General features: G+C 43.9%; 4 protein-coding genes and 1 long non-coding RNA gene across 10 annotated transcripts; 4 read left to right on the top strand and 1 right to left on the bottom strand.

Annotated features, from left to right (window-relative positions):
• Positions 1 to 8,567: 8,567 nt before the first annotated feature.
• On the top strand, positions 8,568 to 98,388 carry Pou2f3 (POU class 2 homeobox 3). The gene is made up of 13 exons (XM_052728702.1): positions 8,568 to 8,595; positions 15,008 to 15,076; positions 40,200 to 40,234; positions 74,155 to 74,259; positions 75,931 to 76,033; positions 78,811 to 78,893; positions 81,674 to 81,856; positions 82,405 to 82,546; positions 84,276 to 84,412; positions 86,399 to 86,560; positions 94,135 to 94,201; positions 95,422 to 95,557; positions 96,881 to 98,388. Exons 1-13 carry the CDS (start codon positions 8,568 to 8,570, stop codon positions 96,918 to 96,920), a joined length of 1,290 nt encoding a protein of 429 aa, XP_052584662.1. The 3' UTR covers positions 96,921 to 98,388.
• Positions 98,389 to 114,452: 16,064 nt separating this feature from the next.
• On the top strand, positions 114,453 to 122,279 carry Tlcd5 (TLC domain containing 5). 2 transcript variants are annotated; one of them, XM_052757602.1, is made up of 3 exons: positions 114,453 to 114,556; positions 117,146 to 117,320; positions 119,205 to 122,279. In XM_052757602.1, exon 3 carries the CDS (start codon positions 119,309 to 119,311, stop codon positions 119,741 to 119,743), a length of 435 nt encoding a protein of 144 aa, XP_052613562.1. In that variant the 5' UTR covers positions 114,453 to 114,556; positions 117,146 to 117,320; positions 119,205 to 119,308; the 3' UTR covers positions 119,744 to 122,279. The 2 variants fall into 2 exon arrangements, with proteins under 2 accessions (XP_052613562.1, XP_052613553.1); XM_052757593.1 differs by having other exon boundaries at positions 114,465 to 114,556; positions 117,121 to 117,320.
• Positions 122,280 to 125,197: 2,918 nt separating this feature from the next.
• On the top strand, positions 125,198 to 268,870 carry Arhgef12 (Rho guanine nucleotide exchange factor 12). 5 transcript variants are annotated; one of them, XM_052757584.1, is made up of 41 exons: positions 125,198 to 125,764; positions 183,451 to 183,474; positions 185,010 to 185,095; positions 187,094 to 187,150; positions 205,400 to 205,498; positions 206,265 to 206,314; positions 210,061 to 210,118; positions 212,275 to 212,453; positions 213,634 to 213,711; positions 213,892 to 214,011; positions 216,469 to 216,609; positions 221,900 to 221,974; positions 223,833 to 223,925; positions 226,009 to 226,119; positions 226,329 to 226,427; positions 230,301 to 230,343; positions 230,624 to 230,729; positions 231,284 to 231,421; positions 231,983 to 232,015; positions 232,289 to 232,403; positions 233,147 to 233,252; positions 234,763 to 234,975; positions 240,104 to 240,236; positions 240,525 to 240,560; positions 241,151 to 241,305; positions 242,567 to 242,713; positions 243,639 to 243,724; positions 246,326 to 246,451; positions 248,392 to 248,506; positions 250,515 to 250,615; positions 254,288 to 254,365; positions 255,673 to 255,748; positions 256,234 to 256,401; positions 257,679 to 257,766; positions 258,433 to 258,519; positions 258,638 to 258,717; positions 259,162 to 259,215; positions 261,730 to 262,200; positions 262,941 to 263,254; positions 264,561 to 264,630; positions 264,733 to 265,137. In XM_052757584.1, exons 1-41 carry the CDS (start codon positions 125,733 to 125,735, stop codon positions 264,747 to 264,749), a joined length of 4,458 nt encoding a protein of 1,485 aa, XP_052613544.1. In that variant the 5' UTR covers positions 125,198 to 125,732; the 3' UTR covers positions 264,750 to 265,137. The 5 variants fall into 5 exon arrangements, with proteins under 5 accessions (XP_052613544.1, XP_052613523.1, XP_052613513.1 ...); XM_052757563.1 differs by having other exon boundaries at positions 125,201 to 125,764; positions 233,150 to 233,252; positions 258,982 to 259,215; XM_052757553.1 differs by having other exon boundaries at positions 125,202 to 125,764; positions 258,982 to 259,215; positions 264,733 to 265,136.
• Positions 169,091 to 171,091, bottom strand: LOC128122237 (U1 small nuclear ribonucleoprotein C-like). The gene has a single exon (XM_052757613.1). It carries the CDS (start codon positions 171,036 to 171,038, stop codon positions 170,559 to 170,561), a length of 480 nt encoding a protein of 159 aa, XP_052613573.1. The 5' UTR covers positions 171,039 to 171,091; the 3' UTR covers positions 169,091 to 170,558.
• A 3,558-nt stretch (positions 268,871 to 272,428) lies between the features above and the next one.
• Positions 272,429 to 285,346, top strand: LOC128122190 (uncharacterized). The gene is made up of 2 exons (XR_008222350.1): positions 272,429 to 274,808; positions 284,175 to 285,346. It is a non-coding gene; the product is annotated as an uncharacterized LOC128122190 (long non-coding RNA).
• Positions 285,347 to 286,230: the final 884 nt, after the last annotated feature.

Genomic DNA, 286,230 nt, shown 5'->3' with positions numbered 1-286,230 from the left:
CCTACAAGCCAGGCTGGCGATCGAAAGGGCAAAGAGCTAAAGAAGCCCTAGGATACATATACTCAGAGAAAGAGAGACTCATTCAAGGGAATTGGCGAGTCCATAAGTCCTGGCTGGGTAGCAATGCTACAGAGGAGAGCCTGTGATGTGCAAGGCAGCTAGAGCACCCTAATCAGCCAGGATCTCTAGGTTCTCTCCCTTTCTCAGGAAACTAACAGTCTCACTCTTAGGCCTTCCATGGGTTGGATGAGGTATGCTCCCACCTTAAGGATAATTGCCTTAATGATCATAAAGGTGAATCTACAAAATACCCTCATGGCAACTGACGTTTGACCAAACAGCTGGACTCCAGAACCCTGCCAAATCCCACCATGCCTGCTGTGGTAGTTTGAATGTAATTGGCTCCCATCAGCTCACAGGGAGTGGCACTATTAGGAGGTGTGGCTTTGATGGAGTAGGTGTGGCCTTGTTGGAGGAAGTGTTTCACTGTGGGGGTAGGCTTTGAGGTCTCATATATGCTCAAGCCATGCCTGGTATCTCAGACCACTTCCTGTTGCCAGTGACTCAAGATGTAAGAACTCTCAGCTCCTTCTCCAGCACCATGTCTGCCTGCCTGCTGCCTTGCTTCCCTCCATGATGATAATGGACTGAACCTCTGAACTGTACATGAGCCATCCCAATTAAATGTTTTCCTTTATAAGAGTTGCTGTGGTCATGGTGTCTCTTCACAGCAATTGAAGTTAGTTAGGGTTTCTTTCCTTCCTTCCTTCCTTCCTTCCTTCCTTCCTTCCTTTCTCTCTCTCTCTCTCTCTCTCTCTCTCTCTCTCTCTCTCTCTCTCTCCTTATTGGTTTTGGTTTTCTTGAGACAGGGTTTCTCTGTGTAGCTCTGGCTGTCCTGGAACTCACTCTGCAGACCAGGCTAGCCTTGAACTCAGAGATTTCCCCCTGCCTCTATCTCCTGAGTGCTAGAATTAAAGACATGCATCACCACCATCTGGCTTAGTTAGGGTTTCTGTTGCTGTGAATAAATGCCATGACCATGGCAACTCTTTCAAGGAAACACTTTATTGGGGCTTGCTCACAGGTCAGAGGTTTAGTCCATCATCATCATCATCATGACAGGAAGCATGGAAGCATGTAGGTAGACACAGTGCTGGAGAGGTAGCTGAGAGTTCTACATCTGGGTCAGCAGGTAGCCGGCAAAGAGAGAGACACTGGGCCTGGCTTGGCCTTCTGAAACCTCAAAGCCTGCCCCCAGTGACACACTTCCTCCAACTTGGCCACACCTACTCCAATAAGGACACACCTCCTAATAGTGTCACTCCCTATGGGTCTATGGGGGCCATTTCTTTCAAACCACCACACCTGCCATCTCTTGGTGTTACCATGGAGAGGCTGCTGAGTAACCACCAAGAAGCAGCAGCACAAGTGGCCAGGAATCAAGTGAGCTGGCTGTTCCTCTCCACTGTCCTTGTGCCTTGACAGCCCTAGGAGGCTGGCCCCTGGGTGCATAGTACCTGCCCACTTCATCCTCTGACCCCTGCCAATGTAAGTGTCCATGGCCAGTGAGGGCAAGACAAGTATAGAGTCAGGGCACTTAGCACCCAGCTTCTCACTGCTGGAGTGTCACACATCTGATGTTATTTCCACTCTTCCCAGACCCTGGGGTTCCTGGGACATTGTTTCTCCCCATTGCTTCTTCAGCTCTGGCCCACCAACCACCTGCTTCTCTCTGGTCCAGGTCCCCTTAGACCTGCTGGCACCCTGTAAATAAGCCACAGTGTCACAAAAGGCAAGCCCAGTTGGTTCTGCTTCCTGCTGATAATCACCATAGTCCCAGCTGGGGACCTTGGAGGGTGGCCATGGAAGGGAAGAGGACAGAGTGGGTGGAAATACAGGGTCACACAGCTGGGACTCCACGGAGACCTTCTGTACCAGGCCTCATGAGCATCCAGTTGAGAAAGGAAAGATTGTGTAGTGGGTCACAAGCCACCCCAGATCCAGGCTGGACTGAGCAAGGCTGACTGACCTTTGATCTTCAGGAGTGGTGGCTTTGTCTTCTGGGCTGATGGTTTTGCTGCCTGGCCCTGGCTTCTGCTGCATATCAGGCCTTGAAAAGCAGGGAGAGAGAGACAGAGACAGTCCATTCCTGCCTCCCTCCCCTTCTTATAGGAAATAGAAGCCCCCAGCCCCTCCCCGAGTCCTCAGTAGCTTCCCTGTGTCGGGCAGATTTTTCCTTCTCTTCCCTTCCACTTCTCCTTCCTACCTCTTACCTTTCAAGCCTGGAACCATTCAACTCTTCCCCTCCTAAAGGAGAAAGTGAAACTGCCGCAAACATGCATTGGTCTTTGCAGCCTAGCCCTGCTTCTCCAGCTGCTTCAGCAAGTGCATGCATTTTTTGTTGTTTTTATTTATTATTTTATTTATTTGAGACAGATTTCCCCCATGTATTCCTGGCTGTCTTGGAACTCTCCGTATAGACCAGGCCAGCCTTTGAACTCACAAAGATCCTGAGTGCTAGGATTGAAGGCATGCACTACCATGCTAGACTTGTTATTTTATAGCCGGGGTCTTGCCCTGTAGCCAAAGCTGAACCAGAATTCACTATGTAGCCCAGATTGGCTTCAAATTCAAAGCAATCCTCCTGCCTTAGACTCTCAAGTACTGGGATTACAGGACAGACTTCTTACCAGCATTCTCCTCCCTACACATTCCTAACCCGGAAAGGCTCGGGCTGGGCTGGGCTGCAGTCAGCTGGGCCATCGCTGAAGTCAGGCACCCTCTCTGCCTAGGTAGGACTGATTGTACTCCGGCAGGACTGCCATCACCCCACTCCTAAGCCTTTCCATCCTCTGCTCTTTGTCACGGCTCACGGCTCTCGCTACCCTTCCATCTACTACCCAGGCACTTGCTGTCTATTCCTGGGCTTACCCATGTTAGGGTAGAGTCCTTTCCTCTGAGAAGCCCTTCTTGAGTTCTACTCCCAGATCCCAGCAGGGTACACCCCTGCCCCAATGGAGCCTCGTGACAAACCTATACTTTCCTGTTAGGATCTGTACCACAGGATGAAGGACTCAGCTGTCATGATCCATAAGCTTCAAGAAACTGGGAGCTTGCAGAGGAGGCCCACACCTGTGATGTCTCTAGTTCCTGGGCTAGTATGTGGTTCTGGTGGGTGCTTGATACAGCTATGGATGCATGGCTGGCCTCTAACTCCTCCTTAGTGGGTTCAGAGTAACCACACAGTGCCTGGTGGTTTAGAGGACAATGGGGGAGACATCCCCCAAAGCCCCAGAGCTCCTGTCACTGTTTTGATCAATCTGGGATCCATAGTGAGTACAGATGGGGATCGAGGGCTTAAACATCATACAGCATCAATATCTCCACTTATCTGGAACTGAGGTCCTGACCCATGGTTGCTCTAGCCACAATGGGGTCCTTTTCTGGAATTTTATAGGCAGTGGTTACACTCCCAGCTTCCACAAGAGGGCGCGCTGGACCTAAACTTGTTCTGAGAGGGCAGGTGTCCTGGACTATCACCTGGTCTTCGAGAGCCAAGAAAGGAGTGGCTGGACCAGGCTGGAGGGAGGTGTGGTTAGAGTTCAGCTCCTGGGCTCAAGGTCAAACGCTGATTGGGAGAAAAAGTTGTTGTGTTGCTATTTTTAAATTTAAAGACATATATTTATCTATTATTCTAAACCTTCAAGAGCAAAATGAGCTATGCGTTTTTGTGATAACATGGGGGAGGGCTAGATGCTGGCAGGAGGTTGGGAAGGAGTCTGAGAAAGGGGTGCAGGCGAGTCAGCACGGGGGACAATCAGGGCAGAGCACAGCTCTGTGTGTTCCCTGTCCTTTCCTGTCCACCCCCCAGATGCAGCTGCTTTTATCCTGGTTCCCAAGATACCTCTCACTTTGTCACCTTGGCACTGTCGACCTCAGTCTGTCTTCTGCAATATGCCTCTCGGCAGCGATGCCATCAGATTTACTCAGTGATGTTATTCAGAGCAGGCTTGGAAGTCCTTCCTGGCCTCGACCTTCCTTGCTTTTGTTGTTCTTTGAGGTGGGGGGAGCTGAGCTTGAGTTTGCTGGTTTTGATGAACTTTAGACACAGAGAGAGACAGAGACAGAGAGAGAGAGACCCCAGTCCACAGCCCCGTGCTAGGGGCCCTGCAGCCCATCTGGCAGAAGGAAAGAGCTAGAAGGGACTTGTTGCTTGGTGGCCTTCCAGGATGCCTTGCTCTCCACCCTTCTCCCAGCCCTGACAACTCAATCCAGCTGACAAGACAGGAAACGGGAGTGCTCAGCAGGCCAGCTGCCAGGAAGGCCACTTTTGCCTCTGGGGAGAAAACAAGGCTGGGGGCGGCCACCCTCACCCCCTCTCTGGAGTCTCACACTTCCAGCTCAAGTGCTGGGAAGGGGAAGCTAGACCCCAGCCTTTGGCCTTGAAGCAAGGGGAGCTAATCAAGCACGAATGGAGGCCTGGAGGCCGGAGGAGCTTCGGCTGCAGCTAGCGCGGCAGGCAAGGAGGGGACCGATGTCACACCTTAAGGACTCAGGGAGGGGTCAGAGAGATCACCCTTTCACAACCAGGACACCCAACTTGGGCTACTCTCTGAAAGGGTCCTCCAGCTCTAAAGAGAGGGGAGAGGGCGGGAGGGAGGGAGAGGCAATTTACATTGTATTTACATTTCATTTGCATACAACTCTTTTGATGTCCAAGGGTACTGACATTTTTTTCTGCCCTTCCTTCTTTTCCCTTTCTTTCCTCGGCCCCCTTTTAACCTCCAGGCAGCCTCCCATCTCAGCCTCTTCTCTGTGGTTTCTCTCTTGCTAACAGAGGCAGGAGGATTAAGCCTGGGGGAATGTTGCTCACCGGGCCAGAGCTCAAAGCAGGTTTCATGCAGCTGTGTTGGGAAGGGGTGGGGGTGGGATCTCAATCCGCTCCATCTAATTGAAACAATTATCAAGCAAGATCACAAGGGAGAGAATGGGATGGTCTAGCTCTCCTGTTTGTCCCATACATACATCTCTCTGTCTCTCTGTCTCTCTCTGTCTCTCTGTCTCTCTCTGTCTCTCTCTGTCTCTGTCTCTCTCTCTCTCTGTCTCTCTCTCTCTGTCTCTCTCTCTCTCTCTCTCTCTCTCTCTCTCTCTCTCTCTCTCACACACACACACACACACACACACACACACACACACACACACACACAGAAACCAGTGCCAGACTGGTAGGCCTGGATCTAAAACCTAACCTTATCATATCCTGGCTGTGTTAATCTCCCTGAACCTCAGTTTCCCCATCTGTAAGTGGGGGCTAATGACTTTTCATCTAAATGAGTGTTGACTTAAAACCCAATGAACAAACAAACACACAAAAAATATGCCCTGTGGGGCCTGGAGAGATAGCTTGGTGTGGAAATGCTTACTTTGCAAGCACAAGGACCCAAATCCCATCCCGAGTCCACATAATCCCCCTGGCCAGCCAGCCTATCCTACCCGGGGAGTTCCAGGGTAATGATAGCCCCTGTGCCAAGAAATAAGGTGGTTAGTACTTGAGGAATGACACCTGAGGTTCCTCTAGCCTACACACACACACACACACACACACACACACACACACACACACACACACACACACACAGGAACACACACACAAACACAAGGATGCTGCATATTCGGCATGGAGCACAGTTCTCCATACTAGGGGAGTACATACTGCTACTGAGGAGTGAAGAGATGAACAATACCTAAAATAACGCTTGCCAACGTCAGTCACCCCCTCTCCCCACCCCCCACCCCCAATCTTTGGAACCTTTAAGTTTTGCTTCCAACTGTGAACTCCCAAGATCCTGTTCCTCCTCAGTGCTTCCCTCCCAGAAAACTCTACAAACTGCTCCGCCACCAACACACACACACACACACACACACACACACACACACACACACACCAATCCCAGAATCCTAGATTGACAGCTCTTGGACATCAACAGATATAAACTTCTCTGGCTTCTAGAATACTAAAGTGCAGAGAAAAAAGCAATGAGATTCCGTGTGGGGAAAAGTGCAACAAGTCCTAGATAAAGTGGTGCACCAGACCCTGGGTGCACAGGACCATGCAAATGTATGCAAATAGAGATATGGGAATCACAAGCACACAGGCTTCTATGGACTTGGAGCAGGCGCTTCTCTGGGATGGTGGCAAGTGAGTGCAGCTGTAGATTAGACGTGAGCACAGGGAAGAAGCCAAACAAGGAAAGGCCAGGGTGTAGGGAAGGAAGGGACAGGCTGAGAATGTCCTAAGTGGGACTTCCAGAGTCACTTGGACCTCCAAAAGCCCTCGCTGTTCTCTTTCCAAGACCAGAAGAAACAAAAAGAAAGCCCCTTCCTTCTTGCCAGGAGGGGCAGGTGGGTTTGACTCAGAGAGGCAGTTTGCCCAGCCCTGAAGACTCACCCATGCCCTCCCTGCTCCTCTACTTGGCACTTAACCTTCTGATGCCTGGTGTGCCCAACATTGTCCCAGGACCTGAAGACACCAGAACAAAGCATCCAGTCAGGAAACAAACAAACCGAAAACCCAGGAAGTGAGCTAAGCAGGGCCCACATGACCGTCCTCCATGCAGGCTGCAAATGCTCTAATCATGTCCAGCATCTTGCAAACTTGATACTCAGAGTTCAAGTCCCAGTGCAGGGGGTAAAAACAGAGGGGAGAACATCTCCATTTCGCCAGCACCAGACCACTTCCGGCTTCAAATAGAGGGCATTTGAATCGTTCACTAGAGAAAACAGAGCAGTGCTCTAGAACAAAACGTTTCTGTTCTTGGTCTTTATGGGGCTATGTAACATGGCAAGTTAGACTCCCTAAGCCTCAGTGTGTTCCCATCTGTGAAATAGAAATCATGGTACTTCGGGATGTGGTGGTGCACAACTTTAATCCCAGCACTCCGGAGGCAGAGGCAGGCAGATCTCTGTGAGTTTGAGGCTAGCCTGGTCTACAGAGTGAGTTCCAGGACAGCCACAGCTGCACAGAAAGACCCTGTCTTGAAAAGCCAGGGGAATAAAACAAGGAAGAAAGAAAAAAAGAGAGAGAGAAATAAAAAAAGAAATCATGGTACTACTTACAAGGTTTCATGAGCACAAAATTCAGAGAACGAGACTTCAAGGCCTAGACTCCATAAAGTGACCCTATCTCAAAACCGGAATGGGCCGGAATATAGCCTAAAGCTTGCTTCACATGTGGAAACATCTTGATTTTGAACCTGTGACAATTCAAAAATAATTATTGATAATAATAATAATAATGGCATAAGAGATGCTTTTAAAGTCTTTCAGCACCATGCCCAGTCAAGAGTGGAAGTACCGTAAACTCGGGAATTATGAATGGACAACTAGGGAGGAGAGAACATTATAAAAAAGGCCTGGAGGCAGACAAGCCCAAGGGAAATGGCTTGGGACCAGGGTGATGGGAGTGCTATCTGAAAAGAAAATGGAAAGTCCTCCTGTCTGCACATGGCTTTCTGAGCTGGCTGGATGTGGTCCCCGAGCCACAGATGATGTCACTGACATCTGAAGAGTAATATGCAAGAAGTCAGTCTTCTACCCATGCAGGGTGCCCTGGGATCAGAGTCCAGGCTCCATCACAGGGGAATTACGGGCTTTGGATAAGTCACTTCCAGTTCCGGAAGGTGAACTTCAGAATAACCGATGGCACTGGCGAATATTCTCCACATCCTTCTCTCTCATAGCCTGGGACCGGAGGGGAGAGCGGCTAACAGCAGGGAATGGGGCAGTCCTGTCTGCCCGGAAAGGGTGAGAAGAAGCTGCTGCAATCTAGATCTTACACTGACTGACGAGGGCAAGCCACCAGGCAACCAGCCCGGCTTGGTCACCTGCTTAGTCTTGATAGATGCCAGTTATTAACACAGGCCCCGTTTTAACAGATGCTTAAAATGAGGTCAGGGAGGTGAGCAGTGTGACCCAAGCCACAGGGGTGGCAAACGGTTGGAAGGGAGGATCGTCAAATCATTCGCAGCACCCTTTGGCATCTCCAAACTCTCCAGGGTTCTCCGTAGCACTGCATACTTTTCCTGAGCCCAGCCAGGCAGAAGCCTGGGGTTCCCCCAAAGGGCAAGCTGCCCCAGGACTCTGAGCCGCTGAGGGTGTGCTGGGGAGGGACTGCCAGGCCCGGGCTCGACAGACAGGTGTTCCTCAGGGTCGGGACCCGCCCCGGCAGCACCTCGACACCCCTCTCGCGGCCCCTAGCTCCACGTATGCAAAATCGCTGTTTTGCATGGGCCTGGGGCCAAGCGCGGGGGCCCTGCCAGGGGGCGTGGCCGAGGCCCCCGCCCCGCACCGCGTGCTCACCTGGGGAGTGTGCTAAGCCTGGCCGCCGACTGCTGCCCCAGCCGGAGCAGCGGAGCGCGCGACGGAGGTGGCAGCCGCTCCCGCAAGTGGCGGCAGCTGCGGCGGCAGAGGGCGGGAGGAGGAAGGAGACCCTGGCTTCCCCGGGGGCCAGGCTGGGGCAGCCGCGAGGGACCTGGGGGGGCGCTGGCTTTGGCCCCGCCTGGGGCAGGATGGTGAATCTGGAGCCCTTGCACACAGGTGAGGGGCGGGGTGAGTGAGTTCTGACAGGTGTCACTGCGCGTGGGAAGGGACCAAAGACAAGGACACCATTTGCGCCGCGCGAGGGGCTGTGGGGGACTAACTCCAGGGTGGCCAGGAGAGGGCGATGTGGATAGCGGGTCCTTCCGGGCAGGCTAGGTCGGTGTTGGGGGCGGGGAGGGGGTAAAAGAGGCAAATTTGGAATATGAAACTTTGGAGTACAATAAAGAGGGGCTTGAAGTTCCTGAAGCCCCAGATCTGGGGAGTTAGACCGTGCGTGGGCCTTGGGTGTGCTGAAGAGCTGGAGTCCCAGGAGGTTGCAGGAGATGGGTGGTTCACTCACTCAGCTAGGGTGTGGACCTGGGAGTGCATACGTGTATCCACATGCTGCGTGTTTGGTGTCCGGGCACCTGTGTGAAATGCAGGCAAAGTGGGCATGGGGGGTGCCTAGGGGAAGTGGGTAGGGCGGAGCCAACCCAGAGGCACACCTGGGGCAGATGCCATGCCACAGGATCGTCACTGACTGGGACTTGTGCAAGCATGTGTTTGTGTGTGTCAGGAGTGTCTGACTGTCCCCCGTGTGTGGTGGGGGAATTGGTGGAGCAAACCCTAAGGAACCTAATGAGTCTGGGACCACACGTGTTCCAGATGTGTCTGGATGTGTTGGAGGCGTGTCCACTCACATTACCCATCTGTGCTGTGGGCTCAGTGCATAGCAGCAGGCCTGTATCCTAGAGGGGATGGTGACAGGCACATCTGAGTCCAATATCCCATGAACTCCTTTCCTGAGGGATAGGAGCCCAGGAAACAGAAAGGCCAGGATCAGTTTCCCCTACATGGACAGATGAGAGGTGGGTGTGGAGAGACCCACCATTCACTCTCTGATCCTTTCACCCACAGCTGGGCTAAGGATGCTACTAAGCGAAAAGGTTGGACTTGGTGATTTGGGTTGAGGTGGGGACGGCTGATGTTCTGATTAGCTGCCTGAGGTGTTAAGCAAGGAACAGAGTCAAAGTGGAAAAAGCTGGACCTAATTTAGCTACTCAAAGCCTGGCACCTTACCTCTCACACACACAGTGCAGGGACCAAGTGATTTTTCTTTAGGACTTCAGGGTTGCTGCAAAGATTGTGTTCATTGTTCTAGAAGAGCAAAGAGGTGAGGAGGAGGAAGAGGAGAAAGAAAGCAGATCTTCTGAGCCACCCCACAGAGCAGAATAAGCTAGATCTTCCAGCACTCCTGGAAACAGATATCAGTGGGGGCCCAAAGGGCCGTGATGCCTAGTTCCACTGAAGCTGTTTCCCAGCAGGCCTAAGTGCAAGGGCAGCCGGCAGAGAGATATTGGCACTCAGTGGCTGCTGCCCCAGGATTTGCCAGGAAGGACTAGGTGAGGCTGAAGGAGCCATCCAGCTGGGTGTCGTCCAGTGTCTTCAGATCCAAAGCACCACAAACAACTGAAAGCGGCTGGGGACAGGGCCTCTGAGCAGGCGTTTCATCCCCACTTCCCATCAGGAAGGCCAGTGCTCAAATCGGAATCAGTCTTGTCCAAAGGTACCTCAGTAGAAAGTGGGGCGTTCTTTAGAACCGAGATCAGGGACTTCCTGGGGGGTTTTCCACCTCCCTGTCTGCTGGAGGCTTCTCTTCTAGCCTGGGGAAGTGGGAGGAGGTGGAACAGCGGATCCTGGCAGGGCAGCAGCCTGGGAACTGGGAGGATCTGATAGAGAGCAGGAGAGAAGAGAGGTTGGGAAGACAAGGCCGAGCCCCTCCAACCATGCAAGCTCCAGGTGGATGATTCTCAGAGATCCATACAACTCTTTCGCTCTACATTGCTGTGGGCAGAGTGTGCTGAACCCAAGATGGGGTGCTTCCTCAGGATGGGGGCTCACCTACCTTTGTGTGCATCGCCTGATTGACCCCTCCACTTGTTTTGAAGGCCTCCCTGCCACATTCTTTCACCAGCTCCCCCCAGGGTTATTGGCCTTCCTCCATGTCACTCACGATGCCTTGGCCCCTCTGTGGTGAGTGCTCACCATTGAGTGGCAGAGCCGAAGGTTCTCTGGTTTGAAACTTCCTGTGCTATGCTTGCTTTCTCACCAAGGGCTTCATTGTAATTTGAGACAAGGTCGTGCTACATAGCTCAGGCTTATCTCAAACTCAAATTAATCCTCCTGCCTCAGCTTCCCCGATTCTTGGATTACAGGCATAAACTACTATGCCAGGCTTTTGAGGTCTTTGTAGAGCTTTTCGGTGGGGGCCCTGCTGTGTGTGTGGAGGGAGGGATCCCCTTCTTTCTTTGGATTGTCTCATTATAGTCACCCGGATGGGTCTCTTAGCCTAGGGTCCTCTTAATTTTAGAAACCTGTCCTTCCATAGAGATCCCATATTCTGCCATTCCTTGAAGACTGACATGGCCCCCGGAATTCCCAACCTCAGGCCCTTAGGGATGCCTCCTGGTTGGTTTCCTGGAGTAGCATCACTGTGGAAGGAGGATGATAGCAGTCCACAAACCTGGATAGAGACTTGCTCCTGGGTCCCCTTCGGAGAGCTCCATGACTGTGTGGCTCCTTGAGCCGGCTCCATGTTCTTTCTCCGATGGCCTGGGGACTAACTCTGATTCAGGTTTACCACAGCCTCCACTCTGTGTTCTTAGAGAACCTTTCACTGTGGAGCCTGGAACTCTGAAAGTGACGCAGGGGTTCTCGGGGGCGGGGTGTGGGGGCTTCCTGCGCTCAGGCCTAGAGGGACAGACAAGAGCCAGTCAGCCAGAGGGTCCCAGTGTCTGGCCTTGCCGGTCTTCCTGTTTCTCACTGTCAGCTGGGGGAGGGAGGCAGAGTGTCCCAGACCTAGATGGAGCTCAGGAATGCCATTTGGGTCAAAAGGCCTGTCAGAGGGAGGGAGAGGGGAAAAGTCTATACCCAGAAGAGTTGGAGCCTTAGCTGGCACTTCAGGGTCCCAGGAAGTCTGCCTTGTAGAGGGACCCACGAAAGCAGGTTTGAGGAAAGAACCCAGATGCGAAGTCTAGTCCCTTCCTAGGATAGGAATAGGGACGGGGCGGGGGGGTGTCCCATTTGCTCAGAATAGCCTGGATTCAGGAGGACACTCAGTCCACTGGCTGGAGAGAGCATTGCCTTGGGGCTTGTGTTTCCAGGTATCTGTTGGGGGAACTTCTTCTGACCAGGCTACAGGAAAGTCAGGCCATCTTCACTCTATGGCAGTGCCAGAGGAGGCAGATCGGGGTCTACATGAGGTATCTGGGTGCTTACACTCAGCAGCTGAGCCTCCTCAGGGAAGGGAGGGTGGCAGAGAGCCGACTCAGACTGAGATAAGAGCGCAGCCGAGCTGGCCCCACCCCACACCTCTCTCACTCACCCCCGGCAGTGCTGTCCGACAGGCCAAGGGTTATTGCCAGCCAGCGTCTCAGGGAGTTTCGGTGTTGGCCCATTTTTAGGCTGAGACCCAAGGGTTCGTCCCACCCATCAGCATCAGCCTCCTACCCAACAAGAACAGGTTCTTAGCATCTGAACACGCTGGGGACACAGGAAGGGAGAAGGTTTCCAGGATATCTCACCGGGCCCCTCAAGAAGTCCTACCCCCTGCCTGGAGAGTCAGGCTGTCACCAGGTCAAGGCAGCGTGAGAGGGGCCTTGCATGTCTTTAGAAATAACTTTTAGACTCAATTAAGACTGAGCTTTAAGTTTATTTAAAGGACAGTGAGAAAGCTTCTTGGTGTAGAGCGATGGAGGAAATGGATGTTAGAGGAAAGTTGGGGTGACGGGCAACCAAATAAGGCTCAGCTCAAAAAACTACCTGTTTAAGTCAGTCCTCATGATGTAGGCGTGTATTCCCAGCTCCTCCTGGGAGGCTAAAACAGGAAGATCACAAGTTCAAGTCCTACATGACCTAGAGTGAATTCAAAGCTAGCCTGGGCAACATTGAGACCCTGCCCCAAAATAAGGAGAGCTCGCCGGGCAGGTGTGGCGCACGCCTTTAATCCCAGCACTCGGAGGCAGAGGCAAGTGGATCTTTGTGAGTTCGAGGCCAACCTGGTCTCCAAAGCGAGTTCCAGGAAAGGCGCAAAGCTACACAGAGAAACCCTGTGTCGAAAACAACAACAACAACAACAACAAAAAAAAAAAAAAAAAAAAAAAAAAAGGAGAGCTCTGGGACTGTCTCAGTGGTTGCAGGAATAAGACTATAACTCTATTTTCAGTAATGCACACACCAAGCTGTCTGTTTAAATGTCCAGAGTTTGGAATAAGCTGATTTGGGAATTCTGGCTGTTCAAGTCAATGCAGCTTCACTGTCCCCCAAGCTTTTCCTGTTCCCATGAGCAGTTTTCCTCTAAAGGCAGAAGCTGAGCATTCTAATGGCCTCCTTGGTGAAGGACAGTCACAGAGGTGCAAGACGGAAAGCCACAGAGGTCCTAGGGAATTGGGAAGGGCTAAGGCAGGGGCATGACCAGGATGCAAGAGGGGACTGGAACTCGTGCCTAAGCCCATGCCGTTTAGTAGGCACCCACTTTATTTCCATTCATCGCTTCATTCAATCTTGTCCATGTCCCTGGGAGGTGTGTTCATCATCCCTGGTTCTGGGTGAGGAAATTCACTTCACATTGTCATTTGTAGCTAGGGTCCCTTGGCTTCTTAATGCTGGCATTGGATTACACTCTGGTTTGTCTGCTCTGAAGTCCTGAATTCTGCCTCTGCTAAAGCAGGTTCTAAACCAGCAGAGACTTTCCTTCTGTGAACAGTGGCCGTGGCCCCTGCTAGTTCTACATATGCATGTATATACTGTCTGGAAAAATTAACATCTGCAGCAGGAGAGGCTAAGGTTCAAGGAAAGCCTCCCAAATGCAGAGCAGAGGGGGTGTTCCTGAGACTTCCATGACCCCCTCCTCCAGTGCAGCATGGCCGTCTAGAAAGGCCCTGCAGAGCTCTCACTATATACCCGGGTATCTTCCTTCTATAAACAGTGTCCTCCAAGCCACAGGGACTCCTAGAGTGACCTTATTTCTCCCCCTACTTCTGGTGCATTTGCTGGGGTCTGCATCTCTGCTTTGCCTGGCACCACAGTCACTTCATTACAGAGCTGTAAATATGTTTAAGAGCTCCACACATTAGTGCCATACCAAAAAGAAAGAGGCAGCGCTGTCTCTCCTCTGTTCCTGGGGCAGAGGTCCACTCTTTTCCCTCATCCTGATCATCTCCAGACCTCGGATGTCTACTGTGCCAACTGCCTGATTACCTGATGCAAATTCAGGCTGCCTCTGTGACTGGGATTGGCTGAGGAGCCTCATATGCAAATGAACTCACCAAGACTTTATCTGGTTTGAAAGAGTTAAAGAGCTGCCCCAGAGAAGAGGGTGCGGTGGGGGTGAGGAGGGACGGGGTCCATACAATTTGAATAAAATATTCTCTGTCTTAAACGGCAGGATTTGGATGGTTTAATAAGGAGAGGAGCTGAGAGAGTGAGTTCAAAGTTGCCTCTTTCTTTTCCTCAGCTGACCGAGGAGGAGGTTTAGGGCCTCTTAGGTGGTGGCAGCTATCTGTTATGGGTAAATGTTTAATTTATTGCAATGGAGCAGAGTGGAGAGGCCAGAGCAGCAGCACTCAGGGACCCTGACATGGGACCCTGAGCAGGTTTGCGTTCTCAGCTGAGCAGTTTGGAGGAACAGAGAGCAGGGAAGGAGCCTGAAAGGGCAAGGTCTCTAAGAAAGGTGGCAAGGAGGTAGGGTTGGATTTCCCAGGTAGTGCACTGATCTCTGAGAACCAGACAGACAGCAGGACTGGGGACAGAAAGGTAAGATGGGCAAACTTTGGTTAAATATACTTACCTTTGACATAGAATGGGGAACGAAAGAGTGTTGTTTGATTTGTATTTATCATTATTTTATTATTTTTTTTTTTGAGACAAAGTCTTCTCTAAGTTCAAGGCTGGTCTGGAAGTTATGGTCTTCTTGACCTAGCCTCCTGTGTGCTGGGTTTATAGGCACGTACCACTACATCTGGATTTCTAGGAAACTTTAAGAAGATACATTCCCCTAATTCCAAAAGAAATTAAGGGTGGAGATGGGCAGTCCCCCCCACCCCCGCCACTCTCGGTCCTTATCCTTGTTAAATTTTATCCACTATGTCCAGGTGAGGGGAGGGTGCTGATGGGTGATACAGAAGGTGAGAGACCCTGCAGTATCTGTGAAGAAATGGAGGAAAGAAAGGCCAGGCTAGGAAGCTAGCCCAGAAGGAGGAGATTTGTACGTCCAAGCTTATGAATATTCTAATGGCCGTGTGTTTGGGAATTTGAAAGTCTGATGGTTGTGGTAATTACACATTCATCTTGGCTGTTCAGTTAAAGCCACGTATGTCACAGAAAGAAAAATGGTGACCTGTTATTAAAGTCAGTCGTGTTTTTCCTGCAGAGATCAAGATGAGTGGGGATGTCGCAGATTCAACGGACGCCCGCAGCACTTTCAGCCAGGTGGAGTCAGGTAAGGTGTTCTCTTCTGGGGATGAGTGGTTAGGAGACACTGTCCAGCAGTGTGGTGTCTCTTGTTGCTCAGCATTTCAGATCCCAAAGCTGGATCATGGGCCCTGAGGACCTCTCTGGAGATACCAGGGCATGACTCTGGGGCCTTGGAAAAATAGATATTGACCTTGATAGAGCAAGCCTCTGTAACCAGGCCAAGAAGGAGCCAGAGCCTTGGGAAAAAAGGACAAAAAGTTATCAGAGAAAGTCACTCTTCTAGCGCGGGACATCAAACCCAGGACTTTGCAGATGCTAGGCAAGTAGCATTCTACCACTGTATCCTGTGACACGTGTGTGTGTGTGTGTGTGTGTGTGTGTGTGTGTGTGTGTGTGTGTGTTTGAGACACATACACAAGCACATTAAACCCAGAGCTTTGCCATGATAGGCAAATGCTCTACCACTGAGCCATACTCTAGCTCTTTAATTTTATTTTGAGACAAGGTTTTGTTAAATTGCCCAGACTAGTCTTAAACTCACTATATGTTTCATTAAAAAAAACTTTTAATTTTGTTATTATTATGTGTGTATAATATGTGTGCATGGGTGCACACATGTCAGAGGACAACTTTGCAGAGTTTCTTCCACCTTTATGTGGGTTCTGGGAATGGAACTCGGGTCCTGAGGCTTGTACAGCAGGCATCTTTATCCACTGAGCCATCTCACTAGGCTGCAGTGTATGCCTTGACGTGCCGTTCTAACACAGAAACAACAGGTCAGCTCCGGAAAGAACCTGTCTTTGATAGATGCAGACCAGGGTCTTCATCCCTAAATCTTTTTTTCTGTTTGGTTTCTCTGTGTAGCCCTGACTGTCCTAGAACTACCTCTGTAGACCAAGCTTTCCCTGAACTTACAGAGATCTGCTGGTCTTTGAGTGCTGGGATCAAAGGCATGCGCCACCATACCCGGCTTCCACTCGAGGTTCTTAACAGTCTTTCATAAAGAACTAAGCAAAAGGCCTGTGTACAAGGGTTGGCCTTCTGAATGGCGTGTATGTAGCTGGTATGTGAGCTCTGAAAGGGATTGGTGCCTAGACATGACTTTGCCTTGTGAAGAAAAGAACGGAGACAGGAAAGAATTGAGATGTTTCTCTCTTCTCTCTTGTTTCCACCATAGCCCAAGCCTTGGTTTGAAAATGCAGTGTAATTAAAAAGAACTTGAAGAAAGATAACTAGAAAGATAACGTTAATAGCCTCCCAACGAGGCCCCCATTAGTGTTTCATGTGGATCGTTAGAGACACAGCAGTAGAAGGGGAAGAGGATCGGTGGCCGCCAAAGCTAAAGTCTATCAGCTGTTCTGGAACATTTTAGTTTTTGAAGCTAAAAGAGTGACAAGATAGTTGAGGGGGGAATGTGGGGAGGGCTCATCTTCAGAATACACTTGCTTCAGACTTTGCTGCTCTTCAGTTTAACATCTAAACAGTGTCTACTTGTTTAGGTAGCAATGCAGGTAGAGCTACAACCGTCTGTATGTTCGCTTTATGTGGAGCAGTTGGACTAAAGCGTGTGGACTAGTCGTACCCATTTTTCAGGGCGTTGTTCACCCCACCATACTGGTGATGGAACTTAGGTACTTATGCATAGTAACCAAGCACTCTACCACTGGCTATATTCCTTGCCTTACTCACTGCTATTATCTGTTTATTTGTTTTTACACAGTGTTTTGCTAAGTTGTCCTTGAACTTGCTCTGTAGCCCAGACTGGCCCCCAAGTTACAATCCTCCTATCTCAGCCTCAGCTAGCATTACAGGCCTGCTTCATGATCAAGCCTGACTTTGGTCAGTTTGTTGGTAACGTATGTGTTACTAAGGTTGGTGGAGAAGGGTAATCGTTCTTAATTTCCTTCCATCTCAAGAAGCTGAGATGAGCTCTGCTGAAGGTGCTGGGGGCTGTGCATGTTCTAATCCTCTACCCTAGAGAAGAATGGAGTCCAGAGCCATGGTTCTAGAGAAACTGTCCTTTTCCTGGAACCAACTCTGCTCCCCCAGGCTCCATTGGCCTGGACACAGTTGAGCAGTGTCCTCATTGGAAAAAGACCACCCTTATTGATGGAATTGGGCTTTGCTGTCAGTTATCCTGACCAAGTTGGGGATCAGTGTGAGGAGTCAGAGTGAGACCCCGAACCCTGACAATGAGCCAGGAAGGTGGGGCTTCCACTGTAGGAGGAGGCCAGGAAGTCCAATGTGCTATGTGTTGCCTGGACAAATTCTAACCTCCGATATGGGACTATGGGAGCTGTGTAGTAAGAGGATTAAGGGAGAGGGAATCCAGGGATGAACTAGGACTGTCAGAATCCATCCTGACACGCTGCCAACCTCACCTGACTCTTGCCTCTTCAGGAGATAGACCTTTGAAGGGCATGGTTGCAAACAGACCTGCGATAAAAAGCTGGCAAACAAGCCAGGCAGGGTGCTGCTTTTCTGTAACCAACACTCAGAGGCTGAGACGAGAGCTTTGACAGTCGGAGAGTTCAAGCCCAGTCCTGACTATAAGGAGTTCCAGGCCAGCCTGGGCTACAAACTGAGTTCCTGCCTCTCCCTCCACACCAAGAAAAAGCTACAAACAGAACTGTCTAGGTGGGAGCCCTACCGGTGCCATATACCCCAGGAGTCTGGGATGCTTAGGTGGAAGCTCCATCTCTCACTCTCCCCAGACCCTGCCCCTGAGAAAGCCCACCAAGCAGTGGCTCCACCCTGGGAAGGAGGGTGTTTAAGATCCGTCCCACAGACTTCCCCTCGTGGTTTCCCTTCATGGCTTCTCCGCTTTCCCAGGACCACCCGGGAATGTTTTGCTCAGATTAAACCTGGACTTATTAATTTGGCCTGATGTTATTTACTGCGTCGGCGGAGCAGCTTAATATGGGGGTACGGAAACTTTTCAAGAACCACTTACTAGCTACCTGATTTGATCATTTATCCTTGTCACAGGGACAAGATAAAATGAATGCTGTCTTAGCGGGTAGGCTGACAGTCAGCTGAGTCTAAAATCTAAAATCAGTCTAAAATCCTTCACCACTGTCTTGTCGTTTTTGTTTTACTTATTTGAGACAAGTTCTCACCATGCAGCTCTGGCTGTTCTGTGACTAGATGTGTAGACTAGGATGCCCTTGAACTCACAGATCCCCCCTGCCACTGTCTACTGAGTGCTGGGATTAAAGGCATGTGCCACTGTCTTTTTGCATCACAAAAGGTGCAATTAAAAGTGCCTGGTGCCTGTGGAGGTCAGAAGAAGGTGTCAGATCCCCTGGAGCTGGAGTTTTGGCACTGGGAATCAAACCTAGGTCTTCCACCTCTCAAGAGCTTTCCTGCTCTTCTGAAAGCCCCTTGGGGGCTTTGCTCAGTGGTAGGATTAATGCTTAGATGATCCTAAATTAAGGGCAAGGAAAAAAGAAGTAGCCAATTAGAGCAACCAAACTTCCTGGAAAGTCATTCTGACTCTTTTTTTTTTTAAACTGTGGAAAGCTTATTACCAGTTACAATGGTTACCAACTTAGTTTAATGGTTCCCTTTGAATTTTTAAAAGACACATTCACCTCCCCAGCAGGGCATGAGTTAATGGGTGGTTTGTCTCTGGGTTTTAAAGGAACTATAAGCAAAGATGACCTAGAAAACCCCCTGTATACTGGAGAGCACCCATAGTATTGTGTGAAACGCCTGGGGCATTGGGGTTGGGAGCTGGGAAAAGGAAGTGAGTTGTCGGGGCCACTCTGAGTTGGCGGGAAATCCTTGGAACGCTTTCCCAGACCTGCGGGGCAATTCATCCTTCCCCCTTTCTGCACAGCGGAGAACAAAATGCTCAGGACTTCAGATTCTCCTTTTTGCTGGCAACCAAGGAAGACTCTGGAACCCCTGTCTCCACACCCCCACTAAACTCCCTTCCCACAGCAGGTATTGAAGCCTGCCTCCTCCTCTAGCTGCCAGCCATTGTTAATTTGTTAATTCCTATTACTCCCTCCCGGTTGCTACTTCACCTTCACTCTGTTTTATTTCTCTTGCAGTACTGGGAATTGAACCTGGAGTCTCAGGCCTGCTAAGCAAGTGCTCTCCCATTGAACTGTACCCCTAGCCATCCTAGCCATGTGTGCAGTCATGTGTGCACGCTTGCAAATGCATGCCCATGGAGCCCAGAGGACACACACATCTTTCCTCAGCTACCAACCACCGTGTTTTAATATAGGGTCTCTCACTGGCTTGCTTAATTGGCTAGGCTAGCCAGCCAGCAAGTCCCTAGGACTTTCCTGTCCGCACCTCTGCCCCAGTTCTGGGATTACAAGAGCATGCCACAATGTTTTGTTTTTGTTTTTGTTTTTTTTTAAGGTTTATTTATTTATTATGTATACAGCATGCATGTATGACTACAGGCCAGAAGAGGGCACCAGATCCCATTACAGATGGTTGTGAGCCACCATGTGGTTGCTGGGAATTGAACTCAGGACCTCTGGAAGAGCAGTCAGTGCTCTTAACCTCTGAGCCATCTCTCCAGCCCAGCCACAATGTTTTATTACAGAGGTTCCAGGGATTGAATTCCAGTCCCAGTGGAGCACTTTACCAAGCCAGCTGTCTGTCTGTCTGCTTGGTTTTGAGGCCATCAGACTGACCTAAAACTCACGTAGCTCAGCTGGCTCTTCAGGCAGGCTCTCTGCCTCTGATCTCATCTCCTCCTCTCAACAAAACAGTTGAATAAAAATATAGTCTTACCAGGGCTGGAGAGATGGCGCAGTGGTTAAGAACACTGACTGCTCTTCCAGAGGGCTTCAGCTCAATTCCCAGCACCCACATGGTGGTCCACAACCATCTGAAACTCCAGTTCCAGAGGATCTGATGCCCTCTTCTGACTTCTGAGGGCACCAAGCATGTACGCATGGTACACACACACACATACACACACACACACACACACACACAAGCAGACATAACATTCACACATAAAGTGAATTAAAAAAATAATAAAATACATAACCTTACCCACATTTCAAAAGCCCTCGGGCTATGATTGACAGCCCCCAACACCAGCACAGCTGACCTTTGGGGCTTTTGGCCACGATGATCACTTGTAGCCTCAAACAGGAGAGAAGACAGACAAAAACCAAGGTTTCAGGAGGAAGGAAGGAAAGGCCCATCATGACATATGCCCCCTCCTGCCTGGCCACATGTAAAAGCTCAGACATCATCTCATTTAAGTCTTATAGTAAACATAGTCGTGATTAACCCTATTTTCCCCAACAAGGATGTTGAGCCTGAGAGGGGAAAATTAACTTGTTTGGAAGCCAGAATGGGACTCACACTGTGTGATTCCATGAGCTTTTCATCCTGGCTCTGCCATGAACTGACTGCATATTTGGCCAACATTCCTACACGGACCTTTAGTTTCATTCTTTACAAAGGAAGGCTTTGGACTAGGTCATCTGGGAAGGCTGGCATGTAACGTCTGCTTTCAGCATGCTTTCCTGCCTGTTTGCACCTCTCTCAGGTGCATGTAGGTCTCCCAGTGAGTTGAGCGCCTGCTCACAGCCCACTTCCTCCCAAGTCTCCCCAGCCAGCACTGCTCCTCTGCTGCCTCCCATCGTGCTCTGTGTGGACTCCCATCCTATTCTCTGGCCTAGATGGCAGTCCCATGACCACTGTGACCTCCACTTTGCAGCCTATGCTGGGCTCTGGAGTCCCTGCCCCCAAGGAGCTTTCCTTCAAGGACAAGGATTCCTGGCGCTGTGGACAGCCGTGATAAGTGGGGTCTGTTTACGAGCTGTGAGCACATTCTGGAACACAGGCACTGAGAGTGGGTGTCATTATCCTACTTTGCAGGTGGGAAATTTAAACTGGGGATGGGAAAGAGTGTTAGCTGAGGTTCCCAAGGTCTCAAGGTACCCAGCACATGACAGACTCATTTGGACTTTTCTTTTTCTTCTTTTTTTTTCTTCCTGAGATAGGATTTCTCTGTGTGTAGCTTTGGCGCCTTTCCTGGAACTCACTCTGTAGACCAGGCTGGCCTCAAACTCACAGAGATCCGCCTGCCTCTGCCTCCCGAGTGCTGGGAAAGGCGTGCACCACCACTGCCCGGCGGCCAGTTTGGACTTTTCTAGTGACTTTCTACTCATAGATGCTAGAGGGAAGGAAGACCAAGGGCCACCCACCATGGAAAACCATAGGATTGGCAGCATCACAGCAATTGTCTGAATCACGAAAGGCGGTCTTGCAGGACCAGAAGGAAGATTATTCCAACCCAAGACACAAAGCCCTTCCTGGAGCCAAAGAGTGCTTGCTGGATGTCTTAGTTAGGGTTTCCATTGCTGCGATGAAAACAAAGGCAAGTTGATGAGGAAAGGGTTTATTTCAGCTTAAATGTCCATTTTGATGTTCATCACTGAAGGAAGCCAGGGCAGGAACCTGGAGGCAGGAGCTGATGCAAAGGCCATGGAGGGGTGCTGCTTACTGGCTTGTTCACATGGCTTTGCTCATCCTGTTCTCTTATAGAACCCAGGACCACCAGCCCAGGGGTGACCTCACTCATAATGGGCTAGGCCCTCCCCACTCCCCCATCAATCTCTAATTAAGAAAATGCAGCTGGATCTTATGGAAAGCTTTTCTCAATTGAGGCTTCTTACTTTCAGATGACTCCAGTTTGTGTCAAGTTGACATAAGACTAGCCAGCACACTGGGGGTCAGAGGGAAAGAGGAGGGTCAGCTGCTTCTGCTGGTGAGCAGTGAGGGTCTAGCCTGGGAAAGAACACATCCCCCCCGACCCTGTCCTTTGGGAATCAGTATTCATCACACTGGAGGGGAGGGAGGGTACTGGGCTTTGTCATTCATTCCTCCCGGTTGAGACATCCTTGTCTTATCTGTGAGACTGAATGACTAACATCTGTCTGCGATCTAGAACCACCCAGAAGACTCAGTTGTCTGGTGGCCCAAAGAACTTCCAGTATGGCTTTAAACATGATGGGCATGTCTGTCCAGGAGAGGACCAGTAAGGCGTAGAGAGATTAGTGGTCTCCTCAGGCCTTTGAGGAAGAGTAGTGATGCCCCAGGACTGACTAGTTCCCTCTTGAGTAGAGGTCTGCTCCTTCCTGGAACTCACACAGATATCCACCCTCCCGAGTTCCTGGGGAACTAAGCTGAGGATTGCCACCAAGAGGTGAGGTTCCAGGGAAGACTAGGAAGGAGGCTGTGGGAGATGAAGGTAGCTGTCAGTTCCTATGTTAGTAAACTGGTCTTTCAAAAGCTGGAAGGGCAGGAGAAACCCAGAGGTGCTTGAGGATCAGGTGAGACTCTGGGACTGTGTGTAAAGAGGCTCCTCTTGACACCTGTTCTAAGGAGACTCGTGTGTGAGCGCGTGTGCACACACGTCCTGCCTGCTTATGACTAAATGAGAGTGGGTGTGAACACACCTTGAAAAGGCCACACCACCACAAAACACCGTCCATCACACGGTCGGTAATTAGGAAGCGTGCTATTATCGAGAGACATGGGGAAAGTGCCTGGGACTTCAGTTTCCTTGTGGTGATGGGATGGGGGGGGCATCTGCAAAAATAAAGCAATGGGAAGGGTGTAGCTGGTCTCTAGGGCAAAGCCCCAGTCTTTCTCAGGTCCATCCCTCCCGTCCTCACTTCTGCAGAACCAGGATGGGTTCCTGACAGCATTAGGATTCTCAGAGGACCTCTTACTGTGCCTCCCAAGCCCTCTGTAAACATTGGAAACTGTCCTTGGAAAGTGAGAGCCCCTGTTAAGGAGAGTTCCTATTCTCCTTGTTGTTTACTTGTTTTCCATTCCTAAGAAAAGCCAAACCCACCGGGTGGTGGTGGCAAACACCTTTAATCCAGAGACAGGTAAATCTCTGAGTTTGAGGCCAGCCTGGTCTACAGAGAGAGTTCCAGGAGAGCCAGGGCTATGCAGAGAAACCCTTGTCTGGACTGCCCGCCCCCCCTAAAAAAAAACCCCAAACTTTCTCTTGGCTCCTTGTTCATATAGGAGTTGATTTCAGTGTCTGAAGTTCCTAATACCCCTCATGGACAACTCTTGTGCTGTAGTCTCTTATTTTGGCTAGCTTCAGAGTGACTCCCATCTCACCTTGTTTCTGGTTTCTGTGACAGGGAAATTAGAAGGTAGTGATTCACCACCCAGGCTTCCAACTGTGACTCTGTTTGCTGAAGGTCTCAGGAGAGTGGTCTACATTTGCGTACTGGCCTCCAGCCCTTGGAGAATTGTAGCATATAGAACAGCCCCAGTGGTAGCTTATGCCCGGAATGACTTCCAGCGATAGTACTGCTCATCTGCGGGGTGCGGGGGTAGCCAAGGCTTGAACAAGCCATGAGCAGCTGGTGGTCCTATCTACACCACTCTCTTCCTCGTGGAGGTCTGTTTAAGGAAATGGCTTCCTTCCTTTTCAGCATTAGCAGCGGGCAGGTTGAGGACAGAGACAGGGCACGTGTGAGCCATCTTTACCACCTGGCTTCCCTTCCTTGCCTCGGAGTATATTCCTGTTTCCCAAACAGTCCCAAATGGAGGAGCATTTGTCTTTCCGGTCTGTCACAGATCAGTATCCAGTCCTGCTGTGTTGTGGTGGCATTGGGTGAGACACTGGGGTCTGACCTAAGAAGACCTCTTTCAGCAGCGTCCAAACAGCTCTACACCCATGTCAACAGGAAGCCCCTTGGTGTGCTACTAGCATTTCTAAGGTCTTACTCTTGCAGTTTGTACCTGACCACAGGCCTCAATGCAAGTCTGCGGACCAGCCTTGGCTGGTGGGCCCCACTGCTTAGGAACACTTTGTGATTGGTAGAAGGGTATACCTTGCCTTTGACCCCCCTTGAGCAGTGGGTACACTGGAACCTGGGCACATCTTCCTATGGCCTTGATCCAGAGATGGTAGACATGGGTGGGTGATGTGGGGGCTCCAGTAGGAGACAGGCGTCAGTATTTCCTGAAATGCATGGCACCTTGTCTCGGGCACACAGGGAGATTGGGTACTGAGCAGTGTCCAGGCCACTGCAGCATCCTGGGCCTTTATCCTTTAGCAAAACCCTCCTCCTCAAGAAACATGAAGATGGGGCAGCAGGGACCAGGGAGTTTCAGGCAGCACCTGCTACTGAGTCCCATTTCTAAGCCGTTTGCTACGGAATGGAGCCCTGCCAAGGACAAGAACAGAAAGGGATGAGGAGACCCTGCTTCTCTCTCATTCCTTTTCCCAACAGCCTCTGGTTTGGGGGGCACAGGCACCGATTCAGAGCTGAGTGTACTTACAGGGGAGCTATATGAAATCATCCCAGCTGGGACTAAGTTTTCCCTTATGTGAGTCTTAAATGTCCAGGGAAGAGCAGGGCAGGGTTAAAGTATGACCAAGATCCTCCTCTAAGGTGGCCAGATTGTATACTTAGGGACTTCAGCCACCAGCAGTTCAAAGTGCCCCTCCTGAGTTCTCCAGAGACCCGTAAGCTCACTGGTGGGGGGTCATGGGTTAAGGGCAGGGAGGGGAGGCCTTTGTGCCAAGGCAGGCGCCTGGGAAACAGAGCTGTGGGCATCTCCCAAAAAGCACCGGTGAAACACTCTTGTTGACTCAAACAATAATAGGTGCTCATTTGCATGGTGTTTTACATATAGGTTCTATGCAAGGTCTTTCATCTCCTACCACTACAACAATGGCTCCCCCCACCCTCTCCTGAGTCCATTTCCGGGGGTGTTGCACTGTGTCCCCTAGAATCTAGAACCTCTCCCCCACCTTCCCACCCCTCCCCCACACAAATACCTACCCAATCCTTGGCTTATCCCAGAAAAAAACAGTGGTTGGCCTTGCCTGGGTGTGCCTGGTCCAAGTTTGCTCTAGAGCAGGTGGCCTGGCAGGTCTGACGCAGCAGGTGACCTCAGGTATGGATGCCCCACCTGCCTGCTGTCAGTTCCAACAAGGCCCCCAACAGTGGGCTTGTCCACTCCCCACCCTTGTTCAGGCTGGGAAGAGAATAGAAAAAGTCAAACCTGGGAGCCCAGAAGAGGTACAGAGAGGAGAGGAAACCGGGTGGTTGCTATGACAATGGGGTCCCGCTCATCATTTGCATAGGGTGATGATTTCCATACTGCAGGGTGAATTTCCATATCCCTGCCTCAAAGCCTGTTGGGGTGGGGAGGGGGAGAAGGGAGAGGTCATTTGAAATTCAAATGAGGCTGATTAAGGTTTTCTTGAGGAGGGAAGCGTGGACAAAAGGGGTTAAGCTGGCTAGCAAATGTTGGCTCAAGGGCTCAAAGTTATCAAAGGGAGGCGTGCCCAATGCTTGCTAACTCCCTGGCGGCCCTATTGCCCCAGACCCTGGGAACCTGCCTGTGGATGTTCTGACTACCTAGCCAGACAGACTAGGTCTCTATCCCCTCCTGTACCCTCTTGGTGGCCTGAGCTCAAGGGTCAGGACCACTGAACTGTAGCAGTTCGGGGTTCTGACCTTCCTTCCTCTGATGGCTTCAGGACTGGTCATGTCTGGGTTTTTATTGTCTGAACAACAGTCTCTGTAGTTTGCTGGCCCAAGGAGATGAGAGGACAGCTGAATTCTGGACTCATCTTTCCCACTACAGCATCGAAACAGGCAATGCCCCTCTTTGAGGCTGTGTTTGTGTCTCGGGGGAAGAATGGCGAAATTGAAGTTCTCTCTAGCCATGGTCAGCTCTGACCCCCTGGAAGGGTGTGCGCACCCCAGTGTTTTCCAGGCTCTTTGAATGATGTGAATGGCTCAGGAAGGGCTCTGCTGCTCTCTAGCCTCCTCTGACCTCAGGGTCATTAGTTACAGGCTTACTGCTCATTGCTCACTATTTAAAGGCTTTCTGCTCATTTTTCTCATCTATAAAATGGGGTTAGTAATAGTATCTACCTCACAGAGCCTCTGTGAGGATCAAAGTTTGTTTGTAAAACACTTAGAACAATGTTTGCCAGTTAATAATGTCATTTGTTAGTATTCATCCCCAGAGGACAAAGTGTCCATGCATGGGTGCAGTGACCTAAGCCAATCCAGGCGAACTCTATTAGAAGCATGGACTCTGTCTCCTAGTCAAGCTGCTCTGTGGTCCAGGACTCTGAAGCTAGAACCATGCTCCAGTGACTGCTGGGTGGTCATATGGAGCGTGTGTGTGTGTGTGTGTGTGTGTGTGTGTGTACATGCTCTTGTGAGGACTGTGTTGGTCCTAGCTCAAGTGTGTCTCCATCTCTCAGGAAATAGGGGCAAGAAGAAGGGAGCGATCTGAGGAAAGAACCCTCTTCCACCTAGTGCTGAGAGATGGGAAACTCAACAAGACTAAATGCTATTTAAAATTCTAGAAAAGCTAAGGCTTCTCTCGTTTGCCTTCTGGAGTTACTGCAGTCACTCCAAATGAAGTTTCAGTTGGCAGTAACATGGTGGCATTTGGATAGCCGGTCACTAACCTCTCTAGGATTTAGTGTCCTTACCTGTAAATGACAAGTCAAGCCTCTCTAGGACTTATTGTCCTTACTTGTAAATGACAAGTCTAGGATTTAGAGTCTGTCTCAGAACTTGCTAAGTATCCAAGGCTGGCCTTGAACTCCTGTCCTTCTTACTTCTATGTCCAAAGTGCTGGGATTACAGGCAGGTGTTGCCCCACAGGTATCAGTTTTGACCTCCTGAACACACAGATGACAGACATCATGCTTCTATGGTTTCTTCTGATTAAAAAATAATCATGGCCGGGCGGTGGTGGCGCACGCCTTTAATCCCAGCACTCGGGAGGCAGAGCCAGGCGGATCTCTGTGAGTTCGAGGCCAGCCTGGGCTACCAAGTGAGTTCCAGGAAAAGGCGCAAAGCTACACAGAGAAACCCTGTCTCGAAAAACCAAAAAAAAAAAAAAAATCATATTCAATGTGCTGTATTGATGTGTGCATATTGAATATGGCTACAATAGAGGTCTCTTTCACAGAGCATCTTTAACTGCCTTTGAACACAGACTTTATACTGTTTTTCCAGGGTCAGGAGACTCTGAGTATAGATTTTGATGAGAAATCTTAGATTGCTGGGTCCTACTTTCTTGCTTCAGGGAACTGAGACCCTAGACCCTTTCTGAGCTCAGGATGTTCCTTCATCTTGGCCCTTGACCATCTTGCCCAATTGGATTTTTCTATTAATGATTTCAGCATCAGTGTTTCACCAAGAAGAGATCCGGGGCAATGCATGGGTGCCCCAGAAATTCCTATCCATAGCCCAGATGGAGAAGGAATGGGGATTATAGTTCCTAAGGTATCAGAAGACTGTGGTGAGATGGATTTCCTTTGTCAATGAATGACATGAACACTCGCAGTGGGGAGCAGGGAGGATACTGTGCTTGGTTCAGCAGGGTCCGGCAAAGCTCCTTTGTGCCTATGGATGGCATCACCTCAGGCTCTTGACCTTTGGGAGAAAGGAACTGATGAGCAGACTTCAGATTCCCTTTTTTCTTTTTGAGATAGGGTCTTAAAAGCCCAGGCTGGCCTTGAACTCTCTATGTAGTCAAGGCTGGCCTTGAACATCTGATCCTCCTGCCTCTACCTTCTGAGTGCTAAGATATTAGGTTTGCACCACAACACCTGCCTAGCAGGCTTCAGGTTTGACCTTATGAACACTCACACAGAGAACGCACATCAGATAGCTCAATAGGCCATGTCTATTGAAGTCTTTGAGTTCTATTGTTTATATCTTTAGACTAGCGAAATGGGTATTTTAAATTGTGAAAAAAACCCAAGTCCACACACTCATGAGATTCTGAAGGAAACTTGAGAGGTTATGCAGTCCTAAAGCAGTGAGTAGCTCCTTTTAAAAGTGCTGGTTCTGACCATCAGTGGTTGCCACGTGGTATTGATTTTAGGAAAAAGGGTAAGGGTGCTAAAATTCATTAGTGATGTCAGCCCTGGGCACTGTGTACATGATTACGGGCATGTGGAGAACATTTCATCACCATCTACACCCTGACTGGACCAGGGATACGCAACTAGTGGAGAATTGAACCTCATACCTCCTAACTCCTAAGACAGTGCTCTTCTCTCAGTTCATCCTGGGTTCTGCTCTTCAAGCAGCTTCAAAGGTTCTCCTTCGGTTCCTTCTAGACATCTCCTAAAGAGAAGGTGGCAGGAATGCTGTTAGAAACTTTTGTATTTGTTATTTTTAATTATGTATATGTGTCTCTCTGTGTGTGTATATGCATGTGAATGCAGGTGTCCTCAGAAGCTGAAGGTGTCAAATCCCCCTGGACCTGGAGTCACAGGTGGTTGTGAGCTTCTGGATGTAGGTGCTGAGACTTGAACTTGGGTCCTAGAGGATCAAGGAGTGCTCTTAAGTACTGAGCCATCTCTCCAGCTCCTAGAAACTTTTCATTTTCATGTCAAGAGGAGATTGAAGACTAGGGTGATGAATATTTGCAGTACATCCAGTAAATGCAAAGCAGCCTTGAAAATGACCCTACAGCCCACAGCCCATTCACAATGTGTTCTCAGGACAAAACCTTAAAAGGGGGCCGTACTTTCTAGTTCACTGGTGGAATTAGTTATTTATTTGTGTGTGTGTGTGTGTGTGTGTGTGTGTGTGTGTGTGTGTGTGTGTGTGTGTGTTTTGTGACAGAATAATTTTTCAAGGGCCTACCTTCATAATTGCTAGCTTAAGAAGTACCAGCAAGTTGTCAAATTGTCCTATAGTGTCACTGCAAGTCCTACTGGGGTTATACTTGGGGAAGAGCTGCTGAGAACCATCCAGAAATGGGAGAGGCCCAGTCTCGTCGCTGAGTGCTCCTCGCATTGTTTACCAGGCAGAAGTGAAAAATCCTGCTGGAACAGTTCTTGGTTTAAGCTTCCACCTCCCTCACCCAGAGAATTGTTCCCCAGGCAAAGTCACATCCCATGGCTGCCAAGGCCATGCAAAGCAGGAGGCCCATCAGTCTGGGTGTCAGCTCTCTCCGTTCAGAGGTGGGAGAGCAGGCCCTCTTCAGGGCCCAACTCCTGGTGTTGGGGAGGCCTGGCAGGCAGCACAGCTCACTTGCTGGCCTAGTGTTCATCAGATACCAAGGGGCGGAGAGCTAGAAGCAGGAGCTGCCCCACAACTCACACCTCCTGCATTCTGACCCTTTGGTTTCTTCTCATCTATGGGGTATTATGACCACCCTGGCCTAAGGGGAATCTACTTAGAATTCTGGGACTCGAGAATTCAATGTGCCTTTTGCCCTGTTTTGATCACCTGTACTCTGTACGCTAGGGTGCTGGCTTCTTATTGAACCCCAATGCCTTCAACTGTGGCCTCTGCCATCTTACTCTGTTGAGAGCTTCTTGGTAGAGATGAGGTCTTGGGTAGCAGGTAGGACCAAGGTGATTCCAGAGTTGGGAAGCTAAGCTGAACCTTGGATGAATGCTCAGACATTCTCTGAGTTTGTGCTGTTGGCAATGGAATTGTACTAGAGTGGGAAGTCACACCACATTAGGGTCAGAGAACTAGAGCTTTGGTCCTCCCTTGGGGATCATTCCCAACACATGCCAACACTTTAAAGCTTCTGTCACTGTGGGTGCAATGACCCATCAGCCAACCCAGTGGACTGTCTCCTGAGCAGGCTGGGCTGGGCTGTAAATTCACTCACGTTATGTCTACACGTATCTCGGACTTGAGAGTTGGAAGATTGTTTCAGGGATACTTGAGACTCAGCGTCTTCCTTTGTAAAGTGAAATAAATAATCAACCTCATCTTCCCTAAAGCCAAAAATCTACCTGGGTAATCCCCCTGGGATCCTGGCAGGCCCAAGAGCCAAGGTTCCAACGAGTTTGCCTCACCTCTTGTTTCCTCTCTGTGGAGACCTCCTAGCCCACAGATTCATAAAGACTAAAAGCTAAAAGAAGCTTGCAGAGACCCAGAAGGTGGCCCTTAACAGTTTAGCATAGATGTCACGCATTCATCCCTAAGGGCACAAATAGGAGGTTCTGGACAAGCTTTGGGAGCCCTCTCTGCCCCTCCCTCCCTCCCTCCCCTTCCGTCACTAATCTTCTGTTTGTGTGTACAACAAACTGAAGGAGGCAGGCGAGCCTCACTGCATCTCTAGAGGCACAGGGAGGACCAGGGAGAGGGGAAGAAACAGCCCTTACACCTTTTGACCCACTGCGTTCCATCCCAGGACTTTCGAGAGGGAGAGAACTGTAGAGATCATTTGATAGCCCTTTGATAAATTAGTGATGTCGGCTCGGGTGTCCCCAGGGCCACAGCCACTGCGGGCTCCCCCGTGGATAATTCCAACAGAATTCCCCTTTACCCCAAGGTGAGGCCCGCTTTCCCATAAGCCCTACAGACCCTTGTTCTCTTCGGTTGGGTCTGGCTAAGCTTGCCTCTCTTCCACACCAGACTTCGGGAAGGACAGAAAAGAGCAGCTGGTTTCATCACTTGTATCTAAGCTGCTGCAGCAGCTTTAGATGTCCCCTCATGGGGTCGTTTTTCAACTTTTACGTAAAAAAAAAAAAAAAAAAAAAGTTTAGTCAGGGCTGGAGAGGTAGCTCAATGGTTAAGAACACTGCTGCTCTTCCAGAGGACCCAGGTTCAATTCCCACACACAAGTCGAGTCCTGGAATTATATAGGCCTGTACCACCATACCTGGCTCATCTGTATTTTATTATTATTTTAATTTACTTTTACTTTTTAGAAACTCATTGTTTTTTTTATTTAATTAATTAATTTATTTATTTATGATTATTTGGGAAAGGGATGCTTGCCCTGACACTTGTGAGGAGGTCAAAAGTCAGCTTGCAGGAGTCGGTTTTCTCCTTTCACCGTGCAAATCGTGGGATTAAACGTAGGTCTCAGGCTTTGTGGCAAGGGTCTTTACCTACTTAGCCAACACACCGGCCCCTTTGTAGACCAGGCTGGCCTCGAACTCACAGAGATCCACCTGGCTCTGCCTCCTGAGTACTGGGATTAAAGACATGTGCCACCACTGTCCGGCTTATCTGTGTTTTTTCAGACTTATTTATTTTATGTCTATGATTACTTTATATTAGTATGTGTATATATACCATGTACATGCTTGGTGACCTCAGAAGTCAGAAAAAGGCATCAGATATCCTAGAACTGGAGTCATGGATGGTTGTGAGCCACCATGTGGGAGCTGGAAACAGAACCCAGGTTCTTCTACAAGAGGAACAAGTGCTCTTAATCACTGAACCATTTCTCCAGCCACCATACTCTGTATTTTTTAAAGATATAATTGCTATTTATTCACCTGTGCTTAGTCAAATTGATACTGATTTATCATGATGCAATCAAGTATGAAATATCTTTTTACCGTCTTTTTTTAATGTATTGATTGTGGCGTGGGGTATTTTTGTGTGTGCCATTCTGCATGTGGAGGTCAGAGGACAACTTTCAGGAATCACTTCTTGCTTCCTACCTGGCTGAGATCAGGTCTCTCTTGTTTTTGCTATGTAGTGTATACCAGGCTAATAGCATAATAGTTTCTCAGTGAGTCTTCTATCCCTGTCCGCTCTCATCATAAGAGTACTTAGAGTACAGATGCACACCACTGCATCCAGCTTTTTACATGGCTCTGGGGATTGAACTCAGGTTGTCAGGCTTGTGTGGCTTGTGATTTTACCCACTGAGCCATCTTCCAAAACCCCCTCCCGGCTTTGAGACAGGGTCTCACTATGTATCTCTGGCTATCAAGGAATTCACTGTGTAGACCAGGCTGACCTTGAACTCACAGACGCCTGCCTGCCTCTGCCTCTTGAGTTCTGGGATTAAAGCATGAGCCACCATGCATGCCAGGGTTCCTGAGCCCATCTTTACAAATATTGTCAAGCAAAGTAGTGGTCATAGTGAAATACAGAGCCCGAAGGAGTAATCAATGGTCTATTTCAGCTTAACCCTTAGCCTGAACAATGGGTTTTTTAGTAGGTGAATCTTCTCAATCATCAAAAATGGGAATAGTAGTTCTTCATACAGCTTTAAGCCAGGCTTGGTAACACACACCTGTAGTACCAGCACTTGGGGGCAGAAGCAGGAGGATTGCCACAAAGTTGAGGCCATCCTGATCTACAAACTTTATACTTCCTATACTTGAGGTTCAATTCTGTGTCCTGGAGATACTTATATTAGACCTACTGATCTGTTCCCAGAGATGTCCTGTCTGTAGCAGATGAAGTTCCTAAAAGCTCCTTGGTTAGATTCTGACTATAACCCATTCCCCAGATGGGCACATCAAGACAAATTCAGCCAAGATATCTAGGGAGAGAAAACTGGGGCTGTCACTCAGCGGGAGATACTTTCCTAAGCATTTTGTCCCGGTTGCTCCAGCCATTTGTTTCTGTCTTATTTTTTTTTTTTTTTTTGGTTTTTCGAGGCAGGGTTTCCCTGTGTAGCTTTGTGCCTTTCCTGGAACTCACTTGGTAGCCCAGGCTGGCCTCGAACTCACAGAGATCCGCCTGGCTCTGCCTCCCAAGTGCTGGGATTAAAGGCGTGCGCCACCACTTGTCTTATTTTATTTAGTTTCATTTACTTTTGTAACTTTTTTTTTAATTGTGTATCCTTTCAAAAACACAAAAAGCAGAGGCTAACCCAGTCAGCCCCCCTGCACTCAACACTCACTCTCAGCAGCTGTCGAATTCCTGCCATTCCTGTTGCTGGAATATTTTCTTGTAAATTACAGACATTGTAAACTCTCAGCTCTAAGTGTGGGAGTATGCATCTTTAAGATGTAAAAGACATTTTCCTTTTCAAGCACAATTATCATTATTACACTTAACAAATTGAGCCCTCATTTTAATTCTTGTGGTGGTTTTGGTGGTCAAGGATCTTAAAATATGCCACTTGAGTTTTTAATTGCCGGGTGTATCAGTTGTGATTATTTCTACCCTTGACTCCAGTTTGACACTGGCTATTAGGATTGTCGACAAAAGTCTGTATCAGGATCTGCATTGTAATAGCAATTGTAAAAGTGGGGTGTATCTGTTCAATTTGACTGCTTTCACTGACTGTCCACGCTGGGTAGAAAAACATATTTTCAGTTTGTTTGTTAAAACAATTTTCCAATTGGAATAAACCTGTGGTTTACTAATTTTAAAAATGATTGACTGATTGATTACCGATGGGATTGAGGAAGGAAGACTCCCGCATCCCCCAGCGCTTAGCAGGAGGTAGGAAGACAACGTTCTGGAGTTGGTTCTCACCCTCCGCTTGTTGAGTGTTGAGGTGGTCTTTATTGTTTCTGCCTCTGCACTTCGAACCCCAGGCCAGCTGGCCCCCAAGCTTCCCGCCATTCTCCTGTCTCCATCTCTCATCTCTCTGGGGATGCTGGTACTGCAGATGCTTGCCGTCCTCACATCCAGCTTTTTAGGTTCAGGAATTGAACTCAGATTGACAAGCTTATACAGGAAGTGCTTTTACTCACTGAGGCATTTTCCAGCCGAGAGAGAGAGAGAGAGAGAGAGAGAGAGAGAGAGAGAGAGAGAGAGAGAGAGAGACTGAGACTGTCTGGCTGTCTCTTTGTTTAAAATATGTTGCATGCCTGTCATGGTGGCGCACACCTTTTATCCTAGCACTCAAGGCAGAGGCAGGTGAACCTCTGTGAGTTGGAGGCTGGCCTGGTCTACAGAGTGAGTTCCAGGACAACCAGGGCTGCACAGAGAAACCCTGTCTCAAAAAACAAAACAAAACAAAAAATCAGAAATGAGTGACATAAAACATACCATCTAAACCATTTCTAAATATATGGTTTGGTCCCCCTCCCTATCTTTGAGTATATCATTAACTTTTTTAAACTGTGAAGATGCCTGTACTGTCTCCCGTTTACTATTTGTCTTGCTTGTTTGGGCCTTCTATTAGAGCCTACTACAATGTTTCCTAATGCCAATGCTGTCACCTTTTTTTTTTTTTTTTTGTCTTCTGTTTGAATAATCACTTCCAAGTTCAAACAGCGTCTGCCCTGTTTACTTGCCCAAGCTGTTTATTATTATTAATGGTCATTTCTGTTGTATCAAACACTGGCTTTGGTAGATCTGTTGGGTCAAGCCTTCAATTTTATTGTATAGAAATCCCAACTCTTCCTCACAAGAGTTCTCTGAGGCTGTGTGACCGTGGAAAGGGATTTTCTCTTTGGATATTGGACTTCAGTATAGATTCTAAAAGGAACGTTTGTGGCTGCGTGTGACAGAAGAGGCTCCCAGCGGAAGCTGGGGCTTAGAAATGCAAGTGTGTGTGTGTGTGTGTGTGTGTGTGTGTGTGTGTGCGTGTGCGCGTGCTCAGGTGGCTGCAGGTGTGCTGATGCTTGGAGATACTAAATCTGGATATTTTAGTTTTAACAGTCTCAGTAACTCAGATTAGTTAAGACAGTCATTCATCACATGCCACATGCCAGGTTCTGTGTTCAGCACTCAGGGTCCAGAGTTGAAGATTATAGTAAACCTAGACTCCAGGAGCTCATGCATTCATTAGGGAGACTAAAGCACAAACCATTGGCTCTAAAAACCTTGGTACAGTCAGCTATGGTGGTATGCACCTGTAATCCTAGCACTCAGGAGACGGAGGCAGGAGGATCATGAGTTTAAGGACAGCCTGGGCTATATAGTAAGACTCTGCCTCAAAAAAATAAAAGTAAACAGGTTTGAGGTTATAGCTCATTTAGTAGAGTGCTTGCCTAGCATGTGGAAGCCATGGGTTCAATTCCCAGCCCTGTATAAACCAGGTACGGTAGTGCAAGCCTGTAATCCTCTAGGGAGGTGGAGGTAGGAAGATCAGAAGTTCAAGATCACCTTTGGCTATAAACCAAGTTCAAGGCCACCCTGGAATACATGAAATTCTGCCCCCTCCAAAAAAAGAAAAAGAAACCAAATGAAAATGAAGAAAATTAAAATAAACACTGTGGCATGCACCATAAGAAATGTAAATAAAAGTCGAGGAGATGCGGGAGGAGAAATCACTTGCTTTGGGACTACCTTGCTGAGGATGTGACACTTGATGGGGCCTGAAGGATAATCATAATCATCAGATGCTTTCTAGGTAGAGAAGGGTGTTCCAGTCAGCATGGGCAGTCTCTAACACAGGTGCCACCCATGGGGAAATGGCCTAGGACATACCAGGACTTCCCAAAGGAAACCGTGTAGTCTCCAGCTTTATCTTACTCAGGCCTCTGTATCCCTGGGAAGGGTGAGATGATATACGTCCTTGTTTAACATTGCAAAACCTGTTTTGGCCAAGGAATTCACACAGTTTGGGGCCTGGACTACAGCCCTTTGATGACAAGTCTGGGATTCCTTCCAAGAATGCTGCGCGCTGTGCCCCACACCTTGGAGGGATGGACAGCATCTTGGGAAGAGTCTGGTGACCATGGGCCAGTACTTAGCACATCACTCTCACCACCGCCCTTCTCTTCTCTGTGAAAGGGAGCCAGGAATAACTTACCAGTCACCCTAATCTGGAGCACTGGGGCAGCAGCCGAGCCCCAGTGAACCAGGTCACAGCCTGAAGTTCGCAGGTGCCACTTCCTGGGCCTTCTTGGAGACTGTGAGGGGAGAGCTGCCAGATCAAACAAGTCCAGGGGAATCTGGGAGGGACTTTGGCAGGCGAAAAGTGAAGGAGGAGGCAGCTTCCTCATCCACATCTGGAGAGGTGGGCCATATCAGGCACGAACCTCATGCCTCTACTGAGCCACAGCATCGTGTTTCAGCCTCGACTTCTGCATGTCCCCAGCACCTTCTCTGAGACTGGAAGCCAGGCAGAAAGCCTTGTCTCCCAAGAGACCAAACTAGGACTCAGTCTGAGCACCTGAGCCCTTACTAAGTGGCTACAGGCTTAGCCATATCGACTTCTGTCCTACATCATCAGGACCAGGAGGAGCCCAGTTTCCAGGGCGACCCAGACTGGCCCCGGGACCTCCCAGACAGCTGTTCAATCAGCCCTGGAGACAGGGGACCTAGCCAGAGATCCCAACATAAGGCCAGAGACATTTGCCTCTTTATCATGATAGTCTGTGCCCAGATTAGTGCCTGACACCTGCGGTGTGTTCATTAATACCTGTTGGATTGACAAGTTTACCCTTATGCCAAATCCTTCTTTGTGTATGTGAGTATATGTGTAAGTGCACATGTATCTGACTCTGGGCATCAGGCTTGGCAGCAGGTACCTTTACCTAATGAGCTACCTCATAGGCTCTCTTTGCCAAATCATCATCATCATCATCATCATCATCATCATCATCATCATCATCTTTTTCTCCTCCTCCTCCTCTTCTATTTTTTAAAATTTTATGTGTATGAATGTATGCCATATAAGTACCTAGAAGTTAAGGATGGTTGTGAGCCACCATGTTGGTGCTAGGAATAGAAAAAACAGCAAGTACTCTGAATCTCTGAGCCATCTCTCCAGCCTGCTCTTTTGTCAAATCTAAAACAAAAAATCTTTAGGTCAACTTTAAAATGTGACTAAAGGATTTTGTTGTTTTTGTTTTATTTTGTCTTTGAGACAGCGTTTCTCTGTGTAACCACCCTGGCTGTTATGGAACTTGCTTTGTAGACCAGGCTGGCCTCGAATTCACAGAGATCTGCCTGCTTCTGCCTCCTGAGTGCTGGGATTAAAGGCGTGCACCACCACCACCTGGCAAGGATTTTTTTTTTTTTTTGTAATAAAAGTAACATACGTTGGGCGGTGGTGGTGCACGCCTGTAATCCCAGCACTCAAGAGGCAGAGACAGGTGGATCTCTGTGAGTTTGAGGCCAGCCTGGTCTACAGAGCTAGTCCAGGATAGGCTCCAAAGCTAGAGAAACCCTCTCTCAAAAAACCAAAAAAAAAAAAAAAAAAAAGTATTTTGAGTTCCAGGATACCAGGACTACACAGAAAGACCCTATCTCAAAAAGCCAGGGGGAAGAAAAAGTAACTCTCCCTTTTAGTTTATGCCACAAGCACAGTGGTAGTGTGTGCCTCTTCTGACTTTAGCTCTCCTGTGTATTTATTTATGGTCCTGGCTGCTCTTAGCATAGTCTTCTGCTACGAGCGACCTTGTACCTCTTCCTATTCCTCCCTCGCTCTGAGTCCTCAGCCCTTTCTTCTCCACTCTGTCCTGCTAGCTCAGGAACCCTCAGAGAGGGCGGTGCTGAAGGTGCTGGCCCCGAGTCCCAGGGGAGCGTAAGTTAAGATGCTAAGGAAGTCACTTGGGTCACATCCAGCCACGTCTCAGGCACTTCTCAAGCCTCTGATTTGTGTTATGTTCTCAAGAAATTTACAGGAAACCACACAGATGAGTGGGAAGCCGAACTGTGTGTGTCTTATGACCAGAGGGTTCTGCGTTCCCAAGGAGAGAGGGACTAAGGCTGTGCAGGGTTACATGGTAACATGTGGACCCATTTGAAGGTTCTGAACAGGACTCAGGGTGCCTGGGAGGGAGGGAGAAAGCCACAGAAGACTAAGCACAAAAGGTCTGCAGAAAGGAGGTCAAGGGAGGGTTAGGTGCCATGCTCAGCTGTGATCGTGAACTTATTAGTTCATTCATTCCATCAGTACACTGAGATTCTGTTATATTCTAAGTCCAGTGCTATTCTGTAAATGAACAGAGCTTTTTAAAAAGGCTTTAACATTTATTTATTCATTCATGGGGGCTATGCATATGTCTCGGGCGCTTTGTGGAGATCAGGGGGCAGCATTTTTTTTTTAAAGATTTGTGTGTGTGTGTGTGTGTGTGTGTGTGTGTGTGTGTGTGTGTGTGTGTGTGTGTGTGTGTTGCTGGCATTGGCCAAAAATGGGTATCTGACTCCCTGGAGCTGGAATGATAGGCAAGCTATGAACTGCCCAATGTGGGTGCTTGGAACGGAACTTGGGTCCTCTGGAAGAGCAAGCAGCATGTGTTTTTAATAGGACATCTCTCCAGTCCCTCAGAAGACAGCGTACAGGAGCTGGTTTTCTCCTTCTATCATGTCGGTCCCAGGGATGAACTCAGATTATGATCAGGCGTGGCAGCAGGTGCTTACACCCACTGAACCATTTGGTTGGCTGAACGTACAATGGAGTGTTTAACAAATATGAATCTTCCCTGCACTAAAAGAGTCAGTAGTCCACAGGGCCCAAAGGAAGGTTGTATTGCAGCTTCTCCCATTGAGAGATAGCTGAATATAAGAATATAACTACAGGCCAGGCGGTGGTGGTGCACGCCTTTAGACCCAGTACTTGGGAGGCAGAGAAAGGCATATCTCTGTGAATTCAAGGACAGCCTGGTTTATAGAGTGAGTTCCAGGACAGCCAGGGCTACACAGAGAAACGGGTCTCAAAAAACAGAAACAAAACAAAACAAAAAACTACAAAGAATGGAAGCAGTTTATCTAGCAATATGTATGTATATATTTAAGCAAATTATGGTATGTTGTGTAGCCATTAAAATGAAGTTTGCAAGCATAGGAGACATAGTCATAGTTCTAATAGCCATAGGTAGCACATTTACAATACTCTCTGGAAAAAGGGTAAGAGTCTAGACAGATGATAAACATCCACAAAGAAAAACTAGAAAGAAAGGTTATACAATGGGCCGAAGATATGGCCCAGTTGATAGGGTGATTGATTACCATGTACAAAGGCCTGGGTTCCATTCACAGCATAGTGTAAACTGGAATTCTGGGCAGGAGGATCAGGAGTTCAGTGTCAACCTCAGCTACATACCAAGGACAACTGAGGCTACATGAGACTGTGCCTCAAAAAAGAGGGCAGGGTGGGACTGGAGAGGTGGCTCATCGGTTAAGAGCATCGGTTCAATTCACAGCACTCACATGGCGGCTCACACCTGTCTGTAACTCTAGTTCCAGGGGATCCAACACCCTCACACAGACGTACATGCATGCCAAATACCAATGCACATAAAAATAAATAAATCTACAAAAAAAAGTTTGGAAAAAGAAGAGGGAGGGATACTACAAAATACCCCCAATGTTAGTTGTGGTTGTGTCTCTACAGAGCAATCTTCCCGTCATTTTAGGCTTTTGCACCAAGCAGCTTTTCTGTGAAGCATGTATTTACTTTTTCAGTGTAACATTTGTCAAGAAAGAGAAAGGCTAGATGTGGTGGCACACACCTGTAATCCCAGCATTTAGGAGGTGGAGGTAGGAGGATGAGGAAGGAGTTCGAAGTCATCCTCAGGGAAGAGACAGGCTTGAACTATCTGTGACCACCGTTTTTGTTGTTGTTGTTTGTTTGTTTTTTTGAGACAGGGTTTCTCTATGTAGCCCCAGTTGCCCTGGAACTCCTGTAGACTAGGTTGGCCTTGAACTCAGAGATCCCGATGTCTCTGCCTCCTAAATACCGGGATTAAAGGCATGGGCCACCACTGCCAATCACACTTGACTATTTTAAAACAACAACAATGAAAGGAAACAAGATGGAAAAACAAACAAACAAAAAACAACAAGAAATACAAGTGGACAAAGCGGGAAGGGGTTGGCGGGATAAGACAGATACCTGTCGGGCGCTGGTGGTGGCACACGTCTTTAATCCCAGCACTTGGGAGGCAGAGGCAGGTGGATCTCTGGGAATTTGAGGCCAGCCTGGGCTACAGAGGGAGTTCCAGGAAAGGTGCCAAAGCTACACAGAGAAACCCTGTCTTGAAGAACCAAAATAAATAAATAAATAAATAAATAAATAAATAAATAAATAAATAAATAAATAATAAATACATAAATTAATACATAAATAAAAATAAAGACAGGTAGTTGTATACCAGACAGGATTTAGGCATCATAATGCCCAGAGGGCAGGGCTGGTAGTGTTAGTTGCCTTAGGACAATCCCTTTACTGCTGCCTATCAGCCCCCTCTTGCTTATCAGTAAAGGACAGAACACCTGGGGGATAGGCTTTATGTGATAGATTTGGCACTCTGGTTGGGTTGATAAAGCGCCTATCCCTAGGGACTATCTTGCTGTGTGACCCTGGGCAAGTGAGCCCTCTACTGCCTTCCAAGGTGAATCTTTCCCTGGCTGCTCATTCCTCTGGAGGAGACTTCCCCTTTATGTTTCCGGAACACAGGATGAACAGGAAGATGGCTGTAGGCAAGTCAGCTCTCCGCCCCAGCACTCTTTTTTCCTTCTGTCGCTCTCCTGATTGCACTGGGGACTTACATTGTATCTGTTATCTCTTTCCAGGAAATGACCGAAATGGCCTCGATTTCAACAGACAGGTAAGAACTTGGGTCAGAAGACATTCATCCTGGAAATTCTGGGGGTGTCAGACAAATAGAGCATTGGTTGGTGGTTTTTCTCAGTCATCTAGCTTTCAGGATGAAGGGACCCCAAGTCCATCCTCCTTGCCACCACCACGATCCAGAGTTCGAGTCTCCCTTCTAGGGAGCTCTGATCAGTGGGGCAGCTTTTGCATGGATCACATTGGCTATAGTTGGGAGAACTACCTGCAGAACATCTGCTCTTGACTGAGCTTCAGTGGATCTCCGATGTGGACTGTCTGATGATGGCGACGATGTTACCAAGCCCCAAGGAACAAAGCGGTGATCATCTGAGACCCTACACATGCACGCACACACACACACATGCGGACACACATGCACTTAAAGTTAACCATAAGAAACTCTTGACTGAAAGCAGGATGATAGAGACCACAGCAGGGAAAGACACATTCAGACAGGAGTACTTGGGGGCTGGGGAAGCAGCTGGGGGTGCGTTGGGGAAGTGCTTGCCTAGCATGCAGGAAGCCTTTGGTTCCATCCATAGTATCCAGGAAACTGGGCACGATGGCACATGCCTGAAATCCTCACACTTCGGAGAAGGACAATGGAAAATCAGAAATTCAAGGTCATACATAGCAAGCTCAGCTGTGTCAAAACAGGAGTGTGTAACCAGGCTTGGGAAACGGAGGCACTGGCTTAGGCGCTTTGGAAGGCACCCAAAGTAGGTGACGTTAGTCTTAGTTTGGAAGGGCTTTGCACAGAGCCACATGGAGTAGAAGATAGCAGGGAAATCTGTGGGAATGGCCAGAGAGAAAGTTGAATTGACATGTACCTCTAGGTGAAAAGCTGATGGGAAGCCTGGGATAGGGAACGGAAGGCAGGGTGTGTTGGGGAGCAGAAGGCTGGGCTGCTGACCATGGTGGGAAGCTAGAGGGTGAGGCTAAGGGTAGACGTAAGGCCAGGAAGCCTGGGTGTTTGCTCCTGTTTCTGCCAGCCTCTGGCTGGTTAACTTTAAGTGCATGTGGGTCTGTGTGTGTGTGTGTGTTCTCAGGTGATCACCAGGCTCCTTCCCTATAATCTGATACCCCAGTCCAGGCTTGGGTAGAAATCTGGAAAGGAGCTGGGTCAAATGTATAATACACAAATTGCATATATTCTTGTGTTCTCTTATCTGAAGAGGGAATCCACAGTTACTACTAACATTCCCTAAAAAGGCTATTCATTCTAGAAGCATCCTTCATGATTAAAAAGAGGATAATCTAGAGTCTTAAACCAAAATCTCTCAGGCAGGCAAGTGATCTACTTTTGTTCATGAGGAAGGCTGAGAATTTTGCCAACAAATGAAAACTAACTGCTCTCCCCTGCCCTGGAGACTAAGGGACATAGGCCCCATTGAAGAGAGATCTGGGTTAGCTATGAAGAAGGACTCCCAGCCTATGCAGTATAATAAATTCTGGACTAACTAGACAGGAAGACTACAGAATTAGCTTCTTGCTCAATGTCGTTAGATGGGAGACAGATGCTTATCTGAGAGCAAGTTCCAGCCAGGCAGACATGGGAGTCCCCATCTGGTACAGCCAGTACTGTGGGAGGCAGGAGAATTGTTACAAGTTTGAGCCCAGTTTGAGGTGCAGAGTTCGACACTGTCTCAACTAACTCTCTCTAACCTTGAAATTAAAAAAATAAAATAAAAAGGTGGTATGAGGGGCAGGGGGATTCAACCAGGAAAATTCAATGGACATCCAAGGATTTTGTAACTCTGAAGGGATATTGAGTAAGTTGAGGTCTCGCGACCCTCAGCCTGGGCCCACTTCTCACTACCACCAGGCTTTGGTAAGTAGTCAAGGAGGTGAACACCCACCAAAGGGTGGCCATGCCAAATGCCAGGCAGTGTGTTTGGCCACCTCTGTGATGCAGCTTGAGAAGTCCTTGTGCTGGACAGCCTCAGTGTCCACATGGAGGCCCTGGCCCTTTGTATATCTTTCAGTCCAGTCTTGCTGCTCTTTGGCCTCTGGGTTCTTAACATCGACAAGAACAGCCGGAACAGAGTTTTCATCTGGGGAGGGAGTTGGAGGGAGAGGCATGCAGCCTAGGCATTGCACACTTCCCTGGGGCTTTGCTCATAGCATAGTCACAGCCTCTCAAGCCTCCTCTTCTCTGCCGCTGTCCCTCCAAGGCCATCAGATCTCAATATCCACATACTCAGAGCTTTATCCCACCTCAGGCCCTGCCTGGCAGTCATGTCTACTTCCTCTGTACTCCTCATCAAGGGAAGGCAGCCCACACTCACTGACCACCGATGCTGCAGGCTCCTTATTTCATATCCTTCCTACCTTGGTCCAGGAGATAATTATGTGTTGCTATCCTGACTCTATAAGTGAAGAAACCACCTCCCAGGCAGCCCCGCCTTTTTCAGCAAGGACCTGAGAGATTAAGCAATTTGACCAAGGTCATGCAGTTGGTCAACTGGCTGGGCCAGGATTTGAACCCACGCCTCTGATTCCAGAGCTTATTTTCCCTTGGTTGCTTTGCTGAATCCTCCTCTGCATCTCTCCATCTATATACAGCATCCTTGGGGAGAGGCCTGGGAGCAGAGACTGCGTATGACCTCATTATGACTAAACGGGAGGCCGAGGGAGTGGGGACAGGACATGAGGAAAGCGTGCTTGTGCTCAGACACAAAGAAGCTGTTGTCAGACTCCCCGGAGTGAGAGAGTCCGCTGCCCCTCGGTGTAGCCCCTGTGCAAAAGCCCCAGGCTGGCTGGTGCAACTAGGAACTGCAGCCTGGAGCTGGATGAACTGCAGTTCTGAAGTTACCTGAGCCAGTTCTGAAGTTACTCACCCACTGTGTGTGAAGTGTGGCCACGCTGAGGCAGTGACCTTTAGGAGACAGTGGAGTGCAGGCAAAGGACCCAGGAGTGGAGGCGTTTCTTCCTCCCAGAGCAGGTACAATGGGGTTGAGAGGTAGCAGGCAGAGGCCAGATGCCCGGATGGGGGCAAATCCTGGCCTCCAGTGTTGCCTGCCCAGTGTTAGCTGCTGCTGGCCTTTCACATGCCTCTCCCTTCTGGGCCTGTTTCCTCATGAACAAAATGAAGAGGTTTGGATATGATGATCTCCAAGATTCTTATAGTCCGTGTGTGAAGGAACCACAAATGAGTTGGACTCAGGCTTCCACTTTTCGTCTGTTTGAGACAGGGTCTCAAGTGGCTCAGGCTACCCTCAAGCTCACTATGTAGCCGGTGATGACCTTGAAACTTTGACTCCTGCCTCTGACGTCTGAGTGTGCGACCTCAGCTGGCATTATTTATTTTCTTATAAAAGAGCTGGGGTTGAGAGTCCGCCTGAGCTGTAGACTGCAAGGGAAAGTAGGTTCCGGAAAGCTTTTCTAGACTCTTCAGTCTTGAGCTATGTGGTGAAAAGAATCCTTTGTAATGTTGGGGCAACGACAGGAAGACCCAGGAAGGCGCATCGCTACCCTCGGCTGATTCCCTGGATATTAGTTGTTCTTATATGTGAGACAGAGGGTGCCCCTCGTAAGAAGAGAAATCACAGTCTGAGCAGAGGATTCTGTGAGGAAGGAGGGTGCTGAGCTCCGCAATACTGCCTGAGCATCTCTATGAAATGAGGGTCCTGGAAGTGGGTGGCTAAGGAACAGTGGGACTCTAACTGGCTGAAAGTGTCGAGAGTGTCCCAGGCGTAGAGGACAGTGGATACGAAGACTTCATGCAGAGAAAGGGCCCAATTTGGGGGAACTGGAGAGGATCAGGGATGAACTGGCAGAACATGAAGCAGGAGCTGTGGGTTGGGCCAAATTAAGAAGACCTCTGGCCAGGCAGTGGTGGCACACACCTTTAATCCCAGCACTCGGGAGGCAGAGGCAGGTGGATCTCTGTGAGTTCAAGGCCAGCCTGGTCTACAGAGCGAGTTCCAGGACAGCCAGGGTGGTTACACAGAGAAACCTTGTCTCAAAAAACAAATAAAAGAGATCTCCGTGTGCGAGCCATGAAGCATTTCAAACACAACTAAGTCAGTTTAGGGCAGAGCGCTGACAGGACATAGGGGTGGGGAAGAGGAAGAGGAAGAGGATGGAGAACTGATGCTGGGAAGGTTAAATGGGGTGGTGATGTAATGGACAGGTGGGTGAGTTACAGCCAGGAATGAGAGCACGGATGCTGATGCTCGGTGTACCATCAGAGTCACTTCACCTGGGCTCAAATCCTGGCTCTGTGTTATATGATTGTGTGACCTTGAGCATGTTCTTCTATCTCCATGTGGCTCAGTCTCCTCATCTGGAAGATGGGGAGAATAGTGTTATCTGTTACATGGGGCAGTTGTAGAGATCAAAGGTGACATGAGTGTGTGCCCCTTACACAAGAACCTGAACACACAGACCGTAGCATTTTCTGTGACTAGTACATCACTGGATGTGAAGAGTCCCAGATTTGAGCGAGCCCACTTTGAGATATGATCAGGGGTGTTAGGACAACATGTTGGACGTGGATCAGAAAAGAGAAGGGTAAGATGTGACCTTAAGGTTCCTGAGCGTTGGTAGGACTGCCCTCCGAGGACAAGAAGACAGAGTCAGGGCCATTTCATCTTGTGGTGGGTGGAGGAGGGAGGGCAGGGGATAGGGAAGTACAGGTGTTCCATAGGTGGTGAGAAGTTTGGATCTGGAGCCCAAGCTGGACATGGGTCAGGACTGAAGCTCAGGCTCCATGAAGGGATGGGATGGAGAGAAGGAATTCACTCAAGGAAGGGAGGAGGAGTTCCCAGAGATGGGTTAAAGACTGGGTACTTGTAGGTGAGTCTAAGAAGGGCCGGCAAAAGGGAGTAGAGGAGAGCCGCCCTGAGGCTGGGGGCCAGGGGTTGTGATGATGGGAACAGTACGCAAAGATCCTGATGATCCCAAGTCTAAGAGTGGGATGGTAGACTGAGCAGGGAGACAGGTAGTGACGGTGGCTGTGTAGTTTTTGGTGAGAGCAAATGCCAAGCAACCATTGTTGAGAGTTGAGTGGGAGTTAAGGAAATGAGATTTGTACAGCAGAACCCCCTTTCAAGGAAGGGGATTGGGAAGGGATGAAAGTATTGGCTTAAAAACAAAAGTGGAGAGAAAGACTTTGGGGGCTGAGGAGGCAAGGGGTGGGGAGAGGCAGCATAGAAACGGGCCATGGTGGTGGCCCACCCGGGAACCCCGTGGGGGCCTTAAATGATAAGCAGGGCTCTCCTGAGAGGGATGGAGGCTGCCTTGAATGTTTCGGAGGCTTCCTATTCTGTTTTGTTTGAGACAAGGTCTCATGTAGCCTAGGCTAGCCTTGTACTTACTATGTAGCCAAAGTTGGCCTTGAATCCTTCTGCCTTATCTCTGAAGTTCCAGGATTACAAGCGTGTGCCACCACACTCAGCCCCCTAATTCTGTGAGCCACCAGGAGAGTCTAAAGCAAGTTGAAGAGTATCTTCACCCTGTCCTCCAAGCTGGGTGTCAGTGACCCGGGGTTTCCTGTCCCAGCTCGGCAGTATTTGGGGCCCGCTGACACTATGTATGACTTATCTATGTCCTTCTGTTGACTTGATTGTCATCTTGTACAGAGCAATTGCCCTGCTGTGCCCCTGCAGAGCATTGAGCTTGTCTGTGGCTGCTAAGACACACGCTGACTTGTAGTATTTAATTAAGTGGCTCCACAGGGCACTTTCTCTAAAATCAGCAAGATTCAGCTTAAGGAAAGGTCTCTGGGGACTCAGAGTACTGGAGAATCTTCTCTGGGGAAGCCCATGAGGGAGACACAGAGTGGCAGCACCAGGCTTCATAGCTGGCATGGAAGGGCTTGTGGGTAGCAGACTAAGCTCCTTGCACGGGGCACCCAGTTAAGCTTCCAGAGAAAAGGAAGAACTGCCTGGGTTTGGCGGAGTTCTACAAACCTGTGCTTGGCAGGGTGCTATGGAGTGGGGAAGGAGTGGAGCATGGTCCCTGCCCACAGGCACTCCCACTCCAATGTGGAGAAATGGAGTGTGTCTTGCAGGAGGCAGGGGGGGGGGGGCTGTGTATAGTAACATCCCAGGGGTGAATCCCTAAGTTTAAGAGTCCCACGAGCAGATACAATGCCTAGGGAGAGGTCAAGCATGCTGGAAGGAAACACAGGGCCTCCTGTGAAAGGCCCAGGAGACTGAGAAAGAAGGATGGCAGGTTCTCTGGTTGCTCCGAGGATGCCGTAGTATTTCAGAACTGTCTCTCTGCGTGGAAGCTGGATTATCCAAGATGGGTTCTGGATAAAAGAAAGAAGTAGCTGGGCCTGTAATCCAGCTGCTCAAGAGACTAAGGTAGAAGGATAGCACATGTAAAGCCTCCCTGGGCTACAGAGAGAGTTCAACACTAGCCCAGATAGCTTAGCAAGATCCTGTCTCAAAAAATAAAGTAAAAGCAGGGCTAGAGCTGTAGCTCAGTGGTAGAGTGCTTGCCTAGTATGCACAAGGCTCTGAGTTCAATTTCCAACACCAGGAATAAAAGGGAGAAGGGGAGCCACTAAACCATAGTTTGACACTTCTATGAAGCAGAATTGGATTACAGGATACCATTACATAATAGCCCTCCTAGCTCCAAGGCAGCAAAGCAATTGGAAAATAGAGAGAAGAGCCTGGCAGTACTATACTGGAAATAGAGTTCTGGTGAATGGCCATGACAAACTGCTGAGACCCCAGAATTACAGAATCACACACACAAAGAGTCTGGTAGAGGAAAAACTAGAAACGGGAGCCAAGCTCCATACCCATTCACACTTCTTTCTTTTCTTTTTTTTTGTTTTTTTTTCGAGACAGGGTTTCTCTGTAGCTTTGGAGCCTGTCCTGGACTAGCTCTGTAGACAAGGCTGGCCTCAAACTCACAGAGATCCACCAGCCTCTGCCTCCCGAGTGCTGGGATTACAGGCGTGTGCCACCACTGCCCGGCTCCACACTTCTTTCTAAATTGCTTCCTTATCAGATCTACCATTAAAGGATTCTGAAAAGCCCCCTTAAAATGAAATTCTTACAAATTTTAAAAATTTCCAGGCATGATGACTCACCTCTGCAATCTCAGCACTTGGGAAGCAGAGGCAGATAGATCTCTGTGAGTTTAAGGTCAGCCTGGTTTACACAGTAAGTTCCAGACCAACCAGGCAGCATAGAGAGACCCCGTATTAAAAAATTAATAAAATTTGCCTGGCAGTGGTGGCACATGCCTTTGGTTCCAGCACTTGAGAGGCAGAGGCAGGCAGATCTCTGTGAGTTCAAGTCTAGTCTGGTCTACAGAGTGAGTTCCAAGACAGCCAGGGCTGCTCAGAGAGACCCTGTCTAGAAAAACAACAAACAAATAAAAATTAATAAAATTCTATAATTTTAAAGGAGGAAGCTTAGCAATTTACAATTAAAACAATTTGCTTTCAGCAAGCCAATACTTGGGCACATTCCTCCAAGGATTAATGAGATGGCAGTATGCTTACACCTCTCTGAGCGTGATAGGCACATACGCAGACAGGGTTTGAAACCATCCATTGGCAGTTCAAAAGTCATGGTTTTCAAAAACTGTTAAGATCTGGTGAAGCTCAAGCAAAATAAAACAAAAATATCCTCATCAACATGGAACTGGGCATCATGTGCACATATACAATCCAAGCTCTCAGGAAGCTGGATAGGGGGATCATCCCCAGTTTGAGGCAAGCTTGTGAGTGAGTTCAAAATCAGCTTAGGCTACAGAATGTGTTCATGTCTCAAAAAAAATTTTTTTTTTTCAATTATAAAGGAAATCGGGCCTGAGAGTGTAGTTTAGTGGCAAAGCATCTGTTTGGCCTCTGTGAAGCTGTGTTGGATGTATACCACCAACAAAAAGAAAAAACAAACTGGGTGGTGGTGGCACATGCCTTTAATCCCAGCACTCGGGAGGCAGAGGCAGGTGAATCCCTGTGAGTTCGAGGCTAGCCTGGTCTAGAGAGAGAGAGAGTTCCAGGACATCCAGGGATATGCAGATATACAGAGAAACCCTGTCTCGGGGAAAAAAAAAAGTAGAAACACAGAAAGCAACGTACCCAGGGAAAGCAGATGTTAAGTGTGCAAAAGGACCAGGAAGATAGCTCTGGTCAGTGTACTGACTACTGAATAAGCAGGAGGACCTGAGTTCAGATCCCTGGAACTTTTGTAAAAAATCTGGGCATGGTTGCCCTCATATGTAATGTAACATATAGTGCAGAGCTTTCTGCCCCACTAGTCAAGCCAATTGGCAAATGATGGGTTCAGTGAGAGACTCTGTCTCAAAAGATAAAGTAGGAGAGTGACTGAGGAAGATGTCTGATGCGTACCCATGCACACATGCACACGCACACACACATACACTCACACAAAGTGTGTAAAAGAGCTGGGCATGGTGACGCACACCTGTGATGCCAGCACGCAGGAGGTGTAGCCAGGAGGATCACAAGTTAGGGTCATTCTCAGGTGCGGATGGAGTTTACAGCCAGCCTTGCTTGCCTTCACAAGTCTCGCCAAAGAGGGGAAGGAGGAAGGGGACGGAGGGAAGGGCGAAAGAGAGTTTCTGTTTGCGTGCAACATGGAATTGGGGTGTAAATCTGGAAATTAAAGACAAGCTACTTGCCAGCACAAACGTCCAGTGCGGCATCTGAAGATAGCGTGAAAGCTGTTTGTAACATGAACAAATGTCCCTTGTTTGGCTCTGTGTCCCGAGGCACTACGCAACTAGAATGCAGACTCTGCCCAGTGAATTTGAGTGGAGCCGCCTGTCATTAAGACAGCCAGCAAAACCACCCCTTGGACTCCAGCAAATGGGCTGATCTCTGCCTGCCAAGGGGATGCCACTTCTGCTGCGCCAAGAGGCAGAGCCAGATGGACCTCTGGCCGTTGTCCTCCATAGAGATACAGGAAGTGATCCCCCGGCCATGGAAACAGGCTCCCCAGAAATAAAACACAGCCTCTGTCTCCTAGAATTCAGTTTGCTATCTAGCCTAAAAAAGGTCAGAGTGCTAACACTGGAGGACCTAGAGAGTTGCTTCTGCTTCTTTTTCTTTCTTTCTATCTTTCTTTCTTTCTTTCTCTCTCTCTCTCTCTCTCTCTCTCTCTCTCTCTCTCTCTCTCTCTCTCTCTCTCTCTTCTTTTTTCTTTTTCTTTTTCTTTCTTTCTTTATTTTTTTGAGACAGGGTTTCTCTGTGTAGCCCTGGCTGTCCTGGAACTCACTCTGTAGACCAGGCTGGCCTCAAACTCAGAGACCTGCCTGCCTCTGCCTCCCGAGCACTGGCATTAAAGGCGTGTACCGCCACCATGCTGGGTGCTTCTGCTCCTTCTTGCCGCTTATTACCCTGCTGTCTGCAAAGCTTAGTCCACTGTCCACTTAGTACTGAGGCTGCTGCCAAGGTCACAAACAGAGAGCAGCTGATACCTCCCCTCAGGCCAAAGTACCAACCATGGCTGGCAAAAGGTCACACATCTTCACCTCTCTAAAAGTGTTTTATCTGTGCTTTCTCATTCCAGTTTGGGGAAGGTGTAGGACCTCAGCTCCCAGAATCTGGGAGATGTAGGCAGGAAGGTCACCCACAGCAAGATAGCAAATTGATGGTTAGCCTAGGCTATATGAGATCCCATTTCAAATCCTCTGTCAAGAAAAGGAGAGTCATTGAATGGAGAGTATGTAAGCCAGGGCCACCTCCGCAGAGAATAAGCTGGCTTGACTGGGTGACTAGGGAGGGGTGGAGCAGAGTTTTCAGGCAGAAGATAATTGACAAGATTAAGTGACTCTAGTGATTTCCCCATCACAGCCATCGTGTGTGAATGGTAATGGATCATTCACTGGCATTTGTGTTCCAGACACAGTAAGAAGTGTTTTACAAACATCATTTCTTTTAATATATGTAGCAACTCTGTTAGGTAGTTGGCATCAAACCCAGTCTGCAGATGAGCAAACTGAGGCAATAAGAGGTTAAGTAAGGGATTCCCCATGCCACACTACCCACAATATCCAGGTTGAAAGCTGGGCCACTGAGTCTCCCGGTCCACATGGTTCCTTCACCCCGACGCTCTACTTGTCCTTCACAGGGTGGTTTGATAGAGAGGTACAGCCGGGTTGCTCTGTTGGCTGGCTCCTCTGTAGAACTTAGTTTTCTTTTCCAAACTTGAGAGCAGTAACTGTGTCTGCTTCCCATGGTGTCTTAAGAAAGAATGCAGATCTATACAGTACTCGAGAGTGTCTGACATCAGGAGTCTGCCAATAGTCATCAGCCCTTAATACTTTCCGATGAAGGGAAACCAGTATCTCTTCTTCTGTGGATGGCTTCTTGGCTGGACTTAGACCAGGTAGGTCAGGCTACAGATGCTTCTAGAAAGGCCACTATCCCCCCCTCCCCCAAGGCTCTGTCATCTTCTGGTCTAGGCTTCCCCTAGCTTGGACAGGGAAGCAACAACAAACGCGAGTGTGCTTTTGCAGAGGTGGAGATCTGTGCCCCTTTGCCAGCTGTATGTGATGCTTTGGCCTAAGGCTGGGTAACAGCTGCTTCTTATTCACAGCTTGGGCAGCACCCTCAGGACCGAGTAAACCCAGTCTTTCTTTAGAGAGGAGGGTAGGGTAGTGAGTAGCAGGCAGGAACGGGAGGCCTCATCTGAGATCTCCATTTTCTCTGGACAGTCACTGGAACCCCCACAGAGGCTTGTGCAGTAAGGAGGTTCGATCTAGGTGTTCAGACCCTAGTACTGCCGTTAACTTGTGGGTCCGTTCTGGAATGTTCTCTCAACCCAGGTTGTTGGGTGGACAGCATTAAGGCTGAAGGCAGGAAATGAAAGGCCCTTTCTCTTCTCTCTCTCTCTGATTTTTCAAGACAGGGTTTCTCTTTGTAGCCTTGGCTGTCCTGGAACTCGCTCTGTAGACCAGGTTGGGGGTGCTGGGATTAAAGGCATGTGCCACCACGCCCAGCTTCCCTTATTCACTAGGCATTGAAATTACGGGCTCTCCTGGGAGATGTCAGTGAGTGGCCTTTTATGTACACAGATGCTGGGGTGGCTAAACATGAGGCCAGCCATGTCCCTTCCTGTACAGAGTCTTTTTGGAGCAGAGGTCTTCTTGACAGAGGAGATGGATTTGGTACCAAACAATAATGGGAGAAGTCAATGCCATTTATTGAACCTTCAGTTTATGGAAATCAGTGGCTGTACACCGTACAAGCAGTAGCTCATTAAAACCTCACACTGGGCTAGGGTTATAGCTCAGTGACAGAGTACTCACCTCAAATGCACAAAGCTCTGGCCCCCATCACCACAAAAACAAGCAAACAAACCTCTAACAACCCAGAGAGGTAGATTCTTCTCCTACTGATTCCCATTTTAAGGTGGAGGACGTGAGTCTGGAAGAGGTCAAGTGACTTGCTAAGAGCCTGGGTTCCAGCCTAGGAGGATGTGCACCCGGCACTTCCCATAGGTTCTACCTCACCTGAGATTGCTCAATCCTTCCAGCAGCCAGTGAGGTAAGCGTTGTTATTCCCATTATAGAGCTGGGGAAACTATAGCTCACAGAGGTTCCGTAACTTCCCTGTGCAGGGCCTCGGCTGCCAGGCAGGCCTGTCTGACTTCTCACCACACCATGCAAGGGAGAGCAAGAGAAAGGAGGCTCCGGCTGGTGATGGCCTGACCAAATCTTACCCAGAGCCCCTCACTCGATGGCCTGTACTTTTCCACACTGACAGAGCCTTCCCACTGCTACCAACTCCTGCAGACCTCTCCTGCCTGGGGCTTGCCAGTGGGGAAAGCAGAGATCCTATCTTTGGCTCATGGAGGGTTGCCAGGTGAAGGGTGGGGTGCAGAAGCGTTCCCACCCAGAGAGGGTTCCCCTGGCCCTGGGAGTTACCACCTCCCTGGGCTGTGCGTGAGAAGGGTACAGGGAGGAGAGCCTGTTGGCATGTCATGCCCACAGGCCAGGGGCAGGGCCTGACTTTATCTCTGCCCTGAGGCAGAGGGCTTCTTAGGGAATATTGCCCTACTATCTCTTAGAGACTATTTCTCTAGGAATTATAGCTTCAGCTGAAAATATTCCTATTTCCACCTTCTCCTGTAATGCCTGTGATGCATGGGGACCATCTGCTGGGCTCTAGTGTGTCTGTTCTGCTTATACTAAGACCAGGTCACCTGACGTTGTGTGTTCCTCTGTTTCGTGATTTACAGAGGATTGCTTTAAATGAATAAATAGGTTTTCCCTCTGGAAAGACTGAACAAAAGCCAGGCATTGGTAGTTCATGCCTGTAAACCCAGTACTGGAGGCTGAAGCAAGATCACTGAGAGGCCAACCTAAGCTGTGGAGTAAGATCCTGCCTTAAACAAAGATCAGTGGCCAGGTGCATTGGCAAACACCATTGATGCCAGTACTGAGGAGACAAAGCAGGCTGATCTCTGAGTTCAAGGCCAGAGTTACATAGTGAGAGACAGTGCCTTAAAACAACAACAACAACAACAAAACAAAACAAAACAACAACAACAAAGGAGTTGTAACTCAGTAAACAGGACTTGGTGCATGCTTATAGTTCCAGTACTTGAGATCAGAAGTTCAGCTATATGGAAAGTTGGAAACCAGCCTGGGATCTACACCTTGTCTCAAACAAATAAAAACTGAAAGAGAGAGAGAGAGAGAGAGAGAGAGAGAGAGAGAGAGAGAGAGAGAGAGAGAGAGAGAGAGAAACATTGCTATTCTCATTGATAGATATGGAAACTGAGGCATAGAATTTGAAAGTGACTTGCAATAAAGTGGCCTAGTGGAACTTAATCCAATTTAGTACCTATGGCCACAGGCACTGTGACCCCCTTATCTCTCATTCCAGCAATTCTACCAATTGCTCTTGCCCTCACCCTCATCACCCACAGCCCTCTAGGCTTCTGCTGCTTGTGTCTGGATTGGGTGTGGAGAGTTGACCTCTCTTATCCCATGGCACAGCCTTCCCCAAACCCCTTTGACCCTGATTCCCTAAGGGCCCTTGTCAGATCTTGTTTGGCTTCTCGTTATGGCCCCATTTCCTGGCCTGGCATCTTCTGTCTGCTCCGTAGACTTGGTTCCGTGGACTGCCACAGTAAGCTCCAGTCTACCCCTGCACAGACAGGGTGGCAGCCATAGGTCCTGGCTGCATCCTAATCAGCTCTAATCTCAGGAGCTGTGCCACCAGGTCACTGATGAGCTCCAAGCCGCAATTTCTCCCCTCTGTAAAATGGAAGGGAATAATAACATTAAACATAATGAAATGAACTCCAGTATAAAGTGTCCAGACAAAACAAACAGTCTTCTTCTGGGTATATTGTTAGAGTTTCACGTGCTGAAGCAGTAATGGTATCAACTGCCCCGCTTCACACCAGCCTGCCTCCAATTAGCCCCTTCTTCTCAGGCTTGCCCTTGGGCAGGCTCTGGAGCCCAGCGGATAGTTCTGCTCAGGCCTCCCCATCTGCTGGTCCTCCTGAGTCTCTTTACCTATGTCCGTGCGCACAGCCCAGCAATGAAGAGAGAGATGAGACCGTCTTGATACACACAAGCATGCTTCACTGCACCTAATTCATGAATCAGTTTGGTAAATGGTATCTTATTTTTTCATCACCAAGAGAGCCTACATTTAAAGAAATACTAGCCAGATGGTCTTAGCCCGTAACCTCAGCCGTTGGGAGTGAAGGCAGGGAGTTCAAGGACATTCTCAGCTACATAGCAAATTTGAGGCCATCCTGGGCTACATGAGACCCTGTCTTTATTTAAAAAAAAAAATAGATGGGGCTGGAGCTGGCAAAATGACTCATTGAATAAAAGCTACTTGCTTGTTAAGATTGACAATGTGAATCTCAACCCCGGGACACATATGGTAGAAAGAAAATTGTCCTCTGACCTTCTCATTTGAGCTATGGTGCATGGGCACTCACACACATACACATCATGCATACATTCATACATGCTTGCTCCTGAGCACACCCATGCATACATGCATGTGCAAAGTAAATATATGTCTTATATTTGTTTAAATGCCAGGTTGAACCTTTGAACCTTTTCAGAAAACAATGCTCTTTTGGGGAGAGAGGGGCCAGTTGGAACCAAACTTCATCAATAGGGCTTATTGAATGTGAGTTACATATTAACCTCACTTTTTCTTACTGTGTATTTGTGTAAATGTGTGCGTGTGTGTGTGTGTGTGTGTGTGTGTGTGTGTGTGTGTGTGTGTGTATGTATTTGTCATGTATGTGCAGATCCAAGCATCCATGTGCACATACAGAGGCCAAAGGAGTGTATTGAGTGCCTTACTCTCCACCATATTCTTTTGGGATGCACAGGTTCTCAGTGAACCTGGAGCTAAGCTGGTGGGTCACACTTCTGTCTCTAACCCTCCCTGTCACCTCCTCAGAGCTGACATTACAGGTGCATGTGATCAGGCCTGGCTTTTAAAATGTGTGTGGGGATTTCAACTCAGGTCCTCACGCTTGGGTGGTAAGCACACTCTCACCCACCGAGTCATCTCCTGAGCCCCACTACTGTTTTTGTTTCTTTCTGAGACTATCTCAAGTAGCCCAGGCTGGCTTCAACTTTGCTACATCACTGGCCTTGGCCTCTAGATCTTCTGGACGCTGGGATTTATGGGTATGTGCCACCATGCGCAACTCCTAATAAGAAGTTTGAAAATTTGAGCCCATAGGATGGCCCAGCGGGTAAGGGCCCTTGCCATCAAGGCTTACAACCACAGTTCCACACCATGGAAGGAGAGAACTGACTTCTGCAAGTTGTTCTCTGGCCTCCAGGTGTGTGCCATGGCATGTGAGTTACACTTTAATCTCACTTTTCCTTACTGTGTGTTTGTGTAAGTGTGTGTGTGTGTGTGTGTGTGTGTGTGTGTGTGCATGTACATATGATGTATGTGCAGATACACCCAAGCATGCTTCCTACATGGGTGGGCAATGGGATGAACGTGCCCACCTACTACTCCCCTCCATCCTGGGTGCTGTGAGTGGCTGCCCTCTCCTGGTGTAGCTCTGCTATCAGTTGCCAGTCTTTTCTCCTTCGGATCCACAAAAGTCACTCCTTTTCCCAGGAAGGTGAGCTTATTGGATTTATGCAAACAGACACTCCAGTCAGCTCTGGTAAATATTTCCCAACTCCACATCTTGCTGCTAGGCCCCGGAGCTGTTTGCGGAGGCATCCCAACTCTTGGCCAAGTGGGTGTTGAGTGCTGGGGCCTGCCTCTAGGGACCCAGGGTGTGGACAGGACTCTGCCAACACTGTGTGAGCTTGGTCATTCAGCTAATACCCCAAGTCAAAACAGAGCCCTCTCTAAAGACCCCCTAGGAAGCCACATGGCTTTGTTGTCTCCTGTTGTCCTGGCCATTTTAATGGAAACAACATGTTGGGGATGAGGTCACCCTTGACATCTGTACCATGGTGGTGATTGGACTTTTTATAAACTATGGACATAGACCTGGGTTGAAACTCTAGGGTACAGAGTCACCCGGATTCTAAGGACTCAAGTAGCAACGAGGCTGACACCCCTATCCTCAGTAGATCCACAGATCTACCTGTCCTGGCATGGGGCCTTTCTTCTTCCTGCCTTTCATCCTGTGCCTTGTCCTGCTTAACATTCCCAGTCTAGATCACGTGACTCAGTTTATGCTCTCTATAGTGAAAGTCAAATAGAAAACAAAGTGAACTTTTGTAAACCTGGGCATATGCCATTCTTGTAAGTGGTGAAAGTGGGTGGTATGACTTTAACATCGTGAGTGCATGCACGTGTGTGTGTGCGTGTGTGCGTGTGTGCGTGTGTGCGTGTGTGTGTGTGTGTGTGTGTGTGTGTGTGTGTGTGTGTGTGTGCGCGTGTGTGTAGGTAGGTATGGGTGTGGGTGCACATGCATCTTTATGCTCACATGGATAGAGGTCAGGGGTCAACATTGGGTCTCATTCCTCATGCATTGTCCATTTTATTTTTTTTGAAACAGGGTCTCTGTTCACCAAAGCTTGACTGGCTGGCCTTTGATCCCAGGGGATCTGCCTGCCTCTGCCTCCCCAGCACTGGGGTTACAAGTGGGTGCCAAGTGTTTTTACATGGGTTCTGAGGCTTCAACTCAGGTCTCCTTGCTTTCCTGGCAAGCACTTTACAACCAGAGCGATCTTTCCATCTATTTAACATTCTTTTCTTTTTTGTTTTTGTTTGGAACTGTATTTTTTTTTTGTTTGTTTTTGTTTTTGTTTTTCGAGACAGGGTTTCTCTGTGTAGCTTTGTGTCTTTCCTGGAACTCACTTTGTAGCCCAGGCTGGCCTCGAACTCGCAGAGATCTGCCTGCCTCTGCCTCCCAGGTGCTGGGATGAAAGGCGTGCGCCACCACCGCCCGGCATTATTTAACATTCTTATTTGGCAAAATAGCCCTACCCAAATTCACCAAGAGAAAAAAAATATTGCTAGTCATAAACCTTAAAGGCCTGGGCCTGGGAGACCCCAGTCACACCACACCCCTGCACGATGGCCTGTGTCAATTGTGTCTCTGCCACAGCTCCTCCAGGCATTTTCTGCTCACTGCATAGAAGGCAGCCAACACCAGTGCTGTGGGGTGAAGCGTCAGGCCCTCAGCTCCGGGCCTGAGTGGGCTCTGGTCATAAGACAGTTCTTCAGGGTTCGAGAGGAGTCAACCTCCACAACCTTCCTGTGCAAACACCCTGAATTTGGTAACCCATCCCATATGTCCTGTTTCCTGCTGCTTTCCCCATGCAGTGGTTCTCAACCTTCCTAAAGCTTCGACCCTCGAATACAGTTCCTCATGTTGTGGTGACCCCCAACCATAACATTTTTTCATTGCTACTTCATAACTGTAATTTTCCTACTTATGAATATAATCTTGCTAATTATGAAATTCTGTTAATTATGAATTGTAATGTAAATATCTGATATGTGACCACGGGGGGTCTTGACCCACAGATTGAGAATCACTGTGCCCAGAACAACTGCACTCTTTCCCATAGAGGAGAAAAAAAGACATTCCCCCATTTAGTCCTGAGCCTAATCCAGGCAGTCACTCCGATGATTGATGTACTGTGCATATGTCTAGAAGACTTTTTCTCTTAATATAGTTGAAAGGAAAATGTGTCCCTTTTTGTGGCATTGAAAAAATACTTTAGCTGTGGGGGTGCACACCTTTAAACCCAGCACTCAGGAGGCAACAGCAGGTGGATCTCTGAATTCGAGGCCAGCCTGGTCTACAAAGTGAGTTCCAGGACAGCCAGGGATGTTATACAGAGAAACCCTGACTCAAAAAACCAAAAAAAAAAAGGAAAAAAAAAAAAGACCTAAAAAAAAATCCTTATGTGCATAAATGATTCGGGCTGTTTTCTTTTGCAACTTTATTTTTCATTTAAAAGTATGACTAGGTTGGGGATTTAGCTCAGTGGCAGAGTGCTTGCCTAGCAAGCACAAGGTCCTGGGTTCGGTCCTCAGCTCTGAAAAAAAAAAAAAGACAAAACACACACACACACACACACACACACACACACACACACACACACACACACACGTATGACTAATAGATCTTAGCAGTACATAGTTGAGTTTTGACTTTTGTTAATGACTATGAAATACTCTAATTGTTTTAAAATAATTTGACATTTTTGTTCCCCCCTCTTGACGATTGTTAAGTTGACTTCAAAAATAATGTTTGTTTGCATTTTTTTAAACCACATAGAGTTGAAGTTTGGACTTCTTGGCCTCCCTTACATCTGTCTGTCTTCATATACACTTGGTTTAGTTTATTACTCGCTCCTTAAGTCTGTCGTCCACAGTGCATAGACCAGTGTGCTCAGAGAGGACCCAGCTAGGTCAGAGCACACTGTGCCCATTGACCATCCATCAGACCAGGAACGTACTCCATACCTGTTGACTGAGCAGGTGAGATTTCTTTCTCATGCTCTGTTTTCTGTTCTTGCCAGTCATAAATCAGACAGCAACAGGGTCTTATTTATGGATCACTCCGAATCCCTTGATTCAGAGACCCCCCCAACCTCTTGTGTTAGCCTCACCTCTAATAAATATTTGTTCTTTATTTATTTGTTTATTATTTTTGAGGCAGAGTCTCACGGTGTAGCTCTGGCTGGCCTGGAACTTGCTATGTAGACCAGGCTGGTCTCAAACTCACAGACATCCACCTGCCTCTGTCTCCTCAGTGCTGAGATTAAAGGTATACACCACCACTCCCAGTATCTCCTGTACTAATTAGATCACATCATTGAAGTGACATGCTATTATAGTTATTGCCGCTCAGGTTTAACTCTAAACTGGTCTCTCAGTACGTACAGTTAATTTCCATAATCTAAGGGTTTCGACATCTTCTGTGTGGTGTCTAGTTTTCCCATTCTGCGTATGTTCAAGCTTTTAACATCCCCCCCTCTGCCCCCCCCCCCCTCCGCAGGCAGAGAGTTTCCACATATAGCTTTGGCTGTTTGGGAACTTGCTCTGTAGACCAGACAGGCCTGGAAATCAGAGATCTTCCTGCTTCTGCCTCCCAGGTGCTGGGATTAAAGGCATGTGCCACCCCTGCCTGGATTAAAATATTTTTAACTTGCTGTCTTTGTGCAAAATACTACTGGGTTCCGCTCCTTGTAGAGCTTTGGTGTACCCACGCTTCATCCTCACCCACAAGACTAACATTCATTGGGCAGCACTGGGTACCAGCTTGGCGGCCGTGACCCAATAATCTTTGGTTTTAGTTTTGAGATCTCACTGTGTAGCACTGGCTGGCCTGGAACTCACTGTGTATGTAGACCAGGGTGGCCTCAAACTTACAGCAATGCTCCTGCCTCTGCTTCCCAAGTCCTGGGATTACAAGCATGTGCCACCACACCCAGTTGTTAATCTCAGTCTTGACAACTCTCTCTTGACCTCCAGAGTCATGTGATTATAGTATCTGTTTGATTCCTCACCCGGGACCCCCTAGGTGTAGTCACTGTGGTTTGGCATGACTATTTTAGTCATATAATCCCATGAGCCTGGATTCAAATCCCAGCCCTGGCACTTTCTAAGCTCTGGAGAAATCACTTCGCTTCTGAGATCCAGTTTCCTGTATTTGAGAATGACTGAAAGTGTATAGTATGGTGGAATCCTTGCCTAACATGCATGAAGCCTTGGGTTCGATCTCCAGGGCATTGTAAAAAAAAAAAAAAAAAAAAAGTACTTAGACTTGGTAAGTCACTAAGTGATGAGTGAGGTCTTATAAGCAAGTTGGGTCTCCCATGTAGCCAGTGTGCATAACCACTAACTTTATGTGTATAGTTTTGGTGACAACAAGGTTAGTTTTCCCTGGAATAGGTTTTATAGACGCATAGCCCTAACCCTTGGGGGAAATGCCCAAATTATCTCCCTTCATAGGTAAGAAAACTAGGATACAAGTTGGGTATCTTGTGGGTATGGTAGCTTACACCTGTAATCTTAGCACTCTGGAGACAGAGACAGAAGGATCATCAGAGGTTCAAGGCCAGAAAGGAAGGAAGGAAGTGGAGTATTCTGAATGTTTTAAAATCCAAGACCATTTTGAGTGTTATAAAATGACACCTAGAAGTGGAAGGTTCCACACTTGACCTTGTATGATTGGTTACAGACACAGTGCAGGTACACTAAAAATATCATATCGGATTGTCTTCAGTCTGTATGTATAATGTGCAAATGAAACAAATGGGCATTATAATACTTGGGTCCCATTCCTAAGAACATCTCATTATTTGTATGCAAGTATTCAAAAATCTGAAAAAAATTCTAAGTCTAGTCCCAAGCATTTCAGATAAAGGATACTCACCCAACCTGGATGCCCCAAGACAGTCTCTTGGCTCATGTTCACTCAGCCTTTTTTTTTTTTTTTTTTTTTTTTTTTTTTGGTTTTTCGAGACAGGGTTTCTCTGTGTAGCTTTGCGCCTTTCCTGGAACTCACTTGGTAGCCCAGGCTGGCCTCGAACTCACAGAGATCCGCCTGGCTCTGCCTCCCGAGTGCTGGGATTAAAGGCGTGCGCCACCACCGCCCGGCTCACTCAGCCTTTTGATAATGAGTTGGGTAGTTGCTCTAAACCTTGGAGAATTTCACTTAAAATGTCAGTGCTGAGCTGAGGTAATAGCTCCGTTGGTAAAGCATTTGCTTTACCAAGCATGAGGACTTGGATTTGATTCCCACAACACATGAAAAAAAAAAAAAAAAGCTAGGCATGTGTCATGCACTTATAATCCTAGTGCAGGGGAAGTGGAGACAGGAGGATTTCTAGGATTAACCCACCGGGTAAACTCCAAGCCGGAGAGTAGTCAAGGGCTAGCAAAAGCAAGTGTGCGTTTTCTTGCTTATTCAGAGAGTCAGCCACTCAGTGCAGAGAACAAAGAGGTGGCAGACAGAATAGAGCCTCAAGCCAGGCCCTTCCTCAGATCCTCAAACTTCTACACAATCTTAGACACAATGGGAGAGCCTAGGTGTGGCGTCGTATGACTGTAATCTCAGAACTAGTGAGACGGAAGAAGGGAGGTCTTGAGTTGCAGACCAACCTTAGCTGCTTAGCGAGACCCTGTCTCAGAACTGTTGCAACCAGTCTGGTTTGAAATGAATGTCCCAGTTTTCCCAGCCCTTAGCAAATAACCCCTGGACCTGTGAGCTGGAATAGGAGACTGCAAGAAGCAAACATATAAACAAGAGCAGAGAAAAACATAGCCAAGAGGAAAGAGGCAAAAGTCCCAGAAAAGCAGAGATCCAACCTGCAGGAAAAAAAAGTGTCTGGTATACTGGCCAATCCAGGGTAGAGCCCTCGGAATCCCCTCAGGGATGATTGCTTTCCAGATGAGTTGGAATTATGACTCTGAGTCATTGGCTAAATTAGCTTTCAGGTGCTCGTCAAGGGAATGTGGAAATGTATATAATTTCTCTTAGCAAGATCTCTATTCAAACAGAAACCAATAAAAAGCTCCCCACACTGAACGAGGCTTTGGGGCTTCAAGGGATAGATTTCAATAACTTTGAAAAGTCCCCTTATTTAGGAAGATTTCCCCGGGAAAGCTTAGACGTCTGCAAGGCGGTTGATTTCTAAATCAAATGATGTAGATTCTGATCATAGACCTCCCTCTAGCCAACCTCATATTTTGAACAAATCCCTTCTCTTCACAAATGTTGTGTGTGTGTTCTCTTCATGGACCTTGTTCGCCTCAACAATAGTGTGGGAATCACAATCCCTGCCAGTGTTTTCAGTCTCCTGGGACTATTCTGAAAGGCAGCAGACAAGATAATATTTGAGAGTGTGCTGTAAGCCGGGGAGCATGTTGGAAATGTACAAGCAGGTCTGTAGGTTATGTCCAGGCATTGGCTGCTATGAGATGGACTCCAGATGTAGTGAGGCAGTTGTTTTAAATGTGTTTGTGAGTGTGTATGTGTTATCTCGACACATTACGTGTATATACAGTGCTTGGACTGAACCTAGAGCTTTTGTGCGTGCTAGGCAAGCATTCTGCCAGCTGAGCTACGTTCCTAGCCCCTGGAAATACACCTTACTCACTAAAGGCTTGCTACTTGCTGTCCCGTGTCTTCCTTGTGTGCCTGCTGCTTGGCCTTTTACACACCCTGGTGGATTCCAGCCTAGACTTGTGCAATAAGGAGCTGGGTACCCGCTGCCTGTTTGTACTATCACACCTGTGCTCTCCTCAGAACCAGCTGCCTCCTCACTTTCTTTCCTATAAGCATGCTCGACTCCAGAGTCCAGTCTGACCTCTTTCCTCTCCGAGGCCCCTGCCTGCTTCTAACCCACGCAGCATCAGATGGGACTGTAAGGAGTTCCCTTTGTACCCTCTGACTTTGGACCGGTTGCTTCCACTCTCCTCAAAGCCCTTCTTGGCTCGTTAGCCTCTTTCATACTCCAAGGCTACAAAGAAGGAATTTCTGAAAGCCATCCCTGCCTTGTGTCCCACTGCCCCCCCATTCTCTCCCGCGCCCCACCTCTCTCATTTCCTGCTTCCTCCATTCCTTCTGTTTCCCTCCCTCCCTTCCTTCTTTCCCTTCATCACTTCCTCCCTCCCTTTATATTTTATTGGAGGGAGAGGGATATGATTAATATCTCACTATGTAGCTGAGCCTGGCCTCAAACTCTCCACCCTCTGGCCTCTGCCTCAAGTGCTGGGATTACAGGTGTGCACCACCACACCCAGCTTCCTTCCTTCCCTTTTGTCTAGCTGTCTTCCTCCTTGATGTTGTCCACTGCAGCCCTTTCTGCGCTATTCCGGACCTAGTTTTGGTTGTGGGCGTTGACTTTCTTCCTGACTAATGTCGGAGCTCCCTGCACACCTGAGTTCCTGTTAGTGTCCGGTAGGTGCCTTATGGATGCCTTGAATTAAACTGCACTAGGAAGGGACCCTGCTGGTGCAGGAGGGCTCTGTGTTGCACTCCTGGCTCATGGAAGACCACCTTGCTGCTGCACTGCTGCTTGAGCAGACCTGGTGACATCTCACTTGATTTGGATGCCACAGGCATAGAAGAGCCAAGTCTGGTATCACGGTACAAGGCTGTTTTCCCAGCAACTGGGAAAATAGGGCAGGATGATGGCCATGAACTTGAGGCCTTCAGGGGCTACATAGTGACACCTGATCTCCAAACAAAACAGAAAACAACAGGAAAAACAAAAACAAAAACAAAAAAACAGAAGACAAGAACCTCAACCTTCCTACAAGGCTATTCTAAAAGATGAAAATTACCAGGGAAACCCACTTATTTTTATCTAGTGCTCTGACTTTTAGGGACAAGTCACCACAAAATACCAAAGAAAATTCCATTCAGATTTGTTTGTTTTGGTTTTTCAAGACAGGGTTTCTTTGTGTAGTCCTCCTGGCTATCCTGGAACTTGTCCTATAGACCAGGCTGGCCCTTGAACTTACCGCCTCCCTCTGCCTTCTCAGTGCTGGAATTAAAGGCATGTACCACCACAGCCGGCCCCATTCAGATCTTGAAACTTCAATTTTTGAAACAGACTTTTCTCAACCCAGGTTACCTTCGAACTCATGATCCTCCTGCCTTAGTCTCTGCTCAGATAGGTTATGGACATACCTACCACTAGCTTGGCTGAAACTTCATTTTCCATTACCTAGCCACATATACCTGTGGAGGTGCTAGGCTACACTTGAGACCATGCAGCGGGTTATAATGGAGCAGCTCAAGGTGTGGTAAGGGGATGGGAAGGGTGAGTGTGGAGGTCAAGGGTCCAAGCAGTCAATATGACTGTGCCCTTCCTAACTGTGTGTGGCATTGGACATGTTGTTTATGCTCTCCGAGCTTTAGTTACCAAAGCTATAAAAATATGAGCTGGGTTAGTGGGTAAAGGCACTTGCTGTCAAGACTGCTAATTCACTCCGGGATTCCCACACAGCGGGAGGAGAGAACCAACTCCTGGAAGCTGTCTTCTGACCCTCAAGTGCACTCCATGACACTCGTGAGCACGTTTGCATGCCTGCAACCCCCACCACCATAAATAAATAAATAAATAAATGCAATTGAATTTATTCTAAATCATTTCTCTCATTAAATATTTGATAAGACACCCTCTCTCATGGATTTCTCGTAAGAATACTTTTGCTTGTTTTTGAAAATGCTGTTAATCTTTGAGGTGCTTGAAAACTATACCCTGCCTTTCTTTAGCAGAGCTAGCCTGTGAAGTGCTTCACATTCAGACATGGGTGCTACTCCCATGCGTGCATCCAGAGAGGCAGGATACCTGTCCCCCCAGGTCCCCCCCCCCCCAGCCCCTATCAGCTTCATTTTTGAACCCACGCCCGTTTCTCCCCAGCCCTGCTAACAACATTCCCAGCAAGATGGAGAGGTGGCCAGTCTCTTCTTCACCTCCTCCCCATGGTGCAGGAGGGAAAAACAAATACTAAGCTCCAGAAGTTGAGAGTCAAGGATGAAGGATGCAGGAGGGAAAAACAAATACCAAGCTCCGCAAGTTGTATAGAGTCAAGGATGCAGGATGCTGGTCCCTTTCACCTGTACTGAACCTCTCCCTGAGTTGTCGTTCAGAATTGAGGGGGCTCTTTTCTTCACTGATGTTAACCCTCATTAGGGGCAACAGAGTTAGGGCTCCTCAGTTATTCCTGGAGCCAAGGGAGGCAGCAGCCTGAGGGACAGAAAGAGACAGCAGAGCCAGAGTGGGGCAGCAGGGCGAGCTGATGGGGAGGTTGGGAGGCCTGCCCTAATGGGTCCTAGCTTGAGTGCAACACCACCTGGCTTCTCCCAGCAGATTTCTTCCCGTCTGGGCTTCAGGAGTCATGGCTGTAGAATGAACCCCGTGGTATCTGCATTTCCTGCCAGCTCTGATGAAGAAGGAAGAGAAGTAGTCCCACTTCCCAATACCTGCTATGTACCTGGCACACAGCACCCAATGCCTTAAAGAGTCTATAACTCAGTGACTCCATCACACTCAGTGAGTCAGGGTCATGGAGAAGGGCTTCAGAGTCAGGCAGGCTTGGGCTGAGATTGCAACTCCATTGTCTGCCAGCAATGTGACTTTAAACAAGTTTTTTAAGAGCGCCAAGCCCCAGTCTTTTCATTTGTAAAATGGGTCCAGTAATAACGAAAACACTCTTACAAGCCTATTCCTGCTCTCTTTAATATGTGATAAACTTCTTAAGTAGTTTACATCTAGCCCATTTCCCTTCTTTTATGGAGGAATAATCTTGGTCTGGAAAAGCAGAGAAGCTGTGTGGTGGCTCATGCCTATAATCCCAGCACTTCGGAGATTGAGTCTGGAGGACTGAGTTGGAGGCAGCCTGGGCTACATAATGAGACTCTGTATCAAAAGGAAGGAAAGGGAGAAGAAAAGAAAAATAAAGAAGAAAAACAGAAGCAAAAAGCTGGTTGTGGTGGTTCCCAGTACCTGGGAGGCTGAGGCAGGAGAACTGCTTTGAATTCCAGGTTGGCCTGGTCTACATAGAGAAATCCTGTCTTAAAAGAAAAAAGAGAAGGACGAATGAGAGAAATAGCTTAGTAGGCAGAGAATGGAGGCAGAGCCAGGGATGGGGGATGTCCTGAGTCAGGGACCCCAGGAATGGTGGATGTTCTGAGTCAGGGACCCCAGGAATGGTGGATGTCCTGAGTCAGGTATCCCAGGAATGGTGGATGTCCTGAGTCAGGGACCCCAGGAATGGTGGATGTCCTGAGTCAGGTATCCCAGGAATGATGGATGTACTTGAGTCAGAGACCCCAGAAATGGTGGATGTACCTGAGTCAGGTATCCCAGGGATGGTGGATGTCCTGAGTCAGGGACCCCAGGGATGGGGGATGTACCTGAGTCAGGGACCCCAGGAATGGTGGATGTCCTGAGTCAGGGACCCCAGGGATGGGGGATGTACCTGAGTCAGGGACCCCAGGGATGATGGATGTACCTGAGTCAGGGACTGCAGGAATGGTGGATGTCCTGAGTCAGGTATCCCAGGGATGGGGGATGTACCTGAGTCAGGGACCCCAGGAATGGTGGATGTCCTGAGTCAGGGACCCCAGGGATGGTGGATGTCCTGAGTCAGGTATCCCAGGGATGGGGGATGTCCTGAGTCAGGTATCCCAGGGATGGGGGATGTACCTGAGTCAGGGACCCCAGGGATGGGGGATGTACCTGAGTCAGGGACCCCAGGGATGGGGGATGTCCTGAGTCAGGGACCCCAGGAATGGTGGATGTACTTGAGTCAGAGACCCCAGAAATGGTGGATGTACCTGAGTCAGGTATCCCAGGGATGGGGGATGTACCTGAGTCAGGGACCCCAGGAATGGTGGATATACCTGAGTCAGGGACCCCAGGGATGGGGGATGTACCTGAGTCAGGGACCCCAGGAATGGGGGATGTACCTGAGTCAGGGACCCCAGGAATGGTGGGTGTCCTGAGTCAGGTATCCCAGGAATGGTGGATGTCCTGAGTCAGGGACCCCAGGGATGGTGGGTGTCCTGAGTCAGGTATCCCAGGAATGGTGGATGTCCTGAGTCAGGTATCCCAGGAATGGTGGATGTACCTGAGTCAGGTATCCCAGGAATGATGGATGTACCTGAGTCAGAGACCCCAGAAATGGTGGATGTACCTGAGTCAGGTATCCCAGGAATGGTGGATGTCCTGAGTCAGGTATCCCAGGGATGGTGGATGTCCTGAGTCAGGGACCCCAGGAATGGTGGATGTGCCTGAGTCAGGGACCCCAGGAATGGTGGATGTCTTAAGTCAGGTATCCCAGGAACAGTGGATGTACCTGAGTCAGGGACTGCAGGAATGGTGGATGTCCTGAGTCAGGTATCCCAGGGATGGTGGATGTCCTGAGTCAGGGACCCCAGGGATGGTGGATGTGCCTGAGTCAGGGACCCCAGGAATGGTGGATGTCTTGAGTCCAGTATCCCAGGAACAGTGGATGTACCTGAGTCAGGGACTGCAGGAATGGTGGATGTCCTGAGTCAGGTATCCCAGGGATGGTAGATGTGCCTGAGTCAGGGACCCCAGGAATGGTGGATGTCCTGAGTCACGTATCCCAGGAATGATGGATGTACCTGAGTCAGGGACCCCAGGAATGGTGGGTGTACCTGAGTCAGAGACCCCAGGAATGGTGGGTGTACCTGAGTCAGGGATCCTGGTTGGTTCAGAGCTTTGTACTTGTTTCCTGGGTGTATTTTATTTTTAGATCATCCCAGCTCTGATGGGGACGGCAAATTCCTTCCATGGTGAGCAGCCTGGGCACTGTGATGATATGCTGCATTTGTATACTGACCTTCCCAGGAAGTGCCACCGGGTTGGGAACTAGTTCTCGGTGTTGTGCCCATCCTTTTCCAGCTCACTCGCCTCTTGCCTCATCTAGTAGCAAACAGCCCTCTAGACTCCAGAGCCATCCAAAAGCTCCCTATGGTGCCTCTACTTGACTGAAGACCAGGAGTGACCACTGTATCCTCTGGTCTATCAGGTTGGCCACCAAGACAACCAGGAGACTCTAGGCTCAAAGGGGATCAGGGTACCAGAGAGAGCATCCATGGATACAGCTCCCTGTGGTGGTGTCCCAGGAGGCTGTGCACAGCACTCTGCTCAAAATCATCCATGTCCTGGACACCAGGAAACACCAGCAAGTATGTGTCTTCCCTGAGAGCACAACCCCATTCATTTAGCACCAGCACTGCTGTGTCCTGCCACCAAACACTCAGGACCACAAAGAGAAACCTCTCGCCCTTCTTGAGCAGATGCAAGCAGCAGACACCGGATCCTCCCATCAGAAAGCTGCCTTTTGCGGGCAGCCCCTGTCGAGTGGCTCCAGAAGAGTAACTGTTCATCAAAGGACCTAGGGCTGAGCATGAAGCTCTCACTTAGTTGCTAGGGTGCTTGCTTAGCATGCAGCAAACCCTGGGTACCTTCGCTGACACCACATAAAGCTGGCATGATGGCCCATGCTTGCAATCCCAGCACTTCGGAGGTACAAGGAGGATCAGAAATTCAAGGTCATCCTCTGTTGTGCATTGGGAGGCCAGCATTCAAATGAGACCCTGTCTTCAAACAACAAATAGTAAAAATAAAGGACCAGGGTCCACTTGTCCATGGCTTTGTTGTATAAAAGCTTGATTTTTCTTGGGGAGATGACCCCAGTTTGCACAAGAAAAGACGTGGCTGTCATAGGTGAGACCAGCGACTAAGGACTAGATGAGGCTGTTTCTGCAGACACTTCCTGGAGGCATCTAAGAGGGATGGGGACCTCTGGCTCAAAGAGAAAAGAAAACCCAGGAGAATCAGACATGTTGGGGGGCGTGTGTGGCTCATGCTAGAACACTCGCTTGGAGTGTGTGAGGTTCAGTCTCACCACTGTAAAAAAAAAAAAAAAGGTGGGGGACTACCAAAACCCAACCTCAGCCAGCACCCACCGAATGGGGTACTTTCAGCCCTGTTCACCTGAGGTGGTTACCTGCCTGCCCCATTCCCCTACTTGGAATGAATATATGTTTAGAATGTTTTCTTGGGATGCACCTTTGCCAGCTCTTTATAGATAAACTACAGAAAGTCTGCCTCACTGCTCGGGAGAAGCATAGGAGGAGGAGGAGGAGGAGGAGAAGGAGGAGAGAGAGAGAGAGAGAGAGAGAGAGAGAGAGAGAGAGAGAGAGAGAGAGAGAGAGAAAGAGAAAGAGAGAAAGCACCACCTTGCCTGTAATTGAAGGCAGGTTGGGAGCTGTTCTGCTTTGAAAGGCGCCTTCTTGTGAAATGTTTTATGAAACACTTTCCACAAACGAGTTATGCAACCTGAACAACAGCTTTGATCGTTTTCATCACCAGTGATATATTCATTAGTGTTGGACTGTTTTCCCTCAGAGTGGGTCACGTGACTGTGTCCTGTGGAGGGAGCTAAAGAAAAGGACCCCAGCTCCACCATGCACCTGTCCACTAGGGGAGGCTCACATGTGCCGTAGGCCTGAGCACCGCCTTGCCCATCCCTCATCATCTATTACTGGGATGTTTCTATTTCTAGTGCCTTCTGGAAGAAGGAGCAGTAGGGAGGGTCAGGAAACCACGGCTTTGAGGTTGAGGGGTAGCTGGCTATGTATCTTTGTATCCTCATCTTAAGCTCTGTGGGCTTCTGTGGGATGAGATGTTTCCATATCCTCCAGGCTAAAAAGACACCAGTAAGCCCAGGGAGGGCTTCAACCTCTTCAGGAGGAGCACCTTCCTTCTAGAAGGAGGCCTACTGCTTTCTAAAGTAGTAAAGTCAGGGAGTTCACTTGGATTAGAAAAGATAATCGCTCATGATAGCTTTTTACCTCCCTGGTCACTGCCCAAGACTCATTGCAATACCTTTGCAGAGAGCCGTGGGTGGAGGAGATCCTACACTCTCAAACCTCGTCTGCTAGATGGATAGGATGTTCTGGGCCTGGGCCAGGGCATGTGCATACTATGGTGCCCTGTCCCTGGGGAGTATTAGCCTTCCCAGGTAGGGCCCAGAGAAGTCTTTCCACTCAGGTAGCAAAAACTACCAGTGAGACCCTGCAAATCATCTTCGTGGTTCCAAGCAGCCTGTGAGTATAGCTGGGTTTTCACAAGGATGGGAGAAATTGGGTTTTCGTCCAATTTGCCTGCGGTTCTCACCTTAGAAGTCAATGGGATCCAACAGAAGTCTCTATCTCATCTTGCAGACCCACAGCCAACACCCAGTTGCCTGGAAAGGTTCCAGCCTTTTCCACTCAACAGCTGTGAAAAGGGATTTTTTTTTTTTTTTGAATTAGTGAGGGCTTTATTTCTTAATTTCTTAGGTTCCTTAGCCCCTGAGAGTGTCCCCAAAAAAACCATGCTGGAGGCAGTAATTGTCTGTGTCCTGGCTCCCCATGCTGGCTAATGTAGCTCTGCCTTTTTTTTTTTTTTTTTTAACCAAGGGACACCATGGCCCCACAACGCTGAGATTATGGAAGAGGTGTTCCTGTATCTTGTTTGTTTGTTTTTCAAGAAAGGGTCTCTCTGTGTAATCCTGGCTGTCCTGGAACTTGCTCTGTGTAGACCAGGCTGGCCTTGAACTAAGGGATATCCCTGTCTCTGCCTCCCTACTGGGATTAAAGGTGTGCCACCATACCTGGCTTCTTGTGTCTTTTTTATTTTCTATGTTTAGGGCTATCTGCTTTGGGAGTTACACTCAGCACTTCTCCCCCAGGGGGTGGGGCATTGCGGGAAAATGAATGAATAAAAAGATTGGTGAATCAAAATGAGACAAATTAATCTTAGAAGAGTAACATAGGAAGTTACCAAGAAGCCCGAGTCTACACCTTAAGAGGTTTGTTTCTACCATCAGGTATTTTGTTAGCTGAACTGGGAGGTGGGAGTGCCCCCCTCCACAGGAGTGTGGGGGCATCGATCTACGAGGCAGATGAAAGGATGCCTTTTCTTTCATGGTGGTGCTGGTTTCTGAACTTCAGCATTGCAGGACGACCTGGCAGCGATCCTAACAGATAGCGCCCAGGTTGGAGGCAAAGCGCATGCTTCCGAGCTCTGTCATAGCTACACCCTCTTATCTCTCTCTGTGGAGCATAATGAGGCTGGAAAGGAACCCGCCACTTGCCTTTGGAACGATGCCAGGCTGCCTGGGGTGGTTCTACCGGTGTGATTTCTCCTCCAGGTTTCCATGCTCTCCCTCTGTCCCCGTTCCATCCATCCTACCTCCCCAGCCTCTCTGGAATGGGGGTGCCTGACGGCAGAAAGGGACTAGACAATAGAGCGCTATGGCAGGAGGGCGGACCAAAAGGGCTTTCAGGTCAGACCGAAATTTGTTTTGATGGTGGTGGTTTTGGAAGCAGTAGCCACTGATTATCAAGTCTTTAAAAACCTGCTAACAAATGTTTCAATGCGGGGACGCTAAGGTCTGTGGATGGAAGCCGGGTGTCAGCGTTTCTGAGATGGAGGTACCAAGCACGATGGGAAGAGCTGAGGGGACATAGGGAGGGGAGCTCTGGAGGCCAACCCACGTGCCGTGACTGTTGAGTTCTGAGAATCCTTCCTTCCGCATAGTGCTGCAAACCCACTTCTTTTCCTTCCTCCCCTTTGCTTCGGGCTTCTGGAGCGTCTCTCTGTGTGTGGGTGATGATTGGCAAAGTATGCTTGGAAAAGCCAGCTTCTTCCCACCTGTCTGCCTAGGCCTTCTCTGGGGTCCCTCGGTAGTCACTGGACTACCGAGGCCACCATCTGTGCACGTGACTAGAGTTGGCTATTCCCTTTTAAAACCAAGAGGGAGAAAAACCACATGGGGACATGCAGCAGGTAGGAAACCAAGGCCCCTATTGCTCAAGATCCCATAGGAAGTTGGAGTAGGGATTAGGATGAGAAACAGGGTCTGCCTTGCCCAGTGTCCAGGGTTTTCCTCACTGCCTCATCTGCTCCACAGAGGTAGGTTTTGTCTTTTCGTTCTTTTTTCTCTCTCTCTTTCTCTCTTTCTCTCTCTCTTTCTTTCTTTCTTTCTTTCTTTCTTTCTTTCTTTCTGTCTGTCTGTCTGTCTGTCTGTCTGTCTGTCTTTCTTTCTTTCTTTCTTTCTTTCTTTCTTCCTTCTTTCCTTCCTTCCTTCCTTCCTTCCTTTCTTTCTTTTTTTTGATTTTTTTTTTTGAGACAGGGTTTCTCTGAGTAGCTTTGGAGTCTATCCCAGAACTCACTCTGTAGACCAGGCTGGGCCTCAAACTCACAGAGATCCACCTGCCTCTGCCTCCTGAGTGCTGGGATTAAAGGCCTGCGCTACTGCTGCACGGTGGTTTTGTCTTATTTTTAAATGGAGTTATTTATTTGTAAAGATTTACTTGTTGATGCATATGTATATGTGTGTACATATGTGTGCAGGTGCCCTTGTAGGCTGGAAGAAGGCATTGGGTCCCCTGTTGCTGGAGTTACGGGCCACTGTGAGCCACCTGATGTGGGTGCTCGTCATCTGGAAGAGCAAGGGGTGCTCTTAACCACCGAGTTACCTCTCTAACCTCACCATTGTCTTTTAATCAATCAATATTCAGGTTCCCAATATTGAGCTGCTTCCTCTGTCGGCCAGTGAGAATCCCTTCCTTAGTGATCAAAATCCATTTTCCATAGGGATTCAGCACAGGTTCAGATGCTAATCTCAGCTTATGCAATTATTTATTTCTTTTTGTTGTTGTTTGTTTTCTGAGGCAGGGTCTCCTATGTGGCCTAGGCAATCCTTATCCTGGCGATCCTCCTGCCTCATGCTCTAGCAGCTGCATGCACCAAGCGTCTAACTCACACTCTCAACTTTGCTTGGGTTAGTTGTATTCCCAGTGTAGATCAAGAAAACGGTTTAAGCCAGCATCTTCGCGCTTCAGAGTTTTAGCTGTGGTGAAAACAATCAGCTGGTCTGTTTCAGAAGGTCCCACCAAAGTCTTTCTAGAAGGGTGGTGTGGATTCTGCATTCCTCAATATATTGTATACACTCAATGTCACTCGGCTCCCCTCCCAGTGGACTGCCTGAAATTTTTCAAGAGAGTAATTAATTGTTCAGGAGTAGAGGAAAGATGGACATAAGCAGTACTTCCTGCCTTGCTCACGGATTCCCGGGAAACCCAGGAGTGTGTGGTTCTTGTGTCATAGGATGGTCGAGACTGAAAAGAACTGGAAACCACCAAAGGTCCCTCAGGCTACAGTACAGTGGGCATGTCTCTGCTTGTAGGAAGACTGCCACCCTGTCACCAAAACCATGTGGACCCAGAGGGCCTCAGCAGATGCAGCTTGGCATGGAGAAAATGGATGAGAGGGATGAAGAGACAGAGTCCCCTGACCTGCAGTTTCCAGGCTTCCGGCTTCATAGATGGGAATCGATGTGGAGAAATAAAGAGCAGACTTTATAAATAAAGAGATCAATTAAAGGGTGTCATATTTTTGCTCTTTTGAGGTGGGGAGTTTTAAAGAAAGCATTTAGAATCACAGTCATCTCAGAGGAAATTCTGATTTCCCAGTGTGTTGGAAAAGCAGAGAATTGACAGACATCTACTCTAGTAAGCTCTTGCGTGTTTTGGTTGGTTGGTTTTGTATATACCCAGGCTAAGTTCCAATATGATCCTCCTGCCTCACCCTCCCACTTACTGAGATCACAGCGCACTCACTACACCTAGCCATGGAAGATTGTTTTTTGTTTTTTTAGTTTTTTGTTTTGCTTTGTTTTTGTAGTTTGTATTTGTATGTGTGTGACAGGGTCACCTTTTCTTCTGAGTTATCTTTTTCAATCATCACGGCCATTGTTGTCGTCAGAACAGCTGTGACTGTTTATAAGAGACCCCCAAGATCAGTTGACTGTTGGCATTCCCACATAGAAGGGGATGAGGAGGGTCATGAGACCCTTCCCTGAGATTCCTGTCATTCCCTGTGTACCTTCTGGCCAATTGTAGGTACTTCCAACCCCATTGTGTGTGTACAGACCATGGACAATTAACTGGAGGGGGTACTCTATGTGGGGGTGGGGAAGCCGTCATCAGTACTGGGTAAAGATTTTCCAGTATGGCTGCTTTGGGGTACCCCATGCTCCTGTGTGTGCCCCCTTCTCATGCTCTGTAAGGAAGCCTGTTAAACTCACTGCTTTCCCAGAGTGCACTTTGGTGGAATCACACTTTGTCCTAGGGGCCTTATAAGGAGAGGGCAAGAATTCTTTTTTTTTTTAAATTATTTTTATTTTATATGCATTGATGTTTTGCCTCCATGTGTGTCTGTGTGAGGCTGTCAAATCCTGGAGTTACAGACAGTTGTGAGCTGCCATGTGAGTGCTGGGAATTGAACCCTGGTCCTTTGGAAGAGCAGTCAGTGCTCTTAACTGCTGAGCCATCACTCCAGCACTGGTAAGAATTCTTATAAGCCTCCAAACTCACTAAGTAGCCCAGACTGGCCTTAAACTCATGGCAGTCCTGCCTCAGCCTCCTAAGCACTGGCGTCACAAGAACCACCACCATTCCTGGCTTAGCTTTCTCAAGACAAAATTTTAAATTGTATTTATTTATTTATTCAGAGTGTGTGAGTGTGTGTGTGTGTGTGTGTGTGTGTACATACATGTGCCACAGCATACATATGGAGGTCAGATCATCAGTAGCATCAGTGGGTAGCAAGTACTTTATCCACTAGAGGTCATCATACCAAAAGGATGAACAGGCCTAAACTTTCTTTTCTTTCTAGAAGTCACTGTGCTATCCTGGTTTTTCTCATTCCAAGGAGGAAAAGTACTGCATACTGGCACAGCCCCCGCAAGGTGGTGATGGCGGTAGACTGGTCCGCTTTGCACACTGGCCCTGTAGAGTCTTTGGGACCCATCCATCCCTTCAGCCCAGGAAATTCTGGGCTGCCCGCTTCCTCTCCAGACTTGGCGCTCATCTCCGGCTTTAGTCTTCACAGTGTTGTTTCTGCCTGCTGGGGATGCCCAGGACTCACCTTCTCCTTCTGCCTCTATTGCAGATTAAGACAGAGGATCTGGGTGACTCTCTACAGCAGACCCTTTCCCACAGGCCATGCCACCTGAGCCAAGGGCCTACCATGATGCCTGGAAACCAAATGTCTGGGGTAGGTGCCAGCCAGTGCCACAGACCCTACTGTGCTTTCTAGGTGGGTGAGCCTTTTAAGGCCCTTTACCCAATGCTGGCTCTCTGTACTTGGCACCTTGTGAATTCATCCAAGGAGCCCCCAGTTGCAAGCAAAGGAGGCCTGGAAGTATGTATGTGGGCTTTCCAAACACAGTCCTTGCAGAAGTGAGGCCTGGTGAGGGACACAAAGGGACATGTCCCAAAAGCCAGCCTTGACAAAAACGAAGGACCCGATAGCTGTGTTGCTGGTGCAACACTGAGGACCTCCAGTGGTGGACATTGGCTGAGTAGTGACAGACCCTCTCTGTCTCCAGTGAGCCCATTCTGCCTCCTTCAAGATTATATGACAAAATCTAACAGGAGAGGAGGGCTGGTGTCAGGAGAGCAGTGAGCCTCGGGCCAGGGGGTCTTGTAGTTCACCGGGGGAAGAAAGACCTACTTTCTGAGCCATTCTGTGACTGGCATATGTCACCTCCTTCCCATGAGGTTTGTCAAGTGTGAGTGCGCAGGCCCCAGGTCTGTGGGGTCTGAAGTGCCCGGATGCTGGGATCGCCATTTCTATGTCTTGAGGTGGTGGGAGAAGTTTAGAGTGATGGCCTTTCTGTTTAATACTTAAAAACTAAGCCTGGGGGGCTGGAGAGATGGCTCAGAGGTTAAGAGCAATGGCTGCTCTTCCAGAGGTCCTCAGTCAATTGCTGGCAACCACATGGTGGCTCACAACCATCTGTAATGAGATCTGGTACCCCCTTCTGGTGGGCAGGGATACATACAGCCAGAACATTGTATACATAATAAATAAATAAATAAATAAATCCTAAAACAAAATAAAACAAAACAAAAAACCCTAAACCTAGAGCAGAGCTTGGTGGCACACACCTTTAATCACAGTACTCAGGAGGCAGAGGCAGAGGCAGGCAGATCTCTGGGAATTCAAGGCTAGCCTGAGCTATATAGAAAACTCCAGGCCAGCTAGCATTACATAATAAGAGACCCTGTCTCAAAACAACAACAAAGCCAGGCACGGTGGTGTATGCCTGTACCTCCAGTGATTGCCAAGCTGAGGCAGAAAGGATCACTACCAATTCAAGGTTCCCAGGGCTACACAGTGAGTTTGCAGCCCTCCTTGCTAGAGAGTGAGACCTTGTCTCAACTAAAACAACATCAAAAATAACTAATGGTTTTGCCCCGTTCCCCCTAGGACCTTCTGGAAAGACTCAGGTACAGGAAATAATTAAAGAGTGGCTTTGAGCACAATCAAGTGACACGACAGTTTAAGAAAATTGACAGTTGGGACGACTGCCACTTCTAGGATAAGCCTCTGCGACTGGGTGACACCTACTCTTGGTCCTCAGGGCACAAACAAAAGGGAGTCGGGCCGCAGACAAATGAAAGCATGAGAACAGAGTTAGTAACTGTATGCTCCAGGGACTGCTTGGTGGATTGCAGGAGCAGCACCAGCTTTAGTGGATTAGCTATTGTGCATCATGTGCTGGGGACACATGCGCTGGGGACACATGGCGATATGAAGCAAGGACACTGCCCACAACCTCCCAGAGTTTGCAGTCCTACGGACTATAGGGGTCGGAGGTCAATAGGCTTCGGGTCCCCCGGTTGTAGGCTGTATAACATCTGTGTGTCTCCCCACACGCAGGACATGGCTTCTCTCCATCCACTCCAACAGCTTGTGCTGGTCCCTGGCCACTTACAATCTGTATCCCAGTTCCTGCTTTCCCAGACCCCACCTGGGCAGCAAGGTAAGCACCCTGAGCTTTATACAGTCATTGCCTGAGTCTAGAAAAGGCTGCTGCTGTTTACTGGGCCTGGAGAGGGCGCAGAAAAGTTGCTCACCCCTGTGATGTGAAAACTAGCTTGGGGCTGGGACTAGCTCTCAGCTGATAGAAAGCTTGCCTTGCATTCAGGAAGCCCTGGGTTTGATCCCCAGCATTTCATACAACCAATCACAGCAGCATCTTTAATCCACATGTAAGTGGAGGCAGGAGGCTGATCCTTGGCTACACAGCAAGTGTGGAGTCAGCCTGGGCTAGATGAAATCCTGTCTGAAAAAGACCAGCTCTTCTACCTGGGACCTAGGAAGGGGTTCTTGAAGGAGATTTGTGGGGGGGGGGGGGGGGGGGTTTCCAGATTATGCACCTTCCCTGTTTCTCCTTCCTGCTCTGGCTCTTGCTGAAACTTCATTTTCATAGGAATTAGTCTAAAGGTTTGGAGCGGTGGGCGTGGGGGCAGAGGGGACACACACAGGAAGCAGAAGCGCCCTGGGATTCCTTGGAAGTCTAGCTTGCGTTGAGCCTTTTCCCTCCCCTTGGCCTGGCTATGATTCTGTCTGGATGGAACAGTAGTGCCTCCCACAGGCTATAGAAAATAGAACTGGTTGTCTTTGGCAGGGAAATTACTCCCAAGCCCTGAGCCAACACATCAGAGTATTAACAACATTAAGTATCATTGCTTAACATGTCCAGGAGTGTGTTGAGTTGTTTTCCCAGCTTATTCCTCAGAGTAAACTTGTGCTATACAGATAGCCCTACTGCATGCTGGGGACCCACTAGAAAGTTCCAGAACAGTCTAAGACCTATGCTCTAGATAGATGATCATACTGTACTGCCTGCCTTTCCACTCACCACTGCCAAACAGGGCTGAAAATGCCACTGGAAGTAGACGCTCTCCACAGCTCCTACTCTAGAGGAGAACTTGGAAGTAGCTGTACCCCACTCTGGGTACCCGCCTAAGACGCAGGCCCTATGCTTAGATTGCAAGGTGTCTCCGAATGGCACCAGGAAGAATGAGAACACATCCGAGTGTTTATTTTGGCTAACCAACACCCATCATATCATACTCCTGGACTAGGGAAGAGAAGATAGGCACTGATTCTGTTCATTTCTGGAAGACTCCAAGTGACGTGAACAAGGCCCAGGCACTGGCATATTATACAATAGAGGAGACAGAAAAACAGGTTAAAATTTGAAGTCAGAGAAACTCTTTGAAAAAAAAAAATACTGGCTGTGTTTCTTTAGAAAACTTACATAAAGCCGGGCGGTGGTGGCGCATGCCTTTAATCCCAGCACTCAGGAGGCAGAGGCAGGCGGATCTCTGTGAGTTCGAGGCCAGCCTGGGCTACAGAGTAAAGTTCCAGGACAGGCGCAAAGCTACACAGAGAAACCCTGTCTCGAAAAAATAAAAAAAAAAAAAGAAAACTTACATAAGCTGGACGGTGGTGGCGCATGCCTTTAATCCCAGCACTTGGGAGGCAGAGCCAGGTGGATCTCTGTGAGTTCAAGGCTAGCCTGGTCTACTGAGCGAGTTCCAGGACAGGCACCAAAACTACACAGAGAAACCCTGTCTCGAAAAACCCAAAAGAAAAAAAAAGAAAAGAAAAGAAAACTTACATAATCTCTGCAAGTCTGTTTCCTCCTCTATACAAATAGGAAAGTAAAGCTCTACACCGCAAGGTGATTGGTGGGCACTTGGCTCTGTTCACACAATTTCTGTTCACTGCGCAGAATGCAGTGTAAGCAAAAGTAATCTCAGGCCTCCTCACTCTTAGGCCAGGGTTCCTCCAAGACCTCTCTGACCTTTCAACATTTTTCAGCAGAAAGGTCAACCTTAGCAAATGTGGTACCCAGTGACCCAGAACTGCCCAGGGAACAGCAGATATGCCAAGGAGCTTCTCTAGGTTGAGTGACAGAGATGGCCCCTCCCATTGTCAGTCTTGTGGGTTTGAGGACTCCCCTTCTGCTAGGAGTGAGAAGTGCTGGCTCTGGCCATCTGAAGACAGGAGCTACTGATCACAGTCACCAGACAGGCAGAGTCTTTCCTTGGCAGTTTTCCTGAAGGTGAGGGAGAGGGAGGTCCCTAGGCAAGGTAACACGCAGATAGAGTCTACACCACCCTAAGGGAGTTGGAAGGCCCTAGCATTTGGCTTCCCTGTGCTCTCAGGCCTCCCTCCAATGAAATTAATGACCTGGTCACCAGGAGCCTCTGACCAATGACCCATTGCCCTTCTGAGCAATATGGCACCATCTTCTTTCTCTGCCTTTACAGATCTGGGGTCCTAAACATCCCAGCTGCTTTCCCTTGCAGGCAGATTGAAGCACCGTGCTCCCCCTGGGGCTCTGTAGTCACTGCGGTGTCCCTGTCCCTCTGGGTGGTGTCCCCGTCCCTCTGGGCTTCTTCTCATCCTGCTGATCAGATTCCAGGCAGGGCGTCCTGACCTTCCTATGCTTTCCCACTTCTGCAGGCAGGCAGGCAGGCAGGCAGGCAGGACAGGTTTAGGGACTGCTGTTTACATCTGTTTATCCCCGAGTCTGGTTGGCCTCCACCTGTATGTGGCAATTCCTGGCAGTGCCCACAGGGCCTTTCAACCAGGCTTAAGGTGGGTTGTGGGAGCTGGCTAGGTGAGCAGGAGGAGGGGGCGGTTAGCATGGCTTCCTTGTCCGGCTTGTCCTTCAGATGGCCTGGATTTTGTTTGTTTTGTTTGTTTGTTTGTTTGTTCCTTTGTCCCTCCCCTGTCACTCAGGTCTGCAGCCGAATCTTCTCTCCTTTCCACAGCAGCAAAGCACTCTACTCCTCCCACAGACAGGGCCTGGCCTCGCCTCCCAGGTAACTGCCAACCCCTCTCCTCCTGTTTCTTCTCATATTGTCTCAGCCCTGGGCAAGGTTCCTGCCTCTTTAGCAGGAGGCTAGCTCCTCAGGGGCTCTCCCTGTTGGCATCCAGGAAAATCCCAAGCTAAATGAGGTAGTTTGCCCTCTCACTAAAATGTGGCTCTCCGGCGCTGCCCTGATGTCTGCTATGGGCATACAACGCCGGTCCAGTCAGGTTATGGCTTCACCCCCTCTAAGAACTTAGCCAGCTACTCAGGATGCTAAACTACCCCCACCCCAAGGTCCACCCAGATGCCCTCAAACCCTAAGAAGGGCAGGGCAGCAAAGCCAGTATCTCACTTCAGGACCACTTCAGCTGACTGCGCCCCGCAATGGGCATATGTTGGGGACAAGCAGGTCTGCTTTGGAGCGCACGCACGCACAGTACCTGTTTGTCAATTAGGAAATAAAATTCCGTTTCTTGACAGCATCATGCCAGGGTGTCCCTGGGACGTCAATAACCTGCAGAGATGCATGATTTGTTCCTATAAACGGTGACTAGAAATGACCACAGAGACTTGTAATATTCCTTCTCTTGGGCTAAAATAAAATCTCCAAGGCTCATGAAGATCCTTGGCTTTTCCCAGGCCTAACATCCAGAGAAAATAGCTAGAAGGAGAGCGCCACCTAGTGGTTGAAAGAAATGGGAACAGCTAAGTTGGATGCGGCCCCTTTCTTCCTTCTGGCTGCATCCGAAGCATGACATAGTTATAGACCCTGATCTATGACTCTGAGGTCCTACTCAAGAGACCTGTGGCAGAGAGGCCATTTAGAAGATGATGAAGGTCCTTCCACCTGGGGTGCCATGGTTTCTGTCTGTAGTCCTGGCTACCAGGGAGACTAAGGCAAGAGAATTTCTTGTTGAAGGCCAGCTTGGGTAACACAAAGAGACCTTCCCTGTCTATAAATAAATAAGTATAAAGATCCTCCTAGAGTATGATGGCTGACCAACAGCCACAGAAACAAGAGCAGAGAGGGGTAACTGAATGACGTCTGGGACATCACACTGATGCAATTGGACAGTTGATGGGATGGGGAGGAGGAGGTGGATGTGTAGCTCAATGTGTCTGTCAAGTGAATTTACAAAAAGGAGTGTTCAAGGGCGACTAGGACTTTGCTCTGGGGAGCTGGTCTGGGCAGCCTCCCTCCGCTCCCATCCTCATCTCTCCTGCAAAACAGGACCCATCTGTGATGCTTCTAGCCACCCTGACTCCTTTATCCTCCTCCTCATAAGGATACCTGTCTCTGGGAAACCAGAACAAGAGAGAGGAGTGACCTTCCTCTAAGCAAAACAGCAAACCAGGAAGGAGAGAGAGGGGATTTCCTGCTCATTGTCCTAAAGGCAGTGAGCAGTTTCTGTGCTGGACACAGTGCCTGGCCCCCAAGATCAGATGGCACTCCATCTTCGGGGAATAATAGATATATCAAGGGGCTGGAGAGATGGCTCAGGGGTTAAGAGCACTTGCTGTTCTTGCAGAGGACCTGGTTTGGTTCCCAGCACCCACATGTTGGCTCACAACCACCTATAACAACCCTAGTTCAAAAGGATCAGACTCCCTCTTCTGGCCTCCAAGGGTACCAGGCACACATGTGGTGCATTTACACATAAGCAGACAAAACACCTGTATACATAAATAAATCTTTTTTAAAAACAGATATCTCAAGACTAGATATATTCCTGACCTCCTGTGAATGCATCATGGCTCAAATTAGGTGGTAGATTTTCCTATGAAAACAGACTAAAGAAGGGTTATGTTCCGACAAGGTGTGTTGAGAAAGCAGTAGTTAAAACAAATAAATAAAAAGCCTCTACTTCAGGCTGCAGAGACAGCTCAGCAGTTTACTTATTCCCAACATTCACATGGTTGCTCACAGTAATTTGTAATTCTAGTTCCAGGGGATCAAACACCCTTCTAGCTTCCACAGGCCATGGGTATACATGATATGTATACACACACACACACACACACACACACACACACACACACACACACACACACACAAAACTACCCAAATACATAAAATAAAAACAAATAAATCTTTCAAAGCCACATTTGATTAAAATTGTAACACTCTCCAGGAAGGGTGGTGTAAATCTGTAAACCTAGTACCACAGAGGCTGAAGCAGGAGGATTGTGAGGACTAGCCAGACTGGGTGACATGGCAAGATCTTTTCCTAAAAAAAAAAAAAAAAAAAAAAAAAAAAAATGGATACATAAAATAAACTCACAACATTCTCATTAAAGAAAACAGTGGTGTAGGAAGGAAAGTGACATTCATAACTAATATCTTGAATTTCCAGATGTCCCCGTTATCTTCAGTCTGTGACTGTTGTGTGTGCCTCCTTCACCTTGCTCTGTGGAAAAGAACAGGCAAATAACCTTTTCCTTGTCCCGTGCTGAGATTTATCCCACGCCGACATCTCAGATCTCGTGGTAAACAGCCCTGCCAGCTCCTTTTATGGTGGAAAGCTGACAAGAGGAAGTTACCTACTGAGTCTATGAGTCACAGACCAAAACCCAAAGAGGCCACCTCTTTGTCCTGCCTCTTTCTCCTTCTGCCCAGGGTGTCCAGGTTGGGTTCCAGATTCATGGAAATGCCAGTCTCTACTGCAACAGTAGGCCTCAGTAAACTCCAGGACCTGTCACCCTCTAGGTGAACCATCAGTAGCAAATGCAGAGACCTCTGCTGGGCCTGTTGAACCATTGTGGCTCACCCTAGCTTGTGTTCTTTATCAGGCAGTTGGGCGCCCTGGGTTGTCGGGATCCTCTTTAGAGCCGCATCTGGAAGCGCCTCAACATCTGCCAGTGCCCAAGCATCTACCTGGGCCTGGAGGGACTGACGAGCCCAGTGACCTGGAGGAGCTGGAGAAGTTCGCCAAGACCTTCAAGCAGAGGCGCATTAAGCTGGGCTTCACACAGGTTGGCTTTGGGAGCAGCAGATGGAAGACCTGGGTTGTGTGATAGCGGCTGGGTCTTCCCAAGTGCAGCTTGCAGGAGCAACCTTTTTTTTTTTTTTTTTCAAGACAGGGTTTCTCTGGGTAGCTTTGGAGCCTGTCCTTACTCTATAGCCCAGGCTGGCCTCGAACTCACAGAGATCCGCCTGCCTCTGCCTCCCGAGTGCTGGGATTAAAGGCGTGCGCCACCACCGCCCGGCTTCAGGAGCATCCTGACACCAGATTGGAGCAAGTGCACTACATCCTGTTCCCCGCCAGTAGAGCACAGTTTGTTAGTGGGAAGGAAAGTGAGGCGTTGCTGGTGGAGAGAGAGGGGAATGAAGGGCAGGCAAGGGCATGGCCCACTCAGAATGTAAGGAGAGAAATAAGCCAGTTTTGTATCCTAGAAGAAAAAGTCTCGGGAAGGTGCAAGGCTCGGGGCTCTGCCGGTGTGACGGCTTTAGGGCAGCAGAGGACACAGGCAAAAAAGAGACATCTGCCCCTCACCTTCCTCCCTCTCAACACCCCTTGCAGGGAGACGTGGGATTGGCGATGGGAAAGCTGTATGGCAATGACTTCAGCCAGACTACCATCTCACGGTTCGAGGCCCTCAATCTGAGCTTCAAGAACATGTGTAAACTCAAGCCACTGCTGGAGAAGTGGCTGAACGATGCAGGTGGGTGGCAGAGAAACGAGAAATGATCATGGAAGAGGCCCCAGGAGATTCCACAGGGGTGATTCTAGGCGTGTGTGTGTGTGTGTGTGTGTGTGTGTGTGTGTGTGTGTGTGTGAGAGAGAGAGAGAAGAGAGAGAGAGAGGAGAGAGAGAGAGAGAGAGAGAGAGAGAGAGAGAGAGAGAGAGATGGAGCTTAACCAAGTCAAGGCATAGGATCCCTTTATTGCCCCTGTGAGCCTCGCATGAACCAAGAGGTATAAGATCCAGGAGAAAGGGGAGCCAAGATGAAAATGTCATTTTTATTACTGAGGGAGCGCTTTGGCAGATGTGGCTCGTCTGTGGCAGGACAACTTGATTCTCCCCTCCTCTCCCCTCCCCTCCCCTCCAGTCCTCTCCCCTCCCTTCTTCTCTCCCCTCCTCTCCTCTCCTCTTCTCCTCTACTCTCTTCTTTCTATTGCCTACCCCAGAGCTACCTACCCTATATTTCAAGACAGCTGCCTAGAGACTAAGTTTGATCCACTTACTCAAATTGTTATATGGGATCAGCCTAGGTCAGAAGACAGGGAACAGGGCCCTGTAGGGTCCCACTGAGGTGAGAAGACCCAGGCCCAGCTCCAGCTCTTTATTTGGCTATTCTGGAGCAGGGGTCAGAGGACAGGCAATTGCTATGATCGGGACTGGCTGGAAAAGCCTGTGAGCAGGAAGGGTAATGAGGAAGTAGATTCTGTCAGGATCCAGGCCTGCCAGGAGGTCAAGGGGATAAGAAAGGGGGAGGGGCATTTGGAATGACGAACAGGGGAGCTTGGTGTTAGAGTGCAAGGCAGGGCTCCTGACATTTGGACCAAGTAAAATTGTTTGTCCTTAGGGGCTGGCCTAGGCATTGGATTTGAGCGGCCTGAATCTCTACCAACTCATTGACAATAGCATCTGCCTCACCTTTCCAGTTGAGACACCTCCCAGAATGTCTCCAGACATTGTCAAATGTGTGGTACAGGGTGGCCCCAGGTTGTGGCATCTTGGCCCATGTGGAGTGGAAAGGAACAAGCCCCTCTTCAGGGCTAGGCTCTGCTAAATAGGAGTGTAGGTTATTGATTACTACTCCAGTAGTAAAGGCAAGAGGGGCAGCTTGGGCAGCCGGGGTGGCTCTCTTTAAGGAAGTCCCCTCCCTCAGAAGAATCCTCCTCCTCAATACAGTGCCCCTGAGACAACTTTTACTGAAACATCCCAAAATGATGGAAGCTACTAGTATCTTTGGGAAAGGGATTTATGGGTCATCATTGGTATGACTTCTCCCCACCCTGCAGCCTTGGCTCCCACCTTTCACTCGAGGACAGATGTCTTCAGAACTAGCATAGGTTCCTGCGTGCCAAGAGTAAACCCATTTCACTCGGCGTTCACAGATGGGCACACATCTTTTAAAACAGGTCAGACAGCGTGACACATAGTCCTACCTCGTCCCCTACACCCACACAGGCCACTGATGTCTGGGCATCCCTGAACCATGACTGCAAACATCTGGAGACTCTGGTGGGAGCCCTGGCGGACATTTGCCCAGAGCATCCTGGAGAAGCAGGACTTGATCTGTTCTGGGTTCTCTGCTGGGGTCAGGGCTAATTTTGAATATACTACTGCGGGGTCCGTGGGAAGAGCTGATAAACCTCAGGTTTACTCTGGCAGACTGGACCAGTCACACATCTTCATCTCTGAGCTTCATTTGCTCCTCTCTCCAGAGTCCTCCCCGTCAGACCCTTCAGCAAACACACCCAGCTCCTACCCCACTCTCAGCGAAGTGTTTGGCCGGAAGAGGAAGAAACGGACCAGCATCGAGACCAACATCCGCCTGACGCTGGAGAAGCGATTTCAGGATGTGAGCAGCCTCCTCGGGTGGGAGGGGGTGGGCCAGCTTGTGCAGGTGGGTAAGTGGGTCCCACATGTGGAGGAAGCTGGGGTCAGTCCTCTCTCGTAGTAGCTAAGCACTACTCCCCCGCCCACACCTGTCTGGGAGCAAGCCGAGTTACCCTTCTACTCCAGGAGTCCAGAAATGCCGACTTTCTTCCAGAGTTCCAGAAAAGCTTTTACCTCTTTCTGACATATATTTGAGGCTCCTTGTCCCTGTCACTGGAAGATTCAAGAATGAACACAGCTTTCCAGTAGGGCCTGTGTTTCTGTATACATTTGAGGTAACAGGAGAAAGCCAGGGCATTATATGAAAGTCTCCATGCTTTTTTGAAGCAAACATTGCTTTTCATCTTAAAAGTATAATAAAGGGCTGGCAAGATGGCTTAGTGAGGGAAAAGGAGCTTGTAGCCAAGCCTGACGACCTGAGTTCAGTCCCTAGAACCCACATGGTAGAAGGAGAATACCGGTTCCTGCGAGTTGCCCTCTGGGCTCCACCCACCTTTGCCATAGTGTATGCCCCACTCACTCCCAAATAAATAAGCATCAAAAACTCTGTTTTTAAGTGTTTTAACTTAAGAAATGATGCAGTGAATGTTCACTGTCAACAATTTGGAAAACACAGGAAGAGGAGTAGACAGGAAAGGTAGCCCGTTGCCTTTTGTTTTTGTTTTGCCTCTTGTCTGTCTGTCTGTCTTGTCTTGTCTTTGCTTTTTAAAGATATGATCTCACACTGGAGCTTACCCAGGCTGACCTGTATATAATACTATGTACCCAGGCTGGCCTCAAACTCATGGCCCCCAAGTGTTAGGACTGTAGGTATGTGCCACCACCTAGCTTCTAGTACATTCTGAAAGCAGTTGCTAGTGTTATTACCCATGTACATTTAGATACTTGTGAATATACCGCAAAAGGCTCCTTTCCCCCCACCAGTTAAAATGTTTTATTTCTTACAGTTATTTTTAAAACTTGCATTCATATATTTTTTTAAATCAAGTTTTCAAATCTTTCCATGTTCTGAATTAGATAGTCCAGCCATAGATTCTAAAGAAACATTCTCAAGGATAGCAAAAGCATATTCTTGGGGCAGTGTGTACAAGCTGTGAGCCTCATGGGAGCTGGGGTGGGGAGGGTGAGAAGAGGCAAATACGGGTGACTACTGAGAGCCTCTGTAGGGATCCCTCGGGTAGCAGCCCCAAGAGCCTCCCTGGATACTGAAAACTACTCAGTCCTGCCTTGTAGGTCCTGGTTGCTAGGACTGCTGCCCTGCAGCAGATCCCCCACTGAGTCTGGCTCAGGGACTCCACGGCTGCAGGATGACTGGAGTGGAGTTGCCCATCTTTTTAGGTTTCTCAGAACAGTGTAGTTAAAGAGGGTGCAAGAGTGAGGAAAAAGGGGGCTCAAGCCACAGACCGGGCGCAGGTCAGTCGGACAGAGTGATGATATCATACTGTCTGCAGCTCTCCCACGCACTTGGTCGGCCTGAGAGTTCCAGCCTCCTCATTTTCTAAGAAGAGATGAAGGGAGGGGTTGTGAGGAAGGACTCAGAGGGGAATCTTTTTCCGGAGGAGTCCACCTGCCCTCCGTAATTCATTCCTTGCAGTGGAACTACTCCCAAGGGAAGGAGTACAGGAAGGGACCAGCCTTTTGTACCCTCTTACCTGGTCCAGCCCTGTGCTTGATGGTGTACACGTGCTTTCTTTCGTAACCCTTACCATAGTCCTATGTGCTCGGCAGGCAGTCTCACTCCGTATATGGAAAGACTGGGGCTCAGAGGTAAAGGGAATTCCTCAGGACACTCAGTACATATGTCATAGAGTGTATTCCACCCTTGACCTGGCTCGAAGGCATCTGACTCATACATTGAATTCTTTGTGTTTGGGATATCTGACCTTCACCTCTGATTTCTGAACCTGTTTCTGTCTCCTGACCACACTCTATCCCTTTGTCCCTGTAGAACCCTAAACCCAGCTCAGAAGAGATTTCCATGATTGCAGAGCAGTTATCCATGGAGAAGGAGGTGGTAAGGGTCTGGTTCTGCAATCGAAGGCAAAAGGAGAAGCGAATCAACTGCCCTGTGGCCACGCCCATCAAGCCCCCCATCTACAACTCCCGGCTGGTAAGTGTTTTGGAGCCAGGCTGACTGCCAAACACTTAGGGGACATGTAGGTGGAGGCCAAGAGTCTTCCATACTACAGCGTGGTAGGTAGTGGGTAGGGGAGATTCAGTACATGAATAAACAAATGGATACAACACATAAAATATGCATAATATAAAGATTAAAGATGGGTGGAAGAGGGGGTTGTTGGAATGGCTCAGCCAGTAAAGATGCTTGCGGACCAACCTGATGATCCATTTTCCATCCCTTGGGACCTCCATGGTGGAAGGAGACAACCAATTCCCCAAAATTGACCTCCGACCTCTCACACATGTTATGTGCCACTCACATACCCACGCAAGTATATGTCATAGAGTGTATTCCACCCTTGACCTGGCTCGAAGGCATCTGACTCATACATTGAATTCTTTGTGTTTGGGATATCTGACCTTCACCTCTGATTTCTGAACCTGTTTCTGTCTCCTGTTACAAAAAAACATGCACAAAGTGATTGGGGTATTTTTTTTGGCTTTTTTTTTTTTAGTTCCTGTCCTGGATCTCACTCTGTAGACCAGGCTGGCCTCGAACTCACAGAGATCCGCCTGCCTCTGCCTCCTGAGTGCTAGGATTAAAAGTGTGTGCCACAGCCACCCGGCTATTCTTTGACTTTTTAACAGGATGGTTAGAGAAGCCCTGTCTGGATAGGCAATATTTGAATGAAGATCTGAACTTTGTAAGGGGATGAAATATGTGTATATCTAGGGGAAAGAGTACTCAAGATGAAGGGAGCTAGTTGACATGGGCTGCTGAGTAGAGAATTACGTGGGAAGCAGGAGACCAGCCAGAAGACAGCCATCAGGCAGAGTAGAGGACATTTGGAGGGTGGTAGCCATGGTGATGAGAGTAAATGGCTGGATTCTGTATGTTCTTCAGCTGGGAAGCCAAGAAGACGAGCTAATGGCTCCAATTCAAAGAGCAGAGCAGCAGGCTGGAAATCACCACCATGTTTCCCCCAGGCTGCTTTGTTGGCTTTGTTTTTTTTTTTTTTTGGTTTTTCGAGACAGGGTTTCTCTGTGTAGCTTTGCGCCTTTCCTGGAACTCGCTTTGGAGACCAGGCTGGCCTCGAACTCACAGAGATCCACCTGGCTCTGCCTCCCGAGTGCTGGGATTAAAGGCGTGCGCCACCACCGCCCGGCTGTTTTGTTTGTTTTATGGGACAGGGTCCTGTTGTTAAGAGTTTTTCTGTTTGGCCCACAGTCAGGACAAATCTCTCTCACCCGCCAGTGGCTTGTGGCTTACCGGTACTTTACATCTTTCTTGTCCTGATGGCGGCTGGCAGTGTCTCCCCCACCCAGCTTCCTGTTCTCTCAATTCTCCTCTCTGTTAGTCCTGCCTATACTTCCTGCCTGGCCACTGCCAATCAGTGATTTATTTATTGACCAATCAGCAACACATTTGACATACAGACCATCCCACAGCACTTCCCCTTTTCTTTTCTTAAAAAGGAAGGTTTTAACCTTTACACATCTCCAAAGTTAGTTTGGTATATTTGGGAATTTGGGCGTAGCTTCTCTTACTATTTTCTGTTGGAGGGGGGCGCTATATCTTTTGGGGAAACAAAGAAAATTTTAGGATCATGGAGTAGTCCGTGAGGCTGTATCATCTGAGCCAGTTGCCTTGAAACGGTTCTGGATGTTGGATCATCTGGGCCATGGTGTCATCGGAGACCTTTCAGGTGGTCTTGGCTGGTCAAACCTGATGTATCTTAATCTGGAACAAATCCATAGCCTCTGGCTTTCTGTGGAAACAAAAGCAGAGTCTCCTTTTCAAAGTAACATATCCTTACATCCAAATTTTGAAGTCAAGGTACTTTTAAAATATACATTTTGGCATAACTCAACAGCTTTTACAATCAAATGTTTTTCTGCAGTTAAAAATCCCAAAGACAACACAATTCAGATTCTCTGTGTAATATTCATCTTCGCGTGGCTTATTTTTTATATTAATTTTACTGTCTCTTTAAAGACTTTATTTTTTAAAACTATGTATTTGTTTCTATACTGTATATATCACCTTTTTTTGTTTCTTTTAAGCCTACGTATATTTTACACACATTTTAAACTATTACATCTGAATCTGTCTTATTGTGAATCTGTTGCTTTAAGCTGCAGCAGCTGTGGCTGCTGGCTCCGCCCACCTCAGCTTTCCAACATGGCGGCGGTATGCTTACTGCCAGCTCTGGGAGCCATCATGGGTCTATGCTTTTATCCAAGCAGCATGTAGCCCAGAAACCTCTTTTTTTTGTTTTGTACTAGTAAAGGCTAAATCCACAATGCAGCTTAATGTGCCACTTGCAGAGGCCTCATTCCCGCCATATGGTGGCAGGTCGAGCGCACACGCTAGGAACCCGCCAGGAACCCGCCAGTAGCTCAAACCGGCAGCTGCTGCTCATTTGAGAGAGACAATTAGGAACTGTTTTTAAGCTCCGTTTTGGAATCTTTTTTCTCAGTTTTTAGGTGGAAACTCTTGCCCCACGTTGGGCGCCATTTGTTGCTAGAGTTTTCCTGTTTGGCCCACAGTCAGGACAAATCTCTCTCACCCGCCAAGTCCCAAGCCGCTCAAACCCGATCAAGTAAACACAGAGACTTATATTGGTTTCAAACTGTATGGCCGTGGCAGGCTTCTTGCTAACTGTTCTTACAGCTTAAATTAATCCATTTCTATTAATCTATACCTTGCCACGTGGCTTGTGGCTTACCGGTACTTTACATCTTTCTTGTCCTGATGGCGGCTGGCAGTGTCTCCCCCACCCAGCTTCCTGTTCTCTCAATTCTCCTCTCTGTTAGTCCTGCCTATACTTCCTGCCTGGCCACTGCCAATCAGTGATTTATTTATTGACCAATCAGCAACACATTTGACATACAGACCATCCCACAGCAGGGTCCCATGGAACCCAGGCCAACCTTGAGCTCACTATGTAGCCAAGGATGACCTCTGTCTCCTAGGTGCTGGGATTACAGGTGTGCACCACTACACCTGGTTTTTCTGGTGCTAGATATGGAACCCAGGGCTTCCTGCATGCTAGGGAAACATGCTACCAACTGAGCTGCCTGAGTACTGCATGCATGTTGTTGACACTGCCATTTAAAAAAAACGTTGAGCTGGACATAGTGGCACATGCTTTTTTTAATCTCAGCACTTGGGAGATGAAGGCAGGCAGATCTCTGAGTCTGAGACCAGCCTGGTGAACATAGTGAGTTCCAGGATAGCCAGGACTACCTAGAAAGACCCTGTCTCCAAATAATAATAATAATAATAATAATAATAATAATAATAATAATGAATAATTTTGAAGACTGCATGAAGAGAATCTGGGACCAGTCATATTAAGTTGGGCGTGCTTCCTAGGCAACCAAGAGGCAGCACCTAGTTGGGGTTAAGTCTTAGACTCTGGTGTTCCAGGGAAAAGCCAAGGCTGAGAATAACTTGAGGTTCTAGGGAGACATAGAGGATTGGGAATTAGAAAGTGTCTGCTCCATCTAGGGAGAGATGGGACCTGGTTAACAGTATAGAGTTCTCTGTCTGGGTAAAACCTAGCAGCTACATAAAAACTACCACATTGTTGATTTCCCCCCATATATCCAAAGACCAGCTCTATGTTAGTCTTTGTGCCAAGTGCTGGATATAGATGCTGTTTATTCCCAGTCCAAGGGGACCGGATTATCTAACAGAGGATACACACAAGTAAACAAGAGGTAAACAACAGGATCATTTCTCTAAGCGACCTTAGGAGCAGCAGCTGGCACACCTTGGGGAGAGTTGGCTAGGAAGGCTTCCCCACGGAGGTCATTAGTGCCAGAGCTGAGTTTCTAAGAGGCAGGTAGGTGTGCGGTGGAGCTGTCTCCAGGGGGAGTGTGAGAACAGTGAGGTGGGGAGGAATGGACAGCACATCTGTGGAACTTCAGATGCTTCCATGTAGAGGCATGTTGAAAAGTGAGACTGAACAGGTCAAGGGGCAGGTAATGGAGAGTGTCAAGAGATAAACAAGGGTTAGGGTGTAGTTAGTAGCGTGCTTGCCTACTATGCATGAAGCCCTGGGTTCCATCTACAGCACCACCATGTAATCTCAGCACTCAGGAGGTAGATCCGAAGTTCATGGTCATGCTCAGTTACTTAGCAAATACAGGACCAGCTTGAGCTACCTGAGGCCCTATCTCAAAAACAAACAAAAATATAAACAAAAGGCCTAGGTTAATAAATTGAAAGCTGGCTTGGGGCAGGGAGAGGGGTGGAAGGAGAATCCTTGGGATGACTCCAAGTGTTCAGGCTGGGCTGGTTGGGTAGATGGTAACAGTATGAGTGGACCAAACAGACAGGACCAACTGGTTTTGGAGTGGGAAAAGGTAGTACTCCAGTTCTTTGCATCATCATGATGTGGGCCTGCAGGACACTTAAGTGGGACTGCCCCTGGAGATTTGGAACGATGGATATAGAGGTCAAGAGAGAAGCTGGGATGGAGACATGGATTGGGGGTATCCCAAGCATACAGGTGGTAGTTGAAGTCCTGGGTGAGAAGAAGCTCTATTATGGAATTTGTATGAAGTGAAGAGGGAGAAAAGTCCATTTCCAAACCCTGGTGACATCAGCCATTTGAAAGCAAGAGGATCAAGGGAAGAAACAGAGAAGGAAGAGACTGAGGATGTAGGAAATAAAACCAAGTGCATATGAGAGGTCTAGTCTGACAAGTCCCACAGGAGCATTACTGGAATGCAGATAAAAGACACTCAAGTCACTGGGTGACTTTAATCCCAGCACTCGGGAGGCAGAGGCAGGTGGATCTCAGTGTGAGGCCAGCCTGGTCTACAGAGTGAGTTCCAGGACAGCCAAGGCTACGCAGAGAAACCCTGTCTTGAAAAACCAACCAACAAATAAATAAATAAATAAATAAATAAATAAATAAACTCAAGTCAGCATGGCTGCCACGAGTGGGGAGCCCACGATACACCTGAAGAACAATATGAAGTAGCAAGAGTAATTGAGTAGGCAGAAAGAACAGCCCGGGAGAAGGCATGCTGCTAAAGAACCACGGGCTAGGGCTGGAGAGATGGTTCAGCAGGTAGTAGACTAGCTGTCTCCCAGAGGAATCTGGGTTCGATTCCCAGTACTCACATGGCAGCTCACTCACAACTGTTCAGGGGATCCTATGCTGTCTTTTGGTCTTTGCAGGTACCAGGCGTACACATGGTGCACAGACATACAGGCAGGCAAAACACACATACAGATAAAATTAAATAATTCTAAAAAAAAAAAAGCATTTCTAGGTAGTAATGGCCATATCATACCTGGAATACAGAGTTCCAGACCAGATGTCATGAAGGAAGAGGATAGAGAATGTCTTCTGATCCTGTCTTTTCCTTGGGTCTTAATTGGAGTGAAAACTGGTGTCTTTTGTTTCTGATACAAAACAATCTCAAGGTAGCTAAGTTAGACAAATAAATTAATAGGAGCTGGAGAGATGACGCAGTGGTTAAGAGTTCATACTACTCTTGCAGAGGACCTGAGTTCAGTTTCCAACACCCACTTGTGCTCATATCTACCAGCTCCAGGGTATCTGATGCCCTCTTCTGGTCTCCATGAGCACTGCAGTCACATGCACACCCACACACCCACACACACCTACCCACCCACCCACCCACCCACACCCACACACACCAGCACAAATACACATAATTAAAAATAAAATCTTTCAAAAATAAACAATAAAATTTTAAAGGGGGTTGGGAGATGTATGTCACTGGATGCTATACATAGCCCTGGCTTAGCGTACATAAGAACATGGCCTTAGTTCCCAGTGAAACACACACACACACACACACACACACACACACACACACACACACACACAGGAAGCATGATTGCACAGATCATCTTGGCCCCATTTTGCTACCATATGTAAAAAAAAATGTTTAAAGTAAGGAACCCTTTATGTGTATGTTTGTGTATGCCAAACCCGTCTTTAGCTGGAAATGGAAGGAGCTAATCACAGTGACTGCACACACTATTATTTATTTGAAAACAACAGATTTCTTGGGTGTGGCATCTGGGAGGGGAGGAGAGGAGATGATTGATAATATCTCTCACCACTCGGCCACACCTCCCAAACTGTCCCACACCTGCCTCTACCCCTCGAGGCCCTGCTCATTGTAAAACGAAGGGTGAGTAGAAGCCTTGAGAAGGATTTCTGATTAATTAGGAAATGAGAACATGCCACTTCCTGTTGGAGGGACCGTTCCAGAGCCGGGGAGGATCATAGCAGATGGCGGGTCCCCAAGTGGACCGTCTACATCAGGAGCCTATGGAAATGCTGGCCAGGACTTCCTTGTCGACAGGGGAAAACTCAAAGGAGTAAGAGTGTGCAGATCTCAGGTCAAAGGTGAAGCTGCGAAAGCACCCCGAGAGAAACTGGTCCATAGCCCTTTCCCGGGGAGCAAGGGAACTAAGATCTAACAAGCTGGTGCTCTTTGCCAGCCACAGGGTTGGAAGCTTTATAGACATTATCTCATTAAATCTTAATTAAAAGAAATATCAGGGAGGTGCTGCTGCTGTTCGCAGATGAGAAAAGCAAGTCTCCCTGGGGTTGATAGCTTACTCATAGTCATGCAGATGGTGGGTGACGGGGCCAGGACTCACACCCAGATCTGTCCACTCCTGATGTTTTCTTGTTCTAGGCTGTTCTTGGATGATCATAGTGAGGGGTAGGTTCCTGAACTGAGAGGTTAAACGTGTGTGTGTGTGTGTGTGTGTGTGTGTGTGTGTGTGTGTGTGTGTGTGTGTAGGCCAGAGGTCAACATGCGGCATCTTCCTCAATTGCTTTTCAGTCTTATTTTTTGAGAGAGTGTCTTTCACTGACCCTGGAGCTCCCTGGTTTGGCTACACTGGTTGACCAGCAAGCCCCAGGGATCCTCTTGTTTTTCCTTCCCAGCATGGGATTGCAGGCTGTGACTGTTGGGCCTAGCTTTCACATGCTTGAGAGGCAAGCACTTTAGTGACTGAGCCAAGCTGTCTCCCTAGCTCCTGAATGGCTCCTTCTGGTATTTTAAGTCTCTACCTGCCCGCCCCCACCCCCCCTCCTGCCTTTTCTTGACAGAATCTTGCTATGCATCCCTAGCTGACTCAGAACTCACAGCAGTTCCCTTGCCTCAGTCTCCCAAGTCCTGAGATTGTGGACATGTAAAGTAGAAATGGAGCAGGCAGTCGGCAATATCTGCCTGAGCAAGGGCCCTCAAGGCTCGCTCCTCACTCCTCCAGGGTGCTGGGACAAACCTTCAGCCTGGCAGTACCAGAGGAACTTTGCCAGGGGCCCCAGCAGGACAGGGAGTGGTCGGTGTCAGCACCAGGGAGCTTCCGCAGCAGGCTGGAAGTGGGTCAGGACTGCTATATGTAGTCCACAAGTCTTTTGTTAAGCACAAGGTGAAAATTATGGAGTCGGAGGTCATCAAGGAAGGCAAACTGCTCTCTGCAGCCTTTGGCCCAGTTTCCTGACAGAAGGAGGAAGGCTGCAGCATGGACATTCACAAGCTCCTCTTGCCTTTCAGGTCTCTCCCTCAGGGTCTCTTGGTGCCCTCTCCATCCCTCCTGTCCACAGCACCGTGCCTGGAACAGGTGAGCTCCCAAAGGGGTTTCCAGACACCACAAAGATTAATCTAAATAGCACAGTAAAACTGAAAGGACCCGGGTGTGATGGCGCACACCTTTAACCCCAGCACTTGGAAGACAGAGGCAGGTGTTCGAGGCCAGCCTGGTCTACAAAGCAAGTTTCAGGACAGCCAGAGCTGTCTACCTCTTCATAGAGAAACCCTGTCTCAAACAAAATAAAACAAAACCTTAAAAGGCACTTAACCTATGTCAGCATTCCCTCAGTGTGTCTCAAAGGACATTAAAAATCAGGGCTGGGAAGAATAGAGTTTTGTAATCACATAAGTTTGGAAAATGTTGGTAAGCAAAGTTTAAACAAACAAGTGTTTGTTTGTTGTTTTTTATTTTAATTGCATCATGGCTCAGCACTCAAGGGTGTAGTACATTCCACAATGAATTGTATGGAAAACTGGAGGAAGACAGCTTTCCAAACACATTTCCAGGGTTCTATTTTTCCCAAAGCACCTGCAGCATTTCAAAGAACTAGGTAAGGATATGTCCAGCTGGCCTCTAGAGGCCCTCATAGCTGCCTCAAATGCCAAGATAAATCTCAGCATATTTTACTTTTTTTTTTAATCTTAGTTTGAGTAGTAACATATATGGCACTCTATCCATGAAACACAAGTTGGGATCCCAAACATGAGAATTATCTATTTAGTCCAAACCCACCATTTTACAGAGGATGAGAATGAGTTTCAGGGTGGGTCAGGGCAGGCCCAGGGCCAGAAGAGGTTTGGGTCCCCTTCAGAGCGACCACTTGCACTTCCTTTGTGGAATCAGAGAAAAACCAGAGGCTGGCAGTCTCTCTGCTCTCCAGTTGGCTTTCTCCTCTTCCTGAGCTTCACAGGCTTCTTCCTCCTGCCCAGGGTGTGTCCCACAGTAGGATGATTTTGGCATCTGTCCTCCATGCATTTGGCAAGTCTCGGACTGACAGAACCAGCCCCACTGCTCTGAGGGCCTGGCCAGCAGAAAGCACTTGAAATAAGAACCCCACCAAGGATGGGCTGGCGGGTGGGCTTTGATGTTTTTAACATGGAAGAAGGAGGGCAGGTGGGTGGGGATAGGGACAGGGTAAGTGCCCTTTGGGGATTACACCAGGAAATTATGAGTTGGAAGGGCTGTGTCACAAAGGTCCCCAGACCCAGCCGCATTATTTTGGCCTTGTTTTTGTCTCTCTTTGTCCATAGTAACGTCATCCTGCTCCCCTGGGAACAACAGCAGGCCTTCGTCTCCAGGCTCGGGACTCCATGCCAGCAGCCCCACGACATCTCAAAATAACTCCAAAGCAGCAATGAACTCCTCCTCTGGCTTTAACTCCTCGGGGTAAGTGGACGGCAGTGAGGAAGCATCTGGCAGACTCAGGGGCACGTGAGGAGCTGGGTCAGTGCCACAGTGGAGAACTGGAAATGGGAAATGGGGGTAGCAGTGGAGATGGGATGGAGGGGAGGGAGGGCAGAGTGAAGAGCTAGACCAGTCTGCATCCCCAGGGAGCGAGGATTAAAAAGAAGCTGTAGCCAGTGAGCAGTCCTGGCAAGGGCTGATGTCAACAAAGCCAAAATTTCCATCCTCACTTTGATGCTGGAAATTTCCAGATGCTCACGTGAGAAAGGACCAGGTCCTGAGCTAGGTTCAGGAGCACTCCACACCAGGAACTCAAGTCACAGGATATTCTGACCTGAGTCTGGAGCTCAGGCATAGACCAATTCTGGCCTTCAGGTGTGGCTGGCCAGGGAGACAGAAAAGTGCTGCTGAGTTCTGTCTCCCAGTTGTACTTGGGAGGCAGCAGGGCAGGCCCCCGAGGGCCTTACTTAGCTCACAAGCTGAATAAACTACTGGAAAATGTATTCTTAGGATGGATGCCTCAAGAATCTTCCCTGGTGCAGAAGAAGATGGATTTGGAGCAGGGTGTGGGGCTGGGGAGACAGTTCTATTGGTAAAGTGCTTGCCTGAAAGCATGAGACCTGAGCCTGACCTCCAGAACGACATTTTAAAAAGCCAGGTGTGGCATTGGGTGCTTTTTGTGAAAGTGAGGAGCACGCTAGGTGCAAGTGAGGAGAGAATCCTTTGAGCACCAGGCCAATGGGAGAACCTGTCCTAAGAAGGTGGGCAGCATGCCTGGGGATGACACCCAAGGATGGCCTCTGACCTCCCCAGGTGTGCACACAGGTGCACAGATATACATGGTTTTAAAAAAGAAATGTGGGCACAGTGGTACACACCTGTAATTTCAGCATGCAGAAGGCTGAGGCAGGAGGATTGTGAATTTGGAGGCAGCCTGTCTTAAACATAGTGAGACCTTGTCTTAAACACACAAACAAACCACCTTGAGTGATAGGTTACACACTCGAGCTTTACAAGAAGAGATAAATCCACTTGTCCAAATCTAGGCAGTTCAGCAAGCAGCTTCTATCATCCAGATGTTTCATAGTCAGGATTTCTGGGGTTGAGGAGGTTAATGTTGGAGATATGATTCATATGCCATAAAATTTACAATGTTGTACAACCGTCGCTGTTATCTAATTCCAGAATGTGTTCATCCCCGCTTAAGGACCCCTCTTACCTGCCTTTTAGTTACCACCTCCCCATTCCTAGTCCTCCCCATCAGGTTTATGACTCTGGCTTGGCCTGTTTTCATCTTCCTTCCAGACCGTGGTACCGTTGGAATCATCCCACCTACCTCCACTGAGACCAAAAACTTCCTCCCTTCCACCTGGCCCCTTGTTCCCAGCAGGACAAAGGGAGTCATGCCTTCCACGAATGGACAGACTCCTTGGAGACAGGTGGGAGAGATGGTCACTGCTGAAGAGCAAACCCACGTTCTTGCCTACTCGGGGATCCAGAGACTCCGGAGCACCAAACTGTGACTGAAGACCACACCGACGCCTTAGGCTCTTGACAATCCTGCTGGGAATTTACCGTGCCCGCCCGCCTTGCCTATGGCCACCTCCTTGCTCTCGTGTTTTCGATGGCTTCACCGTGGCTTCATCTCTCAGAGAAAGGGCATTGTGCCATCGTTACTCTTCAGCTCGCGCGTGGGCTTCTGGGGACAGAAATTTGCTCGGTGTGCCAAACTGCAAGAATGGTAGACCATGGTTTTGACTCTGCCTTCAGCCGCAATCCTAAACAGATCCCAAATTCTGTGGAAACAATGAAATCTCATGTCTCCACCAAAGCCTTATTTTGTCTAAATAGCACAGTTTCCCACGGAAAGCTCTGATTTGCCTCATTTTCTTTTAACCCTCACTCCCTTTTCTACAACCAAATCTGTCCTTTCTTGTGCCCTGCAAAGTCCCTTCCTCTCCACAAATGGCCATGTTGCTGCGTCCGCAGGTGCTCTTCTGTTGCCCATGTCTACCTGAGTTCAAGAACACTTGCCTTTTCTCTGTTCCCTGTGTTCTCCCTTGTCCTGCCCCCTCCTTTCTCCTGGCCACAGAAAATTGTGGAAACTGAGAGACAGAGAGAGAGAGACAGACAGACAGACAGACAGAGACCTGATGCACTGGCCATACTCTTGTACATAGTCCTTTCCTGTTCTACACTATGACCTTTTCTCTTTAATGTGTAATTTTCCAGCCAAATGTCTAACTCAGGTGTGAATTTTGACGATGTCTCTGTAATATTTTTTTTTTTGGTTTTTCGAGACAGGGTTTCTCTGTGTAGCTTTGCGCCTTTCCTGGAACTCGCTTTGGAGACCAGGCTGGCCTCGAACTCCCAGAGATCCACCTGGCTCTGCCTCCCGAGTGCTGGGATTAAAGGCGTGCGCCACCACCGCCCGGCAATATTTTATGTTCTATTAGAAAAGGGGGGGCGGAATATCAAAGTGTGGAATACTTCACAGAGTTCCCACGTGAGCTGGGGCTTTGCTGACTTTGGGGGGAACATTATATGTGGAGTCTCCTTCTGTGGGCCTGTGTGTAAAGCTGTCACATGACACCATTGTAGAAATGGTAACTTTTTTTTTTTTAAAGACTGAATATCCAGGAAACCATTGAGACCCAAAGGAATCTCTCTGTTTCTAAATATATTTGTATAGCAATTACATAAACTATTCCACTGTTGATAAGAAGCAGATCAGAGGACTGTTTTGTGCCTTTTTTATGTGTGAGGTAGAATGTGAGTGCAGATAATGGAAATGGGATGGGACAAAAAATAGTTCCATTTAGAACGTGAAGTGGGTACTGGGGATGGCCTGCATTAATACAGGGTCCCAATCTGCTCGATGTTCTTACTCTGTGTAGTAGTTCTTACAGAGCTATTTTGGGAGTGGAGTGAGTGAGAGATTGTTCCCCAATTTCCAAGTGGGGAGTATGATGAATATTTAAGGTCATGCCTCTTGAAGACTTAAGAGGTAGAGGCCAAGGCTAATCTTTCTCACACAGCCTAAATATTGACTACTCCACTGTCATTATTTACATCGGAAAGCAAAAACTGTCTAACATAGAGGATAATTTCATGACAACATATATTGGCTTGAGAAGACATCTCCACCTAATGAGAACATTGAAGAATAGGGAAGCTATTATTGAGGTTTTTATTAGGTTAATTTGGGGTGATAGGATTTTTTTTTAATTATTTGTTTTTTGGTTTTGAGGTAGAGTCTCACTCTATAGCCCAGGCTGGCCTCAAGCTCATTATTTAGCCAGGTTGACCTTAAACTCATTGCAATCCTCCTGCCTCAACCTCCCAAGTGCTAGGATCACGGGCCTGGAAGGCACCACAGTCAGTCACCCGATTTAATAAAAATTTAAACAGTTGCAGTTCTTAAACTGAACACTGATCGGTGGGGAAGGAAGGCCTGTTGGTGTTACAGTTGGTGAGGAGAGACAAAGATGGCATTTGCACTACTTTTCTGTGGCTGTGATAAAAATGCCCGATAGAACAACCCGAGGCAGGAAAGAGTGCTTTTAGCTTCTGGCTTCAGAGGTGTCTGTCACAGCTGGAAGGGCGTGGGGAGAGGGTAATTCTCAGCATGTCGGAGAAGAAACGAGGAAAGGTTTGCAGGAAGCACCCATGGCTAGATAGCCTCAAAGACCTTCTCCTAAGTAGGCCTCGCTCTCCCCTAGTGCCATCCCACTATGAATCTATCAGAAGATTATTCCATCCCTTAGGCCACAGCCCTCATGACCTTATCTGGAAATAGCACTTTAGACAGGGGTATACCTTGCCAATGTTCCAGGCATCTCAAAACCCAGTCAATTTTCAAGTTAAAATTAGTCATCTCAGGATTTAACGTGTGTTGCAAATAGTAATAACATCCACATGGGAAACCTATACACAAATCCTCAAGGGGCTATTGTGTATAGGTGTTTGAATGGGACTCATATTATTCAGATTCCTGTTTTGTGATATGAAATCGGGGCAAGTCCTGTTGATGGTGGTCACTTTTGAAAGCAAAAAGATGTAGTTCAAAGGTGGGCTGAGAGCCCTAGTGTGTACCTGCAGGCTACCCCGGACACAGGGGGCTCAGGTGGGATTCAGGGATGCTTGAATCTAGGAGTTCTAGGCTAGTCTCTGCAGCATAGTGAGGTCCAGTTTCAAAAAGAAAGTGTATGTAGGAGGCTAGAAATGTGGCAGGGAGACGGAAGAAGTCCCCAGCAGCGATTAAGTCTTCAAAGAACACACTACCATACAAACATATCTCTGCCTATCACTGCATATCCACGGGTGTTGCTGACATCAGAGCCGACCCTTTCCTGTTCCAGCACTGCCCATCTTGACATCCTGCCCAGGTAAGTACTGAAAACAATCTCTGGCACCATCCAAAATTATGGTTTTCACCCACTGGTCCACATTTTGTTTTAATCTTTTTTTTTTTTTTTTTTTTTTTTGGTTTTTTGAGACAGGGTTTCTCTGTAGCTTTGGAGCTTGTCCTGGGCTAGCTCTGTAGACCAGGCTGGCCTCGAACTCACAGAGATCCACCTGACTCTGCCTCCCGAGTGCTGGGATTACAGGTGTGTGCCACCACTGCACGGCTCACATTTTGTTTTAAAAAAAAATTAGAGTGGTGGTGGCATGCTTGGGAGGCAGAGAGGCAGGTGGATCGCTGTGAGTTGAAGGTTAGCTTGGTCTATGTAGTGAGTTCCAGGCCAGCCAAGTTATAAAGGTTATAAAAGAGAGACCCTGTCTCAAAAACAAAAATAAATACAAGGGTAGCCTGTTTGGCCTCTAGTGGCTCCCACTGCCCATTGACTGGGACATTTGCTGAGCAGAATCCAATTTGCAGGTGGGCATGGACTCATCATTCACACCTGCAGGATTCTGTAGAATTCATAATTCCAAAAAAATTTAGTAGAAGTTCATTTTAGATGTTGCCATCTATGAGCATCTAAGAGACAAATGCCTAAGAGCAACACTAGCCGGTGTGGAAGGGTAGAGAAAGGAGGAAGAGATCGTGGCCGCTGCTCATATTTCATATTGTCTCTCTGTCTGTCTGTCTGTCTGTCTATATATTTACAGTAGGGTCTTGCCTTTAGCTGGTCTGATACTCCAATGTACCTCAGACTCTGTCAGATCTTGTTTATTTGTTTGTTGGACCCCTTGTGGCACAGGTTAGCCTGAAACTCACTATGTAGGTCAGGATGATCCAAGCTACTGACCTTTCTGTCTCTGCCTCTCTAGTACTGGAATTACAGGCCTGCACCACTATGCCCAGCTTCTAAGGCAAATTAAGAACTTCAGGGGATGATTTGAGTCAGGGAACCTGCCTCTACCCCCAGGTGTCTGGGCACAGGACCCTCTGGCATATCTCTGGGACTCTGCTGTCCCCCCAGATTGTTTTATTCTCTGTTGTCTCTAGTGGCCAGCATTGTTACCTGCACATACTAAGGCATTTAAGAGGTTTAAACCCAGGTGTGGCAGTGCTCGCCTGTAATCACAACACTCAGGAGGCTGAGGCAGGAGGAATCAGGAGTTTCAAGCCAGCCTTGGATACAAAAGTAAGCTCAAGGCAAGCCTGGGCTAGAATGAGACCTTGACTCAAACATGGCTGCATGCAAGAAAAAGAAATTTTAAAATGAAACTCCTTTTTTCTCTCTGAACTAGGGAATTGTAAACTTCTGCTCACAACCCCTTTTCAGAAGGGAAATTCTTACAAGACACCCATATAAATAAATACATGTATTTTATTTACTGGTAGAAAAATCATGGAGAAGTTTATTTTAGGACAATTCTTTGTTGTAAATATAATTTTACCAGTTAGAAAACACATAGTCAAATGTGCATACTAATGAAATGGATTTGCTTGTTTATTTTTACAAAAAACTTAAATCTTGACTGTTTTTTTTTTTTTTAAATCCAAGTTCTCACTATGTAGCCCTAGATGACTGAAACTCACCATGTAGACCAGGCTGGCTTCAAACTCACCAAGATCCACCTGCCTCTGCTGGGAGCTTTGTGCCACCACACCAGGCTTGGCTGAATATTTGATGCTGTAGGATGTAGAGCATTTTCAACATTTTGCAGAGTTGATCAGTGTTCCGACGTTATGATCATCAATGCTGAGAACACTGTTTCACTTAAATACGTGGTATAAAAATGGCGCAAGTATGTTGAAGGCCATTCAACAATTGTGAGACATTTTGTCCTGATCCCAAGTCTACATTCACATGTATGAAACGATTGCTACTCTGCTACTCAAAACAAGAACTTTTAAACTTTATTTATTTATTTTACATCTCAGCCACAGTTTCCCCTCCCTCCTCTCCTCCCAGTCCCTCCCCCAACCCCTCACCTCTGTTCCCACCCCCGAATCCACTTCTCCTCTGATTTTGTTTAGGAAAGGGCAGGTCTCCCATGAGCATCAACAAAACATGGCACATCAAGTTGCAGTAAGACTAAGCACTTCCCCTTGTCTTAAGGCTGGGCAAGGCGACCTCAGTATGAGGAGTAGGGTCCCAAACACCCATAAAAGGGTCATAGACAGCCCCTGTTCCCATTGCTAGGAGTCCCACAAGAGGTTCAAGCTACACAACTGTCACATATATGCCGTCTCTCTGGTTGTTGGTTCAGTCTCTAAGAGCTCCTATGAGCCCAGGTTGGTTGATTCTGTGAGTTTTCTTACGGTGTATTGGAATTTTCCTAAGGGTTTGCCCTGAGAAAATCCCTCCCAGGGTCCTGGGGAAGACACTATGTCCGGCGGGGGTGGGGGGGTGGGGGGTGGGGTGTGGGAGTGTTATCTGAGGGAAAAGAATCTATGTACACCATGTTCTTTTGTCCATTACTTTATTTATCTATAAAGCTTCAGTGCCATCCCTCTTTGTCCCTTCTTTTTCTGTCCCCTCATAGCCCTAGTAATAATTAAGCTCTTAGGCTTTTGATCTCTTCTTTGTCCCCTGTTCCTTCATCCTCCATCTTTCCTCTCTCTTCTCCTCTCCTGACCTGATTCATCTACAATCTACAAAAAACTCTTCCTTGTTCTTTACTTCTCAGCCTGAGCCATTCTGCCTTACTATCTACACAAACTCTGCCTTCTTCCTGTCTCTCTTGGCCATGTAGCTCTGCCTCACCCAGGAGTTCTGCTCCAGTCTTTACTGCACCTGGTTATGCAAAAAGCCCTATTGTCCTGAGTCAGTAGCTCTGCAATGACACTAGGCCTGAAGGAAGGGGATGGTCTGAGCTTCGTTTGCACAAGAAACAAAGCTATGCATCTACAGTCTGCCTGTTTCCTAGGCTTTGCAGGGGTGTTACCTAGTGGATCAGCAGTAGGTCTGAGAAGCTTAACTGTTTGCCATACGGCCTAGTAGTATATGGGCACACAAGAATTTCATAGCAGAAGACAGCTGATACATATGAAAAGCTGAATAACACCAAATATTCCTTGATAAGTGGCTTCCTCTTGAAGGACTCCTTGGTCCATCAAGGTATAGCTTATTATATACAGCTGGATCTCTATAATATATTCTTGTGGCCTGCTGCAATGGTGTCCTTAACCCCTCTGGCTACTACAACCTTTCTCCTCCTCTTCTGCAGGATTCCCTGAACTCCACCTAATGTTTTACTGTGGGTCTGCATCTGTTTCCATCAGTTGCTGGATGAAGCCTCTCTGATGACAATTGGGCTAGGCACCAATCTGGACAGGAGATGGCCAGTTCAGGCGATGTATCTGATATGGCTAGGAATTTAAGCTGGAGTCTTCCTTGTAGATTCACGGGAGATTCCTTTACTCCAGGTTTTTTATCTGACCCAGAAATGCCCCTCTCCCTTTCCAGTAGTCTCTTTCAGTAATGTTCCCCTCGATATCCTCCACCCCTGCAACCTGATTGCTCATGTTCCCATCCCCACCTACCCTCAGTCCACTCACAAAATCTCTTCTATTTTTCCCTTTACAGGAAGATTTGTGTCTCTTCCCATAAACCCTCCTTGTTACCTAGTCTCCCTGTCTCCTAGGCTTTGTTGTTTTTTTTTTTGTTTTGTTTTGTTTTTGTTTTTCGAGACAGGGTTTCTCTGTGTAGCTTTGCGCCTTTCCTGGAACTCACTTGGTAGCCCAGGCTGGCCTCGAACTCACAGAGATCCGCCTGGCTCTGCCTCCCGAGTGCTGGGATTAAAGGCGTGCGCCACCACCGCCCGGCTCTCCTAGGCTTTGGATTGTAGCAAGATTAGCTTTTATTTTACAACTAATATCCACTTATGAGTGAGTTCATACCTTGTTTATCTTTCTTGGTCTGGGTTATCTCACTCAGGATTTTTTTTCTAGTTCCATCCATTTGCCTTCATATTTCCTGATATCCTTGTTTTTAACAGCTGAATAATACTCTATCATGTAAATGTAAATTTTCTTTATCCATTCTTTGATTGAGGGACATCTGGGTTATTTCCAGGCTCTGGCTATTACAAATAAAACTGCTATGAACATAGTTGAGCAAGTGTTCTTGTGGTATGATTGAGCATCTTTTGGATATATGCCCAAGAGTGGTATAGCTAGGTCTTTGTGGTAGATCATTCCCAAGTTTCTGAGAAACCACCACACTGACTTCAAAGTGGCTGTACATGCTTGTACTCCCACCAGCAATGGAGGAGTGTTCCCCTTGCTCCACATCCTCTCCAGCATGAGCTGTCCCTTGTGTTTTTTATCTTAGCCATTCTGACAGGTGTAAGATGGAATCTCAGAGTCCTTTTGATTTGCATTTCCTTGATGGCTAAGGATGTTGAATATCTCCTTAAATGTTTCTTGGCTGTTTGAGATTCTTCTGTTGAGAATTCTCTGTTTAGGTCAGTATCCCATTTTTGGATTATTTGGTTTGTTGATATCTAGTTTCTCGAGTTCTTTATATATTTTGGAAATCAGCCCTCTGTCGAATGTGGGATTGGTGAAGATCTTTCCCCAGTCTCTAGGGTGCCATTTTGTCCTACTGATGGTGTCCTTTGCCTTACAGAAACTTTTCAACTTCATGAGGTCCCATTTATTATTTGTCGATCTTAGTGTCTGTGCTATTGGTGTTCTGTTCAGGGAGCTGTCTCCAGTGCCAATGCGTTTGAGATTATTTCCCACTTTCTCTTCTATCAGGTTCAGTGTATCTGGATTTATGTTGAGGTCTTTGATCTACTTGGACTTGAGTTTTTTGTGCAGGGTGATAAATATGGATGATTTGCATTCTTCTAGGTGCCAACATCCAGTTAGACCAGCACCATTTGTTGAAGATGCTTTCTTTTTCCATTGTATAATTTTGGTGTCCATAGGTGTGTAGATGTATGTCTGGGTCTATGATTTGATTCCATTTATCCACCTGTCTTTTTATGCTAATATCATTACGTTTTTATTACTATAGCTCTGTAGTAGGGATGGTGATACCTCTAGAAGTTCTTTTTTTGTGCAGGATTGTTTTAGCTAACCTAGATTTTTTTTTTCCATATGAAGCTGAGCATTGTTTTTTTTTAAAGTCTGCAAAGAATTGTGTTGGGATTTTAATGGGGATTGCATTGAATTTGTAGATTGCTTTTGGTAAGATGGCCATTTTTATTCTGTTAATCCTACCAATTCATGAGCATGGGAGATCTTTCCACCTTCTGATATCTTCTTCAAACACTTGAAGTTCTTGAAGGTCTTTCCCTTACTTGATCAGAGTTACACCAAGATATTTTATATTATTTGAGGCCATTGTAAAGGGTGTTGATCCTCTGATTTCTTTCTCAGCCCATTTATGGTTTGTATATAGATAGGAGGGATACTAATTTTTTAAATTAATCTTGTATCCAGCCACTTCACTAAAGATGTTTATCAGCTGTAGAAGTTCCCTGGTAGAGTTTTTGGGGTCACTTATGTATATTATCATATCATCTGCAAATAATGATACTTTAACTTCTTCCTTCCCAATTTATATCCCCTTGGTTTCCTTTAGTTGTCTTATTGCTCTAGCTAAAACTTCATGTGCTGTATTGAACAGATATGGAGAGAGTGGACAGCCTTGTCTTGTTGCTGCTTTTAGTGGAATCACTTTGAGTTTCTCTCCCCATTTAATTTGATGTTGGCAATCAGCTTGCTGTATATTGCTTTTATCATGTTTAGGTTTGTCTCTTGTATTCCTTATCTCTCCAAGACTTTTGTCATGAAGGGGTGTTGAATTTTGTCAAAGGCTTTTCCAGCATCTAACGAGATGATCATGTGGGTTTTTTCTTTCAGTTTGTTTATAGGGTGGGTTACATTGACAAATTTTCATATGTTGACCCATCCCTGCATCTCTGAGATGAAGCCTACTTGGTCATGGTGGATGATCTTTTTGATATGTTCTTGGATTTGGTTTGCCAGTATTTCATTGAGTATTTTTGCATCATTGTTCATGAGTGAAATTGGTCTGTAATTCTCTTTCTTTGTTGAGTCTTTGTGTGGTTTGGTTATCAGGGTGACTGTGGCCTCATAGAAAGAATTTGGCAATATTCCTTCTCTTTCTATTTTGTGGAATAATTTGAGGAGTGTTGGTATTAGCTCTTCTTTGAAAGTCTGGTAGAATTATGCATTAAAACTATCTTGGTATGGTGATATTTTATTTGTGCTGAAATGTGATTTTATTTGTTGCCTGGAGGTCAGAAGCCACAGCAGCCATAAGCTGGAGTCAGGTGGTGGTAGCACACACCCTTAATCCGATCACATGGCAGGCAGAGTCTCTGTGGTCAAGGACATATCCAAGGTGACCTGAACTTTTAATCCCAGTACCAACCATAGAGACCTGGAGGTCTGTATAGACAGGCAGTGACGAGGAAATCATGTTGTTGGGTTTAGAGCCAATGAGAAGGCAGAACAGAAAGGCAATAATAAAAAGACAGGACACAGGAAGAAAGTCTCTCTCTCAGGGGAAGGACAGCAGCAAGTGGCAAGATAAGGTGGTCTTAGCTCTTGGCTACTGCTCTGATCTCTGGGCTTTTAACTCTGCATTTGGCTCTGTGTTTCTTATTTAATAAGACCATTTAGAATTTCATCTACATCTTGGCCTTGGGCTTTTTTGGTTGGGAGACTTTTAATGACTGCTTCTCTTTCCTTAGGGGTTATTTGTCTATTTAAATTGTTTATCTCATCTTGATTTAACTTTGGTAAGTAGTATCTATTAAGAAATTCATCCATTTCTTTTAGATTTTCCAGTTTTGTATAGTACAGGTTTTGGAAGTATGACCTAATGATTCTCTGGATTTCCTCAGAGTCTGCTGTCATGTCCCCCCTTTTGTTTCTGATTTTGTTAGTTTGGATATTCTCTCTCTGTCTTTTGGTTAGTTTGGATACAGGTTTATCTAGTTTGTTAATTTTCTTGAAGAACTAACTCTTTGTTTCATTGATTTTTTTGTATTGTTCTCTTTGTTTTATCTCATTGATTTCAGCACCTCCCCCCAAGTTGATTATTTCCTGCCATCTACTCCTCTTAGGTGTGTCTGCTTCTTTTTGTTCTAGAACTTTCAGGTGTCACTAGTAGGAGATCTCTCCAAATTCTTCATGAAGGCACTTAGTGCTATGAACTTTTCCTCTTAACACTATTTTCATTGTGTCCCATAAGTCTGGGTATGTTGTGTATTCATTTTCATTGAAATCTAGGAAGTCTTCACTTCTTTCTTTATTTTTAATTTGACCCAGTGGTAACTCAGTAGAAAATTATTTAGTTTCCATGAGTTTGTAGACTTTCTGTTGTTTCTGTTATTGTTGTTGTTGTTGAAATCCAGCTTTAATCCATGGTGGTCTGATAAGTTACAGGGAGTTATTTCAATGTTTTGCATCTGTTGAGACTTGCTTTGTGGCCAAGTATATGGTCAATTTTGGAGAAAGTTCCATGCAGTGCTGAGAAGAAAGTATATTCTTTTGTGTTTGTGTGAAAAATCTGTTAGGACCATTTAAGTCATAACATCTGTTGGTTCTGTTATTTCTCTGTTTAGTTTCTGTCTGGATGACCTGTCCATTGATGAGAATGCCATGTTAAAGTCTCCCACTTTTGTTGTGTGGGGTTCTATGTGTGATTTAAGCTTTAGTGATGTTTCTTTTACAAATGTGGGTGCTCTTGCATTTGGTGCATAGGTGTTCAGAATTGAGATGTCATCTTGGTGGATTTTTCCTCTGATGAATATGAACTGCCCTTCTCCATCTCTTTTGATTAATTTTGGTTGGAAGTCTATTTTGTTAGATATTAGGATAGCTACACCACCTTGCTTCTTAGGTCCATTTGATTGGAAAATCTTTTTCCAACCCTTTACTGTGAGTTGTATGTCTAACTTTAGTGTTAAGGTGTGTTTCTTGTATGCAGCAGAATGATAGATTTTGTTTTAGTGATAAATACATAGATACTGTTTTAGTATCCAATCTGTTAGCCTGTGCCTTTTTATTGGTGAATTGAGTCCATTGATATTGAGGGATAGCAATGATCAATGATTGTTAATTCCTGTTATTTTGTTGGTGGTGATGGTTTTGTGTGTGTGTGTGTGTGTGTGTGTGTGTGTGTGTGTGTGTGTGTGTGTGTGTGTGTTTCCCTTCTTTGGGTTTTGCTGGTGTGAGATTATCTATTGCCTGTGTTTTTGTGGTTGTAATTAACTTCCTGGGGTTGCAGTTTTCCTTTTAGTACCTTCTGTAGGGCTGGGTTTGTGGATAAATATTGTTTAAATTTGACTTTGTCATGAAATATCTTGTTTTCTCCATTGAGGGTGATTGCAGTTTTCTTGGGTACAGTAGTCTGTGTGGGTATCTGTGGTCTCTTAGAGTCTGCAAGACATCTGTCCAGACCCTTCTAGATTTTAGGGTCTCCACTGAGAAGTCAGGTTTGATTCTAATAGATTTGTATGTTTCTTGGGCTTTTCCCTTGCTGCTTTTAATATTCTTTCTTTGTTACATATGTTTAGTGTTTTGATTATTATGTGGTGAGGGGATTTTCTTTTCTGATCCAATCAATTTGGTGTTCTGTAAGCTTCTTGTACCTTTATAGGCATGTCCTTCTTTAGGTTGGGAAAATTTTTTTCTGTGATTTTGTTAAATATATTTTCTGTGTTTTTGAGCTGGGTTTCTTCTCCTACCATTCCTATTATTCTTATCATTTTCTTTGATAGATATATCCATTTCTTCTGTCATATCTTCAGTGTATGATATTCTCTTTTCTGTCTCTTGTATTCTATTGGTGATGCTTACATCTGTAGTTCCTGTTCACTCACCCAGATTTTCCATTTCCAGGATTCCCTCTATTTGTGTGTGTGTGTGTGTGTGTGTGTGTGTGTGTGTGTGTGTGTGTGTGTGTGTTCATTGCTTCTAATTCTATTTTCAGGTCTTGCACAGTTTCCTTTATCTGTTTGTTATTTTTTTCTTGGCTTTCTTTTAGGGATTTATTGATTTCTTCCAATTTTTTTGAGGGTTAGTCAGTTTGTTTCCTCAATTTCTTTAAGGGATTTGTTCATATCTTCTTTAAGGACATCTATCTTCTTTATAAAGTAATTTTAAGGCCATTTTCTTGTGTTTCAGCTGTGTTGGATTGTTCAGGTCTTGCTGCTGTAGGATAGCTGGGCTCTGGTGATGCCACATTGCCTTTTCTGTTATTGATTGCATTCTTACACTGGCATTTAGGCATCTGGATTTGGGGTGATTATAGGTCTAGGTGTTGATTCCTGCATTTGTCTTTGTTGGATGAGTATTTAGTTCCTTAGTTTTTCTTTCTTTTCTGGTCTTCTGGGCTAAATGGCCAAGGGTTCTAGTGACTAGGTAGTCTTCAGGTCCAGTAGGGTGTCCCCTCTGGGATTTGGGGGGATAAGGGTCCCTAGATACCACCTGGTTTCTGGTAAAGCAGAAGTCTTCTTCTGAAGTTGTAGAGCAGGATATGGAGTCAGGGGTGTGGAGGTAGGGGGTAGGGGTGTGCAGTCTGGGGTTGTTGGGCAGGCTTTAAAGGGGTTCAAAACACCATTTTTAAAAATGAAACATTCTAGGTCAGCAAGATAGTTCAGTAGGTAAAGGCACTTGCTACCAAGAAGCCTGAAGACCTGAGTTCAATTCCAGAAATCTACATAGTGGAATGAGAGAACTGACTCCTGAAAGTTTAGCTTTCTATACCTATACCCACCCACACCCATACTCAAAATACATGAATGTAAAAATTAATTAGACAAAACATTCTGACACAATCCAATTCAAAGATATACTAATTTGTTACTCCCATATTTAGGAATAACAACAGGAAAATATTAAACATTTTCGTTTCTGTAATTAAGTTCCCTTAAGAGAAGAAAACCTTGTATGCACTGCTATTGGTAGCACACCATAGTCCTGGGTCTAAGCAGAGGTGATTTCGGCAGTGCTGGTTGGCATTGTGGGATGGGAGGGTGTGTGCCCGGCACGCACTCATATCATTATTCAAGGTTACAGTGATGTCGTGCGATACAGCACAGGCGGAAACTGCCAAAAACACCCTGCAATTACATGTTTGACTTTGAGTTTATATTATATATTTTTTTATCTGTAGGCATTCAGAAAACAAATCGTAGTGCAGTCAAATTTTCCTTGGCCCCACATTCTGTGTGACCCCACGGGGAGGTGGGTGAGATCCGCAGTTTCGGAAGCTGTGTCCCAAACAACGAATGCCCTTTCCTGAGATAGGAGCTGTGAATGCAGAGCGTGTAGTGCACACCTGTGGGGGATTCTAGTCAAGCAGAGGCAACTTCTTTTTCTCTCTTGTTTTGGCTGTTGTCAATAATGTTGCTTTTTGGTCCTTTGAGACAGGGTCTCAATAAGAATAGAGAACTTTCTATCTACAATGAAAACGCTGTCATTCACAACAGGATAGTTATAAATTGATCCAGCTGGCTGATCAAGGTGGAAGACAACTCACTATGTAGCTAAGCATAGCCTTGAACTCCCGATCCTCCTATGCTACCACACTGACCCCGGGTAGCACATTTCAGCATGTCTCCTTAGTCGTCTTGTCTGAGTTCATGCCCAACTCCTTCCTCCTGACCATGTCATCTTGGGAACCTTTTGGACTGCTTTGGGCCTTAATCTCTCCACTGTAAATTGGGCCTAAGAGTAGACTCCAGCCTATATAAATTGCCACAGTCAAAGGACTTGGGACAGTGGCTCGTGCAGTAAGACAACACTATACAAATGTCACCTGTGATTATTGTCATGGTGATGACATCAGTGGAAAGCTGTGCTCTGCTTGCTCCAAGAGTGGGGGACACCACTGATTTGGTAGGGGCAGAGATTGACTAAAGATAAATTAATGTAGTTTAGGGGGCTAGAGAGATGGCTCAGTGGGTTAAGAACACTGGCTGCTCTTGCAGAGGACCCAGGTTTGATTCCCAGCACCCCAGGTTGGCTCACAACTATCTGTAACTCCAGTTCCAGAGACTCTGACTTCATCCTCTGGTTTCTCCGGGCTCTGCATGAATGTAGTGCACGGAAATACATGCAGGCAAAACACCCATACACATAACATATTTTTAAAAAGATAAATCAGTACTGTTTCATCTCAAATAGTGAGGCTTGATTTCAGAGCCCCAGTCACTTTGGTATGAAGGTCCATTATCCTTGGAAGAAAAGACACTTCCCCACCCCTGAACCTGTAGACTCCTTAAATCTTCAATAGTCTGTCCTTTTGTGGGAAATAGAGGCAACAAGAAGAAAGTCCCAGATCGAGAGACTGGAATGAAAACAAAATGCTGAAGCAAAAACAAACGGAAAGAATCGAAGCTACTTATTGTCCTATCGTGGCCCAGATTTCACTGTGTCACAGTTCTCTAGGCTCTGGTTCTCTGTTATCTGCTCTGTCTCAACACATGTTTCTAAATCACCCTTCCTTCCTTCCTTCCTTCCTTCCTTCCTTCCTTCCTTCCTTCCTTCCTTCCTCTCTCTCTCTCTCTCTCTCTCTCTCTCTCTCTCTGTCTCTCTGTCTCTCCCTCCTCCCTCCCTCCCTCCCTTCCTTCCTTCCTTCCTTCCTTCCTTCCTCCCTCCCTCCCTCCCTCTCTCCCTCCCTCTCTCCCTCTCTCTCTCTCTCTCTCTCTCTCTCTCTGTCTCTCCCTCCTCCCTCCCTCTCTCCCTCCCTCCCTCTCTCTCTCTCTCTCTCTCTCTCTCTCTCTCTCTCTCTCTCTCTCTCTCCTCCCTCCCTCCCTTCCTTCCTTTCTTCCTTTGTCTTTTCTTTCACATCCTGGCCGAAGCTTCCCCTCCCTCCTCCTCTCCTCCCAGTCCTACCTTCCCACCCCATCCCCTCTGTGTCCCCCCCCCCCCCCCCCCCCCGTGCGTACGTGCATGCCCAAATCCACTCCTCCTGGGGCAGGTCTCCCATGGCATATCAAGTTGTAGGAAGACTAAGCACCTTCCCATGTATTAAGGCTGGCCAAGGCGAACCATTATGAAGACGAGGGTCTCAAAAGCCAATAAAAGAGTCAGAGACAGCCCCTGTTCCCACTGTTAGGAGTCCCACAAGAGGATCAGGCTACACAACTGTCACGTATATGCAGAGTGCCTAGATCAGTCCCATGCAGTCTCTCTGGTTGTTGGTTCAGTCTCTGTGAGCCCCTATCAGCACAGATTAGTTGATTCTGTGAGTTTTCTTGTGGTGTCCGTGACCCCCTCTGGCTCTTACAATCCTTTCTCCCCACTGTACTACTGCAGGATTCCCCAAATTCTGCCTAATGTTTGACTGTTGGACTCTTTATCTGCACCCATCAGTTGCAGGATGAAGTCTCTCTGGTCTCTTTGATGAGGATTCTGCTAGGCTCTGGTCCCAGAACACTCTGCACACAGGACAAATTGTAGGTTGAAGGTTTGGTGGCTGGGTTGGTGTCCCAGTCCCTCTACTTGAGGCCTTGTCTGCTCAGGTAGATTTTGAAACACAATTATTCCCGCCCCATACCAGGCCTACAGAACCACAACATTCAGGATGCAGTCTGTATATGTACGTTTTAAAATCACTTTCCAAGTAGTGCAGATGACCAACAAGCTTTGGAAATCATCTGTGTTGCTTCTAATGTAGTTTCCTATGAATTCTGGTCTCTCTTCCTTCTGAGAGGTTTCTTGTAGCACACACTGAATTTGCTACGTAGCTGAGAATCGAGTTCCTGATCTTCCTGCCTCCACCTCTTCAGTGCTGGGATTACAGGTGTGAACCATCCCAACTGACTTACTCTTTCATTATTTCAACCAACATTCATTATACCTGTCCCACGCTAGGCTCTAGGGAAACAGGTGAAAAGCCTGTCATCTTTGCCTTTGAAGGGTTAGCGTGATAAAGGACCAAAATGAGAACATTCACAATTCCTAGACATGGTCTAAACACATCTCTTCTAGAGATCTTCACTTCTGGGCTCCTTAGCACCCCGACACTGTCAGCCTTGATCGACAAGCCAGACTCTCCCCTCCCTACCCCCATTATTCTAGTTGACAACCCCCATGTATGTGTATGTTTTAATTTTGAGACAAAATATACAGGTTAGCCTCTAATTTACAATCCTCCTGCCTCAGCCTCCCAAGTGCTGGGATTATAGGCATATACCACTACATTACTCTCATACTTCTTGAAAATCACTATCCTCAGACCCAGAAAGAAACAAGAATTTGTCCAAAAATAAAATAAAGGTCTGAGAATACAGCTCAGTGGTAGAGATTTTTGTCTAGAATTGGGGCCTCTGGTTTAATCCGAGTATTGGGGAAGAAATACTCCAAAGTTAAATAAAGACAAGAGATAGTATTTATAGTGATTTCCATGTGCCGCTCATTATTATTATTATTATTATTATTATTATTATTATTATTATTATTATTTTGTTTTTTGAGACAGGGTTTCTCTGTGTAGCTTTACGCCTTTCCTGGAACTCACTTGGTAGCCTAGGCTGACCTCGAACTCACAGAGATCCGCCTGGCTCTGCCTCCCGAGTGCTGGGATTAAAGGCGTGCGCCACCACCGCCCGGCCGCTCATTATTTTATGTACTTAATAATGTAATCTTTTCAAATTTTCACAACAATCTATGAGAGAGACATTACTCTCTCCACTCTGTGATGAGGAAGGAAGCATTGATTTAACTTGCCCAGCTGCATACCAAGCAGAATTAACGTTAAAAAATGTGTATGTTTGGATCTGCAAGTGTGAGTACACCACGTGTGGTGCTACTAGAGGCCAGAAGAGCGTCGGATCCTCGGAGCTAGAGTTAGAGGCAGTTGTGAGCTGCCTGACATGGGTTCACGGAACTGAACTCTAGTCTCGTGCAAGACAAGCAAAGGCTCTTAACTGTTGAGCCATCTCTTCAGCTCCTTTTAAACCGTATGTTCACATCCAGATAGGGGCAGTGCTGTAAAGAGAGCAACCCAATTCCCAGGCCTAAGTACTTTTACTTTTCTGGCGCTCTGTGTCCTTGTTTTGCTACTCAGATTCAAGCAGGAGATCAAAGACAGGGTCTTGCATCACCCATAGGCTATTGTAGGTTGTGGGTGCTTAGTAGGTGCTCAGTAAATGCTTAGTGAAGAGGCTGTTCCATCTCACAGACGGCAGAATGGATCAGGATACTCTACTGCCGTAGAGGATTAGAGGTTGAATCCAGAGCCTCACACATGTTAGGCAAAAGTTGGACCACATAAAAAGCCAGACAGACACTAACTACATCCACAGCCCCATGATGATTTAAACAGACCAACAAACAAGCACAACAGAGCACCCTTCCCTTCCCTGCCCAAAAGTAAGGCCCTCCATCCAGCTCCCTTCCTTGGCCCAGCACACACTCTGCGTTCTGTCCTCCCAGCCAGCAGGTGCCCCTAGACCCCCGGCTCCTCCTCCGCCGCCGTCACAGCTTCGCCCCCCCCCTCCCCTCCCTCTACAGCTTCCTGTCGCCGCGATCCGGGCCCTGGGCTGTGGGCGCCCCGGCGCCCGAGGCTTCTCGGTGCGCTCGGCCAGGTAACAGCGCTCGCCGGCGGGATGGGCACCGGCCTGCCCTTGGCGCAGGCGGGGAAGGAGGCGGGCGGGCGGCCAGATGCGCTCGGGCTCCTCTGCCCCGGGGCGCCGGGGCCTCTTTGCGCCAAGCTCTGGGCACCCGGCTGGATGCCTAGATAACGGTCCAAGATGGGGCGATCCGGGCTGGAAGCCGGGCGTGCCCGGGGCCTTGGGGCACGTCCCACCGCGGGAGGCGATCTTGCTGCTGGCTTGAAGCCCCGGGCTGTAGCTCGCCCGAGGCCTGGAGCCAGGCGCCCGCCCAGCGCCGCTGCTCTCCGGGATGGAGGAGCCCGGGCACCGAGCTGCGAGGGCCTGGGAACCTCCCAGACCCCACACTGGACACGAAGGCTCAAGGTCACAGAGCTGCTTCTGCCTTTTACAAATGCCCGCTTTTTACTGGAGTGTTTGTAAATGGGCTACTGTTTCCTGTCTTGGGCCAGGGAATTAGGATTCAGAGAAGAGGACTCTAAAAATACTAATCGCCGAGTCCCAATCAGCTGATCCGCCTTACTGGCCAATGACCCTGGCCTTTCAAAGGAAGTAAGAGGGACAGCGCTTTTCACTAGGGTACTTTGTATGTCTGGCCCTTACTCTGAAGATTGGCCTAGAAGTTTCAGAAAATGTGTCTTAGAACTGAACTGACCTTTCCCCCTCCCATTTCAGCCCTTTTTCTGTTCCCTAATTTTAATTTAAACACATTCTTCAGGTTAAGTGATTTCCTTACTTACAGGTTTCTGATGGACACCTACTGTTTTCTTGAATGGGAACCTGATTTCTCATGAAAGCTGGACAAAACTTGCCCTTTGCCCAAGCTCTCTCTGGATAGCATTCCTGGGAGTGGCTCGTGTATTGAGGGGTGTCGGTCCGCATTTGTTAGAAAAGGGTTGAGCGGTTAAGTGCAGCCATGCAGAGAATTCCTGCAGAGATGAGACACGTAGCTGGTAGCTGACGTGTTTAGGATTTCTTTTTTATTTGTACTTTCAACAGAGGAACTAATGTATATTAACAAAGACATCTTAGTCCTTTTTGGAGTCTACTTTTGTATGATTAAAGTAACTCAGAGTTGACTATTCTTGTCTAAATGTATCAGCAAAATTTAAAAATCTAAGTTTTCTGACTTTAACATCTCTATCATTATCTATCCACCATCCATCCATCCATCCATCCATCCATTCATCCATCCATCATTTTGAGACAAGGTCTTACTTTGTAGCCCTGGTAGGCCTGGAACTCACTGCGTTGACCAGGCTGAGCTCCTACTCAAGGTGATCCTCCTGCCTCTGCTGCCCCAGTGCTAGGATTATAGGCACTTACCAGCTGCTTTGCCTCACTTTTAACTGCATAATTGCCTTGAGGATATTTTTGTATCTCAACATTTACTTAAAAATCCTTTTGCTTCCTTGTTGATAAATAATAGAGTTGGGATACCTTCCAAGAGGTCTGGAGTCTTTGTTTGGCTCTCTATTTACATTTGCCTCAAGTTTTGATTTTGACTGATAAACCTATGACCCAAATCCAGACCTCAGCCGAATTTAGTTTCAGCTTAACCACATTAAAATGCCTGGTATCATGTGACTTCTAGCAGAAACCAAAGTGGTATTTTATTTATTTATTTTTATTATTATTATTTTTTTATGAGATCTTTGCCTCTGTGTGCTGCAGTGTGTGTTCATGGTGTGTGTGTGTTTGTGTGTATATGTGTGTGTGTTATTCCTCTGTCCTGGTCGACCTTGCTCTTTGAGATAGGGTTTCTCAACAGGAATTAATCTTCTCCATCTCCCCAGCACTGAGATTACTAGCATGCACTGCCATGCTTTTTTTTTTTTTTAACATGGGTCTGGGACTCTAACTCAGGTTCTCCTGTTTACAGACTGAACTGTCTTTGCTCCCTTCCCCTTTGGTGTCTGATACTGGGAACTGAACCAAAGGCTTGCCCTGTGAAAGGCAAGTGCTCTACCACTGAGCTGCACCCCTAGTCCTTTTCCATTGTTTTGAGGCATGGCTTCTGTAATAGCTCAGGCTGGTCTTGAACCTGCTGTGTAGACCATGCTGACGTCAGACTTGGCATCCTCCTAACTCAGCATCCTGAGTAGGCTGAGATTACGGGCACACACCACTATGCCTGGCTAGTGCTGGGATTTGTGAAGTGCGAGTGCATTATCAGGTACCTGAGCCTTGCTGCCTGTGTATCACCATCCAGATTCAGGGTTCTCTGAAAGGTTATTATTGACATTGGGTCGTTAGTTAAGTGTGGAGTTCTCTTAATAATTCATCGGGCTGTTGCTGGTTTCCGGGACACAGCTTTCATCAGGTGCTGACATAGTATTTCCAGGGGGCTTGCAGTCATAAATACAGCAGCCACATTTATGTCCAAGAGTCTTGGATACATATATAGTAAAGAATTTCAGTAAAGGTCATGCCTTCATATCATTTTAGAGTAGCAATTCGGGCATATGCACAACACGAGCCGCTGCTGTTTTCTTAGGGTGCATCCTTTGTTTTCCTGGTTTTGGTCTCTTCTGTCATAGGATGGCATTAAGTCTGTGTCTGCAGGTGCTGTGCAGCCTGGGAGGCTGGCTCTCACTCTATACATCTTTCTGCCGCCTGAATAAGCACCGAAGCTATGAGTGGAGCTGCCGGCTGGTGACCTTCACCCACGGAGTCCTCTCTATAGGCCTGTCTGCTTATATTGGCTTCATTGATGGCCCTTGGCCTTTTACCCACCCAGGTAGGTAGAAGGGACAGTAGAGATTTTTCTTAGGGATTTATGATGGGGGCACTTGAAAAAATAGATTTGTATAATAATGAAGAATAATTTCCCTTCTAATAATTTGTATTGCAGTCTTCATTATTAACTTGGATGTTGTGTATGTCACTACTGGCCTCTGCTTTTCATAACTCTTTTGTACTGTTGGGGTTCTTTCTTTTCTTGTCTTTTTTTGTGGTACTGGGGATTGAATCTAGGGCTGTGCACATGTTAGGCACTGGGCTGTGTCCCTCTTCTCTTCTCTATTTTCATATATATATTTTGAGAAGGTCTCACTAAGTTGACCAGCCTGGCTTGGCTACTCACTTGGTAGTCAAAGCTGGCCTTGAATTTATGATCTTCCTGCTTCAGCCAGCGGAGTAGCTGGGATTATAGGCTTTTGCAATTTTATTGTTGATTTTTTTTGAGGCAGGTTCTTGTTTTATAGTCCAAGCTGACCTCAAATTTCTAATCTTTCTATCAAACTGAAATGAAACAAATTCTGCAGTTTTGTGTTTTATTTGAAGGTCCTTAATGATTTTTAAATATGTCAGGTCATTGTACTTCATGTCATTGAACATGAGGACACTCTGGGAGTTCTCTCTGGAGTCTGCTTTCAGGATGGGTTAGAACTGCCAGTGTCCAGTAACGCAATCCTCTGGGTTAATCAATGAATCTGAGCTGGGGGGTGTTGGTGGTGCACACCTTTAAGTGGGGGCAGAGGCAGGTAGATCTCTGTGATTTTGAGGGCAGCCTGGTCTACAGAGCAAGTTCCGGGACAGCCAAGGCTACACAGAGAAACCCTGTCTCAAAAAAAAAAAAAAAAAAAAAAAAAAAAAGAAAGAAAATAAACAAACAAAAACTCCCCAAAACAAACAAACAAACAAACAAACAAAAAACCAAAACCAAAGGAAAAGAAAAATAATGAATCTGATGTATATGACAGAGTGACCCAAGAGTCTGGGAACAGACCTTTAGCTGGTTAAAAGGGAGGGAGTTAGAACATTCACTAATTTTGTTAAAAACAACAAAATAACTGTTTTATATTCTTTCACAAGAATACTGTGGTTGAACAGTCAAATCGCTCATTGAAGTCTTTGAGGTTTTATTACTATGTTATTTTTCCTGATATTGTTTTGAGACGGTCTTACTGTGCCGGCTTGCCTTGAGTTTACTCTGTAGCCCTTGTCTGTGATCCACAACCTTGGAGGCTGAACCAGGAAGACTGCTAAAAGTCTCAGACGAGCCTTAGCTACAGAGCAAGTACTAGGAAGACCCTATCTCAAAAACAACAACAACAACAACAACAGCAACAACAACAATAACAACAAAGAAAGACCACAGTTTTAGACTTTAGGTTTGTTGATCTTTTTGAGACAGGCTCTCAAGTAATCCAGGCTGGCCCTGACTCTGTGTGTAGCCAAGGTTGGCCATGTCCTGATCCTCCTTCTTCCCCTAACCGAGTGGTGGAGTTATAAGTAAGGGTAGATATTATGCTTTGTTTTATTGTTATCATTTTTTAAAGTTTATGCCAGGTGATGGTGGCACACACCTTTAATCCCAGCACTCAGGAGGCAGAGAGGCAGGTGGATCTCTGAGTTGCAGGCCAGCCTGGTCTACAGAGTGAGTTCCAGGGCAGCCAGGGCTACATAGAGAGACCCCCGTCTCAAAAACAAAACAAAACAAAACAAAACAAAACAAAACAAAACAACAACAACAACAAAAACAAGCAAGCTTGTGTCTGTCATTGCTTTTGTCTTCTTTAGTGGTTCAGACAAAAGGGTTGGAAAGACAAAGGCAGAGGATCCCTATGCAGGTGGCCCGATTTCCAGCCCTGTCGTCTTTTTCTGTCTTGGTTTGTTTCAGGCTCACCGAACACACCTCTCCAAGTTCACATTCTGTGTCTTACCTTGGGCTACTTCATCTTCGACTTGGGCTGGTGCCTCTATTTCCAGTCCGAGGGTGCCCTGATGCTGGCTCACCACACACTCAGTATCTTGGGGATCATCATGGCTCTAGCACTCGGGGAGTCGGGCACAGAGGTCAACGCAGTCCTCTTTGGAAGTGAGATCACCAACCCCTTGCTCCAGATGCGCTGGTTTCTCCGTGAAACCGGGAACTACCACAGTTTCACGGGAGATGTGGTGGACTTCCTCTTTGTGGCTCTGTTCACTGGTGTGAGGATTGGTGTGGGCGCTCATCTCCTTTTCTGCGAAATGGTCTCCCCCACACCCAAGTGGTTTGTGAAGGTTGGGGGGATAGCGATGTATGCTGTGTCTTGGTGCTTTATGGTTAGCATCTGGCGCTTCGCGTGGAAGAAAAGCATCAAGAAGTACCATGCGTGGAGAAGCAGGAGGAATGAGGAGCGACAGCTGAGACATAATGGGCATCTCAAGACACACTAGCCAAGGCTTGTGCCTGGTAAATGGATTGGGTTGAATTGGCCATGGGATCAGGATCAGAAACAGAACCAAGCTTATAGAGCTTAAGAACTGAGATTCTAGTGCACTTAGGTTTCGAAAAAGGGCTAAATGTATCCATCGCTTTAGTCAGTTTCCAAGCTAGGCATATGCAGTATTGAAACACTCACTCCTACACTGGTACTTGCACATCCTCAATGGTGACTGGCAAGTGGCGTCGTATAGTGAGGGCCGTTGCCACTTGCTTTTGGGTCCCCTTGTTCATGAGAGGAGGCCTGCTAGATATTCAGACAGCTTTGAAAAGAACTTGAATCAAGTCAGTGCTGTCTCTTGTTCCTTTGGAAATAACTCCTGAGTTCCAGGAGACCTTTTAAATATGTTCAGCCCATGTGCTATAAAGGGAGGGACTTGCAGGAAGGGACATGCGTGTGACATTCAGGCATCTGCAATGGGATCTGTTTTGCCAAGAGGGACAGAAGGCCAGGAGGGAAACTAGCAATGTTTGCCAGGGGATTCCCACTGAGCCTCCCGACACTGACTGTGTCAGAGGTTCCCAGGGACACCCTTGGGTTCCATGATTCATCAGGAAGACGCGGGGCTTAGCTTATAGTCTCACAGCTCTGATTTGTGACAATGAAAGGCTACCGAGAAGACTCAGCCCAGGGAAGAAGGACCTTTGTCAAAGCCTGTGGGAGCTAGGAGTTTCTGAAGTCTCCTGTTTGGATATCGAGGAGTGATTCATGACAACACACATGAAAGCCATCAAAGATTTGGTGCCCAGGGCTTCTACTAGCCGTAGGTCATGTAGGCACCTACTTAGCACAAGACAACATTCAAGATTCCTCACAGCGGGGGTTAGTGAGCCAGGCTAAACCATTTCTGCTGGGAGCCCTCTCTAAGTTGCAGCTCCTAGGTGCCAGCCAAGGGCCAACATTACAAGCAGACCTTTGCAAAGGATAGCAGTTCAGGCCTGCTGTGTTAACTCTTGTGTGCACAGAAACCGTAGAGTTAAGGCTCTGGATGCAAGATGAATGAGGTGTGGGTAGATTTAGATTTACTTAGTCCTGTTGTACGGGTTCTGCCCTACCAGGAAAAGTATGCCAGTTCTCAGGGCTTTTGTGAATTAATCTGCTAGGCATGAGAGGCCATGGCTAAATTCCATGGGGATTTACCATGTGGATTCCACTGTACTTGAGATGGAGTTCAGGTTTCAGCTCCTGGTACATACTGCAAACTAGAACCAAAGATTTCAATGTACGTATTGGCCTCAGGGTGATGAGGCTATCTCCTTCCTTCCTTCCTCCCTTCCTTCCTTCCTTCCTTCCTCCCTCCCTCCCTCCCTCCCTCCCTCCCTCCTTCCTCTCCCTCCCTCCTTTCTTCCTTTTTCTTTGCTGCAGATCCATTCCCCTTTTATCGCTTTTTTCCCCCTCTCCTGAGATATGGTCTTGCTTGTATAGCTCAGGCTAGCATTGAACTCTCCTCCTGCTTAAGCCTCCTCAGTGCTAGGATTACAATCCTGTGCCACCATGCCTGGCTCTAATGTAGGGCTTTAATGAAAAAAGAAAGTATTATTTATGTATTTGTTATTTTTACTATATTATTTAGATCAATGGTGATTGGCTAATTCAGTTGGTAAGCCAGGAAATGGTGCTACTGAAGCAAGTGTCAGTCCATTCTCTAGTCACTGGTGACGCTAACCCAGTGAATGACCTTAAAATTGATGGTACTGGCTACAGAAACCAGTCATGGGGGAGAGGTTGGAAACATGTAGACATTCTTGCAAATGGAAAGGCACTTTAATGGTGGGACCTTTCAGGTGACTTTTATATAGTTAAAGGGGTTGCTTTGGACTCTGGGGCCTTTTTTTTTGTTTTCTGGAAAGATAGCATCATACCCCCTTTTCTATGATTTGTGTCCCAAACATGCCGGTGTGTTCCTTTCCAGCCAAACTGTGGGCAGAACTGGAAACTGGGGAATGCTGATTTCAGCAAAAGCATAGTCAAAAAGAGTGGCTTGGCACACGAGCATGAAGGAAAAACAAAACCAAACTGGCTTTTTATTTTGGCACTGTGCAACCCACTCCAGACCAGACTAGTGAGCAGGGTTAATCTAATACTGGCTCTTTTCTCCCTTACCCCTCAGAAGTAAAGACTGTAGATCTTTCTGTCTGAGGCAAACTCAAGGGAATGTAGGTTTTTCTTTATTTATTTTTTGATAACAAGACACCTGAACAAGTGGTAAGAGGAGGGGATTCCTCATCTCAGCTCTCCTTGATGTTCTAACTAGTAACTATGAAGACATTTCTCTTAGCAGACAATGTGAAGGTGACTCAGCAGTTAAGAGGTCGCCTGTTTTTACAACACAGGTAAATGAAGGGCAGATTAGTGTGATGTGTCCCCGGACAAAAGGAAATACTTGCATTACTGTGTAATCATCCCTGATATTGCTCAAGAAGGATTTATATTTCAATACAATTTGTACTAAATTTTATAAAAATAAAGTAACTTTTTATAAACCCAGAGTCTGCCTTTGTGTCTTTGTGGTGGCTTTGTCAAGAAAAACAGCCCTTGGCTTGTAGAAAGGTTGACATCTAGTCATACTTAGTGGTGACAGTAATCTGCTCTTTGGCATTTAATCATTCCTATTTTTTATGTGGAAGATAGCCATCAGCACACAGAAAATAGTTTGCCTAAAGAGGAAGGATAGCATTCTGATTTTGCCACCTGCTTGAGAAGTTGCCCCCTCCCCCTCAGGCTTCAGGCATGCTAGGCAAGCACTGTACCTCGGAGCTATATCCTCATCCCTGTCCCTCTCTTTCAGTGACAGGGCCTCATTTTGTAGCATAGGCTGGCCTGAAACTCACTGTGTAGACTGCCTCCAAACTCAAAGTAATTCTCCTGCCTCAGCCTTCCAAATGCTGGGATTATAGGTGTAAGCAAATATTTAGAACAGTCCTGGACACAGTAGGTCCTTAATAAGCACCTTGAAACAATGGATAAGAGGACATATGTGGCTTAGAGGAAGTCTCATTGGAAGACTGCATCTCCAGTGACTGGGTCACTGGTGCCACCTTCCTAGGTAAAGGGCTAAGTGTATGATCTAGGGTGCTGGCCTTGGTTTGCTTGGCTCTGCTGAATGTGTTCTATAGGTACATTTTTTTTTTAGGGCAGTGGAACAACTAACAGCTATAATGAGACTTTTTATCAGGATATTTAAATAAAATCAATGCCTTGTCAGTGGCTAGAGATTTTCATCATTGAAACAGTAGTTCTGGAAGGAATAACCACTGGTTATTCAGTCCCTTGCTGGCCATCTTCTGAAGCTTTCCCACAGCAAAATGCCTCCTTTGCTCACAGCTAGGACCTTGGACTTGTTAAATTTGGAAAGATGTTGAAAGCAGCTTGCCAAAAAGGTTTTGTATGCAAGGAAGAGAAGGTGAATTAGGAAACGTTCCCAGTTTGTTTTATTCCTGAAACTTAAGAATTGAGGCCGGACTGGAAAGGAAGATGGGAACTTATTTTTAAAATTCATGATTTGATGAGTCATCGGACTCCATTCATTTGATAGCTGCATTGTTAACACTATTAGAACAAGGAGGAGGAGGACAGCACACTCCAGGCAACCTGAGTAAGCTTGGGGATAAGGCTTGCATTTTGTTGATGGTATTTATGGAACTGTTTCCAGCTATAGGTAACAGACACAAGTGGTGTCTTCAGGATGGAATTGCCATGTTGGGATTTACCAGCAGATGGCAACGTGTCCAGGTCTGATCATTATGAAAGTGGCTTGAACTCGAATCTGCTTCTATTCTTTCCAAAAATAAACATTACAAAATTAGCTGACTGTGCCCTGAACTTAAAAAAAAAAATCCAGCAAGAGAGTCATTTCGGGCGTCTGTTTATCTTTTCCCCCTTTGTACCCTGTTCTAACGTCACCTTTAGCTCATGCATCTATTCAGGGATGATGATCCTTTCACCAACTGTTGTAGGGTGACTTGGAAACAGCATTATTAAGAGGTAACTGTTTCCTCTCCACATGCACTGTTTATTAGATTTGATTTCCACAAAATGGCCGAAGTCTCTTCCCACCGACACGGATTGAAGTCTAAGGATAATTGCATAAAAGGAATAGCCACTTGATGTTTGCAGGCAGAGCTGGAGATCTATATTGTGTCGTGGTACTTCATTTCTTCAGGGACAGAATTATTCAATCATAAAACTGCATGGGTAGCTGAATGCCTCTAACCCATCGAAAAAGAAACCGGAAAACAACATTTGGGAACTCTTCAAAGGGATCCCTAATGCTGTTTACTGGACAGATGTATTTCTTCTCCCATCTCTTTTCACAACAAGCTTATTAACTTGCTGTGGAAAGCACCATGCTTTCTCAATTTGGCAAATAATACAGTTCATTTTGCCAAGGCAAAACAGCCTAAAAGCAATATTTATATCAAGAACTCCTGGCTTCAGCGTGGTCCAGATCCTTTCTTCTCAGCCTTTTCTGGCCACTCCCGGCTGCAGGGCTAGGCCAGCAGGTGCCCCAGGTGTGTGGACCACCTCAAAACCTGATTGTGTGCGGGTCTGCCTAACACTGTCGCGAGGCACGTGGACCCGGGCTCGTGTGCTGCCATCCAAAAAGTATTTGACACCGGGAACGAGTACATTCCCTTAAAGAATAAAAGTTTCCAGTACAAGAGAGGCGGGGAGTTCCCTGAAGACCCTCTAGACGTGAACTTCGGGATTGTGGAATGACACATCTGCTGTCCCGCGTTGGAAGCTACTCTCTGGACTGGACCTCGAGGGCATTCAGGGACAGTGAGGACAGCGACTGGCGGTGGAGACGGAAGCAGCTTGCTTCTGCCCCGCAGAACTACTTTTCGCTCCCCTCCACCCCCTCCCGCCCCTTGACAGCGCTGCGCGGAAGTATCCGCGCAAGTTTGGAGAGTCCGGGCAGCGGAGGGATCCCGGGTGAAGCGGCTTCCCGAAGTCCCAGGGAGAAGGGCCCAAAAAAGTCGGCGGGGGAGGGGACGGCTCGGCGCGCTGCAGCCGCGCCGGGCCGAAGAGACAGAACCGGAACCGGAACCCGCGCGCGTGCCCGCAGTGCTCGCAGGGCCCGTCACCGCCGGCGGCCCCCCCCCCCCCACTCCGCCCTGCGCGCGCGCCCGCGAGTGCCCCTGAGGACTCGGCGAGCGGCCCTCCGCGCGGAGCAGCCGCCGCCGCCGCCGCCGCCGCCACCGCCGCCGCCGCCGCTCGGGGGCTGGGCTTCCGGGCCGGGCCGGGCCGGGACCTCCCGCTCCTCGCGGGAGCCGCCGCCTACCAGAGCGTCGGGGAGGAGCCGTCGTGCCACTGCGGAAGAAGCGCGGGGGCCTCCGAGGGATGGGGAGCTGCCCGCGGCGCTGAGACAGGGTCCCTGTCAGCGCGGCGGCCGGTGCCGGGTGGGGGCGGCGCGGAGCAGCTCAGGGCCCCGGCCCGGGGACATGGGGCGGCGCGAGCCCGTCGCGGGACGGCGTGAGACGCGGCGGAGGCTGCGGCCACGAGCGGCCGGCAGTCCCAGATAGAGCGGGGACCCAAGGGCCGGGCCCCGCCGACTCGGGACAGGAGGCGACGCCCGTCCCCGAGCCGATCCTACCACAGCCCGGAGGGATCCCGGTTCCCGTCCCAAGCCTCGCGACTTCCCTCTGACGAAGTTTTTTCCCCCCCCCCGTGCCTTGCTGAGGATCATTCCTCGTCCTAGAACTCGCCTTGTGGCCGACTTGCTCGGTTTGTTTGGGGAGATAACTTGTTTTGCTTCAGCCCGCATCCCTTTCCTTGACCCCTTGCAATCGGATGTTCTAGATGACTGAATGGAGTTTTGAGTTGGACTTTTGTGTCCCTGCCGAAAGTAAGCCTGATCCCAGAGCACTGGGGGTGGGGTGTGGAGGTGTTACTGTAAAATGCAAGTTGGATAAAAAGAAGACCTCTCGCCAAGGGCCCCAATGAGTGGCACACAGTCGACTATCACGGACAGGTGGGTATGAAGTTCCTCGGTCGCTAACCTTCCCTGGATTTGGCCCCACGCAGCAGGGGACTCGGTGATTGCAGATTTGCCTTCAGCTAGTGCAATTGACAGGCATAGGAAAGAAGGTTGTTTCGGAGCTGTGCAATTAGTCTAGGGTTGCTGCCAAGTTATCCGGTTGATTGAATTTGGAAATGCAGTTTTTTTTGTTTTTTGTTTTTTTTTGACAGAAACTTTCCCCATATTCTCAGAGGAAATGAAGGAAAACCATGATTGTGGTTTTCTGTCAGGTCCATTAGGATTGTGTACTCATTTTGGAGCCAGAGGAAGGTCATTTTGGGTGAAGGTCAGAGCCCGAGGTCGGTGGGTATTGGCGCATCATCAGGTTGATTTCTGTTCTGTGGAAGTTCTGGACTCTTAATTTTAGGAGTTTCTGTCTGTGAACCTAATTTTCATCCTGCTGCATGGTGATTTGTGAATCTGGTCTCTTTTTATGTGACCTGCACGGTGTTTAATTATTAATTACCCAATTTTCCAGAATGTTGACACTACCAGTAAATCACGGGCTCTTGCTGGGGACAGTTTCCAGGAGCTGAAGGAAATGAAGGAAAATCATGGAGCCTGCTTCTAATTATTCTTTTTTACATTTCATCTTCTAGACGCTCTAGCATTTAAAGATGTAAACCGAGTCAGGTTTAGGCATGGCAGGTGGATCTTGTTTGTTAATCAGGGTTTCATGGCGTTGTGTAAAGGATATGTGGCCAAGTGTAATTCTCTGACACTTAAGAGTTCTTTTGAGTACTTTTCAATGAAAGCAAGTTGGTTCCTTTAACATCTTTTATTTCTCAATTTAATTATGACATTGTATGTTACTTCCAAATTTTAGCTTGCTGTTTTTTTTTGAAGTCAACCTTCAGATTGTTGTCATTAAAAAAAAAACAAAACAAAATACAAAATAATTGAAGCAGAAGGCCAGAAGTCTTTAAGTGCAACAGTAATGCTCCTGCAGAAAGCAGTTTAATTTCCTAATGAGAGAGTCTCACCCAGTTGTGAGACTCATTTGTTGATTTTTAAAGGGGCCAAATTCCATTATCATACCATAACAGCTCCTCCAGAGCCAGAACTTCCTTTTCCTGTTGATGCTTTTCAATGTCACATGAGTGTTCACCTAAAAGATGCCCTTCAATATTTAAACTACTTATGTTTACCCTTTGTTTGTGTACTTTGCTAGGCAGGATTTCATTTTCAGTTTTCCTGCAGATATCCTTTACATATACGTAGAATTGTTTTCTGTCTTCCTGCCTCCCCATCCCTATTCCTTCTCCTTTCATGGTGTTTTGCTTCTGAGCAATCTCTCCCAGGTGTCCAGATAGTTGTTGTGCTGGTCCATTCTTGTTCTGTCAGTAGAGCCTATAGATAAGCAGACTTCCAGAAACTGATGTAGTCCTGGTTTTCATTAAGATGTTGCAGAGTTTAATTTGTAGAGACAGAATTTAGAGTCACCGAATCATTGCACACAAAAGTCATACAAAAGCACCTATCTAAGAAGTTTTTTTTTTAACCAGCTTTGCCTCTCAGGGATTTTTGTTCTCTTTCTGGTATCTTGGAAATAAAACATTGAGATTTGGATCTTTTTTTATAACTTAATTCAGCATATGAACAATAAACATGCAGTTTTCTTTTTTTAAGATTGATTTTTGTATTTTTACTTCTGCATATGTGTTTCTGTGTGTGGGTATGTGCCCCTGAGTGCAGGTGCCTCAGAGGCTGTCTGTCCTGGGTGCTGGAGGCCTGACTTGGGTCCTCTGCTCTTAAATGCTGAGCCATCTCCCTAGCTCCACCCTTCCCCCCTCTTTTTTTTTGAGACAGATTTTTGCTGTGTGTCTTTGGCTGTACTTGTAGCACAGTCTAGCCTCCAATTCAAGGCAGTCAGTCTGCCTGCCTCAGCCTCTAGAGTGCTGGGATTGAAGAGATGGGCTACCTCCCTTCAGGATTCTTACTCTTAGAAATTTACATCAGAACAGTGGATGCAGATTCTTTGCAGTCAAGTGTTTTATCTTTTTTTTTTTTCTGTTTTTTTTTTTTTTTCCCCTTAGACAGGGTTTCTCTGTTTAACAGCCTTGATGGTCATGGAACTCCCTCTGTAGACCAGACTGGCCTTGAACTCATAGAGCTCTGCTTGCCTCTGCCTCCCAACATGCTTAAAGGCGTGTTGTATCAAAACACAGGGGAAAAAAAGTTGACATTGGTGAGGGGAAGCAGTATAAATATGTTAATGCTTTGTGGGGTTTAGGCCTAAATCATATCTTCTCAGTGTAAACCTTTATTAGGTTGCTTTAGACAACCGAGCCATGTAAAATATGATTATAGGTTTATTTTAAAACTGACTGAAATCCTGTTCTTTGTCAGGCATTGGGCTTTGGCTTGACTTTTTTTTTTTTTCTTTTTTCTGTCTTCAAAGAGAATTAGTATGTGACAACTACCTTTTCTTCTAAACTTATTCTGCAAATGTAGAGCAGCCCTTTCTCTTTAAGAGAGTAGTTCCTGGTTTGAATATATGTTGAGGTGAAATCTGGAAGTACTGGTTTAGTAATACTTGTATGCCAGAGTGCCTTAGCAAAGGTCTTCATCTAAAATCTAGCTTCCCCTCAGCTTTAAGTATGACTTCTCTCTCACTGACTCCAGTGTACAGTAGATAGATTTTCCCGACTCTAGGACTGTTGGCGAATTAATAGTGCCAATGTAGCTTTTCAGAGACCCTTTCAAGTTTGAAGTACTGTATGTAGTATGGCTTTGTTCTGAAGAGTGTGCAGAGCCACCAGGCCAGCTGTATGAGTTGGAGTTCTTTCATTGTGGTGTTTCTGACTACAGAGTCTGTCTGTCCTCAGTTGAAATCAGACTAGCTGGTTTTGGGCGTTGTTCTGTTTTGCAGTTTGTGGCAGGCGACACATGGCTGAACAAGATAAGAAGGGTTTTATTCTTGTGTTAGGGACGTGCTGGGGCTGGGATGGAATTCAGCTATGTTTAGGCTCTGATTGGTCACTTTGGATACTCAGAACTCTGTTACATCCTGTTATTATTTTGCAGTTAAATTCACACATTCATTTGTTCCCTTTTCTTTCTCTTACTTTTTATACCCCGGCATCCATTGCTTTTTTAAACCTTAAAACTTATGGTATGTTTATAAAGGCTGCTGTTTTTAGGTAGTGTATCTGGAAAGCTTTTTTTTTTTTTAATTGTTTTATAGATGCTTTCTAGTCACTTGACTTTATAACTGCTGTGAGTTCAGAAAACTAAAAAGGTGGTAGAAATGTCTGATTGCCACTTTTCCTTCTGCATTAATTGCTGTATTTAGCCCTAAAATATCCTAATAATTTTCAGTGCTCCCTGGCTTGCTTCTGTCCCTACAGTGGAAGATACTGTGGTAATTGATATTTTATTTAAGAAGTAGAGAGGAGAGAATTTTTTTTGGGGGGGAGCTGAGGCTGAAACCAAGGCCTTGTGCTTACTAGGCAAGCACTTTACCACTGAGCTAAATCTCCAACCCCGAGAATTTTTTTTAATGGACCCAGTGAATGTTTTCAGGAGGTTCTGTGACAGCAAGTTTTCAGGGTGGTACAGGTTGGGAAGTCAGCGGGGTCTTCCTCGAGATTCTTGGACTCTGTTTGCTATTTGTGATTTGTAGATTGGCAAAAGGTTTTGATGTGTTGGAATTTACTTATCACTGAATTTAGCTTTAAGGTTAACTTTTAAGCAAACTTTTAAAGTGAACATGGAGACCTATACCTTTACATTCATATATAAAGTAGAGATACCATTCATGTTTTTTTTTTCTGCCAAAGTTGTCTTATAGTTCTAGTTAATAACAAAAACAAGCAACCTACCCCCTTAGGGTTGTGTGTTATTTTCAGGGTTGCATGAGTCATTTTCTGTAAGATGTAATTATTTGTAACATATTTTAATGAAATGAATCTATTTCAAATACCGACTTGAAATTGAGAATAAGGAGGATCATACTGCCAGCTTTATAATATTTTGTCTTTTCTAAGTTCAGAATAAAGTCCTGATTCATATAAGTCTGTAATATAGTACATGCACTCTTACAGTTTTACCAGTCAATGTGGAGAATCCAAATTAACTTTTTTAAAAATTCAGAGTTATAGTCTTCCTCATTAAAAGCACACTTACATTGTGTTTGTATTTGTTTCATGAGTTGACAAAGGATGCTTTATTTGAAATCATTAAAAAATGTGTTAGTGTGATACCACTTAGTACATTAGTGATTTCTGGTTGTTAACATGTTACCATCATAGATTATAGACACAGCAGGGTATTTTAATGGTGTTGCTCAGGTGATGGGGGCGGGGTTTAAGCTGTGATTGTCTGACAGTCACTAGAAATGCTGCTTAGTGGTTGGGGCTGTAGGTCAGTGACAGTGCTTGGGTTCCTTCTCCAGCAAAGCAGAGCAAACAGGTCTTACTACATAATTATCTTCCAGAAATGGACTGGGATGATGTTTTCAGGAATAGGAGGCTTAACTTAATTTTGTCTCATCTGTTAAAATTTGGATTTGATGATTTAATTAACATGGAGATAAGATCCCTTCTCTTAATTAGGAGTCTTTAGAATAGTGACATAACTCTTTCCTTTCCTTTTGAATAAAATATTCTTCCATGTATGCAGTGATAGTCTATGGTAGTATAATTCTTATAAAACTGGGACAATCAGACATATGGTTTTTTCCCCCACTGTGCTGCTGATGGTACTAAAGGCCTTGTGTGCCAGGCAAAACTTCAGATTCAAGGTTTTAATCTGGACTTTCTGGATTCAAGCTGTCTTCCCCCCCCACCCCATTTTTACTTCTCCCTCTCATCACTCAAGCTGTCCTTTTTGTTATGTCTCTTTTTTGTTTGTTTGTTCTGCTTATCAAGACAGAGTTTCTCTGTATAGCCCTGGCTGTCCTGGGACTCCCTCTGTAGACCAGACCAGCCTTAAACTCACAGAGATCTACCTGCCTCTGCCTCCTGGTTGCTAGGATTAAAGGCATGTGCCACCATCTGGCTTTTTTACACACACACACACACACACACACACACACACACACACACACACACACACACTTTTTTTTTCTGTTCACCATTGTTTAGTAGCTTTCCAACGTCACCAAAAAAGAATAGAGTATTTTTTTCTCACAGGATGCTTTCTTCCTGGTCCCTTATCTGTGCTAACTTTAAATATCTCTAGAGAATAAAGCTTTTGTCACTTCCTCAGGAGACTGAACAACAAGCTGATAGGTCTTGTAGTCAGGAAGCTTTTCCTGCTCTTCAGCTCAGGCTTTTCTTTTAAGTTGTCCTGGTAACTTGTGTCTTATTGCTGTACCAGGCTAAATGATGCTTTTCTGCCGTTTGAGTTTGCATGGCTGTGTTGGGTCACGTGGTTAGCGCTGCTTTCCGTCTAGTTCCCCTCCCCTTACTCACTCTTTGTTTAGCCAAGTTATGTTTCTCTTGTTCCATTGTCTAAATGTCAGTCTGTCTCTCTTAATATTTTATTAGTTTTGCCTAACTTGCTGTCCTAGTACAGTTCTTAGTTGGTCTGCTGGTACAAAATGTGATTCTATATGATTCATATTCTAGAGAAGCAAGTTCCAATGTATTTTTACTGTGATTCAGAGTTCTTTGATTCTTCTCCAGCATAGCCCTAGCCCCCAAATTACATGTAGAAAGATTCTCAGAAGAAATGTAGATAGATGTATGCGTGTATGTATCTATAAATTTTGTACTTGAGATTATATCCAGGGCCTCAGGCTTGCTGGGCAAACAGTTAGCTATATTCTCTGGCTCTGTGTTTATTTTAGATAGCATTTAGAATGGGTGTAAGAGATTTTAACAACCAAATGAAACAAACATACACAAATAACATAATTACCAAATCAGCTAATTAAACAATTACTCATGTTTTAGAAGACGTCTTTGATTCTTTCAAATGTAGTTCCTCTAATAACATCAAAAAGTAGAATATAGATATACTGTCTGTCCAGGGCCTTTGCTGATTCAAATTAGTCAGAAGTGAAGACAAGGTATCACTAGGGTCAGTAAAGAGATACAACTGTAGCTTTAAGGTAATATGGTAAGAGTCATCTGGAAATTGTTACTGTTCTACTGGTTTGTTTCAGTCTGTTACTTAAAATGTTACCTCCCTATGTCTTCATATTAATTTTATGAAATAGCTCTGCAGTGATTGCTTAGTAGTAATTTCCTGGTAGAGTAGATTACTGTTAAAATTTAAATAATACTTTCTTCTGTCAGGAGAGATGGCTCAGGCTAGGAGTGTGCACTGCTCTTGTAGGGGACCCAGATTCAGTTCCCAGCACCCATATCAGGAGGCTCTTAACAGACTGCAGGTCCAGCTACAGGGGCATGAATTGCCCCTGGCTTTACTAGAACTAGACGGAAAGCATGTGAATTCACATGCGGGTGCCCTCCAACAAGTACACATGTAATTAAAATATATAATTAAAAATGAATCTCAGAAAACCATCTTACTTCCTTTATTTGTGAGAGTTATTACTGATGAAATAGCAACAGAAAAAGTGTATATTTCAATTACTGTAAGATATCTAAGATTAAAGAACTTTTGATTGTTTTATTAGTAGATCTTTTTTGATACTTAGTCTAATGTTATTTAAGTAGATACCCTTGATCTTTTGGGTTTTGCTAGTAAGTTTTGGAATTTGGAAAATACCAGTTTTATGTTTTTGACTCAGAATGTCTAAAGTGCCGGGCGGTGGTGGTGCACGCCTTTAATCCCAGCACTCGGGAGGCAGAGCCAGGCGGATCTCTGTGAGTTCGAGGCCAGCCTGGGCTACCAAGTGAGTTCCAGGAAAAGGCGCAAAGCTACACAGAGAAACCCTGTCTTGAAAAACCAAAAAAAAAAAAAAAAAAAAAAAAAAAAGAATGTCTAAAGTATCAAAGATAACCATGTGTGAAATGTTTGTACGATGCTTGTGGAGCTGGTGCCTGGGATATTGTGTAGATTTTGATCTTGCAGAGTGGTATGTAATGGTGCTGACTGAAGATCAGCTGTTCTCAAAGTGCATAAGCATGTGTTTTTGACTTTTAGTAGAAGAGCCACATTATGGCTCCTGTATTAAACTGACATGCCTCAGTGCAGCTGAGAGTTCAGACTCATACCCCAAATGATTTTTAATGGATTCGAATGCTGACTCGTGGTTTTTAAAGTCTTAGTCATGAGCCAGGCCTAGGTGGCTTCCTTGTGTTTAGAGACAAGCAAATTTAATAGCGAGCGAGCGAGCGAGTGAGTGAGCGAGAGAGAGAGAGAGAGAAAGAAGAAAGAAAGAGAAAGAAAGAGAAAGAGAAAGAGAGAAAGAAAGAAGTCTTTTTGGCTTGGGACTGTGAATAGCAGTCACTAATATAGGATTAAATATAAACTGTTTTTCAGTTTGTATAATTAATATGTCAAAGAAGGTTTTTTAGATCTTCATGGATTCAGAAAATGTTCATTTTTGTGTAAAAACCAGAGCATCTGAAGGCATTAACCGTGAAATTGATCACTTAGTACAGACAGTACCCACTAGTAGAGTAAAATGTCCCTAAATAGTATGTAAATACATGTAGCTCAAGTATGTTTTCATATAGATTTTAGATGGCTTATCTGTCTTGCCTGTGTTGAACACACGTGCTGATCTGCTGTGGTTTGCCTGGTGTCTCTCTGTGGTTTACTCAGAGGAAGTGGTTCTTGTGGGTGAAGGTCTGATCTTCTTGGAGATTGTTGGTGGCACATACACTGTCAGCTCGTTTCCTGTTTTATTGGCTTGGGCCAGACTTCTCAGGATGACTACTGCTGAAGGGGTATCTGAGTATTTTATGGTAGCAGGATAGCTGGTTACAATGTTGTATAACACCCACGGCTCAGGTGATGCGAGGGTTAAATTGATGTTTATAAAGGGCCTTGAGAGTCTAGGATGAAAAGTGCAGGCATTGTTTCTAATCGTATTTGCATGGTATTGTGATGTTCATGTATTGCTTAGCTGTAGTGAAAACATGGTCGGGTAATACAGTATTATTTTGGGAAACTTGATTTCTGTAGCCATTCAAATGGTTTCTAATCACCATAAGTATCATGGTTAGAAGTTTTTTTTTTCTGTGACTGGGGAGATGGCTTAGTTGGTAAAGTACCTGCCATGTAATGGTGAGGACCTAAGTGTTGATCTTTAGCACCAATAAAAAGCTGAGGGGCACAGTGGGCATCTGAAACTCCAGCACTGGGGAGTGGTGGGGACAGGCAGATTGTTGGAGTTCATTTGTCAGCCATCCTAGCCAATGAGTGAGTTCCAAGCTCAGTAACAGGTCTTGTCTCTGGGCCTGCAAGATAGCAGAGTGGGTAAAGGTGCTTGTCAGCAACCCTGGGACCCACATGATGGAAGATGAGAACTGAATCCCAAGAGTTGTCCTCCAGCCTCCACACAGTGCTGTGACACACATGCTCATGCACACCAATGCTGTGACACTCATTCCCCCACCAAGTGCTGTGACATTTCATGTATGTGCATTCACGTGTGTGTGTGTGTGTGTGTGTGTGTGTGTGTGTGTGTGTGTGACACACACACACGATAATAAATGTAAAAATTTAAAAGTTAGAGACATTGTCTCTAAATAATAAGGTGGAAAGCAATAGAGAAGACACCAAAAATTGACTTCTGATCTCCATGTGCGTAAGCAGCCACATACACACATCTATGTACCCACATAAATACCACCCATGCAAAGAATTTTTCCCTTCCAGCTCTCTCTCTCTTATAAAGACAGTATTTCTTTTTTCCCTTAATGTGCATTGGCATTTTGCCATGGGTGACGGGTCCCCTGGAACTTGAGTTACAGACAATTGTGAGCTTCTGGGTTGCCATGTGGGTTCTGGGAATTGAACCTGGGTCTTCTGGAAGAGCAGTAAGTGCTCTTAACCATTGAGCCATCTTTCCAGCCCCTAAAGACAGTATGTTAGTATATAACCCGGCTGTATGTAGTTCATGCTGGCCCTGAACTCACTGAGATCTACCTGTCTGTACTTCTGCCTCAGGGATTAAGGGTGTGTTCCACCATTCCTGGCCCTTACATGAGGAAACGTAAAGAAGCTGTAGACACCTTGTGTATAGTACTAGTGGAGTCCTTTTCACAGAATTTAATGCTTAGGACAGAGCTACTTCACCAGTTTAACTGGAATACTGAAACAGTGAAGTGGAGAGAGTTCTCTTTTCATCAGTAGCTTCATCATACATAAGCAAAACTCCTGAAACCTAAAAGTGAGCAAACTGATAGAATTAAATGTTATACTTTATTTTTTTCTTTTAGTCCATGACACTTTAAAAAGCAACAATATTTGGGATGGGGAATGTTTCTTTTAAATTTAAATTTAAATCTAATTGTCAGTTCTCCAGACCAGAAAGATACTTAAGAGCTGGATACTAGCTCTGCTTCATTCTCGGTATGGAAAAGCATAAGGAAGAAACAAATAGCCTAAGTAACTCAGCTGGGTGCTGATGCTCAGATCCAGAATGTGCACATGTGAGCGTGAGTACACACACACACACACACACACACACACATACACACACACACACAAACACACACGGCAGAGATACCAAGAGAGAATGAATATGATGAATTCATGCCATAAAGTAACTTTTCCTTCTCTTTTCCTCAATTTCCACACCTCCATCAGTTCTCAGACACGCTACACAGAAGTAACTATATTTAAAACTGTTCCTGTTTTGGAAACAAGGTCTTGCTGTTTGTTCAGGGTTATCTTGAATTCAAACTCTTCTCGTCTCTGCCTCCTGAGTGCTGTAGTTAGAAGTGTGTACCACCACCCCTTGCTCTCAAAAGTACTACAAAAAGATAACTGCCTATCATTTTAAGATTCTGTGCACCTGTTCCAAAGTGGTGGGTGTCATCTGCACACTTTTGCGGTTATGCTGTTACAGCAAACTTCAGGATTACAGTGTCGGGTGTGGAGTGGCTGCACCATCACTTCCTGGGTCTTGTTAGGGAACCTGTCCGAAATTCATGGTTACTGTTGCAGAGACAAAGAACAAGAAGCATATGCTGACTCTTTTGTTTGTTTGTTTGTTCGTTCGTTTGTTTGTTTTTCGAGACAGGATTTCTCTGTCTAGCTCTGGTTGTCTGAAACTCAATTTGTAGACCAGGCTGGCCTCGAACATCAGAGATCCACTTGCCTCTGCCTCCCAGAGTGCTGAGATTAAAGGTGTGTGCCACTATATTGGGTCACATAGGATGAGTCTTAAAGCTTTTTATTCAATTGTGTGACATCACATTAGCTCATAGGAGGTAGGCCAGAACAAGGTAGAGTTTATTGTCAGTGGGATAGGGATGGATGCTCTTCTACAGGGGGCATTGCAAGCCATGTGATCATTGGTAAGGCTGTGTACTCCTTCTAAGGAAAGCGTACGGAGGCTGAATAAGTAGGAACAATAATACAGTCTACCACAGGAGTTGTTCAGTAAATGCTTATCATATAGGCTGTTTAGAGTATGTGTATGTGAGAAGTTTATTTCCATACAGAAGTACGAAGAGTGCTATGTTGAGCCTCTGTGTTCCTGTGATTAGCTTCAATAGTGATCAGTGCATAATTGTCTTGGTTCGTCTGTTTCCCTTGCTTCTCTTCATGGGATTATAGTGAAGCTTCTGGATATCCTGCTATCACCAGTGAGTGTCTCACTGAGACTCTGTTTAGTTTGGACTATGACCTCTTATATTATATCCTCACCGCCTAGTGGTTTGAGACAGTGGTACTGAGAACTCTAGAGCGCTGTCACTTGGAGAGGATGTTCATGGAGTGTGTAGAGTTTGACAGCCAGATCTTGTTTAATTTTCATGGAGTGTTTCTGGAGGAGGCATAGACCACGATCTACTCTCTACTCACCTTTAGTGGTGTGTGTGTGTGTGTGTGTGTGTGTGTGTGTGTAACAGAAGCAGGTAATTAACCTCTGGAAAAAAATAACATTGCAACAGATTTGATTTGCAGGAGGTTTCATTCTCACTGAGCTTCTGTTGGAATGATGCCAATTGAAAGGATTCCCAGCTCTTAATGGCTTCAAGTCTTCTGGGAGCTCACAGTCAGTGATGTTATTTAATGTGGAGAAGAACATCAGAATCATTTATAAAAAGCCTGTGTTCACCTATATCGTCAGTTGTTCAGAGAAAAGAGCTATCATCCTGAGATCGTCACAATGGCATAAGAGTAAAGGGAGTCTAATTTTAGTTCAGAAATCAGCACCACTTGTAGCTGTTTAGGCAGATGAGTCTAAGGGCCTTCAAGTCTCCATTAGACTCAGGATGTTAGTGCAGGCAATATGTTATTTCTCTGGTGTAGGGAGTAAGTGGCATATGTTACAAATGTAGGAGTATCCAGTTTTTGGGGAACAGTGGGGAACAAATCAAAGAGAGAATCTCTTTTTAACTTTGTACTTGTCACATGGCAATGGTGCCAGCAAAGAGAGTTTACAGTGTCTAGTGAGCAATTAAGTTAATATATATGACTTGATGGAAGTATTTTAGTACAATACCATTATTGAAATAATTTTAACTGGCTTCTTATTTCTGTAGACACTTAGGTATTGACATAGCTCTTGGTTTCTTTAATTAAATTGTTGTTAATCTAATTTCAGAGTCCATGTAGGAACTGCAAAGTACAGTTGCTTTTGTTGGCTTAAATAAAATTATTTAAACTTGGGTTTTTCTTGCTGTTGAGTTAGTTCTGGCTTTGGTTGCTCAGAGCAACATATTCTATTTAAAATATAAATGCATAAATTTTATCCATAGTGAATAATTCTTTGATGTGCCATTCTTATTATTTGTAGTGTTGCCTCGCAATTGAAAGCACTAGTTTTCAGAGATAATAGTTGTGTCCTTGTCAGGACAGTAGTACTTTGGTTGCATCTTAGTTGCATTTGCTGTTGGCAATTTAGAAAGGGTTTATGTTCCTTGTTACTGTATTTACTCAGCAATTCTACCTGCTTAGAATTCGTGGGACAGTGTTGGAAGGTAAAGAGGTCTCTTGGCTGGATGGGGACAGCAGGGAAAAGAAGTTCCTCCCCAGGGCTGTCCAGTGCAACAGTGTGGGAGCCGTTTCCTTCTTAGAACAGCAGTCAGTCTGTTACATGTGAGAAGTAGTAATCATAGCTTCTTCCTCCTCCTCTTCCTGGTCTTATCCTCCTTCCCCACTTCCTCTTTTCCTCCTCTTCCTGGTCTTATCCTCCTCCTCCTTCTTCCCTCTTTTTACTTCTTCCTGTTTTTTGAGACAGGGTTTCATTGTGTAATCCTGGCTGTCCTGAAACAGCCTGTAGAGAGCAGCCTGGGCTCGACTTCAGGGATCCACCTGTCTCTGCCTCCCGAGTGCTGGGATCAAAGACATGCACTACCACACCCAGTATCGTTCGTTGTTGTTGTTGTTTAAAATTAGCTTTTGAAAAAATAGATATGGCAGCCCTGAATTTAATGTGTTGTGTGTATTTTATTTTTATTTTTACCTGTGTTAGAGGATCAGAAGTAGAAAACTGAGTGATGCTGATGTTGAGAAGAGTCTTAAGTTTTGGCATGTTAGGCTTGTTCTAGTACTAGCCAGCAGACCTTAGGCAAATTTACTTTGTTGAATATCATCTGTAAAAGTACTAAATAAGGTGGGTGTGATGATTCAAGCCTATAATCCCAGCACTCAGGAAGCAGAAGGATTGGTATAGATTTTCAGCCAACCCAGCCAGCCTGGGTTACCTGGTAAGTCCAGTCCATCTTTTTTTTTTTTTCCGAGACAAGGTTTCTCTGTGTAGTTTTGGTGCCTCTCCTGGATCTCGCTCTGTAGACTAGGCTGGCCTCAAACTCACAGAGATCTGCCTGGCTCTGCCTCCTGAGTGCTGAGATTAAAGGCGTGCACCACCACTGCCCAGTCCAGTCCATCTTGTGTTACTTAGTGAGAAGAGAGAGACAGACAGATTGGCTTCTTCTGAGAAATACTGTGAAGACTATAAGAGAGTGTATTTAAGTCCTGTTGTATTGAACTGGGCATGCTAACACATGTCTTTAATCCAAGCACTTGGGAGGCAGAGGCGGGTAGATCTCTGTGAGTTCAAGGCCAGCCTAGTCTGTATAGAGTTCCAGGACAGCCAGGGCTATATAGAGATATCTTGTCTCAACAAACCAAAAAGAAGAAAAAGTGCTAGTGTATATAGCAAGAGGCCAATAAGTTATTGATTGTGACTCTTTTTTTAAATTTTATTTACTTATATTTTATCAGTGTTCTGCATGTATACCTGTGTGCCAGAAGAGGGCATCAGATCCTATTATAGATGGTTGTGAGCCACCATATGGTTACTGGGAATTGAACTCAGGACCTCTGGAAGAGCAGCCAGAGATTTTAACCACTGAGCCATCTCTCCAGTTCCATGACTGTGTGTGACTCTTAAACCTTAGAAATATCTGTTTTCCTAAACTTTTTTTAATGCTTGTAAAATGGTTTTGAATTTATACATATTTCAGCTGTTTTCCCTTGCTAAATAATATTCCTTTATATTTTATATTTAAAAACTTAAATTTATAATTCAAATAAGAAATTTATCTGTAATAATGATATTTATTGATTCATGCTGAACATTGAAGCAAGAAGTCATTTGTTTTGTGAGATCAGATCTTGCCGTGTTGTTCATACTGGCTTGGCCTCCCGGGCTCACCCTCTCAGGTCCAGGCATGTACCTGGTTCAAGAAGTAATTTTTATTTGGAGGAAGTAGTACAAAGTAGTAATGATTAAATTGATTTTACTTTCCAAGTTAAAAATGTTAATATGATTACTTTCGATTGCACATTGTCCTTTTGTTTTGCTCTTTATTTTTCACTCTCACTCTGTGCGTGTGCGTGTATTACCTAGTCTTTAGAGGATCTGAAATAGCATCAGTATAGGTGAATGCTTTGTCTTTGCTTTTGGATTTCTGAGACAGGGTCTCAAGATGCAGGTGTGAGCTGCCACACCCAGCACACTTAGGATTCTTTACATTTACTGTTGGTACTTTGGTTGGTGTTTTGAGAGACAAACAGGATCTTGCTGTGTAGTCCTGGCTGGCCTGGATTTGATATGTAGACTAGGTTGTCCTAGAAAAGTCAGTAATCTTTGTCTTCTAAAGGCTGGGATTGTAGATGTGCACCACCACACCCTGCTTATGTTATTATTATTTGAAACCTAATCTTTTTTGTAAATCATTTTCTGTCACAATTATTCTTAAGCTCTTTTAATATGTTTATGATCAGTTTGATATGAAATATTTTTTGGTGTTAGAAGAGCAGAAAACAGTAAGAAAGAACTCCACAATTTATTATACTGAATATGTAAGGTGGACAAAAAAAGCAGCAAATGCCTTTTAATAGAAGATGATTACTTGTTTTTATTTTATGGTCCTGGGGATTGAACCCAGAGCCTTGTACTTACTAGGCATATGCTGTCATTGCCCTTGTTTTTTTGTTTTTGTTTTTGTGTGTGTTTCTTTTTGAACAGGGTCTCACTGTCATCACAGACTGACCTTGAACTGTATATCCTTTGCCTTTGGAGAGCTGGGATTGAAGGAGTGTGCTCACCAGCTTCGTTGATGATATGGCTTTTGTGAAGCATAAGTAATAGAAGCAAGTTGGGATTCCCTGCCCTACCTCCCTGCTTTTTCTTAGAAAGAATCTACATTAAAGATGTCTCGTTAACATAATTATTTCCTTTTTTTGTTGTTTAGTTTTTTAGTAACCCCCAAATTTTTTTAATAAAATGTGTTTATAAAAACAGAAGCCCCGCCGGGCGGTGGTGGCGCACGCCTTTAATCCCAGCACTCGGGAGGCAGAGCCAGGCGGATCTCCGTGAGTTCGAGGCCAGCCTGGACTACCAAGTGAGTTCCAGGAAAGGCGCAAAGCTACACAGAGAAACCCTGTCTCGAAAAACCAAAAAAAAAAAAAAAAAAAAAAAAAAAAAAAACAGAAGCCCCTAAATGAAGTCTTTTACTGATAAGTAAAAAGTTGTTCATAAAGAAAGACTATAGAATTGTTACTTTAGAATCTTACTAGGTTTCAAATTTTTAAGAGATTGCATGGAGAAAGCAGTGCTCTTGAAAGAGTTGTTACACATGTGGAGATATCACAGCCTTTAGAGAGAGCTGCAGACATCTTCCTGCAGGATTCTGGGAAGCTGCTTTTTCCCAAGCTTACAGCCCCTTTTTGGGGTGAAGTTCTGTTAATTTGCATAAATATTTACCATATCTCATTTTAGCTAGCATTGCTTCCTCACACTGTAAGCAACAAGAAGTTTGCTTATCCAACTTGGAAAATTTACTGTTATCAATATCGATAATCTGGAGAGTGTTCTGTTCTCTTGAAGGGCTGATGAAGTTAAATAGTCAATTGGAGGGCTGTGGATATAACTCCGTTGTAGAGCTTGACTATTGCCAAGCATACCCAAGGCCTTAGCTTTAATCCCCGGACCAAAGCAAAACAAAAATTTAAATAGGAAAATAACAAGGGTAAATAGCATGTTCCCCAGAGCCATAAACTATCATTCTCTAATACAGTAAATACACAAGACAAATTTGGCTGCTTAAATTAATTAAAATTAAATAAAATGGAAAATTTAGTTCCTTGGTCACTCTAACCACATTTTTAGTATACAGTATTCACATGTAGCCATTGTATTAGTTGTTCATTATCAGAGGGCATTTTATGAGTGCAAAAAGTATATATTTTGATATTACTAGAGATGGTACACCTTAGCTCTCTTTTAACTTAAAAAAAATTTTTTTTTGAGACAAGGTCTTTGTAGTCCAAGCTGGCCCTGAACTTGAGGTACCCCTCCTGCCTCAGCACCCCAGGTGTTGGGATCACATGCACGAGCTACTACACTTGGTTTCTTTTTTATTTTATTTACTTTTGGATATTTTATTTTCATTTTTAATTATGTGTTTGTATGTATCTCTGTTGGGGTTTGTGCACTTGAGTGCAGTGCCTGTGGATACCAGAAGAGAGCATTGAATTTCATCTAGAGCTGGAGTTAGAGGCAGTTGTGAGTCATTTAACATCAGTTCTGGGACTCTGCAAGATCTGTGCCCACTCTTAACTGCTGAGCCATCTCTCCAGACCTTTTCATTTTTGAGGCAGGCAGACCTTAAACTTGTGATCACCTTTGCCTCCTGCTCCTATGAGTATTTAGGATTATAGGGCTGTGCTACCATACCTGTCTTGCAAAAAAAAAAAAAAAAAAAATTTGATTGGACAGAGCTACCAAACATTATCTCATGGAGTTATGATCAGAAATCTGGGAGTCATTTAGCCGAGTGGTTCTGGTTTAAGGTTCTTCATGAGTTTGTAATCAAAATGTCTGTCCCTTGGAACAGAGGCTTCAGGTATCTGAAGACTTGGCTGGAGCCAATAGGTCTACTCCTGAGGCTGTTCACTTACACTGGGCAAGAGACTGAGGATTATTAATAGACGCTGGTTTCTTTTTCATTTCTGGGACCTCTTTAGGGACACTTAAAGCACTCAGCTTTGCTTGATGAGAGAGCAGGATGGAAGCTGTAGTAAGTTTTATGAGGTGACCTCAGAAGTTACACTGTCATTTCTATACTGTTCTATCGGTTCATAGGTTAGCTCTATTCACCTGGCAAGGGCATTGGTACCGGGACCTCAGTGTCAGTTGGGCTCATTTTGGAGGCTGCCTACCACATAAACTTAGGATTTAAGGTATTTAGAGAGTTATATTTTTAAGTTTTGGTGATAGTAAGAGCCAAGAATCCTAATTTCCATGCTTATAGTTGGAAAGACTAATATAGTTAATGGTCTACCTTGGTCTTTGGTTAAACACTAAATTAATTAGGCAGTTTGATAAAAAAGCCATTCAAAGTAATCTTTATACTTTACTCATATTTCATAGTTCTATTTTTGCATTTATCTCCGTTTTGTTTTGTTCACAGAATGCTTATAATTGTCAAGATAATTTAAGTTGTTCACAAGAATAGATATATTTGTCAAGATAAGGATACTTGCAAAACTTGTCTTAGTCATGCATACAATCTTGCAAATGAAAGACTTCTCCCAGAAATATTTGAAATTCTTCCTGAAGCTGGAATGGATGTGTGAAGAGTTTTCCATTCTTTCTGCCAAACTCTGTATGTAGCCCTAATTTTGAAGTTAGATAATGAATACTTTTAGAAGGTTCTCCCCACTTCCCCCTTTTAGAGACAGGGTCTCATATATTCCAGGCTGGCTGCCTCTAACTTCCCATCCTCCTGCCTCTCCCTCCTAAGTGCTGGGATTATGGGTGTGGGCTACCGTACCCAACTTTGCACACACACACACACACACACACACACACACACACACACACACACAGAGTTCAGAGGACAACTCAAGGGAGTGGGTTCTCCTTTCACCGTGTGGATTCTGGGGTTCAATCTCAGGTCACCAGGCTTAGTGGCAAATTGCCTCTACTGGCTGGGCTACCATCTAGCTGGCTTACGCCCAGCTCTTTCATGAGATTTTTAATAAGCTGTAATGGCTGACCAAAAAAAAAAAAAGCCAACTAAAATAAATGTCGTGAAAGTATTGAGAAAGGACATTATACTTGAAGTTAGAAGTCTTAGGATGCCTGTAGGTGGTAGTGTGTATTTCAGGAGCTATTTAGAGGTAGCATAATAAAGATGGGTAGCCATTTAAGGTTTCATGGAGTCCTACAACACTACAGAAGAGGTAGCCAATTTATTTAAGAAGTAGGAAGGGTTGCAGTAGCTGAGATAGCTAATGAGTTTACTGGATCATTCTGTTCTGGATACCAAGACTTTACCTATAATAAGTGAAGTGCTTGTGCATTAGGCAGTTTGGTAGTGTACCTGAAGACTCCTTCCACTTGAGTGGTGTAATCTATGTCTTGTACTTAATATTGAATTATTTTAATTAAGTATTATGAAAACAGAGCAATTATATCTATGAAAAAATTTTGTATGATTTGGAAATGTGGAGTAGACTCACTGACAAAATGCTGTCAAGTTGGATGAGGATAAAAACAACTATGAGTTTTTTGTGGAAAGATTTAGTGTACATTTTTATGCAATCCTGTTTCTTGTTCTAATGTAAGTAGACTAAATTGGGAATTAACCATGTATTTGGTATAGCTTATATGACAAAGATAACAGTCACTCATGATTTTCTTGTTAAAGAAAAGGTTTTTATCCCATATCTAAGAATTGGCGGATGAATACACATTTATATATTCAAAGTTGAAATAGAGTTTAAGATCTCTACAAGTGGTGTTTAATACCTTCCTGATTTGACTGCTCTTTTCCATGAAATGACCAACCACTGATACCAGTAGGTGGACTAAGACAGGCTTTGTTGTGTGGCTAAGAGGAACATCGTAACTTCAGGAGGTGTGAAAAGAAAGAAATATGAAATGCCTCCTGCTTGAGGTAATAATGACCAGGTTGTAGTTGTGCTGACTGAGTTAATGTCTTTTGTCTTAGAAACATTGATTTGGATTTCATTGCTAGTATTTTCAAATATAATTCTGTTTGTACATTTTTTCTAGTGTTACTTTTTTTCTTTGGCAAATAATACTATTTTTTCTCACTTATAATAGTGAAATAAAGTTTCTTTTGGAAATGACGACAATCTTAAAGGAGAGCATGAAGTACCTACTGGTTCAAGGCTCTCTGCTGTGGCAACTCACTGGGTCTGTATAGACACCAAGTAGGTCTGCCCCTTCTCCAGCAGAGACCCTAGACTAGGTTTAGAAGGTAATTGACAGAGGGGATTTGAAAGTTTGCAGAACTGTGTTTTAGATAAAGGAATCTTAGAACTTAATTTTTCTAGATTTATTGAGTTTGCCTGTCTTTACTTTTCTGTTCTTAATACTTGGAAATTGTAAATATTGAATTAGATGAATGAATGAACAGATGACACCAAGTAAGAGGTACATTAGCATAAGGCCAGATTGGACCCCTAGCAAAACGTTGAGAATTCTCAAGGCCATGCTGTACTGGGAATGTTATCTTTTGTTGTTGTCTATTACTATAGCAATTGAAACAAATTATTTTTATTACTTTTTTTTTTTGAGACAGGGTCTCTCTACATAGCCCTGGCTGTCCTGGAACTCACTCTGTAGACCAGATTGGCCTCAAACTCACAGCCATCTACCTGCCTCTGCCTCCTAATTGCCGGGATTAAAGATATGTGCCACGAGGTTCAGCTTGAAGCCAATTCTTGAAGGGAGACTTGGGGTAGTGTTTCTCATCTGAATTAGGACATCTTAATAAGTTTAAGCATTACATAAAATGATTTGATAGTATAACTTAGAAGCCTAAGAAATGCTTAAATATTTTGATCTAGTAATGCCAGTTTTAGGATGTTATCTCAAGAAATGAAGGGAATAAAGCCTATAAAATATTAAAAAGAAATCAGTGATACTATTGTTGGCACTAGTGCCGTTTAAGCATTATATTTACCTTCTTATAGAGATTAATTGGAATGATGCAGCTTCAGCAAAGGGCTTTCTGAGTATACACAAGCATCGAGGTCCAGCTAGTTCTACAGTCTATGGGAAGCTCCCCTTGTTTCTGTGACTCAGTGGCTTTCAAATTAGTAGCAATCTACAGTTTTAAAAATTTATTTCCCCCTTTGTTTTACTTCATTAGGAAATACTGTAAATACAAGACCAAAAAGAACATAGAGGGAAGACATATACCCCACCTAGCACCTCCCTTTGGGTGAGGAAGGTGAAAGAGTAAACATGCTTCTGAGTTTTCCTCATCCAGGTTTTTTGATTATTTCAACCACATAAGTGTAATAAGATGTTGTTTTATTTTTGGCACAGAGGCTGCACCTTAATCTATTGCTATTTCAGCCAGCAATTGCGACTCTGCAGTTACCAGCCTGCTTCTCTGGCAGCAGCCTGGCCACTCAGGCTGCAGCCTGGTTGGAATTCTGTTCCTGAATGGACTGGCTCTGCCACTGCCACTAAAGGTAGATTTAACTAAATCTCTACCATTCTATTTATAAATAAGACTCAAGATTTAAAGGCTGGGGTGAAAACTTGCTAGCCCAGAGAGGTTGAATAGCACCTCCTAACCTTCTTGTGGGCATTTCCCAAAGAGTGTCCTTCTGCTCCACCAAACAAAAAAATCCAGGCCACTCCAAATCCCTCCCTCTTCCTTCTGGTGCTCCCCACCCCTTTCCCAGATGCCCTCTGATGCTCTATAATTACTTTCTGTTAGCTAGTTGCAAACTCAGCCTTCTGACCCAATGTTAGTTTTACTTAATTAATGCAAATGCAAACTTGGGGTTCACAGTGTGATCAAATATCCCCCAATATTTCCCCCTTTTTGCCTAAATAAAAAGGAAAGGTTTTAACTCTTAACACAGTAAAACTATATACAAAAAGAACAATTATCAGATATTGTCTAAAAAAGAAGATTTTTAATGCTAACATAGTAAAACTAAATACGAGATGGACAATTATCAAGTAAGGGTTATATTCATAATGTCTAGTCCATTTGTATTTGTCAAATTCAGAGAAACTACTCTATTATCTATCCTATCTTGCATTACCAACCCAAAACTATCTTTTTAGACCTCCAAAACATTTTCTTAGAGAAACAATTTAAGCTTTTATGTCTCTCAACCTTATACACTTTATACTTCTTTTGTGAGTTTCTTTTCTGATTTTGGTAGCAAGGAAAACTGTAAAACTATAACTACTTATTCTTCAGCCCCATCAGAGACCCAAGAAGAATATAACATTGCCAGAGTAAATAGGAAGTGTGGAGCAAACAATTTCCAAACCTATAGAAATGACAGAAGCAGCTGGCTGCCTAGACAGTCACCCAAGTTTCCTCTGCAATGTTTGGGCCTCCATCTTCCACCTGTAGGCCTCGAATATCTTACAGACTTTTCTTTGAAGCAGTAATTTTTTTTGTTGTTGTTGTTTTGTTTTGTTTTTCGAGACAGGGTTTCTCTGCGTAGCTTTGCGCCTTTCCTGGAACTCACTCTGTAGCCCAGGTTGGCCTCAAACTCACAGAGATCCGCCTGCCTCTGCCTCCGGAGTGCTGGGATTAAAGGTGTGCGCCACCACTGCCCAGCGAAGCAGGAATTTTTGAAGGACTGTCCTACCTTGTCTTGGCAAAGTTTGGCAGTCACCTTCTTTTGTGTCCCGCTTGTCCAATTTGTGTAGCATACACAAGGGAAGTTTTTTGCTCAGTGGCTAACTTTGCCACAACAAAAGCAAGCTCCATATAGAGGTTCTTAAATGCCTAGCATCCTTTTTTGAAGAAAATTGCTGCCAGGAGCAGACATGTCTTACTGTCATAAAAAGCCTTAGGTTATTGAAACATCTTAAGTGGCATATTCTTTAGGTTTTTGAAGTGTTTGAAGACCACCTATCTAAAATGTATCTCTGTTTAACCTTGAAAGCATACCTAACATAACTATAAGTTTGATTATAATAGATGACTAGCTACTAACCTCTATTTTTAATTATACATTACATTTTAAAATGAGCTGCATAGGTACAATACCGTAAACAAGAGTAGAAACATATACAGTATAACAAAAATAACCTTAAATTTGTATCAGTATACAAAAATCCATACCAATATAAAATATTTGAGATTAATAATTGCTTTTTAATTTAAAGTAGATTTAAAAATCTATCATTTTATCCTATTCTTTCCTTATCTCCACCTTTTTTTTTTTTTTTTTCAGAAAGAGATCTTTAAATCCAACTTCCCTTGCTTAATTTCCTCCCTTACCATAACCGGTATCAACTTGTAACCTACCCCCTAAGTGATGACAAATATTCATAACCTGCCAAACAACCAAAAACCACCCATTCCATTCTTGGGAATGTGGGTATCGTATTCTTGAAATTACTTTCTGTTTTCTTGGGGTAATGGCATCTTTAGGGGGCCCCAAGAAAATTAAGCTAATGTCAAGTCCTGGGAAAACTAGCTGTAACAGTGGTTGTCCAGTCTGTGTGTTGTGGGAAAATCTGAAGTCCTGGCTAGAGTAGTCTACGGGAGGCTGGACCATCTTAGTTAACCACTTTGAAATTGTTCTGAGCAGTTTGTAGTTCAAAGCTGATCTTTGAATGGTGGTTGTCAGCTTAATAGCTTTACCACAATCCAGGTGGAATCCTCGTTGTGGGGCCCCATCATCCTTTTGGAGTCTTCAAAGGTAGCTGTTAGGAATGGTCATGGTTCACTGCAGAAAATTTAAACATTTTAAATGTCATATGCGGCTGGGCGGTGGTGGCGCACGCGTTTAATCCCAGCACTCGGGAGAGGCAGGCCGATCTCTGTGAGTTCAAGGCCAGCGTGGGCTACCAAGTGAGTTCCAGGAAAGGTGCAAAGCTACACAGAGAAACCCTGTCTCAAAAAACCAAAAAAAAAAAAAAAAAAAAAAAAAAAGTCATATGCAGCAGATCTCAGAGGTTAAAGGACCACAATCTATTAAGTATATCTGGGGTACACAAACTTAATTCCTAGTCACCTGCTTCAGACTCAAGACCAAAATCATGTATAGGAAGCTAGATGAAGTTTATTTTTAGAATTAGTACTCTATAACCATTAATATGACAGTTTAAATATATATATATATAAATACATTGTATATATATATTAGTCTTTTAAATTTAGAGATAATATTTATATCTTAAGAAAAGATTTAAAGAGTCATAATAAAACCAAAGGATTATGAAGATTAGTGACAATAGAATAGTCACTTAATTTTGTTTTTTTTTCCCTATCCCATATCAGGTGGCTCTTCTGATATGAGAAAGAGATTTTGGAATTTGCTTTAATAAGCATGCTTGGGTTTAGAGAGGGAGAGAGCCGCACTCCAGCTTTGATTTTTAATTGAGTTGGGACTATAAAAGGCAATTCCCCTTTTATGTTCGTAGAGAGAAGCAGTAACAAATACTTAGGAAGATTTATGAAATTCTATCCTGTTGGAAATGTGCTATACCATTAGGCCAGTTTTACTCTTTTTCTTGGGAGATTTTTTTTTCTGGATGATTCGTATTTCTTCAGGTGACTCATTTGTCCAGTGGTCTTCAGATTCCTTAGCTGGAAAGACAAAAACAAAACCTTCCCCAACCCTAACTTTGGGGAGTTCTTTTTTTTTTTTTTTTTGGTCAGGTTATCTTTGTTAAGACAAAATGCATTTTTGGCAACAGAAAAAGTATTTTTTTAATAATGGAAATGTTATTATTTTTTCATACCTGATCAAATGAACGGCATCTGTTAGTCTTAGAAGTTAGTTTAGATTGAATGGCCACACTGTTTATTGAACTATTGTTTCTCCTAACCAAGAGGTCTCTCCTGTTTGAATCTAATCTTTATCAATCTTGATGATGCCCATATCTTTTCTTCTTCTGTGGAAACAAAAGCAAAACTTCTTCCCCAACATAACATATACCCTGGTTTCTATTCTGAGGTCAACACATCTTTAAAATATATAGGCTGATTTAATTCAGCAGTTTTTTTCTAATAGTCAGTGTCTTTTCGCAGCTGTTGTTCCTTTCTCATTAGCATTTAGAGCATTTAAAGTTAATAAAACACTATGTAATCTATCTCTGGGGGTCTTTATTACCCCTTTCTGTTTATTTAGAATATCTTTTAAAGTGCGATTAGATCTTTCTATAACCGCTGGTTCTGTAGGATTGTATGGTATACCTGTAATATGCTTTATGTTGTAATACGCAAAAAACTTTCATTTTATTAGAGACATATGCTGGAGCATTGTCAGTCTTAATTTATACAGGTATCCTCATAATGGCTATGACTTCCAATAAATGTATAATTACAGAATCAGCCTTTTCAGAACTTAAAGTGGTTGCCCATTGACATTATGATTATGTATCTATGGTATGGTGCACATATTTTAATTTTCCAAACCCTGCAAAATGAAACATCCATTTGCCAAATTTTATTTCTTTGATTACCTTTTGAATTTCTTACTGCAGGTAATGGAGTTTGATTATACAAAGAACAAGTAGAACAGTTCCTTATAATTTCCTTGGCTTGTTGCCAAGTCATAGAAAATATCAGTTCATTTTTGAGATTGGAGGGATGTTAATCTGTGTTTCCTATTGCTGCAACAGATCACATCCCTATAAATTTATTGCTATGTTAGCTACATATGACTAATTTTCCTCTGTGTTCTTCTGGTCCTATACACTTGACCCATCTTGCACTTTGTTTTACCTGAGATCTTAGCTTCCTCTCTCTACCATGTTTTACATTGTAACTGAGGATCAGCTTCCAGTATTGCTGTAACTAAATCTTTCAGTCTTGTGGAATAATTCTGTTCCTAGTTGCCCATGAATTTGACATCTGCTTCGCAAAGGGGGAGTGCACACCATATGAAACAACTACTTCCTTAAATCTCTTTAAATCTAACATGTCCATGGGATTCCACTTAACTTCTGCATAGACTTGGGGTGCCTATCATCTGGTGGTTGTTCTTGTATGGTAACTGGATAGGTTAAGGTTGGTGTTTTGATCATCTGAGGCTGTTCCTCTTCATTTTCATAATGCAGTGGAGCGGTAGGTTCTGCTCTAAGTTCCCGTGTCTGTGTCTGAGTATTTTTCTTATTTTCATCAGTAGGTCTTTTTAAAGCTTGTATCTTATCAGTAGTAAGTCTTTCTAAGGTTTGTATCTTATCAGTAGTAATTCTTTCTAAAGCTTGTATCTTAGGAATAGGAAGTCTTTTTAAGGCTTGTATCTTATCAGTCAAATTATCATACTCTGCACAGTTGTGTTATGCAAACCACTTTTTTAAGGATAAAATATTAATTACCAAACTGATAATAATTACCATCGACATTATGTCAATCCCAGCTAAGTCATTTATCTCATTATTTAAATTTCCCATATTCAAACCATCCATAGTCGCACTATAGAGGATCCTAGTGCCTTGCGTTTGATGTTCCCTCTCCTAAAAGATTTCCCAGGTGTCACACTAAATCTGCTGACTTCTCAGTTGTCAGTGGTGTTGGTAGTGAACTCAAGCCCCTCCCCCAATTTCTAAGTGTGAGCCTGCTTTCCAGAGTCCAACAAGTAGCAGCTGCCTATTGTGAGGGCTCTAGAGGAGAGGCCCAGACAGAGCTGGCTAGCATGACTTCTTTGTCCATATGGTTGTGCCACGAGTTGAAGCGCCAATTATGTTTTAACTTTGGTACAGCAGCTGTGCATTAATCTACTGCTATTTCAGCCAGCAATTGCAACTCCACAGTTACCAGCCTGCTTCTTTGGCAGTGGCCTGGATGCTCAGGCTGTAGCCTGGTTGGAATTCTGTTCCTGCAGGTACTAGCTCTGCCACTGCCACTAAAGGTATCTTTAGCTAAATCTCTACCATTCTATTTATAAATAAGACTCAAGATTCAAAGGCTGGGGTGAAAACCTGCTAGCTCAGAGAGGTTGAGTAGCACCTCCTAACGTTCTTGTGGGCGTCTCCCAAAGAGTGTCCTTCTGCTCCACCAAACAAAAAAACCCAGGCCACTCCAAATCCCTCCCTACTCCTTCCAGTGTGTCTCTATCTTTTCCAGATGCCCTCTGATCCTCTATGATTACTTTCAATTAACTAGTTGCAAACTCAGCCTCCTGACCCAAGGTTAATTTTATTTAATTAACGAAAATGCAAACTCAGAGTTCACAATGTGATCATTCGACATCCCCCAACAATAAGACTCTTTGTTTAGTTTTTCTTCAAAAGTTTCTTTGAAAAAAAATTCATTGATATTCTTGGTTTTTATAAATTTTGGGATTAACTGTCAGATTCCATATAAAGTAAGTCTTAATGAGATTTTAAAAAAATTGTCATTGTATTACATGTATAATTTAGTGGGGAGAAATAATACTGCTTTTTATACATAGATGTGGTTTTAGTAATTTTAGATCTTTTATGATAATTCTTCAATAATAATTTGTGAACTTAGAGTTCTGAAAACTTTTGCTAGGATTATTACCAGGTACTTTATGATTTTTGTTACCATCATGAATTGTCGGTCAATGTCTTTCTCATTTTCTCTTCCTCCTCATTCCTCTCTTCCCCTTTTCTTTCTTCCTTTTCCCATTCTCATCCTTGTTGGTTTTCAGGTCCGTCCGTCTGTCCGTCCCTCCCTCACCCCCTCTTCCCTTCCTTCCTATCTTTGTCTAACATATAAAATTTACTGAGTCTTGGCTGAAAGTTCTGTTTAAAGGATTATGTAGATGCAAGTTTATGAGAATTAGAGTCAGAATTGCTGGGACTGAGTCCATGCTTTGTTTCTCAAAGATCATACAGATAATTAAGTCAACTTTCTGAGCCTTATTCTCCAACATAGGGAAGATAATATTGTTTTTGTAAAATAAAAAAAAAATACCTCAGAGAATCAAATGACATGTGTGATGAGGTGGTTTTTACCTAATTAAAAATTCTCATGCAAGGGCTAGATGTATGTAGTGATGGAATGAATGCTTGTCTAATAACCAAGGCCCTGGTTTCTCTCAGCACTAAGATGGCCATCAAAATAATGCAGTCAGCATTAGAAAACTAAGCATGTATAGTGCTTTTATCAGCAGATATACAGACACACTCCAATTAAAGATGCTAGAACAAAAATCTTGTGAGTTTGTGCTTTAGTGATAGAGCATGTGCTTAGTATGTACCAGGCCCAGTGTACAAGCGTGCACACGCGCGCGTGCACACCCACACCCACACCTACACACAAACACAAATAGAAAATCAAGTTTTTGTGGTGACGTTAATGCACGTATAATTGTGAGCGTTAATAGAGCTATTGTGGATAAGCTTCCCCTATTTGAGAGATGCTGTGGGAAAAAGATTTAAGATTTTGTTATATCGGTGAGTGTATTTCCTTCTTTGTAATGAAGAAACCTAGTTTTACTGCTATTAAAAGGCTGTTTTTTCAACTTTAGGCTGGTCTAAAATTTGTGTTTTTCCTGCCATAATCTCCTGAGTGCTTGATTCTAAGTTTGTCCACAACACTTGGCCCATGTATACTGAATTCTTTATTTTTTTAAATTACATTTATTTATTTTACCTAATTCACTTTCTATCCTAACTAGTCTTCATCTATAATTAACTAATCTTCAACTATAACTAACTAATCTTCAACTATAACTAACTAATCTTCAACTCCCTCAAGGACCCAAGAAGGAAATAATATTACCTAACAAAAATAAAAACAGGAAGTACATGCAAGAAACTTCCAAAAAATTTGTGAGTTGACAGAAACAGCCAGCTGCCTGGACAGTCACCTGAGGTTTCTCTGCAGTGTTGGGGCATCATCTTCAGCCTATAGGCTTAACATATCTGACAGACTCATTTGTGAACTAGGATGTACACAAGGTCAACAGTTCAACCTCACATTGGGTGAGAGCAGTCCATGTACCAGAAACACCTGAATTCCACTAGTGTCATGTCATGATTCAGGATTTTAAATTCTGGAAATTGTTGATGTTTTTTTTTAATTCAGCTGTCCGTTCTTCTTGGCTGTGTATTTGTGGCTTATCCCGTTCTTCTCCACATCCCTCTATTAAATGCCAGTCTACTATTGAGAGGCATGAGCTTAGTTACTCTTCAAGAATAACTGTTTCAGCTGCTGTTCCATTGCACATCAGAAGCCGTCGGCCCACTGCCTGTTCAGCTGCCTTTGAAGAAAAGGGCACTGTACCTTTTCCGGATTGTGAAGGCCACTTCAGGGATGGTGCCATATTGTCCTGGCCTCAGAAGATGCCTTTTGATAAAGCCATAACCACACTTGTTTTGGCAAGAATTGGTAGTCCTTTGTTTCATGTCCTGTCTGTCCATTTTGTCCTGTTGATTCGAGGATACTTTGTTGTCCAGTGGCTAACTTTTGCCACAATGAAAGTTAACTCCAGCCTCCCCTCACATTTTATAGAAGTCAAGCAGGCTTTCCTGTCATGTAGACCCGAGTTTAGATCCCAGCCCTACCACTGGTTAATTGAGTGACTTGGAAAAAGTTACATAGGTCCCAAATTTAACTTTTATATTATCTTCATTGTCTTCTATAAAATATCAGCTTCAAGAAACTTTATATATTTAAATTACTAAATTGTAGCTTGTTGAGTTTTTATTTAAGAGTGGTATGTTTGAGGGACCCACCCCTAGATTTAGAAATAAATACAGACCAGGAAAATGGTTCTAGATGAATCTGGTCTCAAACAGTATTTTAGTAGACGTACTTGGGTCAGTTGTTTTTTTTTTTGTTTGTTTGTTTTTGGTGGCATAATCTCATTCTGATCAGGCTGTTCTGGAACTTGCTATGTAAGCCAGGCAAACTTTAGGCCAGCTTCAGATCGATGCTCCCATGATCTTGCTTCAGATCGGCCTTCAGAGTGCTGGGATCATAGTGTGTGCCACAGAAGTAGTTTCTTATAGTACACCAATACTTGAAAGTCACCACTACCTAAATTTTCAAACATACTTAAAATCAGGAAAGCATCCTGAACCTGTTCCCTACTCTAGTAATAAAAACACTTGTGACCTTTTTCAGTGATCCAGTCAGGGCAAACCCACAGGTTTCCTCCTTTGCTCAGCTTGTCTAATCTGATTTTCTAGCAGCAACCACCATTCAGTTGCTGTACATGATGAACTTACCTCATATGAATTGTGTGCAACTTGAAATTTCATTTGGCAACATATATTCCCCCTCCATTTATGAGTAACCGATTGCATTTAGTCATACACATTCATGACTCAAGACACTGTCATAGCTCTATTACTTTAGATCAACCACACAATATACATACGTCGTACTTTTGAATTTCTAAACTGTTGAATATCAATTATTGGCTTAGAAGGATACACTGATAATTTGATTCCATGCATCAGTCCTTTTCAGAGGAAGAAGTGGAAGAGATTGGTATTTCACTTGTAATTTCCCAGTAAAGATGAAGAAGTGAGAGAAGACAATTCAAATTAGTGTGCCCAGAACAACCCTGTGTTCCTGTCCTCCCCATGGCTAGCCACTGTGTGTCTCAGGTTATAAGCAGGATTGTCTGCTCCTGCTGGAAACTGTGAATATTCACTAGCAGCTAGTTTCACTTTGAAACTTAAACAGCAAACACTGAAGTTTGAGGGAATTGTTGCTGTAATCCATGGGAGTCTTGAGATTGACGTCAACACACAGTGCAGCTGTCTAAGCAGTCGGAAGAGGATTTCTAACATCCCGTTAGGTCATCGCTGGCCTCTTCCTTTTTTGCTTTCTTCTCAGACATCGTGTAGAATGGTTTTTCAGTTCTCACTGAGCCACAGTGGCTTTCTTTAGCTGGCAGAACTCTTCATCTCTCTCCTTGAACTTCCCTTTTTTTTTCCTGCACAAGTCATTGTGATGAGAACTTTTTCTCTCAAAAACTTGTGTTTTAGAAAGAGATTTACAGATTGAGACACTAAAGATGATATGGATAGCCCATACATGTATTCATGTTCAACTGTTAACGTTATATTAGTATGGTACATTTGTAATATTAATGAATCACCATTGACATTATTAACTAAGTTTATAGTTTATTCAGATTTCCTAGGATTTTCTTTCTTTCTTTCTTTCTTTCTTTCTTTCCTTCCTTCCTTCCTTCCTTCTTTCTTTCTTTCCTTTTCTTTTCTTTTCTTTTCTTTTCTTTCGTGGTTGCTTTAAGCCATGGCTCTATTTCTGCCCAGGATACTATTTTAAATTTATTTGTTATGTCTTCTTAGGTTCTTGGCTGTGAGAGACTTTGTTTTCAGTGGTCTTGACGTTTCTCAGGAACCCTGGACAGACAAATTTCAGGATTTTGTGTAGTGCTTTCCTCGGGGGTAGACTGGAGTTAGCTGTAGGGCCGAGGCTGTAGTGTGACTCAGAGGTGGAGGTGTTAGCATAGCATATCAGAGACAGGATACGCGTTCAAGCTACACAGTGAGTTCTAGGCCATCTTGAGCCATTTAATTACCCCCTCCCCCCAACATGCACAGATACACAGGTACATGTCTGAGTGACTGCACACACACATGCACGTGCCTGCACAAACAGAGAAATGCAGAAACCATTCTGGGTGTGCCAATTTCTTGTTGCTAGAACAAGAGAAAGGAGAGAAAGCATTTAAAGAAGGGAAGATAGATTTGATTCACACTTTCGGAGGTTTGGGGCCTTGATTGGCTTGCTCTGTTGCTGTGCTGAGAGCAACAACATGGTGCTGTGAGGGTATGGCAGAGCAGACTGCTCACCTCCAGGTAGCTGGGGAGAGACACGGGTCGGCAGGTAGATACTGATAACTGAAAAGTACTTCGAGACAGAGACATCCTTCAGTGGTACTCCTCTAGCTTTCCCAGTCATAATTGCTAACCTCTAATCTGTGGACATAACATTTCCAACTAGAACACAATGTTTATATATAATTTTCTTTGTTATTAGCCGTACAGTTTCAAGTCATAATGTTAATTTTAAAAAGTTAGGTCAGCTCCTTAATTTTTAAATTCATTTTGATACTGGGGATTGAACCTAGGACCTTGTAATGCTAGGCACTCACACTACCTTCCAGCTATGTCCTTTGTAATTTTATTTTATACTTTGAATTTTTGAGACAGGGCCTCCATGAGTTGCCCAGGTTGTTTTGTTTTGTTTTGTTTTGTTTTTCCCCCCCCTCAGGTTGGTTTTAAATGCTCTCTGTAGCGCATGTAGTCCTTGAGTTTATGATCTTCCTGCCTTATCCGTGAGCATCAGGGATCATAGGCCTGTGCCGTGAGGCCCAGCTAGGGAGATTGTTTCTGCTATCTTTTGGTTAACACTTGATGATGTGTGTTTCTCTAGGTTTGGACAGATGCACAGATCATGTATCCGCCACTATACTATCACACAGAATAGATTCTGCACTGTAAATATTCATCATGGACTCCCTTTATAGATGCCCACACTCTCCTCTAAATCCTAGCAACTAGAGATCTGCTTCCACACCATACTTTCACATTTTCTAGAGTGTGATGTGATGGAACACTGCAATGTTTAGATTTATGTATGGCTTCTTTGACATAATATAATACATTTAAGATTCATCTGTGACTCATAAATTAATTGTTCATTCTTTTAAAATTGTTGAATGTTCTTCCTTTGGATTGAATCATAATTTGTTTTTCTATTCCTCCAGTGGTAATTAAGAATAAATTCACTCTAAATTTCACCAGCAGTTATTTTTATTATTTTTATTTTCTAAATTTATTATCATGTGCAAGCACACTTAAAATATGCATGTGCCATGTTGTGCATTTATAAATCAGAGGACAGCTTTTTGGATCCCATCTCTCCTTTCCCATGTGAGGATGAAACTCAGCTTGTCAGGTTTGGTGGCCGCCACCTTTACCCACTGAGCCGTCTCACTGGTCCCCATGGGCAGTTATTTTATGTAGATGTAATTTTAGATCACTTAAGTAGATATCTAAGTTGTAATTCTGGTGCTCTTTATAAGTACCCTCTCACTGTAAACCTGGCTAGCCTGGAATTTGATATGTAGACCAGGCTGGTTTTGAACTCACAGAGATCTTCCTGCCTCTACCTCCTGAGTGCCCAGCCCCGTTCTTTACATCTATGAATACTCTAGGTATTCATTTTTATTGTTATCCCTCCCCATTTATCTTTCTCTAAAGTTGAACGTATTTATTAATTAATTTTTATTGTGTGTGAGAGTGTGTGCATACCATATTGCACAGAGGTCAGGGGACAGCTTGTGGGAGTTGGTTTTGTCCTACCATGTGCACCCAGAGGATCAGTCTCAGGAACCTTTAGCCACTGTGCCATCTGACTGGCCTCAGTACCTTTTTTTATATATCTACTGGTTATTTGGATTTTCAGGGAAGTTGAGAAAATTACATACTTCCTTTGGACTCTGAATTATGTACTTTTTTTTGGACATTGGGTTTCGAAAGAAGGGGTGGTTTCCATTAATAAGGTCAGTAAGAGAGACTGTTGGGGGAAAGCCAAGTTAAGGCTAGGAAATTGAAGTATGTTCTGTGAGGAAGCTGAGATTGTTGAGGTGTTCGTTTTTTTTATTGGAAGGGGGAACTGTGGAGCTTTTGATCAAAAAGAAATGTTTCTTGATTAATAGATGACTATAATTGTTCCTAGTGACCTATGATGAAAACTGCTAAAATATAAAATTAATTAGTTTCAAGTTCTAAATTGACATATGCTATGGAATTACTTCAGCAGTGTAGACCTATAAAGACTTAGACTGAGTGGGGGGCTTCATGGCTTTAGGGTAGGTGAGATTGGTGGGAAAGTGCCAAGCCTGGAGGGGGAGCTCCAAGGCCAGGTGGAGGAAGTTTAATGACTGACCGCTAGCAGGCGGTCATCTAGTTCCACTGGTTTCTTTTGCTGATTGAGGATATTGTTAACTTGTTAAGCGCATAGAAACTACAAGCTTAATAATGTCTGTACTTTAATATTTAAGGGTATTAAAAGTCATTAGTCTTGTTTTGAAGAGCTACAAAATTTAAATATATACATACATAAAGACTATAGATTTATAAACTATACATTTATAAACTACATTTGCCAAGGTGTGGGTTTCTTGTAACCTGATTCTTAGATCATTAACTGTTGTTCTGAGGTTCTTTATACATTTAAAGAACCTTGAGCTATAATTTATGTAGGTAAAGGGTTTTTGGGGTTGATTAAAGAGGTATATTATTATATGTTTTAAATTAAGACTGTATAGCTTTCATTTAGTACTGATATACTGGTCCTAGAAGTTATGTGCATGCAAACAGTCAGGTTGGGTTGATGCTTCAGAACAGGGAAGTAGAGGCTAAGAATACTTAGTGTGCTTTCTTAGGGAAGTGTTTGACATACTACTGTTTTAACAAAGTCAAATTGCTTCTAGGGATTAGAATGGATGAGCGTGTCTCTTACCCTCTTCACTCCACTGCAAGTGGCAAGGGTGCTAGTTAACAATGTGCCAGACATCATAGTGCCTGGGGCAGAGTTGGAGACCGGGGAAGATTTACAGTAATCAAACACAAACAGACAGAATAGCATGAAGAAATTTCAGTCCTCCCCAGCCTAGCTTACAGACTTAATAAGGCTTATTGGGGCAGAAAATATTTTTCTTTCTTCCCTCCCCAATCTTTTTTTTTTTTTTTAAATCTGTTTCTCCTCCACTCCCACCTCGTTCCTGTTCAGATTCTCAGATTCTCTTTGTGGGGGTTATATTGCTAACAAAGGCAGTCTTTTTGTTTGTTTTTTAATCCTATCTTGGTTTATTTGGCTTATTAGGAAAAAAGAACAGAAATAACAACAAAATATGTATATAAAAGACTCCATTTGTGTACTGTTTTCAGGAAATTCCTCATTTAAAAATTCTGTGTTGAGAAAGAATTTTTTTGTGGTTCTTTAATTAGATCTTGTGCTCATCTTTGTGATTTTATGGGAGCTCTTGGCTTGCTGTTTTAAAAACTGTCAGCTGAGCTAACTTGCTCTCTCTGTCATCTATATGCATTGTATGGTATATTGCAGGGGGATGTGCATGGATGCTGTTCTCTGCCTTTCCATTAGCTGTGCAGTGTTGGGCTTTAGATGATGATGGCAAATGATTGGGGGTAGAGAAGAGGTGGGGTTTCTTCTTATCTTTCCTCTCGTGGTCAGTAAAATCATTGACAAATGCCTCTCCAAGGCTGTGGAATGTATGGATAAAGGAAAAGCCTAGGATTGCTAGGGGAGTGGCGTTAGGTGAAGATCTCACTCTCCTGTGCTCCATGGAAACAAGAAACAACCCTTTTGAGCTGCTGCTTGCCTGCTGATTTGTCCGGTTATCCAGGTAATCTATGGCAGTCTTTGTTTTCTCTGTATTGAAAAAAATAAGGCAAAATGGTAGAAAAATAGCTTCAGTAAAGTGGATATACTTATATTAAGAATGGAATGAGCAAGGGAAAGAATATTTGTACATTATTATTATTATTTCTTATAGTAGTGTTTTTTATTTTTTCATTCTTGCTTTGAAAAGCATAACTTGACCTAAAGAAAGAAAATTCCTAGTTTTGAAAACCCATGCCTTAATGGCTTAGCTTGAGAACAAAGGTTTTAACATCCAGCACGCAGGGATATCTTTATTCAGAGGACTGGAAGCGTCACCCTTCTGCTACCTTTGTAGAACTGAGCTGGCGTAATGGCACTTGAATCTTAGCTAGGGATGTTGAATTGTTATTCTGTGAATTGTGATTTAATCATCTTGAATTTTTCTGATGGTTGTCTCCCTTTGATTCCCAAGGGACTATGAATGGGGCACCGGGGCAGGGATTCATCTTTCAGTGGGGGAAGGGAGTGTTTTTACAGAGTAATCTTTGTGACTATTTTTTCAGCTTATTTTTTTCCCATAAATTGAAATCTATAGTTATTTGGAAAAGGTGCTAGCCATAGCACCAGGAACTCTTGTATCCGTGTGAATTATTTTATCCTTTGTTCAGTTAGTGGTATTTTTGCTTGTGTCAGCTAAAGTGTTGATTATAACTATAAAGCTGCTGCTGAACTGCAGTATGGCATTAGGATTGCATTCTGCCTTTCCCTTTCCACTGCTATCTCTGAGTGCTGGAGCAGAGGCCTGAGTGTGAAAAATAGAAGTGGTGTACAATGGTTTTCTTTTTTTAGGGTCTTACTGGTATTTGAACCCAGGACCTCTTGTGTGATAGGCAAATGTTTTACTGCTGAGCTATATCCCCAGCCCAGGTTTTCTTTCTTCTGAAGGTATTGGTCATGTTAAAAGTTGTTTTTTTTTTTTTTTTTTTTTTGTTGTTGTTGTTTTGTAGACAAAAAGCTCAAGACTGTATAACACTGAAATGTTTGGTGCTGCAGATTTCTTTATAGACAGATTAGGCTCACACTTTGGAGAATACTGTAAAGCTTTCAGTTCATGTGTTGATCTTTTTCCCAGTGAGATGAGTTCCCATACTGTTGGTTATATTTTAAAGAATGACCCCGCAGAAGTATTAGCAAATTAACATGCTCATTGGGCACTTACATTATACCTTGAACTCTAAGTATACACAGGCTTTATAACTGAGTGGAAGATATAAGAAACTCATGCAGATGATGTACCATTTTGGTGGCATTATATAATAAGTATTGTTTATGCATTTATATACTGATATGTAGGTATTTTTCATTAAATGCTAGGTTTTTCATTTACTACTATGATTACCCTCATCTCTTTTAAACCATACTTTTTGCATAGTAATAATTTATTTCTCATCTCTTTTTTATTTTCTTGTCTCATCTCTTTTTATAGATGAGAAATTTTATATTTTGAGAAATAAGTTAGTAACCACTAAATTAGTAGTTACCACATTAGTAACTATGTAGTAATGAAGTAAAGGCCAGCCAGACTAGACTGTAAAAGATCTTTCCACTGTTTTCATCTGAGCATCTAGAAATTATTGACATCACAAAAAAGGAACAACTAAGAGATAGGGACTGTAGGCTCCCAAAAACTGAGTGGTTGGAGCCACTGTTTAGCAGTGTAGGGTAAGGACTGGACTCGGACTTAATGCTCTGCTCTGACTTTGATGTACTCCTCGTGCAGCTTACTGAGAGCCTGTTTAGCGTTTCCATTACTGTTACACTTAGCTTCCTTACTGATCTTCACAGCCACGACTTTATGGTGTAAGGGGGCATCTAGAATGTGTGTAACCTTCTGACTTACTATGTAGACTATGATCCTTCACAGCCACGACTTTATGGTGTAAGGGGACATCTAGAATGTGTGTAACCTTCTGACTTACTGCATAGAGTATGATCCTTCACAGCCATGACTTTATGGTGTAAGGGGACATCTAGAATGTGTGTAACCTTCTGACTTACTGCATAGAGTATGATCCTTCACAGCCATGACTTTATGGTGTGAGGGGGCATCTAGAATGTGTGTAACCTTCTGACTTACTGCATAGACTATGATCCTTCACAGCCACCACTTTATGGTGTGAGGGGGCATCTAGAATGTGTATAACCTTCTGACTTACTGCATAGACTATGATCCTTCACAGCCATGACTTTATGGTGTAAGGGGACATCTAGAATGTGTGTAACCTTCTGACTTACTGCATAGAGTATGATCCTTCATAGCCATGACTTTATGGCGTGAGGGGACATCTACAATGTGTATAACCTTATAACTTACTACGCAGAATACTCATTTATTAATTAAGACCATTATTGTCTATTGGTTGTCTTTTCTATTTCTTCCACATAGATTGCAAAGGCCTGTATCTTGCCTGGCTACACATTGTGTGCTGTTTTAAATGCATTTTCTGAGTGAGTGAATGAAGGGAGAGCAAATTACATGGTATATAGGTAGAGTAAATAACTAACCCAGCCCCAAACACCAAAAGATTCTCATGGGGCCGACATTATTCATCTCACTATCACAACAATCCTTTAAGGGATTCATATGTTTAAAAATCTTAAAGTTACAGAACAAGTTTAGTTAGGTAGTCTTAAATTGCTGGAATTTCCCATACAAAATTATGAATAGTCTAAAATTTACAACAAGGAGAAAATATTTAGACCATTGAGTCTTTTACATTTCATAAATTATAGCAATGTTTATGGGCAATAGGTTCTACAATGCTTAATTTTTTTTTTGTGTATATAGTATATATGTGTGTATGATTGTGTGAGTGGGTACACATGCATGTACCTGTGTTTAGTGTGGAGGTTAAAAGTATACTTACATGTTTCCTACTGTTCAACTGTGAGTCTGTGTGTGGTGTGTCCATGTGTGTGGGTACATGTGGAGGCCAGAGCTTGATGTTGGGAGTCTTGCTGAATTGGCCTTCACCACATGTATGAGGCTCACTTACTCAGCTAGTCTAGCCTCTTGATGAGCAGGGTTACATGTAGGACACCACACCCACCCAGCGTTACCTGGGCGCTGGAAATCTAAAGCTTGTCCTCACACTTAGTGGCAAGAACTGTGCTGGCTGAGCCATTGTCACAGTCTGCTCTGCACCTGTCTTTTGAGACGGGGTGTTTGTGACCCTGACTGCTCGGCAAGCTCTGGGGACCAGCTTGACTCTGCCTGTGCTCCTAACCCCACCTCCCCCACCAACACTAGGTCAGAGCAGTGCCTTACTTTGTCTGCTTTTAAAATTAAGTTCATTTTAATTAATTAGTTTAATTATTTTTGTGTGGGTGCTGGGGATCTTAGGCCTTCATGCTTGCATGGCATGTTCTTTATTGACTCAGCGATTTTTCCAGCCAAGAAGTATTTATTTTTTATTTCTTTTTAAAATTTTATTTATTTTAAATTTATGTGTCTTGGTGTTTTGCCTGCATGTATGTGTGTGCACCAGGTGCATGCAATGCTCAGGAAGGTCAGAAGAGAGCATTGGAACTGGAGTCACAGATGGTTGTGAGCCAGCATGTGGGTCCTAGGAACTGAACCTGGATCCTTTCCAAGATCAACAAGTGTTCTTAATTGCTGACCCATCTCTCCAGCCCCGTAGCGTTTATTTTTAAGAAAGTATCTCATGTTGTGGATATGATCTTAAACTTGGGGAATTCTTTTTCCTTAACATCCTAAATGCTGGCATTTTAGGGGTATACCATTTCACCTGGCTTTATGGGTAGTATTGTTTTATTTAAATATTAGTTTTGTTTTTAGCATCTAAAAGCTTTGTAATTGATGTGTAATAAGCTTTAAATGTTTCTGTGTACGTTTGTGTGTGCATATGTTTGAATGTGTGTGCACATGGCTCTGGGTGCAGAGATCAACTCTGTGTGCTGTTCCTTGGAAGCTCTCCACCCTGTGTTTTAAGACAGGGCCTCTTACTAGGATCTGGGGCTTGCCAATTAGACCAGGCTGGCTAGCAAGTCCTACAGATCCACTTACCTTTTCCTTCCCAGTACTGAAATTCCAAGGACAACTTCTCATGCTTGGCTTTTTATATAGATTTGGGGACCATACTCAGGCCCATAGTCTCCTGTGGCAAGCACTTAACTGACTGAACTCTCTCTCTAGCCCTAAACCTCATGTGTTTAAATTGTACACTCTGATAGGCTTTGATACATGTATGTAACTGGAAAACTACCATTGCAATCAAGAAAATAAATATAGCTAATGGGTTAGCTCTGGCTGGTAATCCTAGCACTCAGGAGACTGAGGAAGAACTCACAGAGATCCATCCGCCTGGCTCTGCCTCCCAAGTGCTGGGATTAAAGGCGTGTGCCACCACCACCGGCCAAATCTTGTTTTTAATTGAGTCTTCTTATTGAGTTCATTATATATTCTGAATGGAAGCTATTATTAGACACCATTTGGAATGTTTTCTCCCACCCTGTTTTACATGCTTTTATTATTAAGATAACTCATCACTTTTCTTCCATAGATCATGTATTTTCATTGTATCTGAAAAGGTGTGTGTGTGTGTGTGTGTGTGTGTGTGTGTGTGTAGGTGCATGTGTGTATGTGCCAGCCAGAAGTTGGTTGGGTGATTTTTTGAGACAAGGTCTCTCAGTGTACCTTCTGGCTCTGTGTTTTGACTAGGCCAGCTGGCAGGCTACTGAGCACCCAGATTGCCTGTCTCTTCCCTTTAGTTCTGGAGTTACAGATGTGTGCTACCGTGCCTGTCTTTTACATGTATGATGAGAATCTGAACTCAGGTCCTTGTGCTTGCACAGCAAGCACTGTATCCCTAAGCCATCTCTGCAGCCTCCATTTTTAGTATTTCTTGTGCTGTGCAATAGGTGTTATATAGATCTGAATTCAACATGCGTAGATAAAATCTGGGGAGCAGAGAAAAGGCAAGGCCTTTCTGAGGTAGCAACCATTAACAGATTTCAGAAGTTATTTTGGTGATGAGACAGTCTCACACATGGCAGTATATACAACACCACTTTCTAGGGAAAGTCCCTGAGGCCCCGAAGGCCACTAGGACAACTGAAGCTCAACTGAGGTTAGATAAAGGAAGAACCTTATTTACTCTTACGTGTCATGTTTGCTGTTTGGATGTTCCCCCCTGAGTGCAATGGAAAACTCTTGAAGGAATTCTAATGGGAGGGACACAAGACTTGTGGTTTGAAAGTCTCTGGCTGCTTAACAGGAAAGGAACTGTGTAGGACTGGAAGACCTGCATTATTGCAGGTGCCAGACTTGGCAGAGTGGGTCACTCAAGCTAGCAATGGAGAAGGTCAGAAGTAGATGAATTCAAATATTCATTAAGCGATGAAACGTTTGAATGTGATAGGAGATAGAAACTCCACAAATACAGAGACATTGTTTTAGTATTGTATACTTCTGACTCTGTAAGTGCTGGTATACAGTTGATGTTTAGGAATGGCTATCAGATAGATGGATATAGTTGTGGGGCAGAGGTAAATGTCGATGTCATTAACGACTCCCAAATTCTTTTTTTTTTTTTTTTTTCCGAGACAGGGTTTCTCTGTGTAGCTTTGCGCCTTTCCTGGGACTCACTTGGTAGCCCAGGCTGGCCTCGAACTCACAGAGATCCGCCTGCCTCTGCCTCCCGAGTGCTGGGATTAAAGGCGTGCGCCACCACCGCCCGGCTGACTCCCAAATTCTTAATTTAAAAAGTTATGTGTATGTGTTTAGTCCACATGTATGTATGTGCACTGCATGTGTGCCTGGTACCTGTGGAAGCAGAAGAGGCTGTTTGATCCCTTGGAATTACAGATGACCATAAGCTGTACTCTGGATGCTGGGAATTGAATGTGGGTCCTTTGCAAGAGCAGCCATCAGAGCCATCTCTTCAGCCCAAATTCTAGATTCTCTAGACCAGCTGTGTGGATGGAGGTTTATTTGTTAAGACAGAAAAGCAATTTTGTGGAGGTCAGATAGGTCTGTTGACCTCGATCCCAATGGCAAATCTAAACTAATCTAGAACACTATTGGTTGGAACTCTGAAGATAGATCTATCGACCTGCCATGTCTGGTGTCTATTCTCATGTTACACAAACATTTTTGAGCACCTTTCCTGTCTAGCACGTTGTAGGATGTAGCAGTGAGTCCCAGGACCCTGCTGCCTTAGAGCTTACATTCTAGTGGGTGGATGAGAATAGGAAGAAAGATTCTCTTTAAAAACAAATCACATTCATTCATTCATTCATTCATTCATTCATTCATTCATTGTATATGGTGTGCGTGGGGGCAGGCATGCCACAGTGTGCATGCGAGGTCAGAGGACAACTTGTGGGAGTCAGTCCTTTCCTTCTACCGTGCAGGTTTTGGCATTGAACTCAGGTCACCATGCTAGATGCCAGGCTCTTTCACCCTGAGTCATCTCTCTGGCCCCATGTCCTCCATAAAAAGAGAAATGCATTTGTTTAGTGATTACTGTTTGCAGAAGTGTGAGTATGAAGTAAGATTAGTTCTTTACTGAGGCAGTACTTGCTGAATAGAGTAGAAATGGCGTTTTGTCAGATTTCATTAGATTGTGTTGTTTGATGCAGTGCTTGTCTTTCATCCTTTTATCCTCTATGTCTGAGTTGTTTTAATTTTCTAGTAAGGATTTTATCTTTAAGTAGCTCCTCTCCCCCATTAGAAGGGCTTGTGCGTGTTTATTTCTTTAAAAATGTCTTGTTGCGCCAGGCGGTGGTGGTGCATGCCTTTAATCCCAGCACTTGGGAGGCAGAGCCAGGCGGATCTCTGTGAGTTCGAGGCCAGCCTGGTCTACAGAGTGAGATCCAGGAAAGGCGCAAAGCTACACAGAGAAACCCTGTCTCGAAAAACCAAAAAAAAAAAACAAAACAAAAAAAAAAAAAAAAAAAAAAAGTCTTGTTGCTCATCCGGGAGTAGTTCACACTCCTGTAATTTCAGCACAGCCAGCCTGGGCTACATAAGCCTGTCTCAAAGACCATACAGCTTTCTTAAGATTTATTTATTTATTATGTATACAGTGACTGTTCAGCCTGCAGTCCAGAAGAGGGCACCAGATCTCATTACGGATGGTTGTGAGCCACCATGTGGTTGCTGGGAATTGAACTCAGGACCACTGGAAGAGCGGCCAGTGTTCTTAACCTCTGAGCCATCTCTCCAGCCCCCATACGGCTTTCTTAAATCTCAAATTCCAGTGTGAGAAAAGAGAAGATAAATTTACATTGGACTTTTGGCATATGGTTTCTTACTGTGGAGCAGTTTTGAGGGTAACCTAATTTTTCCAGTTACACATGAGTGTTTTGAGTTTTTTCTTTTTCTTTTTTGTCTTGATGCTTGTACAGTTTTGTATTTTAGAATTGAAAGTCGAATGTGCCATTGTAAGCTGAGTGTAGTGATACATACCTGAAACCCTAGTTCCTAGATGCTGTTGTAGAACAACTGTCAGGAGTTTGAGGTTAGTTAGGCTGGGTTACATAGCAAAATCTTGTCAAAACAACCTCTTGTTGTTGTTGTTGTTGTTGAGAGAGAGCCTGTGTAGTCCTAGCTGTCCTAGAACTCTCTCTGTAGACCACGCTGGCCTCACAGAGATCAGCTTGCCTCTGCCTCCTGAGTGCTGGGATTAAATGTGTGTGCTACCACTGCCTGGTAAAATAAACATTCTTAAATCTTCATAAGTTAGCAGCACTTGTAGTTAGCAATGTGAATGGTTTGTGACTGTTTCTTGGGGGCACACTCTTGTATTTTTTGGAATTTTTCTCTAGTGTGTTAATTTTTAAAGAGACACATTTTACTTATTTGATGTTGAAGGAGAGGATATACATGCACCATGTGTGTGGAGGTCAGAGGGCAACTAGTTCACCTACCACGTGAATCCTGGGGAATTGAACTTGGGTCATCAGTCTTGGTAGTTAAGTGCCCTTCTCTGCTGAGCCATCTTGCTAGCTATTTAGTATGTTTTTGACTTAAAAAAAAATCCTGTAAAGGGGATGGAAAGATGATTCAGCAGTAGAGTACTTCTTCCTCTTGCAGAGAACCTGGGTTTGATTCTCAGCACCCACATAGTGGTTTATAACCATCTGTAACTCAAATTCCAGGGGATCTGATGCCCTCTTCTGACCTCCAGGGACACCCGGCACACCTGTGGTTCGTATGTGTGTAGGCAAAACACTCATACACATAAGTCTAAAAATTTTGAAAAAACTCCTGTTAAGCACAGTGGTTAAAAATAAGAGTCTAAGGGGTGGAGAGTTGGCTCAGGGGTTAAGAGTACTTGATGCTCTTGCAGAGGCCCAGGTTCAGTTCTCAGAACCCGCTTGGTTGCTCTGTAACTTCGGTTCCGGGTATCTGATGACCTCTTCTGGCCTCTGTGGGTACCAGCCTTACATGTGGTGCACAGATACAATGCAGACAGAGCACCCATATATATATAAAATAAAGTAAGATAAAAATAAATACATTTAAAAAGAGTCTAGAGCTATAAATCCTAAGTTTACATGTCAGCTTCTGTGCTTATTGTCAGACTATAGACAAGCTCCTTAATCTTTCTATGTAATATTTTTTTCAACCATAAAATATGTATAATAATGGTGTTTGCTGAAAATTCAATGACGTAATGTGTATAATACAGCTACAATGCTTATTGGCATGTGCTGAGAAGCGTTAGCTGCTATTATTAGCATTTTCATTTTTCTGTCATTGTTCAAATAACAGAGCATTTGAGGTCATTGTTTTCTGTGTTGTGATTGGTGATGGTTGTTTTGTCTTTTCATATCTCCATTTTTACCTCCAGCAACATCCTAAATCTTGTACTGTGCCAATTCTGAATCTCTACAATAGACTGTCCTCTTCACATGTTCCTCCTACAAGCCTGAGTATTGCCTTCTAACTCCGGGGAGAGTTGGATCTACATTTCAAGTCTATGCTTCTTATGCTTAGGCAATCTGATTCTTGTTTAGAGTCTACCAAGACCTCTTTGGTGTAGATCCCAAACCTAACAGACGTGGCAAAGTACATTTGGTAGTTAGTGACTGGAGGCTATAATCATGTCCTTTCTTGAAAGATGAGTCTTTGCTTTTTAGTGCTGAGGAACACTACTGTGGTAGAATTGCTTTTGCTTTCTTCCATCTTTATCTGGAACTGAATACATGTTTAGAAGTAAGCAGTTGCTGTTCAAGTGGCAACGTGATCTTTTAGATGTACAGCTGGCAAGTTGCCCACATGACAAATAGATATTAACTCTACTGAGTTAATTCTCCACTGAGCTTTTAGGATTGGAAGATGCAGGAGATCTCCTGTAAGTATTTGATATTGGCCTATCTTTTCTTCGAAATTATGGAAAATTATATGAATATCTTTTAAGCTAAATATCCTACACACACACACACACACACACACACACACACGAGAGAGAGAGAGAGAGAGAGAGAGAGAGAGAGAGAGAGAGAGAGAGAGAAATTGAGATTCAGTATGTGGTATTTTTCTTGAAAGAATTAAGAAGCCTTTGTTCTGATGTTGATTCCATCAGAATTTGGGATTCAAAACTGGTGGAAAATTAAATTGTGCTCCTGTGATTGCAAGTCTCTCCAGTCACAATCCTCCAGCCTCCCAGGGTAGAGTCTATCTCCCGACTCCCAAGAACTGAATAGCTTTCTCTAGCAGGGTCTTCCTGGCTTTGGCAGTGGAGCAGTACAAAGGCCACACTGAGTACAGCTACTGGGGAAACCTTTTTCCTTCTCTGGCCTGTAAATGCTGCTCTGTCTCTGAAAAGCCCTGACATCAGCTCTTGGAAAAATCCAAATACTTGTCTTGGAAGAGGGCAGAAACACTTGCCTGGGCAGTGACTAATGGCTGTGCTACAGTTCCAAGTTACCAGACGTCTCTCAGTCATTTTATACTTGAAAATATCTGTAAAAAAAGTTTTATCTTTAAGTGTAGCAGCCCCCCCATTGCTAATTTCTTCTTAATTCTTCTTCTTGAATAATAGTCTACCTTCAGTGTAGACGAGGCTGGGCATCGTGACTCACCTGTGATCCCAGCACTTGGGAGGCCTAGGCAAAAGTATCACCATGCATTTGCGGCCATTCTGAGATACATAGTATTCTAGGCCAGCTTGGGCTATAGCTGTCTCAAAGAACCCAAAAAGGTAATGCAGAGTTCTCTGTTGAGGAGCTAGGGAAAACATCAACATTGTAAACTTTGTGTGCTTCCTTTTTACCTGTTAAGTGCTTCTTGAGTATTTGTTATTTGGGGTGAAATACACTGTTACTGTAAGCATAAACTACACTTGACTTTTTTAGTGTTCAGTTTGTGGAATGTGCAGGTTTATCATTGTTTTTAATATTTTAGAGACCAGAGAAACGGTGCCTTTTATTTTATTAGTTAATTAAAATAACTTATTTGTTCTTGTTTAGTTTTTATATAATGTTTTTATTTATTATTTGACAATTCCATGCATGTATATAATGTATTTTGAGCATATCTACATCCATTTCCCTGTTGAATTTTTGAGGACAGAGTCCTGCTATGGAGCCCAGGCTGGCATTGGACTTCAGGCAATCTTGTTTCGTCAGCCTCTTGATTGCTGGGATTATAGGTGCTTGCCCCCAATCTTAACTGGAGTGTGTGTGTGTTTTTTTTAACTAAACAGCTGACAATTTTATTTTTACATTTCACAATATCAGTGAAAGCTGCACTTTTTTTTTTTGCCCCACTTCTCTATGTTCGTTCGGAAGGGGAAGCCTTCCTGTCATGCAGCTAGAAAACACTCAGGCTCAGCACTGTCATCTCCTGGTGAAACGAACTAGAAGTACAAAACTGATAAAGAGCCTTTCTGCTCTTATCTGTCTGGCCGAGTCATGCCAGGCCGAGTGGGCGCCATCATAGGTCGAGCAGGAGGTCTCATCATTGGAGGCCCAGGCATCATGGGCATGTGGCCTCCCATGGGTGGCCTCATTCCAGGAGCAGGTCCCATGAGCATCATCCCAGGAGGAGGAGGGCCCATCATTGGCATCATGGGAGGGCCTCCCATGTGGGGTGCAGGAATCATGCCAGGGTGAGGAGGACCTGGGAGACTGCGGAGAGGTGGGATCATGGCCCCTGCAGGAGGAGGAGCAGAGAATGGAGCTGGAGGTGTCTTTCCTTGTTGAAATGCAGCCATTGTTCTGTCAGTCAGGCTCTGGGCCTGCTCTTCCATCCGTTTCTGGTGGTAGTCTTTCATGTTCTCTTTGTGTTTCCGACCACTGCAGTGTCTCTTTCTCACAGATGGAGAATCATGGGTCAGATATGTATCACAGTAGTCACAATAAAACTTAGGCATGTTGCTCCACAAGCCATTGGCTACCCGGTTCCGAGTCACCAGGAAATCTGGAGTGTTCTTTTAAACATGAATCAGACTGGGATTAAAACTTTCTAGTTGTCTTATATTATGAATAAATTTCTTTTTTATAATTTTATTTTTATTTTATGTTCATTAGTGTTTTGCCTGCATGTATGTCTGTGTGAGGGTGTCAGAAGCCCTGGAACTGGAGTTACAGACAGGTGTGACCTGCCATGTGGGTGCTGGGAATTGAACCTGGGTCCTCTAGAAGAGCAGACAGTGCTCTCAACTGCTGAGCCATCTGTAGATAGAAGCTTTTCTGTCCCCACAGCAGCTTATAAAATAATCACTCAGAGGCTTAATATTAATTACAAATTGTTTGGCCTATGGCTCAGGCTTATTGCTAACTAGCTATTACATCTTAAATTAATCCATTTCTATTAATCTATATTTTGCCAAGTGGCCGTGGCATTGCTAGTCTGCTGGCATCTTGCTCCTTGAGAGGCTGGATGGTATCTGCCCTGACTCCACCCTCTTCTCCATATATCTCTCTTGGATTTTCCTGCCTGGCTATCACCTGTCTTACCACAGGCCAGTGGTAGCAACACATATTCACAGCATACAGAAAGACCATCCCACAGCACTTCACCTTTTCTATCTAATCAAAAAGGAAGGTTTTAACTTTAACATAGTAAAATTCAGGAATTATAGTTGTAATATCTAGTCTATTTGTAGTTGGCAAAATTAAAGAAAATATCATCTATCCTATTTTTGTGAGTCTAAAGTTTTATATCTAATTTATTTTTTATCATGACTATGGAAAATTATAACTATCTAGTCTTCAACTCTATCGAAGACCCCAGAAGGATATACTATTACCTGAGTAAATCAGGAAGTGCATTGTAAGCAACTTCCAAATTTCTAGAAATGATAGAGACATCTGGCTGCCTGGACAGTCATCCATAGTTCTCTTGTAATATTGGGGCATCCATCTTCAGCTTACAGGCCTAGAGTCTCTGGCAGACTTTTCGATGAAGCAGGAAATTTGAAGGACTGTTTGGCAAAGTTTGTCAGTCGCTTTCCTCTGTGTCCTGCAGAATGTCTGTCAGTTTCTTCTGTGAAGCAGGAACATGAAGGACCATCCCACCTTGTTTTGGCAAAGTTCAGTGGTCATTTTCCTATAGGTCTTGCATGTCCAGTTTATATAACATACTGTCAAACAGTCTAGGCAAGAGCAGTTTTGTGCATCTCTCCAGCACCCATGAATAAATTTCTTACATTTTTGGCTTCTGTCTGTTGTTGATGTCATCTCAGTACTACTCTCTGGGTCATTCTTTACACTCAGGCCACAGTGGACATTGTGTTTTCAAATACACTAAGTTGATTATCCTTGCAGACCTTTGTGCTGGTTATTTTTATTACCCTTGACTAGTTCTCTGGCCCTAGATCATCTCATGGCTTCCACTCTTGCCTTACTGTCTTAGGTTACATACCTTCAAGGCCTTTGAATAAATTGAATGACTGTTTAGTCACAGTCACATACCAGTGGGAGAGGAAAGATGTGCCACATGGTTCTTTCTTAAGAGGAAAGACGTTTCTTTTCATTTGTACCTCCTGTGGACTTCATTTCTCTTTTCATTTCTTCTGTCTGTGCCAGTAAGCTTACTTACCAGAGAATGGTGCTACCATTAGGCCATTAGGCCAAAGGGTTTTTGCAGCTGCTGCCCTTTGGTCGCTGGCCTTGGAGGGGAGTAGTAAACCACTGGATAAACCACTGGATAAAGTTTTTTTAAATAAGGAAGAATATATTTCCTAGGGTCAAAAATAACATATCCTCTGTTCTCTTCTCAGTGAAAGTTTATTGAATGAATAAATTCATATAGAAAACATATGTCAAATTGTTAAGTGTATTCTCAGGACTATGCTTGTTAGGCTGTAAAATCAAATACATGGAACAATTCTTCAAATAATTGAAAGTATGGGAAGAGATGAGCTAACAGAATATTAAAATTATTCTAAGTCAGTTAATTGGTGTAAATAATATAACCCAATAGAAGGAAGAGACAGTAGGGAACAACGGCTGAGAAACCCAATAGGATGATGAATAGACAAATCTACTTACATCAGCAGTCCAAAAAAATGCCAATTAAAATCAATATGGTAGTGTATGGATTCTAGCATTGGGGAGGCTCAGGTAGGTGGATCATGAATTTCAGATCAACATGGGCTACTGAGTAAGACTCCATCTAAAAAATAAAAGTTGGCTTAAGACTGTAGCTCAGTGGTACAGTGCTTGCTCAACATATGTGAGGCTCAGTGTGCAATCTCTAAAACCATTAAAAAAAGTTAAGGCAGAAATCATTAAATGAAAGAGCAAAGCCCAACTATGTGCTGCCTTTAAGAAACATATCTTAAGCTGGGTGGTGGCGGCACACACCTTTAATCCCAGCACACGGGAGGCAGAGGCAGGCAGATCTCTGAGTTCGAGACCAACCTGATCTACAAAGTGAGTTCTCAGACAGCCAGAACTATTACACAGAGAAACTCTCAAAAAAAAAAAAAAAAATCAAAAAACAAAAACAAAGAAGAAAAAAAAAGAAAAACATCCTAAAAATAAAGACATATTTTGAATTTTGAGGTAAAGGCACACTATGATAACACTAATCAAGAGAAAGCTGAAGTGACTACATTAATACTACTATAAAGTAGATTTAAGGACATAGAATATTACTAGTGATAAAGAAGCCCCTCTTTCCCGTGTGTTTAGGTTCGTTCTGGTGACACATGTGTCTGTGCATGTGAAAGCTAAAGGTCAACCCTGTACATCTTTCCTCAGGTGCCATCTACTTTGTCTTTTGAGACAGGGTCTCTTACTGGCCTGGAGCCAACCAAATAGTCCTACTGGTTGCTGAGTCCCGGGAAACTGCCTTTCTCTGCCATCCCCACTGTTGGGATTACAAGTGTCACCATATTTGGCCTTTGCACCCAGGTCCTCTTGCTTTTGTGGCAACCAATTTACTGATGCACTACCTCCCTACTTCCTTGTTGCTCTGAAATTTTCTCCCTTTTTAATGAGATAGAGTCTCATGTAGCCAAGGCTGGCCTTGAACTCATTGTATAGCCAAAGATGGCCTTGAACTCCTCCCGAGCCTTCAGCTTTTGCCTCCTGAGTGTTGGCATTGCTGATGGGAACTACTGTTTTGGGCTTAAGCAAACCATTTCATAATGATAAAAGAATCAATTTAAAAAGAATATAGCCCAGTTTAAGTATTGCTCACCTGTCATCTCAGTTAGTTAGGAGGCTGAGTTCAGACTGGGTGATTTGGACAGACTGTCTGAAAATTTAAAAATTAAATTAAAAAGAATAGAGGCATGTTTCAGTGGCAAATTGCCTGCTTAGCTTGTAAAGCTTTGTAAAGTTCTCAGGACCTTATACAAACAAAAACAAAGAAAAATGCTCCCTCCATTTCTAAATGTTTATGCATCAATAAAAGATCTTCAGAATTCATGAAAAATAACATAAATTTAAGGATAAACATACAGATCCACAGTCATTGTCATGATGATGATTTCAGTATTCTGTCAATAATTGGTCAAAATAAACTCAGTACGAGTGTAGAATACTTAACACTATTGGCCAATGTATCTACTTGCATTTTTTAGTAACATTATAGTTAACAGCTTAATGCATCTTTTCTGTCTTGTATGTGCATGTGGAGCATTTATGAAGATAGACTGTATTTCAGTCTATTAAGTACAGTAAAGTGAATGAATGCAAGTCATACAGAGTATGCTATCTGATCACTGTGAAGTAAGGTAGAAATGAATAAAAGAAAGATCTCAAATCTCCAAGTGTTGGGAGATTAAGCAACACAACTCTCAATAACTCACAGATCAAAGAAGAAATCAAGAGGGAAATGAGAAGGTATTTTGAATTAAAGGAAAAAGTAAACACAACACACCAGAATTTGGAGGATAATCCTGAGTGTTACTTAGAACTTCATGGACATGAAAGATGCATTAGAAAAGAATAAACTTATAAAACCAGTAGTATTAACTTCCATCTTAAGAAACTAGGAAAAAAAAAACTAGACAAAGAAGAACAAACCAAATTCAAAGTAGAGAAGAAAAATAGTAAAGATTGGAGTAGGGGTCACTGAAGGAGAAAAGAATTAAACAACAGATTAGTAACCCCGAAGCTGGTCTGGGAAGATTACGAAATGTTATCTTTTGCTGCCTAGCTAGACTAGCTGCAAGTCAATCAGGAGTAGAGAGATAAGACAAGCATTACCAAATAACGGGAATAAAAGGTGCATCAGTACAGGTTGTACAGCTATTAAAAGGACAGTAAAAACATTAGGAATAGCTTAATGCCAGTAAATTCAATTTAAGTGAAATGTGGTTTGGGCTTTTGAAAATTGTAATTATGTATGTCATATGAAAGCATATAACAATTATACTACATAAAAAGGTGGAAACATCTATATTTTATCTATATTTTTTATTCCCTGCGTCCAAGGTTTGAGTAGGAAAATGTTCTTGTATTTTCCAGTTTGCTAAGGAGCCTGGAGTACCATGTAGTGCCAGAAACAAAGAAATACTCAAAATACAGAGGGGAGGGGCATGTCATAGTAAGTGCCAACCCGAAAGAGCTGTCAGTGGCTTAAGCTTGAACAACTTGAACATGGAAGTAAATATTGCAGTATTGGATTTGATCTCAGAGTATAAAATAAACACACAGAGAACACAGAAACACAGCTCTTCCAGAAAATTCCATAACATGTAGATTCCTCTTTGTCTAGAACATTGAGCTTAATGCCTTCAACTCCTAATAGGGATTGGATTAAAACAAAAAAAGGCTTTAAAATTTTCAAACATTTATTACTGGAGTGTGTGTGTGTATCACAATTTCTGTGTAGTATCAGAGAAGAAGTTGGTTCTCTTCTTCCATCTTAATGTAGGTTCTAGGAATCAAACTGAAGCTGGCAGGCCTGTGCTGCAAGCTCTTTCACCCCTCTGAGCCATCTTGCCAACCCAGGTTGGATTTTTGATGATTTTTTTTTTTTTTTGAAGCATAAAGTATGACAAGCTAAAAGTAGTAGCCTTACAGGGAGAAGCCTGGAAGGTATCACCTTAACAAATGACCAAAGCCAGTATAACTAGTCATAAACATAACATGCTGGTAATCTGTACCTCCTGACTAGGTAAAGAAATGCACTTTTCTCTGTTAGGTGAGGAAATGGACATTCACCTCCATGTTCTTCCAAAAATAGTCAATATAGCTGGGTGGTGGTGGCACACGCCTTTAGTCCCAGCACTTGGGAGGCAGAGGCAGGTGGATCTCTGTGAGTTCGAGGCCAGCCTGGGCTACCGAGTGAGTTCCAGGAAAGGCGCAAAGCTCCACAGAGAAATCCTGCCTCGAAAAATCAAAAAAAAAAAAAAAAAAAAAAAAATAGCCAATATATACATGGACAACTGATTTTTAATGGCAGTCCAAAGGCAATTCAGTAAAGGTACTCTTTTCTTCAGTGTGCTAGAACAGTGGGCTGTCTATGTGAGAAAAGATAAACATTTGTCTGTAATGTCTTCTGCAAAAATTATAAACACAGTGTACATCTAAAAGTAAAACAAATTTATCAAACTATCCGAAGAAAACATAAAGAAAGCGTTTGTAACTTTGGGTTAAGCAAAGATTTCTTGGAAGTTACAAAATGTGTGCAAAGACCCAGCTTCTAAATTGAGGCATGCACAGAGAGACTGGGGCTTAGGAGTTTGGTGTGTCTCTCTCTGAGGCACACAAAAACCCACAACCAGTGTAATGGTTTCTTAAAGTTTCCATCATTTCACCTCCAGTTTGGTCAAACTGAGACTCTCTTTGCATATAATTCTTTCACAGACTTTGTAAGAAATTTTATCATTTACTCTTTGCTGATATATTGGTAGGGTTAGTAAAACACACTTTCATCTGAAAATGTTACATAGTTGTTCCCATTCTCTGTCATTTATCTGTGTATCATCTAACCTGTGACTGCTGTTGTGTGGTTCCTTGGTTGGTTTGTTTTGCTTAAAACAAGCAGCAGGGATTCTCTCACCCACATACTGTCAGTCACTTGGGCAGCAAAGCAGTGCTCTCTGGTCATTGCCTTATAAGATCTATTGTTAGAAAAGTCCCTGTTGCTGTCCCTTTCCACAAAGGGTAGAGATGATGCAAGGGATCAGTGCAGCCAGAGGAGCTGCTGTCTCCCCTTTTCTGTGTCCCCAGGACTCACGCTGACTGCCTTGATTTCTAGTCTAAACTCCCATGTGCATTCCTTCCTGTTAATGAGTTCATCCCAAGACTTCAAGGGGGAGTTTCGGCTTGGAGTTAAGTGTGTATTTGTTACAATATTGTCCACCAGACTGAAAAACTGTACCTAGCCTAAATATTTATAAAGGAAACTGACCAAATTAATTAAGCAGCCATTTTACAGAGTAGATACTTTGAAACTATAAAGAATTATGTTGTGGGGTTCAATCCCCAGTAATGAAAAAAAGAATTGAGAATTCTTTTCAGATTTTCATTTATTTGGAAGCTCTATATGAAATAGAAGTCAAGCCGTTCTGATGTATGGGGAGCTTAGAGCTCTGTCCCCTACTCTTCTATCCCTGGTAGACCTCTTAGGAACCCTAAGGGTCTTTTGTAGCATAAGCTAAAACCAGTGCTGTAATCAAATGTTTAATGGTGTAAAGTATGTTCGTGTCTTATTTGTTTGTTTAGAGAGAGTCTGCCAGGGGTCCTCAGGCTGGTCTTAAATTCCTGGGTTCAGATGATCCAAGTCAGCCTCCTAATTAGCTGGGATTACAGTGGCATGTGCTGCCATGCCCAGCTTGATATATTGCTAAGTGAAAGTTACCAGATGATATGTTTAGTATGCTTTACTTTTCATAAAAAGACTTTTGTACTCTATGTAGAAATCCATGTAGAGAGCAAAAGAAATCATTCCATTCTATTACAGAGTAGAGAGGCTTTGCTTCATAGGAGACTTTACATTTTGGAAAGGATACAATCTCATTTCCCAGTCACTTGGGATTCTCTTGATTGTTATTTAATATTAATATGTAATATAGTGATTTGTTTAGTAATATTAGCATTGTAGTCTTAAGTATAAAGCATATTAGAATAAGCTCCATTTTTAGCAGCTAAGAGAGAGAAAATAAATGGTCTATGAATTTCAAATGAGGTTTTTTTTTTTTTTTTTTTTTTTTTTTGGTTTTTTGAGACAGGATTTCTTTGTGTAGCTTTGCGCCTTTCCTGGATCTCGCTCTGTAGACCAGGCTGGCCTCGAACTCACAAAGATCCACCTCCCTCTGCCTCCCGAGTGCTGGGATTAAAGGCGTGCGCCACCACCGCCCGGCCGAGTTTTGTTTTTTGTTGCTTTGAGATAGGATCTCACTTTGTAGCCTAAGTTGGCCGAGAATTCACTGTGTAGTAGTCTAGGCTGGCCTTAGAAGTGCAGTAAATCCTTCTGCCTCAGCCTCCCCAGTGTTGGGATAAGAGGCTTGAGACTTGCCTGGTGAACTAAGTTTTGTCAAACAGCACTTTGAAGTTCTGGGATGCTGCAAGAGGAATATTGGAATTGTTAAAATACCTTTCCCCGGCATGTTTCCAATTCAGTGCTGTGTAGTGGGCCATTATTAACTGATGACACTATATTCTAGTATACTGTGTGTTTTTAAGTTGCCCTCCTCCAGTTAGAATTCCTTTGTTGAGGGTAAAACAGAACCAAACACATCTGGGACAATAGCTGGTGTGAGCAGAAGGACTGGAACCGAGGGCCAGGTAATAGTAGTAGTCACCTGTCAAACCTGCTCTCCAAAGGCAGAGGACAGGATCCCGCAGCTAAGGTAGTCAGCTAGACTAGCTGGAACTGTGGGGGAGCCCACAAAGGTTTTCTAGTGAGAGCTGAGCTTGCTTTACACAGCAGGGCTGCATTAGGGGATGGCTGGACCACGGCAAGGTCACCAGGTGTTTGGGATGATTTGCACTTGGCTGTGCTGGGGGAGGTCTTTTGCTCCACCCCTTGGCATTCCTTTAAAAAGCCCTTTAGTAGAGACAGAAGGGGCTGGTGGGTTTGATAGCCTCCTGTGTTTTCTATCTGTCCCTCTCTCTATCCTTCTATCTACAAATTCCTCATTTCTCCCTGCTCAAGAGTACCCTGGGGGAATAAGAGGGAGCCAGTCTCCTTCAGAACTGGGGAACTCTGGGCTTAGTGAGAGAGAAACTCTGTCTCAGTAAATAAAATGGAGAATGATTGAGATACTCAAAGCTAACTCTGGGCATGGAGAATGATTGAGATACCCAAAGCTAACTCTAGACGTGTGTACATGTATACACACACACACACACACACACACACACACACACACCCTCTTTGTCCCTCTCTTCCTCTTCATACATAAATACGCATGAAATTAAAAACAACTGTATAGAAGTTAAGTATGAAATGGCATGTATGATGCTAATTTTTTACCTTTTTCCATAAAATTAGAGGATCCCTCCCGCATATGATAGTTTGAAAGTTTGAGACATTTCAGTTTCATAGAAAAGCATGGTTTTGTGACATAGTAGTTAATTCTGACTGAGAGCTTGTTAACATTTGACACTAGATTCAAAGACAAACCTCTTTAGTATAAAACCAACCACTTCTTTTAGTGTTTCCTTTATATATATTTCTTCCTTTAAACTTTCTTATTTATTCTTTGTGTTTTTCACATCATGCATTTCCATCCCATTCATTTCCCTGCCCTGTCCGTTCATATCCACCCTCTGTCTTTGCAACCTCCCTTCCAAAATAAAATAAAATAAAGTAAAATAAAACTTAAGAGAAATAAAAGGAAAGCTCAGTTTCATCATGGAAACTGTAGTGTGACACAGTGAGTCATGCAGTAAACCCTTTTGTCCATATGTCTTTACTTGCAAGTGTTTATTGCAAAGAAACATTGGTCTGGTTCGAGGCCTCTGGTTTCTGCGACACTATTAATGCTGGGCCCTTACTGGGACTCCTCTTGGTTATCCTGCTGTTGCTCTGTGTTGTGGAAATTCTGCAGCTTTAGGTCTTCAGGACCAGTCCCTTCATGTATTCCAGCAGATCACAGATGGGGTGGATGTTGGGGTGGGCCAACATATAACCCTGGCCTGCCAGCTGTGCCTTGCCCTCACCACCAGGGTGAGCTCTCCTGCACTGCCCTGGCTAGTTCACCCCTTGCAGAGATGAACAGGGGGTTGGGCCAGTTCTCCTGCTTTCATGTCCTCAGGGTTGGTTCTGCCACACCTACACCTTTAGGGCCAGCTCTGCTGTATTGCTCAGGCATGGTGTAGGGGCCTCTCTGAGTGCTGTAGCTGATGAGGGGCAGAAACAGCTCTCCCGCTCTTATGACTTCAGGACCAGCTCTCCCACCTGCCTCAGACACTGTTGGGCAGTGCCGGAGCGGGGAGCCCCCCCCATGCTGCCACATGACAGATGAGTTATGGGGCAGCTCTCCCATGCTCACAACTTCGGGGTTGGCTCACCCACACCTCTGTCAATGGGGTTGCCTCTATTGTGCTACCCACTCGAGGTGCAGGGCCTGCTCTGCACCCTGTGTTGCAGCTGGTGGGGGACAGGGACAGCTCTACTGCTCTTGTGACCTCAGGGCCAGCTCTCCCACCTGCCTCAGGTGGAAATGGGGGATGGTGGTTAATACATATATTTCTAATAAATGTATTTTAATAAAAATATTTTCCTTAAAAGAAGATAATAAAGTGATTTCTATGGACTTGGGATTGTAAAAGATGTAATTGAGCCCAAGAGATGGTTCAATATTAAGAGTGCTCTGAGTTCAGATCCTAGCAACCAAGATCCAACCAACAACCAGCATGCCTGTATTCCTAGCATTGTATTTGTTGGGGGGCAGAGACAGGTATATTCCGGGGGGCTTAGTGGCTGCCAGCCTAGCTCCAGGTTCCATGAAAGACCCTGTCTCAAAGGAATAAGGCTGAGTCATAGAGCAGGACACCTGATGTCCTCTGAGCTCTGTGCACAGACATCTACATACAATTGTGTGCGTGCACCCCTCACGTTTAATTGTGATGATATCTTTTATATTCATATAGCCTCTTAAATTTCATGTATGTATAAAATATACTTAATCAGCTAAGGTATAACAATTGGAGGGTATGTAAGCAAAAGTCTTATCCATAATGTGTTTCTTGTAATTTTAAAAATATAAGTATAAAACATGGTATCTGTACAATCTTTATGCCATTAGGGTTTTACCTACAAAGTGTATGAGGTTTTTATTTCTCCATAAGACATAGGTAGATGCATATTGGTATAATACCAGGAAATTGCAAACATCTTTAGAGCACATAGGAACTAAGCTTATAATTCCTGGCTCCCTGTGTTCCTTTTCTGGGAGTTTTGGTCAAGTCTGTCTTTTGAGCTTATGTAGGGATAGTGCAGTTAAACGTCTGGGTATTCAAGTGATAAGTGCAAGCTAAGCACAGCACCAGATGGGTGGAGATCTCTCGGTGCTCTGACTTGAAAGTGAGTAAATGAACTGCTTTTCCATCTCCTAAGACTTTAGAAATAAAGGTTCCTTCCCTTGTGACTCTTAATGAGAACAGTTAAGATAAACCCATTGTCTTATTTAGGGTTTCTGTTGCTGTGATGAAACATCATGACCATAAACAACTTGGAGAGGAAGAGTTTGTTTCAGCTTACAGTTCTCCATCACAGTCTATCCCCAAGAATAGTCAGGGCGGGAAGTCAAACAGGGCGTGGAGGCAGAAGCTGATGCAGAGGCCATGCTGGAGTGCTGTTTGCTGACTTGCTGTCATGGTTTGCTCAGCCCATTTTCGAAAAGAACTGAGAACCACCTGCCATCTTTGTTTTAAAATAGAATTTAATGATTAGAGAAAATGGTTGTGATTTTAAAAGTTGTGTTTCTCTGTACTTTGTGAATATAGTAAGTGGACAGTGAGGTGGGTGTTGCCCTGTGCTCCTTTTCTTCTGCTTCTGGGTCTATTCCTGTCCCCTCCATTCTTTCCCATTTTCTTGTGAGAGAAAACAGCCCAGGAAAACTTGTTAATGGCCATGCTCTCTGGGAAATTCTAGAATTCTTTGCCAGAATCCCCTGGATGTTGCAGGTCCTGGCAGTATGCATCATTGCTTGGGGGTGGGAGTTTTTATAGTATTCTAGGCAGTGGCCACAGTTGATAATAGAAAACAAAGGGTAAATTTTGCTTTGTTTTGATCTTCTGGAGTTCTGTAGCTCAAAGAACCCAAGCGTTTCCTTTGGTTGGTAGACTGCTGGTGTGTTATCCTTAGTAGGCACTCAGCTGAAAGTCCGTCCCTGCCAATTGATACTCTTTGATAAATAAGAAAGAGCCTATTTCCAGTCTCTCCTCCTTCTCATAAAAGGGTTATGAGGTGACACAGGAACACTGTGTTGATTGTGTTGTCCTTTTGGGATTACCTCTTTTCTAGAACAGTGTCCTCCTGTTCCAGAATCCCTTTCCATTTATCATTGTCTTTTATGTTAACATGTCATGTATGTTACATGCATGGATGTTGTAGATGCTTTCACTTTTTCTGTGGATCAGTTTGATTTGAATAAGAGGTAAAGTGACTTTGTTATTAAACTTTTCTATAGGGGAAATGAAACTGCCTCTATGATGAGTGGATTGCAGTTATTCAAATAGCATCTAATGCTCACCAAGAAGCCTCTCTGGCTAGCGGGTAGTGTAGGCCTCTTATCCCACCCAGCACGGTGGAGGCCAAAGTAGAACAATCATGGGCTTGAGGACAGCCTGGGTTGTGTAAGGAGACCCTGTCTCAACTCCTCCCACCCCCAAAGAAAACAAACAAACAGAAAAATCAACCCCTGCCCTCTTCTTAAGACAGGCTCTTACTCCGTAGCCCAGGCTGGCCCAGGACATACGTTATGTGGTTGACACTAGCTTTGTACTTGGAACCATCCTGGCTCTACCTCCCAAGCTGAAGGCTTGTGCCACCATGTCCAGCTGTAATATTTCTTAAAAAAGACAACCGGGGAAAACCGCCTTGGTTCTTTGAGCTTCAGAACCTCAGAAGAACAAAGCAAAGCAAACCATACCCTTTGTTTTCTACTTGAGGAACAGATTTTTAGTAGCTGATAATACTCCAAAGGTATTTTTTTTCAGAGTTTCTGTTATGAAAGCTAAAAATAAATGAGAATGAGATTTAAAGAACAGGTTGAAAAATGGAGTAGGCCCTCTGACCCCATTGTTGTCTTGCTTTGGGAAAGTTAGCATGAGATTGTAATGCATTCTGATTTCGCACAGTCAGTAGCTGTAATAACAGACTCTTACAAGTAATGACCAATATCTGTTCTTGTTTTCTCTCTGTTTCAGGTTTCCCCTCAAAAAACCTATAAGGTAAGTTGTTCAGTTATTTTTATACAGAGGTTGGAATTAGACTTTAATTAGAAGCATTCCTTTGAAATTATGGGGATTTTTGTGGTTTTTGAGAGCATGGGTTTAAGTAGTACAAACTTTCATAATGCCTCACAGATTTCAAATACAACAGGTGTTGCATATTTTTTCTGGAACACAGCCTTGTTTTGATAATATTTCCAATGTTTTTAATGTAAGCATTTTAAAAGTTTATTCAAATTGACACTTTAAGGTCACTCCCTATGAAGAAATTGAATTTTAAAACTTGTGACTGTTTTGAATTGTGAGTTGCTTGGGGAGGTGCAAATGGATTGCTAGTTTGGGTATGTGTTGTCACCTGAGTGCCTGTTACTTCCTTTAATGAACTTTGGCACTGTTTTAGGACAATAACGGAAAAATATTGAAACTACTCAGAGTTGCCTGTGTCTGTGGCACACATTTTGAGACTCCCCAGCATCTTTTGTTCTCTCACCTAAATTATCATAGATCTTATTTAAAATAATGGTAACATACCATGCCTAGTGATTCTAACCTTTCAGTTAACCAGAAGTGTGTGTACCATAGGTTATTATTTTTCTTCTTTTTTAATCACCCAACCATTATCTGATGCTTGCAGTTGGTTAAGTTGTAATAAAAACAATAATTCTGATGTCATCTTGGACCCGAAGGCAGTGGCTAAGGCTTCAAGTCTATGAAGGCAGGGTTGAAGTGAACCGTTCCTAATGTAGTTTTGTTTTTATAAATTGTTTTTACATTTGTTATATTTCTATAGTGATTTCAGCTTGACTATAGTATGTATAATGTCAGGGAATGTGTTGAGTTCTTTGAGGCGCTGTTTTCTGATTGTTACATGGAACTGTAAAAATCAGTAAACTATAGGCTGTTTTTTTTTTTTTTTTTTTTTTTTTTTTTTGGTTTTTCGAGACAGGGTTTCTCTGTGTAGCTTTGCACCTTTCCTGGAACTCACTTTGGAGACCAGGCTGGCCTCGAACTCACAGAGATCCGCCTGGCTCTGCCTCCCGAGTGCTGGGATTAAAGGCGTGCGCCACCACCGCCCGGCTCAAGGCTGTTATTTTTAAGAATAAAATTAACTTTAATAATAAGTACTACTTTTACTACCTGAGGACCTTTTATAACCAAGAAAATAGACTGTGTAAATTGAATTTTAAAACTCTTTGAAACATATAGAGGCCTATGCTATGTTAGACAAACTTAGTTCCTAGTTTTTTTCTTTGGGGCCCGGGAAGATAGCTCAGTGGTTAATTGGGCTTGCTACTCTTGTAGAGGACCAGAGTTTGGTCTCCCATCACTCACATTGGGCAGCTCACAATCTCCTGTAACATCAATTGCAAAGGACCTCAAACTCTCTTTCTGACCTTCATGGGTGCCTGCATACACACGTGCAAATAAACAGGCACACACAAACACCCCATAAAAAGATACGTTTGTATAATTTTTACATGAAGTTTTATTGTTATGCTTTATTTTACAGTAAATATTTGATTGTTTTAACTTAGGCATGGAAGTATTTTGAACCGAGAGTCACCAACAGATAAGAAACAGAAAGTTGAACGCAGTACATCACATGATTTTGACCCCACAGGTAAAAATACTCTTGTTTTTCCAAAGAATGTTTTGAGAATAGTGAAATTCAGAATCATACAACTTAAGTGAATTGAAGCACTCAGGTGTGGCTATTCCTACTCCTCGGTCATACCCTGCCGTTGTATAATATTGTTGCAGTCAGTAGGAATGAATGAATGCATGTTGAACTCAGCATTGTAGACGCCACATTGGAAGCACCATTGTAGGAATCATGTTAGTCATAGAAATAGAGATGTCATGATTAGAGATTGAGGGTACGCTGAGGTCTTAGAATCAAGATGGATCATGGTATAAGGACTAGTGTGCCATAAAATGAAGGATATTAACCACTGGGAACTTTTGCATTCACTTACAACTCAGGTGTGATTGTTGTGAATTAATTAATTAGCTGCAGTGCAATGAAAAATTTATAATTACCACATTGAGAATAAGCACATGAATAGAAATGCCCTTTTTTCATCTTCCCTACCCACCATTTTTTTTGGCATGTGTTTGTTTGTTTTTGTTTTTTGAGAAGGGGTTTCTTTGTGTATCTCTGACTGTTCTGGAACTTGCTCTGTAGATTAGGCTGGCCTCGAACTCAGAGATCCACCTCACCTGCCTTGAGTGCTGGGATTAAAGGCATACTGCATAAAGGCATGCGACACCACCACTCGGCTTGTGATTTTTTTGCTTTTTGAGACAGTCTTCTGTAGGTCAGGCTGGCCTTAAATTTATGATCCTGCTTCAGCCTCTTAAGTGCTGGGATTCTAGGCACGTGCCATGGTGCCTAGCAGAAATCCTTACCTTTCCTCAAGTGTTCTGAACTCAGTTGTCTTGCAGCCTCCATCATGCTGACTTTTCCTAGAATTTTCATGTCAGCCAACATAATTTATATTCTTAATGTTATGCACAAGATTGAATTCTGCTGCTTTTTCCTTTTTCCATGTAATCTGTGTTTGCTTTTTCTATTTGAAATTTACATATTCTTTGAGCATGTATTTTATTTAGTTGTGTGTCCCTGTGGCAAAAGATTAACAATACACCAGTATGAGATGTATAAATATGTTTTTTAAAGAACTTTACTATCGCCCGGCCGCCGGGCCTGTGTCACATACATTTAATATCAGCACTTGGGAGGCAGAGGCAGGTGGATCTCTAAATTTAAGGCCAGCCTGGTCTACAAAGCAAGTTCAACACAGAGAAACCCTGTCTCAAAAAAAAAAAAAAAAACCCAAAAATAATTTTTTTTAAACTTAGAAATACAATTTCAAATATTTAATAGAATGTTAATGTTTGGTGTGAATAATTGAAATGTTACATATGTTTTAGGATAGTTTTCTTAATTTTGAAAAAATATTGTAAGCATTTATCTAAGAAGGGAGAAGTAAGTAATGAATAATTTGCTTTGCGTCTTGGTTAGTGGTAAAGAAATGAACAGTTAGTTTAGGTGGCTTTGGTGGTGGGAGTAGTAACATGTCAGAGATCTCCATGAAAGCTCTGCACTGCTGATGCCCAGGTTCCAGGTCATGGGCTCAGAGGCTTCTAGTTATTTCTCTAGCTAGTTGCTGTCTTTAGTAATGGTCACAAGTTTCTTCCCTGTGTTCTTAAAAATGCCATAATCCTTTTAGTCTTGTTAGACATATTCTGTACGCTTATCTGTGAGGTACCCATTTCCAAAGACAGATCTCAAAGAGGTACCATGCTTCATGGTGTGCCGAGTATAGCCTTAAGTGCTTTTTTCATCTCCACAATTACCAGATGACACATTGTGTAGACTATTCATGTGTTGTTTGTTTGTATTTTTATTCACTGTCTTTTCTTCCATAATCTGTAAGTATGTCATCACCTGTGCTGTTCATGACTGACTATTCTAAGTGCTATCATCTGTGATGTTCATACTTCATGTTTGCACGATTTAACTTGATCATGACTCGTTCTTTTACCCCCATGAATTTCCCCCTTACATTGGTCTCCATATTTTCTATATCTCTCCTTTTCTCCCGCTCTTGTGCAGATAGCTCCTCCAAGAAGACAAAGTCTAGTTCAGAGGAGAGTAGATCCGAGATCTATGGTAAGCTGACGTAGCTAATGCGGCCTTGCACCTTTGCAGCTTGCTCCATGCTGTCGCATTTTGTTTTAGTAACTGCAGCCTTTCTTGTCTGCTCTGCATGGCATGATCTTCTGCAGGGAAAGGGAGCCTGGGGTTTGATGTGGCTGTGATGTGGAAGCTTAAGATGACTAGAAACTAACCTGATAGGCTGAGAATAGGCCATGTTACCCATTTCCTCCTTGTTTATCGTAGGAAAATGGGGTCAGGTGCCTCTGAATAACACTGATGGGTTTTGAATTATTGCCAGTCTCTTCTAGTCTCATTCACAGGTTTTGAATTATGTAGAACTTAAGCAGCTCAGTCATTTCCTATAAGAAGAGTTCTGATATCATTTAAAAGTGTTAGCAGTTCTTTGAAGTTTTTGGTTTACCTTTTATTTACAATTTTTAATTGGTTTATCACCTAGAAAAGTCATTCTTATAAAATATATCCCTAATTGCAAAAACTTTTAAGTGTTTTATTTTCAGGCTTAAAACATTTATGCCTTCTAGAAGTTCCCCTGAAACTTACTCTGAATAGGAAAACTTCAAAATACCTTTAAAAAATAACCTTTTATAAAGAGTAAGTTTAACCTGAAAGATGAGCAAACACACAATGAAAATCCGAGTATTTCCAGACTCTGTCCTGCTCTCTTAAATACAACAAACTGTTACGGAGTTCATGTAGATTTTTCCTCTTTGATTTTTAAGCTTTTTGGAGCAGGGTTTTACTGTGCAGCCCCAGGCTGTCCTGGAGCACACTTTGTAGTTCAGCTGACCTCAAACTTGCAGTGTCCTCCTGCCTCAGCTTCCTGAGTGCTGTGCTATGCCTGCACCAGCACACCCTGCTACCTAGTTAAGCTACTCTAAAAATCATCATTGAAAAACTAAGCAGATGAAGTTTTCTCTAACAGAGCCAAAGTCTGTCGAGTGGAAGTTTGCTCAGGTGTGTTTGTTTCTTACTTGGCCCTATATGAGGAGAAAAATGTATGGAATTAATTGTCCATACTTCCTTGAGAACATTTGGCAATTGATGCCTGCTGGCATCTGATATGACTTAGTGCCATGAAGCCTTAGTGTTTGGTTCTGAAGCAGTTAGTACTTTATGTTGGGTTTTCTCTGTTGTGTAGATCAAAAGGAAATGCTTACCAGACCTTGTGGCACATTGAGTTTATGCTTTTCTTTCCTCCAGAGTAGTTTTTAATATTCTGTGTTTCTATTGTAAGTAAGGCTCTTTCTGTAGTTTTTCTTTGCTGAGGACTGTGAACATTATGTGTGTATCTCCATTCTCCCCAGAAGCCTTTTCAGTGTTGCGGTTCACTTTGTTCACCATTTTTCCAGATCTTTGCTGTGTGTGTGTGTGTGTGTGTGTGTGTAGGAGCTTGTTCATGTTGGATGAGGACTAATGATTTAGGAGTCTGACAAAATGTTGTACTAATAATTTTCTTAGAGTGATAGGAGTTTTATACTAGTCCAGACATGCCATTGGCTCAGTAGAACAGAAGCATTTTAAGTGGTGCTCAGGAAGTAGGGTGTGGCCTCTTAGTGCGTTTGTCCCTCGAGAACCCTTGAAATTCCTTTTTTTGATTGTTGTTGGAGGGCTTGAACTGTGACTCCTCAATAAACACTCATTAGAGGGATGAGTTAATTAAGACAGCTAGCATGCGAATGTTAGTCTTTCTCATTGTGAACATGGTGGGTGGAAAGGCTACTTTAGACTGTGCAGTTAGGTTAGGTGACGAGTGCACGCTAGGGAGCCAAGGAAAGTTTGGAAATAGGATATGACTGAGTACAGTCCTAGCAACCAGGGACATTCCGCTCAGTGAGGGTCTTGTTATAGACCCACTTCAAGCTGTGGAGAGTGTACATTCTCTTCTCTTGGGATAAAATTCTTTAGTTGGTGCTCAGTACAGATGTCACTCATAATTTCAAACTCACTTTGCTGTTCTTAGAGCTGCTTTGAGGGTTAGATTGACTTTGCCCATTTGAAGAGGAAAGCAAACTTTGTAAAACTTCAGTGCAGTCTGGTCAACATTCCATTTGTCTCCTGTACCTTTTGGAGTTAATTGCATGTGTATGGATATATTTTCTGAACTGTAATTTTAATATGCTCATTTTCTATTGTATGTAGTTTTTTTGGAGACAGGTGCTCATATAGCCCTATATGGCCTTCAATTCCTGATCTCTGCATCCACCTCTTGAGTGCTGGGCTTACAGGTATACACCACCATGTTTAGGTTGTTGTTGCTGTGAGATAGAGTCTTGCTATATGACTGCCTGGCCTTAAACTCAACACAACTTCCTGAGTATTGCGATTATGGGCATATCTCTAGTACTGTAATGAAGAACTTTGTGGGAATCTGTGTAAGAATTAAGCCATGTCTCTTAAAAGCCATCTTAGCACACTTAGGCTGCCATAGCAAAATACCATAGTCTGTGTGGCTTAGAGAACAGAAATTTTATTTTCTGGGAGTTCTAGAAGCTGGAAGTTTGATACTTAAGTGCTCCTGTAGGCTGGTGAGGTTGCAGATGGCTGCTTTCTTATTCTTCCTTCACATGGACCTTCTGGAGAGAGACTGAGATTCTGGGGTCCCTTCTCACTCTGTCATGAGAGTCTCACCCTCATCATCTCCTCTAACTCTGCCTGCCTTCAAAGGCCCTCCTGCAGATGTTATCACATTGGGAGGTAGGGCAGCAACATAGGTTTTGAGGGGAGATGAACATTTGGACCATACTAGAAGCAAACTTTTTAGCATAGGTATACCTTACCTGGAATGCTTGAGACCAGATGTGTTTTGGATTTTGAAATATTTGCATATATACAGTGGATTTGTAGGGATGGAGTTCTAACATGAACTTTGCTCATATTTCATAATATATATGCATATATATATATTCTGAAGGTAATATTTTTAGTAATTTTGAATGGTCTGATTGAGGTTTATCATGTGTAGTTAATGTGGAGCTTTCCACTGTGACATCATACTGGCATTCAAGATGTTTCAGATTTTGGAATATTTTAGAATTCAAATTTTTGGATTAGGAATGATCAACCTGTCCTTGGATATGGTTTGTGTATTTCAGAGAATGATTTTTGAATATCATGCCTTTCTCTCATTCAGGTTTCTCATCTTTAAGAGGAGAGCTCTTGGTTTGATTCTTGCTCCCACCAACTTTTTCTCTGTCCTTCAGCTTTGCAAAGAACATTCTACATGAGCCTTCTGTGTTCTCATAACTCATTCTTTTACTCTTTTCACTTCTTACTTGAAATCTGGCTTCTGAACTCACATTATCTTAAAGGTAAATCAGAGTGTCTTGCTTGAGAACTGTTAGCATTGTCTGCATTCACACCTCCTCTGAACTGCTCAGCAATGCAGATACCCTTTCTTGCTTTCTGTAAAATTTCTTTGATCTGTTTCTTTTCTCTTTGAGTTATCTGTTTATTTGATTGGCAGCTCACTTTAACTCTATAGGTTTTTGTATGTGTGTGTATGTGTTTGTGCCTCTGCTCCTGTGTGTGTGTGCACATACATGTGTGTTTGTGCCTGTGCTTCTGTGTGTGCATGTTGTATTTGTACCCATGATCCTGTGTGTGTGTGTGCATGTGTTTGTGTCTGTGTTCCTGTGTTTATGTATACACGTGTGTGTGTTCATGCTTCTGTGTGTGCACATGTGGATGTTGGGTGTTTTCTTTGATTGTTTTTTACCTTAGTTTTGTGAGACATGGTCTCACTGAACCTGGAGCTCACCAGCTCAGCTAGACTGGTTGGCTAAGCAAGCCCTGTGGATCCTCCTGACTGTCCCTCAGCACTGCGATGACTGAGGTGCACCCTAGTGATGAACACAGGTTCAGCTTTCATGTTGGTGTTACCCATGTTTGCACTGCAGGCACTCTGGCAGCTGAGCCCTAGTCCCAGCCCACCAGGCTGGCCTAGAATTTACAGTCTTCTTGTCTCTAGTCCAGTGCTGGGATAACAGACAGATATCAACAAGCCTTGCTTGTAGTTTCCTTCCTTCCCTAGCATAGGGTCTCATGTAATCTAGGCTGCCTTCAAACTCTCGAGGTAGCTAAGGCTGACTTTGAATTTCTTAACTTCCTACTTCCTCCTCCCAAGTGATTAAAGATAACTTTGGAATTGTTTTTCTTTTCTTTTCTTTTTTTTTTGGTTTTGTTTTGAGACCGGGTTTCTCTGTATAGCCCTGGCTGTCCTGGAACTCACTCTATAGACCCGGTGTTGTATTTTAAAAGCGGCAAGAATCACATCATATAACAGGGCCCACATGGGAGGTTTATTGGGGGGAGGGGAGTGAAGGGACAGAGAAGGGGGCAGAGACAGGTCCTTGGGGATGAATGCGAAGGAAGAGAGGGATGGGAGGTGGGCAAGGCCCTCCTTTTATAAGGAAACGTAGCGAATGCACACACGGGGTACTTTTAATGGCTGCAACTGAGGTATATCCTGTCAGGACCCTAAGGACAGGCCAGTACAGATGCCTAAATGCTAACATTCCTCCCTTTTGTTTATTATAAAAAGATGAGGCGTTAGAAAGGGGTAGCAGGTGAGGCGGGATGAGGGCGCCATGTTCTTGAGATTGCTTCCTGCTGGCCTGGGGGGCATCGATCATCTTTGGGGGACCTGAGAAAACTAGGGTGCTGGCCATGTCCTGGGGCAGCTGGCTGTTTCACTTCGCTGTCCAGGCTCTGTGGAACCGTCTGGCACCTCTTGGACCTGGCAAGATGCTGTTTGAGGTGGATCCAAGTAGACTCTCTGGAGCTCACTCGAAATCATGGTGAGGTCACCAGCCAAGATGAAGGAGAGCCACGTGATTGCTGCACATACACACATAATTAAACAGGAGTTGAGTAAATAGAAAGGAAGAACCGATGTGTGCTGTGCAAGACGAAGCTGGCTTCTCCATCTCTGATTCACATGTTGCAGCAAACAGACAGGATATTTAGAGAGGAGAGCAGACAGACACAAGCAGGTCTTGGAGCAAAGAAAAGAAAGTGGAGAATTCTTTCTTGTTCCCCAGCTGCCTGGTCCAAAGAATGGTCAGTGAGTCTCCAAAAGACATCCCAATGGGGTAAGGAGGTGTATGAGGAGGCAGTTCCAAAGGATGAGGTGCAGAAAAGAAGAGCCAAAGGCCTGAATGTTCTGGTGTCCCAGGGATCCAGGGAGGATCAGATTAAGTGGGCACAAGCTGTTCAGTACGTTGTCACACAAGAACAGGGGCCGAGGGCTGAGAGCCCGAGAGAGACACAGTCGCCTGGTACCAGGACTTCAAGAAAAGCCAGAAGGCCAGGAGAGGACTGGGCTCGAGAAATGAAGCCTCACATCTAGGAGTGGTCAGAGGCGGGTGGCCCCACCAGAGACCCAATTGTTGGTATTGAATGGAAGGCAAAGCTGTCGTGAATGAGAAAGCAGATTTGTTGCAGGTGGAAGAGAATAGATCTGCTGCGGGTGGAGCAGGTGGTTAAGGTCCTAGCGTAAAGTGGGTACCTTTGGTGGACCCTGCCAAGGTGTGCCACTAAGCAAACATGCCACACACAACAGAGTTAGTGCAAGAAGTTTATTGGGAGGGGGAGAGCCGAAAGTGAAAGAATGAAGGGCTGCATCAGAGTGGGGACTCGAGAGAGGCAGGCAGGCAGGCAGGCAGGCAGGCAAGAGGAAGAGACGCGAGAGAGAAAAGAAGAGGCAAGAGAGGGAATTAGAGGTAAAGAGAGACACAGAGAGGAGTAAGAGGCAAGAGAAGAGACCAAGGGAGTGGGCTCTGCCTGGCGGGCACTTTTCAAGGATGCACATGTTGCATAGCTGGCGGGGAAAGGGACCTGGAGGCGGCTCGTGCTGTCACTGCTTTGACAGCAGAGGCGGACTGCTGCCGCCACCGCTGCTGCTCCAGAAACCAACAAGGGTTCTTTAAGGGAGTTAGACGTATAAGACCCCAGGGGTTGGTTGGTTTGTTTTTTTTAATCTATTTGATAGAGTTCACTTCATGAAAGAGGAAATGCAGCTTAACAGGCTCCACAGCTATCAGGAGATGAGTTGGGAACAGGAGGGAAGAACAGAGGGAGGGCTTAGAGTGAAGATAAGAAAACACTTGAAAATAGGGTACCTCCTTCCCGTTATCCTTTGCTGGCAGAAGTTGCAAAGGTCCTGTGAAATACCAGGATATGAGGTGCCTGTAAGCAGCCATTTGAAACGGTATCTAAGGGATATTGGGGCAAAGGCAGAGAAGTTTAGCCCTTAAGTGGGGTGGTAGATATGGTGGTAGGCCCGTTTTCCATGAGTGAGGTAGAGAAGGTCCTAGGGCTGGAATGTCTAGCGTCTCAGAAATTCAGTGAGGACCGATGAGGAGGCACAGGCTGCTCAGTGGTCATCATCCACAATCAGGGACTGATGGGCTGAGAGCCTGAGAGAGACACAGTCGCCTGGTACCAGGACTTGAAGAAAAGCCAGAAGGCGAGGAGAGGACTGGGCTCGAGAAATGAAGCCTCACTCGTGGGAAATAGCCAGAAGTGAAGAAGCGGGGGCTTACCAATTGTCAGTGTGGGATGGAGAGTCCCAAGGCTCCATTAGGTGGAAAGCCGGGCTGTGGCAGGCACCCCTCAGACTGCCGGGAGAGCCTGTCTGAGTCACAGCACCAAATGTTGTATTTTAAAAGTGACACGAAGGAGTCACACTGTACAACAGGGCCCGCGTGGGAGGTTTACTGAGGGGAGGGGAGTGAAGGAGCAGAGAAGGGGGCAGAGACTGGTCCCTAGGGATGAGAAGGAAGGAAGAGAAAGAGAAAGAGACAGGAGGTGGGCAAGGCCCGCCTTTTATAAGGAATTGTAGCGAATGCGCACAGCGGGTGCTCTTAGTGGCTGCAGCTGAGGATGTATCCTGTCAGGACCCAAAGGACAAGCCAGTACAGATGCCTAAATGCTAACACCTGGCTTGGAGTCAAACTCAGATATGTCTGCCTCTGCCTCTCAAGTGCTGGGATTAAAGGCCTGTGCCACCATGGCCAGCTTTAGATTTGTAACTTTGTATACTTCAATTTCATGTTGATTCTATAGTCTGTTTTGACTTGTCAAATTAATATTACTAAAATAATGGGTTTGGTTATTTACTCGCTAGGAAAGCACAGATAAATACTAATGTATACTGTACACTGATTTCAGTTTATCATTCTGCCCTAATCTGTTCACCTCGGAGTACCAGGCTGCTTCCAGCTCTTTATCTCGCGGGTATGTCCTGGTGTTCTTGTTTTGCTCAGTGCAGTTTCTGTTGTCTTGAGTGCTTAGTTTTCTTTCTGCAGTTTCCAATCCTGTCTGCTCTCTGAGGCTCAGTTCAGGCACTGATGCATCATTATCATGCACTTCGATACGAGGAATAAGTTTGAGAGACCTGTTGTCCCTCATGCCTTAGGAGGATGTGTTATATTCTTGAGCTGTAAAAAGAGTGAATTAAATATTCTTACCAGAATAATAATAACCATATGAAGGAAAACTTTGGTTAATTAGCTACATTTAGCCATTCTGCAATGTGTATGTACTTCAGAACATTGTATTATAGAAGAAAATAACACACAATTTTGTCAATTAAAAAAATACTGCCTCCCTCATAGTGCTTTTCTAGGATTGCCCAGCTACATTCGTTGTTTCTGAACACTGGCATCTGGCTTTGTGTGGAGTTACTGCATCTGTACCATTGTTGCAAATCCCATAATGCCTGATTTGCTGGAAGTGAGTTTTTGAGTGAATGATTATTGAAGACAAGATGATGTATTTTAGTAGAGAGAATGGATGGTAAAATCTAGACTCATCTTAATTGGCTCTTTTCTTCCCTTCCAAAAAAACTTTAAAGGAGAAGAAAATGTAACTTAGAAAAGGGATTTGTTTCTGGTGGGCATCTAAGAGAATGAAGTCAGTGTACTTGGAGCTTGAGGTTCCTTGTGTTGGCAGCTTTGTGCATTTAGAATGCAGAAGCTTCTTAATCAAAGGATTATCTGAGGTCTTACTCATAAAACACGGATGTCTGGCAGCAGTTGAAAACTGAGCTGTTTTTATTAGGTTGCGCATGGTTTGCCCCACACCCTTCCCTGCAGCTAATTCTTAGGAGGTGAGACTCAGAGAAGTTTGGTCATGCAATACAATCAAAGGTGAAGAAAGACTAATGCATGCTTTCTAAAGCAAATGTAGTATGGAAGGCTTAGCTTATTGCCTTGCATGTTTAACACTTCAGTTTCTTCAAATTTACTATCTGGCACTACAGTTGTAACCCTTTTTCAGGAATATATTTATAGTAAAACTTGAGAACACCTTCTCGGCAATTTTCAGATCTTTTATCAATTTTTTTTTCCCTTGCAAAGTGTTCCAAAGACTTAGCTTTTTTTCACTTTCAAAATATTATCATTGGTAGTTACCTGTTGAGTAAGATGCAGTTTTAGATGTGCATGGCAGTGTGCTCTTGTAATCCCAGCAGAGCAGGACCATAGATAGTGAGTTCAAAACCGACCTCCTGAGCCACCTAGCAAGACGCGTTCTCAAAACAAGCAAGCAAGCAAATAAACAAAAAAGAGGTTTTTGCTTGTTTTGTTTTTTTGAGATAGGGTTTCTCTGTGTAGCTGTAGCTGTCCTTTTGTATACCAAGCTGAAACTGGCTTTGTAGACCGGGCTGGCCTCGGACACGCAGAGATCTGCCTTCCTCTGCTTCCCTAGTGCTGGAATTAAAGGTGTGCACCACCACTGCCCAGCTTCCAAAAGCAATTTTATGTTGGTTTTATGTCTATATTGTTATGTCAGAAATCCATATTCTTTGTTATTATGACAAAGTACAACTTGGGAAAGGATAATGTTCATGTAAATTTGATAGAGCATCTTTACTTCATTGAGAGAATAAGCCTGACACTAGCTGATCAGCTTTGAAGTAAAGTATCAAGACAGGAAAGAAAGAAAACTTGTCAGTAGAGGTATCAGTTAGGGACAGATGGGGAATTAAATTGTTACAGCTGGAAATTTACCAAGCAGATCGTTCATTACTGTGCCTTCAGTTGTTTTCCTACTGTGAATAATCTTTAGGGCCATGATTTTTCTTATTAAAAGTGGTTGAGTGGTATTTAAATTTCCTTTGTGGAAAATAAATTCAGACTTAAATTTTTTATTACTTTTTTTTCCAAAGATTTGTTTTTATTTTCTTTGTGTCTGTGTGAGCGAATGCACACTGAGTGAGGGTGCCCACAGAGGCTAAAAGAGAATATTGGACTCCTTGAGCCTAGTTATGTGTGGTTGTGATAGAGGTGCTGGGATTCAAACTTTGCTCTTCATGATTGGACAAGCATGCTTTACCTCCAAGCCATCTCTTCAGCCCCATAGTACATTAAAAACAATTAGTGAGTGTGTGTCGCACATGCACACTTTCACAGGCCATACTCTGAGTGTGGAAGTCAGAGGATAGCGTGTTGGAGTCTGTTCTCTCCTTCCACCATGTGAGTTCCAGGGATTGAATTCAGTTGTCAGGCTTGGAGCAAGCTCCCTTACCTGCTGAGCTGTCTTTTTGACCGTGTGTTGTTGTGGAGACAGGGTTTCTTCACTTTCTAACACAAGCTGGCCTTGAACTTGTAGTCTTTCTGTTCAGCCTTTTGAGTTCTAGCATTATATGGTATGCTGATGCCCAGCTTAAATTCAGTTAAGAAAAATGATCCAAATTTATTTTAAAGATAAGTATTCTCATTTCTTAAAAATGTAGGTTCATTTAGTGTCATTGGTCACCTATTAAATTAAGAAAGGAATACAAAGATAGAGGAGACTGTCCTTGGTTTCCAGCCATTTGCAGACTGGTACAGAAGGGAACATTGCAATGCTTTTTGATAGGTGCGTGAATAGAGATTTATACTTACCAGTTCTTTTTATGCACCGAAAAGTCGATTGCTGTGGGGAAAAGGAAACCAAAACAACCCTTCATATAATAACCAAGAACAAGGGATGGAGACAGTACTACTCTGGCTGAGTTTCAATGAAGGTTAAGCTTTATTTTCTGGTTGAGCATTCTGCCTGTCCTCATTCATATGAAATGCTAGAATATAGCTCTTACCTAAGAGATAGTGACCTTATAAACTCATTCTGAGTTTGTATGATAGTTATGCTTAATAAACTTCATAGTAAGAGATTTAACAGCAGAACAAGTGATGGACTGTGTATGTAGTAAAAACCAGAAGACTTAAAATGATGGATGCTAGAGTTGGTGGGGTTTTGATTTGTTTTGTTTTTTAATTTTTAGTTGTTGTTGAGACAATGTCTCTTGTATTATACTCTGGCCTCAAATTCACTATGTAGCTGGGCCTGAGTTTGAACTCCTGATCCTCCTACACCCCGCCCCCCATCTCCCTAGAGCCAGGTTTAAAGGCCTTTATACCATACATGACAGAAAAAGGCTATTTTGGAGTTAGGATTCTATTTTTATTTTGTACCCTCTAAATAATCTGTTGAACCTTGGTTGTCTTTTTATTTTAGTGTTGTCCTTTCATGCTGAGTCTGAGCTCCTTGAGTGCAGGAACTCCTAGTACTTTTGTGTTTTTCATAGCACCTACATACTGGTAGTATGTAAATGACAAGAAGACAGATACTCGGTAAAACTGTGAAGACAAAGGATGTGGGTCTTTTCTGTTGCTGTGAGAAGGTACCATGACCAAGGCAGCTTACAGAAGAAAGAGATTAATTGGGCCTCACAGTTTCCTAAGGTCACAGTTGATGACTGTTCATGGTGGGAAGCATGGCAGTCATCAGGAGGCAGTTGGAGCAGTAGCTGAGAGCTCACATCTTTAACTATAACCGTGATGCAGAGAGAGAGAGAGGAACACTGAGGATGACCTGATTCTTTTGAAACCTCAAAACTGTCTCCCAGTGACACACACCTGAAACAAGGATACACCTAAGAGTTCCACCCACTAGGAACCAGCTGTTCAACCTATGGTAACTATTCTCATCCCAGAATATCACAAGGTGATAATTTAGCCAGTGTAGGTAATTTCAGTGTTATAGAAGGAATTTCTCCTTTTAAATTAAGTCAAAACTTTCCTTCTTTCAAAAGTAGATCATTTCTCTCAAGAATAAGAATCTTTTGATTTTAAAAATTATTTATTTACTTATTTGAGACAGGGCTCCCTCTGAAGCCCCAGCTAGCCTTACATTCACATAGATTTGCCTGCATCTGCCTCCTGAATGCTGGTATTAAAGGTGCAATCCATTACACTGTAACACGAATCTTAAAAGGTCTTATTAATAAATACAAACCCGGAGGCCAGGTATTGGGGTAAACGCTGAATGATCAGAGAAACAGAACAAGCCACATCCAACCTCACCTTGCCAATTCCTCAGCTGATCTCGTTTCCTCAAACTGGAAGCCTCTGTGTCCTCATCCGACTGGATCTCAGCTGAAGTGCTGCTAAAAGCTAAAAGCTTAAAAGGGCTCTAGTTTCTGGTCCTCACGCCTTATATACCTTTCTGCTTCCTGCCATTACTTCCTGGGATTAAAGGTGTGTGTCACCATGCCTGGCTGTTTCCATTGTGGCTTTGAACTCACAGAGATCCAGATGGATCTCTGCCTCCGGAATGCTAGGATTAATGGCGTGTGCTACCACTGCCTAAACCTATGTTCAATATAGTGGCTGTTCTGTTCTCTGACCCCCAGATAAGTTTATTGGGGGGCATAATATATTAACCACACCTGACTTTGATTTGATTTTGAGTGGAATGTAACAGTAGATTTGAGCATTTTAAGAGACTGGATTTCTCAATTTTTTCTAGTTTTTTAAAGACTTATTTTGTATATATTACACATACACACACACACACACACACACACACACACACACACACACACACACACACACACACACACAGCCATCTCTCCAGCCCCAAGATTTCTGAATTTTGAATAGTCTAGTTATCAATTTATTATTACCACAAATCCAAATGTATGCAGATAGCACATGGGGTAGGTTAGAATAGTACCGATAATTTGGATTCAGTAGATTCTGAATTGGCTGATGTATAAGACTTACTTGCTTTTTGCAGTGGCCTAATTCTTAAGTATTAAAGCATTTCAGATTTAGCAGTTAGAAATTTAGGTGGGGAGAGAGCAGGGTATCTAATCCAGGGCTTTCCACCTGCTAAGTATATGCCCTTCCACTGAGCTGAGTCCTCACCTCCAAAGGTACTCAGAATAACCAAAATGAGTAATATGGAAGACATGGCGGAAGAGAAACCCTTAATGTTTTATTTTTATGTTTTTAAATCCCCTTTAGAAGTAGAATGGAAAAGCCAGGTGTAGGGGGCACAGGCCTGTGATTCCAGCACAGGAGAATTGCCAATGTGAGACCATTTTGTGCTACATAGTGAGATCTTATCTCAAAAAACAAAACAAAAGTAAACAAAACAAGCAAAAACAGCAACAACAAAAACCTAAAACCAAATAACTCTAAAACCCAAACAAAAATTTAAAAAGTAAGTGTGTTAGGCAGAAGCCATTTAAAAGGGATAAAGCAAAATCCTGACATCCCAGACCTTAGTAGTCTTTTAGGGCCCTAAGCATGTTTATGAGTTTTTGGAATTTCACTAATTACATAACCAATTTTTAAAGAATTTCCTCTTTTGTCAAGTGGACTATACACCAGGTTCTTAAAAAGGTAGAGCATCCCTACCCTTGGGGCATGTAACAGTGAGGGAATAAAAACAAATATGTGTCTATGTGGAGCAGTAATGTATTTTTGGCTTAAAGAGAAGGTGTAGAGCCGGGCAGTGGTGGCACACGCCTTTAATCCCAGCACTCGGGAGGTAGAGGCAAGCGGATCTCTGTGAGTCCAAGGCCAGCCTGGACTACAGAGTGAATTCCAGGAAAGGCGCAATGCTACACAGAGAAATGCTGTCTCAAACAAACAAACAAACAAACAAACAAACAAACAAACAAAAACAAAAACGAGAGAGAGAGAGAGAGAGAGAGAGAGAGAGGAGAGAGAGAGACAGAGACAGACAGAGAGAGAGAGAGAGAGAGAGAGAGAGAGAGAGAGAGAGAGAGAGAGAGAGAAAGGAAGGGTGTAGTGGTTGGTTGTCTATAGACTATCTTATACCAGGATATCAGAGAAAGCCTTCCAGGCAGTGTTTAGGGAAAGCTTTTAAGACATTTGTTTCTTGGGGACTTCCTGTCGTCTCATTTTCTAAAAGTGCCTGTAATAAGAAGCCCTGCTTTGTGACAATTTTCTTCTCTCTTCTCTATTCAAAGCCATTTGCCTTGTTTAAACAAAAGGTAGTTGGAGCATGGTAGCCCACTCCTGAAATCTCAGCATCCTGGTGGTAGAGGCAGGAGGATCAAGAGTTCAAGGCTAGCCGTGGCGATATAGTACATCTCAGGACCATGTTTTAAAACAACAATAAACACTTAGATAAAAATGTAAAGGAATTACTCCCCTTGAGGATCATTTCCATGAATGGTAGGAGTGTATTAGCATACTTGTAAATCTGAGGTGACAGGGACAGGAGGATCCTTGGGACTTGAATGCCAGCTTGTCTTATTGAATGATAAACTCTGGGATCAGTGAGAAACTCTTTTAAAGAGTAATGTAACCTGACAATGTCTTCTGGCCTTCCCACATGTGCACACGTGTATAGGCACATATGCTTATGCCACACACAGAGAAGAAGCCTTATACAGTGTTTTTCAGATCTTATAAGATGGTGTGGAAAACCAGGGAAGCAGTTGATTTTTATTTTTAAATTCACAACACTAATTTTGAAATTTTGAATAATGTTGAGGAGGCCACAGATATTTTTATTTCCAAAAACAAGCATGGGGTTTAGAAAATTTCTACAAAATGCTACTTGCTTCTTTTTTATTCTTATTTTATTTTAGATTTATTTTATTTATTTTATTTTATGTATGTGAGTATTTTTCCTGCATGTGTACCACACATGTGCCTCATGGCCATCAGGGATCATAGAGATCATTGGATACCCTTGAACTGGAATTAAGTATGGTTGTGAGCCATCATGTGGGTGGTGGAAACCAAACCCAGGTCCTTTGGCAAAACAAGTGCCCTTAACTCCTGAGCCATCTCTCCAACCTCTACTTTTTTTACTCTTTTTTTTTTTTTTAAAATAATTTATTTTTTATTGTTTTTAATTATGTGTGTGTGCCTACTTGTGGTATGTACAAGGGGCTCACAGAGGTCAGAGGCCTTGGGTCCCCTGTAACTCCAGCTCTTGCTACCCAGTGTGGATGCTGGGAACTGAACCTGGGTCTTTTGGAAGAACAGTAAGTGCTCTTAACACACTGAATCTTCCCCTTAGCCCAGCTGTGTCCTTACTAGAGATTTGCAGAGAATGCTTTCCATTTTATGTGTTCATATCCATCCTTTCCTGACTTCCTGAAAGAACAGCACAGAACAAGTGAAAAAGATTGAATCCATCCTCTTCCCTTACAACTCAAAATGAGCCTTCTACCTTAGCTTCCTGGAATTAATGGGGCTTCCACATCCCACTTTCTCTCTCTTTTTTTGGGTGGTGGGTAGGAGCAGGAATTAAGGTATTTACCCCAGGCTGGCCCTGAACTTGTTCATCTTTCTGTTATAACCTCTTGGCTTACATTGCAATACCATATCACATCTTAAAAGGTTTAATTCTGGGGGCTGGAGAGATGGCTCAGTGGTTAGGAGGACCCAGGTTCAATTCCCAGCTTTCATATGTCAGCTCAGTGACCACCTCCAAATCCAGTTCTTCCGGCCTCTGTAGGCACTGGGCGTGCTTGTGGTAAACAGACACATACGTGGCAGGTAAAACACCCACAGACCTTTAAAGAAAAGGTTGAATTTGATGGGTGTTTTTATTCTGCCCTCATTACAATTCAGTATTTGTAAAAACAAGTGCCGTTTACTACTTGGTAATTAATAGAATTGAAAGAGTATAATAGTTCTTAATGTTGAAACCTGGTTTTGTTGAGGCATTATTACAAAAAAAAAGACTATACTCTTTTTTTTTTGTTTGTTTTTTTTTTGTTTTTCGAGACAGGGTTTCTCTGTGTAGCTTTGCGCCTTTCCTGGAACTCACTTGGTAGCCCAGGCTGGCCTCGAACTCACAGAGATCCTCCTGGCTCTGCCTCCCGAGTGCTGGGATTAAAGGCGTGCGCCACCACCGCCCGGCTAAGACTATACTCTTTTAACTATGTGGTTTGAAGCAGTTTGGCAGCTGAATATTCTCATGTAACCATTATGCTAATTGAGACAGATCATGTGCATCACTCAAAAAGTGCCCTTGTTCCCGCTGCAGCTGTGGTCATTCCTACTTTTCCCTGGTGATGCTCTTCTGTGTCCTGCTGCTGTAGCTCAGCCTCTCTTACTCCTTCTTGGAGTTGTAGGGTGTGGACTCCTGTATTTAGCATGATGCTTCTGTTATTCATCCATATGTGCTGTATGTATGGAAGCATTCCTTTTTTTCCCTTTTCTCTCAAGATAACATTTTATTGTATGACTGTGCCATAATTCTCCTTCTATCTGTTGATGGACATTTGAGTTGTTTTCATATGTAAATGTAATCTTAGGTTTATAGGAAGTTTCCAAATTGTTTTCCCAAGAATTTATACACTCCCACCGACAATGTTAAGAGAATTCCAGTCACCCACATCTTTGCCAACACTTGGTGTGCTCAGTCTTTTCATTTTTAGCCATTCTGATTGGTGCATAGTAGTTTGAACTCTGGTTTGAATTCAGATTTCCCTGAATGTTGCAGATGTTAAGTACCTTGCATGTGCCTTTTAACTATTGGTGTGTCTTTCCTATTTTCATTTAAATATTTTATTCCTTTTAATATGGCTTTCATTATTGAATTAGATTTTTAAAGAAGAAATTTTTTTCAAGATATATTTTTATATTATGTGAATGAATTTTTTGCCAGTATGTACATATATGCACCACATACATTCCTGGTGTCCTTGGAGGCCAGAAGAGAGTGTCTGATCCTCTGGAACTGGAGTTACAGGAGGTTGTGAGTTGCCATGTGGGTGCTGGGAATTGAACCCAGGTCCTCTACAAGAACAGTCAGTGCTCTAGACTGCTGAGCCATCTCCGCAGCCCCTGGAGTTGCTTTTAAATTGGACACAGAGTTTATACTAGATTTTATTTTTTGTTTTATTATTTATTTATTTGTTCTTTTTTTTGAGACAGAGTTCTCTGTGTGTCCCTGGCTGTCCTCAAAATCAGAGATCTGCCTGCTTGTTTCCAATGCTGGGATCAAAGGCGTGCAGCACCACCACCACCACCACCACCACCACCACCACCACCACCACCACCACCTCCTCCTCCTCCTCCTCCTCCTCCTCCTCCTCCTCCTCCACAGACCTTTACTAGATTTTATACTCCATTATGTATGGCTTATCTTTTCATTGCTCCAGTTTCTTTAGAAGTTTTTTCTTTGATGGTGCATTTTGTGTCTTATGAAGTCTGTGCTTACCTCCTAAGGCAGCAGTTCTCAACATGTGGGGTTGCATATTAGATATCCTGAATATCAAATATTTACATTACAGTTCATAGCAGTAGCACAATTACAATTGTGCAGTGCCAAAGAAATAATTTTGTGGTTGGGGGTCACCACAACATGAGGAACTGTATTAAAAGGTTGAGAACCACTGTCTTAAGGTCTTGAAATTTTTTCTCTCATGTCTTCTAAATATTTTTAGTTTTTTAAAAAAAATTTTAATTTTTTTTAAGAAGGCTTGGAACTTGGTATGTAGACCAACCTGGCTGGCCTTGAAACTCACTAGATTTCCCTGCTTCTGCTTCCCGAGAGAGCCTCGATTAAAGGTGTGTGCCACCACAGCCAGTGCTAAAGTTTTAGGTCTTATGTTTAGGCCTTTGGCCTGATATTGTGATGACCCCACCCGCTTCCTGGTTTAAGCTCAACGATTTATGTAGGAAAAGCAGTGCCACGTGTCCTCAGCCTCAGGGTTTTTAATGCTGGATTTGTGTAGGGTGCATGCTCAGTTTCATGCTTTCTATGTGGAGGTTTGTTGGTCTTTGCACTTTTTGGTGTTAGTGTGCTTACGTAGTGGTGTTGTCATCAGAAAGAGTATAAAATAACAAGAATACATCATTGCTATGCAATCGTTCTCATACCTTTTATACACCAGAGTTAATAAAGATTATTTATAAACTCTTTATTAGAAGCTTTTGTTTTCTGATCCTCATTATCTTTTTGTTATTTTGCATGTTATTTACTTTGGCTTTTGATGAACTGCTCTATGTCTGTGAAGCTGAAAGCATACATCAAGTCTCTGGCCAACCCAGAGTTTAGGGTCTTCAGGTGTGCTTGCCTAACTAATGAGGGTTCTACTTTGGGACATTACTCTTTCTTTGGTTGAGTTCCACTTTCTCTCTTTTAAAAAAATTTTTCTTTTGTATGTATGTGTATATGTCTGTAGAAGTATATGTAACATATGTGTGTGGGTACCCTAGGAGGTCAGAAGAAGGTGTTTGGTCCCCTGGAGCTGGAGTTACAGGCATTTGTGAGCCTTCTGGACCAATGGTGCTGGGAAGAGCAGCAAGTGCTCTTAACCATGAGTCATCTCTCTAGCCTGCAGGGTTCCTCTTTCTCTTACATTGCCTTCACAGTTTTCTCTGCTATTTAGATAGAAGGAACCAGCTTAGTATATGGGGGAGATGAAATAGTTGAGTTTACAGGTACTTCTAGTTTCTGCTTTCTCTTGTTCTTCCCCTTCCCTAGCTCTTGGGAGAATGACTGCAGGTATTCTCTACATATCTCCTGTCTTTTACGGTCTCTTTCCTTCAGTATATTTTTCTGAGATTAAGTTTGGATTTCTTTGGAATTTTCCATATGATGTTCCTAACCAATAAGCCTATAATATTTGGTTTTCTTGGGTAAAGTACCAATTAAAGTTCAGAGCTGGGGGAAGAATTTCTATTATAAATTAATAGCATAGCTGTGAATTGGCTTTCCTTTTAATTGTCTCATCTCTAAAAATCCATCCTTTTCAGTTTGTTATAGCTTGTCCTTGATAGTCCACTCTACTCTCCATTGACACTGGTACCCACGGTTCTTTGTGATGTTCTTATATTTGTTTTATGGGGTTAGTGTTCATAGGGGCTTCAGGAGTTACTTTTTATTTCTCCAGGTAGAAAACAGTTCATCACTAATACATACTCACTGTCTTTCTCTCCCCTCCTCCTTTACTCTGTGGTTGTTCTGCAGGTCTTGTTCAACGCTGTGTGATCATCCAGAAAGACGACAATGGATTTGGGCTGACAGTCAGTGGAGACAATCCAGTCTTCGTACAGTCTGTTAAAGAAGGCAAGGCATCTTAAAAAATAGTTTTGTTTCAGGGCATGGTTGCACATTGCCTTTAATCTTTGCACCAGAAAGTGGAGGCAGGGGGATCTCTGATTTCTCAGACAGCCTGGTATACATAGTGAATTCCAGGCTAGCCAGTGCTGTATAGTGAGACCCTGTCTCAAAGACAAAAACCGGTTTTGTTACTTTGAAGCAAGCAGAGTAAGCATAACAAAGCTTCAATGATGTCTCTATAGACTTATACAGACTGCAGGATGTGGACCTTTGTGCTGTATTTGTCTACGGGGCTATAGAATTAATTCGTCCCAGCTGACTTTATAGAAAGAAGACAGTTCTTCTATAGTTATAGAAACTACACAGTTTCTTGGTCATGATGTTTTACATGTCATCACTTAACCGACATTTCTGCAGCTTGATTTCTTTGTAGCATTAAAGTGATGTTTTAGTAGAGATAGCCTAAAGAGATATGGATGTTTGTCCCAAATGACAGTCATATCTTTTGCTATTATAATACAGTGGATTCTTTTGTTTTGGGTCCTGTAATTTCAGGTAGATAATATTATATTAAAGGTGGGAACATTTTATAGATGATATTGAGTCTTCAAGTAAAAAAATCATAAGTCTCACATAGCAGTGGATGGTAGGAGTAGGATTTGAACCCAAGTCTGTCATCCTTTACAGCCCATTTTTAACTGCTGTTACATTACTTCTCTTTCAAGAAGACGTATCAGTGAATCGCATGTTAAGCAATTCATTTCTTACACAGATGGAGCAGCCATGCGGGCTGGAGTACAGACAGGTGATCGAATCATCAAGGTAAAGCCAAGTCTACTGTGGAACTCATGATAGCATTGTATAACACACATTATCAATATCATTTTTTTCCACCTAGACTTTTATAATAACTAGCTCTCTGCCTTTTATACAAACTTACTTCATTTGTTTTAAAGTTAACATCACCCTTTACTGAAAGGCACAATAAAAGGCTTATATAAATGGAGTCATATTGTTTTCAAGTAGGAAAATAGCTCACCTTTTAAAACTCATTTTTGTTCAAATAATCTCTTAGCAAGAAATACTCATATAAATAGGATTTTGCTGGTGCATTGTTTCTTGTGAATTGATTATTGTTACAGGTGAGCTTTTGAAAGAGGGCTAGTACACTCCAGTCCTGGGTTTGATCTCCAGCACCAGAACAAGAACAAACAAAAAGTAAAAAAGCAAGAAATGAGTAGCTGAAGAAAAAAGTATGTCATGTTTGGGAGGAGATGGTGTAGATTAGTAAAATTGTGACTAATACAGACTCCACTATAAAACACTAGAGATCAGAAACAGGCCTGGAGGGATCATTGAGATCGGGTTTCATGTGACCCTGGCTGGGCAGAAACTTCTGATTTTCCTGTCTCCCAAGTATTGGGATTACAGGTGCTCATCACCATGGATAGTTTAGATGGTCCTGGGGAATTAGCCCTGGGTTTTATGCCTGCTAGCCAGACACTTTGCCAGCTGAACTATATCCTCAGCCCAAGCCCCATGAACTCTGATCATTAGAAGAGGAATGGATTTCTCAGTGATTTCTCTATAACAGTTAAATAATTTGATTACCTAAAGGTAATTATATAGAGAAAGAGAATATTCTTGAATGTATTTGAATACATTAAGAATACTGTGTATGCATGGTATGTGCTTGTAGGTCCATGTGTTGCAGGTATATGTGTATGCACATGTGTGAAGACCAGAGGAACCCTCCTCTATCAATGCCTGCCTTATTCCCTACTAGAGTCTCTCACTGAACTTGTTGCCCATGAAGTCCCCACCCCACTCGGCTAGACTTGCAGTAATGAAGCCCCAGCACTCCTTCTGTTTCTGCCCCTGTCCTGCTCCCCAAACCCTACCTACATCATGTTGGGCGTGCGGGTCTGGGGAGCCACACCAGCCTTTTCCATGAGGCAGTGAGCACTCTTACCACTCTGCTACCCTTCCAGCCCCAAAGCACCTTTTAATGACAAAAAGTAAACCTGTTTGGTGGGACACATCTGTAATCCACACACTGGGAAAACAGAGGCAGGAAGATCATCCATCTACAAACGTGGGGCCAGCCTGGTCTACCTAGCACGTTCCAGGACTACAGGTCCTGTCTCAAAAAAACAAAGATTAAATGAATAAATTACTAGTAAAATAATACTTCTGATAGAAAATTGACAAATAATTTTTATCAGACAATTCCCCAGAGTAATTGAAGTAAATAGCTTTTTCATGAGAATATGGTCAATGTCATTGATTATAGTGAAGTAGAAATTAAAATGATATATGAAAAATGTATTACATTATCATTGTTTAATGATTGATGATTCACACTTGGCCTAAAATAGAGTAGAATGGCTTCTTTCATTGGTTTCAGTGTCAGGTAAAGTCTGTTTGGCAGAAGTTTGTAAATATGTATTAAAATTTTTAAGTGTACAACCTTTGACCAGCCAGTTTATTTTTAGGGATATATCTAGGGAAATATGTATACAAATGTGCCACATAGATTTGTCATACACTGAAAACTTGTTAACAACCCACAACCTAAGTGTGCATGAACTGAGGACAGAGCAAAAGACCCATTGCTTTAAGAAAGACTAGATTAAAGCAGCATGGTAACTAACACTGCAGTCCCAGCGCTTGGATGAGGCAGGAGGTTTGAGAGTTCATGGCCGTCTGTATAGTAAGACCTCTCAAAGAATAACAACAATAGAAAGACTGGGTTGACGAGGTTCATAGTGTCGGCATTGAGAGATGACGGTATGATAGATGAAAAGCCGAGTGTCTGTGCCCATGTTTGCATGCTAAAGGTTACCTCAAATATGAAATGTTGTCATTAGCAGCAACACCCCTGGGAGACATGATGAGCATGCTGTTGTACTTTTTCCTTGTGGCTCTATTGTGTTTATGTTGTACATGCGTGAGTGTACATGTGTATATGCTTACATGTGTATATGGAGGCTAGAGGCCAACCTCCAGTGCTGTTACTCAGGTGCTGTTAACCTGATTTTGAGACAGGCTCATTCATTGGTCTGGAGCTTGTCTATTAGACTGAGCTGGCTAGCAGCAAGGTCCAGGGCTTGTCTCATCTCTGCCTCCCCAGCACTAGGACTCGAAGTGCCTGACACAGTGCCTAGCATTTCTATGTGGGTTCTGGGGATCAAACTCAGGTCTTTGTGCTTGATTGGCACAGTAAGCCCTTTATTGACTGAGCTGTATCCACAGCTCCCTACACTGATGTATTTGAACTTTAAATTGGTATTACTTGCATGAGAGAAAAAATTAAAATTAATGTTAACTCCATGTTTGGTATTTTTTACCTTAACTTGTTTCATTTAATGGAGACCTTGGATAACATTTTTATACCTAGTTTGTCTGAAAATTAAGTTTCTTTATAAAGATTACATTGTATTTGGAAAAGTAAAAGTAAATCGAATGTTAATACATAATCACTATTTTTCATTTTTTGATTATAATTTTGGAAAATTATTCAACTGTTAATTAAAAGCAAAGAAAATTTTTGTTTGTTGATACTCTTGTTGTCTGGGCTAGGCGGGCCTTATTCTGTTGTTCCTCTGCCTCCGCCTCCCCAATGCTGGGATTATAGTCGTGTATCACCAATGCCCAGTTTATACAGTGTTGGGAATAGGACCCAGGTCTTCATGCATGTTAAGCAAACACTCTGCCAAATGAGCTACATCCCCAGCCCTAAAGACATCTTTTTTGTTTGGAGTAGTTCAATAAATCTGTGAAGGATTGTTGTTGGCTTTTTTGTTGTTTTTTGTTTTTTCGAGACATGGTTTCTCTGTGGTTTTGGTGCCTGTCCTGGATCTCGCTCTGTAGATCAGGCTAGTCTCAAACTCACAGAGATCCACCTGGCTTTGCTTCCCGAGTGCTGGGATTAAAGGCCTGCACCACTACCACCCGGCTGGCTTTTTTTTTTTTAACCTAATTTTTTTGATGTATATGGATATTTTGCCTCCCTATATGCTGTGTACCACATTTGTGCCTGATGCTCATAGAAATCTGAAGAGGGCATTGGATTCTCTGGAACTGGAGTTACAGATGGTTGTGGGCTACCATGTGGGTGCTGGGAATTGAACCTGAGTCCTCTGGAAGAGCAATGTAGTTCCCTTAACTTCTGAGCCATCTCTCTCTAGCCCCAATGTGAAGGATTTGTAAATCTGTTTCAAGTATATTTTGTACTTACCATGTTGACTAAGTTGCAGTTTCCTTTAAATTTGGATGTTCATCCCTTTTACGTTGCAATATGACGTTTTCATTTATAAATGTATTGGCTTGCTTTCCTACCTATCCTAAGATGCATGTAGTCAGGTGGCCACAGGTTGGATGTACTATCACGTTTAAATGAAGGTCTTGTTTTGTTTCACGTTAATTTTGTTGCTGAATATATAGTTGTGCAAATTAATTTGGACCAAATGTTTTTTATAATCAGTACACAGTAATTCCTAAAGACACTATATAGCTATTGTTTTAATCAGATCTGTCTAACACATACTGTTTTCATTTTCTCATAGGTGAATGGGACTTTGGTGACTCATTCAAACCATCTGGAGGTGGTGAAACTAATCAGATGTAGGTGAATGTTATTTCTGTTTGTTTTCTCTAACACTTAAAAGGGTCACCAAGCATTTTTCTGAAACTGGCCAAATAGCAAATATTTTAGACTTTATGAACTAAATAGTTACTACTGGAGCTTGTTATTGTAGAGCATGCACGGGCAATATGTACATGAATTAGCATGCCTAGGTTCTAATAAAACTTCATCTGACAAAACAGTCTGTGAACTAGATTTAGCCTCTTGCCTGGTGTTTTCCACCCTCTGCCCCCCATATACACACATTGGGAGGTCTAAGGTAAAAACTTGCTGGTAATTATCTTTTGTTAACTTCCTGCTTCAGTACATGTATTTGAAAGGCATGCACAAGTCACTTGACAGGAAGGAGTTTGAATCAGAATGTCTTCAGAAATTGTATAGTGCAATTCCTTTACCTCAGATCAGTAAATGCTTGTGTAATTCAAGAAAATCTCTGGAGAAGTGCAAAGTTAGGGATTTATAACCTTCAGATCGGTCTTCGCCTACTTCCATTTAGCAACTGATAGTGCTCATGTAGTGTGGGTCTAAGGATGTGATGCTTCTCTAAGCTGATAGTGAGGCAGGACAACTCTAGCACTTGGGCCTCAGTTTCTCTGTATTTACAGGTTCAAGAGAGGATTCAGTGGTTTTTGTGAGTTTTGCTTATAAGTGAAGGTTATGGGGTGGGTGTGTGGGATCGTGGAATTGTGTGATCTGGACTACATACCGTAGTGTAGACTGGGCTGCACTCCTGGAGGCCCAGCTTTACTTTGTGGGTACTTTCCTACCTACTCTGCAGAGGAAATTAGGTGTTTCCAATGACTTCATTCTTTGCACCAATGGCAGCTTGACTGTTGGAGCAGCAATAGAAAGAAGACATAAAGGAGTCTCTCCATCTGAACAACCCTGTTCTCATTGTTCTGGTCTGGCCTAAGTGTTGAGTATTTGTCATGTTTTTAAAAAAATAAAAGTCAAAAGAGAAAGCTGAAAATAAATGGAATGTAACAGAAAAGGAATGTATGATTGGGTCAGATCATTTCATAGTAAGTACACTCTTAAAAAAAAAAGAGTTATTTATGGCCAACCAGAATCACTTAATTTGTCTTACTGAGTAGATAGACTCTTGGAACAGATTCAGTGAACTGGGTTATACTGTGTAGGTTAGCCTTGACTAGTACTTGCTGGATAGCCTAGGCTGCCATTGAACTTGAGCCTTCCTGCCTCAGCTTCTTCAGAGATGGAATTACATGTGTGTACCATGTCCAGCGTAGTCAACTAACTGAGTTCTTTTTTAAAACAGCAACAATAAAAACTGGGTTCTTTTAAGGCCTTTTTTGGAGAATGGCAATGGGAATGGGGGTTTGACAGAGTCTAATGTAGCCCAGGCTGACCTTGAACCCACTGTATAGCTAAGGCTGGCCTTGAAATTCTGATACTACTGTGTTTACTTTCCTAGTGCTGATATTATAAGCATAAACCTCATATCTGGTTTATACAGTGCCAGGGTTGGACCCGAGGCATCATGCATGCTAGGCATGCACTCTGCAAACTTAACTACATCACCAGCCCTAATAATGATCTCTTTTAAAGATCATATCCTGACTCTTTGCCTCCTTATTACTTAAGTAACCCTGGGTACCATTCCTATAATAATGAGCTATCTTGTGGCCTAATTTTTAATGCCCATTCCAAACATTATCAGAGTGATTGAACTCTGATTTCCTTTGAACCAGTTAAAGAAGGCTAGAAAGAGCTAGAGTGAAGCAAGCATATGGGCTAGTAAGATGGAATGAATGGCTTTCTCACAGAGAATAATGCTGAAAGCCTTGCAAAGTATACTTGCTGGGCATTGTGGTGCACAGTTGTGATTCCCGCAAGTGGGAGGCTGAGGCAGTAGCATCACAAGGTCAAAGGTTGCCTTGCTGCAGAATGAGTTCTAGGTTAGCCTGGGCAACTCAGTAAGGCTGTCTCAGATAAAAAGTATTTTAAAAGGGTGCAGATTTATCTTAGGGGCAAGTTGCTTGACTAACGTGCATTCCCTTGGTATGATCCCCACTACTCCAGTTAAAGAAAAAAAGAATGAAAAGTTTTTGAAAAAGTTTCTCAATACTGTTATTTTTTCTTTTCTTCTTTTTCTCCCACCTCCCCCCTCAAGCTGGCTCCTATGTAGCTCTCACTGTCCAGGGACGCCCACCTGGGTCGCCCCAGATTCCACTTGCTGATTCTGAAGTAGAGTCATCAGTTATTGGACATATGTCTCCCATTATGACATCCCCTCATTCCCCTGGAGCAACTGGGAATATGGAGAGAATCACTAGTCCTGTGCTCATGGGGGTAAGACCAGAACATCTTCTCAGTAGATGCTCAATTATATAAAGGTTCCTCTGCTTTATATGAAGAATGTTGATGTATTAAACTTATTAGCAAACTTCCATTCAAGAGTCTAGAAATACCTGCTTAACATAGAAGTTACATAATTAATTGGAACAGTTGTTGTCGTGACAGATTTAGTTGAACAACTATTAGACACTTGCCATATACAAAACAATGTACCATTTACAAAAATATTATACTTTTAACTTATATTCAGAGTCTTTCGTCATCTTCCAGTGTATACTTTATGAAGATAGGAGTTTGTTTTGTTTACTATTGTGTTTCTAATGCCTGAAATACTGCTTGACATATTAGAGGTGCTTAATAAACCTTTACTAATTGATGTTAAGACTCTAAGTAACCAAAAGAGACAGAATGTAGACATAAGGGGGAAAATACTAAGTTGTGTAAGAAAAAAGCACATCCAGTTGTGACAGAGAAGGTCTTCATAGAATAGTTGTGTTTGAATTTAGCCTTTTGTAATGGGTAACAGTGGTGGCCATGGAGAGGAAATGGAGGAGACAGAATAAACATAGCTGGAGAGCCAGTAAAGTACCAGCACTGTCAGAAAAGCGAGACTTCTGCTTCACTTGTGCCGGCTAAGGAGGTACGTGGTGGGAGATGGCTTACCAAAAGGAAGTCATCGTGGATTCACAGTTGCTGAGCAAGTTTACAAGTTACTGAGTAAGCAGTGAGAATCCATTCAACACTGTTGTGAGCGGGAGAGTGGTGTGATTATAGCAGGATTATAGGGAGACACAGGAATTTGTAAAACAAGGAGCAGTGAGTTGGGAATTGTCTCAGATTTCGGGCAGGCTAAACTGGAAATTAAAACCAAGCCCGAGGATTGATAGTAATGCCTCAGTTGAGAAAAGTAGCAATAACAGATTTGTACTTCTGTAATTCCAGTTCTCCAACTGATACCCACATTTAATGTTCTCTTGGACATAGTCTACTAAGGTGAAATGAAAAGGCAGAACAGTTTCTGTAACTTAATGGAATGAGCTGTCTTCATTCATAACTGCCAAGAGTATGAACATCCTAAAGGACACTGAGGGTTGGAGTTGACACAGAATACCATCTCTCTTGGCCTTCGGTTTTAGCCTCATTTCCCCTGTATTGTGTTCTTATTCTTTTCTAGGAGGAAAACAATGTGGTCCATAACCAGAAAGTAGAGATTCTGAAAAAAATGTTACAGAAAGAACAGGAGCGGCTGCAGGTACGGAGTTAGCATGGGCTCTTTGCAGGCCAGGGAAACTGAGTGTGTGTAGAATTGCTGTTGCCCATCATCAGTCAAGAGAATTGTGCTGGTGCCAGCAACTGTTGTGTTAGCAATGGGCTTCTTCTCTATTTTCATGACTTGAGTAATTAATTCCTGAACTATCTTTACAACTTTCAGTTACTGCAAGAAGACTACAGCCGAACAGCTACCCAGAGGTTGTTCAAGGAGATCCAGGAGGCCAAGAAGCACATTCCTCAGCTGCAAGAGCAGCTGTCCAAAGCCACAGGCTCTGCTCAGGTAGTGGCATTACTGAAAGTTCTGCCCAGTATTTACAGGAACATTTTTTTTCCTGCGAATGTGTCAGATTCATAGTTGCCTTTTAAAGTGATTTTTCTAGCATAGGCTAACAGGATGTTCTGTGTAGGATGTTACGGATATAATGATTTAAAAAAGTAAATGTGGGCTTCTGATTGTTTGCTTGCTTTTGTTCCAATGTAATTTTCAGAAAGAGTTGAGTATTTTTGCTTTGATGTGACAAACCAAAAATGTAGTTGAAAATAGTTGCATTTCTTGGTTGACAAAGAGGACAGCTGATATGTTTTTAAGTAAGGATGTGAGACTTTTATACACTAAAGGGCATTGTGGCAAATACATGGACAGGCATTCTTTAGTGTCCTGAAGTTAGATACTGTTGTTCTCTTCTATTTTACAAATGCACTTGAGACTTAGAGAAGGATTGCACTACTTATCTGAAGTCTTGCGACTTCAGATCGAAAGTGATAGAACTGGAGTTCAAGGCCAGGCATGGCATGCATGCTTCTAATCATGACACATCGTGCGGAAGGCTGAGGGAAGAGGATCTACTTTGGAGGCCAGCCTGGGCTACCAAGTGAGAAACTGACCCTAGGAGAAGAAAGAAAAAAACAAAAACAAGACAGAACAAATTAAAACCAACCCTGAAATCCAAACTCATTATTACGATTCCCAGGTTTCAGCATCCATCCATTCGTCCGTCCGTCCATCCATCCATCTATCTTCTATTTATTTATTTAGCCATCTATCTATCTATCTATCTATCTATCTATCTATCTATCTATCTATCTCCATCCGTCTGTCCGTCCGTCTGTCCATCCATCCATCCATCCATCCATCCATCCATCCATCCATCTTTTTCAAGACAGGCTTTCTTTGTATAGCCTTGGCCATCCTAGAACTAGCTCTGTAGCTGGGGCTTTTCTCAAACTCATAGAGATCTGCCTGCCACTGACTCCCCAGTGCTGGGATTAAAGGCGTGCACCACCCCTGCCTGGCAGTATTTATTTATTTATTTTTATAGTCAGGATGTCACTTTTATAATGCTTCCTGCCTTATCCTTCCAAATGCTGTGATTACTGGTGTGCGCTTACCTTAACTAGCCATGTTTATATTCTTTGTTTTTCTTTATGGATGAAGGGTCTTACTGTGTTGTCCTGGCTAGCCTCATGCTTGGCTGTGTAGCCCAGGCTGGCCTTGAACTTACAGCAGTTCTCCTGCTTTATCTTCCTGAGTGCTGGAATCACAGGCTTGTCCCACCATACCCAATTTCATATTTAAGATCTTAATACCCCTAATTTTTATTGTAATTTGAAGGTAGGGTTTAGTAGAACTTGCTGTAAAGGTGTAAGTTACGGGAGTGATGGACCTGTGATTAGAAAGCCAGCAGTTAATCTCAGCCAGACATTCTGTAGTGTTCATATTTGAGGTGCATGGGGCTTTGTGTACTTCATTTCAAAGGAAGACAGACAACTTGTCTGTAGAATTACTTACTTTTTGCCTGTGCACTTAAAATATGTAAAAGCTGGTAAGTTGTTACTGTTTTTGAGCTAGTAAAAGTCCTATCTTCACAGAAATGACAAGAATTTTTTGAGAATTTATCTTTGCTAGTTTTAAAGTAAAATACCGTGTCGTGGTTGGAAAAACTAAGGCTTAAACTGGTTAAGTGACATAGGTCAGGTGACATAGGATGCCAGGTCTCCTGCTTTAGTGCACTTTTCATTACGTATTTCTTTTCATTTTGATGATTGTGCTCTAGGAATGGTATCTCTCTCTCTCTCTCTCTCTCTCTCTCTCTCTCTCTCTCTCTCTCTCTGTGTGTGTGTGTGTGTGTGTGTGTGTGTGTGTGTGTGTGTGTGTGTGTGCTCGCTCATATAGATGTATTTGATAATACTGGGGATTTAACCCGCTGCCTCATGAATACTAGTCAATCTATACTACTGAGCTGTATTAGGAACCCTTTGTGTTTTTATTATTGAACAAAAACAATGTATTTATCTGATATGAACAGTAAAAATGTAGTTTCAGTAGTTTACCTTTATAACATGTGTTCAAATATTGGACATTTAATGAAACTCAGAAGTAGTGGGAGGCATTTAAGTAGTAGTGTAATAATCTTTACTAATGGGCAGATAATCTAAATGATGTAAATTAATGCTCTTTTATATATATATGTTTATGGTGCTATTTGCTGTTGGAACTTTTATCCTATGTTAAAATATTGCTTTTCTATCTTTATGGTTGTTCATTTTAGGTTTCTAGAACTCACAATTATTTATGTTTTTTCCTTTAAGTATTTTCACCTTCAGTATTTTTGTCACATCAGTAGCTAGCCTTTAGCCGCACCCATGTAGAAGGTATTGCCACTGTTTGCTTACGCAGTCAGTAATCACTTTTCTCTTGTATGATTGTGTCTATGTGTAATTCTTTAATCTGCTTTAGGATGGCACTGTAATTGCACCCTCCAGGCCGTTGGGTGATGCCCTAATAGTCAATGAGGCAGAAATAGATCCTGGAGATGGCCTGTGCAGGACCGACGGGAGCAGCGGAGATGCTTCTCGGCCTAGTAGTGACAATGCAGATGTAAGCATTAATCTTCTCAATCCGTATCTTCTTGCATTCTCCTCATAGCCCTTTCTTAAGTAATGTGCATTCAAAATGTTGTCTTTTATAGCAAAGGTCTTTATATATCAATTTGATGAACAGAAGTTCTGAACACTGTTATATATGAACTTTTAATTCCAGAGTTCACTTTTCCCTCAGGCACTCACTGCCAAGTGTTTCTTGTAGGGATGGAATTTCCCAGCAGGCTTCTTGTTTGTGGATTGAGAAGCTAATGCCCGTGCTTTTTTGCTCAAATGAGAGGCCAACTGTTGGTATCTTTAAGAGCATGTTAATATTCCATTTGTGGTCAGAATGACTCAGTCTTGAATCATGAGGCACTTTGCCATTACAAAGAGAAGCAGCCTTTATCCTGTTAGACTCCAGCTACTAGCCTAGGTTAACTGACAGCTCTGTCCTGATTCACACAGAGACTAACAGATGAATATGGGTATTTGTTTATAAAAACATGTTAGATTGAATATGATGTAGAACCAGAGTTTCGTGATTATTAAAAGGTAAAACAGGCCAAGCATGATAGCACATAAATTTTAATCCCAGCACTTGGAAGGCAGAGGCAGAGATTTCTGTGAGTTCAAGGCTAGCCTAGTCTATGTGGAGAATTTCATGCCATCTAGGGCTTCATAATGAGACTGTCTCCAAAACAAAAAAGAAAGGGAAAGGCTATCAGCATTGCTTATGCAACATCATTTTATACATACTGTGTGGTGATAGACATAGAAATAGGTCATCATCTCCTCTAAGGATGAGGAGGGCAGAGCCTGAGGTACTGGTTTGTATCTGTTAGCTGTGGAATCAAGTTAGTGAGTTGTGACTGTTTTTTAAGGCGAGAACAGGACATTAGGGTGCATGTGTGTAGATGAGGTGTTACAACTTGTGACTTGGGTACACACAAGTGCTGATGAGCAGTGTGATGTTCTCCGTTGTTAAAGATGAGGGGGACTGAGAGCCATGGTCTAAGCCGTTGTCTAGGCTACCTCAGTAAGGCTTGGCTCACTGATTCAGTTTCTCAAGCAAGGAAAATTTGAGAACTGTTTTCTTTCTTTCTTTTTTTTTTTTTTTTGAAAGATGATGATGACAGAATTTTAAAAGTTCTGTTGTTCAAGAAAAATAGCTAATATTTATCAAGTGTTATTACACAGTGCTGGTAAATTTTAACATTTTTTATGTTGGTTAATTCTGAAAACATTTTTATGAAATATTGCTGCTGTCACTTTACAAAAGAAAAATCTGAGGCCAAAGGGAGGTCATGCAGTAAGTGATTTGCCTCCACCTAGCTCCACAGGACTGATCCTCAAAAATACAAAGGTACTGACTGACACATGAGAACATGACGTTCTGTGAGAGAGTGAAGTTTAGAGCAACCTAGAATGTCAGGATTGTGAGTGGAAGGCCCGAGAGGAAATGAGACAGACTGGAGGAGGTGTGAGGGCTTTCTCTGCTTGTTCTAGCAGCACTGCTTAGGACCATCTACCCTCTGGTTTGTGATGCAGTACTGCCCCACTGCCCTCTGTATTATTATCTACTACATTTCCAGAGTGTGGGCATTCAGAACAAGTGATATGGATACGAAATTGGAATTTTATTTTGTATTTAAGGAAATGTTACAGTTAAAGTCTGTGCTTTTCAAATATAGCTTTATAAAATGGAGTTAATTGATGAGTGTAGAATTAGTTATTACAACACATTAATTCTGACATGTAATTGGTAAGAATTAGAATAAATAGTGTCTTAGTTAGAATTACTATTGCTGTGTTGAAACATTGTGACCAAAAGGCAAGTTGGGGAGGACAGAGTTTATTTGGCTTACACTTCCATATCACTGTTCATTATTGAAGGAAGTCAGGACAGGAACTCAAACAGGGCAGGAACCTGGAGGCAGAAGCTGATGCAGATGCCATGGAAGGGGTGGAATATTGTTTACTGGCTTGTTCATGGCTTGTTCAGCCTTCTTTCTTATAGAACCCAGAACCACCAGCCCAGTAATGGCACTACCCACAGTGGGCTGGGCGCTCCCCTATCAATCAGTAATTAAGAAAATGCACTATAGACTTGCCTGCCTCCTGATCTTATGGAGGCATTTTCTTAATTGAGGTTTTTTTCTCTCCAGTGAATCTAGCTTGTGTCAAGTTGATATAAAACTAGCCAGGACAAATAATAAAATGAGTAAAGTATTTAGGCTTTATCATGTTTATATAGACAAGGAGCACCATCAGAAACATCAGTGTAGAAAATAAATTGGGATAAAGAGACAGGGGCATTTGTAAGAAAAGGCTTAATAGGAATTTAAAAGATGTGTGTTAAATGGTTAACAGTTACCATTTAGTGAATGCCTACTCCATGCCAGAGATTATATTAATGATTTGAGATACTCTTTTTAGTCTCACAATATCTTAAGTAGTATTACCATTATATAAAGAATCTAGGACCAAATAAATAAAAACTGTGAAAACCCTGAGAAATAATATAGTCCAGAGTTACTTACTGAACACATAGCAAACTTGTTTAATTCGCACAAATTTGTTTAATGCAAACTGACACATTTGAGGCTAAAAGCAGCTTATGGATTTCTGTATTCCTTTGAAATGTACTGCAGTGTTTGGAGAGATCAGTCTTCTGAGTTAGCAATTTTGGTTTTTAGAATTTGTTCTCTCTGTGTTTGTCTGTCTGGTGGAAACACATTCATGTGTGCATGTGGGTGCAAAAAATCAGGTCTGTCTTCTGTTGCCATCTATCTTATTTTTTGAGACAAGTCTTTCACGGAACCTGGATCTTACTAGCTGGTTAGTCTGGCCAGCCAGTGAGCTCCCAGGAACTGTCTGTCTTGCCTCCTAGGACCAGGGTTACAGTAATCTCTGCTCAGCTTTCACATGGATGCTGGCCTAAGCTCTGGGGATTCTTACCTGACATCTTTATAGTTATGGCATAAGCACTTGACTCACCAAGCCATCTCGATGCTAGCTTTGTGGTTTTAAAAATCCCACTGTTGCTCAGTTTGATGAAGGCTTAAAAGAATGTCACAAACCAGTTTCCTCAGAAGTGACATACATATCATCTACAATTCAATTCTGTATTGTTTTTGTTTTTGTTTTTTTTTAAATTTATTTATTTATTATGTATACAGTGTTCTGTCTGCACGTATCCCTGCAGGCCAGAAGAGGGCACCATATCTCATTACAGATAGTCGTGGGCCACCATGTGGTTGTTGGGAATTGAACTCAGGACCTCTGGAAGAGCAGCCAGTCCTCTTAACCGCTGAGCCATCTCTCTAGTCCCCTGTTTTCATTTTTAAAAAAATTTATTTTGAAAAGTTTTTTCATAGTGGCTACTCTAACTGTATAAAGTTCTTTGAGATGGATAGACTCTGGGTATAGTTGATCTTGCTATATGATTTGCTTATTTGCAAATTTTTCAATAATAAAATTTTAGTAAATATAAAAAAAGATCAGATAATTTTAAAAATAGAGAGCATAATGAGCCCATCACACCCCCCAATCTCAGCTCAACTTGTCTATGACTCCAGTTCCTTACATCTAAGACTGTTTCATTAAATGTGACTTTAAGAGGTGCGATACTCTAAAATAGAACTTTAGTATTATCAAACCTTATGAGTTAATATTTTCCTAGCATGTAGTTTGATTGCCCTAATTGTCTTATAAGGATCTTGTTGTATTTTGTTTATTTGATTTGTTTTATGATGCTGGGGATCAAACCCAGGACTGTGATGCTAGAGTCCTCCATTAATACATCCCCAGTCCTGGTTTGTTCATTTCAGTCAAGATTCAGGCAAGGTCTTTATAGTTTTGGGGTAATATGTAATTTATCACCTCTCTTCCTTTCCCCTCCCGTCTCCTTCCCTCTTTTTCTTGATCTATTTTGTTTGAAAAAAATCAGGTCATATATCCAGTTAAACAGCCCACTTTCTGACTGTCTTTTCTTGGTATTTTATAGCTTGTTCCCTTATCTTTGTTTCCTGAAAATTTATAGTTAGCTCTAAAGTTTCTCAGCTTAAGGTTTGATCGTTATTGTTTGGCAAGAACAATGCATGGGTAGTACTGGGTTCCTCTCATCCTGTCACACCAGGAGGTGAGTGCTTGTTTAAGGTGTTAATGCTTGATTTTTTTCATTATGAAGTTCCCTATCAGTCTGTTATATAATTTTCTTTACCTCCTTCCCAGGGTCAAAATGCCTAGATCCTTTATTTAGTTAGGGGTTTCAAAAGCATAGTTTGTCTTTTTTTTTATATTTAGTAGCTGGAAAAACTTCCTTTTATTAGCTGTTAGTTTACCCTAAAATGTAGCTTGCATAGAAAATGCAATATTGTGATACTTTTCCTGGGGACCTTGTTTCTATTCACCCCATACAGAGAGGGCAATGACAAACCAGAGATGATTCTGTATGAGACCTATTTGGTGAATCAGTTTATTGAGTCTGCTCACAGGATGTTGAGTGACTCAGGCAATTGCATCACCAAAAAAGCCTGCCCGGTACTGCCTGGTTGATAACTCAAGGAACCAACATTATGGCAGTCCTTTGCGCAGCTTGCAAGTATCGACACTACAAAGAGTTATGTCTGTTTCCCAGCAATTTGTTTTTTGCTGATAATATCCTCACACAAAGGCCTCCCGAGTGGTGTAAATTTCTTCTGAGTTTCTGAGCCTCCTTAGTCTCCTTGCTTCCTCCAGGAGGGATATTTCTGTTTGAGGAGATGACTACATTGCATGCAGGATAAATACTTTTTGATTTTTTTTGGAGAGTATGTATTCTTAATAATTCTAAAGTTGATCAGTGAAGGTTGTATGACTGACTGTAATATTTTTGAACTCATAGGTGCTAATGTGAACCATTAATTCTAATGTGAATAATCTGGTTTTGGTCACTGGGAGAGAGGTAGAGATAGTTCGATAAGGCAGAGGCTAAGAAAGATGATAAAGTTAGAGTTTTATTTGAAATAATGAGTTTGAGGTATGGAATATGCCTGTTCATCGTTATGAACAAGGTAAGTTGCCCCCAGACTGAAGAGTAGATGAGACAGTTTCATTGGTTCTCTATTATTTTCAGTATTAAGTGGAAAAGCTGAGAGAATAAGTGACTAACTAGAAGCAGGAATAAGAGTACCAGCCGCATACTATATGAAGGATACTTGGTTTTAAATACGCACAGGAAACGTAGAACTTTCTCCCCTGACTCATTTTCACTTGTTGCTTACTGGAATGAACTGGTGCATGTGTGTGTGTTCTCATTTCATTAGAGTCCCAAGAGCGGTCTGAAAGAAAGAATTTATGTGGAGGAAGCCCCGGAGAGAAGTGAAGGAGTTCAGGACACTGTGAGTATGACATCTGTGTGGTCTGTGTCATCTCTGCCTTTTGTTTTTCAATTTGCATGTTTGGGGAGTGACCGCAGTGGACACATGCTGGCAAGCGCATCACAGCTGAGCTGTGCTAGGAAGGTCTCGTGTGCTGTTCTAGAAGAGAGAGTGTGAGACAAACAAACCCAAACAAAACAAGTTTATTAGAAGAACTTAGGAAAGATTTGAATAAGTAGAAAAATAGTCCATAGCATTATTAGTGTGTTATTATGCCATAATATGTCATAAAATTTACTGTTAACTATTTTTAAAATATAAAAAACAAGTATATTCACATTGTTTTGCAACTACCACCACGTTATGTCTCCAGAGTATTTTGTCTTCCTCAACTGAAATTTGGTGCCCATTGAATGCTCAGTCTATGTGTCCCCTGTCCCCAGCCTCTGGCAGTCACCACATTTTCTGTTTTTGTGAGTGGACTACTTGACCTGTTCACACGAACAGAATCACATAATATTTTTTCTTTTGTGACTGGCTTATATCAAGTAGCATAATGTCTTCAAGTTTGTCCTTACTGTAGCATGTGCCAGATTTTTCTTCTCTTTTAAGACTGAATAATACTCTTCTCCCTCACCTTCTCAGTGCTTATATTAAACAGAATGTGATGTGTAGATATAAGAAATGTGTATATGCTCACTCATGTACCACTGTGATACTTCCAGTCCTTTTGGGTATCTACTTAGAGAGGCAATTGCTGGGTTTTCAAATTCTTTAATAAGATTTAAAAATGATTACTCATTTTTATTGTGTATGTGCATGATGTGGAGTCAGTTCTGCCCTTCTCCCTTTCCACTCAGGTTCTAGGCTGTGTAGCAAGTCTGTTTATTTGCTGAGTTTTCAGTGGCCCTAGATTTTACATACTCTCAATTGGATGCTTTAGCATTATGATTTTATTTGATATTTTAAATGTTTGAGTATTTTGCCTGCATGTATTTCTGTGCACATGTGTGCAGTGCCTGCAGTGCCCAGAAGAGGGCGTCAGATTCCCCTGGGACTGGTGGTTATAAACCACCATGTGGGTGAGAGACCTGAACCCAGGTCCTCTGCAAGAGCAGAAAGTGCTCATTAACTTCTGAGCCGTCTTTCCGGCCCCATTATTTTACTTGAAGTTATATTGTAAAAGACTTAACATAATTTTGTGTTATTAGCAACATGTTTTGAATAGTTAAGAGACATCAGTTAAGCTACAAAATGAAAATTTGACCATTGAAATTGTTTAAAATAAGTGTCTATTGTTTCACTTAGTTTTTGAAATATTAAAAATTCGAGGTTAGAGAAAGTAAAAACAATTTTTAAGATGTAGAGATAGAATAGGGATTGGGATATAGGCCAGTGTCAGACCCTAGCCTAGTATGACCCAGGCCCTGTGTTTATTCCTAGCATCACAAAAGAGAAAAAAAGATGTAACCCAGTTTTATATCCTTTCATTACAAGGTATACGTATGTGTGAATTAATGAGTGAAGTATTAAAAATGTTAGGACTCCTGCAACCAAAGATGTGTAGTGAGCAAAGATGGTTTACTAGTCCCAGGGACCCCTACCCTCCACCCCCTTTCCTGTCCTGAGAAGCAATCAGTGCTTTTGTGGACATTTCACTTTGAACCTTTGAGAACAGATACTTTGATAGCAAAGCACTTCAAAGAAGATTATAAAAAGAAACTTCATTGATGATGTGAGTCATGCATTTAAGTAGTGTCTTCCTCACAGGTGCAGCCACCATACCTGTGAGCCTCTTCTTCCCAGTAGTTTGGTTGTATTCTGTCTTTGCCTATGATCGTTGGATCATTTGTCTGTTATTCTTCTCTGCTATTACCAGGACACACAGTCTCTTGTCAGCAGTCCCTCCACTCGTGGGGCACCTCATATTATTGGAGCAGAGGATGATGATTTTGGTACTGAACATGAGCAGGTAATGGTACTTGCTCTAAAATACTAAATTTTCAACTTTCTAAGATGTCTGATTTGATAAACATTCTTTGGAAGGTGAAATAAAACTTGTTGAGGGTGCGAAGCTAAATCTTAAAACCAAAGCAGCTTGGGTTAGTTGCTTATTTTAGCTCTGAACAGTAGAAATTAACTCTGCAGACTGCAGATACGAGGTCATTTTATGAGTACTTGAATGTTTCGTTTTGTTTTGGAAGTGGGATGTTACCTAAAAATAAACTTTACAAATTCCAGTTATTCATTGATGGAAGGAATATGATTAGCCTAATTCTTGACTTTTTACCCTGAAGTCTTGCTAAATTCATTGGTTACTTTTAGGAACTTTTTATATTAGTAAGATTTTTGAGACAGTGTCTCATGTAGCCTAGGCTGGCCTGAAACTCTCAGTGTAGCTGAGGATGATCTTGAACCTCTCATCCACTTTCCTCTATCTCTCAAGTGCTGGGATTACTGGGATGTACCACCATTCCCACTCTCCAGTAGTTTTTTCAAAGAAGTTTTTGGAGCCCCTAAGAGGCAAGAGGATCACGAGTTTGAAGCTAACCCGTGTTGGCTACATTATGAGTTCCTGTCTCAGTTTATTTTCAAAAGCAAAAATAACAAAAAAATACTCTAATTTTTATATAACATTCACACTGTTTCCTAGAGACATGGCTTTGTTTCTGTCACTTTATATATCTCCTGTTTCTTGTTCTTGCTATATGGTGCTGACTGGACTTTGCAGGAGGCTAGTCATTTTGGAGGCATTCTTGCCTTATAAAGCCCCTGTAGGCAGAAAGTGCTCAGTCCTTTATGCTTAAGCATGTGACTGACAGGTGTTTTGTAGATATTCCTGACTAGGCTGAGGGGTATAACCTGAAGAATAGTCCCAGCTTGACGAGAGTTTTCTTCTTTCCCTCCTTAAATCTTGACTGGATGTTGAATTTTGTTGAATTACTTAGGATGATTCATTTTTATTGTTTTTTTCTGACTTACTCTCTTAATAAGACAGATTGCATTGATTAATATTACAGTATTGAACTGGACTTGCATTACTAGAATGACCCCCAACAGTCATGACACATGTATCTCTTTAATTTTATTAGGATATATTTAGTGTTGTGTATGCATGTGGAAATGTGTATTCACATATGTCGATATGACACAGCACACACGTGTGGGTCAGAGAAAACTGGGGGTTGGTCCTCTCCTTACACTGTTGGAGGCAGTCTCTTACTGCTCTGCCACTGTGCTGCTTGTGCAGGTTCTGGCCAGTTCTCCACATTCTGTCTCCTCCCAGCAGGCTGTAGGAGTGCTGGAATTACAGATGTGTGCCACCAACATCTGGAAGGTTTTTATCTTATGTGTATGAGTGTTTGGCCTGCATATGTGTTTGTGTACTTTATGTGTGCCTAGTGCCTGCAGAGGCTGGAAGAAGGCTCCAGAACCCCTAGACCCTGTAGTTAACAGACTGCTGTGAGTCAACATGTGCATGCTGGGAACCAAACCCAGGTCTTTGCAAGAGCAGCCAGTGCTCTTAACTGCTGACTCATCTCTCCAGCCCTCATGTCTGAATTTTTATTTAAAACAAACAAACAAACAAACAAACAAACAAAAAACAAGTCCAGCACCTGGGAGACAGAGGTAGGAGAACTCTGAGTTTGTTAGCTTGGGTGGTGTTGTGAGTTCAGGCCAGCCAAGGGTACATAGCAAGACCAAAACCCAGAACAAGACAGGTAAAACAAAACAAAACAAGAAACAGGAAAAAAATGAAAAGGGAGAGACAGAGACAGAAACAGGAAGGGACCTGCGACAAAACAGATCCTTCCAAGGCTCTCTGCAATGACCTCTGTCCTCCACCTAGGCCACCTCCTCATGTTTCCGCCACTTCCCAACTGCACCTCCAGGTGGGAACTCAGCCCTTAACACATGAGCCTGTGGGGACATTTCAGGCCGAAACCAGAACAGGAGGTCAAAGGGAAATTCTGATGACGTGTTCAGTTGGCCTTACAGTGCAGCTTTAATTTAATTATCGAGAATGACTGATGTGCAATCATTTCTTCCTCTAGATCAATGGGCAATGCAGCTGTTTCCAGAGCATTGAACTGCTGAAATCACGCCCTGCTCACTTGGCTGTTTTCTTACACCATGTAGTTTCACAGTTTGACCCTGCAACATTGGTAATATACTTTATAGTTCACCTGACTCAGGTTCCACATAATGATTCATGTACTGGAGAATTTTCATCTGTAACATGAGTAGACAGACTTGTTTTCTAAACATATAAGGATAGGCATGCAGGATACTTCAAATGTTACTAATTAAATTACTACCTTTGTGTTTGTTTGTTTGTTTCACTCTGTCTTTTCCGTTTCTTTCCCCATGACAGCTCTGTTATCTCTATTCAGACCTGTATAAGCAGACCAACTCCAAGGAGACTCGGCGCGTCTTCCTGGAGTTTCATCAGTTCTTCCTGGACCGATCTGCAGTAAGTTACCAAGTTCTCCTAGGAGCTTTCTTTCAGTGTGTGCGTTGTCTTAGTGACCCTGACTTCCCACTTTGGGACATCCATATTATATCTCAGTTCTTGATTATGCTTGGCTGGCTTAAAAATAATTTCTAAATTAATTTTGGATATATGAGTTCTTCTAATTGATTTTAGGGAATATATATACATATGTATATTTGGAAATGTATATGTGCATGATTAGAATGGGGAATAAAAAAGATAATAGAAATGACAGACATATATATTAGGACCCAAAGGATAATTGAATTCTGAGTGGCCCCCTTGAACATTAGAGACACAAATTTAACTCAGAAGTGGTGGAAAAGGTCACACACTGAAATCAGTGACAGCAGTGCTTTGTTTTACCAATAGCAATGCTGGGAAAGTGGCTCAGTTGGCAAAGTGCTTGCTGCAAAAGTAGGAAGGCCCACGGTTGACGTCAGCATTCACATGCAAAGGCTGATCCTGGGAAGGCAGAGACAGGAGGATCCTGGGGCCTTGCTGGCCAGGAGGGTTAGCCAAACTGTTGAGCTTCAGTTTTGGTGAGAGATTCTGTCACAAACAGTAAGGTAGAGAATAATTGTAGATTATTAATTTTTTAAGTCTTTTATTTTTAAGCTGAATTTTATCATTTGCATTACTAAGTAAGGGTAAATAATAGCCCTTAGTACTTGCTTGGATGGTCTTGTTGCTTGGCCCTTATCCCTTCACTTTTTTGTTTGGTTGCTCTTTTAAAAGAAAAATTGTGTATGTGTGTGTGCACATTTTCGTGTGTGCACACACATCTGCATGTACATGTGGAGGCCAGAGGTCAATATCAGGTGTCTTTTTCTATTGCTTTGTACCCTATTTTTATTATCATTAAATTTATTTATTGGTGTGGATGTGGGCACACTTGTGCTAAGATGTGAGCATGGAGGTCAGAGGGCAACCTGTAGGAGTTGGTTCTTATACTGTGTAGATCCCAGGGATTGAATTCAGGGTTCAGGCTTGGTGGCCAGTACCTTACCTGTTTAGCCATATCCCTGGCCCTCCACCTTATTTTTTGAGACCAGTTTTCTCACTGAATCTCGACTGACTGATTCAGTTAGACTTACTGACCAGTGTGCTCCAGGGGTCTGCCTGTGTCTACCTCCTCATTGCTAGATTACAGTCACACACCACCAAGCCCTGCTTTTATGTGGATGCTGAGGACCTCAGTGTAGGTCCTCAGCTCCTCCTGCTTACATAGCAAGCACTCATCTGTATGAGCCATCTCTCCAGTCGTCTCTACCCTCTGGTTTCTTACCTCCTTTATGTTTGCACAGGGTTTCAGGCCAGCCATGAATTCCGTGTGTCACTGAAGATGACCTTAACTTACTGTCTTGCCTCTATTTCCCAGTTGCAGGGATTAAGGCATGTGCTCCTGTATATCTGGCTTTATGAGGTGCTGGGATGACACCCATGGCTCCATGAATTCTAGGCAAGCACTCTGCCACCTTTGCAGCCCTTGTCCTCTCACATCTGCTGTTCTCTGCAGTGGTGCTTCAGACCCTGATCTCCATCACTTTCTCCCTAGGATTTTCTCAATTTTTTTATTTTCCTGATTTTTATTTATGTATGTTTGTTGTATCTGTGGGTATGTGCCAACTGTGTGTCAGTGACTGGATGCCAGAAGAGAGGGTCAGGCTCTTAAGTGAACTCTGTTCAGTCCCCTGTAAGATCAGCAAGTGCTCTTAACCACTGAGTCATCTTTCCAGCCCAGCCCTGACCCTGCTGTTTTCCTGGAAAGAGTGTTGAAACAGTGGTTCTCAACCTTCCTAATGCTTCGACCCTTTAATGAAATTCCTCACGTTGTGGTGACCCCCAACCATAAAATTATTTTCGTTGCTACTTTATAATTGTAATTTTGATATTGTTATGAATCATAATATAAATAATCTGTTATGCAGGATATCTGTTATGTAACCCCTGAGAAAGGGTTGTTCCACCACCAACGTGCCCAAGGAGTCATGACCCACAGGTTGAGAACTGCTGGTGTAGTGAGGAGAAAGAAAATAACCAGATATAGCGCCTGCTTCCATCATACTGTATACCTGCTCGTTTACTGCTCATGATCTGTGTTAGCATTAAAGTATAAGAAGAATCCATATTAAAGTTTTGGTTCTTTTTTTAAGTGACAAATCATAATTATTTCATCCTTATCTGTATATATGAGTTAGTTCTTATTTTATTTATTTGTGATGCTGGGACTTAAATCCTTGTCATGATATGCCAAGAAAGGCTCTACTACTGAGCTACATCACCACCCCACGTGTACTTTTTTGCACCTGTGCTAAAAATGCTTTTTTTTTTTTTTTTTTTTCTGTTTCTCATGTCTTTTCTTTTCCCTTTTCATTGAAACAAAGTCTCAACTATAGTCCAAGCAGTCCTTGGGCTCCAGATTCTCCATCTGAGTCCCAAGTGTTGGGATTACAGACATGCATGAACATGTCTTGCCATATCACTCTTCTTAAAAGTGAACACAAGGGACCAGAGAGATGGCTTATTCAGTGGGTAAAGTGCTTGTTGTGCAAGTATAAGTACCTGAATTAGATGTTTGCACTCACATAAAAAGCCAGGCATGACTGTGCACACTTGTAATCCCAGTGCTAGGAGGGAAGGGGTGAAGACAAGGATCCCAGGGGCTCTCCAGCCAGTCAGTCCAGTGGAATCAGCTAGTACCAGCTTCAGTGAGAGGCCCTATCTCAAAAGAATAAGATAGAGAGTGATAGAGGGACTGTCTAACATTAGTCTTCACAGATTTGTGCACGGGCAAGCAGATCCACTCACATGTGTGCACACATCACACACACACACCAAAATAAATAATGTAAGGGTCTCATAATACTTTAACACTGACTTATTTTCAACTTCAGATCTTTACAGGAATTATTTAAATTTAGGAAGTGTATGACTTTAGTAGGTGTTTAGTACAAAATAAGTATGATAAGAACTAAGATACTTCCTCTAAATACAAAATAATTTCTGTCATTGTTGTATCAAGAGCACTGCATTCTGACAATGTGACCAAAGTCTCCATGCTTACTGGGAGAAATTTTGCATAGAAAAAAGTTAATTGGAAGATGATTGCCTTAGTTTTACAGCAGGAACTACATACAGATGGTTACTGGGGATTTTTTTTTTTTTTTTTTTTTTGGTTTTTCGAGACAGGGTTTCTCTGTGTAGCTTTGCGCCTTTCCTGGAACTCACTTTGGAGACCAGGCTGGCCTCGAACTCACAGAGATCCGCCTGGCTCTGCCTCCCGAGTGCTGGGATTAAAGGCGTGCGCCACCACCGCCCGGCTGGTTACTGGGGATTTTAAGACTCAAAAACTTAACACAACATCCAGTAATCCCTCATTGGGAGTATACCTTGAGATTTCTAAAAATTCACCTAAGAAAACTGCTGAGAATAATGTGATCTTTTGAATAAGATTCACATTCAGAAATTAAAATCATGCCTACATATGAGTCAGTTTTTCCGGTGTAATATACATATATATGGTTTAGGTTTTACTTGTATTCTTCAAATAGTGTATGACTGACTATATTGACCATTGTTTTTAGTAAGCCAAGCCAATGTGAGATATTTATTTGGAGTAATACTGAAGCACTTGTTCTGCTGTCTAGTGAGATGACTGTAGTTATTTCCATAGTGGAACATTGGGAAGGCGTTTGGTTCTGTGTTAAGCAGTAGACTAGAGAGGACTGTGACACTTGAGCGAGTGAGGCTGGATTGTGGAACACACCTTTAAGAGTAACTTACACATCTTCTTCTGTGCAGCACAGAAGTCTGCAGTGCTGTTTACCTTTTCTCTGCCCTCTCTTTCAGCACCTGAAAGTCCCCGTTCCCGAGGAAATCTCAGTGGATCTAGGTAAGTTTCCTGGAAGATTAACATCTCCGTAGAAATGTGGCTTGCCTCAGTTCCGATGTTTTATTTGTTTGTCAGTGTACACTGATTTAATCACGTGAATCCCAGCAGAAAGGGAGTCTAACATATTGAAAAGTTGAGATTGAATTCTGGCAGGAAGCGTGTTAACTGCACTAAGTAACCTCTCTGCTGTATTAAGTTCAGTTTGTGCTGTGTAATGTTGCGTTGTCAGCGTCAAGCCACACAGAACATTGTTTAGATCAAATAATTCCTTTGTTTGCAGAAAAGAGAAGACCTGAGCTTATTCCTGAGGACCTGCATCGGCACTACATTCAAACTATGCAGGAGAGAGTCCACCCTGAAGTTCAGAGGCACTTGGAAGATTTTCGGTAAGTTGGTGTTAAATAAAACTTGATATGCTTGCTGGGTGGTGGTGGTGCAGACCTTTAATTCCAGCACTCAAGAGGCAGAGGCAGGCAGATCTCTGTGAGTTCGAGGCCAGCCTGGTCTACAGAGCGATTTCCAGGACAGCCAAGACTACACAGAGAAACTGTCTCAAAAAACCAAAACAAACAAATAAGAAAAAGCCCTGATATGTTTTAAATAGGAAAAAGTTACATACGAAATATTTCATCACTAGGTAAACCATATGGCCTTATCCCTGCTAATTACACGTAATAGGCACCTGAAGCCAAAGGGTTGGATGAGAGTTTCAGAGTCCATAGTCTGCATTCATGCCCTTTCAGGAGTCAGGCTAGTAGTATGTTTCTTCAAGATAGGTGTCTTCTGCATTGACCACCACTAGAACCCCGCCTGACTGTGTCACAAGTAGGAAATGTGACGTTCTACCTGTCCCTAGAAATTTGTAGCTAGGACTGTCTAGACACTAGAAGGAAATGTTTTGCTCTCTGTTAGCTGAGATATTTTCCCCCAACCCTTTTAGACAGAAACGTAGCATGGGACTGACCTTGGCTGAGAGTGAGCTGACTAAACTCGATGCAGAGAGAGACAAGGACCGAGTAACTCTGGAGAAGGAGCGAGCATGTGCGGAACAGATTGTTACCAAAATTGAAGAAGTGTTGTAAGTCACAGAACTATGTGAAGTAATGCTAATTTTGCTTGAAGTACTCTTTGAACAGATCTAACGGACCTCTCAGATTGTACATGTAGAACTATCTGTCATAACACTTAGAAACAGAATTTTTTCTTGGTAATTTAAAGTTCTTGCCTTCTTTTTTCTGAGTGTTGGTTAATGAGTAACTCCAAAATTATAATCAGTGATCAAAGTCAGGTGAACACTTTCACTGCTTAATTCCCAGGCTTTGGAAATACTTGTTGCTATAAAACATGTTAAACTACTAATGTGGTTGTGAAAGTGTATGGGTCCGTTGGGGATTAGAGTTCTGTCAGTATTTTATTCTAGATGTAGCTGGGGACCCAGAGCATTTAGTTCTTTCCTATTGTTTCAGGTGTCTGAGCTTAATAGCAAATCTCTGATTAAATGTGGTTCTTTGATCTTTTTGATGGTACTGGGGATTGAACTCAGTCAGGGCCTTGTGCATTGCTAGGCGGATACTCTGCCACTGAGTTACAGATCATCTTCAGATGTATGTATTTCATCTTAAAATATTTTTATTTTTAGGATGACTGCTCAGGCTGTGGAAGAAGAAAGGAGGTAATAGAATGTTTCCCCACTTGAGCTATTTTCTGTCTTCCTTAAATGACAATTTCTTTTCACTTGTATAGGTTGTCAGCTCCCTCTGGTGGCCTGTATTTTATTTGACTAGAACTCTACTATCATAGATAGAATCAGTGTCTGTGTGCAGTTCTTCAGTTTCTGCCTTGACTAATTTTCCAACACTGGGGTTCTAGAAATCATTCTATCTCTTCATTCTGACCATCCTTCTCACATCAGAACTCTTATTTTACTTAATCATTTCTCCTCCAGTTCCACAATGCAGTATGTTATTCTCATGTATATGAAGCATTTGGGAGTAAAAGTGAAAGAACCTCGAAACTTGGAGCACAAGCGGGGTCGGATTGGATTCCTTCCAAAGATCAAGGTGAGACTGGGAAAACAGTAGAGTGGGCTGTCTTGCTTTACTAAACCAGGACATTAGCACTATGCATCATAATAGGTCTTCCATAAAACAACTAAACATCTAGTGAAACACATATATAAGCTTATTGTTGTTGAATAATATGAAAAGAATTTGTATGCCTGCCATCTACAACATAGTACCTTATGCCTCAGGGTACCTGTCTCAGTTCATAGTTGTTTGGTTTTGTTTAATGTTTGTTAGATTGTAAAGATCTATGAAGGGCAGCATGTTCTTCATTTCTGTGTCCCCAGTTTTTAGCAGGATGCCTTCATGTATTATGAAAGTGCTGAGTGGATGAACAAATGATGTAAAACAGTATCCTGACAAATACGTAAATTTTTGTCTACAAGATTTTGGTAAAATTGCCCTTTTATTTATTTTTCTAAGAGTATTGTTTCTATTGTAAAGGAATCTAAGCATGGTAGTTGCAGGCCTCTACTACCAGCACTTGGGGGTACAAGCAGGAGGATCCAGCCCAGACTACATCAGATGTTGTCTCAAACCCAAAAATGCGTGGATAAACAATAAGGCATCTTGAGTTTGAGGTTCACATACAGCTTGCCAAGCTCCAGTGGGTGCTTTTATTTGTATTTCACCAGTCCTGTCAACTAACCATTTGAATCACATCGCTGTATTTGAAAGCACCAACAGCAAAACCCCTGGTTGATGTCTCTTATCTTACTGTAATTGTACCTCAAATTTAGCAGAGCATGAAGAAAGACAGAGAGGGTGAAGAAAAGGGAAAGCGAAGAGGATTCCCCAGCATTTTGGGACCCCCAAGGAGACCCAGCCGCCATGACAACAGTGCAAGTATGTTGAAGCTTGAGGCGTGTCCCTGCTGCCTGTACTCGGAAGGTTGTTTGTCAGACTGCATTGCAGGAGGCGGCTGCTCGGGAGATGATGTTGCTGATGCTCACTGTGGCTCGCTTGCTTCCAGTGCTGTTTCTGAACTACGTCCCTCTGTGTTGCTGTGTGAATTGTAAACATCTTCATCAGTGACAGTGCACCATCACATGACTGTCATGACTTACTACCTCTGGTTTTATGCGTGTATATTTAAGTTATGTTGGCTAAATTTAAAAAAAAAGAAGGTTTTGAGCCTGGGTACTAGTTCTGTGGAACCCATGTTGAGGAGGCAAAAGGCCTAATGTGGTGGTTTGTATCTGTAATCCCACCACTGGAGAGCCAGAGACAGATGGATCACTGGCCTGCTAGCCAGGCCTACTTACTGAGTTTATCTCAAAAAGGAATGTGGACCTTGATGAAGAATGGAAATGGCACCCAGAGTTGTCTTCTGGCCTCCACGCCTTCCGACCTGCACACACATGTGCACCTGCACATGTGGACACATGCACACATGCATGCACACACCTGCACTTGGTCATGGATTGCTCCACCATAACTTGTGTAATCTCTTTGTACTTACTGTTATTCACTCTCTGCACTTGTATAGTTTCTGCCTGTCCATTGTGCTTTTCTGATATCCTTCCACCTCCATCCTCACAGAGAGATGAGACCTCCAGACACGACTGCCCCAGAAGCAGGCGTGTGGTACTGTGGGGAGGTAGCCAGTCTGTACTGTGCTTCTCTGAGATATTTCCACATCTGGAGATCCTGGCGTGTGGGCATGGCACAATGGTTGCGAAACAGTGATGCCACATCTCCAGAACATGAGGAGTCCTCATGCAAATGCCAGTAGCACAGGTTGGGAAGTTGTGACTAGTAGAGGAAGTCTTCAGAGAGAGGGAGAAGAGTTGGAGGATTTCACAGTTGCTGACCCTGACTTTATGGGATGCAGAAAGAGTTTCAGAGGATGGACTTAAATGTGGGCTTTACAGAGCCATGTGAGAATGTGTAAGGTAGCAGAAGGCTACCTGACTGTCTGCAGTTTCTGAAAGTACTCGGTGTGAACTAGAGCAGTGAGCAAGATGATCTTTGACACCTTATTATGGTGACATTGTGAAGCAGAGGAAAAGTGGAGTGGGTTGTGTTAAGTTCAGAGATAAAGGCTGCCTCTTTATTGTTACCAATGGTAAAACTCTCCACCTCTGTATGTCTCAGCATTCCCTCTGCCTTCACTACCCCTGCTCTCTCCACCTCTTCTTTTTCCATCCTTTCTTCCCCGTTCCACCCGTCTTCCATTTTCTCATCTCCTCTCTCCTTCTTTTTCCACTTCATCCTTCTTTCATCTCCCATCTTTCCATCTCCTTTCCTCTTTGTGTCTGTCCCTTGCTGTGTGTAATAATTGTAGACACTTCTTGAAATATTTTCATCTACCTCTGGCCCTCCTCTAGGCTGCTAACCATTGCTCTCTGTTCAGTTGGCAGGGCCATGGAGATACAGAAACTACGCCACCCGAAGCATTTATCGGCACCCTCGTCTGTGAGTCCTGAGCCTCAGGACCCTGCCAAGTTGCGCCAGAGTGGATTAGTCAACGAAGGAGCAGACACTGGATTCCTGCCTGCCAGTACCATATCCTCTGCCACTTCAGGGGCTGCCCTTTCCCAAGAGGGAGGGAAAGAGAATGATACAGGTAAGTGTTGCTGCAGTCAGCCTAACTTGGGATCAAGATTTGGATATAAACACACTGAAAAAACAATGGAGAGACAGAGTATTTTAATTGAAACTGAATCCAAGTTTACTTTGATTCAAATATTTTAGTATTCTAGTGTCTGCAATAAACATGTGCTGAATGATATGTAGTTTTCAAAAATCCTAAACCAAACAAAAATATAAAATAGCACTCACCGAACTCTTGAGATGTTAGTTTTGTTCTGGTGCTGGCACACATTAATGTTGCACAAATGCATGCCATTTGCAGCTTATAAGTTGCACACAGAAAGCCACAAAATTAAAAGTTCACATTGGAGTCCCTGGGTGTGATAATACACCTTGAGTCTTATTCTTCAAGAGGCAAAAGCAGAAAGATCACAAATTCAAGGCCAGCCAAGGATACATAGTGAGACCCTGTTCATAAACAAAAAGACAGGACCCAACAATAGTAAAAATTTGAGATTGTACCAATTCCAGGAAAGCAAGTTAAGAGGAATCGAGGAAACTGGCTAGTTGTTATTGGCAGGTAGGTAGGTGTTCTATTTTGTTTTCTAGAAGAAACACTTGGGTTTAATAAGGACATTTATTTAATGCAGCTCAAGCATGAGGGACAGGATAGAGAGAGGTGCTCAGAAGAAGGGAAGGCACACTGTGTGCACGGGCACCCAAGTCATGGAAAGTAAGACTTGCTCTAGTGTGGCTGTTAGGTAGCTTTAACACTTTCTTATGTGTCCCCCCACCACATGAGTTCCAGGGATGAAACTCAGGTCATCAGGCTTGGAGGCAAGCAGGTTTCATTGTGACAGCTCTCAGGTAAATTAAAGAAAAAAACAAAACCTCTTTATAAAAATGAGACACTGGAGATTTTATTTCTAAGTTAATGAGAATTCAGCAGTAAGAAGAGGTAGAATATTTGGACCAGAACTATTTCCACACAGCAGCAAAAAAAGGCCAAGTCAGCTATACAGTTGAGTTTTTCATTCTTCAATATGAACATCATTATTTATTTTTGGGAAAATTTACTTGCTAGAGGTAAGACCTAAGGCAATACACAATGCCAGGCATTTTAAACAGTGACATGAAAGGAGAGTATACAGTAGAAAAGCTACCCCCAGAGAAGCAGCTTAATTTTGATAATAGATAATAAGCTTTAAAAATGCCTCTAAAATAGTGTACTTGGGAACATTAAAGAAATTGTAAAGAATAGGATTTCATGAAAAAGATTTCAGAGATAAACTTTAACAGTTAATTATAGTAGAGTGATTATTGTTGTTAATTGTTGTGATAAATTACTCCAGGTTTAATAGCATAAGGCAGAAAATATTATCTCACTTCTGTGAGTGAAGAACTTCCTAGCTGCTTGGCTAGGTGGTTCCAACTTGAGGTCTCTTGGGAAATTAGGAAACATACTCCTCCATGCCACTTAGGTGAGGCCTCAACTTGGAGCCACAAGTAATCCACAAGAGCTGCTTGAATGTTCCAGGCCACTGTAGCTGACTCCTCAAAGTGATCTAAAAGAAAGACAAGAAGAAAGCTCTACTGTCACCTCAAAAAGTTAGAAGCTGCCAGGCAGCAGTGGCACACGCCTTTAATCCCAGCACTCGGGAGGCAGAGCCAGGCGGATCTCTGTGAGTTCTAGGCCAGCCTGGTCTACAGAGTGAGTTCCAGGACAGGCACCAAAACTCACAGAGAAACCTGTTTCAGGCGGGGAAAAAAAAAGTTAGAAGCAAGTCACTAAGTCCAGCCCATACTTCAGAAGAGAGAAGTTAGAATCCATCCTTGATGGAGCACTAAAAAGTCTATGAATGTGTTTTTAGAACACTGCAGTTTCCAGTATTTAAAGTGCTCTGTGTGTGTGTGTGTGTGTGTGTGTGTGTGTGTGTGTAAAATCCTTGAAAGTAATGTTTTAGAATATATGTAAGAATTAAAACAACAACAAAACACCGAAACTTGAGTGAAAAGAGTGTGCAGGGAATCCTTAGAGAAGAGATTTGTCTTTCTCTCAGAGTCAGCAGAGTACGTGGAAGAGAGGCAGAGAAAGTAGGAAAGGGTCTCCCAGAAAGGGACTCCCAGAGTCAAGAATAACAAATGCTTTTACCCAGAAAAGGCTCAAGGAGAGCCAGCCACTGTTAGGTGTCAATTAATGAAAACGTGTAAGATTTAGAAAATGAAAATGGTGTTGTGTCATACTGCACATTGTAGCAGTGAATGATAGAATAGGAAAGAATATGGCTTTCAGCTTTCTGCAAGAAAATGGTTTTTACTTTAGTTGTGTATTTTAAATTATCTGTCAAATAGGAAGAAAGGATGAAGACATTTTCAGGTATGTAATCTAAAGTTTATCTGAAACTCCTCACTCCTTGAACATTGCAGGCTATACTTCTGCAAGATGAGAGAAAAAGGAAGTCATGGGATACAGGGAACAGCAGCATCGGAGCAGCAAAAGGCAGGGATGGTGTCACAGGCCAAGGAACCATGGCTCCAGATCAGATCACAGAAAGCCAGGAACAGAAAAAGAGAGTGGAGGCTGGGAAGATGGTTTAGTCATTCAAGTGCCTGTTGTAAGAGCATTAGGACTAGAGTTAGGATCTTCAGCAGCCACATAAAAGCTGGGTCTAGTGGGACATATCCCTAGTATGGTGGGGAAACAGACGCATCGTTAGAGCTCACTAGCCAGCCAGTGAGCCAGTAATCTCTTGGCTAACTGAGAGATCCTGTCTCAAAAGTATAAGATAGAGACTATAAAGGAAGATACCGTATGTTGGTCTGTAGTCTCCACACTCAAGTACACTTAGAAACACCCACTCATACATATACTGCACATAGAAAAAGTAAAAGAAGAATTTTTAAGCAGTTGGTAGCATGAGGTAGCAGAAGGAGAAAAAAATTGACACTTGATAAAATTATATTACTTTGCCAATAAAAGAAAAGATTTAGAAGTGCAAAGAAAAACAATTGTTCAAGAAAGTAAGTCATACTTGAAACATGAAGCAAACTGGATGTAGTGGCACATGGATCTTGGGACATGGGTTGGAAGTTGCAGGCCAGTTTGGGCTACGTAGTGAGACCCTATCTCACTAACAAAATGAGGGCTGGAGAGATGGCTCAGAGGTTAAGAGTATTGGCTGCTCTTCTAGAGGTCCTGAGTTCAATTTCTAGCAACCACATGGTGGCTCACAACCACCTGTAATGAGATCTGGTGCCCTCTTCTGGCGTGCAGGGATACATGCAAACAGATGTTTACACAATAAAATGAGGGCTGGTAAGATGGCTCAGCAGGTGAGGTGCTTGCCATCAAGGCTGACCACCTGAGCTCAATCCTGGACCCAACAAGAAAAAAAAGGAAGCAAGACAAGTGTCCTGATCATGAAGCAGCTGATGGAGTGTGAGACTTTAGTATAATCACTCTGTTTTAAGTGGCCAGGGAGCTGCATAATTGGAGGCAGTAAGAAAGAAAATATTCAAACTAGCACACTTCTTAACCCTACAGGAACAGTGTGCATATATGCTGTAGGTTGTATTTGACAGTATGTGTATGGTAATAGTAATGCAAACATGCTTGATTTGTTTTCAGACACTTAGAATCATCCTATGAGGCAAAGTACAAAATAGGTATTTCACTGTGACCACAGATCAGAGATGTAAGAATACGAGAAGAAAATATATAGGCACTAAATCCCTAGCCTGGCAGACAAGAGAGTTAACATTCTCCTTGAGGGAGTAAAGTGGATCTATATTTGGATTTATTACTAATTGGCTTATGAGGATTTCTGTAATGCCTTGTAACCCAATTAATAATAATGTAACTATCAAATATTGGGAGGGGCAGAAAGTGAAGGCAGTAAGCTAAGTGAGTAGGATCACTACAGAAAGAAATACTATGTACTGATGATAAATCAGGAGAAAGTGTTATTTGGAATTGGTCCACTCTAACAGTTGCTATTAGAAATGAGAAAACAGCCGGGCGGTGGTGGCGCACGCCTTTAATCCCAGCACTCGGGAGGCAGAGGCAGGCGGATCTCTGTGAGTTCGAGGCCAGCCTGGTCTACGGCGCGAGATCCAGGAAAGGCGCAAAGCTACACAGAGAAACCCTGTCTCGAAAAACCAAAAAAAAAAAAAAAAGAAATGAGAAAACAGGCAGAAGGAGGCTCTCATCAGTTTCCCAGCTGACATGGTGCCTTGTCTTGCCTTGATTTTTTTAAAAATTAATTTTCATTAGTTTTATAATTTCATTTATGTACACCTTGCACACTGAGCACTCACACTTCCTACCTCTCTTCCTCCCATCACCCCTCTCCACATCTCTCTTCATGTCTGTTCATTTTGTTTTGTGACTCAAAAGCTTAACCAGGGCCATCGGTTTAGAGCTATGTGTTGGGGCAGGGGGGCTCAGCAGAGGATATACACCTAAAGACAATGATTCTATCTCTCCCAGAATCTACCAGTAGGCAATAGTTCAGAGATAAAGGGCATGTGTGGAAGTCAGGGAACCTGCAGAAGTCGGGATTCTCCTTCATTGTAGGTTACTAGGATAAACAGGTCGTCAGGCATATGAGGTGAGCACCTTTACCTACTGCACCACCTCACCAGCTCTTATATGATTCTCGTGCCAGGCATGGTGGCACACACCTTTAATCCCAGCACTCTGGAGGCAGAAGCTGGCAGATCTCTGAGAATTCAAGGCCAACCAAGGGCTACATAGTGTTTAAAAAAAAAAAAAAAGGTTTTTCTGGGGGCTGGAGAGATGGCTTGAGGGTTAAGAGCACTGGCTACTCTTCCAGAGGTTCTGAGTTCAATTCCCAATAACCACATAGTGGGTCATAACCATCTGTAATGAGATCTGGTGCCCTCTTCTGGCCTGCAGGTGCACATACAGAGCACTCATACGTAATATATAAGTAAGTAAAATTTTAAAAAAAGGTTTTCCCCATTTATGTTTTAGTTCCTTGCAGAGTTTTATATATTAAATTTTTGATTCTAGCTAGCCTATTTAAATAGAATGTGGCTGAATTAGGTTGAATTTCTTCTGAGAATTGATTCAGGTCTTTTTGGTTATTGATGTTACTGTTTTATTTTAAACAGTTAGTGACTGACTTTTGTCCTTTTAGGATCAAAACAAGTTGGAGAAGCATCAGTACCTGGAGACTGCTTGGATGGCACGCCTCGTGTCTCCAATACTGTTTTTGACTTCCCACCTCCTGTGTTAGATCAAGTGCAGGAGGAGGAATGTGAAGTAGAGAGGTAATTGAGTGAGAGCTGGAGAGCTTTGTGCATTGTATACAGTGACTTGAACTGTCATTTTTTATATCTGCCAGCACTTTCTCTTGGATAATGTTTTGAAAGAAGTCTGGTTGGTAGTAAATATTAAATCCTACTGAATTTTTCTGTTATTTTGTGTCAAATAACTCCTGTATCTGGGTGAATTTTTTATCCAGCCATTGGGATTTAACCCAGTTTGGGGTATCTTGGATATGTCTTTCTTGATCTCCATTTTGCTCTCCTGTGATTCTTTATCCTCTGTTATTTTAGGGTGACAGAACATGGAACCCCAAAACCCTTTCGAAAGTAAGTACATCTTAAAGTAACCTTCATTTCAATAGAGCCTTTCCTCTCTAAAGTCCTAATCTTAAAAGAAAAGAGGCCCTCTACATAGTCTGAGTGTAAAGGAAACTCTTAGTAACCAGGTCATGTGATGGATGCGTACAAGTGTACACACAGGAACAAGCCGTGTGTAAGAGAGGAGGCTGTGTTAGGCTCAGTGCTGATCAGATGCAGAAATCCACCTGGTCTACAGTAAATTAAGACTCATGGGGCTGGGTGATAATTTAGCTGGTAAAGTGTTTGCCCCACAAGTATGAGGACTTCAGTTCAGATGCCAAACACCCATGTAAAAAGCTAGTCATGACAAGACCATGTCAAAAAGAATAAAGTGAAGAACAGTCAAGGAAGACACCTAAAGTCAGCCTCTGGGCTTCGTGTGTGTGTGTGTGTGTGTGTGTGTGTGTGTGTGTGTGTGTGTGTGTGTGTGTGTGTGTGTGTGTGTATACTTGTATCCATGTATACAAGAACAAACACAAGAGATTTGTGAGTCTTTTGTTGTCCACTTAAAGCCCTCAAAGGGAATTTGCCGTCTGTTTGTTTGTTTGTTTTATTAGGTTTGACAGCATTGCCTTTGGAGAAAGTCAGAGTGAGGATGAACAGTTTGAAAATGACTTGGAGACGGATCCACCCAACTGGCAGCAGCTTGTTAGTAGAGAGGTGTTACTGGGACTGAAACCTTCTGAGATCAAAAGACAAGAAGTGATTAATGGTAAGTTTAATCGTCCGTTGTTGGCCATATACATTGAGATTTCCAGAATGAAGCAAATCTCTCAGCCTTTGAATTTGCTTTGTTTTCTATTGTTTTAAACAAAGACAAAATTAAACTAGATGGGTTATTCTTGAGCCTTTAAACATAAGCAGTACAAGTGTACAGTTTGTATTTATAACCTAAAAAGAAAGGGTGTTTAGCTTTCAGGACCCTCAAGATCCATAGCATTGTAGCTGTGGAACTTGAAAAGCATCATTAGGACACTAGCCCCGAACTACCTCGAGGTGGTGTTGTAGGCAGAGATGATCAAGAGTGAGCTACATTTAGGAGATGAGTTGAGCAGCAGCAAAGAGAGCGAGCGAGAGCAGGGTTTAGAACGCCCAGGTACAGTGCTTGGTTACTGACACAGTTTCATTTATGTTGCTGTGACAAATGCTCTGATGAAAAGTGGCAGGGGAATTCCAGGTTACAGGCCATTACTGAGGGAGAAACTGAAGCAGGAACTCAAAGCAGCCAGTCACATCCCGTCTGCAGTGGATCAAAGAGTGTCTGCTCCTATGCCATCCCATGGTTCTCATCTAGCCTTCTGTCCTGTGTGGTCCCAGATCCCCTGCCTAGGGAATAGTGTTGCCCATGATGTGTTGGGTCTTCTACGTCTTTTAATAAGACGACTCCACCCCAGATACACCCACAGACCAACCTGTTACATTTACTCAATTGAGACTCTTTTCCCAGGTGATTCTAAGTTGTGGCAAGTTGACATCACAGTTACCCTAACATGTACGTAACAAGTATGTGACACGTATACTGTACCCTCCTCTATCCCTATGATTTGATTTTAATAAATATCTTATCTTTGATGACATTGAGCTAGTTACAATATGACTCCAGAAATGAGGTTTTATGGGTAAATATAGAAAACTAAATCTACTATTTCTTCTGAAGAATGCTTAAGGCTATATGTTTTTAGAATTTACTGTATGGTGTGATAAGTTCATATTGTAAATGGATGATTTGGGGGTAACTTAATTAACTTTTAAATACAAAATAGTTTTGATGATACTGTTCATTAGTTTGCTGTGTAGAAAAATTTCATGGAATCAGTGTGATTTTTTTAGAGACATGCCGTCCTTTCTAAATGTTAAATAATTTGTTACATAATGCATTTGCTGCCTAATAACAATGAAATACTATATTTGGTCCCATGGAATTAGTCTAAATAAAGCAACATTCTGTGCCTCCTTTTCCCCTTCCTGCCTAGAATTGTTCTACACTGAAAGAGCTCATGTCCGAACACTGAAGGTTCTTGACCAAGTTTTCTATCAGCGAGTATCCAGAGAAGGAATTCTGTCACCTTCAGAACTACGCAAGATTTTTTCAAATTTGGAAGATATTCTTCAACTTCATGGTAAGAGAAATTGACTTGTGACCATTGTGTCTACATTTCTAGTAAAGACTATGACTATGTAAAGGCACCTCTATAACACAGTAAAAATAGTTGAGTTTAATTTTATGCATATCTGACATCGTATGTGAACACATCCTACAAAGAGCCATGATCGGATCTTTGACTAAATCTTTTCCCCCATAATCAACGTAGTATTAACATTGGGATTTTCTTGTCTACAGTTAGTACTTACAGTGAAAAACATGAGTAGTCATAATTACTCTTGAAAATGTCCTCTCAGTTACAGTATATAGTTTTTGTAGTTTTAAAATATATATTCCCATGTAATAATAGGCATGCAAATATATTTTATACATAGTAAGATTAATATTAATCCCATGGTTGGATAATTTTCAGAAACAGTTTTATAGTTTTGTTGCTTAGGACACATTTTGTGTATCTTGCCCCGTTGGAGACACCTGGATCTACAGGTAGTAGTAAGACGCTCCTTTCCCTGCAAGTCACTGCTTCTCTATGACCCGTGATGTTCAGTTTGTCAACCAAAGCAATGCTTTTTGTGAGCAATTTCAGATTTCAGTGACATGTAGGGTAGTGTTTATATCCAGGGTTTTTCTGAGCTTGGCTACAGAATGAGGCCTTGAGAGTAAATACATACTTGATGCAGCCACACTATAGGCACTATACTAGTTCCTAAAATACAGGGTGTAATGCTTTAGGACTCATTTCCAGGAAGAGCTTTTGGAATCTAGCTGTGTAAGGGCTGTGTGCAGATTACATTTTTATGGATTGGAGCAGCTATACTACTTGGAAAATTAAAATAAATTAAAATAAAATAAAATAAAAAGTTAACTACTTAGTTATTTATCAGTAATTTAGACTGAAATAAGCATGGACTTACCAATTTTCTTCCTTTTCCCTCCCATAGTTGGGTTGAATGAGCAAATGAAAGCTGTCCGAAAGAGGAATGAGACTTCTGTTATTGATCATATTGGGGAAGATCTGCTCATCTGGGTAAGGAAATTGAGAATTTCTTTTAATACTTTTACAGACACTTGATCAGATTCAAGGGTAAATAATAAATGCTTCCAAACTGCAAACACATCTATTTTGCCGAGTTAATATGCAGAACTAAAAGGGGTCCAGAGCATTATTTCATTAGTTAGTTTGTTCTAATCAGTATGCAATCAGGCTAAGTGCTTGATTTCATTGAGATATGGATACACTGGTTCTTTATGTTTTAAAGGCTAAAGAGTAATGTATCTTACAAATTTAAGTGATCCAGAATTTGTACCATCTTCTGTTGTTCAAATCTTACAGTATTAGGCAATTATAGATCATAAGTGTCAGTAGTGAAAATTACTTTTTCTTTTTTCCAATATAAGGAAAGAATCCAGAGGCTATAGTAACTGTCAAATTCTATTTTTTCATCTGACTGACTGTACAGATTGATTTTATTGTACGTATATGATTGTGCGTGTGTGTGTGTGTGTGTGTGTGTGTGTGTGTGTGTGTGTGTGTGTGTGCACCGCATGTGTGTCTCGTGCCCACAGAGGTGAAAAGAACGCATCAGATCAGATCTAGTCTGGATTCGCAGGAACTATAGTCGTGGATGGTTGTGAACTACCATGTAGGTGCTGGGAACCAATCCCTGGTCCTCTGAAAGAGCAGCAAGTGCTCTTAATTACTCAGCCATCTCTTCAGTCCCTGACTGTCAATTTATATGGAACAAAACTATGTATAGTTCTTGGGGCAGTGGCAGTCAAGACACGTGGCTTCTGTTCTCACAAAACTTACGATGGAAAAACTGTGGGGTTTTGTTTTGTTTTAGTCAGGGTCTCATAAGTTAGCCCTGGCTGGTCTGGAACTCTTTTTTTTTTTTTTAAATGTGACAAGGTCTTACTGTGTAGCCCCAGTTGATTTGGAACTCATAGAGACCTACCTGCCTCTGCTCTCAAGTGCTGAGTTAAAGGTATGCCATACCATGCCTGGCCATTGATTTAAACTCTGTGTGTGGGGGGTTGGGGATTTAGCTCAGTGGTAGAGCGCTTGCCTAGCAAGCGCAAGGCCCTGGGTTCAGTCCTCAGCTCTGGGAAAAAAAAAAAAAAAGACAAAACTCTGTGTGTGTGTGTGTGTGTGTGTGTTGGTTTTTTTTTTTGTTTGTTTGTTTGTTTTGTTTTTCAAGACAGGGTTTCTTTGTGTAACAGCTCTGGCTATCCTGGAACTTGCTCTGTAGACCAAGCTGGCCTTGAACTCACAGAGATCCACCTGCCTCTGCCTCCTGAGTGCTGGGATTATATTCTCCTGGCTCTAAATGTTTCTTTTAAAACACACATATAAAGGTGTTCTTTTGTTTTGTTTTGTTTTTCAGTGCTAAGACTAGAACCCAGGGCTTTACATATGCTAGGCAAACATTGTACCACCTCTGGTCCCAAGAAGTGTATTCTTAACCAATGTTGTATTAAAAAATGGAGGAAAAACAGGATTAATAAACCTATCTGATTTATTATCTGTTGCATATTAAGGGTTGATTTAGGGCAAAATAGTCATCGTAAAAACTAAAAAAATCAGTAGGTCTTTAGATTTGCATTTAATATTCTCAGTTTTTGGTTTACTTATTTTTTTGTGGTGCTTGTCTTTGTGGCCAGGGCCTTGTACATACTAAGTTTGAATTCTAGCTCTGAGCTCTGCCTTTGCCTCCTCTCCTTGTATATTTACAACTTACTTCTCTATTGTAATTGTGGGGGAGGGCATGCATGTGTCAGGGTGCATACGTGGAGGCCAGACGACAGCTCCTCTTGGGAGTTGACTCTTTCCTTCCAAGTGGGTTCTTGAGATCAAACTCACGTGTCAGGCTTGCTTGGCGAGCGCTTCACCTGCTAAGCCATTTCACCAACCCCTCTCCCACTATTTTGTTTTGTTTTTAAATTTGAAAGTTTTCTATGTGAATACTATATTTACATTATTTCCAACTTCTATGTCTTCCCCCATTTCTTCTCAAATTCATGACCCCTTTTATAATTATTTTGGTACATACATCCTCTCGCAAGCACGCACACACACATGCACACAAACCTACTGAGCCCATTTAATAGTGCTCTTTCATGTGTTTGGGATGAACACTGGATTGGATAACCTTTAAAGTCTCTTACTTGGAGAAAACAGATTCTCCCTGTCTCAGTAGCCATTAAGTGCCTGTAGTTCTTCAGCTAGGGTAGAGGCTTTATGACATTTACCCTATCTGGGTTGGCCTATCAGCTGGTTGTGTCTTGTTTAGGTGGTAATATTGTTGATTTTGTGGAAGCAGCATCCCTGTCGTGTCTAAAAGACTATCTAGCAGCAGGTGTCCTGGTTCTCTTACAGTTTGTTCCCCCACCTTCATTTGTGCCTTCTGGGATTTTCTCTGACCCTTACTTAGATATAGGCATTGCTTTGAAGGTTTACTAACTGGGACTGGGCACCATTGATACTGTGTGCACACACCAAGTTTTGTCTCTTGTCATTTGAGAATGCTTCCTGGGATGTCTGAAGGATTGTAGTCATCTCTCATCTTACTTGGTCTCATGTGTGCTCAGTATCTTATTCTCTCTTGTCTTCTCTGCATTCTTGGCACAGTTCAGTGGACCAGGGGAGGAGAAGCTGAAACATGCTGCCGCTACATTCTGCAGTAACCAGCCTTTTGCTCTGGAAATGATCAAGTCTCGTCAGAAAAAGGACTCTCGATTTCAGACTTTTGTGCAGGTGAGTTGAGCAAGTTATGTGATTTACCCCCTCCCCCTAGAAGTTACAAGTTTTGTATTGATTATAGAATGAACTTGAAGAATTCTGGCTCAGAGTGTTTCATTTATGTTAACAATATTTTTCCCCTTCATTTGTGTTTTTGTTTTATGAATATGGATGTTCTGTCTGTATTTATGTCTGTATACCAAGTATATGCACTATCCTCAGAGGCTAAAAGAGGCCACTGAATCCCCTGGGACTGGAGGTACAGATAGATATGAGCCGATGCCATGTGGGTGCTAGAAATTAAACCTGGGTCCCCTGGAAGAGCAGCCAGTGCTCTTAACCACTGAGCTATCTATCCAGTCCCACGCAGTATGTTGACATTTTAAAAATGCTTTACATTACTTCTTAAATTACTGGAAGGATAAAGATGATTTGAGAATGACAAGTAATAAAAAAATACATATGAAGATTGAAATATTTGACATAGATAGCCACATTGCCACAGCAGTTTTAATTAGGAAAAGACCATATTTGTTCTGTGGGCATTCTCCACTGAGCTATGTGCCTAGCCCTTTTTATAGTCTTTTGAGGTAAGGGCTTTTTAAATTGCCCTGGCACATTGCTCTGTAGCCCATGCTGGCCTTGAGTTTACAGGCTGTGCCACCAGGCCTGGCACATACTCACTTATGAAAAGCATATTGTTTAAATTTGAGATGGTTTTTTGTCAGGCTCAGGAAGATTTCATGAGTGCTGGGGTAGGGATAGGAACAAATAAGAGTCTGGAGCTGTGTTCCCCTGGCCTTCTCCATCCACCTGCGTGATTTATAAAGTTGTTTGGACATCAAGCATTCATTTCCTTTTGCTGTGTTTAAGTGACAGTCAGAGTTTTTGTGGTTTAAGAATATGGCTACAATTTAAAAGGAGCCTCTCCTTTGGATTTATCAAAATATAGGAGAGAGTTGTAGTCTCACTTGAAGCTCACCTAAGCCCTGTGCCCCCCACCTCCCCCAAACAAGGTCTTCCTTTCTTGATTATTGTTGTCTAAGAACTTGTCCCAGCTCCTAGAGAATACCCCATCTCTCTTCCTTGTGGCCTCGCAGGCAGGTGACTGATGGATTTTTTTCCCTCCCTCCCTCCCTCCCTCCCTCCCTCCCTCCCTCCCTCCCTTCCTTCCTTCTCTCTGATCTAGAATGCTGGGGGGCTGAGAGGTGACTCAGAGGTTAAGAGCACTTGCAAGGACTCGAGTTGGGGTTCCAGCCACCTCTGATCAAGTCAGCCACTCTCCTTTGTTTTGATTAAATCAAAGTCAAGTGATAGTAAACTAATTATAGAACGGATTCCACCCACACTCAAGGGGATGGAGTTGCATACACCAGAGAGTGGGGATCTTGGAGATACCTTAAAGGTTTATATTTTTATTGCACAAAGCCATGCTCATTCATCTGTCACTGCTCTTTGCTAAAACTGCAGACTCTGATATAGTTGTGACTATATCACAGACTAGCCCACAGAGTCTGAAATATGTATTGTCACATTACTTTAAAGTTGTAGACCTCTGATGCGTATCAACTGGCATATCTGGACTAGTGACCCATTGTATCTACTTGGAGCGGTGGATAATAAGCTAGTAAATGAACTTTTGATAGGAATGCCAAGCAGGAAACTCTGCCTAGATTTCTGAAAAGGAGGTTAAAGTTGTATAAAACAAAAGAGTTTATCAAGGGCTTTCAGCCCTTGTTCAAACATACAGCAAACCCACTGGTTAGGAGTTTCAGACTGCCTTGGAGTATACCATTAGAGAGGATGTGGTAACGCTTTTTCTTTCTTTAGAAACATGTTGATCTAATAACCAGACCTCTGCTACAGTGGGCACTTCTAGTAAATAGCTGATACATATTTAGTAATTATTTGTCCTAATTTGAATTGTGAGTTGACGTCTTTCTCTTTGATTTTAGGATGCTGAGAGTAACCCCCTGTGTCGTCGTCTTCAGCTGAAGGATATCATTCCCACCCAAATGCAGAGGCTTACCAAATACCCACTTCTTTTGGATAATATCGCCAAATACACAGGTACAGCTTTTTTGCTGAAACAAAAATAGGGGGCCAGAGAAATGGCTCTATGACTGATGCTTTCCCAAGGTCCTAGCACTCACATGTGTGGCTCACCACCCCTGAACTCCAGCTCTGTGAGATCCAACACTCTTTCTGGTCTCTGCACACCCATATGCATAGAGACACTTATACAGATACACACGTGTGTGCAAACCAAAGAATATGTCCCGCTAATAAATAGCAATCTTTCATAGCTTCCTGGTGCCTAGAATTGATTTCTGCCAGTGGTATGGCAGAAATTTTCTGACAAGACAGTGAAGTCTTCTTCAGCTTGTTTGAACTATGTCCTCTAGTAGTAGCAGCTCAGGCGTGGAGTTTGGCATACTGTGGTACATGGGCCACATTAAGGTCACTGCCTACTTTTTATTTCAAAATTATTATTCTTTAAAGAAAAAGTCTCCCAGAGCTCAGGCTCGTTCTGAACTCTCTATATAGCTGAGGGTGGTCCTGATGCTCCTGTTCTCACCTCCTAGGTGGTAAGATTGCAGGCATGCACCGCCACACCTGGACCTCACTGCCTGTTTTTGTCAGTAAGGCTCTATTAGAACACAACACACCCAGTCCATCTGTTTGCATACGGTGTTTGAGAGCTTTTGCACTCAGCAGCGGAGCTCAGTATTTGGAGTAGAGGTCATTTGGCCTGGAAAGTATATAGTAATTGTCATCTGACCTTGTCTAGGAAAAATCCATCCATCTTTGTGCTAGTATATATAATTGTTTTGAAAAGGCTTTATACTAGGTCAAGAGATGTTTTGTATCTAAAAGTACTTTTATGAAGCCAAACAAATGAATTAACATTCCAGCTTTCTCATCTTGAAACGTGAAATGATTCAGAGTTTTATGTTCCAAATTCCAGTTTCTTACACCTGAGACTAGGAATGCATATTGGGGATCACAAACTATGATACCCTGCAAAAAATGTGGCTTGACGTTTTATTCATTGAGTTTCACTCTTAATGCATCTGTGAGTGGAGCTGTCGCACTGTTTGAAGATTATGGCTTTGGTTCTGGTTTGGTTGTTCTTTTTAGTGTACAGATGACAGAGCATCTGTGATATTGGTGAACCTTTTAGCACTACTAGTGTTGTAATTATTCCTTGCTTTAAACATGGTCTCAATCACAGACTTATTCTGGAGTTCATCAGAGTTACTGTATAAAAACGAGTGCATAAGAGACCCAGTGGTCGGCCGGGCGGTGGTGGCGCATGCCTTTAGTCCCAGCACTTGGGAGGCAGAGGCAGGTGGATCTCTGTGAGTTCGAGGCCATCCTGGTTTACAAAGCGAGTTCCAGGAAAGGCGCAAAGCTACACAGAGAAACCCTGTCTTGAAAAACCAAAAAAAATAAAAGAAAAGAAAACAAAATAAATAAAAGAGACCCAGTGATCATAATCATCTAGGTTATACACTGTGCGGTTCCAGGGGGAGGAGAGGGTCCTTGCTTGTTCAGCTTATAGAGGCCTTCCTTGGAAGTACATAACAATGGGGTTTTAATATGTTGTATAAAACATCAGTCTTGCATCTAGGGCTCTGTATTGTGATTCCCCTTTCTTTTTTCATCCTATCTGTATTGGGGGGTTGGATTTGGTTTTTGTACATGTTAGGCAAGAAATCTACCAATAATCCACATTGCTAGTCCCTTTAGAAAAATTATTTTTAAAACCCTATCTCGAAAAACCAAAAAAAAAAAAGAAAAATTATTTTGAGACAGGTCTTAGCATATAGCCAAGGCTAACCTCAAGCTAGCGGGCCTCCTTCCTCAGTCTTGTAAGTAGCATGTACCTTAATACCTGTCTAAAACCTACCCAAATAGAGACTGTGACATAGGTTTAACATAGTGTAGAAATGTCCAAGGTGGTAGTATATATCTTCTTATGTTCATTTGAATCAAATGAAATTGTGTGTGTGTGTGGGTGTACATTTCCTTTTTTCCTAATTGTTTCCATTTTCTGTCTCTTCCTTGTATTTAGAATGGCCACCAGAAAGGGAAAAGGTGAAGAAGGCTGCAGATCATTGTCGTCAGATCTTAAATTATGTAAATCAGGCTGTCAAGGAGGCAGAAAACAAGCAGGTAAAAAGGAGAAGCAAGATATGCAGGATGGGTATATCCAGAATCTGAAGTAACTGAAAGTGTCATTATACAGTTAATTGATGAACAGGACTTTTGTTTGCTGTTAATAGAGTAGTGGGGTCCAGATGGTCAGAGATGCAGTTCCATCTCTAGCTTCCCATTTGCTCATTTGTTCCTCTTTACCTAGCAGGTATTTGTGGAACATGTACTGTATGCCGGGTGGAGAGGACTGGGTGTGTGAGAGAATGGAGCTTAGATTGCAATGTTCATGTCTTATGTTGGTTGTGAATATGTGTTACAAGCAGAGCTTCCGGTGCTGTGAGTGTCTCACAGGGGCCACACCTAGTTTGGACATGTCAGGTAGTGTTTCTCAGAGAAAGACTGTTTGAAGAATTAACATTTGAACCACACACTCTGAACAAAGAACAGAAATGAACCAAAAACAGTGTGAAGAGCGAGCTAGATGCAGAAGGAACAATATGAGTAACTCAAAGATTAGATGAGGATTGAATCATACAGGGCTTTTCCTACCATATTAAAGAATTGAATTTCTGTTTTCCTCCTTTTAAAATTTTTTATTTTTAATTCTTCTCTCATACGTTACAGAATCAACTGTAAGCAGGGCTCACAGGGGCCCACAGAGCCTGAAGTGACAATCATGGACCCTGTGTGGGTCTGAGCTAGGTCCTCTGCAGATATGTCATGGTTGCTAACTTGGTGTTCTTGAAAGACTTGAATTTTGGTTTTAAGAGCAATAGTACCTTGTTACTAAGGCATGAATCAAATTGCTCCCTGAAGAGTAGTTTGAAGGAAGAAGGAGGGTGGTCCAAGATCAACAGTGGTGTAGAGCAGTGAAGAGCAAGGGGGGGCTAGAGAAGTGCTTAGGAGGCCCAGCTAGCAAAACTTGCCGCCTGACTGAGAAGGATGTGAAGGGATGATGTCAAGAAGAGATGCTCAGGTTTCTGCCTTGCGTGTGTGGATAGAGAAGAGGCATGGAGAAGCCACAGGCTTGTGGAACAGCAGGTGGAGATGTGTAGTGAGCAGCAGGTGGAGATGTGTAGTGAGCAGTTTCCTGGAGGGGCCTAACTCTAATTAGATTAAGCTGAAGATAGAATGTAATATTGTGGACATAGAGAGGTTCTTGACATTCGTGGACATGGTTGTCATTTCTTAGGAACCGAGTGTGACAGATTTACTGGAAAGGCCTTAGAAAAACTGTACAACTCAAAAGTATTGTTTGGAGTGCAAAATGATGAAACCCCAGGAGGAAATATGGCAATGTCTATGTATATTAAAAGGGCCTGTATCTGTACTTCTGACCTTTGGCCTGGCAGTTCTGTTTGAAATGATTTACTGAGGAGATATGAAGTGAATACCTACAAACAGACTTGTATAAGAATTTTTATGGTAGCTTTATTCATGATCTCCCCAAACTGAAACCAGCTCAAGAATTCAGCAGGAGAGTAGGTAAACTAATTGTGGTATACTCATAGAATATAACTTAGAAGGCTACCAGAGGTATCCAGAATAGATCTAATTAACATTATAATGAGTGAAAGAAACCAGACACAAAAGAACACATACATATAATTCCATTTGTGCGAGCTTGTAAGAGACTAAACTAATTTGTGATAGGAAAACAAATAAGTAAAGCAATTGCCACTGGGGACATAGTGTAGAGATAAACTAGGAAGAAATAATAAGGAACCTTTCTGGGACCATACTAATACTGCATGTCTTGGTAGGAATTTGAGTTACACGAGTGTATTTGTCAGAATTCATGGAAAAATGCACTTAAAATGCAAATCTTACTATGTGTAAAGTTTTTTGTTTTTGTTTTTTCAAGAGAGGGTTTCTCTGTGTAGTTTTGATGTCTGTCCTGGATCTTGCTTTGTAGACCAGGCTGGCCTCAAACTCACCAAGCCTGGCTCTGCCTCCCGAGTGCTGGGATTAAAGGCACGAGCCATCACCGCCCAGCACTATGTGTAAAGTTTAAAAAAAGAACTGAAGGGGCTGCGAGGATGGCTTAACAGAAGAAAGTCCTGCTACTAAAGCCTAACAACCTGAGTTCAGCCTCTAGCACCCACACGGTAGAAGGAGAGAACTGACCCTCCCACAGATTTTCCCCTGACCTGTACATGAGGCCCCTACCATGTCCATACACATGTGTGCACATTTTTGCACACACAAAACTTTAAACATAGAAACCACTAATAAATATTGAACTTAAATGATGTGCATGCTGCAGTATTTAGTGGGGCGTGTACTCACACTTGATTATTTAGAAAGGCATCTACAGCATAAGGTAGACGATCGTGTAGGTGGGAGATGAATAGACGGGCAGTCTGTAGTAGATGGTGAACATTGATTGTGGAGTGTGGTGTACTGATTTGTATTTGGAACTTTTATGATAAGGAAAATGCTCAAACCCTTTGAAGCAATAGTTCTTTTAGAAATGTATCATACATACATACATACATACATACATATCTATACAGGAATACAACATACATGATTAAAACCATTTTGTTACAGTATTATTTATTATTGTCAAACTTGGAAGTAACCTGGATGCCCATTATTAGTATGTAAACTATAATTGATTTACAGTGTTTGAAGTTTGAATGCTGTGTGGTTATTGAAGAAAAGACACATCTCTCTATATGCTACTGTAAAACAATCTCCAAGATATACTGATAATCCTGTACACAGAGAAAAAGGAATACCTCTATGTCCTAGTTTGCTTTTCTCTTGCTCTGATAAAACTGACCAAAATCATCTTGGAGAGGAAAGGGTTTATTTGGCTTAAATTTCCATATTACAGTCCATCAGTGAGGGAAGCCGAGGCAGGAACATGGAGGCAGGAACTGAAGCAGATATCATGGAGGCAGCTTACTTGCTTGCTCCCCATGGTTTGTTGAGCCTGCCTTCATATACAACCCAGGATCGCCTGCCCAAGGTGGCAGAGCTTCTAGGGCGGGCCCTCCCACATCAATTGTCAATCAGAACAGTGCCCTACAGACTTGCCTAGAGTTTGATGGAGGCATATTCTCAGTTGAGCTTCACTCTTTCCAGATGTGTCAAGTTGACACAAAACAGACACAAACCAGCAGTCAGTATACTGTATGAACAGAAAAGAGGAGTGTGTCCTGCGAGGCTGTATTATTCTCCCACCTCTTGTTTTAAAAGGCCTGATATATACACACAACATACACAGAGACAAGCATGCTCATATACACGTGTATTCTGTTTGCATAGGATTTTCTCAAAGGTCACCCAAGAAATGAATGTTAATGATTACTCTTTAGAGAAAACAGGAGGGGAGCCAGGGGTGGGAGAAGACATACTTTTTATTATGTATATTATAGTACCTTCTGAATTTTGTACTGTGTACATGGTTTACATATTCAGAAAATAGGTATAAGCTTCCTAGTGGTCACCAAGTTTGAAAAGAAGATTGAGAAGGGACTGCTGGAGACGAATGAAGGGGAGACTCAGAAAGTATCACCAATGATGGGGAAAAGGTGTGCTAGGAAGGAGTGGACTGTCTGTCATATCTGTATTGCAATGACTCTTGTAAATTACAGATTTAAGACATTTATGTCATTTAGAATGAAAGAGGTCATTGATGCTCAAAGCCTTAACCCTGACTGTATCCTGTTTAATTTTCAGCGCTTAGAAGACTATCAGCGTCGCCTTGACACCTCCAATCTCAAGTTGTCCGAGTACCCAAACGTTGAAGAGCTCAGGGTGAGAAATGGTCTAATCCTAATTAAAACCATAAAGTACAGTGTACTAAAGACCTGGCAGACAATGAACATCGCAGTGGGAATGGCCATTCTTGCAGGAGTTCTGCGTTGTAGATTGTCTGCATTTGTGACTTCATTCTGCTTGCTGATGTCTGATGCGTGTCCTTTCATCTTTACTAGAGGAGGATTCTGGGAGAAACGGTAACTGTGTGGCAGGAATAGTTAGAAGACTTGGGAACACTAGTTATTAATCGATTTTAATTGCTCTGTATTTCACTGTTTCACTACAAGAGCTTTTCAGATCACTTAGTCAAGATCATTTTTCCATTACACTTTTGAAAAGCATGAGGGTCGAAACCAATATCAGAATAGTTAAATGTTTACTAATTGCTACTTCTTATGCCAAGGCTTTAATATTGATAACCTTTTTTAGGATATTAAGGCCTCCCCCCCCCCCCCCCCCCCCCCCCCCGCCCCCAGACAAGGTTTCTCTGTAGCTTTGGCTGTCCTGGAACTCACTCTCTAGACCAGGCTGGCCTCGAACTCACAGAAATCCCACTGCCTCTGCTTCCAGAGTGCTGGGATTAAAGGAGTGTGCCACTACCGCCTGGCCTTAAGTTATTTTTTGTTTTTGTTTAAATACCAGTTTACTGGTAGTTGTATTGGCAGACTTATTTGATATCTATTTAAAATAAACTTATATGTCATATATACTAGTTTTATCAGAAAGCACGCTAATGTATGTGTTCTCTTACCTGCCAAAGAGTGAGAATTCCTCTTGAGATGCTAATGCTAAAACATGGCGCTTTTACTAATAAATAAGTTTCTGGCAGAGACAGTAATTGGCATTCTCAAATGCTGTCCTTTAAAACTTTCTTTGGGAGGCTAGAAAATGGTTCAGCAGTTAAGAGTGCTAGGAATTAAGAGTTCTAGAACTCAGAAGCCTTGTAAAGATACGTGCACACAGCAGCAGGCACCATCTGCATGTGGTTTACTCCAGCTAAGGAGTGAGGGCTTGTTGTGGTTCTTTGTAATGCCGGCCATAAGCTATTACTCATCTGGAGGGAGGTTTGGAGAGAATACTCATGAATGTTTTTCCGTAAAATTCTTCTCTTTTAGAAGGTTCTGTTCAGGCTGTTTTAACTCTGACTGTTCCATTTTCAAGACATGTAGCAATACCGTGTTCGAATGTAAATGATATTTTTTCTATTAAGACTGTTTTGAAAATATACTAATTATGCTGACTGTAACCCCACTGATGAAGTAGTCTTGGAAGTAATTTGTGTACTATTCTTTTTACTTCGGCAGAATTTGGATTTAACAAAAAGAAAGATGATTCACGAAGGGCCGTTGGTTTGGAAGGTGAATAGAGATAAAAGCATTGGTAAGTCTATAGTCCCATCAGTGTGGAGCGGAGGGAGAGAAGAGAGTAGGAAAGTCTGCTGGTGGGAAGCAGACTCATTCACAGTTTTCAGTAGTTAGCAGTGCCGTGCTACAATATCTGAACCTTTATAGGAGATCTGCTTGTGTGTTTGTGAAGTGTAAAGTGTGTTACATACTCATTTAGGAATGTATCAGAAAACTGTCACACTTCAGTTATATTTCCACATCGATCTCCTGATGAATCTCTGCAGTGAGTTTCTGTAGAGATTCATCAAGTTCTTACAGTGAGAGGTCATTATTTTTTAATTCTTGTAACTCTCATATTGGTATTTCCACAAAACATACTAAAATGAATTATTAAAAATGAAATTAAAGAAGATAGTTTGCTGATCAGTTTTTTTAAATTAGCTAGGTTTTCCAGAAATAATTTGTCAGATTATTTTAAATTTCTGTACTTAGTAGTTTTCTCTGTGTTTTTATTTTTAGATCTTTATACGCTGCTGCTGGAAGACATTCTTGTACTGTTGCAGAAGCAGGATGACAAACTGGTGTTACGGTGCCATAGTAAGATTCTGGCATCCACAGCTGACAGCAAACACACATTCAGTCCCGTCATTAAGCTGAGCACAGTGTTGGTTCGACAGGTGGCAACAGGTGGGTGTGTCTGCTGAAGGATGCTGACTTCTAGATTCACTGTGAAGTCGTGCAGGGTACTCAGTGTCGCTTCAGCAGCATGACTGACTTCAGTAGTTTTGTTGTTTATGTGTGTAAAAACTTCAGTGAAATTTGCCTCTTGTTTAGACACTGGATTGAAATTTCACACCACCAAATTATTTAAGACAGTTGTCTCAGTGGTTTTCTGCATTTGAAAATTTAAATACACTTACTTTTGTGTTTATTCTGTTCAAATTGGTGATAGATACCAGGAAAGACAGTGAGTACTTTAAGGGTAACCCAATGAGAAGGCTGTCATTAAAATGGCATGTTTGTTTGTTGGGAAAAGGTGAAAATTGAAGAGGTGGGTGAATTTGTTTGTTTTATTTAATTTTATTATTTTATGTGTATGGGTGTTCTGACTGCATATATCTATGTCTCTGAGCCACGTGTGAGTCTGATGCCCTTGGAGGCCAGAAGAAGGCATTGGATCTCTGGAACTGGAGTTACATATGGTTCTGAACTGCCATGTGGGTGCTGGGAACCAGTGTTCTTAACTGCTGAACCATCTCTCCAGCCCCCAATGTGGGCTTTTTATAGCAGTTTAAGTTGACAAGTTATAGTTGAACTGTATTAGGATGAGATCCTTTATGTAACTTAATTTCATGACAGCAAACTTTGTCACCCCTTTTTTCAGTGTTCTTCAAATATTCTTAAGAACTTGGAAAAACGGTAGTTTAAAATAAATGTGAAAGGGATAGCATTGGGTTCAGTGTGTGTTTTCATATAAGCATTTTAATTTCAGAATTACAGGCTTGATAGAACTCCAAAGCACATTCTACTTGGGCAGGACATAACCTTTATTAAGACAGAACTTTTATGAGACCAATTATTTTTTATTATTTGAGAATTTCATATATGTATATAATGTAAAGTTTTGGTTAAGCCTATATTCCCTGTTCCCTCCCTTACTTTTCTGTCCCAACTTAATATGTTTTCTCTTTTTTTTTTTAACTCCCTGAGTCTAAGTAATTTGAACTTTGACTTATTTTTGTTTCTAATGAAGTTCTATGTTGATTTTTATAAATTTCATTTATTTACGTTGTAGATAATGTAGCGTACAGTGAGTTACACAAAATTTAAATTTATAAACTTGATGAAGTTTTACAAAGTGAACATATATAACCTTTATCTAAATTAAGATGCAGAATACTCATATCTGCATCTGGCTTCCTTGGTTATAGTGGTAGAGTAAATTTTGTTTTCTTCTTTTCTAGATAACAAAGCCTTATTTGTCATCTCTATGTCAGATAATGGAGCCCAAATTTATGAATTGGTAGCACAGACAGTTTCTGAAAAGACGGTGTATGTATCAGATTTAATTACCTTTTTCTAAATGATATTCTATTATTCAAAATATAAATGTTCCGCAAACTTTGTTTTTTAATGTTATTTCATTATTTGTGTATGTGTACGTGTGTGTGTGCGCATGCATAGGTGTACAGGTGCCTGCAGAAGCCAGAAGAGGGTGTCAGATCCCCTGGAGCTACTGTTAGAGGTGGTTGTGAGCTGACTGATGTGGGTGCTGGGAACTGGATGGCTGTCCTCTGGAGGAGCAAGCAGGTTCCCTAACTGCTGAGCCATTTCTCCAGCCTACAACTCACCTTTATACTAGGATTCTGAAAACCACTATAGAAATCAAATACTTCCTCTTATACTCTTTTGGGAATATTCCTCTAAGAATTTGTTTCTTTTGAGGTTGATGTTTTTATTTGTATTTTATTCTACAGGAAGTAAATTTTCTAAAGAAAACATTCTCAGAAGTGCCAAATTAATCTTTAAATGGGTCATGTGCTCATGTTAGAGTTTTCTTTAAAGTATGTTTTAGAGTATCTGCATGAGTGCTCCCAAAATGAAGCTGTTTCTGGCAGCATGAGTGGTGTTTGGGTTCTGTTTTCTCTTTTTCCTTGAGTGTATTTATGGGGTGTTTCTGCTTTCCTCCTGTGTTCTGGATCCCTTTCACCCCTGAAGCTGGCAGGACCTCATCTGTCGAATGGCTGCAGCAGTGAAGGAGCAGTCCACAAAGCCGATTCCTCTGCCCCAGTCGCCACCTTGCGAGTGAGTGTGCCATTGTGCTTCTTATCGGGAAGACATGAGCAGTTCTTCATTTGAGTGCCATGAAGTTTGGACATCTTGTGAAGCTCAGGGGTTGTTTCTTTTTTGTCTTTTTCTACAGAGGAGACAATGACGAAGAAGAACCATCCAAATTAAAAGTGGAGCACCATGATCTTTCAGTCACTGGTCTGCAGAGTCCAGGTAAACTACATAGATGAGACTTCGGGAAGATGCACTGTTATCTGTTAGGGTGAAGGCTCTGGCCTGGCACCTACCGTGCCCTTGAATAGATGCTGCCTGTGAGCCCTGTGTTCCAGTGCAGCATCGCTCTGTGCTGTGCGCTTTCCCAGTATGGGATCTCTGCAGCTTATGTGGCTTACCCTGCCCTATCATTCCCTGATTGTTCCATGTTGAAAATGAAATGTCCAGTAAGGTATACTCTACCTTTTCTGTTCCACTGAACAGACAGAGTTTTGGAATTAGAATCTCCCTTACTTTCGTCAAAACCTCAGTCTCATTCACTGAGTACCCCTGGCAAGTCAGAGGCAGAACATCTCTTTGTGACTGCGACACAGTTTGCAAAGGAGCAGTGTGCGAACGGGACACTGAAGGAAGATGATGGCAGTTATCCAATCCCAATTCCAGATCCACACCTGCCTGTGACCGAGGAGCGGTGGGCGTTGGACGCACTGAGAAATTGTAAGTTTTCTTCCTAACTTGTGGCACTTATGAAGTGCCAGAGTATGTGTGTGTACTAGAAAGCCTGTTACAGAGAAAAAGCAATGAATTTTCATGGAAACAGGTCTAAACTATGATACTTTTCCCTTCAAGAGATTTATGGTCTAGTTGGAAAGATGATAAGAACCTCACCTCACCCCCTGCCACTTAAAAACAAACATTCCAGGGGTGATAAGGCTTTGTTGTCAAATCTGTCTGGGTGGGTCAGAGAAGGGAAGCAGCTAAGAGAAAGACAGCTGTACTTGTCATCTGGAAGGGTGATTAAGATGGAAATAACTGTATAGAACAGAACCGCTCAGACAGAAGCAGCAGAAGGACGAGAAAAGCAGCAGGAAGCGCAGGGCGCTCAGAGAACAAGGAGAGGACAGCTGGCCTGCGCACACACAGGGTGGGGTGGAGGGCCCGGGAGATAGGTCCTGAAGATGGACTGAGGAGTCTCACTGTTGTGAATCTGAAATACCAGCTTGCATCCTCCCTATTTGATGAACAGACACATCACAGAATTTTAGTGGCTTTTCCGAATTATACATGTTCTACATTTTGTGTAGAGATTTAATATTCTTCACAACAGCTTCTAACATGCACACGCACACACACACAGCTCTGTTAGCTGTCCCTCCCTAGGTCCAGCCATGTTGGGAACCACTATTATACATGGCAGGATAGCACATCTCTTGGGTAAGTGAGGTGGAGAAAGTCCAAGAATAGTTGCCGTAGCCACAGAGAACCATGTGAAGTTTTAAAGCTAGGTGTGACAGACAGAACTTACTAATCTGGCTGAGAGCTGCCCAGGGATGTGGATGGAAAGAGGCTTGGAGTGGTGCCCGTACTGAGTCAGCTGTTCCCGTCATTCAGACTCCAGGCTGAAAGATTTAGACTAGAATACCACTAAGAAGTATGGAGTCACCGAGTGCCTAGAACACTCGACTTCTGTGGTTGTCCAGTGACAGTTGCACTGCTTTCCTGAGACTGCTGTGCCTCCCTGCTCCATTGCTGTGCTTTGCTTCTTCTACTTCTACTAGGGACTCCACCTCCAAACATCATTGCAGATGAAATTCTAAACAGTCTTAGCAAGTAAGAAACACAGAGCCAAATACAGAGGTAAATTGCCAAAGTGATCAGAGAGTCATGACTACCTTATCTTACCACCTTGCCACTGTCACTTCCCCAGAGAGTTTCTCCTGTCTGACTTGTCTTTTTATTGCCTTTCTGTTCTGCTTTCTCATTGGCTCTGAACCCAACCACATGACTTCCTTGTCTCTGCATGTCTATACAGACCTCCAGGTCTCTATGGTTGGTACTGGGATTAAAGGTTCGTGTCACCAGGCTTGGCTGTGTCCTTGACCACACAGAGATTCTGCCTGCCGTGTGATCGGATTAAGGGCATGTGCCACCACCGCCGGACTTCTGCTTATGGCTCGCTATGACCTCTGATATCCAAGCAAACTTTATTTATTAACATACAAATAAAATCACATTTCAGCACAAATAAAATACCACCATACACCATGGTCCAGACAAGGAGTGGCAAACCATCCCAGTGGGGAGGTAGCATTTTAGGGCTGCCATTTTGGGGAGGATTAATGTGCTTGGGAAAGGGGGAGGTCTTCTTAGACCTACACTGTACTTGGAGAGGCAGAGGGTAAGCCTGTGATAGAAGCAGGGGGTTGCAGTTAGTTAAAATCTCATTTATTCTGGATTCTCCTGAAGTGACAGACTTAGTGATGACTGGTAGCTTACTGCATGGTCCCAGAATTGTCATCACCTGTGTGAGTTCAGCATAAGCTTAGCCTAGGGGTGAATTGGATCTCACTTTGAACATCCCAAAGAAGCCTGCCATTAGTAAGGTAATTTTTAAAAACTAATGACTACTTCCCTTTGAACTTACATATACTGCTACCAAATCATTGGAATTTAAGTTTATTATACAATTAATCATCTTCACCATTTAGGAAGATTATTAGAAAAAAATGTCTACTCTTGAGAAGAAAAAGCATAAGATTTAGCTTTGCTGGCCTAGCTGCAAGAGAGTGTATTTAGGACTTTTAAATAGGAGGGCCTCGCTATTCAGAATGTTTAGCCCTGGTCATGTGTAGTTTAATGTTAAGTGTTGTGAGGAGATCATATTTTGGATTGCATATTTCAAGATAAAAATGATTATGTAGGCTGAGTGTAGCGGTGCACACCTTTAATCCCAGCACTCAGGAAACAGAGGCAGGAGGATCTATGAGTTCAAGGCTAGCCTGGTCTACAGAGAGAGTTCCAGGACAGCCAAGGCCTTTATATAGAGAAACCTAGTCTCCAAAAACCAAAATCAAAACAAACAGCAAAACTGTGTAGGATTAGTCTTTTGGTTGTATGTTGTTATGTGTTCCTAGTTTTAGAAGTGATAGGAAACAGCTGCCTGATTCCACCTGGCAGTCAGACTGATAGTCAGTTTCTCTTCTGATCTCTTCACCCTACCCTGACTCTTAGTGGGCTTGTTGAAGCAGCTGCTGGCCCAGCAGTTGGGTCTGACTGAGAAGAACACCCGGGAAGACTGGCAGTCCTTCTCAAGATACAGGCCAGCTTCGGAAGAGGGGCGGGCAGAGAGCGGCATCCAGGACTCTGAAAACGTTAAGGCTTGTTATGCTGAGGAAGGACAGATGCCTTTTAAAACTGGAACTGGTGATGTTGCAGCTGGTGACAGTCCACGGACTTCAACTGAGTCTTGTGCTGCACAGGACTCAGTGATACTGGCATCCCAAGACAGCCAGGCAAGTGACATTTTAGTAATGGACCACATGATCCTGACCCCAGAGATGCCTACCACAGAGCCAGAAGGGGGTCTGGATGACAGTGGAGAGCACTTTTTTGATGCCCGTGAAGCACATAGTGATGATAATCCATCAGAAGGTGATGGAGCAGTTAAAAAGGAAGAGAAGGATGTTAATTTACGCATCTCAGGCAAGTGGCTTTTACATTTCAACTTCGATTTTGGTTATTGTAAACTGTCTTATATGCTGGAATGGATGTTGTTTCAGTATCTAGTGTGTGTGTGTGTGTGTGTGTGTGTGTGTGTGTGTGTGTGTGTGTGTGTTCCTTCATATAATAAATACTGAATCTGTTCTTTGCCAGACCCTGTCATAGGGGCTGGGAGATTGAACAGTGAAAAATACCAGAAACTCCATTGTTCTTAAGAAGCTTACGTGCCTGAAGGGAAAGAGTAATGGTAAATTAAAAAGCAAGTGATAAGCGTCAGATGGTCAGATAAATTAGGAAGAAAATCACCAGGGCAGAGCAGTGAGGGCACACATGGTGATCTGAAGTGCAGCGAAAGGCTGTGTGGATCCCAGGGGAGGTCATTTTAGCAGTGAGCACTGGCAGACTCTGCTGTTGTCATTAGGGAACACAGGCAGGGAGAGAGTGACAGGAGCCCAGGAAAGGGTATTGGGCAGGGAAGTCATGTAAGGGCTTTGTTGTGGTTTACAGCTTTAAACTCTTACAACTCTGACTAATAGGAAGTTGTTCAGAAATTGCTGTGGACGTTTGCTAAGGTTGACTTTAATCCAAAGTAAATTCTGGTGGAATTAAAACTAAACTTGGGAGCTGTTGGTTACCCCACCATAGTAGCTTTTCAAGTTGTCATATGACCCCATTTTGGTGGGAGTGCTAATCTCATCAGACTATCCTGTCTCTACCAACAGGAAACTGTTTGATCCTTGATGGCTATGATGCAGTGCAGGAGAGCTCCACAGATGAGGAGGTTGCCTCCTCATTCACCCTGCAGCCTGTAACAGGCGTCCCTTCTGTGGACTCCACCCACCAGCAACAACATTCCCCTCCGAATGTTCATTCTGATGGGGCAGTTTCACCATTCACCCCAGAATTCCTGGTCCAGCGACGCTGGAGAGCTGTGGAGGATGCTTGTTTTGAGATCCAGAGTTCCTCTTGTACGGATTCACAAAGCCAAATCCTGGAGTACATTCATAAAATAGAGGCTGATCTCGAACACTTAAAGGTATGTCACATTTCAACCTCCATAGCACTTGATCCGAAGAACACAGTTAGCAGAGTGCAAGTTTGAAGTGATGGAATCCTGATGTCCATAGACTGGCTGGTCCAGGTTCTGTATCTGTCGGTTTTTATTTTCTTTGACCATTCATTGTGAATAGGCCTGGATAAAAGCTGGTATTGACAGTGTTTGTCTTTGACAAATTACAAGAACAGGAAAGTTGTAGGTTTGTAGCTAGTTACATGTCTGTTTGGGTTTCTAAATTTTAAGAACCTGAAAGTACTTGGGGCAGTTGTTCTCCATCATGTCGAATGATGTGGAGTGAGTTAGTGGGTTGCATGGTTGTGGATAAAGGCCGGTAATACTGTGACTCGCTGTAGCCTATGAATTATCTGTGACTCATGCAGCAGTATTGGTAGTTGCCCAGAGGCCGTAATGGGTAGAAATTGGCTCCAGTGGCTTCTGTTATCCAAACACATGAGCATGAATGGAGTGTTTTGGAAATTGGTTGTTAAAGACCACACTGTGATGGTTTCTATGAAAAGGACTCTTATTTTTTATTGAAAATAAATTATTTTCATACAGTATGTTCTGATTATGATTTTCCTTCCCCCAACTTCTCCCAGCTCTTCCCCACCTCACCATCCATCCAACTCCACACCTTCTTTCTTTCTCTTATTAGAAAACAAGTAGGCAAATTAAAAAACAGTAATAAACAAAGCAATAACAACAATAACAGACAAAAGCATAAGAAACACATGTGTACACACACACACACACACCATAAAAACACAAAATCGGAAACTGTAACATGTAACCGAAAGACCATTAAGGTACAGACGTTGGCTCTGGGTAGACGCAGCTGCTAGAGCCCACACACTTTTTTCATGATATCATTTGGTTGGGAATTGTGGTGTTCTTAGCCTTTTAGTTCAAGACTCGGCTCCCTTAGTGTTTTGGCTCCACAACATAAATAGATTTCCCCTTTTCATTTAATTTCACATATGTGGCTAGCTTGGCAGGGTATCTAAAAGGCCTCTCTGTGTTCATCTGTCACATGGTATGGGGCCATTTCCTGGGTGACCTCTGCCATGTGCTTCTGCAGTGTTTTACATGGGAAGTTGTTACTCATTCATGCAGGTGAGGAATGAGAAAAGGAAATTTGCCTTCTTCCCAGCTGACAGCATCTCCAGTGGTCAGTGTTAATGTTGAAATTCAGGGCCATGTGTCTATAACAGAATACCTTCATTCCTATTTTCAACTAATTTTATTTTTCTTGTGCCATCCCCATGAAAAATCTTGGCTGTTACAGAAGGTGGAGGAAAGTTATGCCCTTCTTTGCCAAAGGCTGACTGGCTCGGCCCTCCCTGACAAGCTCTCAGGTACGTGAAATGGTGGCTCAGCCTGCCTAACAGCACACTGGATATGTGATTTATTACTCTCCAACATGGAAATCTGTGATTTCTTTTCTTTCCTGTTCTTAGAAACTGCTTGTTTCTAAACATCATATATCAAGGCTGCTGACTCTGCCCTTCCTGCTCTCAGAAGAGCTGTGGTCGTCAGCTCTTACGCCAGCCCCTCCTCTCTCTCTTCACCTTTTCCAAGCTGAAGGCAGGATGGAGGGAAGCCTGGTGAACCATAAATTCAGTAGAGCCTGTGCTGTGTTGTGCTGCTCCAACTCCCTTGTGAGGAGCCCTGCCATACTTTGTGCCTCTTCCGACACCAAGGCCAGCAGGGCCCTGATGCAGCTCAGCCTGTGCTCATGGGCCAGTTCATACTCATTTGCTTGTGTACTTTGAGGGTACATTCTATGATTTAGAAGTGAACAGGACCATGCCCGCACGTTGCATGCGTGTTCTTCACAATGTTACTTTTTCTCTGAATTGGGTTTCCACATATCTTCATTCTTCTCAGATAAAAGTTAGAGCCCGTGTCCTGGAGGTGACTGCAGGTTGTTGGATTTTGAGTGTCAGCCCTGTATCAACCACATCCCGGATCCAGTGTGGACACAGAGAGAGTGTGACAGAGGATCTGCCTGGAACCACCTGGGCTCAGCTGTGCCCCAGGGTGCCCCAAGTGGGACTAGTTCTTCAGTCTGGCAGCTGCACAAGTCTGTCAGTGAGGGAACGTCAGTTCTCTCACTCTCCTCTCCTCACCATCAGAAATGCATTTTGATTCAGAATAAAAACCAAATGTATAGAGCTTTGGGTGTAGGATATGAAATTGTACGTAGGTAAGACAAAGAGAAAATCAGATGTATTTATTTGATTTCATTCCGTATTTGAAAGCACACTTTAATTTTTACTTTGCCTTGTTTTGTTTTAATTGAGTAGTGGGAGTTTTAGCCCCTTGTATTTAGCACACCCAGGGATCAATTGTTCCTGAAGCCAGGGTCAGGTGTGGGGTGGAGAGGGTAGCAGAGAGGCAATGCAGAAGAAGAGAGAGGAATACCTGACCTTCACTAACCTGTAACCCCAGCCGCTCTGTCCAGAAGGCTGCCTTTCTGAGGATCACCTCAGAGATGCTCCATGACTCCTGTGTGTGGATGCAGATGACGTGAGCTGTATCCTGCGCAGCTGCTCAGAGCAGGACCTCTTCCCACCCAAGGCAAGCATCTCTTCTGCGTGCCTGGGCTCCACCCCAGTTAACAGGAATCCTCAATACACTAAACGGCAGGCACTTGAAAATGGGTGTATTTCCTTTGTTGTCTTTTCTGTTGATAGTTGGGATTTGGGAGAGAAGAAAACAAATTTTTATTTTCTTGATTATAAGTTTGTTATTCTTGGTATTGTTACGTTTGTATAATTATACATTGACTGGCACTTGTATGAAATGTTCCTGCAGAGTGAGCAGGACATGAGAACAAAAAAATGGAATGCTTCAGTGGTGGTGGGGTGCTGTGGAGGGGAGGGTTGGGGGGAGAGTCTGGGAAGGTTTTCTCAACGGAATCACTACTGAGTTGAACCTTGGCTGTCACTAGCCACGGGCACTGCTGATTACCAGGCCAGTAAAAATGAGTACCTGGAGATCTGACTCTCCTTTTTGCACTGATGGTGCCAAAGGGCTCTCTGAGCATGAGCAGAGCCGAGGATGGCAGAGGAAGGTGTGGCAGAGTTGCTTGCGTCACCGCAGAGTCCTTCCTCTAACTCCCCTGCCGCAGCCCTGTCTGCATGGCGCCGTGATTGGCCTTGGCAACAGAGACCAGAGGTGAACAGTGCACCCACCAAGGTGCTGGTGATAGCTGCCGTGTGGGCAGCACCTGTGGAGGGTAACCTAGTCAGAACTGTGGCCTGAGAACTCCTTAATTCTGTTGGCTTTCAGTGGTTTTCTTTGTGTATTTGGTAAATATGTTTTTGGAGTGTTCTGTTAAAAAAAAAATCATTTGTCAAATCTAAATTTTGTTAATAAACAAGGAGTTCATGTGTTACTCACATCTTGCAGGAGGGCCCTCTGAACTCTGGGGGCAGTCAGGATGTAACGTTATTCTCCCCTTAGTGCCCTCCCTCACACCAGGTCTTTCTCACCAGGGATGCTCCCTCAGCTGCTGTTAAGAACACCTCGACAACTTAACAAATGCATCTATCCGGGTCCAGATTCCCATTTCTGCCCTTGAGGACTCCTCTATGTTCTTACATCGATCAGCTTGGATCCTCGTACCTCATCTCTAAATTGGAATTGTATTTTGAGTCATAGGTCAAGTATAACTCAGAATGGGATTTGAAATTTTGATGTAGAACATAATATATAGGTGAAGCTTGGTATTTGGACTCCCTGTATCTCTTAGGAGAAGCACGTAGAGACCACATGGTTCCATTGTCTTCCAGCAGCCTCTTACACTACACCATCTGGGTAGCTCATCAGGAGAAACCCAGACAGCAGCGCTCTCCTGGCGTCTGACACTACAGGTCCTCTCATGGTTCCCTAGCACAGTCAACTTGCATCTGCTCTCCTGGTTGCTTGTTCTCCTTCTCCTGAATCTTAGACTCTCTTAGGGTTACAGCAGGGCTAACTGGAAAGGGACTTTGGCATTGCTCCAGTACTTCCAAATAAATTCATATCATTACATTTTTTAGATGAAACCTCAGAATGAAGTGAATTCTAAAAAGAAAAACAAAAAAAACCCCACTTTTTGAGACTCCCTTTTTTATCTTACCAGCCTTACTTCTTGCCTGTACCCTCCCCTTCTGGCCTCCCGTGCCTTCCATTTCATTTTGGCCATTATAATCACATCCATTTGGCTTTGACATTGCATCTCCCTTCTGTGGTGGTGACAGTAGGTATCCCTCCTGTTCTGGAATGAGGTGGTCAACGTCATAGTTATCTCCAAGTTGGGTGACGAGAAGGTACAGTCTGTTTTGTCCTGAAGAGTACTAGGCCAGCGGGGGGGGGGCACAACGCCCGTGACACTGCTCTCTTGTGAGCTCAGTGGCTCTTCTGTCACTAAGTGGCAGATTATTTGTGGAGTGTCTCCTTTTCAGAGAAAAGACCTCATCAAGCCAAACCAGCAAACCTTCCAAGTACTGTAATTTAAAAGGATTCTTTCGCCATGCATTTTGTGTAGTTTCAAAGCAGCTGACTGGACTGCTGGAGTCCTGCTGCTTTCACAACCCAAATTGTAACTATTTATTGTATCCCATGGGAGGTTAGTTCATGAGTGTTTCTGCCTTTGTCTTCCCCAAACAACTTCTAATGACCTCTAGAAAGAACAAGCCCTCTTAGAAAATGTTTTGTTTGTCTTTTGGGGAGGGAGGAAGAAAAGAGTCCTTTTTGCCTGCTTTGAGAAGCAGAAGACTGAGTTTGCTTCTATGATGCAGTTGTTTAACTCTCCGCCCTGCTCCTTGGCGTTGGCAATGGTCTGTGCCTGACGCCTGCATTCCACCCCCTCCCACCCCCGCAGTCTGCTCTCTGCAGGTATGGGATAGTGTTCGGAGCCACTTGGGTTTGTCTGTACTTCCTTCCCTCCATGTTACAGAAGGCACCAGAGGACCTTAAACTACAACCTTAGCAAGACCTTTCAGGAGTCTGTTTTGTAGATGGTTTTGTTTTTCTGACACTTCACCCCCATTTAGTGTGATCTGTAAAACTGTTCTGTCTTTCTTCAAGAAAGGACCTTTCTTGTTCTGTCCGTTTGCCTTCCCCATGGGGACTGGGGGTTTGGGTAATAAACTGATCAGAAAAAATGGGGACTCCTAGAAACCAATCCCTCCCCGCCATTTCCAGGTGCCACCCGCTAAGCAGACATACTCCAGCATGGTGACCGTAGCGTGCACACTGTTGGTTGTTTTTAATGAGCCTCTTCCCACTAGAACGTCTCACTTTCCCCGTCACCATACAATCATGTACTCTTTAACAGAAATTGCTTTTAAGAGAAATCTGGAACTATCTTTAAAAAGAAACCTTATTAATAATCATGTATTTTTACTGATCACATTTTGAAATGCCTAAAAGACTTTATTGCTCTAATTATCCAGATGTACCTTTGTAAAAAGCTCTTTTATGAATAGCTGATAAGGCTGTATGTTTCTGGAACAAAATATTGGGTCATCTAAAACTTTCTGTTTTCTGGGGTCTGGGAAAATAGAAAATAAGAGTTCAAATATTAAATAAGCTTAAAAGAACCGAGCATGTGACTTTTTATTTGTATGTATTCCTGTTTGTCTTGTGTAAGTTGTTTATTTTTTGAGACAGGGTCTCGTCCTAGGCTGGCCTCAGGCCCCTCCCTGCCTGTGCCTCCCAAGTGCTGAAATTGTGACTGTTCACACCACACCTGTCTAGACAAGTGATTTTTGAGAAACTGAGTGGACAAGGAGCCAGGAGCTAATCCCACTGGCAGTGAGTGAGTGACTCACATGTCTGTCCTGCTTCTTGTGACGTCTTTACTGGTGGGATGGGTCTTGGGATCACGGATAAGTACAATCCTCTGCATCAGTGCAGGCGGCTGACATCATCCTGGTAGCGAAGCAGTCTTGTCCCTGGTTTATAAGCAGTGGTGGGTTGGGCATGGCAGCACATACTTTTGATACCGATGGTCTAATCTTGGCAGTTGGGAGGCAGAGGCAAGCAGATCTCTTGAGTTTAAGGCCAGCGCTGACTGACTTCTTCAGGGACAGCAACTCTGTTTGCAGATGCCATTCACTCAGAAGGCTGAGTGACTTTTGGTATTTTCTGTATTTTGAAGCATAGGTGTAATTTCACTTATTCATGGGAGAGTAGTTTCAAATATTCTGGGGTACATTGGCTGAAAAGCCTATTAAGATGCTTAACAAAAAATGATTAGTATTTTGGAGTATGTTTTGGTTAAACCTTTTAGAAATTAGATTCTCCAAAGTTATCTGTACTCTAAGCCCTGTTAGAAATCAGCAGGGCAGGAGAGATGACTCAGTTTAAGAACATGCACTGCTTTCCCCGAGGACTGGAGTTCAGTTTCCAGAAACGACACCAGGAAGCTTATCACCATTGGTAACTCCAGCTCCATGTGATCTGACACCCTCTTCTGGCCTTCGTGGGCACTGCACATATTTTCATGTAGCAACCCCCCCCCCCCAAATGTACATACACAAGTAAAAATAAAAGTATATGTTTTTAAAATGAAAAGCCTGCACTCCTATCTCTGACGGCAAACATGCGTGCACCAGGACAGATAACTTGAATGCCATCCCCACTTGCTCTCAGCCAGCGTTTTAAAAATACAGAAAATGTGATTTGCATGTAAACAGTTATGGGTGCTTTTTACATTCCTCTTCAATAGTGTTATAATTAGTTCACCAAACATTTAATATTGATTTAATAATGCCTAGGCTGGGATGTAACTCGAGACTCTGGGTTCAGTCCCCATCATCATCAGGGTGTGTGTGTGTGTGGGTGTAGGTGTGTGCGTATTATGTCATCAAGGCTTTGTAAAGTGACGGGTTTTCACTGATCATCCAGGACATCCTGCGGGAATCTGGTCTAGCCTGCACTGCAGATGCGCAGCAGTGAGGAGCCACTGATTAGTCAGATGCCCGTCTTCACTCGCCACGCCTCCCGTAGCGCCACTTGCCACTGCTTCTTGTCATTAGTGCAGACGTCAACAGGACATAAACAGGAAACAGTGTTCTAGTCACTTTAGGAAAGAAATTGTTCTTTTCTTCCTAAGATGTGTCTATTTACTATATACACAGTGTTCTGCCTGCATGTGTCCCTGCAGGCCAGAAGAGGGCACCAGATCTAATTGCAGGTAGTTGTGAGCCTCCATGTGGTTGCTAGGAATTGAACTCAGGACCTCTGGAAGAGCAGTCAGTGATCTTAACCCCTCAGCCATCTCTCCAGCCCTAGGAAAGTAATTGTTGACCCCTTGATGTAACCAAGAGGTACACAGGCCACACAGCATCAGCATTCAGTTCCACCCCATCTTCGTCCTTGTCACGTGATCCTGACTGGGTTGCCCTCTGGGTTCCCCTTTTCCTACGTGGATTCTGCTGCCTACAGGATATTGAGCCAAAAAGCCAATTTATTATGCATTCACAGAAGGTCATCCTTACCAGATAGGGTGACACAAACTATGTAAAAGTATTAAAATTTCACACAGCTCTCTCCATATGAAAAACAAATTACAAAACTATCAAATTCCATTTGTGCGACCTCATGCAGGTTTTTGAGATTCAGTCTTAAACTCCAGTCTAATAAACAAAAATCCTTAAAAGACAATAGACTAAGTATAATCAGAACACACACACACACACACACACACACACACACACACACACACACACACACACACACACACACACACACACTGAAATGGCTGGGGAGACGACTTGGGCTAAAACAGTTGCTGGCCAAGTATGAAGACCAGAGTTTAGCTTCTGAGAGCCCACATACATGCCAGGTGGACTGGCAGCTTCCTTGTAATTCCAACCTCAGGCAGAGACAGTATTCCAGAGCAAGCTGGCTAGCGAGACTAGCCATATCACAGCTCTGGGTTTGATTGAGAACCCTTGCTGCCATGAAAAGATAGAGGAATGTCTGAAGATAATTCCACCATCAACCTCCACATGCATGCAGCATACTTGATCAAACAGGAGAATGGAAAAAGAAAACGATAGTGGCTTTCCAATCAACACATTTTGGATCTTTTTTTCAAAAACGTGCATAGGCATGTCGGTGTTCATATGTGCAGTGCATGTGTCTGCTCTGGATGCTAGAGGACAGCTTTGAGTGTCATAAACTCTACCCATCTCCTTTGAGACATGGCGTGTCTTCAACCGGGAACTGGTTGGCCACCGACTCGTTGGCCACCGAGCCCTACTGATCCTCCCATCCCCAGGCTGGGATTACAAGTGTGTACCACCCCAATGGTTCCTGTGTCCCCAGAATGTACTTCATATGCTTAGTAAAGTAGTAGGTTTTTCTTTTACACTTGCAATTTAGAATTTATTGATGGAAATAAAATATACACACAACTGGAAATGTTAGAGTTAAATACAAACCTATAGGGTAATCTTACTTTTAAATCCAGTTTATATCAGGTGTAGTGGCATATACATTTAATCCCAGCACCAGGGAGGGAGAGGAAAGTAGACAAATCTCTGTAGGTTCAAGGCTAGCCTGGTCTACATAGTGAGTTGTAGGGCCTACATAGAGCCTGTCTCAAAAAACCAAAAATAAAATCTGAATTTACTAGGACTGGGGCAATGGCTCAGTAAATGATACTCTCACAAGCCTGAGGACCCGAGTTAATTCCCCACACTCTTGTGAAAGGCAGGCAGGTTAGCAGAGGAAGAGCTGACCCTGGTTCCTGGGAGGATTGTCGAACTTTGTCTGAAGAGGGACAGTGAAGTCCTGTCTCCATTCCAGCTCTATCCTCAGCAATGGCCTTTTTGAAATGCAGGAAGTTAAATGACGAGTCCCCAGAATGTGAGCTAGCTGGACTGATGAGTTGGCCAGCTGACATGCCATCATAATGATGGTTCTAGCCTAGAGATAGCCCCAGAGAACTCAGATCTCATGCCATCATATTTACGAACTAACAGCTCAAGTGAAGAGAAAAGAGGTGGGATGAACCCTCTTTTTTTTTTTTTTTTTTTTAACTTCCTGCTCCTGAAAGCAAAAGACTCAAGTCTTAAGTCCCCAAGCTGCCTTTTTAGAAACTTCTTTTGTGGATACGTTCTAACTCGGGCAGTCAGTGACATTCAACTGTAATACATAAGGAATCTAATATTTGCTCCCTGTGGGGGGATTATGTGGAGAAGGCTCAGGATCTTTAAACATGAGTTATGATTAACTTACATGCTCAACTTTTTCCTTCATCTCTCTTCAAAGATACATTGAGCGGAACTGCAATCAAGGCCAGGCAGACCTAGGAGATGGAAATAAGACTCTTGTTATCCGGAGCCAGAATAGCTGGGCGCCGGTGACTAAAGAGGTCATTGATTAATTGGCTAACTTATTCCCAGCTTTGTTCTAGAAAACAAGGGCTTTGCTGAGTGTTTGATGATGGCTTGAAAAAGGAAAAAAAGAAAAGGAATAAGAAACATGGGCCTCGGGATCCTTGCAGTGTTTGTTACCAGGCTCTGTGATCTTTTTCTTTCCGACTGTCTGATGTTTCCATTGCTGTATTTCCAGTGTAACCAGGACATTTTGCCACACACCTCCACACTAAACACCTGCATAAACTGCTTCCTCTGCTCTCTAGGCTGCCACACATGTGACTATCCATTTGACTATCCCAAAGACATGGCCTTTACCATGCCACTTGCCTGCCCAAGAACCTACATGCCCTAGTGAGACTGAGTTGCTCAGTCTCTGAGACTGGTTCCTAATTTATCTAGCCAGCTTTATTTCCCTCCATGCCCCACTGTGAGCTCTTCTGAGGAAAATCTGCCTCCTTCCTGTCTCCCCAGTGTAGCTAGAGTTTTCCTGCCTGACCCACAGTCAGGACAAATCTCTCTCACCCGCCAGTCCCACAGCTGCTCAGACCCAACCAAGTAAACACAGAGACTTATATTGGTTACAAACTGTATGGCCGTGGCAGGCTAACTTGCTAACTGTTCTTACAGCTTAAATTAATCCGTTTCTATAAATCTATACCTTGCTACGCGGTTTGTGGCTTACCGGCATCTTCACATGCTGTTTGTCATCGCAGCGGCTGGCAGTGTCTGACTCAGCCTTCCACTTCCCAGCTTTATTCTCCTCCTTGTCCTGCCTATACTTCCTGCCTGGCCACTGGCCAATCAGCAACACACTTGACATACAGACCATCCCACAGCACCCCAGCCTGGTGTTCCAGGTCCTGCCTGCCTCTGCTCTACATCTCCCAAAGTCTGAATGCACCCACTTCTCTCCAGCTGTCAAGGTCCTGCTCACACTTTTCATTTCCGGTCACCCAGTTACTGCCCTCTGTGTGAAGTCTTCCTCGTGTCCCATCTGACCCCCTCATCTCAGTAATGTTAGTATTTTTGAGTGCTCATTCACATGACACAACGATGGAAAATATCAGTTCCAACTTACTGAGTATAAAATGTTTCAGGTGCTGTACACTGGACAAACACCACCTATCCTCTTTGTTGGGACCTGGAGGCAAGTGCATGTCACCTTTTTCACAGATAAGGCAACTGAAACTAGTAGTGATTCTGATGCACACCCTAACAGAAGCAGAATTCAAGACTTTGCCATTATTACTGGCTACAGAAATAGTTTCTTCCTTAGAAGTGCGTATAGTCAGTTAAACATTAGTGTACTACACCTGTAATCTCAGCACTCCAAAGACTGAGGCAGGAGGATCATGAGTATGAGGCTAGCCTGAACCACATAGTGACACCCTGCCTTTAAAAACAACTGAAGTGTTTGCAAATCCAATGTCCTGCAAGGCTGGGCAGGTGGCTCTGTGGGTAAAGTGCTTATTGCTCAAGCATAAGGACCCGAGTTTGGGTCCCCACACCCATGTCAAAGCCAGACCTGGTGGGTGACGCGTGTAATCCTAGTGCTGGGACCTGTGGGGCAGGCAGATCCTAGAGTCTTGCTGGCCAGCCAGTTTAGCTGAAATGGCAAGCCCTGGGTTCACTGAGAGAAAAGTTCTCAAGCTGCTAAGTCTGGTGACCTCAGTTCAGTCCTGTCTGTCACAGGGTCGTTTTCTGACCTTCACCGTGGTAAATGCCAGCACAACAAACACACAACAACAGTGAGAGTGAAAAACAAAAGAAAAAAATTAGAGTGGAGATCAACAGAGAAAGATGCCATGTGCACATAAGTACACACACCAGCACATGAAGGCATATATGTCACATACAGACACTTGTGTGCATGCACACATACATGCACACACAAACATGTTCATACACCCTGTTCCATAAAATTCACCACTTAGAAGTATGAAGTTCAATGGTCTTTGTATATTCTCATTTTCCAACCATAATTAGCAATTCTGGAACATTTCCTCACCACATCCCGCTAACATGCTCCCTTCTCTTAGCCTTTAGCAACTACTTTCTGTCCGTGGATTTATCTATCTGTGTTTCACACAGGTGGATCATATCTGATGTGGCCTTTCGTGACTCTGGCTTCCCAGCATAACGTCATCAAGGTTTGTATTGCGTGTGTCAGCATGCCACTCTCCTTTCAGCTGACAATATTGTATGGATGCATTTTGTTACCTTCATGTGCTGAGAAACTCTATAAAGCACTTGCGCTCCTGGCGTGAACCCAACTGGAATGTGTGGACCGAGTGCCACTTGGTCCTGCAGCTGCTGCTACATTTTCAACTTCCTGATGGACATGCCTAAATTGGTTCAGCACTGCTGACAGGACCTCAAGTTGGCCATAAGTGAACTGTATTTACCTTCAAGGCCCTTCCCCCACCACCTTTCCCTCCTCTTGATGGCAAGCTCAACCTCTCAGGTTTTCCAATAGTTTTAGCCCTTTCCACTACGCTGCTATCCTCTGTGCCTGTCTGCGGGTTACCTGTTACAACACTCTTCCCACGTCATCTCTGCCACATTCCAAGCTCTGGTTTAGATGTTACAGTAACCTTCCAAACTCTTCCTTTCCTGTTCTGCCCCACTCGGCAGGATCCAGCTGCTCAATCACTCTTCCTAAAGTCTAGCTATGCCATTCCCAAGATCAGATGCCTGGGATGAGGTGGAAATTTCAGGATTTCTAATCAATTTCCCGTTAGACAGCTACAAGTGAAGGTGAGGGATGGCAGGAAAGTGATGCAGGTCCTTGTCTTGTAAGACTCTGTGTGTGTGTGTGTGTGTGTGTGTGTGTGTGTGTGTGTGTGTGTGCATGCACGCTTGTGTGAATATATGTATGTGTCTCTGTGTGTGTGAGTGTGTGTGCTTTTGTGAGTGTTTGTATATGTCTGTGAGTGTGTGCGCTTGTGTAAGTATATGTATGTGTTTGTGTATGTATGTATGTGTCTCTCTGTGTGTGAGGGTATGTGTATATGTGCCTCTGAGTACATGTGTTTGTGTGCTTGTGTGAGTATATGCATGTGTGAGTGTATGTGTGTGAGTGTGTATATATGTGTCTGTGTATGCATGTGTGAATGTATGTGTGTGTGAGTGTGTTTGCTTGTGTATGTGTGCTTATGTGAATATATATATATATATATATTTGTGTGTGAGGGTGTGTGAGTGTATGCATGTGTGAGTGTATGCATGTGTGAGTGTATATATGTGTGTGTGTGTGTTTGTGTGTGTGTGCACGTAAGTGTTAAGCTGGAACCAGGTCCAGTGGCATATGTCTGCAGGCTCAGCTACTCAAGAGTCCAGAAAATTGAGACCAGCCTGGGCAGGATAGTGAGATTCAGTCTAAGAAAACAAATAGGTGAGCAAACTCCATTAGTCCTGAGGACATCACTCAGTGATAGAACATCTGTCTGTCGTGTATGGCACCCCATGTTGAACTCCAGTATGAAGGAAAACATCGGGAGGAAAAGAAGGTATTTCTCTGACCCAAACCCTAGTGATGACTCAGTGTTCCATCCTTCACCTGTGACACTGGGGCTGCTGAACTGCCACGGGCACTTGATGCTCACATGGTAGGAGAGTCTATTGTCTTGAGTCCATTGTCTCGGGTCTCCAGTTGTACAAAGATTCTAGGCTTTGGACACCAGACACTTCCTAACTTTCATCATCTGCACGGAGGGGAGGTGATAACAGCACCCACCTTGCAGACTGTTCTGAAGCCTCAGCAATACACACTGGAAGTACGCGGAGCCACACAGAGTATCCACTTGATGAATGGTGGCAATTAGTGTTCTATTATTTCTTGCCTACTCCTCCCCGCGTAAAATACCTTTGGAGAGCTCAATTATGCCCATTTTCTTAATTGCCTGAGAGCCTCAAAAGTCTATTGCATCAAGGTGAGGAGCACAGGTAACAACAGATTTGGAGTAAGCTATGAAAACGTATGGCTTATTTTGCCTTTCAAGGACCTTATTAAGATCTACGGGGTCAGTTTGCCAACGATTTTGTTTTTCCCTTCAAAAGGCAGGTACACTTGGTGGCAAGAGATCCAGAGTGCTCTTGGATCTGGACAGACTTGTGCTAGCCAGCCAGGAACCCTGGGAGCTTCCTGTTAGCTCCCCATCCCATTTCTGAACCAAGATCCAATACTACTTAGGCAGTTTTGCTCAGCATCGGGTTGCTGGCGTGAGCCGTCCAACCCATCCCCGTGGCCATTAGTAACTGGAAGGTACAACTAGAATCCGGTTTGTAAAGTGTGAAGGTAGAAAGTACGGTTTCCTCCAGCTGTCACCCTAACCTCCGACATCTTTCCCTGTTTGGACTGAGATTAGACAAGCGCTGTGAAATGATATGGTACCAGAATCCCAGACAGGAGACAATTTATTTAGGCTCAGTCATCTAGAAGATTCCATAACCTTTTATAAGCCATTTGTTATATTATGTGTCTATTGCAACCCTGGTGTTGGGTGAAGATGTCTCTTGTAGTGCTTCATAAAGCACTGTAATAAACCCAGTGGAAACAACCCTCAGTAGCTTTGCGCCAAGGGCTACCCCCTCCCTCCTTAAATTCCTCGTTTCCCACTCCCCACCGGGGCTCACTCCCTGCGGGGCAGCCACACATCACCAGTGTAACTTCCACAGAAATCAAACAACCTCCATCTCCCAGCCTGCTCTGTCTCGTTGGTCTGTTTGCTTCCAGATGTCAGCTGGGTGAAATATTTCTCCTAATCAATGTTTTAACCTTCTCGTTGGTATTTATTCAACTCTGTTGAATATATTGTATTATGCTGAGCTGCATGGATGGGAGAGTAAATCTGAATTTTCCCTCTGTTCTCTGGAGACATCACAATATTTCCTATTAGCTGGGGTTATTGCTTTGCTAGTGTACTAATGAGCAGTTTCTCTACTGGAAACTGCATTCCTTCCTTCCTCCTCCAGCCCCCAAACAGACAGTTCTGAATTAGCATGGAAACTGGGCTTAATTTCTGGACACATCTCTCCTGTCTTTGAGTCTCTTGCTCCTCTGCCGGTAATTTGGTGTTTCCATCTGTCCATTTCCTCCGATCCTGCCTCTGATAATGTGATTAGCACCCCTACTCTGTGGCTTTTCATTTACTCTAAATTATTTCAGATCCCCTGTGCTGTATTTTCATTATTTAGATTCAAGCTATAATTAAGGAAGAGGCTGAATAAAAGAGCCCTCTTCCCCATTTCTCTCACCATGGTATTGGTGAGACACGCCATTTGGCATCTCCATATCTGGTTAGACATGGGGGCCATGTCTTTCACAGTGGCCCAGAGGAAGGAAACTTCAGGTGTGGTGTAGATGAGGGATGGCACTTGTTACCCCGCTTTGTGCTTAGTGAAACTCTACAGATGTCGTGACTTTGAAGCAGTTCATCTATTTTTATTATCTGGCGTTTATTAAATGCCAACCACGTGCTCTATTAAATACAGTGGGGTTCCGTCTGGACTTAGTTTGAGTCCTCAGACAACTACAAACAACACGGGTGGTGTACATTATCCCGGAGATTATTTTCCAAATAGTTTCTCCTAAATTATTAGGATGCGATCAGGCCCATGGGGTGGATGGCTCTGAAACCAGGCACCAATGTAAAATAAAGCATTGATGAAGAGAGCTAGGACAGAATGCCCCTGAACTTTTGACATAATATTGATTTGACCTGTAGTTTTACCTCAAGTGTGGGGTTCGATTTTCCAGCTCTTTGGGTCTCACTTTGTTTTTCGCGCCTCTAAGATGGTCTTGATCTTTTCATTTGGCACCATGGGAAGCTGGAGATATGGCTCAGTCTCAAGACAGGGGCCAGGAACCTTAAAGAGCCAGAGTTAAGGTTTTAGGTCACTTCAGCGGTACAGCTTGGTTTCACGTAGCCCTCTGCGTTCAGGTCCTGTGTGTGCACCGGGTTGGTAGCTGGTTGATGGAGTGGAACTGAGTTGTAAGCAGACCATTCTCATCTAGAGGCAGAAAATGCCACTTCAATTTACTAAGTGGGGTACTTCCCTACTGTGGCGATAGATGGGGGGCAAATATGGCAGTGTCTGTGAAAGCATTCCATAAACTGTGCAGTGCTGTGGATGTTAAAAGTTAGATTGTCCTAGTCAGGGTTACTTTTGCTGCGATGAAACACCATGACCGAAAGCAAGTTGGAGAGGAAAGAGTTTATTTGGCTTACACTTCCTCGTTGTATCTACCACAGAAGGAAGTCAGGACGGGAACTCAAACTGGGCAGGAATCTGGAGGCAGGAGCTGATACAAAGGCCAGGGAGGGGTGCTGCTTACTGGCTTGCTCATCATGGCTGAGTATCAATTGCTCAGCCTGCTTTCTTATAGAACCCAGGACCACCAGCCCAGGGATGGCATCACCCACAATGGGCTGGGTGCTCCCCTATCCATTGCTAATTAAGAAAATGTCCCACAGGCTTGCCTACCACTCAGTTTTATGGAGGCATTTTCTTAATTGAGGTTCCCTCCTCTCTGATGACTTTAACATGTGTCAGGTTGACATAAAGCTAGCCAGCACAGCGATGGAGCAGAGAGGTAGATTTTGCGACTACACAGGGACAGCTGAAAAGGCCTAACCTGAGAACTCCTGCTATCCCATCTGAACACATTCCTGCGTGAACCAAACGACTCAGTGCTGGACATTGGATCCAGGGCCTGACACGTGGTAAGCCCATGTTCTACCACTGGGTGACTCTGTCTTCTAGTCTGCTTTTATTATTATTTTATATTCTACCCCCTCACTTGTTTCCTTCTTCCTGACCCATTTAGACTGTTTCTTCTCTCCTCAGAGGTCTCTTCTGTTTTCATGTGTGTATAGCATGTGTGCATGTATGTGTGTGCATGTTTGCCTATGTGAGTCAATGTGCACATGTGTGTGAAGGCCAAAGGTTGCTGTAGGATGCCTTTCTTCATTTCTCTTCTCTCTTATTGGTAGGATCTCTCCCTGAACCTGGAGGTCAGCAATTTGGCTGGTCTAGTCAGCTTGCTCCAGGGATCCTCTGTCTGTCTCTCTCTCTCTCTCTCTCATGGAGTCGGGGATTACAGGCCGCCCACCACTGTATAAAGCAGCATTTACATTGGTGCTCAGGATCCCAACTCCAGTCCTAATACTTGCACAGAAAGGACTTCATCACTGATTGTGTCTCCTCAGTCTGTACACACACACACACACACACACACACACACACACACTAAATAAGCAAATGAATAAATAATAAAAGGACATCTTACACCCATGAATTCACACTGAGGAATTAACACAAAAGATGGGATAAAAATGAACATGATATCTCAACACGTCTTATCTACTGCTTTTGTCCTGAGTCAGATTAAGTCTCCTGCTAAAAGGACAATGGTCCCCAGTCCCTGAGCATTAGGCTCTTGAGTAAAGCTCAGTGCACACAACAATAACACAAAAGTCGGATGAATCCCAGCTGTCCTCCAACTTCCGATGGCACACACTGCTTCACAAATGCTGACTAAGCCCACTGTATGGTCGTCTTAAATATTTGGCTTGGGGACTGGAAAGATGGTTCAGCTGTTAAGAGCTTAAGAGCACTTGCTGCTCTTGCAGAGGACCAAGTTCAATTCCCAGAATCTCATCAAGCAGTTCACAAACACCACGATGCCAGTTCCAGGAAGATCTGCTGCCCTCGCACCTGCCTGTGTCTATACATCCCTGGAAAGGTCAGAGGTCAGCCCTGGGTATCTGCCTCCATCACTGTCTACCTTATTTTTCTGAAACAGATTCTCTCACTGAAGTGATTTGGCTAGACCAGTTGGCCAACAAAAGCCCACGAATCTGGCCATCCCCACCTTTCCAGTACCAATTACAGCCCAATTTTATTTTTGGCACGGGTTCCAGGGATTTAACTTAGGCCCTTGTCCTTACAGGGCAAGCACTTGACTGGCTGAGCCACTCCCCAGTTCCGTAAAGTGTCAATTTTAAAAACGAGCACTGCTGGTCTTATTTTAGAACTGTCATCCTCTTTTGTGGATATGTGATCTGTCTCAACAAGGCCATTAATGTTATTTTCCCGGTAACACTTGAGTTTGTCAATACTATTGCTTTGGTCAATAGAGCACTTAGGTAATTATTGCGTCCTGCAGTATTGAGCATCTTCACTGTACTTAAGGAAAGGTACCCATGTATCTAAAAACAAGGTCCAAATACACAAGCCAGTTGCTGGGTGTTTGGGAGAAAGGGATGCTGGGAATCTAAGCCAGGGCCATAGAAGAGTGGTTGTTTTTTTTTTTTTTAAACTTTTAACAAGAAGGGTTGTATTCTCCAAAGATTCATATTCCTTTTAGTCTTGGGCTAAGGAGAGACTGGGAACCCAAGAGTTCAGAGGTGGAAGATGCTTCATGCAACCTCCCAGTGTACTGGAGTGCCCTGTTCCTCAGGCCGTCCTGGCAGACAGCCATCCGTCTGCTTGTATACTCCCCATGCTGGGGAGGTCATTAGCTTCCTAGGCAACTCATAAATTCTTTCTTATTTGAGCTAAAACCAGCCCCTCCATGGCTTTGATTTATTGGTCCTGGTTTGGAGCACGGTAGGGAAGATCTTAAATATTTGAATGCGGCTTTGGTCTCTTCCAAATTTAGGTAATTAAATTCTTTGAAAATTGAGGTGGCTTTTTTTTCTGGGGGTGGGGCTGGAATCCGAAAGAACAGGAGTGGTCCTTTCTTCCGCTGGGATGAGTAGGAACCTGGCCCGGGTGACAAGGAGTCCTACTCCCCTTTCCTCCTGCTGTTCTCAGTTCTTCAGAGTGTTGCACTAGATTATGTTTTCTAAAAGTAGAAAGCATGCCCACTTTTTCTTTCTGTCTCCTATAGTGCCTACCACCTTAACTGGCAAATAGAAGGGGCTCAGTGGAGCTGACCAAAAGGACTGGCCAGCATTCTGTTGAAATACACAAACATGGAGAAAAATGTACACGTGAAATATAAGTAGATACACACACGCACACATAATACATGCACATGTACATATAAAAATACAGGTACAAATCCTTTTTTTTGAGATAAAATCTCACGACCTTGAACTTCTGATCCTCCCTCATCTACCACCAGAGTGTTGGGGTTACAGCAAGTGCCAGCAGTCCTGATTTATGCAGTCCTGGGGATCAAGTCCAGGGCTTGGCGTGTGTTAGACAGGCAGTCTACCAAGTGAGTTATATTCTCTAGCCCTGTATGAACACTTAAACACTACAAACCTTCAAATAACTTCACAACAGCCCTGTGTCACTTCCAGATGGTTCGCAGGAAGACTTAATGCTACCATTCCGACTGAACTGTACCCTGCATAAATTCAAGATGCCAACTCCCCGGGAAATAAAGGAACTGTCGTCTTATTTTTGACATCCTGGGACAGGTCATTGCGTGGAGATGACAGACCCTTTGCTCAATACTAGCTTCTGCTCGAGTGACAAGCTTTGCTCCTGGGTAGTCCATGCTGCCCAGCTCCTCACCCTCTTACCTCCTGGTCTGGTCAAGTGTGTTGTCTCCTTTCACTCTGGGGGATGGAGAAAGAAGACACCATCAGGTCGAGGAGATGGAGCTTCTTCAATCCTTGTTCACATTTTACCCCATCTGAGCTAAGACCCCCGCCCTTTCTCACTGTGATTATTGCCCCGCTCACTTCAGGCGGTGGGTGTCCTTCCCGAGCCAAAAGCCAGACAGTCTGAGTCTTAGGCCAGCTCTGTCACTTCCTTCCTGGGTGGTTTATTTCTCTAATGTGGCAGAATCACTAGCCTAATGGAACCAGGTGAGGAGGGACAGTGGACCTCAGAAGAAGTTGCTGGGACAGAGGACCCCCTTGATGGTGGGGCTAGAGGATACTAGCACCCCTTTCCCAGACCAGCAGAGTTGTGGAGTAGACCTCCAGCCAAAGTGCAGATGGGGATTCTAAGTTTTTAACCCACAGCTAAAGCCCCTCAGCCACAACTGTTGAATTCCATAAATAACATTCCCCTTCCCCCCCTCTTGCCCAGCCTCCCAGTCTGGATGATGACCATGTGTTGGGTGGTCTTTGGTAGATGTGAACAAATGTCTATCCACTCCAGACAGACTGAAGAAATTATTCTACCTAAATCTAGCTTTGCGACCCAGTGAGTTTGTTAGGGTTACTTATGTGGTGGTATCACCCCATGAGTGTTGACTCATAAAACTGCATCCCTGGAGCTTGGTGAACAACACGTAGCCGGCATGACCTATCAGAATCTCGTTTCCTCAGCAACTGCTGCAATAATCCAGGGCAGAGTGTGTGAAACGTACACATTTTGGGAGCTTCCTTTTAAGTGTTGTGCATTTCCTGAGACTTTTACATTTTGTTTGTTTTCTGAGACTTTGCAAGGAAGTAACCACCTAACACCTTGCACCCAAGTTAGCTGCACACGGAGCACAGCACAGCAAATACCTGAAGTGGGAATGGGGTGAAGTGTCATCTACATACCCTATGACCAACTGCACAGGGCAGTTCATGGATCTGTCCTGGTTCTGCTTTACTTCCGATCCTGGCAAAAGATTAATTTGTTTGTTTGTTTTTTATTTTGTTTTATGAGACAGGATTTCTCTGTGTAACAGCCCTGGCTGTCCTGGAACTCAATGTGTAGACCAGGCTGGCCTCGAACTCAGAGATCTGCCTGCCTCTACCTCTCAAGTGCTGGGATTAAAGGCATGCACCACCACCACCTGGCTAATTTTTGAAACCTTTAGAAAATACTGTTTTAAAAAGTTTTAATTATGTGTCTATGTGTGCAAGTGCAGGTGCCTGAGGAGGCCAGAGGGGCCAGATCCCCCTGGAACTGAAGTTATGGGCAGTTGTGAGCTGTTTGGTGTAAATGCTGGGAATCGAACTAGGGTCCTCTGGAAGAGGAGTATGCACTCTGAACTGCCGAGCAGCCCACGGGCTTTCTTGAAGAGCTAATGGCCATGACAGTTTCTCTCTTTTGCTGAGAGGGAAGTGAAAAGTGAGACCTGTATAGTGGGGATAAGTCAGGGCTTCACACTGGGGATCAGAGCGGGGCTGCAGAGCTGAGACACTTGGACATCTCTCGAGGGCAGTTTGGATTTTTGTTTTAATTTTAGTGTGAGAAGCAATCTTTATGCCCAAACTAATGAAATGGAGATGAGAGGTGCTTGGGGGAGGGAGCTGCATTCTAATACAGCGGTCAAGTGTGGGGAGAAGCCTCTTAACACTCCATGGAGCCTTTGCAGCCAGCTCGGCTGAGCCAGGTGGCGGCGTAAGGCTTGGGAACTACGTGTGTTCACCTTACATGCCACATGTATTTGCTCTTTGCCAGTACATGTCCATCATGCCATTGGCCAAAGCTATTGTATATTCCAAAGCTTGAGTAAAAGCCAAAGACTATTTCTTCTTCTAACATCAATTCTGTTTACAAACTAGTTTGTTAGACGTTATCTTTTACCAATGAACCATGTTTCCCTCCAACAGGTGGCAAGGACGCAGGATTTCTTTCAATCTGGAATTTGAGAGAGGGGTTCTGATAGGGTCAATAGACTTCCCCACAGTATGGATGTATAGTCAGGCTCTTGCTTCCTTCAACCTCAAGGTTTTTCACTGTGAACAACTTCCAGTCTGGATTCTGCAAAGACATCAAATGTAGCAAGCACCCATTGTGTCGTGGTTCCTCTGACCCAGGGCCAGTCTAATATGCCAGAATTATGGCACCACCACCATCACCCCGCGAGCTCTTCTTCTGTAGAGCTTGTCCTCTCTTTGTGAACTTCTGACAAACCGTCACAGGAACCTTGGGAAAAGAAACTGCAGCTACGTTTGATGGGAGCAGCCCCCAGCATGATTAGGGGTTTTCCTGGTGTGGCTGGCGGCCCAAGCCCCAGGACTGAGGAGCAGAGAACAGGTTGTGCTGAGCAACTTTCCAGAGATGACTGACAATCAGAACTGGCGACAGGCAGTGGCCATCCATCATTGGATGACCCCAGGCCAAGGCGGCAGCTGCCGGAAACAGACATGAAGATCCTCAGGAGCAAGAAACAGAATCAAGACCCCAGGTGCAAACTGTCCTGTTGTGAGCTTCTGCCAGCCTAGACATGGCTTCCCTACAGCCTTTGTGGTGAGAAAGGGGTTGGAAGCTCTTCAGGCTTGGCTTTCGCTCAGTCCTGTCCACCAGACTCGGCAGCTACCCTCTGATTGGTCCCCATTCTATGCCTCATTTGCAAAGACGCAGCCAACCAATCATGATGCCCCTTGGTCTCTATAACTCAGGTGCATGGGATGTCCGTTGTCAAACTTCTGGTGAGAGAGGAAAGGGGAAAACTTCTTTTGCCCTTCAGATCCACTGGAGACGGTCCACTTCAAGAATCCTGCTTTAGGGACTGACCTGCTGTTCCTTCTGTCCCAGACATGTCACAGCTGGCACCAGCTTTCCACAGACTTGCTCTTCAGAGGACTGCTCTCCGTTGGCACCCCAAGGCTTGCTGGAGCCTAGATCTGTAACTCTTGCTGGCAACCTCACGGTTGGTATTGAGCTATCATCATGAAGTTTGGACCTTGCATTTTGCTGTTTGAGTTGTCATTCCTGGGGGGTAGCCCTCGCCTATTGCAATGGTCGCTCCCGTGAAAATAAATCCCCCCGTGTTTGTTCACCCTTCGCTGTCTGCCCATGTCATTTTTGGAGGGGCAGGGGGAGGAGACAAGAACTCAGTTGGAGACAGGAGAAACCACATTCTCCCACTGAAGATAAAGTATTCAGCTTCAGCTGGGCGGTGGTGGCGCACGCCTTTAATCCCAGCACTCGGGAGGCAGAGGCAGGCGGATCTCTGTGAGTTCGAGGCCAGCCCGGTCTACAGAACGAGATCCAGGACAGGCACCAAAACTACATGGAGAATTCTTGTCTCAAAAAAAAAAAAAAATCAGCTTCATGGCTGTAACTGAGGCAAAATACAAAGAGGGGAGAGGCTAAAATATAAATATGGGAGAACAAGCTTACAGGCTATTAGAGCAGACACAAAACAAGTAAGTAAGCATAAACCCTAACAAGTACAAGAGAAAACCAGAGAAAAATGAGTTCTGCTGGGAAGGGATCAGATAGTGAGGTCGGAGAAGCTTCTGGCAGGGATGATTCCTAAAAGACTGGAATGGTAAAAATGCACTTGCAGGGGTGGGAAGATGGCAACCACACACGTGTGCACACACTCTCTCACACACTCACCCCCACCCATGGCCTTGTGTGTCTGTGGGGAATTCCAGGCAGCATCCAGCGTGCTAAGGCTCAGGAGCACAAAGCAAGGTGAGCAGCGGGGTTGTTTTGTTTAGGGACAGAGATTCATGTAGCGCAGAACTTGTTTTCAAACCTGGCCATGGAGCCAAGAATGACTTTGAACTGCTCTACTTAATAAGTGGGATTACAGGCGTGAGCCACCATACCCCGTCTATGAGGTCCTGGGGATTGAGGCAAGCACACTACCAATTGAGCAGTATCCCCAGCTTCAACGTGCCTTGGTACTGACGAAGCATGCCGTGGGAAGAG

This window comes from Peromyscus californicus, unplaced genomic scaffold (assembly GCF_007827085.1).
Source record: "Peromyscus californicus insignis strain IS unplaced genomic scaffold, ASM782708v3 Scaffold_11__1_contigs__length_118956290, whole genome shotgun sequence".
NCBI classification, from domain to species: Eukaryota; Metazoa; Chordata; class Mammalia; order Rodentia; family Cricetidae; genus Peromyscus; species Peromyscus californicus.
This window is presented reverse-complemented; position numbering and strand designations above follow the sequence as displayed.

Excerpts from the sequence above, each read along its gene's own strand:
- Pou2f3 (XM_052728702.1), top strand. The coding sequence starts at position 8,568 with ATGGTGAATCTGGAGCCCTTGCACACAG. Across the intron at positions 8,596-15,007 it reads TCTGGAGCCCTTGCACACAG|AGATCAAGATGAGTGGGGAT; the intron begins GTGAGGGGCGGG and ends TTTTTCCTGCAG. Across the intron at positions 76,034-78,810 it reads GACCCCACCTGGGCAGCAAG|GTCTGCAGCCGAATCTTCTC; the intron begins GTAAGCACCCTG and ends CCTGTCACTCAG.
- Tlcd5 (XM_052757593.1), top strand. The coding sequence starts at position 117,122 with ATGGCATTAAGTCTGTGTCTGCAGGTGCTGTGCAGCCTGGGAGGCTGG. Across the intron at positions 117,321-119,204 it reads TTGGCCTTTTACCCACCCAG|GCTCACCGAACACACCTCTC; the intron begins GTAGGTAGAAGG and ends GGTTTGTTTCAG.
- Arhgef12 (XM_052757553.1), top strand. The coding sequence starts at position 125,733 with ATGAGTGGCACACAGTCGACTATCACGGACAG. Across the intron at positions 125,765-183,450 it reads CAGTCGACTATCACGGACAG|GTTTCCCCTCAAAAAACCTA; the intron begins GTGGGTATGAAG and ends TCTCTGTTTCAG. Across the intron at positions 230,730-231,283 it reads AGGCACTTGGAAGATTTTCG|ACAGAAACGTAGCATGGGAC; the intron begins GTAAGTTGGTGT and ends CAACCCTTTTAG.
- LOC128122237 (XM_052757613.1), bottom strand. The coding sequence starts at position 171,038 with ATGCCTAAGTTTTATTGTGACTACTGTGATACATATCTGACCCATGAT.